Raw genomic sequence first — 244,755 nt, forward strand, 5'->3', positions numbered from 1 at the left:
TCCAAATAAAGGAAATAATAAGGTCATAATTACACCTAACGTAATACAGCTATCCTTCATACAACCAGAAGCACACTAATCCTTAACCTAAATGCTATTACATAAAGTTAACAACATTTAAATGCTGATATAAAATCAATAAATCTTATGTCACATGATAATGGAAAAAGAAAGGAAATTAATGAAGATGTTTTCTTAGTACAAGTGTATACATGCACAAACATTTTTAACAAAATAAGGAGGAAATAGTCGTGACAATTACAATCCTTGTTTCTGCAATTGGTCACGTGGCTGTAGCTGGTATTAATAACTATCTTCTGCTACCTATTTTGTATTCCCTTTGCCTTCAGCAAGCACCTCAGCTGGTTGTAGTTTTTTACCTGGTGGAGTGACCCAAACCTTCATTCCTGAAGGGTCTGGACCATTTGCAGTCCTGCCTGGATTGGGCTATTGTAGTTTCCCATTGACCTTAATCACAGGGCATGGTAATACTAAGAGATGCCCTAAGGGATCCTATATTCCATGCATACTCTTCTTTATTACCTTCATTGTGGAGTAGTAGTCTGATTTCATCTTGATAGTCCAGGTCAATCACCCCAGCCAACACTGTAACTCCCTTCTTAGCCTGTGGACTTAGAGGCAAGAGGAGCCCAAAGTGGTCAGTTGGCAGTCTTCCACTTTAACAGAATTATTATTTTGTCTCCTGGTGCCAACATTCCTCCCTCTAGAACTGAGACCTCTAGGCCAGCAGAACATAATGTTGCAGGAACAGGAAGCAAAACTTTGCTAGTGGGTCACTAGGGGTGATGGTGAATGGTGCCACATCCACTTCCACCCCTTGATTCCTGGATCTGTGAATGCTGGCTATGGGAGAAACAGTACCATAAGTTGGATGCTGATTCAGAGCATACACGGCCTTCTGGAGAGCTTTGCCCCAGTCCTGCAAAGTATTGTCACCTAGTTGGCATTGTAATTGTGACTTCAAAAGGCCATTCCACTGTTCTATCAATCCAGCTGCTTAAGGATGATGGGAAACATGGTAAAACCAGTTAACTCCATGAGCATGTGCCCACTGCTGCACTTCTTTAGCCCGTAAAGTGAGTGCCTTGGTCGGAGGCAATGCTGTGTGGAATACCATGATGGTGGATAAGGCATTCCGTTGAGTCCGAGGATGGTAGTCTTGGTAGAAGCGTTGCGTGCAGGATAGGCAAACCCACGTCCAGAGTAAGTGTCTATTCCAGTGAAGACAATCCTCTGCCTTTTCCATGATGGAAGAGGTCCAATGTAATCAACCTGCCACCAAGAAACTGGCTGATCACCCTGAGGAATGGTGTCATATCGAGGGCTCAGTGATGGTCTCTGCTGCTTGCAAATTGGGCACTAAGCAGTGGCCATAGCCAAGTCAGCCTTGGTGAGTGGAAGTCCATGTTGCTGAGCCCATGTGTAACCTCCATCCCTGCCACCATGGCCACTTTGTTTATGAGCCCATTGGGCGATGACAGGGGTGGCTGGAGAAAGAGGCTGAGTGGTGTCTATAGAATGAGTCTTGATTGATAAATATCCACGATAAAAATCCTCCTTTGCTGAGGTCACTCTTTGGTGAGCACTCACATGGGACACAAATATCTTCATGGTTTTTGACCACATATTGTGGTCAGAGAAATCCATCCACATACCTCTTTCCCCAGTTCACCAATTTTCCAATCATGCTTCTTCCAAGTCCCTGTCCATCCAGTCAAACCATTGGCTACAGCCCATGAGTCAGTATATAATTGCGCATCTGGCCATTTCTCCTTCCTTGCAAAGTGCAGAGCCAGGTGCACTGCTCGAAGTTCTGCCCGCTGGGAAGATTTCCCTTTCACCACTGTCCTTCAGGGATACCCTAGAAAGGGGCTGCAGCTGTCCACTTATGGGTGGTACCTGCATATTGTGCAGAGCCATCTGTAAACTAGGCCCTTGTCTTCTCTTCCTTTGTCAACTGATCATAGGGCCATGAGGCCACTGGTGCAGGCTGGGAGAGAGAAGGCAGGGTGGCAGGAGTGGGGACCATGGGCATTTGAGTCACTTCCTCATGTAACTTACTTGTGCCTTCAGAACCTGCTCGAGCCGGATCACATACGTACCGCTTCATTTGATGATGGAATGCTGCTGTGCACACCCCTCCCACTTTATGGGTAGATGGGTCAGCAAACACCCAGTTCATGATATGCAGTTCATGTCACATGGTGACTTGGTGACCCATAGTCAAATGTTCAGTTTCTAACAGGCCAAGAGCTGTCTCTCGAAAGGAGACTAGTTATCTTCAGAAGATGGCAGAGCCTTGCTCCAAAATCCCAGAGGCCTCTGCTATGATTCACCTGTCAGGGCCTGCCAAAGGTTCCAAACATCATCGCTATCTACCACTGACACCTCAAGCACCATTGGATCTGCTGTGTCATATGGCCCAAGTGGCAGAGCAGCTTGCACAGCAGCCTGGACCTCTTGCAGAGTCTTCTTCTGTTCTGGACCCACTCAAAACTGGCAGCCTTTCGGGTCACTTGACAAGTGGGCCGGAGTAACACACCTGAATGAGGAATGTGTTGCCTCCAAAGTCCAAATAGGCCCACTAGACATTTTGCCTCTTTCTTGGTTGTAGGAGGGGCCAAATGCAACAACTTATCCTTCACCTTAAAAGGAATATATTGACAGGCCCCAACCCACTGGACCCCTAGATATTTTACTGCGGTAGTAGGTCCCTGTGTTACCGGAAGGTGCCATGCAGGTCTAGGCTTTTGGTGTCTTGAACAAAGAATTGGATGAGACACACACAGATAGCAAAGCAAGGCAGCAGAAGTGGATTAGGCACAGTGCTCCACTCTCAGAGGGGGAGCGCAGACCAACCTCTGCGAGGTGAGATCAGATCCAGCGTGGTGTAGTTTGGATCTTTTTATGGGTTTTTTCCTTCTCTTCCCAAGGCTCCCTAATCTCTAGCCAGTGTCTGCCTTTTTGATTGATAGGTGGGTTGCTTAGTTACTTTGGCCCCTCTGCGCTTGTGCACCGCGTCCGATATGCAGTCCATATGCATTGTTGGGAAAAAGACTTATGGGGTGCCTGCATAAACTGGCCATAAAAATATGGGACAATAAGTTGAGGAAAGCCTCGTAATTGCCATCATGTTCCCACGCTCAGAGCGAGACCCACTCTTTTTTTTTTTTTTTTTTTTTTTTTTTTGAGGCAGTCTCGCTCTGTCACCCAGGCTGGAATGCAGTGGCCCGATCTCCACTCACTGCAAGCTCCGCCTCCCGGGTTCACGCCATTCTCCTGCCTCAGCCTCCCGAGTAGCTGGGACTACAGTGGGTGCCCACCACCATGCCCAGCTAATTTTTTGTATTTTTAGTAGAGACGGAGTTTCACCGTGTTAGCCAGGATGGTCTTGATCTCTTGACCTTGTGATCTGCCCACCTTGGCCTCCCAAAGTGCTGGGATTACAGGCTTGAGCCACTGAGCCCGGCCAAGAGACCCGCTCTCTTATCTGTAAACACTGTGTTCAAGGAGAAAGACACTCTTTTGAAACACTGGAATGTGGACAGACATGCAGGCTCTTAGTTAAGCCCGCTTCCACTAGCTACTCTCCGATAAATTAAAGATATGCTGTTTGAGCACAAAGGAGATTCATTTAAACCACTATTGCTATAGATTACGCCTATTTTCATGCGTGTCCGTGTGAAGAGACCACCAAACAGGCTTTGTGTGAGCAACATGGCTATTTATTTCACCTGGGTGCAGGCGGGCTGAGTCCGAAAAGAGAGTCAGCGAAGGGAGATGGATTATCATTAGTTCTTATAGGTTTTGGGATAGTTAAGAGCAATGTTTTGTGGGCAGGGGGTGGATCTCACAAAGTACATTCTCAAGGGTGGGGAGAATTACAAAGAACCTTCTTAAGGGTGGGGGAGATTACAAAGTACATTGATCAGTCAGGGTGGGGCAGGAACAAATCACAATGGTGGAATGTCATCAGGTAAGGCTATTTTCACTTCTTTTGTGGCTGCTTCAAGCGGGATTAGGGGCGGCGTGGGAACCTAGAGTGGAAGAGATTAAGCTGAAGGAAGATTTTGTGGTAAGGGGTGATATTGTGGGGTTGTTACAAGAAACATTTGTCATGTAGAATTATTGGTGATGGCCTGGATATGGTTTTGTATGAATTGAAAAACTAAATGGAATAAGAGAAGGAGAAAAACACGTATAAAAGGTCTAGGAATTGGGAGGACCTAGGACATCTGATTAGAGAGTGCCTAAGGAGATTCAGCATAGTCCTGCCAGCAAAGATTATTTATTTACTTTGAGTTAAGAGTGGCAGTTTGGGGATAGCACGAGGAGATATCAGCTGTGATGGCTTGGAGAAACAGTGTAAACCGGCAGTGTAAACAAGAGCAGGGCATGTATGAGTAGTTGAGAACGGTGAATAGGAGTATGACTAGACAGAAAATAGTAAGGATGACAAGTTTTTTTGGGGCACAGTCTAAGTTAGTCTGGTGTCTGGAATGAGACTGGGGCCTAATAAAAAGGAGCTCAAATGGGCTGTACCCTGTAGCATTCTGAGGACAGGTCTGACTTCTGAGAAGGGAAAGTGGTAAAAGTATTGTCCAGTCCTTTTTAAGTTGGTGGCTGAGCTTGGTGAGCTGTGTTTTTAAAGGACCTTTAGTCCGTTCTACTTTTCTTGAAGACGGAGGACCATAAGGGATATAAAGGTTTCACTGAATACTAAGAGCCTGAAAAACTGCTTGGCTGATTTGACTAATAAAGGCTGGTCTATTATCAGACTGTATAGAGGTGGGAAGGCTAAACTGAGGAATTATGTCTGACAGAAGGGAAGAAATGACTGCGTGGCCTTCTCAGACCCTGTAGGAAAGGCCTCTACTTATCTAGTGAAAGTGTCTACTTAGACTAAGAGGTATTTTTGTTATCTGTCTCGGGGCATGTTGAGTAAAGCTAATTTGCCATTCCTGGGTGGGGGCAAATCTTCAAGCTTGATGTGTAGGGAAAGGAGGGGGCCTGAATAATCCCTGAGGAGTAGTAGAATAGCAGATGGAAAACTGAGAAGTTATTTCCTTGAGGATAGATTTCCACGATGGAAAGGAAATGAGAGGTTCTAAGAGGCGGGCTAGTGGCTTGTGCTATCGCATAGCCTGCCTTTGCTGGTGTGTGGTGATTAGGCCTGGTGGAACTGCCATCAATAAATCAAGCGTGATCAGGGTGAGGAAAAGGAAAGAAGGAAATATGGGGAAATGGGGTGAATGTCAGTTGGATCAGAGACATACAGTCATGGAGGTCAGGTGTGGTATCAGGAATAATGTGGGAGGCCAGATTGAAGTCCGGGCCAGGAACAATGGTAATTGTGGGACTTAACAAAGAGTAAGTACAGCTGAAGGAGCCAGGGAGTATATGCGTCAGGTATGAGGAAGAAAATAGATTTTGGAAGTTATGAGAAATGTAGAGAGTGAGTTGAGCATAGTTTGTGATTTTTAGGGCCTCTAAAAGTATTCAAGCAGCGGCAGCCGCTGCACGCAGACATGAGGGCTAGGCTAAAACAGTAAGGTCAAGTTGTTTGGACAGAAAGGCTACACGGTGTGGTCCTGGCTCTTGTGTAAGAATTCTGGCCGCACTAACCATGCCCAGGAAGGAAAAGAGTTCTTGTTTTTTAGAAGGGATTGAGGTTTGGGAGATTAATCGGACATGATCAGCAGGGAGAGAATGTGTGTTTTTATGAGAATTATGCTGAGATAGGTAACAGATAAGGAAGAAATTTGGGCTTGACTGAAGTAATGGGGGCTGTCTGTGAAGCTTTGTGGCAGTACAGCCCAGGTAATTTGCTGAGTCTGATGGGTGTCAGGGTCAGTCCAAGTAAAAGCAAAGAGAGGCTGGGATGACGGGTGCAAAGGAATAGTAAAGAAAGCATGTTTGAGATCCAGAACAGAATAATGGGTAGTAGAGGGAGGTATTGAGGATAGGAGAGTATATGGGTTTGGCACCATGGGGTGGATAGGCAAAACAATTTGGTTGATAAGGCATAGATCCTGAACTAACTTGTAAGGCTTGTCTGGTTTTAGGACAGGTAAAATGGGGGAATTGTAAGGAGAGTTTATAGGCTTTAAAAGGCCATGCTGTAGCAGGCAAGTGATAACAGGCTTTAATCCTTTCAAAGCATGCTGTGGGATGGGATATTGGCATTGAGCGGGGTAAGGATGATTAGGTTTTAATGAGATGGTAAGGGGTGCATGATAGGTCGCCAAGGAGGGAGTAGAGGTATCTTGTGGGTTAAGGTCGGGGGATACAAGAGGAGGACACAAAGGAGGCTTTGGATTGGAAAGAAGGGCAGCAATGAGATGTAACTGTAATCCAGGAATAGTCAGGGAAGCAGATAATTTAGTTAAAGTGTCTCGGCCTAATAAGGGAACGGGGCAGGTGGGGATAATTAAGAGGAGTGCTTAAAAGAGTATTGTCTAAGTTGACACCAGAGTTGGGGAGTTTTAAGAGGTTTAGAAGCCTGGCCGTCAATACCCACAACAGTTATGGAGGCAAGGGAAACAGGCCCTTGAAAAGAAGGTAATGTGGAGTGGGTAGCCTCCGTATTGATTAAGAAGAGGACGGACTTACCTTCCACTGTGAGAGTTACCTAAAGCTCGGTGTCCATGATGGTCTACGGGGCTTCCAAGGCGATCGGGCAGCGTCAGTCTTCAGCCATTAAGCCGAGAAGATCTGGGAAGGAGTCAGTCAGAGAGCCTTGGGCCAGAGTTCCAGGGGCTCTGGGAGGGGCTGCCAGGTGAGTTGAACAGTCCGATTTTCAGTGGGGTCCCACACAGATGGGACACGGCTTAGGAGGAATCCCGGGCTGCGGGCATTCCTTGGCTCGGTGGCCAGATTTCTGGCACTTGTAGCAAGCTCCTGGGGGAGGCAGTTCTGGAGGAACACCTGGCCACTGCTGTTTAGGTGTTTGGAAGTTCTTGTGTGCTGGAGATGTTGCTGGGGTTTGTCTCACAGTGGAGGCAAGGAATTCCAACTTTTTTCTATTATTGTACACCTTGAAGGCAAGGTTAAATCCTGTTGTGGGGTTTGAGGGCCGGAATTTAATTTTTGGAGTTTTATTTAATGTCAGGAGCAGATTGGGTAATAAAATGTATATTAAGAATAAGACGGCCCTTTGACCTTTTAGGGTCTAGGGCTGTAAAGCTTCTCAGGGTTGCTGCCAAACGAGCCATGAACTGGGCTGGGTTTTTATATTTGATGAAAAAGAGCCTAAAGGCTACCTGATTTGGGATAAAGAAAAAGGAGCATTAACCTTGACTATGCCTTTAGCTCCAGCCACCTTTTTAAGAGTAAATTGCTGGGCAGGTGGGGGAGGGCTAGTCACAGAATGAAACCATAAGCCGGACCAGGTGTGAGGAGGGGAGGTGATAAATGGATTATAGAGTGGAGGAGCAGAAGCTGAAGAAGAATTGGGACCTAGCTTGGCCTGGCGAGGAGCAGCCTGGGGAGGAGGGGAGAGGTCAGATGGGTCTGTAGAAAAGGAAGATTAGAAAGACGCAGTGACGCTTGACGTTGGGACTGAGGGGACAGGCAAGAGGGAAAGAAGGAAGATTTGGGATGAGTTGCATTGGGCACAGAGACTAGGAAGGGACTGATGTGTAAAAGAATGCCTGGATGTCAGGCATCTCAGACCATTTGCCCATTTTATGACAAGAATTATTTAGATCTTGTAGGATGGAAAAATTGAAAGTGCCGTTTTCTGGCTATTTGGAACTACTGTCGAGTTTGTATTGGGGTCAAGCGGCATTGCAGAAGAAAATAAGATGCTTAGATTTTAGGTCAGGTGAGAGTTGAAGAGGTTTTAAGTTCTTAAGAACACAGGCTAAGGGAGAAGGAGGAGGAATGGAAGGTGGAAGCTTGCCCATAGTGAAGGAGGCAAGCCCAGAGAAAAGAGTAGAGACACGGAGAAGGGGTAGGGGGTTCTTGCCCTCCAGAAAAGCAGAGAAGGTGTTGGGGCACGGAAATAAGGGATTGGGGGTTCTTGCCCTCTAGAAAAGCGGGACTTGCCACTAAGGGTGAAGGAGAAGGGGTTGAGGGGTTCTTGCCCCTGCCCCAGAAGAGCAGAGAAGGGGTAGAGACACGGAGAGAAGGGTTTGGGGTACTTGCCCCTCCCCCAGAAAACCAGAGAAGGGGTAGAGACATGAAGAGAAGGGGTTGGGGTATGTGCCCCTCCCCCAGAAAACCAGAGAAGGGGTAGAGACACAGAGAGAAGGGGTTGGGGTACTTGCCCCTCCCCCAGAAAAGCGGGACTTGCCGCTAAGGGTGAAGGACCAAGGCAGGCGTCCCTGCGTGGTCTGACACCTTTGAAACGTGGGTGAATAATCAGAGAGATGTCCCTGCAATGATTAAACACCAAGGGAAGGCTGCCTTCCCAGTCCGTGACCGGTGCCGGAGTTTTGGGTCCACGGATAAAACGTGTCTCCTTTGTCTCTACCAGAAAATGAAAGGAATTGAAATTAAGAGAAGGGAGAGATTGAAGTGTGGCACCAAGATTGAAAGGAGAAAGAGGTTGAGGGATAGTGAGGGAATTTGGAGAAGAGAGTAAAAAGAGGCTACTTACTGGATTTGAAATTGGTGAGATGTTTCTTGGGCTGGTCCATCTGAGGACCTGAGGTCATACATAGATGGATCTTTCTCATGCAGCAAAGAGCAAGGAGGACAGGGGATTGATCTCCCAAGGGAGGTCCTCCGAACCGAGTCATGGTACCAAATTTCATGCACGTCCGTGTGAAGAGACCACCAAACAGGCTTTGTGTGAGCAACATGGCTGTTTATTTCACCTGGGTGCAGGCGGGCTGAGTCCGAAAAGAGAGTCAGCGAAGGGAGATGGATTATCATTAGTTCTTACAGGTTTTGGGATAGGCGGTGAAGTTAAGAGCAATGTTTTGTGGGCAGGGGTGGATCTCACAAAGTACATTCTCAAGGGTGGGGAGAATTACAAAGAACCTTCTTAAGGGTGGGGGAGATTACAAAGTACATTGATCAGTTATGGTGGGGCAGGAACAAATCACAATAGTGGAATGTCATCAGTTAAGGCTATTTTCACTTCTTTTGTGGATCTTCAGTTACTCCAGGCCATCTGGATGTATACGCGCATGTCACAGGGGATGCGATGGCTTGGCTTGGGCTCAGAGGCCTGACACCTATGACGCACTGCCACCCTTTCACTGTTTCGTCCTGAACATCTGCTTCTTAGATCTAAGTGATTATACTCAATAGTGTGGAGACCAGAGCTCTGAGCCTTTTGTGGCCTCCATTTGCAACTGGCCCCCTGGCTCCCACCTTTATGAGCACTTAACCTGTCTCTTCTCAATCCTTTGTTACCACCCGACCTCGGGTACCCTGTGGGTGGTGTTGAGGCTGGTCCCCAACATGCATGAGCTTTAATGAGCTGATTATCATACGGGGTCATGGTAAGGAAATGTTTTCTCTCTAATGCACATGCCTAGCCCTGAAGAGCGGCCCCTTACTGGTTTGGTCTGGATCCTGCCAGCCAGGGTGTACTTGCTCACTTCTCTTTTTGTTTTGACTGCTCAACTTCTAGCTCTCATCTTGCTTCTTGCCCACTGCCCTTTTACCTTGCTTCTACTTTCTGCTTTTAGTCATTCTGCCCTTTATTTAACTTTTAATTACCTTTGCTACCCTCCTGCTCAGTTTCCCTATTCTCCAGCCTCACCTGAATTTTAGTCAGATTTATTTCCCATCCGCTGGCACATAAATGTCTCAACAATGAGTCCAGTGTGGTTGCTACTTGTCGCTCCCGTCAGCATAATGTCGTCAATGTAACGGACCAGTGTGATACCTCATGCGAGGGAAGCACCAGTAAGATGTCTGTGAAGAAGATTATGACACAAAGCCAGATAGGTGATAGAGCCCTGAGGTAGGACCATGAAGGTATACTGCTGGCCTTCCCAGCTGAAGGCAAATTGCTTCTGGTGGTCCTTATAGACAGGAATGAAGAAGAATGCAATGCCCCACACTCAACCGCCAACAGCCCAAAGCCAAGACTCCCTCAGCCTTGCACCCTGTGGCAGAGCCCCGGGAGGCTGCCTCCCTTCCAGCGCTGCTGCCCAGGAGTGGACGGGTGGACAGGCATCAGGGTGTCTCAAGTCAGGGCCACCCTGATGCAGCTGCCCCAAGACCTACAGCTGACCAAGTGCAGCTATGTCCTCTGCGGGCCACCTGTCAAGGTCACAAGTGACAGATGCCACAAGGCACAGTGGCCTGCCCTGCCCAGGGCTGACCTTCAGGGTGGGCAGGGGGCACTATCTCAGGTCCTCTCTGTCTCACAGGTCCATGTGAAGAGACCAACAAACAGGCTTTGTGTGAGCAACAAGGCTGTTTATTTCACCTGGGTGCAGGCAGGCTGAATCTGAAAAGAGAGTCAGCAAAGGGTGGTGGATTATCATTAGTTCTTACAGGTTTTGGGATAGGCAGTGGAGTTAAGAGCAATGTTTTGGGGGCAGGGGGTGGATCTCACAAAGTACATTCTCAAGGGTGGGGGAGATTATAAAGAACCTTCTTAAGGGTGGGGGAGATTACAAAGTACATTGATCAGTTAGGGTGGGGCAGAAACAAATCACAATGGTGGAATGTCATCAGTTAAGGCTATTTTCACTTCTTTTGTGGATCTTCAATTACTTCAGGCCAGAGGGATGTATACATGCAGGTCACAGGGGATATGATGGCTTAGCTTGGGCTCAGAGGCCTGACATTCCTGTCTTATATTCATAAGAAAAATAAAATGAAATAGTGGTAAAGTGTTGGGGCAGTGAAAATTTTTGGGGGTGGTATGGAGAGATAATGGGCAATGTTTCTCAGGGCTGCTTCGAGTGGGATTAGGGGCAGCGTGGGAACCTAGAGTGGAAGAGATTAAGCTGAAGGAAGATTTTGTGGTAAGGGGTGATATTGTGGGGTTGTTAGAAGAAACATTCGTCGTATAGGATTGGTGATGGCCTGGATACGGTTTTGGATGAAGTGAGAAACTAAACGGAAAACACGAGGTCCAAATAAGAGAAGGAGAAAAACAGATATTAAAGGACTAAGAATTGGGAGGACCCAGGACATCCAATTACAGAGTGCCCAACGGGGTTCAGTGTAATTACTTGTTTGGCTGGTGAGTTTTTGGGATCTATCCTTGACAGAGTCCTCCTTTTTTAAGTTGGAGGCTGAGCTTGGTGAGGTGTGTTTTTAAAAGACCATTAGTCCATTCTACCTTTCCTGAAGATTAAGGACGATAAGGGGTATGAAGATTCCACTGAATACCAAGAGCCTGAGAAACTGCTTGGGTGATTTGACTAATAAAGGCCAGTCCATTATCAGACTGTATAGAGGTGGGAAGGCCAAACTGAGGAATTACGTCTGACAAAAGGGAAGCAATGACCACAGTGGCCTTCTCAGACCCTGTGGGAAAGGCCTCTACCCATCCAGTGAAAGTGTCTACCCAGACCAAGAGGTATTTTAGTTTCCTGACTTGGAGCATGTGAGTAAAGTCAATTTGCCAGTCCTGGGTGGGGGCAAATCCCCGAGCTTGATGTGTAGAGAAGGGAGGGGGCCTGAATAATCCCTGAGGAGTAGTAGAATAGCAGATGGAACACTGAGAAGTTATTTCCTTAAGGATAGATTTCCACGATGGAAAGGAAGTGAGAGGTTCTAAGAGGCAGGCTAGTGGCTTGTAACTTTTACATGGAAGAGGTTATGAAATGATGACAGAATAGAATGGGCCTGTGAGGCTGGAAGGAGGTATTTTCCTTGGTCTAAGAACCATTTGCCTTGTGTGGGAAGAGATTGATAGGTGGAAATTTCAGTGGGGGAGTAGGTGGGAGTGACCGATGAGAAGGAGAAAAACTGCCGTGAGAGATAGAAGTTGGAATGCTAGCTGCTTTTTTAGCTACCTTATCAGCATAAGTGCTGCCCTGAGTGATGGGATCTGATGCCTTTTTATGACCCTTGCAGTGAATGACTCTAGGTTTTTTTGGAAGTAAAGCGGCCTTGAGAAGAGTTTTTATTAAAGAGGCATTATTGATGGAGGACCTTTGTGTAGTGAGGAAACCTCTTTTTGCCCATGTAACAGCATGGTGGTACAGCATATGGAAGGCATATTTAGAGTCAGTATAAATATTGATGCGTAGTCCTTTGCAATAGTGAGGGCTCGAGTTAAGGCAATGAGTTTGGCTTGTTGAGAGGTAGTGGAGGGGGGCAGAGTGGTAGCCTCAATGATATATGTGGAAGATACTATAGAATAGCCTGCCTTTGCTGGTGTGTGGTGATTAGGCCTGGTGGAACTGCCATCACTAAACCAGGTGTGATCAGGGTGAGGAACAGGAAAGAAGAAAATTTGGGGAAATGGAGCGAATGCCAGGTGTATCCGAGAGATACAGTCATGGGGGTCAGGTGTGGTATCAGGAATAATGTGACAGGCTGGATTGAAGTCCAGGCCGGGAACAATGGTAATTGTGGGAGACTCAAAAAAGAGTGAGTCTAGCCAAAGGATCTAGGGAGCAGAAGGTATATGTGTCAGGTATGAGGAAGAAAATAGATTTTGGAAGTTATGAGAATTGTAGATAGTTGAGCATAGTTTGTGATTTTGAGGGCCCCTATTAAAGCAGTGGCAGCCGCCACACGCAGACATGAGGGCTAGGCTAAAAGAGTAAGGTCAAGTTGTTTGGACAGAAAGACTACAGGGCACCGTCCCGGCTCTTGTGTAAGAATTCCGACCATGCAGCCCTGCACTTCGGCTGTGTGTAATGAAAAAGGTTGGGATGAGTTAGGGAGAGCTAGTGTGGGAGCAGCCTTTAGGGCTATTTTTTAAGGAATGGAAAGGGGAGTGGGGAAAGGATTTAGGATTTATGGGGTCAGCTAGGTTTATCTAGAACAGAATAATGGGCTGTGGAGGGAGGTATTGAGGATAGGAGAGTATATGGCTTTGGCACCATGGGGTGAATAGGCAAGACAATTTGGTTGATAAGGCGCAGATCCTGAACTAACCTGTAAGACTTGTCCAGTTTCTGGACAGGTAAAATGGAGGAATTGTAAGGAGAGTTTATACGCTTTAAAAGGCCATGCTGTAGCAGGTGAGTGATAACAGGCTTTAATCCTCCTAAGCATGCTGTGGGATGGGATATTGGCATTGAGCGGGGTAAGAGTGATTAAGTTTTAATGGGATGATAAGGGGTCCATCATCCATCGCCAAGGAGGGAGTAGAGGTGTCCTATACTTGTGGATTAAGGTGGGGAGATACAAGGAGAGGATGTGAAGGAGGCTTTGAACTGGGGGAAAGGCAGCAATGAGGTGTGGCTGTAGCCCAGGAATAGTCAGGGAAGCAGATAATTTAGTTAAAATGTCTCGACCTAATAAGGGAGCTGGGCAGTTGGGGATAATTAAAAGGAGTGCATAAAAGAATGTTGTCCAAGTTGGCACCAGAGTTGGAGAGTTTTAAGGGGTTTTGGGGCTTGGCCATTAATACCCACAACAGTTATGGGGGCAAGGGAAACAGGCCCTTGAAAAGAAGGTAATGTGTAGTGGGTAGCCCCCATATCAATTAAAGAGGGGACGGACTTACCCTCCACTGTAAGAGTTACCCAAAGCTCGGTGTCTGTGATGGTCCAGGGGGCTTCCGAGGCGATCAGGCGGCATCAGTCTTCAGCTGCTAAGCCGAGGAGATCTGGGAATGAGTCGGCCAAAGAACGTTGGGTCTGGGTTCCAGGGGCTTTAGGAGCGGCAGCGATGTGAGTCGGGCAGTCCGACCTCCAGTGGGGGCCAGCACAGGCAGGGCACGGCTTAGGAGGAATCCCAGGCTGCGGGCATACTGAGGCCCAGTGGCCAGGCTTTTGGCATTTGAAGCAAGGTCCACGAGGATGTTTTGAAGGAGCCCCTGGGAGCTGTGGCTTTGATGTTCTGAAGTTCTTGTATGCTGGAGACGTGGTTGTGGGTTGTCTTACAGCAGAGGCAAGTAGCTGTAACTCAGAAATGCGTTGCTGTCTGGCTACCTCCTCTCTATCCTCTCTATTATTGTACACCTTGAAGGCGAGGTTGATTAATTCCTGTTGTGGGGTTTGAGGGCCAGATTCCAATTTTTGAAGCTTTTTTCTAACGTCAGGAGCTGACTGGGTGATAAAATGCATATTAAGAATAAGGCGGCCTTCTGGCCCCTCTGGGTCTAGGGCGGTAAAGCGTCTAAGTGTTGCTGCTAAGCGGGCCCTGAACTGGGCTGGGTTTTCGTCTTTACCTTGGGTAGTTTCTTTAAGTTTGTCAGAATTAACAGGTTTGTAAGCTGCCTTTTTAAGCCCTTCAACTAGGCAGGAAACCATGTAATCTTGCCCAGCTATACCTGGGGAATCTGCCTGATAGTTCCACTGGGGATCTTCTAGGGGAACTGCTCTAATGCCTTCCTGGAGGCCTGGCTTATGAAGCTGGCGGTTATCAGCATGAGATTGGGCTGGAGAAAAAACTCTTTCCCATTCATCTGGGGAGCGGGTAGAAGTTAGGTTGACACTTAAGTCACTCCAGGTTAAATTGTAGGACAGAATTGGATATCGGAATTCCTGTATATATTTAGTGGGGTCTGATGAGAAAGAGCCTAAACGCCGGCTGATTTGGGAAAGGTCTCATGGAGAAAAAGGCACATGTACCCTGACTATGCCTTCAGCTCCAGCCACCTCTCTAAGAGGAAATTGTTGGGCAGGTCGGAGAGAGCTAGTCACAGAACGAAACTGTAAACCAGACCAGGTGTGAGGAGAGGAGGTGATAGAAAGATTATAGGGTGGGGGAGCAGAGGCTGAGGAAGAATTGGGACCTGGCTCGGCCTGGCGAGGAGCAGCCCAGGGAGAAGGGGAGAGGTCAGATGAGTCCATAGAAAATAAGGATTCAAAGGACTCAGAGCTTGGGGTGGAGACTGAAGGAACAGACAGCAGAGAAAGAAGAAAGATTTGGGATGAGTCTCATCGGGAGCAGAGACTAGGGAGGGACCAATGTGTAAAGAATGCCTGGACATCAGGCACCTCAGACCATTTGCCCATTTTTCGACAAAAATTCTGTAGATCTTGTAGGATAGACAAATCAAAAGTGCCATTCCCTGGCCACTTGGAACTACTGTAGAGTTTGTACTGGGGCCAAGTGGTATTGCAGAAGAAAATAAGGTGTTTAAATTTTAGGTCAGGCAAGAGTTGAAGAGGTTTTAAGTTCTTGAGAACACAGGCTAAGGGAGAAAAAGGAGGAATGGAGGGTGGAAGTTTGCCTATAGTGAAGGAGGAAGTTTAAAGAGAAGGGTAGAGACACAGAGAAGGGGGGTGGGGAGCAGCCCTGGGCTGCAATGTGGGTGAGCAGCCAAAGCAGGCATCCCCGCAATTGACTTGCCACCAAGGGAATGTGGGTGAATGACCAAGGCAGGCGTCCCCGCGGTGATCAGACACCAATGGAGAGTGAGTGAATAATCAGGCAGGCATCCCCGCAATGATTAAACACCAAGGGAAGGCTGTCTTCCTGAGTCCGTGATCAGCGCCGGAGTTTTGGGTCCATGGATAAAATGTGTCTCCTTTGTCTCTACTAGAGAGGAAAAAGAACTGGAATTGGAAGGACAGGGAGATCAAAGGGTAGCAAGAGAGGAAGATTGAAGGGTAGCGAGAGAGGCTGGAGAAGAGAGTGAAAAGACCGCTTACCCAATTTGAAATTGGTGCGATGTTCCTTGGACTGGTTGGTCTGAGGACCGGAGATTGTAGGTGGATCTCTTCACGAAGTGAGGGTGAGGACAAGGGACTCCCGAAGGAGTCCCTCTGACCCGGGTCTTCGGCACCAAATGTCTAACACGTCTGTGTGAAGAGACCACCAAACAGGCTTTGTGTGAGCAACAAGGCTGTTTATTTCACCTGGGTGCAGGCGGGCTGAGTCCAAAAAGAGAGTCAGCAAAGGGTGGTGGGATTATCATTAGTTCTTACAGGTTTTGGGATAGGCGGTAGAGTTAGGAGCAATGTTTTGGGGGCAGGGGGTGGATCTCACAAAGTACATTCTCAAGGGTGGGGAGAATTACAAAGAATCTTCTTAAGGGTGGAGGAGATTACAAAGTACATTGATCAGTTAGGGTGGGGCAGAAACAAATCACAATGGTGGAATGTCATCAGTTAAGGCTATTTTCACTTCTTTTGTGGATCTTCAGTTACTTCAGGCCATCTGGATGTATACGTGCAGGTCACAGGGGATATGATGGCTTAGCTTGGGCTCAGAGGCCTGACACTCTCCCCTTCCTCAAGGCTCCTTCCTCACCTGGGGTGTACGGCTCCGAATCCCAGCACCTCAGGGGCCTTCCTGTTTCATTTTTGCTGACAAATGATTATTGAGCATCTCCCGTGTGCAGGGACAGAGAAGATAGACAAGCTGGCCCCCAGGTGGATGAGAGAGACTAGTCTATCAGTGCAGAAAACTACCAATAGGGACAAGGGCTAGGAAGGAAACACCAGGAAAAGTGCTGTTGGAAGATGGGGGTGACCCTGCTGCAGATGGGGTGCTCAGGGAGGGCTTCTCTGAGGTGGTGACAGTCACTTGATTGACAAAAGGGATGGGCAGGGCCTGTGGAAGTCTTCTGAGGAAGGGAACAGATGGTTTTTTAAACCATCAGATATGGTGAAACTCATTCACTATCGCAAGAACAACATGGGAAAGACCCGCCCCCATAACTCAATTACCTCCCACCACATTCCCCTCACGACACTTGAGAACTGTGGGAGTTACAATTCAAGATGAGATTTGGGTGGGAACACAGCCAAACCATATCAGAAATGCTACCTGATTTCTCTTCAGCCTCGGTTTCCTCACCTGGACAGTGGAGCTGGAGCCCCTCGGCTGCCTGACCCTGCTCTCTGGGTTGCCTCTAGGGACCCCACCCTGCTCAGGCCTGCTCCCACCCCTCCATGGCTGTCAGTCCCTCCCAAGAAGAATGTCCCCCCAACAGAGGCTGCTGGAGGTAAAGGGAGATGAACAAGCCAAGGTTGCCTGGCCTGCACTGAGGGCTGCATGGCTCTTGAGGCCCGGCCTGGGTGGACACTGGAGGGCACTTTCTGTCTGTGGGTTTTGCCCTGGTGCCTGGAGCCCCTTTCTCTGTGGTCTCTTGACCCAGCCCAGCTCAATGAGCCTGGAGCCCTGGGCTTCTGGAGAAGAGATGTCAAGCTCTACCACAGGTCACAGGTCAGAAACAACTCTCGCCTTGTCTGATGCAAATGGAAGCCAGGCCTGCTTCCCACAGGGCGGGCACTTCCAGTGGGGCACAGCAGCAAGGCAGAGGGACAGACTCTGAGGGGCCCTTGAGAAAATCAAGCAGGGCCCACAGGGACCCTCTCTCTGGGGTTGCAAACTGGCACTGGGTGGAGGGAGATTCGGTATTGACACCTGGGGACCCTTACCCCCAAAGTGGATGTTAAGGACAGCAGCACATTAGGGAGACAAGGGGCCCCACAACACTCCCAGCCTGTCCCCAGCCTGCTTCCGGCTTTCTGGTCCTTTTCTCTTGCGGGGAAGGAGAATTTTATCTGACTTTCTCTGACTTCTGGCCTTTCTTGGGCAGCTGAAAATGATAAGTAGGAAATACTGGCTTGCTTAGAGCCTTCTTTGGTTTTACTGGGAAATGGAAACTTTGGCAGATGGGGAAGGACAGTGGGAACCCCAGGAAAAAGGGACGATGCTCTGATGGTGGAGTGTTTCCTCTTCTGTTGTTTTCTGTGATCTAAAATGAGAGGTTGCTTGGGATAGTTGATTTGTTTTCCATTGATGACACTGAGATGTTCTTGGCCTGGAATCCCATGGCCACCACAAGTTGGGTTGTTTGGGGTTCGGGTGGTCCAGGAGTGGCTCTTGGTGTGGTGTGACTGGCAACCTCTGGACACTTTTCACCTATGGATTTTTCATCACTTGTTCCAGTGAAGGACACTCCTTGGGGTCCAGCATTAGTCACTTTTTAATAAGTCTTTCCATTCGTTGGGGAAAAAAATTGTGGTGAACGGTATTCTGCACTGATCATTTTTTCTTGAGGCCTGTAGGGTTCCCTGAGTAGAAGGGCAGGGCCCCGGCCACCATGGAATACAGTGTGGCACGGAGGCTCCATACAATCATGGTGGCGCTGGCACTCCTGGCCCAGGAAGAGTTCCGTGGCCACGTAGGGGTGCGCGCCACAAAATGTTTTCAGCATCTATGCCTCCCCGAATGTCATGCTAAAGCCAAAGTCCATGATTTTTATATTGCGTTCCTCATTGAGTAGCATGTTTTGTGTGTGGATGTGTGATGTTCTTCAAGTGGCAGTAGTGCAGGGCTGACAGAATCTGCCTGAACATGGTTCAGGCCTCCTCTTCCTCGATGTGGCCTTGGTGGCATATCTGGTGCTGTAGCTCTCCTCCTCTGGCGTACTCCATCACCACATACATGGTTTCCACCTTGTCAGTCACCTGGTGGAACTGAATGATATTTGGGTGATAGAGAGTCTTCATGATACTCATCTCTCTCTCTAGAGAGCAAGGCCAGCCTTCTTAGGGATGATTTGGAGGACAATTTGGGTCCCAGTTAGCCTATGCCGGGCCAGTTCCCTGGCGGATGGTGTCAAGGATCCCATAGTTTTGTATCTTTTTGCCAGGTGAGGTGGAGGCCGATCCCGGCTCTATGGTGCCTCCTAGCTACGCTGCCGCAAAGGGAGGTGAACAAGCCAAGGTTGCCCGGCCTGTACCTAGGGCCACACGGCTCCTGAGGCCTGGCATGAGTTGATACTGGAGGGGGCTTTCTCTTTGTGGGCTTTGTTCTGGTGCCTGAAGCCACTTCCCTATGGTCTCTTGATCCAGCCTAGCTGGCTGAGCCTGGAGCCCTGGCTTCCAGAGAAGAGATGTCAGGCTGTACCACAGGTCATGGGCCAGAAACAATTATGGCCTTGTCCAGTGCCAGTGGAAGCCAGGCCTGGGGAGGGCGCCTCCTCTCACAGGGCTGGCACTTCCCGAGGGTGGATGGCAGCAAGGTGGGGAAGACAGACTCTGAGGGGCCGGCCCTTCGGGAGCTCAAGCAGAGCCCACAGGGACCCCGTCTGGGGTTGCAAACTGGCATTGGGTGGAGGGAGATTCAGTATTGACACCTGGAGGACCCTCACTCCCAAAGTGGATTTTAAGGACAGCAGCACACTGGGGAGACAAGGGGGCCCACAGCATTCCCACCTGGTCCCCAACCCGCTTCTGGCTTCCTAGTCCTGTTCTCTTGGGGGAAACAAGACTCTTATCTGACTTTCTCTGACTTCTGTCCCTGCTTGGGCAACTGAAAATGACAAGTAGGAAATACTGGCTTGCTTTGAGCCCCCTTTGGTTTTGCTGGGAAGGTGGAAACTTTGGCAGACGGGGAAGGACAGATGGGAACCCCAGGAGGAAGGGCCATTGCTCTGATGGTGGAGCGCTTCCTCTTCTGTTCTTTTGTGTGTTCTAAAACGAGGTATGTGCCATGGGAGAGTTGATTTCTTTTCCAGTGTTGACACTGAGATGTTCTCGGGCTGGAATCCCCTAGCCACCATGACCAGGGCTGTAGGGGGCGCAGGTGCCCAGGTTCTCTGTATGGTGTCAGCAGCACCTCCCGGCCAGCATTGACCCAGGAATTCCACATCAGCTGGTTTAGTGGGGGCCGCTCCCTGGGGCTGAGGGTGAGGAATTGTTTTACTAGTGTCTCCAGTGGAAATGAAAAAATAGATAAGGTGTCGTATTGTCATATAGCTTGAGGCAGAAAGGAACCACGGGTGGGGCTGGATGTTCTTTCAGCCTCCCTAGCAGAGATCACAGACAAGAGTGGTCAGCTTGGCCTAGCTTCTGCGATGGCTGGCTCTGATGTTGGGGAGGGAGGCAGTCCCCAGAGCAGGAATGCCTTCCCTGGGGTTCATATCCTTGCAGGGTAGGAGCTGGAAATCCTCCCATCAGAGCCTCCTTCACTGCAGCCCGTGGGGGCGAGTGACAGGGGGATCCGTGCCCCACGGGCAAACCTCCGGGCTCTGGCTTCAGCCCCACCCCGGGGAAACATGCACAGCCCCTCGGGAGGAGCCCTGCTGCAGGCTCAGCTGGGAGTCCTGGATTGCCTGGCAGGGCTGAGATGCCGTTTGGGTAGCCTCGGGTCTCCATGGAGACAGGGGCGGGGCCAGGCGGCAGGGGCGGGGTGCCCAACAGCCAACTGCCCGCCCTCAACCGCCAAAAACCCACACTCAACCGCCAAAGGCCAAGGCCAAGGGCCCTCTGGCGCTGCTGCCCCCACACGGACTGGCGCCCTCTGCAGGTCCCGCGGCTCCCGGCCCGCTCAGCGCCTCCGGAGGTCTCACCCAAGCCCTATCAGCTGGGTCCCTACGGGCCTCAAAGCGCTGGCCCAGCCGCGGGGTCACTCCTCTGAGCCTCCCGACCTTCCATGGGTCCTTTGGAGCCCTGGGTTTTGGAGCTTGTCCTTCCTCAGTGCCGCCCGCCGGGACGTGGCTGCACCAGGGCCACAGCACCTCGGGGGCCTTCATTTCATTTATGCCCACAAATAATCATTCAGTGTGCTGGGACAGAGAAGACAGACACGCTGGCCCCCTGGTGGGCGAGAGAGACTGGTCTATCAGTACAGAAAACTCCCAGTAGGGACAGGGGCTAGGAAGGAAACACCAGGAAAAGTGATGATGGAAGATGGGGGTGACCCTACTGCAGATGGGGTGCTAAGGGAGGGCTTCTCTGAGGAGATGACATTCACTTGATTGGCAAAAGGGACAGGCAGGGCCTGTGAAAGTCTTCTAAGAGGGGGAACCGCAGTGCCCAGTGGGCTGTCCCAGGATGGAACTAGGGCAGCGGGTGGGGGTGGGGATGTGAGCCAGGCAGGCAGGGCCCAGACACCGTGTGATGGGTGCGGGGGTGGGACCCACGGAGGCTCTGAGGAAGCTTTGGGCCTCAGAAGATGGAGAAACAGGAAGACCCACTTGGAGGCCTGCACCCAGGCAGGGGGCGAGAGCTGAATGCATCGCACCGCCCTCCTGGGGCTACCCGTGGGCCTCGCTTTCTTTCCCCATGCTCTGCACTCTGCCACGCACCCCTTCCTCGGCCAGGCGGACAGAGGAAATGCAGATGCTGGAGGCAGGAGCACTGGACTGGGAATTAGACTTGGAGTAAAATCTAAATGCCCTATGGGCCTGGCTCTTCTCTGGAGTTCGGCTTCATGTTAACTGTGATTGGGGGACAAGGGACAGTAAGACCGGCTCTCAGACCCTTGTCACTCCACACTGCAATGCTTCTCAGTGGTCTCAGGGGCTTCTATTTTAGGAATAGTTACCTGGCTATAGAAGAATAATGGAAGGAAACATGTTTTGAGTGGCGCTTATATCAGGCTCTAGACTAGGTATTGGTTTTGATGGGGAGTTGCTTTTTTTTTTTTCTCCCTTTCACAAAACCTGAGTCCTGACTAGGGCCAGGAGTTAGATTCCAGTTTCTAGATTTTCATCATTCCATGTTGCACAAGGCAGACATCTAGGGGACAGAAGGGCAGATTATTAGCATGTAAAGGAAAGATGATTTAGCTAGAGAAGATGTAGGAGAAAAGGAATCAGGATGAGGGGATTAGGAATGGGAGAGGAGGAGCTGGGGGACAGGGAGTTGGGGGCGGGGCTGGGACAAACAAAAAGGAGGTGTGGAGGGTGCCAGGGAAATAAAGTCCAAGAGGATAGCGGGGACCAGAGTCACAGCCTTAGTGGGGCCTCAGGAGAGCAGCAAGCTATGTCTACCTTGGAAAGGTGGAGAGAGGATGGCAGTGAGCTGGGCAGGGAGGAAGGGGAAGGGGGCAGGGCAGAGGAAGCAGGGGACAGACCGGAGGAAGAGATGGTGCCCTGGACCAGGTGGGGCAGAGGGGCCCTCTGGTCTCCAGGAGGTGTCATGCTGTCCTTCAGCTCATCCGTAGCTTTGGATAGGAGGCCTTTGAAGGCCGCAGGGTTGCCAGATGCCGTCTTGACTAGAATCATGTTCACTGACCCCGGCAGCAACTTGGACACCTCCATCCTCTGCTGAATGCCACTGGGCTGGGTGTGCTGGGCACATGGAAGCATTGGCCTCTTGCCTGCCTCCCACCCACAGCTGTTGCAGTCTACACATGGCCAACATGTCACAGGTTTTTAATATTTTTGAACCTCAGGGCCTTAATGCAGTAAAATGCAGGAAGTGCGGCTTGACTGCCCCACCTACTCGATTTTTGTCTTCAGCCATCCAACTATGTCGGGGCAATCATTTTGCTTGTTTTCTTCGGTGGACACACACATAATACTTTTAAAAGCATTGAAAGGCATCTCCTGGCGGCCCTGCGGCAGCCCCAGCTTCTTGACAGCGAGGCGACATCACAGCTTTGGGCTGCCCAGCTTGGAGGACGCTGGCTTCCTGTGATGATTGTCACTGAGCCAGGGACCCACTGCTGCTGGTGCTCTGGCTGGAGGGAGAGGCCATGGAGTCATGCTGGGGGACTTCACTGGAAATGGCTGGCTTCCTCTGCAGGCCGGCAGGTGCACTGGCAGGAATGGTGGTCTTCTGTCCTGACTTCTGGCCCTCCTCGGGCAGCTGAATTTTAAAAGTCTCAAAAGCTGGCTCGCTCTGAGCCCTCTTCAGTTTCTCCCAGAAGGTGGAAACTTTGGGGGCTGGGGAAGAAAAGGTGGGAACCCCAGAGGAAGGGAGGGTGCTCTGATGGTGGAGCGCTTCCTCTTCTGTTTTTTTGTGCACTCTAAAATGAGGCAGGTGGCCATGCGATAGTTGAATGTTTTTTCTTTGACATGGAGATGCTCTTGGCCTGGAATCCCATGGCCACCATGAGCTGCGTTGTTGGGGTTCGGGTAGTTCAGGAGTCATTCTTGGTATGAAGTCAGTAGCATCTTCTGGCCACTGTCCACCCACGGGTCCCTCATTGGTTGTTCCAGTGGGGGTCACACCCTGGGGTCTAGTGTTAGTAACTTTTTAATAAATCTATTTGAAATGAAAAGAAAAATGGAGGCAATGTGTACTTTCCTGTTTATTTTGTTCTTGATGTGCATAGAGTAGAAGGGCAGAGCCCCGGCTACCATGTGGTGTAGCATTACTCTAAGCATACCTCCACGGCGGGCACTGACACCCCTGGCCCAGGAAGAGTTCTGGGGCCACGTAGGGGGTACGTGCCACAAAAGGCTGGCACACTTCGTAAGTGTGGTGCTGAAGCCAAAGTCCAGGTATTTGATGTTGCCATCCTCATCCAGTAGGATGTTTTGTGGCTTTAGGTCTCCATGTGAGATGTTCTTTAAGTGGCAGTCCTGCAGTGTTGACGGAATCTGCCTGAACCGGGTGTGGGCCTCCTCCTCCTCCTCGATGTGGCTGTGGTGGCATATCTGGTGGTGCAGCTGTCCTCGTCCGACGCACTCCATCTCCAAATAGTCGGTGTCTATGGTGTCAGTCACCTGATGGAGCTGAATGTTCAGACGCTTGAGGGTCTCCGTGATACTGACCTCTCTGGAGAGTGATGCGGGGGAGCCAGCCTTCTTCGGGATGATTTCCATGGCTACCTGGGTCCCTGTCAGCATATGCTGGACCAGTGTGCCCTCACCGAACGTGCCCTGGCCGATGGTCTTGAGGATCCTACACTTTTGGATCTCTTCATCAAGTGCGTTGGAGGCTGATCCCTCCTCCGTGGTGCCTCCTAACTACCCTGACTACAAATCCTACCTCTGAACTATGCTAACTGAGGCACAACGCCAACTCCAATAACTAGGCTAGAGTCGCACAGGCTGCCTGGGGAGGGTGGAGACCGAGAGCCCTCTCCAGAGCCTGGTCTCCTTTGCCATGTTCCCTCTATCATTTTCCCTTGCACAGGAGAGGGGAGGGGTGTGCCCAGAAACTAAGAGCCACTCCCCTCCTTATCCTTTCATGACTCTTCTGGGGTCACACCCTCACCCTTGCCCACCCTGGAGCCCCCGTTTTGCTTTGAGGGGACCCGGGCCAGTGACTGTCGAATCACACCTGAGGCCCTGGGTGCATCAGTGGCCATGTGGGGGCAGCTAGGAGGTGTCCCCAGAGAGGCCCTGTGGTCATCCCCTGCTCTGCGGCTGTGTGCAGACCCCGGAGGCACAATCAGACTTCAGGGGCACAGCCAGAGGACACTTCCCCTCCACCGTCCCCTTTAGACTCTGCAGAATCCCTGGAGGATATCCAAGTGCACACAGTTTGTGCTCCCCAGCTACCCCGTGAGGGCACGCCCTGGATTAGTGTGAACAAATGGAAGCTGCTCCCGTGGGCAGGTCGAGTGCCTCTGGCACTCCGTTGGCTGCTGCCCACAAAGCTCCCGGCCATGGCCTCCCGGGGGGCTGCACTATCACTCTGGCTGCCTCCAAATGGAGAGAGGACTGCAGTGACCTGGGCGGGGTTAGGGGAGAAGGAGGTGGCAGGGCAGAGGAAGCAGGAGCACACAGGAGGAAGAGACAGTGCCCTGGGCCATATCTTCTCTCCTACCCTAACATGAGCCAAATTAGAACCATCTGGATGAAGAAAAGACAGAGAAGAGCAGGGCAGGGGAGAAGTGCCCCAGGAAACACTGTCCAGGCTTTTACATTCCACTAGGTGGGATGGAGGCGCCCTCTGATGTCCAGGAGGCTCCAGGCGGTCCATCTCACCCCTTCCTTTGGATAAGAATGCTTTCAAGGCCACACGGCTACCAGAAGCTTACTTGATTTGAATCCCATGCAGAGACCCCTCTGCCACTTTACACACTTCTGTCCTCCACTGGACAAGGCCTCCAGGCTGGGGGTGTCAGACACACAGCAGCGAGGGTGTCTTGCCCAGTTCTCCCATGCGGCCGTTGGAGCCCACACGTGGCTGACCTGTCATGTTTGTAGTGTTCTTGGACCTCAGGGCCTTCGTCCTCTCCATTCTAAGTACAGAAAGACATTTGACTGACATGGACTCCCTCAGGTGTTTTGCAATACGCAATACATTCTCATTGACTCTGGTCACCCTGCTGTGCACTGGATGTGAAAACCTCTTCTTCCTGTCCATCTCAGACTTTGGTCCTTTGAGCAACAACTCTCCATTCTCTCCCTCTTTCCCACCCCCACACCTGATACCCAGCCCCTGGTCACCATTGATCTACTCGCTACTTCTACGGGGTCAACATTTTTCGATCAAGACTTCCGTAACTTCATGTGGAATTTGCCTTTCTGAGGTGATGGAGATGCTAAGATTTGATCATTCCATGGTGCACACATCTATCTAATCCTCACATTATATCCCATAAATGAATACAAGCATAATTTTCCAATTAAAAATAATAATTAAAAAATAATAAACGGCTAGGTGCCATTGCTCACGCCTGTAATCCCAGCACTTTGGGAGGCCGAGGCGGGCGGATCACCAGGTCAGGAGATTGAGACCATCCTGGCTAATATGATGAAACCTCGTCTCTACTGAAAATACAAAAAATTAGCCGGGCGTGGTGGCAGGTGCCTGTAGTCCCAGCTACTTGGGAGGCTGAGGCAGGAGAATGGCGTGAACCCGGGAGGCAGAGCTTGCAGTGAGCAGAGATTGCGCCACTGCACTCCAGCCTAGGCGAGAGAGTGAGACTCCATCTCAAAATAATAATGATAATAATAATGAACATATGACTCAGAGACATTTTCTAAAAACAAAAAAAGAAACCAACAAAAGCATAATAAATAAAATAAAGTGCAGAAAAGGCAGCTTGCCCCCCACCCTCCGCTTGGTTTGTGTCTGGGCCGCAGCTGTCCCCTGGGTTTACTGGAGCCACTGTATTTCTCCATGCACAGTGGGTCTTTGGGGCCAGGAGGAAGCAAAATGTTTTTGAAGACAAATCTAGTGGCTCCCTGGCAGCCCTGGCTCTCTTCACAGGGAGAGGCTGAGGTCACACCATCTGATGCCCAGTGGAGAGGGTGCTGGCTTCCCGGGCTGTTCCCTGGGGACAGGTGACTCCTCCTGGGTCTCCCACATGGACAGAACTGACGTCCTGGGATGTTCCCTGGGGGCAGTTGACTCCTGGGCCGCTCCCACTGCTGCTGGTGCTCTGGATGGAGGGGGAGGCCACAGGGCCACACTCGGAGATGTGCTGGTATTGGGTCACATCACCTCCAGGCCCAGAAGGGGACAAGCAGGCAAGGTGGCTTCTCTGGGCATCTTCTGCCCTGGCCCTGGTCCTCCTTGGGTTGCTGGATTTCTGAAGTAAGGGTGGGAAAGGCCACAGTCAAGACCTTTTTCACCAAACATTCCAGCCCTTGACTCCCCTTTGGTTGGACAGAAAAGTTGGACTTAACTTTGGGGGATGGGGAAGGTCAGTGGGATCCCCAGGATTAGGTAGGTGGCCATGGAATAATTATATATATATTTTTTCCTACTGGGGATTCCTTGATGTGCCTAGAATGTCACGGCTACCAAGAGTCAGGTTGTTAGGGGGCCCAGGTGACTGGGGAGCAGCTCTATGTGTGGCCCAAGGGTTCCCTGGCCAGCATTGACCCAGGGGTCCCGCATCAGCTGGTCCTCTGTGGGTCATTCTCTGGGGTCAAGGATCAGAAATTTCTTGATAAATATTTCAATTCGGAAGGAATATAGACAGTACATATTTTCCTTGAGTATGTTTTTTTGAGGCTGAGAAGTTCTGCCTGCCAAATGGCAGGGCCCTGGCCCCATGTGGTAGACGGGAGAGCCAAGACCCACACGACCACTGCAGGGCTGTGATACTCGTGGCCCAGGAAGAGTTCTGGGGCAGCTTAAGGGGAGTCCCACCAAAGGCGCTCAGCTTCTGGCCTTGGGAATATGTGGTGCTGAAGCCAAAGTCAGCTCTTTTCATGTTGTGCTCTTCATGCAGGAGTCCTGCCACCCAGGTCCTGGCGGCTGACTTTGGTGGCAGTACTACAGGGCAGATAGTATTTGCAGAAACATGGCTTGAGCCTCCTCCTTCTCCATGTGGCCAGGCTGGAGTGTTTGGTGGAAAAGGTCTTCACTATGAGTATCACCATAGCTCAGTATGGGATGTCTGAGGTTTCAATGACATGATATGGCTTTATTATGATGGGACACTCAGGGCCTTCATGACGTCTACCTTTCTGTGTAGACTCAGAAGGCTGGGGGAGCCCCTAGTTATAGATTTTATTTTTACAGCCACCTGAGTCCCAGTGAGTTCGTGCTGGGTCAACTTCACCTCACCCAGGCTTCCCTGGGCCAATGGTCTTGAGGACTGTGGCATTTTTTTTTTTTTTTTTTGAGACGGAGTCTCGCTGTCGCCCAGGCTGGAGTGCAGTGGCTCGATCTCGGCTCACTGTAGGCTCTGCCCCCGGGGGTTCACGCCATTCTCCTGCCTCAGCCTCCCGCGCAGCTGGGACTACAGGCGCCTGCCACCTCGTCCAGCTAATTTTTTGTATTTTTAGTAGAGACGGGGTTTCACCATGTTAGCCAGGATGGTCTCGATCTCCTGACCTCGTGATCCGCCCGCCTCGGCCTCCCAAAGTGCTGGGATTACAGGCATGAGCCACCGCGCCCGGCCGAACTGTGGCATTTTTAAGGGCCTCCTCAATGGTGGAAGCCAGACCTGGAGAAGGTGCCTTCTCACAGGGCCGGCACTTCCAGAGGGGAGTGGCACCGGGGCGGGGGCACAGACTCTGAGGGGCCCTTGGGGAGCTCAAGCAAGGCCCACAAGATCCCCCTCTCAGGTTGCAAATTGGCATTAAGTTGGGGAGATTCAGTATTCATACCTGGGAGACACTTGCCTTCAAAGTGAAAGGAAATCCTGGGGAGGTTTTGGTGCTCCGGAAGGCAGGCAGACAGTGGGGCTGCAGCCAGGCCCTCTCCTCTGCATGAGGCTTTATGGGGCCTCAGCGTCTCCCACAATGATGGGGTCCCCCTGAGCTCCTCTTTTCAGTGTTCCCACATGAGCCTGAGTGTGGGGGACTTTCTGAGCCATTGCCCTCTGACTTCCCCTCTGTGGGCTGGGGAGGAGCTGTGAGGAGCTTCAAGGTGTGGGGTCGGGGCCCTTGGGCAGCCATCTTGGGGCACCCGAGCCCCAGCCCTCGGGAGCCCAGGTGCAGGCTCTGCCTCCACCTCTGAACGGCTGAATGGCGTGTTCAGCTGCTGTGGGTGGCAAGCAGGGAGGGCCGTGACAAGGTCTCCATTCCAGGCTGATGTTCCAGATCTGCAGGGGTGAGTATCAGGGAGGCCCGGGGTAATCACCCTGCCCAGTGGTGGCCTCTGCCATGGGCACACAGACTCCAGGCCAGGGAAGAGACACAGCAGCAACCTTGGAGGAGGGGCCTCTGCCCACCTGTGTGACAGCCACCAGGGGCTCCTGGCTTCACAGCCTTGCTGGGGAGAGATGGGAAACTGAGGCCTGGGGACCCTCAGCTGCCTGAGGTGCAGCTAGACTCAGATCCACCTGAGGCTGCCCAGTCCACCTCTTCCTTACTTCCTCCTTCCAAGAATATGGGCACAGTGGTGAGAACTTGGAGATAAGAGATCGGGACCAGTCCCAGCTGGAACCACTGCCCCACTGCTCAGCCTCTGGCAGCCACTCCTCTCTGGCCTGAGTGTCCTCTTAGTTCAATGGGCATCTCTAGGTCCCTGTGGTACCTTCCTTGTCACAGGCACATGAGGGGTCAACAGGATCATCACCCAGCACTGTTCACAGACACAGACTGAGGCTGGATCCTCGGAATCAGAGCTGGAGGGGGCCCTTTTGTGCAGATGGGGAAACTGAGCCTTGGACTGACTGTTGCGGGAATCAGGAGACTGGAGAGACCAATGGGTGAAACAGGAGGATTTTATTTAGGTGGCCACCGGCCTAGTGGGTTAATATTCAGAGGCTGATAAATGAACAAAGGCCAGGCTTAACTTTTATTCAGGCAACTGAAGGGGAGTGGCTAGCCAGTGGCACAAAACTTGCAGGGTGGGGAAAGCAAGCTTACAGAAGCAGAACAAAGGCAGTTAACTGTGACAGGTTTTGCAATTCAGGCATGTCTTGTGACCTTTGCCATCCTGCACAGATGGGAAAACAGGAACTTATAAAATCCTTGCAAACTTGCAGAAATAGTTACAAAAATAGTTACAAGCGCAGAACAAAGAATAATGGCATTGGGAGAGAATTCCAGGGGGAGACGGATAAGAACTTGTTTTTCTCATCCCTATTCTTGGAATCCATTTCTTTGGGGCCCCTGCCTGGCCTTGCAGATAATGTTATCATAGCTCCAACTGGACTTGTTTTCCCTTTACTTGTTTTTCTTATATTTCCTGCTTAATTCTCCCCTTTGATGCTGTTTATAAATAAAGTTTAATAGAAAGCATTATCATCAGAATTTAATTCTCCATGAGGAGTTAGTCCTTTATTTGGCAAAGGTTGATATTTGATTAATGCCATTAGTTGGGTGGTGGTTTACCTGGTTACAAGAACCTCTATGGCTGATTGGATGTTTTTAACAAGGAGAGGTAGGAGACAAGGGAGTGTGAGACAGACTCCCAGTATGACCAGAACTATTCCTACTAAGGTCTTAAATCTTCCAAGGGACGAAAACCAGCCCCCAAAGAGGGTATCTGGAGACCATCCTTTCCAAATTTGGACTGGGACATGGGCTAATTTTTGAATTTTTGCAGTTATATCTTCAATGACCTTCCTATTGTCATCAATTTCTAGGCAACAATTAGTTTAAAGTTTCCGCATACCCCTCCTTCTAACATGGATAGAGGGAGTAGCAAGAACAAAGTAAGGAATAGTATGTTCATACCCAGCATGGACAACAGAGGTCCTTATCCAGGGGAGGAGGTTGAGCACAGTGACAGGTTAATAGTAAAACAATTAAGATTACAAGGAAAATTACTGGGCTTAAGATTTCTAACTACATTTACTTCCTAGATGAAACTTCGGCTGTGCATAGACTAGTCAGCTTCTGGGGTGACTAACAGGACTGCTGTCTCCTCAAGCTTCAGCTGTGCATAGACTGGTCGGCTTCTGGAGTCACCAGAGCAGGGCTGTTGTCACTTTCACTGGCACCTCGGTCCTGTCATAGGATCAGCTGGTTTGGATGGTCTGAGTCTTGCTGGCTGGTCCACTTGTCCTGGGCTGCCAGTTTCAGCCAACTGTGGTGGATCTAAGGCACGATTCCTGCAACTTTAACAGCAGTGGTAGTGGACAAGATTACAGTATGGGGCCCATCCCATATGGGTCCTAAAGTGGTTGGATTCTATTTCTTGACCTAAACAGAATCCCTGGGTCTAAAGGGGTGTGTTTGGTCTGTTAGTCCTATGGGCATTCTTTCCAGTACCCAGCCATGGATCTCTTGCATGGCTCTCCCTAAGGCCTGCATCTGCCTTCTCAAGGTTAGCTCCCTTAACTCACGGAATTACCTTAATTTTGACCTTTAATTTGACCTATGGTTGGGGGTGGCTGGCCGAACAAGATTTCAGAGGGTGAATACCTAGTTTGTTTGGTGGGGGTACACCTGACTTGGAGGAGGACCATGGGCAGGACCTGATCCTATCTTAGATGAGTTTTTTGGCAATATTTCTTTAGTAGCTGCTTGAGTGTCCGATTCATGTGCTCCACTTTTCCTGAGCTTTGTGGCTGGTTGACTGTGTGTAATTTCCATTTCTGGAATCCCTGGGGGCCTGGTTTGCAACATGTCATGCACTGGTCTATATTCATTAGTCCTTGGTTTCCACACTGGCAAAAGTGTTCTACAGTGACTGGCATTGGGCCAAGGTCCTGTGTTCTAATAGCTGCTTCAAATGCCCTTGAATGCCCTGTACAGCTTCTTGGGGAAGTACTGATGAACCTGAACCAGTGTTGCCCCCGATTTTAGTTCCACTATCACTGGTGCCTGGTTCACAGCCAGGCCGGGGCGGGTGGTATCTTCGGCCTACACTCCAGGAATTTTACTAGGTAACTTATACAGCTCATCTAGCCCTGGCTTTGGCAACCCATCTGTGTACAGTCTCCATTCCTCTGCCTGCGGGATGGTAAGGGTTAACACCATTTCTTCAGGATGGAGCAGGCTTAAAGTCATGGGCTGTATCACTGCCAAGTGTTCAGCCCCAGTGTTTACTATAAAGTCCATCAGGTGGCCCCCTTCTTCCACCATGACATGGGCTCCTGGGGGCCTAAGAAGATGGAGCCCAGTCTGGCCTAGTCCTCATACCTTTCAGTCCCTGCCAGCCCAATAAAGTCGGTGTTTGGCTGTTTCTGGGTGTGATAGCCTTTAGCTGGCAGCCTTCTAGCTCCTTGGCTTCCTCCTCTCCCTTATTGCCTTCTGGACATTCATTCTTCCAGTGTCCTTTCCTCTTGCACTGCGCACACTGGTCCCTATCTAGTCTTGCCCAATTCTCGGGTCTTTGCCTGATTTAACTTCTTCCTTGTCTGCACCTATGTCCATGTCCACGTCCTCTCATGACACTTGTCCCCTTCTGTAAGTGCTGCCAACAGCAAATCGGCCTTTTTCCTGAGTCTCTGATCAGCCTCCTTCTTTGCCTCCTGATCACGGTTAACATACACCTTGGTGGCCACTTCTAAAAACTGAGTGGCATTCATGCCTGTGAAGCCCTCTAGCTTTTGCAGCTTCCCCTGATGTCCCCCTGGGCTTGTCCTACAAATGCTGTGTTCACCATGCACTGATCTTCAGTGGCCGCGGGGTCAAATGGGGGAGTATAAAACTGGAACACCTCGCTGGGTGCAGTTGCTCATGCCTGTAATCCCAGCACTTTGGGAGGCCGAGGCGGGCGGATCATGAGGTCAGGAGATTGAGACCATCCTGGCTAACACAGTGAAACCCTGTCTCTACTAAAAAATACAAAAAATTAGCCGGGCGTGATGGTGGGCACCTGTAGTCCCAGCTACTCGGGAGGCTGAGGCAGGAGAATGGCATGAACCTGGGAGGCGGAGCTTGCAGTGAGCCAAGATCGCACCACCACACTCCAGCCTGGGAAACAGAGCGAGACTCCGTCTTAAAAAAAAAAAAAAAAAAAAACCGGAGCACCTCACAGAGTCTCTCATAAAACTGGCTGGGGCTTTCATCAATTCCCTGAAGCACCTCTGAGATCTTTCCTATATTGACGGCCTTCTTTCTACCCTCCCTTAACCCTTGCAGCAGTGCTTCTTGGTACCTCTGTAGGTGCTGAAACTGGGTTGCATCATTTGGGTCCCAGTTAGGGTCTGCTTCTGGGAACTGGCCCCGAGCGTAAGCCTGAACATTAAGTGTGCCTTCTGGTGCACTGGCTTTTAACCAGTGGAGGGCTGCCTGGGTTACCCTCCGGCACTCCTCGGTGTTAAACAGTGTCAGTAGTTGCTGTTTGCAGTCTGGCCAAGTTGGACTGTGTGTCAGGAAGATGGACTGCATAGATCTGTGAGGGCTTGGGGCTTCTCCATGTAGGAGGGAGTATGGTGTTTCCAGTTTAGGAGATCGGTGGTTGAAAAAGGCTGGTAAATGAAAGTTCGTTCTCCTCCTTGGACTTGGCCCTGTTCATTATAATAAAGAGGTCCCCTTGTTTCCCTGAGAGGCATTTGCATAACCTGGGTGCAGCCAGACTGGAGGCAGCCTGCTTAATCATCCTGACTTTGCTCCTTGACCTCCTGGGATGAGAGCTCAGATTTCTCCCTCTGGGGTGTAGCCTGGGGCGTATCACCATCTGAGTCTGGCTGCTCAGGAGCCAGCCTTGGTAAAGGGGGGTATTGGAGTGTAGGGAGGAGGGGTCTCTATCTCCTCCAGTGGTTCCTGCAAAACCTGTGGCTTTCCCTTTGTCTCTGCAGCTGACAGTGAAGCTGAATTCTCTTTCACTTTTGGCTCAACTCAAGCTACGAGCGTTCTGCAATAAGCTGCTAGGCAGGGCTGCATTCAGACCATAAGGGAATTGGTCTGGATGCCCTGGCTGTTCTCTGACCCTAGTCACCACCCGATATACATGGCCAATTGTTTCTCTATCTATAGTCCTTTAGGCCAGCCATCCTACACTAAAAGAAGGCCATTCTATTTCACAGAGAGTTCTTAACCTCTGGGGGGTCAACTTGATTCCATAGTCCCTCTTATAACCTTTCTTAAAATTCTTTAACATACATTCTAACCGGGTAGGTTTTGACGACTTCCCTCCCATTTCCTCCTTTTTTGGCACAACACACTCTCACTTTCGCTTCAGACCAATTAGATCGTCTCCCTTGCGGGAGTCTTTCAGATGCTGCTTAGCTTTGGAGTGATCGTTAATCCCCCCACAATTACTAAATTGCGGGGCACCTTTCTGAGCCATATGTGGTAGCCCACGTAGGATGTTTGCCACTAGTCCCGGTCAGTCCCACACTTTGCTCGAAGCATACGGTCTATGCTAAGAGACCTGCAACCCCCACGTGTCACTCCCTGTGTTGGTTCCTTCCAGAACCATCTCTTTCACATGCACTCACACACCTCCCTGCTTCCAGTTTCCTTTCTCAACCAACTTAGCAAGCTACTCTCGCGTCCTGGTTTGGCTGGGGTGTAGGTTTCAACCGAAATAGTGAGCCACTCTCGCGTCCTAGGTCAGATTACTTGTACGCCCTAGGTGCCAGTTTCATCTGACTTTGCGAGCCACTCTTGTATCCTGGGTTGGACTACTTGGTGCACTCCCGGGAGTTGATCAGGTTCCCTTCCGCCCTTATGGGACAGGTCCTGCCTTGGGCCCCGAACCTTACTGTGGTCCTGAAGCATGCTGTTCCTGGAATCATCCTGTAGCCCCTTTAGGTTCTGTTGCGCTGTTGGGTAGGGGCACTGGATCACAGGAGAGCTGATCTCCCCTCTGGGTTGAAGTTCTCCTGATGGTCCCTGGGGTCACAGGCCTCCCCTGGCCTGGGGCTCCAGTTCCACAGGCAAAGGAGACAGTAAACCTGTCATCTCCGCTCCTGGCTGGCTTGCCAAAATGTTGTGGGAATCAGGAGACTGGAGAGACCAAAGGGTGAAATAGGAGGATTTTATTCAGGTGGCCACTGGCCCAGCGGATTAATATCCAGAGGCTGAGCAACGAACAAAGATCAGGCTTGACTTTTATTCAGGCGACTGAAGGGGAGTGGCTAGCCAGTGGTGCAAAACTTGCGGGGTGGGGAAAGCGAGCTTACAGAAGCAGAACAAAGGCAGTTAATCAAACTGTGACAGGTTTTGCAATTCAGGCATGTCTTGTGACCTTTGCCATCCTGCATAGATGGGAAAACATGAACTTATAAAATCCTTGCAAACTTGCAGAAATAGTTACAAAAATAGTTATAAGAGCAGAACAAAGAATGATGGCATGGGGAAAGAATTCCAGGGGGAGACTAAGAACTTGCTTTTCTCGTCCCTGCTCTTGGATCCCATTTCTTTGGGGCCCCTGCCTGGCCTTGCAGATAATGTTATCATAGCTCCAACTGGACTTGTTTTCCCTTTACTTGTTTTTCTCATATTTCCTGCTTCAGGACAGTGCAGCCAAGAGAGGCAGAGCCAGCCTGTGACTGTGCTGACCAAGAGCCAGGCTGGGGAGCCTTCTCTCCTGCTCTGGGCTTCTTTGCACACCCTTTGTTTGTTCAGCCTGTCTGTCCGCCATGGAACATCCACAAGACAGGACAAAATGCAGCCATAAATACAACGCAGGGGGGCCGGGCAGGAGGGAGGGGCGCTGGCTGTAAAAGGGTAGCACAACACTAGGCACTTGTGGTGGTGGCCATGTTCAGTGTCGTGACTGTGGGGGGCGGTTACACATGCCAACATGGGTGGCAAAATCGTCCTGGAGCTTTGCACACTGTTACCATTGCGGGAAACTGGGCAAAGGGTATAAGGGATCTCTGTATTATTTCCTGCAACTTATGTGAGTCTACAATTACCTTAACATTTTGCCATGCTGGATAAGAACATTTACTGACACAGAACCATGCTTCAGGAGATTGCTGAGTGAAAAGGCCAGATGACGAGTTTACAGCCAGCACTTCATAGACAGTGATGGGGCTGTCATAACCAAATGTGAGGTGAAATGAGAAGATGGCCATAGAGGAAGGGATGAGAAGTCTTGTTTACAGTCCAGGCTTGGGGAATACAGTAAATCTGAGGTTCCATCTATAGGTAGCAATACTTACACACATAAAAGTCATGAAACAGTATTTGCAGTGTGATTCCACTTTTGTTTAAAAATGTTATAAAATCACATGCTTCTAATTGTATATTATGCATACATTATATAGACACATAGAAAAGCTCTAAGCAGATGTATTTCAACATGTTTAAGAGTGATTCTGTCCTGAGGATGGGATACTAAGGGCTAAAGTTTCTCGCTGGTGCGTGTCTCTGTTTTACGGCAATCCTATGGTAAGCACCATCTGCGTGGGGTGCAGGAGGTGAAGGGGAGACCAGCTTGCACTCAGGAGGTCAATCTCAGCCTCCTGTCTGTGGTTCTGCCCTCCCGCATTCTGTGGCTCCACACTTCAGTGCCCCATTTCTGCTGTGGCCACCTCCTAGTTCAGGGGGCTTGTGCAGAGTCCCATGCTCCCTTATTGGCTCACAGACCTCAGGCCTCACCCCCCCCACCCACTCATTCTCTCTCTCTTCCCCCTCTCTCACACACACATCACCACCATCACACATGTGCTCACACACACACACCCTGCTGGACTCCCGGCTTTGCTGCTCTCTCCACTTGGCCCACACTGGGCTCTCTGTAAAATACACTCTGCTGACAACACTGTATACCCCTCTGAATCCTTACCAGAAGGGGGACCAGGAAGAAATTGAGGCACAGGGAGGTTGAGCTCCTTGCCCCCAGTCACACAGGTTGCAAGGAGTGGAGATAGGGCTGCAGGTTCCAAGCCCAGACTGCCTCCCACGACATCACAGCTGCCATTCTTCTCTCCTTGCTACTCTCTCCTCAAAGCACCAGCCAGGGGCCCGGCTTCCCTGGTCTTACTGGCCTTGCCAGTGCTGAGAGTGGACAGGTGCTCCCAGTTACCTGTGGCACCTCCACGGCAGAAATGAAGACGTGGAGGCAGAAGATCTTGGAGCCATTGTAGCCGACCACAAAGCCCTGCAGCTTCTGCCAGTGCACAGGGAAGATGCTGGCTTTGATGTTGAGGTTGCCTCCTCCCGAGAAGCAGAGCATGTCCTCACACTGGGTGTTCCAGGCCACACTGTTGGCGTTTGGTTCCTGGGGGACAGGGACAGTGGGGATCCTGTGAGAACCACCCTGGGCTTGGGCAGCGCTTGCACATTTCAGCCTAATACCCTTTTAATGACTGAATCCCACTAAATTGCTTACAGTGGGATGGAGGGAAAAGGAGGAAAGGGGACCAAAAAGAAATGAACAGAGGCAAGAGAAATGAACAGAGGCAAGCCCCTCCATGCACCTGCGTGTTGTTGGAATTTTTGAGTAAGCAGGCGTTACTTTTGAAAAATATTCCCCTGACAATTCCTCAAGGATCTAGAATTAGAAGTTCCATTTGACCCAGCCATCTCATTACTGGGTATATATCCAAAGGATTATAAATCATGCTGCTATAAAGACACACGCACATGCATGTTTACTGCAGCACTGTTCACAATGGCAGAGACTTGGAACCAACCCAAATGTCCATCAAGATAGACTGGATTAAGAATATGTGGCACATATACATCATGGAATGCTATGCAGCCATAAGAAAGGATGAGTTCATGTCCTTTGTAGGGACATGGATGAAGCTGGAAATCATCATTTTGAGCAAACTATCGCTAGGACAAAAAAACCAAACACTGCATGTTCTCACTATAGGTGGGAATTGAACAATGAGAACACTTGGACACAGATGGGGAACATCATACACCGGGGCCTGTCATGGAGTCGGGGGGGAGGGATAGCATTAGGAGATATACCTAATGTAAATGACAAGTTAATGGGTGCAGCACACCAACATGGCAGATGTATACATATGTAACAAACCTGCACGTTGTGCACATGTACCTTAGAACTTAAAGTATAATATAAAAAAAAAAGAAAAATATTCTCCTGCAATATGAGTCCCTATATAGAAAGTGGAGAATCAGACCAGGTGCAGTGGCTCACACCTGTAATCCTAGCACTTTGGGAAGCCAAGGCGGGTGGATCACCTGAGGTCAGGAGTTCGAGACCAGCCTGGCCAACATGGTGAAACCCTGTCTCTACTAAAAATACAAAAATTAGCCGGGCGTGGTGGCATGTGCCTGTAATCCCAGCTACTCGGGAGGCTGAGGCAGGAGAATGGCTTGAACCCGGGAGGCAGAGGCTGCAGTGAGCCAAGATCATGGTGGCATTGCCTGGGCAACAAGAGCGAAACTGTCTCAAAAAAAAGAAAAGAAAAAAAAAGAAGGTGGAGAATCAGCAAAGTGGGATTCCACTTCTATTACAGAAGGAATATACATCTCTGTAAACAGAAGATTTACAAGAATATGTTCCAAAGGATTAACAGCGTTAATGGGTGGGCGAAATTGTGTAATGAGAAAATCTTTTTTGTTTGCCTGAATTTGTTCTGTCATGAACATCTATCTATTGTTTGATAATAAGAGAAAGAACGGTAAGTTATTTGTAAGATTTGAAAAGAATATCTTGTTCTTTGCATTTACAGTCCACACATTGTGAAAATAGTCACCCTGGGAGGCACCCACTGCACCTCAGTTCCCTGCTCAGCCCTGGAGCCTCAGGGACCAGTAGATGCTCACAGCTTTCTGCCTAGAATGTTTTACAATGTCTGAATCTTTTATAAATGAGCGCAGATTGCTTCTATAATGAGAAAAAAATATATAGCTGTTTTATGTGTAGGGGGAGGGGCAGTGGAGAAGAGGAAAAGCCAGCAGGCAATGTCACAGCTGGGAATGCTGATGTCTCCTGGCAGGGCTGAGAATCACCTCCCCTAGCCTGCTATAGAGCCAGCAGTGGGGACGGGGGCACGCAGACACCCTTCCACATTTGTATGATTCTAGGCTCAGACACAGATTCACATTTGGGGCCAGCTACGCCCCCTATAGGTGGGAGGTGAGGCTGGGAAGAAGGGAGGTAACATTTCAGGCCCCATTTTGTGCCCAGCACTGAGCTAGGCACTGTGGTATCTTGTTCATTCCTGTAGCAATTCTGTGAGGGGCAATTACTAATTTCATTTTAGAGAAAAGAAATCAAGGCTCAGAGAGGCTCACTAACTTGCTTAAGATCACACAGGAAGGGATGCAGGCAGGACCCAAGCCTAGGTCAGCCTGAAGGGTGTGCCCTCTCTTTCCCCCGAACCATTCTACTCTCTCAGGGACATGAGTGAGTTGAGACTGACAGGGAGTCACCTCTGGGCTAGAGGTGGCCAGGTAACTCCTTTTTTTTTTTTTTTTTTTTTTAAGAGATGGAGTCTCGCTCTGTCGCCCAGGCTGGAGTACAGTGGCGCGATCTTGGCTCACTGCAAGCTCCACTTCCCGGGTTCATGCCATTCTCCTGCTCAGACTCCCAAGTAGCTGGGACCACAGGCACCTGCCACCACGCCCAGCAAATTTTTTGTATTTTTAGTAGAGACGGGGTTTCACTATGTTAGCCAGGATGGTCTCGATCTCCTGACCTCGCGATCCGCCCACCTCGGCCTCCCAAAATGCTGGGATTACAGGCATGAGCCACTGCGCCCGGCCGAGGTAACCCCTTCTAATTGACTGAGGCTGCTCCCCACTCCAGGCCCCTCCCCCCTATTGATTCTGCTGCGGAGAGCAAAGAGGAGCCTGGTAAGGGAACTGAATCTGCCAGTAACATCAGGAAACCCTGCAGTGGCCGAGGAAACCAGTTAGGAGGGGCTCCAGCTTTGAGGGGAACTCGATTCTGCCAAACCAGCCCTCCCCACCTCCAAAGCCCAAAAGAGACAAAGAATGGCACGAGCCCAGCAGAAAGCCAGCCAGGCCCGGGGCACAGAGCTGCCGGGCTGTCTTCTCTGGTGACACACTTTTTCAGCCCACAGGGCTGGATGACTCCACTAAACAACGCCTACAACCCCAAAGATCCAAGCACTTCGCATTCTGCTGGCTTTTCTAGGATTCTTGTGAATTAAACAGAAGGTCAGGCTTGCCCATCCCCTTCCCCCTTTCAGATGACAAAACTGATTCTGTTTCCTTCCCTCGCTGTAGGTGTGCATAGACAGAGGCAGGCCTGCAGCAGGTGAGACGCAGACTTCTGCAAAGGAAGTGCATCCATCGCCCCATTCACTGAGTGCTAACGTCACGCCCCCCTCAGAGTCATTGCCCCATTTCTTGTTCATGGAAAACGCTTAAGAAAGGCTCTGCTGGCTCATCTCATTGGCAAGAAAACCAAAGTTAAAGAGGCTGGTCCAGGCCCTGTGGCTTGTGCCTGCGTGGGAGGAGCAGGTTGTGGCCCAGGGCCTCTGGGACTCTATGCATGTGCTTGGCCCCTGCCCCTCACTGCTCCTCCCAGAGACCTGCCTGGGCCAGAGCAGAAGAGCCTCCTGCAGGGACTGGGAAGCTAGAGAGGGCCTCTAATCAAAGGACGATGTCCCTGGGCCCCCTCGGGGACTTCACCTGAAAAAGCAGCTCCTTGGTGTCGATGTCATACACCAGGCAAGTGTCATTTTCATCTACCACGGCCAGCTTCTTACGGGAGGCACTCATGTCCAAGCAGCGCACAGCTGTGGCCTGCTTCAGCAGGACGATAGCAAAGAGATTGTCCACGAAGATCTTCAGGATCTGGCAAAATTTCAGCGAAAACAGTGTCAGTCACCATGGCAACAAGATCCTGGCCCACTGCCAGGCCGTTGGACTCCCATGTGCTCTGCAAGAACAACTCCCACCACCTTCACCAGAAGCTCCGTGCAGGGAAAAGGACTCATCAAAAGAAAGAGGGGGTGGGGCGTTGGCTTATCCTTAGGAGGCCAGAAGCGAGGTTCATCAGAGGCTGCAGAAGTAATGACAGACCCGAGACAGGCCGAGCTCACTTCAGTGTCTGTTCGGACTGGGGATTTGTTGATGACATTACCCAGACTGCAGCGTTAGGAGATGCCACCTAGCAGAGATCTGAGTCACGAACTAACATAAGAAAAGGCTACTATGAACACTGACAAGACATGTGGTAGAAAATTATAATAATGATGACAGTGATGATGACAGCCATCATCTACTAATATCCCTGGTTTAAAAAAAAATTTTTTTAGAGATAAAGTCTTGCTATGTTGCCCAGGCTGACCACTGTGGCTATTCACAGGCTTAATCATATCACACTGCAGCCTCAAACTCCTGGGCTCAAGAAATCCTCCTGCCTCAGCCTCCTGAGTAGCTGGGACAACAGGTACCCACCAGCATGCCTGCTTTAATATCCCTGTTTGGGTATTTTTTTGAAACTGGATTTAACTCCCAACCTTGATATCTATTTTTGACAGCCCTGTGAAATGTAGTATTATCCTCATGTGAAACTGTAGCCTCGGAGAGGTAAAATGACCTGCCCAGGGTGACAAAGCCTGTGAGTAGCTAACTAAGAACATGACCTCAGGCCCACCTGACCCCAAAGTCCATGCTCCCATGGGAAGTGAGAGCTGCCTGAGAAAGAAGCAGCCCTTGGCTTTGTTCTTGACTTGACCCACCTCCCCTTGGCATTGTTCTTGACTTCACCCACCGCTCTCACACCCCGTGACTTCCATCCCCAGCAAAGACCTGACAAGCCTTAGCCATAAGCCATCTGCTGCACAGCTTGGCTCTCAGGCTAATGCAGCTACATTTTCAGTTTTTTGTTTTTTTTTTTTTTGAGACGGAGTCTCACTCTGTTGTCCAGGCTGGAGGACAGTGGCACGATCTCGGCTCACTGCAACCTCCACCTCCCAGGTTCAAGAGATTCTCCTGTCTCAGCCTCCCAAATAGCTGGGATTACAGGCGCCCGCCACCACGTCCAGCTAATTTTTGTATTTTTAGTAGAGACAGGGTTTCGCCATGTTGGCCAGGCTGGTCTCGAACTCCTGACCTCAAGTGATCCACCTGGCTCGGCCTCCCAAAGTGCTGGGGTTACAGATATGAGCCACTGCGACTGGCTCATTTTCACTTTCAAAGTTTCATGTAGCAGCCCACTTAGAACTTTTCTTATGTTGAGCAAAGAACATGTATGCACATGCATACATACACACACAGAAATCTGTTTAACATCCCACACCGAACTGGCCAAGGGGCCAATTTTTCTTATGACATCTATCAGTATCCTGAGGACCCAGCATTCTCTAGGACACATGCTGGAACGCACTGCCTTAGCCCACTCGCTGCCCTAATCAGGAGCTGACCTAGGTAACAATCTCTGCCTCCCTCTAGAAATCCACAGAAGCAGCATCTCTAACAAATCTTCCACCTTCTGATGACCTTAAGCCACTAATCAAGTCTACATGTAGCCAGAGGCTGTAGCTCAACTCTGCCAGAATGGGGGGGCCTGCTATGAGTGTGAGGGCCACTGCACCTTTGGCCTGACGCTGTCCTCAAAAAACAAAAACTTCTCTGAAGTCTCAGAGTTGGAAAGAGGGGGTGAAGCAACTTGCCTGAGGCCACACAGCTGCACTGAGAGGTTAAGTAACTTGCCAGAGGCAAAACAGCTGCACAAGAGGTTAAGTAACTTGCCTGGGTCACACAGTTACACAGAGGTTAAGTAACTTGCCTGAGGCCATGCAGCTGCACAGAGAAACTACACAACTTGCCTGATGTCACACAGCTTCATACAGTGGTTAAGCAACTTGTCTGAGGCCACACGTGGCACACAGAGGTTGAACTTACCTGAGGCCACACAGCTGCACAGAGAGCTTAAGTAACTTCCTTGAGGCCACACAGCTGCACAGAGAGGTTAAGTCACTTGCCAGAGGCAAAACAGCTGTACAGAGAGGTTAAATGGCTTGTCAGAGGCAAAGCAGCTGCACAGAGAGGTTAAGTCACTTGCCTGAGGCCACACAGCTGCACAGAGGGGTTGAGTAACTTGCCTGAAGCCACACAGCTGCACAGAGAATTTAAGTAACTCGACTGACGCTGCACACAGAGGTTAAGTAACTTGCCTGAGTTCACACAGCAGCACAGAGAGGTTAAGTAACTTGCCTGAGGTCACACAGCTGCACAGAGAGGTGGGGGCATCAGTGGAGCTCCAGAGTCAAGGCTACAGTGAGCAGTGACTGTGCCACTGCATTCCAGCTTGGGCAACAGTCAAGACCCTGTCTCAAAAAGAAAGCAAAAAATAATATAAAAAAGTCAAACATAGAGTTAATGTATGAGTCAGCAATTCTTCTCCTAGGTATATGCCAAAGAGAATGGAAAATAGATGTTCATACAAAAACTTGTACACCAAAACTTACAGCAGCATTATTCATAGTAGCCAATAAGAAACAAGCTAAATGTTTATCAATTGATAAATGGATCTGAAAATGTGCTATATCTATATAGTAGAATGTTATTTAGTCAAAAATGAATGAATCATGTTTGGGCATAGTAGCACATGCTTGTAATCCAAGCACTTTGGGAGGCCAAGGTGGGAGGATCCCTTGAGACCAGGATTTTGAGACTAGCCTATGCAACATAGCCAGACACTGTCTCTACAAAAATATAAAAATTAGGCAGGTGTAATGGCAAGCACCTGTACTCCCAGCTACTTAGGAGGCTGGGACAGGAGGATCGCTTGTGCCCAAGAGTTTGAGGCCGCAATGAGCTATGAGTGTGTCACTGCACTCCAGCCTGGGTGACAGACTGAGATCCTGTCTCTTAAAAAAAAAAGATAAATCATGCTGCAACACAGATGACTTTGAAAACATGCTAAATGAAAGAAGTCAGTCTAAAAAGACCCCATATTGTATTACTTCATTTTGATGAAATGTCTGGAATAGGCAAATCCATAGAAACAGAAAATAACTGTTGCCATGGGATGGGGAATTGGAGGAATGGGGAGTGACTGCCGATGGGAACTGGGTTTCTTTCTTTCTTTTTTTTTTTTTTTGAGACGGAGTTTCACTCGTTTCGCAGGCTGCAGTGCAATGGCACAATCTTGGCTCACCGCAATCTCTGCCTCCCAGGTTCAAGTGATTCTCCTGCCTCGGCCTCCCGACTAGCTGGGATTACAGGCATGTGCCACCAAGTCCGGCTAATTCTGTATTTTCAGTAGAGATGGGGTTTCACCATGTTAATCAGGCTGGTCTCGAACTCAAAATCTCAAGTCATCTGCCTGCCTCGGCCTCCCAAAGTGCTGGGATTACAAGCGTGAGCCACCGCGCCCGGCCGGAACTGGGTTTCTTTTTGGGGTGATGTAAATGTTCTGAAGTTAGATAGTGGTGATGGTTCCACAACTTCGTGAATATACAAAAAACCCTGAATTATACGCTTTTTTTGAGATGGGGTGTCACTCTGTCACTCAGGCTGCAGTGCAGTGGCACGATCACAGCTCACCACATCCTTGATCTCCTGGGCTCAGGTGTTTCTCCCACCTCAAGTCTCCTGAGTAGCTGGGACTACAGGTACACACCACCACACCTGGCTAATTTATGTATTTTTTTTTGTAGAGATGGAGTCTCACCATTTTGCCCAGTACTGGGATCTGAATTGTACACTTTAAGAGGGTGACTTTTATAGTATGTAAATGATATCTCAACTAAAAATTACATATGTGGCTTACATTATATTTTATCGGACAATATTGTTCCAGACTATGAACCCTGAAGCCAGGCACCAAGAGGTACCAAGATAAAGTCTCTACATAGTGATTCCACAGCAGAGGGCCTGGGCTCCAGTTCTACCCCATAGACCCCAGCCCACTTGTTCTTTCCCTGGCAGCTGAGGAGCTATGACGTGGGGCTTTCCCAGACTTGCTCTGACTTCTTAGAGATGGCAGAAGCATCACCGACCTTATTCCCCAGGACCAGGGCACTCTGATGCTGGCAGACAAGCCCTTCTTCCTGGTGCTGGAGGAAGATGGCACAACTGTAGAGACAGAAGAAGAGTCCTCCCTTCCAAGCTCTGGCAGGCAATACAGTGCTCCTGGTCCTCCAGAAGGGGCAGAAATGGGAGCCCCCATCAGAACAGGTGAGGTCCCACCTGTTGGGGGAGAAAAGTGGGACCCTGGGAGAAGTCTTCAAGGGGTGTAACCATCTGCTTGTCTCAATGCAGGGGATGAGGCACCCACTGTCTGTCTCCCATAAGCCTGCCAAGAAGATGGATGTGGCCCGCATAACCTTTGACCTGAACAAGCTGAGCCCACAGGACTTCATCAGCTGCCTGAACGTGAAGGCGACTTTCTATGATGTGTACTCCATTTCCTATGATCTACACTGCATGAGGCTGAGTGCATGGTGAAGTGAGCAAATTGGGATTTGCTGGGGACACCTCCATGGCACCCTCCATCCCATCCTATCTCTTTCCTCATCTGGACTCATCTGATCTGAATTGGTCTTTGATTTGTCTGTGCACTTCCACTAGAGTGTCAGCTCCTGGAGGACAGGAGTCCCATTAGCCCTGCTCATCCTTGTATCACACCTAGTGACAGCCTGGTATGTCGAGGGTGCTCATTGCATGTTGGTTGAGTGAGTAGCCGATGGCACCAGGACAAGCAGCAAATCTTGAAGCTGAGGGGAATCCCAAATCCTATCTTCAGACAGAAGTCTGCTCCTTGTTCCTTTCTGGGATGGGTGAAATGCGGCCTGGGGAGGAGGTGGTGGGAGAGGGAAAAATGCCTCCGTGGATTCTGTTACACAGAAGCCAGTGGGTATACTATCTCCCACCAAAACAGGGGAGCAGCTCCAAGTATCCCTGGCAACAGCAGCCACATGACCTCAACCTCGCCAATCAGAAGAACCCAACCTACACAGCCACAGTGATTGGCTAACACCTGGGCATGTGACCAATCAGGTGGCAAGGGTCAGGACAAGGGTTGGTAGCAGGGGAGAGAAGGTCTATTTCTGTTGGGTGGCTGGGGCTGTGGGTGCCATCTTGTCACCTTGAAGGGAAAGCCCACCTGAGCACGACATCCACACTGAGGGAAGGACACAGAGTCAGAGGTTGGGAGAGAGTCCAGGTGACATTATTAAGCACCCACGTGCAGCCAAGGTACAGTTACCCCAGAACATTCTCACTGGGATCCAGGTGGCTGTGAAGGTCACCTAGAGAGGTCAGCAGAGCTCCTCCAGCCTCTGGAGTTGACAGCTGTGAAGTCGATATAATAAGGGCCCCGAATCACCCAACCTCAATCAGCTCCTTCCAGTGACTGCCATCGTGGGCACTCTACACTGAGTCATGTAGCATGCCAGCTGGGGCAGCTACTTCACTACATCCTAGAGCCCCACCAAAAGCAGGAGGAAGAGGCCTGAGGCAAGTTCCGGCAAATACTATCTGCCCTACAGTACCACCACCAAAAGAAACATTTCCACAGGAACCTGATGCCCCAGAATGTACTTGTATTTACAAGATGCCAACTACAACATAAAATATCTTTGTCTTTGGCACCAGATTTATGATAGGCTACAAGCTGGACACCTTCTGTGCAACTCCCTGTTATACTGCCCTATGGTGAATGGGTAGAGGTGGAATCTGGAGTAATTTTTTACACCACAATAAACAGAACCTTACCATTTGTCAGACCTTTGTGGAGCTGAAGAAACAAATACTGTGTGGCAAATATAAGATACAGTTGTTCCTTTCTTCAGAAGGAGAAGAGGCCAGGCGCGGTGTCTCACGCCTATAATCCCAGCACTTTGGGAGGCCGAGGTGGGCAGATCATGAGGTCAGGAGATCGACACTAGCCGAGACCACCCTAGGTAACATGGTGAAACCCCGTCTCTACTAAAAATACAAAAACAAAATTAGCCGGGCGTGGTGGCGGGCGCTTGTAGTCCCAGCTACTCGAGAAGCTGAGGCGGGAGAATGGTGTGAACCCGGAAGGCGGAGCTTGCAGTGAGCTGAGATCACACCACTGCACTCCAGCCTGGGCGACAGAGCGAGACTCCAAAAAAATAAATGTTAAAAAAAGGGAGAAGGACTCATCAACACATTGCTGCCTGCAAACCCAGGGAAAGACCACCTTACACCACATTATATGGCATCTGTAAATCAACATGGGCCAGCGGGAGACACCAAGGCCCTACCAGGAGCTGCTCTTTGATCACGAGGTTCACGCTGCATCTTTTCGGGAAGGTTAAAAAATAATAAATGACCACCAGGATCACAGAAGGAAAGAGCTCGTGATGTCCATGGAATTCACGCAGATCACATCCAGGAATCTTTGGAACAAAAAATTCACAACACCATGGCCTCATACAAAAATGCTGGGCTGCAGGAAACCTGAGGCAGAGAGCTCCATCATCACAGTGAAGTCCCCGCCTTCAGCAGATCCCACCAACAGCCACAGTGCTTCCCATCACCTGAAAAAAACTCATGTATCAAACTATTACACTTCTTCAGAATATTGGAAAATGGTGCATAGTTCATATGTTCTCATTTGTTTATCTTGTGTCCAAAGTGTCTTGTCATTCCAGGCCACTCTATTTCTTGTGTATTAATAAAAAGTTTGAGGTATAATAAGGCCTGCAGATCAGATGAGTAAAACTGAAGATAGTCACAGTTCCCAGAAGGAAGGCAGGGCCACACAGGAAGCAGCAGGGTCCGTCAGGAGGCAGAGGGAGGGGTACTCTGAGCAAGCACCTTTCCTGTGCTGCCTACAGGGAGAAGAGTGAGGGGCAATGAGCAAGCTTAGGAGAGGGCAGTTCCAATCATTCCAGTCCATAGGGGTCTGGTTCCTGTCACTGAGGTGATTAGGGCAGTAGGATAATGGTCCCAGTGTGACAGCCCACAGGGGAAGTGTCTGGGGTGCGGACACTGGATTGGTTGGTTTGTATTTGAAAAGTGGGTTGGGTACAGTGGCGCACAACTGTGATCCCATCACTTTGCGAGGCCAGGAGCTCAAGACCAGCCTGGGCAACATAGTGAGATCCCACCTCAACAAAAACTTGAAAATGAAAAAATTAGCCAGGCAGGATAGCACACACCTGTAGTCCCAGCTACTTGGGAGGCTGAGGCAGGAAGATCACTTAAACCCAGGATTCGAGGCTGCAGTAAGCTCTGATCACGCCACTGCACTCCAGCCTGAATGACAGGAGACCCTGTCTCTCTCTTGAAAAAGAAAAATAAAAAAGAAAAGTGTACCCTTCGGAGGAAGATTGCTCTGGGGAAGAAGGTGACGTGGGAGATAAGGGGCCAAGGCAAGGTGACTTGGCATATCATGAGGTTGTTCAGAACATGACGTCCCGCGTATACGTAGAGGGCAGGTGTTAAAGCTCCAAGTTCACAGAAGCTAGAAACTTGGCCAAGGCCAGGGCTCAGTACAGTGTCACCTCCTCAGAGAAGCCTTTTCTGCCTATGCCATCTACAGTGAGAGCCTCCCCTGTGCACATGTCGCTAGCCGTTCCCACTTCATCCCTTCATGACATTCGGGGCCTGTCCCCCTCAGCTCAGCATCCTTCTGGGCCTCCCACCTCACCCAGAGTAAAAGTCCTCAGAGCAGCCCCAAGGCCTGCAGGACCTGGGCCCCCTGACGTCCTAGGTCTCCTCTCCCACCACTGCCCTTCTCTCAGGCCACTCCAGCCCCATCTCTGCTGTCCTGGTTTCCCTGAGCCCTGCTTCGCTCTCTGCGGTGTTTCCCTCTGCCACCACACTGAGCAATACTCTGTTTGTCTCTCCTGCACAGTACCAGCAACAAGGAGCAGCTGGTTTTGTTTTTTTTTCTAAATTCCTGCTTTTGTCTACAGCCTAGATCATGGCTGAGCACATAATAGGGGTCAATAAATAGTAAAGGAGCAATTCTTCTCACCACCTGATACGTGTTTGTGCTCTCCAGTATCTACTCCTTCAGTGCACATTCACTGAGACCCCACTGCATGCTGGGCCTGTTCCAGAAACCAAGGCACACCAAGGGGAGAAGCAGGCAGAAGTCTCCATTCTGATGGGCTGACAGCCTAGTAGGAAAGAAAGAGAAAAAAATAAGGAAACAATACACAGGCAGGTGATGACATGTACCATGAAGGAAGACAAAGTCAGGACGTTTCTGAGAATGCCTGAAGGCATTTAGAGAACAACTAACGCAATGGGCAGAGTGTTCCAGATGGAGAGAATGCCAAGCGCAAAGGCCCTGGGGCCACGATGGACTCCATGTTTGAGTGTTTAGTCTGGATTCCTGGTTTTAAGTCTGTATTCAGCCTTTATTTCTAATCCTTCATGTTTCATCTTACCTAATTAACCCAAGTCCCAGTAATGCTGAGAGATGACACTGGCTTGACCCAATGTAGTATCAGAGGAGGGGCCTAAAAGTGGTCATTCTCAATATAACTAACTTGAAGGCAGAGAGCACTGGACTTGCTGCTCAATTGGATGTTGACTAGGAGAATAAGAGGGGACACAAGTGACCGCATATGTTCGGTCTGAACAAGTGGAATAAGAGTCGCCATTAACTAGATAAAGAACACTTGTGGGAAAACAGGACTGGGTGGGATGGGGAACTCAGATTTGCATATGCCACTTTTAGATGCCTATTAGATCTCTATATGGAGCTTTTGAGTACAAAGACAGATATAAAAACTAGAGTTGAGGGGAAAATCTGCGCTGCAAGAGAAATGTGAGCCATCAGGATATTGATGGTAGTTAAAGTCAGGACACTAAATTAGGTCATCCACGGGATGGTTGTAGAGGAAAAGAAATGTCCACATTCTGAGCCATAGACAACTCCAACTGTGCTAGTGAAAAACATGGCCAGTGTTTAGCAGTTGAGGAGCCAAGAAGGAACCAGCAATGGACACAGAAGTATCAGCCAGTGAAGTATTTAGAACATTCAGAGTATAGTGAGAATTGTGATTCAGAAACCAGAGAACAAAGTGTGTCAACAGGGTGGAAGGATGAACGGTGTCAGATGCCAAAGATGGGCCAAGTAGGATGAGGTCTGAGAACAGATCACATGATTTGACAACAGAGAGGTCACTACTGACTTCCATGGCCATTAGGGACAAACGCCTGAATGGTAAGGGCTCAAGATCCATTAGAGAGAACAGTTAATGATGCAGAGAAAGGAAATTACCCTTCAGTAAGTGAGAAGGTCTGGGGTCTAATGAGAGGTTGGTTTTGCCAGGAGCAGACAGTTCATAGTAACAGAATGTAGATAATGTGGGCACATATGCAGGGGGAGGGGGTAACTGTGCCTGTGAAGTTCTCATCTGACTGCATGGATTTTCCCAGTGGAATGGGAAGCAAAGCTGACAGCTGAGAGAAAGGGCAGGGCAGGACAGGTGGTGCCAGAGGTTTAAAGATGGAAACAGATCTGAAAGATTTGTGTTCTTTCTTCGCCATGCTGCTGGGAGGCAGGAGATCCCAGGATAGAGCACCACACTGCCCCAGGTCCTGGGTAAAAGGGTTTCCCATATGTTAAAGACATAGCTCTGCATTTCCTAGCAGGGCAAGCTGCTTTTAGTCTGAGTCTTAGCTTCTGCATCTGTAAAGTTGCTTGCTATAAAGGGATCAGCCTGACAACCTCAGAGGAATGTTCCAAAGAGAAGCCAGGGAATAACTTCTGTGATACAGGATCAGCCAACATTCAGCCAAGCTGAAAACAAGGCACCCCTAGGAAGGGGGAAACGCTACTGTGTTTACTCCTATTTTGTAGATGAGCACACTGAGGAACAGGGAGGAAAAGTGACTTGCTCAAGGTCACAAGATCTTCTTGAGCCTGCACTGTCCATGTCCTCTGCTGCACAGTACCTTCCAATCTCCATGCACTACATATCTCACTGGGCTCTACAACATCTTCAAGTGAGACAAATCACTAGCTCCATTTTAAAGCTGAATGAATTGAACCCAAGGCTAAGCCTTTCACCTCTAAGAGGATGGTGTGTTTAATAACCTAGCTGTTACTATTGGCTGGGTTGTGAGACCTGTGGAAGTCACCCTGCAGCTAGATTTCTGCGGAACCTCAAAGGCGGGGGTAGGGCTAGGGCTCAGCTGGCAAGGAAGCCCACAGGCCACTAGAGGGTGACATGGGAGCGGCATGGCCTGAGATGTTTAAGAATCAGAGAGGAAGCCTTGCACATTTTGGTGTCAAAACACCGGAGTCGAGGGTCACTCAGTAATCACTCACCTGGGTTTTCCCAAATTGTCCTGATACGAACGCTTGTCAAAACCGTTTCTGCCCAGGCACTCCCTTTCCTAGCCCCTGCCCCCAAATTAAGTTCTTCCCAAGGGAATGTAAGTGGAAGGAATCCGTGATTTCTGTCCGGTTTTTAAAAGATGGGATCGTTCTTCGCAGTCTCCTCTTCCCCCAGCTCTAGGCAGAGGCCTCTAGGCCCTTGGGGATGGTGGTGTAAGGTGGAAGGGGCAGGTCTTTGCAGCAGCATCTGCAGGAAAGCCTTTCTCCTACCTTTTGATGGTTTGGTGGTCTTTGGCTTGTAAAATAATCAGTCCAATCTCAGCCTCAGCTTTAATAGTAAGGGATCAAGCAGTAGTTTCTACTCAATGTTCCTCATACCCAGAGTCAAGGATTCTGCTATGCTAACACTAACATTATGGCTAAAGAATGTTCACTTTCTGTTAAGTTATGTTGTGAATCAGTTGTATTGATGTGAGGAGACATTCAGAACTACCATGAGGATATTTTAAACAGTTGTTAAATCAAGTTTAGCCTAAAGCTGCTTCCTTATATATTTTAAGTTCGGCTTATAGGTTTTCTGCACATTGTGAACTATAAGTGGAGGCATAAACAGACCGTAGCCTATACTTGTGCCAATCACAGAGTTTTTGCCAATCAAATGTAGCCAACTGTTCAAACCATGTTCAAATAAGGCAAGGCAGAGCTGTAACCAATCCAGCTGTTTCTGTACCTCACTTTCCTTTGCTGTCCATAAATCTTCCATTACATGGCTGTGCTGGAGTGTCTGAGCTTGCTCTGGCTCAGAAAGCTGCCTGATTTGAATCGATTGCTCAATTAAACTTTTTTTCTTTTGAGACAGAGTCTTGCTCTGTCGTCCAGGATGGAGTGCAGTGGTGCAATCTTGGCTCACTGCAACCTCCACCTCCCGGGTTCAAGTGATTCTCATGCCTCAGCCTACCGAGTGGCTGGGATTAGAGGCACTCACCACCATGCCCAGTAATTTTTGTATTTTTGGTAGAGACAGGGTTTCACAATGTTGGCCAGGCTGGTCTCGAACTCCTGACCTCAAGTGATCTGCCCACTTCATCCTCCCAAAGTGCTGGGATTACAGGTATGAGGCACTGCACCCGACCCGGCCAATTAAGCTCCTTTAAATTTAATTCAGCTGAAGTTTTTCTTTTAGTACACTGAACAGGGGAAACTGTTTAAAACAACATCATATTTCTCAGAGGCTAATACTTAAATATAAGATGGAAGGATCAAAGTGTAACTATTGTCATTTTTATCACTTGCTGTGCTAAGTGCTTTCATGTGGATTTACTTAAACCTTTTAAAAGTCCTGTGAGATAAAGGGTATCATACTCATATTTACAGATGAGGAAACTGAATTTAGAAACTAGTATAGTAGTGAAACAGCAAAACTCTTCTGCTATACTCTATTGGAGCAATTAGAAACTATGCCTTAACATTTTTCTAATTTTTGTTTTGTAAAATTCTGTGCCACTGGATTTCTCATTTGGTTGATTTAGGGAGACCTGTGTACACTAAACATTTGACACATTAACAGAGTACTTGACTGATTTGACTACATTTGTTTGGCAAAAAAGTACAGCAGCTCAAAATTGAAACAGTTTTTGCAACATATGTATATTTTTCTTTGTTTTACCTATGGGGATAATTTACAAAGGCAGTTGTTTCCAAATACCTTCTTGTGAAGCTGAATGCTAAGCAAGTAAATATCAACCACTGATGAAGAAACCAGGTGAGAGACCTTAGACAAGGTAAAATAATCTGAAAAGATGCCTGCAAATATTTTGCAGTTTAGACTCTACGCCTTGCAGAGTTTTGAGCTCTTTTTTCTTGATGTTGTGTTAGCAATGTAATCTTTTTTGGTGCTGAGCTTAGCTTGCTGAGATGAAAGGGATTTCTTTTTCTTCTCAAGGAGTTGACACAATGGAAGCTGGAGGCATTTCCCAACACTGTGGTCAATGCTACAGTCGGGGAACAAGCAAGTCTCCCCCAAAACAGGGATCGGAGTTTTTAAGGATAATTTGGCGAGTAGGAGCTCGGGAAGTGGGGAGTGCTGACTGGTTGGGTTGGAGATGGAATGATAGGGGGTTGAAGTGAGTTTTTCTTGCTGTCTTCTGTTCCTAGGTGGGATTGCAAAACTTGTTGAGCCAGATTACCGGTCTGGGTGAAAAAGCAGAGTGGCATTCTTCCTGGAGGAGCTGGCTGAAGATCTGTAGAGGGCCCATGTGCCACGTTCAGAGCACTGTTGGGCTGTGAGGTGCCAGGCATGCCCTGCCTCCTACGTGGGCCCCTATGGCCTGGCCTTGAAACCGCCACTGCAAAATTATAACCGAGACAATGAAAGAGATCTGACCTAACCAACTCCATCTTGCTTCTAACCTCCAAGCTGTCCTTGTTCATTCCTGAGCGTAGGCTGAACTAACCTTGGGAAGGAATGAGTTTATAGTTTAACTTCAAAACAAAAATAGCCCTTTCCCGGGAAAACAACAACAACAACAACAAAAAACAACCTCTTCTTGCCTGGGACCAGTTGGCCTTTGGAGGACTAACAAATTAGCTATAAGATTAGAAATTACAGTTTAGAGGCCATACAGCCTTTGGTTGCAAGAGTCTGAACGTCCCCCAAATTGTTCCTGGGAATAACATCACTGTTGTAAAACCTACCAACACCCAGACTGGTAATCTGGCTCAACTAGTTCTGCAATCCCATTCAGGAACAGAAGACAGCAAGAAAAACTCACTTCGGCCCCCTATCAGTCCATCTCCAACCCGACCAATCATGCACCTCCCACTTCCCGAGCTTCTACTCGCCAAATTATCCTTAAAAATTCCGATCCGTTTTTGGGGAGACCGATTTGGCTAATAAAACTCCCTTTCCAACACACCCGGCTCTGCGTGAATTACTCTCTCTCTATTGCAATTTCCGTCTTGATAAATCAGCTGTCTAGTCAGCGGGCTGTAACCTTGGGCGGTTACAGCCTGGCCTGTCCCATCCCATCCAATAGTTCCCATCTCTTCTCAGCTCTCTCTGTAGTTTCTCTTCCTCCGCCTGCCTTTTAAGTTAGTGTTTCCCAGGACAGAGGTGACTCAGTTGTATCCAGACCGCTCTGTGACTGAACACCCACTTTCTTTTCCTTTTCCAAAAAATATATGTAACATACATGTCAACTAGGAACAAAACAGTATCTCAGGAATCCACCATCCAGTTAAAAATGGACCCTTACCCTTACCGTGCCCCTGCAGAGACCCCAATACAGCGCATTTCCCTCATTCTTTTGCTTTTCTCAAGTTTTACCACGGCCTCGTGGCCACAAGTGACAAAAGAGACAAGTGGAGGCAGCTGAGCCGGCCTTTAGGTTTCTGTACACAGGGAGATTTCCCATGGCTGGCATTTATGGAAACAACCGCTGGTATGTGAAAAACAGGTCCGTCACCGCCGTCACGACGGCCAGAGATTATACCCGCCGAGATGCCCGCGGCCCAGGGCCTACAATTTCCTCCGGCCAGCTCCTTTGGCCGCGCAAGCGCAGTGGGGCCGGCGGGAAGCGTAGGCGTGTGACGTCATCAGGCGGCGCGGGCCAGCCAGGTGCACGTGACTAAGGCCTTGGGCGCGGCAGGTGGTAGCCTTCCCGCCCTTCTGGCCTCTCCATCCCCTGCTGCGGGGGACCGCGCAAGCGCAGTGAGTACTGCACGTTGTCGCGGGCCAGTAACGTCATCAGACGTGTGTGTGTCCCTGCGGCGCTAAGAAGGGGAGACTGAGGCTGAGGCTGGGGAACATCGGGCAGCATGAGCGGCTGCGGGCTCTTCCTGCGCACCACGGCTGCGGCTCGTGCCTGCCGGGGTCTGGTGGTCTCTACCGCGAACCGGCGGCTACTGCGCACCAGCCCGCCTGTACGAGCTTTCGCCAAAGAGCTTTTCCTAGGCAAAATCAAGAAGGTAACGCGAGCCCTGGGCGAACCCTTGCTGTCTGGCTCCCGCTTTTCACCCTCAGCTGCAAGACTGGTGTTGAACTTTGTGAGATTCCCCAAACCTGCCAGAGAGATACACCCTGCGGCCGAGGCGTGTTAACACTCCGGATTCCTGAGTTCCAGGAAAACCTTCCCAGAGAAAGGGTGAGACATTTCCAAGACGGGGGACCCTTGGAAATGTGGTGGTGACGTGTTCCAGCTAAATTTTGTCAGGGGAATTCGGAAAACTCTAGGCTAGGTAATTAACAAAGCAGCCTTCATCTCAGCTGGTCTGGTCTGGAAATGTGCGGGGCTTCCTCTCTGATTCCTAAACAGCTTACACCATGTCCCTCCTCAGTCACCTTCCAGCGCCCTGGGGCTTCCTTCCCCAGGTGAGCCCAGCGCCTCTCCCTGCCATTGAGGTTCCTCAGAAATCTGGCTCCAAGATGCTTCCCAAGGGTGGCACAACCCAGCCAATAGTAACAGTTTGGTTATAAAACACTCATTGTCTTCTTAGAGTTGGAAGACTTGGGTTTGGTCTTGGCTCGTTGACTTTGAAACTCAGTTGTTTTTTTTGAGACAGAGTCGCGCTCTTGTCGCCCAGGCTGGAGTGCTCACTGCAACCTCCCTCCTGGGTTCAAGCGATTCTCCTGCCTCAGCCTCCGGAGTAGCTGGGATTACAGGCGCCTGCCCGGCTTTTTTTTTTTTTGTATTTTTAGCAGAGACGGGGTTTCACCATGTTGGCCAAGCTGGTCTAGAACTGACCTCGGGTGATCCGCCCACCTCGGCCTCCCACAGTGCTGGGATTACAGGGGTGAGCCACCGCGCCCGGCCAAGACTCAGTTCTTTCAGCCTTAAAATGGAGATAGTGTTGTGTCTCCTTCACAGATGTGTTGTAGAGCCCCAGTGAGATAAACGGTGCATGGAGAGTCTTCTTAAACTGTAGAGTACTGTGCAGCAGAAGAGAGAGCTGGCTTCAACACTTAGTCTTGTGACCTTGGAGCTGACGGCTGCACCTCCCTGTGCCTCAGTGCATTCATCTACAAAATAGGAATAAACACATTTCTTGCTCTTTCCTTTGTATTTCATTTTATCTTCTAAGGAAACCAACAGTATACTTGCTATTTCGTCGAGGTGCCCTACTTTGAACTTGGCTGAATGTTGGCTGATCCTGTATCACAGAAGTTATTCCCTGGCTTCTCTTTGGAACGTTCCTCTGAGGTTGTCAGGCTGATACCTTTATAGCAAGCAACTTTACAGATGAAGAAGCTAAGACTCAGACTAAAAGCAGTTTGCCCAGCTAGAAAGTGCGGAGCTATGTCTTGAACATATTGGAAAACCTTTTACCCAGGACCTGGGGCAGTGTGGTGCTCTATCCTGGGACTTCCTGCTATCCAGCAGCATGGTGAAGAAAGAACACAGATCTTTCAGATCTGTTTCCATCTTTAAACCTCTGGCACTACCTGCCCTGCCCTGCCTTTACTCTCAGCTGTCAGCTTTGCTTCCCATTCCACTGGGAAAATCCATGCAGTCGGATGAGAAGTTCACAGGCACAGTTACCCCCTCCCGCTGCATATGTGCCGGTATTATCTACATTCTGTTACTGTGAACTGTCTGCTCCTGGCAAAACCAACCTCTCATTAGACTCCAGGTCTTCTCACCTACTCAAGGGTAATTCTTTCCTTTCTCTGCATCATTAACTGTTCTCTCTACTGGATCTTGAGCCCTTACCATTCAGGCATTTGTCCCTAATGGCCATAGAAGTCAGTAATGACCTCTCTGTTATCAAATTGTGTGATCTGTTCTCAGACCTCATCCTACTTGACCCATCATTGGCATCTGACACCGTTCATCCTTCCACCCTGTTGACGCACTTTCGTCTCTGGTTTCTGAATCACTGTTCTCGCCATTCTCTGAATGTTCTAAATACTTCACTGGCTGATACTTCTCTGTGTCCATTGCTGGTTCTTATTCAGCTCCTTGACCGCTAAACAGTGACCAGTGTTTCCAACTAGCCAAGTTGGAATTTACTAAGGCTGGGTCTCGTTTCATCTACAGCCATCTGCTGGGTGACCTTATTTAGTGTCCTGGCTTTAAATATCATCAATATCCTGATGCCTCAAGTTTCTTTCTTCAGTTCAGATTTCTCCCTGAACTCCAGATTCCTTTTGCTTTTTCAGAGTTGGGGGCTTTCTCTGTCACCTGTGCTGGAGTGCAGTGGTGCCATCATAGCTCACTGCAACCTTGAACTCCTAAGGCTCAATAGATCCTCCCACTTCAGCATCCCCAGTAGCTGGGACTACAGGCACGCCCTGCCACACCCAGCCAAGATTCTTTTTTTAATCTACCTTTGTACTCAAAAGCTGTACTAAGAGGTCTAACAGGCATTTGAGATTAATAGATCCCAAACTGAGTTCCTGGTTCCCACCCAATCCTGCTCCTTCCACCAGCCTTCTTTATCATAGATAATGGTGGCTCTGTTGTTCCACCTGTTCAAACAGAACACCTGGAGTCACCTTGTACTCTTATTCTCCTAGTCCACTTCTAATTCCACAGAAGATCTGGTTTTCTCTACTTTTAGGTTCTTAGAATCTGACCACTTTTAGGCCCTTCTGCTGCTACTTTGGATCAGGCCAGTGTCATCTCTCACAGCCTTACTGGGATTAGAGCAGAAACATGGGACATGATGCTTAGAATCTCAGATTGTGTAGGCCAGTGGTTGTCACCCTGCCCTAAGCTGGACCCAAGCTATTCATGGAGTGTCCTGGAACTGCTGCAGGGATGGGTGGGAAGTTGAGTGGGTGGGATTTGGGTGCCTGTTTTCCCTATCAGCAGTCTCAGTCAGAGCCGCCTGCTTCTGTCTGTTTTACATATTTGGTTTCTGCACTAGATTTCTTTGAATAACAGGTTCCACTTTTTTAGATAATTTACAAACTGTTTATTGCAATTGAACTCTCCTCCCCTAAGGCATTGACCTGATTTGATAACATCAGGATCTTTCTCCCACGCCCCTGCAATCTCTCCTGTGTGGCAGGTTTTCTGTGGTTGTACCTGAAGGCCAATTAGTTGCCAGGCAGTCTTATCTGGCCTGCCCACTGGTACCAGAATGATCTCTAACACAGCCCATTGCACAAGACCCAAGTGTCAGTGAGCCTCTGTGTTCAGTGAAGGAGACTGAGCTTTGATATAAAAGGCTGCAGAGTGATGGAGCCATCAGCTTGTTTTTTTTTTTTTTTCTTGTTTTTTTTTTCCTTGAGACAGTGTCTTACTCTGTTGCCCACCCTGGAGTGCAGTGGTGCAATCACAGCTCACTGCAGCCTCAACCTCCCCAGGCTCAGGGGATCCTCCCACCTCAGCCTCCTGAGTAGCTGGAACTACAGGCGTGTGCAACCACGCCCAGGCTGGTTTTGAACTCCTGGGCTTTAAGCAATCCCCCTGCGTCAGCTTCCCAAAGGACTAGGATTACAGGCAGTAGCCACTGCAACCAGCTAAGCTTGTTTTTTTCTTTTTCTTTTCTTTTTTTTTTATGGAGTCTCACTCTGTCACCTAGGCTGGAGTGCAATGGCGCAATCTCGGCTCACTGCAACCTCCACCTCCCGGGTTCAAGCAATTCTCCTGCCTCAGCCTCCTGAGTAGCTGGGATTACAGGCGCGTGCTACCAAGCCCGTGTAATTTTTGTATTTTTAGTAGAAACGGGGTTTCACCATGTTGGTCAGGCTGGTCTCAAACTCCTGACCTCGTGATCCGCCCGCCTCGGCCTCCCAAAGTGCTGGGATTACAGGCGTGAGCCACCGTGCCTGGCCTCCAACCTTTTTTTTTTTCTATACCACCTTCAGGGTGGTTTTGGAATGGATGGAGGCAGGGATTCCTTTAAGTTGGCTGTCACTTTTAGTTAGGGACTCACCTATAAGCCTGTGGTCCTGGGCCCAGAGAGGAGAAAGCAGTGCGAGCATATTGATAGAGTAGAGAAATCTGTTGGCTGATTAGCTGTACAAGGTCTGAGGAGAAGGTTGAGGTCTCCCCAAGACTTCTCTAGAACACTTGGTGAGAGGCGCCATGAGGACAGGTGATGCTTGGGCTTATAGCTCTGACTCAGGACATCACTGCTCAACAGCCTGAAGCCCACATCCAAAGCTCATGTCATGCTGGCAATTGAAGGGGTAGCAGAGCCCAAAAGTCCAGAGGGGCTCAGCACAGGGAGCAGATGTCTGTGAGCAGGAGAGACAGCGGCTGTAGGGATCGATGAGACTTGGTAAGCATGATGTGCTCTTGTCAGCATAGCATCTTTGAGCTCACACAATAATTGATGTAGAATTGTCCATTTCAGTAAGGAGTTTCCACATCCACTATCTTCCACGATTCTCACAAGGGCCTTGAGTAAATATTACCTGCATGTTATGGGTGAGAAAGGGGTAGTTTAGAGAGCTGAAGGGATTTGGTGAAGGCCACATAATGAGTAAGCCTGAAATCAAGGACCAGACCCCCAGGCTTCTAAATGTTAGTCTTGGGCTCCTTGTTTCATGGGACTATTATCATCCCTTGTACTGAGAAGGAAAACTGATGAAAATCGGGAAGAACCTATTTGAACAGGGGAGGGAGATGGATGTGGGTGGTGGAGCCTGCACATAGTTTCTGTATCTCAGGAACCTTGTGAGGTTTGCTTTCCAGTTCCTTCAGTACGTCATGTCCCGCTGGCCAGGGTGGAGTGGAGCACATGTTTTTCCTTCCCTTTTAACTGATATTTCCGTGATGGGAGTGTGCTAAAAATTAAATTTTTTAGAAAATATTTACTATTTTTAGAAAGAAGTTTTCCCATTTCCAGAAGTTAGCCAAGATGAACTTAATGAAATCAATCAGTTCTTGGGACCCGTGGAAAAATTCTTCACTGAAGAGGGTATGTATGGTTTTCTTTACCATTGCCGATTTCCATTGTAAGGGCTATTTGGTTGATATTTATATTAGAAGTGACATACATAGGAGAAGTCTTCTTGAGGGAGAAATGGTTTCCACTCATAATATTTTGCTTTAGGTTTCATCCCTATTGCCATTTAATTAAAAAACATCCAGTTAAATGCTTCTCATTGTATTTGTGGTTCAGGAGCACTTTAAACATTTCCATACTGTTCCAGGTCAACACTTCCATAAAGCTATAATAAAAATGAATAACTAAAAAAATTAGATGGCAAAAAGCCAAGGCCACACACCATACAAGCCCATGGAGCATGTGTTGGTTGTTGTGGCAGTGTACAGTTGCTCTTAGTGTTTCTAAAGGTTGAGTTTCAATTTCTGTACTTTGGTAATTGTAAACAAAGAGTGATTTGTGGACCAGCCACAGTTTGGCACCTGCATGGTGAGGCAGCATTTGACCTCAGGTCCCTCTCTCAGAGCTGTTGGCCGGTCCTCCAGCCAGGGCCTTGGTGGAGAGTTCAGTGATGGTGGATGGACAGCAGGTCTTCCCTAATAGTAGGATCCTGGAGAGCTTTTGTTTATATGAATTTTATCTATCAATATTTGCCATCTTAGGGGTTATTTTATTTTTATTTTACTTTATTTTTTTGAGAAAGGGCCTAGCTCTGTTGCTCAGACTGGAGTGTGGTGGTACCATCTCATCTCACCACCACCTCCATCTTTCAGGCTCAAACAGTCCCCCAACTTCAGCCTCCTGAGTTGCTGGAACTACAGGTGCGCACCCCCATGCCCAGCTAATTTTTTTGTATTTTTCATAGAGACAGGTTCTCACTATATTGCCCAGGCTGGTCTCTACTCCTAGGCTCAAGTGATCCTCCCACCTTGGCCTCCCAAAGGGCTGGGATTACAGGTGTGAGCCACCATGCCTAGCCCCTCTTAGAAATTAAAACTGAGAAATTTAAAATATACTGTGGGGCTGGGTGCAGTGGCTCACGCCTGTAATCCCAGCACTTTGGGAGGCCAACGGGGACAGATCACCTGAGGTCTGGAGTTCAAGACCAGCGTAGCCAACATGGTGAAACCCTGTCTCTACTAAAAATACAAAAATTGGCCGGGCATGGTGGCGGGTGCCTGTAATCCCGGCTATTCAGGAGGCTGAAGCAGGCGAATTGCTTGAACCCAGGAGGCAGAGATTGTAGTGAGCCAACATTGCACCACTGCACTCCAGCCTGGGTGACAGAGTGTGACTTTGTCTAAAAAAAAAAAATAAAATATACTGTGTTCATTTGTTTAAAAATAATAAATCCATTACATGTTAACATAATATTTTTAATGAAAAATATTTTGTTTTTGTTTTTCCGAGACAGAGTCTCACTCTGTCACCCAGGCTGGAGTGCAGTGGTGCAATCTCGACTCACTGCAACCTCTACCTCCCAGGTTCAAGTGATTCTCCTGCCTCAGCCTCCCAAGTATCTGGGACTGCAGGCATGCACCACCACGCCCGGGTAATTTTTGTATTTTTAGTAGAGATGGGGTTTCACTATGTTGGCCAGGTTGGTCTTGAACTCCTGACCTCATGATCTGCCTTCCTCAGCCTCCCCAAGTGCTGGGATTACAGGCGTGAGCCACCGCGCCAGCTAATGAAAAATATTTTGAAAAATAATCAGGCCAGGCGCGGTGGCTCACACCTGTAATCCCAGCACTTACGGAGACTGAGGTGGGTGGATCACCTGAGGTCGGGAGTTCGATACCAGCCTGACCAACATGGAGAAACCTCATCTCTACTAAAAATACAAAATTAGCTGGGCGTGGTGGTACATGCCTGTAATCCCAGCTACTCAGGAGGCTGAGGCAGGAGAATCGCTGGAACCTGGGAGGCGGAGGTTGCGGTGAGCCGAGATCGCGCCACTGCACTCCAGCATGGGCAATAAGAGTGAAACTCTGTCTCAAAAAGAAAAAAAAAAGAAAAGTAAGTTAAAAAAAAAAAAAGAAAAAAATTGATGGAAAGAGTGACATTGGTTGAAAGTTATGCAAGTCCTTTTAATGTTTGGCTTATTAGAAGACAGCTGGATTCTCATACCTGTTTGTGCACGTAACCTCTGGAAAAGTCCACTGTGCAGTCTTTTTTTTTTTTTAACTGTCTTTTTTTATAATCTTCAGACATGCTTTTTGTTTGTTTGTTTCTGAGACAGTCTTGCTCTTGCTTTGTCACCCAGGCTGGAGTGCAGTGGTACGACCTCAGCTCACTGCAACCTCTGCAGTTGAAGTGATTCTCATGCCTCAGCTTCCTGAGTAGCTGGAATTATAGCACGCACCGCCACGCCTGGCTAATTTTTGTATTTTCAGTAGAGATGGGGTTTCACCATGTTGGCCAGGCTGGTCTTGAACTCCTGACCTCAAATGATCTGCCTGTAATCCAAAGTGCTGGGATTACAGGTGTCAGCCACCGCACCTGTCCTGACACGTGCATTTAAAGCAAGAAACACACACTTCCAGGACATAGGGCTCTGTCAGCAATAACTGTCATCTTTGTATTTGCAGAGATGTAAATATATAAGAAACCGGCTGGGCACGGTGGCTCACACTGGTAATCTTAGCACTGTGGAAGACTGAGGGGGGCAGATTGCTTGAGTCCCAGAGTTTGAGACCAGCCTAGGCAATGGAGCGAAACCCTGTCTCTACTAAAAATTTAAAATATTAGCCGGGCATGGTGGTGCGCGCCCATAGTCCCAGCTACTTGGGAGTCTGAGGTGGGAGAAGGTACCCAAGCCTGGGAAGTCAAGGCTGTAGTCAGCTGTGTTCATGCCATTGAGCTCCAGCCTGGGCGACAGGAGTGAGACCCTGTCTCAAAAAAAAATAAAAATAAAAATAAAAAAATAAATAAATATATATATATATATATATATATGCAAGAAACCACTGCAAACCAAACCCACTCCCTCTCACAGGAACAAAGGTCTCTTGGAATAAATAGCAAATGCTGGAATAAAAACTATGTTCATTCAGCTGCCATGATGTGAATTCAAAAAGGAAGTTAAATCCAAGGGCAAAGCAGAGAAAAGAACATACAAAAATACACCTATTTCATGTACATTCAAAGAGGAGGCTAATCACTGTGGACAAAGGGCCCTCTGGAATGACAGCTGTAGGCAGCCAGCAGTGCCACGGAAATAGAGGCACTGTCATCTGGAGACACAGAAAAATCACATCCTCCCACAACTGGCCTCTATGAAAACCAACCAGGACAGACAACCCTTCCCCAAAAGTAATGGCCAAGAATAAAAGCACAAATATTGCTGGAAATCCAAGTAGCCTGTTTTACTGCTTTGAGTGACTTATATGCAAACCTAAGACTTTTTTCTGAATCCTTGATCAAGATTTATTCATATAAAGGCCGTACATAAATTCTGGGAACATGGTACTTTGGACTATATATTGGACTCTGAGCCAAAACGTTAAATACACTACACTGCGCCCCACTGTACAGTCTTCAGAGAATTAGAATTTAAAAGCAAGTAACATCTTAAGTAGTTTTAGGCCAGGTATGGTGGCTCATGCCTGCAATCCCAGCGCTTTGGGAGGCCGACGTGGGTGGATCACTTGAGGTCAGGAGTTTGAGACCAGCCTGGCCAACATAGTGAAACCCTGTCTCTACTAAAAATATAAAAATTAACCAGGTGTGTTGGTGCCCACCTGTAATCCCAGCTACTGGGGAGGCCGAGGCAGGAGAATCACTGGAACCCGGGAGGTGGAGGTTGTATTGAGCTGGGATGGCGCCACTGCACTTCAGCCTGGGTGACAGAGTGAGACTCCATCTCAAAAAAAAATAAAAACTAGTTTTGATCCTGTGGGACCCCCTAGAAGCAGCTCAGGTCCCCCAGAACCTCTTTGAGAAGTGCCAAATTGTCAGCTGTCATTACATTGCTTGGTTTTTGTTTGTTTCTTATTTCACACCTGGTGATCACAAATTATATGTTGCTAGTTTTAAAAGTTGCTTATTTATATATAAACATAATTTATAATTTAGAAATACTTATTTCTGCTTTTTTTCCTAGTGTTTATCTTCCTATTTGTATCTTTTTTTAGCTCCCATAGTCTCTTGTTCTTTTATTTAAACTTTTCCTATGTGGTTTGTCAGGTTTTTTTTTTTTTCAGGTTTAATTAAGGAATAATTGATTTACAATAAATTGCACACACTGTCATGTGACACATAATGACATTCAAGTCAATGACAGACCATATATACAGTGGTGATCCCATAAGATCATCATACCATATTTCTACTGTATCTTTTCTATGTTTAGCTGTGTTCATATACACAAATACTTACCATTGTGTTACAGTTGCCTACAGTGTTCAGCACAGTAATATGCTGTACAGCTTTTTTGTTTTGTTTTGTTTTCCTTAAAAAAAAAAAAACAAAAAATATTTAACAGTGAGATGGGGTTTCACTGTGTTGCCCAGGCTGGTTTCCAACTCCTGGGCTCAAGTGATCCTCCCGCCTCAGCCTTCCAAAGTGCTGGGATTATAGGCATGAGACACCACGCCCGGCCTACTGTACAGGTTTGCAGCCTAGGAGCAATAAGCCATACCATATAGCCTAGGTGTGTAGTAGGCTCTGCCACCTAGGTTGTGTAAGTCCATTCTGATGTTCATACAGGGAGAGAATCACCTGACGCATGACTGTATTTAGAGAGTACCCCTCAGGAGCCATCAGTGCAACAGAGGAAGTGAACGTACTCATTACCCGTCAAAGTTTCCTTGTGCCTCTTTTATTTCCCCCCTGTTTCCAGGCAACTGCTGATCTGTTTTCTCTCACTATAGATTAGTTCGTATTTTTTGGAATTATATTATGTGTGATTTTGTCTGGCTTCTTTCTGCATAATTTTGAATTTCATCCATGGTGCATGTATTGGTAGTGGCTTCCTTTTTAATGCTGAGTCATATTTCTTTCTATGGATATACCAAGATTTGTTTATCCATTCAAGTATTCATCAACATAGGGTATGTATCCAGATTTTAGCTATCACCAAAAAAGTTGCCATAAACATTCCTTTTTTCCTCTTTTTCTTTTTTTAAGAGACAGGGTCTTTCTTTGTTGCCTGGGCTGGAGTGCAGTGGTGTGATCATAGCTCACTGCAACCCTTGAACTTCTGGGCTCAAGCCATCCTCTGCCTCAGCCTCCCGCATAGCTAAGACTACAGGCACACGCTACCATGCCCAGCTAATAATTCTTAAAGTTTTTTGTAGAAATGGGTTCTCACTATGTTATTCAGGCTGGTCTCAGACTCCTGGGCTCAGGTGATCTTCCTACCTCAGCCTCTTAAAGTGTTGGGATTACAGGTATGAACCACTGCGCCTGGCCTGTATTTCCTTTTTTTTTGAGATGCCATCTCGACTCACTGCAACCTCCATCTCCCAGGTTCAAGCGATTCTGCCTCAGCCTCCCGAGTAGCTGAGATTATAGGTGCGTGCCACCACATCTGGCTAATTTTTGGTATTTTGAGTAGAGAAGGGGCTTCACCATGTTGGCCAGGCCAATCTCGAACTCCTGACCTCAGGTGATCTGCCCGACTCGGCCTCCCATAGTGCTCGGATTACAGGTGAGAGCCACCTCGCCCAGCCTGGCCTGTATTTTATTTTAGAAACTTTATAGTTTTGGCTGGGCGCAGTGGCTCATGCCTGTAATCCCAGCACTTTGGGCGGCCGAGATGGGCGGATCATGAGGTCAGGAGATCGACACCATCCTGGCTAACATGGTGAAACCCCGTCTCTACTAAAAATACAAAAAATTAGCCGGGCGTGGTGGCAGGTGCCTGTAGTCCCAGCTACTCGGGAGGCTGAGGCAGGAGAATGGCGTGAACCCGGGAGGCGGAGCTTGCAGTGAGCCAAGATCGCACCACTGCACTCCAGCCTGGGCGACAGAACAAGACTCCATCTCAAAAGAAACTGTATAGTTTTAATTCAGGTTTAGAACTATGATTCATTACAAGTTAATTTGCATTTCTTTATCAATTTTACAATTTTCAATGTCTGCAAAAAGGCCTACAATTCTTAAATGGTTGGTTTATCTTTTAGAGCAATTTTTTTTTTTTTTTTGAGACGAAGTCTCACTGTGTCACCCAGGCTGAAGTGCAGTGGCGCTATCTTGGCCCACTACAACCTCTGCCTCCCAGGTTCAAGCGATTCTCCTGCCTCAGCCTCCTGAGTAGCTGGGACTATAGGTGCGCATCACTATGCCCGGCTAATTTTTATATTTTTTTAGTAGAGACAGGGTTTCACTATATTGGCCAGGCTGGTCTCGAACTCCTGACCTTGTGATCCACCCGCCTCGGCCTAAAGTGCTGGGATTATAGGCTTGAGCCACCGTGCCCGGCCAGCAATTTTTAAAATAGGAAAAAAGGATCTTGTAGTTACCCATGTAGTTACTGATTCCAGGGCTCTTCATTCTCTCATGTAGAGTCAGATTCCCTTTTGCTACCATTGCTCTTCTGTGGGAAGGACTTCCTTTCACTTTTCATGATGTGCAGCTCTGCAGGGGATGCATATTCTCACTTTTGTATGTCTAGAAAAGTTTCAGCCAGGCATGGTGGCTCATGCCCGTAATGCCAGCATTTAGGGAAGCCGAGGCTGTCAGATCACCTGAGGTCAGGAGTTCGAGACCAGTCTGGCCAACAGGGTGAAACCCCGTCTCTACCAAAAATACAAAAATTAGCCAGATATGGTGGTGTGCACCTGTAATCCCAGCTACTTGGGAGGCTGAGGCAGGAGAACCACTTGAACCCGGCAGGCAGAGGTTGCAGTGAGCTGAGATCACATCACTGTACTCCAGCTTGGGCGACAGAGCGAGACTCCATCTCGAAAAGAAAAAGAAAAAGAAAAGTCTGTTTCATCAGAACAGGTTTCTGTGTTGACAGGATTTACCTTTCAGGCCATTAATTGTGTTGCTCTGCTCTCTTCCTGACTTCATATTGCTTCAGAAGAGATGTCTGCTTCCATTCTTTGTTCCTTTGTACATAGTGTTTTTTTCATCTCTGGCTGCTTTTCAGTGGTTTTTAGGAAAATTGATTATCACATTTATTTATGTAGTTTTTTGCACATTTATTTTGCTTGGAGTTGTTTGAACTTCTTGGCTCTGTGTGTTTATACTGTTTATTGAATTTGGATAAACAGTTGTACACCCATACAGTGAATACTGAACAACAAAAAGTAATGAAGTATTTATACACGCAACAACACGGGTGAATCTGTAAATCATGACCTGAGTTAAAGAAGCCCGGGAAAATAGGTGCCATATGGATTCATTTATATAAAACTTGAAGATGCAAACTGATCTACAGACAAAGATTTGTGGTTGCCTGGGGATGGTGGACAGATGGATCGATCACAAAGGGGCATAGAGACTTTTGGTGAAAAAGGAAATGTTTTTATCTCGATTGTCATGTTTTCACTGACAAATATGTCAGAACTCAACAAATTATATATTATAAATATGTGCAGGTTATTCTTCGCCAATTATGTATGTCAATAAAGTTGTTAAAGGATAAAAAATGAAGGGTTTGGCCTGCACTTTTGGGAATCTGTAGTTCTCTTAGTGACCCATGTATACAAAAATTCTTAAGTGTAGGTTATGGTGTTTTTAACAATTTATAATACTGATGAAGTTTAATTAGCAATTCAGAAGTACACTTTAATTAATTTGATGCATACAAAAGTGTGCAATTATAGGTCTAATGCTATGCTATTGATTGTTCAGTTTTGCTGTAGTGAATGTGAATTTTTATTTTAGAGATGAGATCTCACTCTGTCGCTCAGGCTGGAGTGCAGTGGTGCCATCAGAGCTTACTCAACCTCCCAGGTCAAGTGATCCTTCCACCTGAGCCTCCCAAGTAGCTGAGACTACAGGCTGAATGTGAATGTTGAATGAATGAATGAATTGGTGTTAAACAGGCTAAACTGTCTCAGAACTTGTGGATTGTGCTGAAAGCAGTATGGCCTCTGGCAGTGAAGTAAACCTTGGCCCAGATACTGCCATGAGGTGGCTATCTAGCTGAACATTTTAGTACAATTCTGAGACTTGCATATTTATTCTCTCATTTCCTAGAAAATACCGGCCAAAAAAAGTATGAGGTCTATAAGGAGGAGGAAAAACATGAAGTTTAACATGCCTATAGAAAAATTTACATCCCATGAATGTATATAATTTGCTGCTGTTTTACACAGCAAAAGCACCCCTGTGACTAGCACCCAGATCAAGAAATAGAACACCACCTAGCTCTGGCAGCTTTTAACAATTTTATTCTGGCCGGGCGTGGTGGCTCACACCTATGATCCCAGTACTTTGCGAGGCTGTGGTGGGAAGATTGCTTGCGTTCAGGAGTTCAAGACCAGCCTGGGTAACATAGCAAGACCTCGTCTCTACTGAAAAAAAAAAAAAAAATTAGCTGGGTGTGGTGGTATATACCTGTAGTCCCAGCTTCTCATGAAGCTGAGGCAGGAGGCTCACTTGAGCCTGGGAGATTAAGGTTACGTGAGCTATGATTGTGCCACTGCACTCCAGCCTGGATATCAGAGTGAGACCTTGTCTCTAAATAAATATATAAAAATAAAATTTTTCCTGGGCTCATTACATAAAATTGAACACAGGCCAAATGACCATGACTACAGAATTTCTAGTTTTGAAAAAGTTTCTACTCTGGGATTATATATGATTAATATATAAACACTGTCCTGTTTACTTATATTTGTAGAAACATAGCTTATATTTGTTTAATCAAGATTTTCCTCTTGGCAGTGGACTCCCGAAAAATTGACCAGGAAGGGAAAATCCCAGATGAAACTTTGGAGAAATTGAAGAGCCTAGGGCTTTTTGGGCTGCAAGTCCCAGAAGAATATGGTAAGTCAAGCAAACAAGCACCCAGCCAGTTTAGCTCTTAAGAAAGCACTCTGTATTTGTCCATAACAGGTCTAGTTGCTGGAATAGATGACACCATCCGTGGTGGGCTACTTGGTAGGGGTGGACTGACTGAAGGACCTGTAGGGAGGAAGTGTTCTCGGGTCCTGTGCTTCTCATCCTAGCACAGAGGAATGAGGCATGTGGTCTGGCTGGCTGTAGAGTGCAAGGCACATCGAGGTGGGAGATTGGACCAGTGGGAACCTTTGAGCAGGGTCCTTTGTCCTATGGACTGTCCCTGTAATTCTTTGAGCATCCTAGTGATGTTTTTAGCCCCCAAGTGGCGGTTCTGCCTTATTAGAGTTGGCCAGTCACTACAACTTGCCTCCCTTACGCTTTTTCTCGAGTTGGTCACCTGAATTCTGCAGAGGTTAAAGGGACAGGCAAGCAGTGTGTAGAAGGCAAGGTAGACCTTCAAGGTTCAAAGGGATAGACCACACACATGTGTGCCATTTGTGTTTACCCTCAGGCCCTTTTGATATAAAATTATAAAGGCCAAGGATGCTGCTAAGCATCTGACAATCCACAGGACAGACCCCCAAAACAGAAAACAATCCATTCCAAAATGTTACAGTGCCACAGTGGAAAAGCTCTGTCCTGGAGTCCTCTGGATACTGGGCAGTGGGTCACACTATAGTTGTTGCATTTATAAAGACCTACAGCTGTGATGGAAGATTCTCACTACATGTTAATTGATTCGATGTGTGTGTAGATATCTTCATATTTAAAGTATATATCTACATATGCTTGTATGCCTAGAAAAAGTGTGGATGGAAGGATATACACAGAAATGCGCTTTCTGAGGCACAAGATTGCGAGCTTTTTTTTTTTTTTTTTTTGAGACAGGGTCTCACTCTGTCATCCAGGCTGGAGTGCAGTGGTGTGGTCATAGCTCACTGTAGCCCTGAATTCCTCGGGCTCAAACAATCCTCCCACCTAAGCCTTCCAAGTAGCTGGGACTACAGGCGTGCGCCGCCATGCCTGGTGAATTTTTTTTATTTTGTAGAGCTGGGGTCCTGCTATGTTGCCCAGGCTAGTCTTGAATTCTTGGAACCAAGCAATCCTCCCACCTCAGCCTCCCAAAGCGCCGGGATTACAGGCGTGAGCCACTGTGCCCAGCCCTCGATTTTTGTTTACTTTGTACCTTTCTGTATTGTGATTTTTTTTTTTTTTTTTTTTTTGAGACAGAGTCTCTCTCTGTTGCCCAAGCTAGAGTGCAGTGGTGCGATCTTGGCTCACTGCAATCCCTGCCTCCCAAGTTCAAGTGATTCTCATGCCTCAGCCTCCTGAGTAGCTGGGACCACAGGCACACACCACCACACCTGGCTAATTTTTGTATTTTTAGTAGAGACGGGGTTTTGCCATGTTGGCCAGGCTGGTCTCGAACTGTTGACCTCAGGTGATCTGCCTGCCTCAGCCTCCCAAAGTACTGGGATTACAGGTGTGAGCCACCATGCCCGGCCTGTATTGTGATTTTTTTTTTTAATATGGTGATCTGGCATTACTTTATAATCAGAAGAAAAAAAAAAGCCAATGAAGCCTTAATGGGAGGAATCTAGGGCTGGGCTGTGATTGACGCTGGTCCATCTCTCCTAGGTGGCCTGGGCTTCTCCAACACCATGTACTCAAGACTAGGGGAGATCATCAGCATGGATGGGTCCATCACTGTGACCCTGGCAGCGCACCAGGCTATTGGCCTCAAGGTCAGGTATCTGGGGATTCTGTGTGGTGCTCTCTGTAGGTCTTCTGGAGTCACATGGAGGCATAGAGGCCAGAGGCTTGCTCCCTCTGAATTGGGCCTGATATCTGACCTTCAGCCCTGCCCTTCAGTTCCCTCACTCTGGCCACACCTCATGGTGCTCAATCCTCACACACTGCCCACATGCGCAGTGGCCTTTGGGTCGCATGTCCCTTCCTTCTGAATCCACCTCCTGTCCCCATTGCCTCTGATCCACCCTTCAAGGCCCAGGTAGGGTGCCACTGCCTTCGCCTTGGGCTGGAAGTGGTCTCTCCTGAGCCTTCGTCCTTCAGCCTGAGCATGCCCCCACTCTTTATGCAAGCCACCTTCTCCCCACTGGGCTTGGAGCACCTTAGGGCAGGCCCAGGGTCAACCGCCCTTACTGGCAATCTCATTACTCAGATTATTTCTGCTTAATGTTGACATCAAAGAGAGCTGAATGCACACCATGCTCGGCTCCCCCACCCCAGAGAGCGCACACATTCATGCAGATGTTTAGTGAAGAGGGGGACTGTCTTTGTGGCACTGGGAGGGCAGCAGGTGGGACAGCCCTGACACTGAGCACCTTCTTTAGGATAGGCTTGGTTCCAGCACTCCTGTGTCTTCACATTGCATCATCCAGACCCTGTCAGTGGGTGGGAGTGGCCCAGTTTGTGGATGACAAGATGGAGGAGGCTTTCTTTGGAAAGGGATATCCTTTGCCCAAGACCACTAGTCTGGGAAATGAAGGAACTGATATGAAAGTTTTGGACACAGACTGCAAAGCACTGTGGGTTGCACAGGCTCACGGCACTGGCATGTGCGCCCTGACCGTCTCCTCAGCAGCTTGGCTCCCTGGGCTCTGCCTGTGGCCGCTTGCTCTGAGTTCTTGCTGTCTTCTCTTGCCCGAAGTAAATATTTGCCTCAGAAAGGAAATGTTTCACAAACACCTCATGCTCTCCTTTCTCCCCACAGCTGACATTAGTCTGTGTCTGTTTTGTTTAGGGGATCATCTTGGCTGGCACTGAGGAGCAGAAAGCCAAATACTTGCCTAAACTGGCGTCCGGGGAGCACATTGCAGCCTTCTGCCTCACGGAGCCAGCCAGGTCTGTCTCTGCACAAAACGTTATCCCTCAGCAGCTGTGATGTTGCCCAAGATTCACTGGGGCAAGGGGCTGTTGGTTTTGTTGAGTAGCTGACTTTTCCTTCTTTCCAAAATCTTGCAAAGAATCAACTCAGCAACTGTTCTTGCCATTCCTCTTATCTTGACCTTATTTCTCTGTCCCAGTGAGACTTGCAAGTGAGATACCACGCTTGACAGCACTTATTAAATAAATTTTTGTGGTTTACAACACACCTTGACATACAATATAGTAATAACGTTCCGGCTTCAAAGCACCTTTCAGAATATATAGCGTGGGTGGTACTGCTCCCACTTACACATTAGGAGCTGAGGTTCAGTGAGGCTGTGTGATCTGCTGGATGGAGCAGGGCTGCGGCAGCACTCGGGACTCTGATGATAAGTCCATCACCTGGACCATCCTCCATCCTGCTTCACTTTGCATGAGAACCTGGGAACAGTCATCCTTCCTGGGGTGCCCAGAACTCATCCTCACAGGACCTCAGATGAGCCCATTGCAAGCACCCATTTCCATGTTTAAACCTAAGCCCAAGTTGTTTTCACTGCCGCTTTTTTACGTGATGTATTGAAGCAGAGGTCGGCTAAATCCAGCCTCCTGCCTGTTTTTTATAAATAAGTTTTGTTTGTTTGTTTTTGAGACAGGGTCTTGCTGCGTCACCCAGGCTGGAGTGCAGTGGCTCAATCTCATCTCACTGCAACCTCCGCCTTCAAGCGATTCTTCTGCCTCAGCCTCCCGAGTAGCTGGGACTACAGGCATGCCCCACCACACCCAGCTAATTTTTGTATTTTTAGTAGAGACGGGGTTTCACCATGTTGGCCAGATCTCAATCTCTTGACCTCGTGAACCACCTGCCTCAGCCTCATGTTCTATTAATAGCAGCAGAGTTGAGGAGGTGAGACAGACATCCTGCAGCTTGGAAAGCTGAATATGTTATCTGACCCTTCATTTTAAAAGTTTGCTGACCTCTTACAAGTACTAAAACCTCCATTTTCAGGCCCTCAAAAGCATTCATATTTATTCCCAGTATTCTCCCTTGACCACATCTTTCTGCATCTGCAGTGGGAGCGATGCAGCCTCAATCCGGAGCAGAGCCACACTAAGTGAAGACAAGAAGCACTACATCCTCAATGGCTCCAAGGTAGGGTTCCTTCCCCATGGCCACATTAGGGTCTCAGTCACAACCTTCACTGCCACTGAGTGAGCACTCTCCACACACCAGGGATTGTACCTGCTGCTGTAGCACCGACTACCTTCTTGAGCTGCTTTTATGTGTTTGTTTTTAATTTTTTTTAGTTTTTTTTATTTGCGATGGAGTCTCTGTCACCCAGGCTGGAGTGCAGTGGTGTAATCTCAGCTCACTGAAACTTCTGCCTCCCAGGTTTCCAATGATTCTCCTGCCTTAGCCTCCTGGGTAGCTGGGATTAGAGGTGCGTGTCACCACTCCTGGCTAATTTTTGTATTTTCAGTAGAGATGGAGTTTCACCATGTTGTCCAGTCAGGTCTTGAACTCCTGACCTCAAGTGATCTGCCCACCTCGGCCTCCCAAAGTGCTGAGTTTACAGGCAATGAGCCACTGTGCCCGGCTTGTAAACCCAAAAAATCTTTAAATTTTTTGTTACACAAAGTTTCAGACATATTCTGTGTGCCTGGCTGGCCCTAACTCCGGCAGTCACCTGCTTATGGCCACTGTGCCTCTTCCAGCAGCATCGCCACCTCCAGATCGCATGGTAACAATCTCAGCATGCCTCTCTAAAAGACAGGAGTTTTTTTTGTTTGTTTTTGTTTTTTAATAAACACAAAGCCGTAATACCCTTATCACATTTTAAAAATTGATAATTTCTCTTTTCTTTTGAGACAGGGTCCCGCTCTGTCACCCAGGCTGGAGTGCAGTGGCACGATCTTGGCTCACTGCAGCCTCAACTTCCTGGGCTCAGGTGATTCTCCTACCTCAACCTCCCAAGCAGCTGGGAGTACAGGCACACAGCTAACTCTTTGTATTTTTTTTTTGGTAGAGATGGGTTTTCACCGTGTTGCCCAGGTTGGTCTCAAACTCCGGGGCTCAAGTGGTCTGCCCACCTCGGCCTCCCAAAGTGCTGGGATTACAGGCGTGAGCCACTGTGCCCAGCTAATAATTTCTTACTTCTATCAGCATTCAAATATCCCTGATTGCCTCATACCTTTTTTTGGTTTAACTGTTTGCTTGAATTAAGATCCACACAAGTCCCATCTGTTGCTGTTTGTTAAGGAGTCTGTTTCTGCCTCTGTCTCCCTCTGTTTCCTTTCCTCCTCCTCACCACCCTCCCGCCTTTTTTCATTTCTTTGTAGAATTAACAAATAAATGTTGTGTGTATTTACATCTACAACATGATGTTTTTATATATGTATACCTTAAGAAATGATTAAACCCTTTCTTTCTTGAAGAAATGCAGTTGTCTGGCGGTGGAGCCTGAGCTGTCTGACAACTTTGGGTGTTCTTTCCCCCGCCCCCGCCTCCACCTGGCCATCCATGTCCCTTGGGAAAATCCTTGCTCTGGGGAAAGTGGGCTGAGCCCTGTCCTCTATTCACTCATGCTTGGTTGGCTTCTGCAGAGCCAAGGACCCTGCATGTCTGGCCTGAGGTCTGACTGGCAGCTGGAGCTTGATGGACAAAGACAGAGCTGAGGTGGGTCACATAGGGGTTTGGTTTTCTCCAAAGTCCATCTTTCTGTCCTCAGGTCTGGATTACTAATGGAGGACTGGCCAATATTTTTACTGTGTTTGCAAAGACTGAGGTCGTTGATTCTGATGGATCAGTGAAAGACAAAATCACAGCATTCATAGTAGAAAGAGACTTTGGTGGAGTCACTAATGGGAAACCCGAAGATAAATTAGGCATTCGGGGCTCCAACAGTAAGTAGCTCCTGTGCGCGCGTGCGCGTGTGTGTGTGTAAGGGGGAGACTGGCCTTTGACGGTGTGTGTGTGTGTGTGTGTGTGTGTGTGTGTGTGTGTGTAAGGGGGAGACTGGCCCTTGACTCTGTCCAAATAGCAAGATAAAATGAGATTTAAACACTTTCAGTTTTTGTTAAGCATTTTAAAAAGATCAAATTAAGAATGCCACTTGGGCTTTGTCTTTGTTCCTGCAGCTGAGTGCTGCTCACTTGAAGGCCTGCTGGTCATCCCCTGCTGTAGCTGCCCTAGCAGACACACCACCTTAGAGCTCAGCTTACAGTCCCCAGCCTTTAGTTGTCTCAGTCTGCAGTGCCTGGCAGCCTGCTTCAGGCTGTGAGTTGGGTTCAGGTCCATCTGGGTTCAGGTCCATCTGGAGGCTTGTTCTTAGAGCAGATCATAAGCACCTAAGGGGCCAAGCCAAGCCATATAAGTACTATTTTTGCCGTGGGAGACATAGTCTCCCTCTGTCACCCAGCCTGGAATGCAGTGCTGTGATCTCAGCTCACTGCAACCTCTGCCTCCTGGGTTCGAGTGATTCTCCTGTCTCAGCCTCCCAAGTAATTGGGACTACAGGCGTGCACCACCACACCTGGCTAATTTTTGTATTTTTTGTAGAGATGGGGTTTCAACATGTTGCCCAGACTTGTCTTGAACTCCTGAGCTCAGGCAGTCTACCTGCCTCAGCCTCCCAAAGTGCTAGGATTACACGTGTGAGTTACCATACCTGGCCACTTTTTTTTGGTTTGTTTTTTTTGAGACGGAGTCTCGCTCTGTCGCCCAGGCTGGAGTGCAGTGGCACTATCTTGGCTCACTGCAAGCTCCGCCTCCCGGGTTCACGCCATTCTCCTGCCTCAGCCTCCCGAATAGCTGGGACTACAGCTGCCTGCCACCACGTCCGGCTAATTTTTTCTATTTTTTAGTGGAGATGGGGTTTCACCATGTTAGCCAGGATGGCCTCGATCTCCTGACCTCGTGATCCGCTCACCTCGGCCTCCCAAAGTGCGTGAGCCACCGCACCCGGCCTTTTTTTTTTTTTTTTTAAATAGAGATGAGGTCTTGCTATGTTGTCCTGGCTGGTCTCGAACTCCTGGGTTCAAGTGATCTTCCTGCCTCTGCCTCCCAAAATGCTGGGATTATAGGCATGAGCCACCATACCCGACTGACCCTAAAACACATTTAAGGTCTCTGTTCATGTTGGGTCAGCTCTTTGTATTGGCCACAGGAAGTCACATGGTCATACCTAGCAGGCAGGGAAAGGGAGGGAGGTCCATCCCTCCTCACAGTGGGAGAGTGCTACAGTTAGATTGCAGGGGTGTGATTGTGTTAGAGTTAAGAATTGAGACCAGTGGTCCCAGTCTACCCTAAGGCTTCAGGAAATGCTGTTCTTTCCCTCACTTTGCTTGTTCTGGCTCTTTATATGCCTGGTTCTTTTCATTCTTAAACTTCTGCTAAATGTCACCTTAGAAAAGTCTGACATAGTCCTTAATAAAAATATTATTATCCACCCCCTTGCCAACCTCCATTTCTCTTTATCGTGATGCCCTATTTATTTCATCCATAGCACTGATCACAATATTACATTGTTTTGTTTATAGCTTTTGTCTCCCAAATCAAAGTATGAGCCTCCACAAAGATAGGAACTTTGTCTTTCTATACTGTCCTACCAAACATTGGATGGATGGATGGATGGATGGATGGATGAATTGCCTGCTTGCAGGTCAGATGCAGAGTGGTTTGCATTGTCAGATGATATCTTAAATTTCATGTGTTTCAGCTTGTGAAGTCCATTTTGAAAACACCAAGATACCTGTGGAAAACATCCTTGGAGAGGTCGGAGATGGGTTTAAGGTGAGTTGCCAGCCACAGCCCCTTGTACCAGGTAGTGTCATGAGTGCAGTTTGTCGCCCCCAGCTTTTGCCCTATCCCTGCTCGTAGCAGAGTAGCCTGTGCATGGCAGGTGACTTTGCATGGTTATCTGTTGGGAAATTGGCAAAATGGACACTGGAAAATTGGCTGGCTCCTAGAAGAAGTGTATGGTAAGGATTAGGAATTTCCCTTCACCTCTGAGGCCCTATTCGCCTCGAGCGGAGGCTAAGATTCCCTTCTGCAGTGGGTATGAGAAAGCAGCCTGTGGGCTCTGGTGAATCTCAAGCTCTGTGTACCACAACCCTGGTCTGCATCGCTGCCCTACTCTTTTCTTTTTGGACTAAGACTTATTTTTATCAAGAGATGATTCATATGACAAAGGACTCACCATTTTAAAATATTATTTCAGTGGTTTTTAGTATATTCACTATGTTGTTCAAATATCTCACACAGAACATTTCCTCACCCCAAAAAGAAATGTTGTACCATCCAGTATGACCCTTACCCCATCCCTTGGCTGCTACTCTTTTACTTTATGTCCCTATGGATTTGCCTGTTTGGAACATTTCATAAAAATGCAGTCATATACAAGATCCAGTCTTTGGTGACAGGCTTCTCTCACATTGCGTGATGTTTTCAAGGTTCATCTCTCTCATAGCATGAATGAGTAATTCATTCCTTTTATGGCTGAATTCTCTTCTGTTGAGTGGAGATACCACATTTTGTTCATCCATTCACCAGCTGATGGACATTGGGGTTGTTACCGCTTTTGGCTGCTATCAGTAATGCTACTTATGAACATTCATGTCAAGTTTTAATGTGGAAATAACGTTTTCAGGTATTTTGATTTATGCCTAAAAGTAGAATTTCTGTTTGGCCCAAGTTGGTCTTGAACTCCTGGGCTCAAGCGATCCTCTTGCCTTGGCCTTCCAAAATGCTGGTACTACAGGTGGGAGCCACCATGCCCAGCTCTGGCATGGTCCTTTGGAATAACGTTCAGTGGTCTTGTGTGTGGGGATGTTGGTAGAGCTGCAACAGTGACTGAACCACCTTGTTCTGAGGCATTAGGATGGTGCTTTCTCCCAGCTTGAGGGAAGGCAAGCTGATCCACCTGGCCTGGTTTCGTTGCGGCCTCCTCCCTCTGCCTCCTTCAGGGCCCCTGGGCTCTCCCTGTTCTCCCTGCAGGTGGCCATGAACATCCTCAACAGCGGCCGGTTCAGCATGGGCAGCGTCGTGGCTGGGCTGCTCAAGAGATTGATTGGTAGGTAAGTTAGGGACAAGGCCCTTTGTGCCCCACCCCCTGCTGCCCCGGCTCCAACCCTGGAGGCTCTGCCATTCCCCCGGCCCCTTCCAGGCCAGTGCTGAACCAGGCTACCAGCCTGAGCTCAGTCCCTGGGCTTTTGTGGAGACCAGAGGGTCTCCTCAGCCTGCCCCTGAGGTTTGTTGTCTTCCGCATTCCTCTGTTTCACCTCCACCCGGGTGATGCTGACTGGGGGACAGGCTTTCTGTCTGGGGTGGGGATGGGGATTGGGGAATGGGCTGTCTGTCTGGAGTGAGAGGTTGCCACTGACCAGTAGGAGCAGAGCTGCTTGGTGAGCACACACCAAGAACCAGGCTTCCAGGATACACGGCCTCTGGTTCCCAAGGTCCGTGCCTCCTGGGTGACTCTGCATGGTGGGTGGGGAGTAGGATCGGGTTTGGAACCCAGGTCCCTGGGCCCCTGGATCTTACCTTTGTTCTATTCTGTCAGAATACCCCAAACCTCCATTTTCCTTTGCCAGTGAACTTAGAACAGCCCTGTAACCATCCTGGTTGTGGTGGAAGCATTTGCGGGGAAATGGGGGTACCCGGGGCAGCACACCCCTAAGTGCTTTATGAAGCTCCTCTTTGGTGCCAGGCTCTGGGCCTGTTTTGGCTTCCCTCCATTTTAGAGATGAGAAGACAGAGACTCAGAGAGGGCAAGCGATTTGTTCCAGACTGTGCTCCTGGACCCAAAATGAAAGCTGTCAGGCTCCAGGCTCAGGGCTCTTCTTACTCAGGCACAAGGCCTCTGGGGAGCTCCTCTGCTGGGGCTCTGAGTGGGGCTCGGCCCTCTACACCTCCTGAGTGCACCACACCTGGGAGAGCCTGTGGAGGACATGGCTATGGCGGGGCGGGGGTGCTTCTGCCTGGGAGAGGCGCCATGTCACTCTTGGGCCCTTAGAGCTCAGCACTTTGTCACAGCCACACGCCTGGAAGCCCCAGCCTGAGTATTCAAGCCAGGCGGCCCCACCTGCTTTGGTCACTGCACGGGGTGTGAGCCTGCACCACCTCTGTCTGGGGCCTCTGTGCCTGGCTTTGTGCGAGGCGCCCTCCCCCTTCCACCTGGTTGCATCTTCACAGCGACTCTGAGGTGGGGGTGGTGTTCAGGGAGGTGTCGCACTCGGCCTGAGGCACAGCCTGTAAGAACCATTGCCAGGATTCAAGTCTGTATCTGATGCCAAACTCTGTGTGTGGGTGCCATGAGGAGGGGTGGTTCTCCTCTGACCCACGGGTGCTGGCAAGTGGGGGTGCCAGCTTCTGGGGTATTTGACCTCAGCAGACACGCTTCTCACAGTGCCCACCTGTGGGAAGGGTAAGGATGATGGCCATAGGAAATCATGTTTGAACCACAGAAATATTCCAGTTCATTCTAATAACTCTGCTCTTCCTCAGAAATGACTGCTGAGTACGCCTGCACAAGGAAACAGTTTAACAAGAGGCTCAGTGAATTTGGATTGATTCAGGTACCAATGGTTGAGTACTGTATTTGTGCATTTCACTGTGTGACATGAACGGTGTGTTCTTTTGATGTCTCTGTACTGGTGACTTCTGTGGTGATTTGGGAAGAAGACTAGTTAAGGCTTTATTTGACACGGGTCACTGGGCTTGCTTCTCTTGGGCATTGAGGCTTCTGACTTAATTACTTTCTCTCCTGTTTCACAGATTTGGCTCTCAGCACATGCAAATTGTTTCTTGTGTTTTTTCTGAACACTCCAGGAGAAATTTGCACTGATGGCTCAGAAGGCTTACGTCATGGAGAGTATGACCTACCTCACAGCAGGGATGCTGGACCAACCTGGCTTTCCCGACTGCTCCATCGAGGCAGCCATGGTGAAGGTAACCCTGGCATAGCCAGAGAGCTGGCGCTGGAGGGAGGCTTGGGAAATCTCCCTCACTGTGACCTTTCAAGCCCATGCTGTTGCCTGTCATCTTCCTCCTGTCATTGATCCAGTATTTATGATGCACTTGCCCTGTGTAGCACTCCAGGGATAGGCAGGCAGCGGGGAGCAGCAGTAGGGAAGTGTCCAGTGGGCCAGTGGATCAGTAGTTTATAGCAGAAGGAGACCGTTATGATAATATCCTTTTAGAGTAATAACATTGCATCTGGCTTGTGTGAGAAAGACTTCTTTTTTCCTTAGTTTATGGCCTTCCTACTTTCTGGTATCAAAACTTTATCTTAAAAACTAAGCATATGGCAGGGCGCGGTGGCTCACACCTGTAATCCCAGCACTTTGGGGGGCCGAGGTGGATGGATCACCTGAGGTCTGGAGTTCGAGACCAGCCTGGCCAACATGGTAAAACCCCATCTCTACTAAAAACACAAAAAATTAGCCGGGCATAGTGGCGGGCACCTGTAACCCCAGCTACTTGGGAAGCTGAGGCAAGAGAATCACTTGAACCCGGTGGGGGCGGAGGTTGCAGTGAGCCGAGGTTGTGCCATTGCACACCAGCCTAGGCAACAAGAGCAAAACTCCATCTCAAAAAAAAACAAAAAACAAAAAACATGTATGAGCCTGGGCAACATGGCGAAACCCCATCTCTACAAAAAATACAAAAATTAGCTGGCATGGTGGCACACGCCTATAGTCCCTGCTACCTGGGAGGCTGAGGTGGGAAGAGCATCTTATTTGGTTAAGGTAGATACTAGAATTTGCTTTTGTTTTGTTGAGGGTGGAGGGTGTCATTTTTTAGCTGTAATAAAAAAGATGGCCACACTTGGGGGGACCCTACTTTGTGCCCCCCACAATTGTTTTTAAGCTGGTCTCTGGAATTGAGCTCTTGAGAGAAATAGTGAGAGGTATGGCAGCTTACAGAAGCAAACATCCTGGTGTCGGCAGGAGAGTCTACCTAAAAGGTTGGGATCCTGAAGTGGCAAGGTCCCTAAAAAAATAAAAAATTAAAAACAAAAAGGCTGGGCATCTTGGACCGTGTTTGAGTCTTTTCTAGGTGCAGTCTGTGTACTGGGTGCATTTGCATGTGTTTTATCATCTCGTTTTCTTGTCACCCTTGAACAGTGACCACAGACATTAGTTTGCTGTAGGCCAGCCTCTTCCAGATGCTAAGCCTAGGGCTAAACATGGCAGTATGTTTGCCCCCAAGGCACTTATAGTGTGCACAGACAGAAAGAAATCACGGCCGCTGGGGCTTGGCAGGAACAGGTCAGGTTTTCTCGGGAAGGGGAGATCTTAGGTGGGTTTTAAAGGAACAGGAGCTCAGCCAGGTGCAGATAGGGTGAAGGCAGGCCCAGAGGTACAGAAGGTCATGGTGGGGTAGGGAACACAAGCTGGCCAGTGTGGTCACGGAAGGCAAAGGACTTGACCACATCACCCCTCAAGTTCCTCCCTGGCCGATCTCCTCCCCAAGCCCGTGTGCCTCCCATGCCTCCCCAGCCACCCAGCTCCCTGCAGCGTAGGTCCTCCTTTTGGAAAGGATTCAGTGTGACACCCCACAGGTGTTCAGCTCCGAGGCCGCCTGGCAGTGTGTGAGTGAGGCGCTGCAGATCCTCGGGGGCTTGGGCTACACAAGGGACTATCCGTACGAGCGCATACTGCGTGACACCCGCATCCTCCTCATCTTCGAGGTGAGTGGCCCCGCCACCAGCTAAGCTGTGCTCCACCCCCACCCTGCCTGGTCCTAAAGATGCTGCTCAGGGCCTCGCAGAGGCCCCCGCAGCCCAGGGCTGGGTCGCATGCTCTCAGGGGCTCTCCTAGCCCTGGCACGTCTCCTTCCCGACTGCTGCCCTCCATGAAGTCACAAGCCTGAGGAGTCAGTTCAGTTAGCATGTGCCAGGTGGCAGGGGAGGGAACTGGGGCCACAGAGATGACTTCGGATGCTGTGTTCTGATTGTGCAGCAGGGCCGACCAAGGGAGATGACAGAGTGTAAAGAGGCAGGGAGCGGGCATCCTCCAGAGGCAGCCAGAGTTTTGTGAAGCATGCGCTCCTGGCCCCTAGGGGCAGAAAGAAAGGGCTTCAACCAGGGCCGGGTGGAGGGCAGTTTGTCCCTAAGGGCAGGGTAATAGAGCGCGCCAGGCCCAGATGGGACTGATCTGCTGGCACAAGGTGAATGAAGAGAGAGTGAAGGGCTTTCTGGGAGCAGCAGTCAGCCCTGCTAGGTGGGCTGGGGCAGGCAGTGGGTTTGGGGGTGTTGAAGAAGGTATATGGGAAGGCTAAAAAAGTAGCCAGACTGTGGAGGACCTTGATTGACAGCAGAGGAATTTGGAAGCCACAAAACGTCTTTAAGCAGGGCATTATTTGGTTGTATCTGTGTTGTGGGAAATGCCCCCAGGGGCTCAGCAAGTGCTGGACATGTGGACGGGGCTCATGTGGAGAGTGAGTTGCAGGGATGAGGCCGGAGACCAGGGGCTCTCCTGCTGGGAGGGAGGGGCTGGACCTAAGAGAGCACAGCAGGATGAGTGGGATATGATGGTGGGCATGGGTATACAGGAGGCAGGCCTGAGACAGGGAGAGGGTTTGGGCCTGAGCAGCAGGTCTGGTGATGAGAGGCATCATCAGCCTCTGGGAGTGTAGTCTTGTCTCCTGGGCCGTCCTGCCCAGTGGGAGGCCTCCTTGGCTGCTTTTGTTCCTGGCCTACCCATTGGGTTCCAGCCATCTCCACTGTTGCAGTGGACATACGGGGCAAGGGCCAGCCTGAGGGCACTGGAGTGGTCTCAGCCCTGCAAAGGGTCTTCTCCAAAGGCCCTTCCCTTAGCCTGGGAGGGTTGGGGTTCTCCAGGGCTGGGGTGGTCAGCAGGGTTCAGGAAGCCCTCAAGGCCTTGGAAGAACACAGGGCTCTCGATGTAGGGTGAGAGCTCCTGTCTGGAGCCTGCTCGGAGCTGGGTGGTCCTGCCAGGAGGCCCCTGCAGTCCCCCCTTTTCCTGTAGGGAGTCCTGCTGTCCGTGATGTCAGCCTGACTGCAGGGGACAGTCCTCAGTCCCTAGTGCTGGCTGTGTAGCCTGGGTCAGGCCCCTGCACCTGACACACAGTACCATTGTGCAGAGTGGGCAGAAGCCCACTGGCCTCTCACTGATCAGAATCATGGGTTGGGGGAGTGGGGAGCATGTGGCCCTCTGGGTGTGTTGACACCTGGCACTGAGGAGGTTCTAGCTGCCACTCAGCAATTTCTGGCTTCCGTGAGGAATCTGGCCTCCACCTGGAGCCAGCAATGTCTGTCTGGCACTGGCTGAGCCCCAGGCATCAGCACCCCTCACCACCCGGGGAAAGCTGGTTTCCATTTTACAGAGGACCTGGAGACTTGGAGAAAGGCTTGACACACGTGAGGCTGGTCACGGAGAGGTGGGGGGGTCCCAGTGGGAGCTCATGGCCATCTGGTCACCTCCCTCCTCATCCCTGTGCACTCCCTGAGCCCTGGCCAGAGCCCTGCTCCCAGCTACTTCAGGAGCAGTGGCTTTTGTGGCAATGGGCAAGCAGGCAGTGGCCGGCTCTACCCAGCACACGTGGCACTACCATGGCTGCCTGGCCGGGGGGCAGCCTTTGACCTCTACACTACTGACCACAGGGAACCAATGAGATTCTCCGGATGTACATCGCCCTGACGGGTCTGCAGCATGCCGGCCGCATCCTGACTACCAGGATCCAGTAGGTGCCATTGTCACCGTGTGCTTCTCAGGTCCCATACCTGCCCAGCAGGGGCCAGTCCAGGGCAGTGGGAGGAAAGAGCTGCCTTGACCTGGAGTGGGGGCATGGGGGTGTGGCGCAGCCTTGTGGAGGGGACCTTCCCCTGTGGTAGTGGGGGGCTTGCTGCCCAGGGAAGCCCTCGCTGCCCTGCCCTTATGGCCACAGCACCCTACAGCTTCAGCATAAATACCGTATCCCCCATCTGGTCCCTCACACTAGAGGCAGCTGGTTTTTCAGAACCTGAAGAATGAGAGGTGTCCCTTTAAAGGTGCCAGGCCTCACAGCCAACATAAGCCAGTGTTTCTCTTCTCTGCCCTTCTTCCCCTCATGCTCCCCTCCACCCCCACCCTAGGGGCACAGTAATCCAAAATCACTGCTGGAGGCCAAGTACAGGTTGCTAGTAGCATTTTGTCTCCTTCACAGGAGACAGCTGCTGGGAAGCTGGCTGTGACTCCACCCCTCATGGGGGAGCATATGTGTGGCTCCCCTGAGGAGACTGGCTGCTCTCTGGCAGGTGGTGGGTTTGGGGGGGTTCAGGCTGTAGCCAGGGGCCCAGCATACCCAGGCCAGAGGGGGGCACGGAGCTTCTGGGTGCCGAATGGGCCATGTTGCTGGACAGTGAGCGCCAGCAGCGAGGCCTCCAGTCACAGGACCATGGACTTTCTGCAGTGAGCTTAAACAGGCCAAAGTGAGCACAGTCATGGATACCGTTGGCCGGAGGCTTCGGGACTCCCTGGGCCGAACTGTGGACCTGGGGCTGACAGGCAACCATGGAGTTGTGCACCCCAGTCTTGCGGTGAGTGGGCCTAACAGGCATACCCCCTATTTCAATGCCCTCCTGCCAGATCTCCTTGTGGCAGAAAAGATCTCACTGTGGGGGGTCTGGGCTTCTCCAGGGGAAGTTGGGGAACACCAGCTAGTCCATGACACCCTGGATTGCTTCCCCCAGATGGGGCATCTCTGCCTGGTACCCGGGCTGTGAGACAGGACAGGGCACTGTAGGGATGAGGTGCTGAACTGAGTCCTGTCTTGGTTAATAGGACAGTGCCAACAAGTTTGAGGAGAACACCTACTGCTTCGGCCGGACCGTGGAGACACTGCTGCTCCGCTTTGGCAAGGTAACCAGGCCCTCCCAGGCCTGGGTCGCAAGCGGTCCTCCAATTTGGCCAGCATTCATGAGACTACTTTTTGTCAAGCATCCTTTGGGACCAGGCCTAGAACAGAAATGTTGATCACCCTGGAGGGATGGGGTGGTGAGGTCAGGCTGACTTTGTCAGCCTGGGGCCCACTTAGCTACTCGGATGGGTACCCTTGCTGGGTGAGTTTTCTGCAGTGTTTTTCTGTGCACCTTTCAGGTAGAGAGGCTCCCTAGAATCGGGAGGGCAGCTCCACCTGGGGCCTGAATCTAGGGACCTGATTGGTGGGGCCCTTGCTGCTGAAGGTGGCAGTAGCACAGTAAGCACTGGCTTCTGGTCTCAGCCAAGCTTCTGGGACCTGGTCTTGCCTTAACCCCTCCCTGAATCTAGAGCTCAAAGAGAAGGGAAAACAGAAGGTGGCTGGGAGCCGTTCTCCCACAACCTGAAGAGAAAGGTGTTATTGACTCCACTTTCTCAAGGAACACAGGAGACTAAGACAGGCAAAGATGCAGCCCAGGGAGGGACCATGTGGGGGACTGGTCTAGGTAGTGAGTCCCCACTTGGAGCCTCTGTGATCCCAGACCATCATGGAGGAGCAGCTGGTACTGAAGCGGGTGGCCAACATCCTCATCAACCTGTATGGCATGACGGCCGTGCTGTCGCGGGCCAGCCGCTCCATCCGCATTGGGCTCCGCAACCACGACCACGAGGTGAGCCCAGCCCAGCCTCACACAGGGCCTGGCTGCTGCCATCTGTCCTGCTGCACTTTAATGAAGTTGATTGTTGAGGAGGGTGTGGTCGGGTGTGGGGGAGGCTGTGCAGGTTCACCATGCGGTGGCCGTGGGAGGGTCTGTGCTGCTCAGGAGATGGGGCTGTTCCCTTTCTTCTTCCTGACTGAGAGAAGAGGGGGTGAGTGACAGGGGTTCCTGATCCCAGTGCCCCTACCCCCAGCAAGGGACAGACCCTGCACATTGCCCGCTGTGCTGGAGGGAGGCGGGTGCAGTCTCTGAGGACCCACTGTATACCAGGATCTCTGCCTGCACTTTCCAGAGCACCTGCAGATACCAGGATTGTGACATCTGCCTTTCAGAGGAAACAGGGTCAGAGATGTTGAGTCACTTGCTGTTGGGGAAAGGCTGTTGGATCAGGGCTGGAATTAGAACCCAAGACGGGGTGACTCCTGTGCCAGGCCTTGTGACCCCTGCCATGCTACCCAGTTTGGCTGATAGGCTGGGTTTTTGAAGCTCAGAGGTCTGATTCCAGGAATTTGGGCATATCTTTTCTGTCCTCGGTTCTGGCAGGTTCTCTTGGCCAACACCTTCTGCGTGGAAGCTTACTTGCAGAATCTCTTCAGCCTCTCTCAGCTGGACAAGTGTGAGTGGCATGTCTTGGGGGAGGGAAGGAAGGGCCCACTTCTAGGCCCCTATTGATGGTGAGCTGTTTCTGGACCCTGTCAAGCTCCCAGAGCCTGCTAGCTACTCACAGACCTCTGCCTTGAGCGAGGGCCTGGGTAGGCCTGGGCTTAGCTGCAGCAGTGCCCACCAGGCACTGTAGGTGCATACCTGCCCCATTCACCAAGGCAGTTGTATGTATATATGTGTGTGTGTGTATGTATGTATGTATGTATTTATTTCGAGATGGAGTTTCGCTCTTGTTGCCCAAGCTGGAGTGTAATGGCGCAGTCTTGGCTCCCTGCAAACTCCACCTCTTGGGTTCAAGCGATTCTTCTGCCCCAGCCTCCCGAGTAGCTGGGATTACAGGCGCACGCCACCACGCCCGGCTAATTTTTTGTATTTTTAGTAGAAACAGGGTTTCACCATGTTAGCCAGGCTGGTCTCCAACTCCTGACCTCAGGTGATCTGCCTGCCTCAGCCTCCAAAAATGCTGGGATTACAGGCATGAGCCACCGCACCGGGCCTGCCAAGGCAATTTTAGATTGAGCAAGTGCAGAGCCCTTTGCGCAGGACCCCTGGCATCTGCCCAGCATGCCTGGCTGTATTCTCTTTTTTTTGGAGACATAGTCTCACTTTGTCACCCAGGCTGGCTGGAGTGCAGTGGCATGATCTTGGCTCACTGCAACCTCCACCTCCTGGGTTCAAGCAACTCCTGTGCCTCAGCCTCCTGAGTAGTTGGGATTATAGGCACGCACCACCATGCCCAGCTAATATTTGTATTTTTAGTAGAAACAAACAGGGTTTCACCATGTTGGCCAAGCTGGTCTCCAACCCCTGACCTCAGGTGATCCGCCCACCTTGGCCTCCCAAAGTGCTGGGATTACAGGCATGAGCCACTGTGCCCAGCCCTGGCTGTATTCTTGAAGCTGCCCGGGGAAGGCTCACGAAGGGAGGAGCATCTGGTTGTACCTGATTCTGGAGACAGCATTTTACCTGCCCCTTTACCCACTGTACTCCATCCAAAATGACCCTGCAGTGCCCTGCAGAGGTCTCAGGCCTTGGCCTAGAGAACAGAGGGCTTTGCTCGTGCTCCCCGCTCTGTCTGCAGTGCTCTTCCTCTTCTATAGCCACTCGACCATATCTAGGAATGCCCAGCTCAGTCTACCTCTGACCCTCACAGTCCTGTTGACCTGAGGTTCTGGATCAGTGTCCCCACAAAGCCCAGTCGTGTTGCCAAGTGATGGGTGTAGGCGCCAGCACTGTGGCACTTGCTGAGAGTGGCATATGATTTTTTGCAGGTCCTAGCCCTGGGGGTAGCCCAGACACCCCCCCAGTGCTGACAGGTTATGTGCTGTGGAGGGTGCTGAAATGGTTTCTCCTCCAGTGGGCTGGAATCACAGATGGGCTGTTTACGGAGCAAGTGCCGGCTCCACCCCATGAGATCTGGGGGTTAGAGATGAGCAGGATGAGTCCTTTGTAACTGAGAATGAAGCTGTACCCCTTTCTCTCCCTGCAGCCCTGAATCACTTGCTGGGGGTCTGGAGGAGGGGTTCACCCTTAGGGCTGCTTCATGGTGGGTGGGCTGACTTTGTGGAAAAATGCCCCCACTTCAGCCATGTTTGTCTTATCACGGTGCAGAAAGATCACCCACCATCTCTCCTTTTCCTTCCCAGATGCTCCAGAAAACCTAGATGAGCAGATTAAGAAAGTGTCCCAGCAGATCCTTGAGAAGCGAGCCTATATCTGTGCCCACCCTCTGGACAGGACATGCTGAGGCAGGGGACAGTGTCCCCTGCTACCGCCCGCCCCTACCCATGGCCCGTTGCTGGATGACTGTTACTCTTTTTTCAGAAGGTGTTGGGATTATCACAGGTTAAGCCTTTTGTTCCCCGTCTGCACCTGAAGGGTTGTCGCCTGGCCTGGGAGAGCCTCTTCCAGGTTTTGACCTGCAGGCAGTGCTCTCTAACAGGACCATCACAGCTTCTGAACTGAGCCGGAGAGAGAGAATGGAATTGCTGACCCCTGGAACTGGCGGGTATTCTGGTCATTGAGGAGACACCATAGTGGAAACTGGGGCTTATGCTGCTGCCTCCAGGGTGTGAGGTGGGTGGGGACCTGTGTCAGGTGTGGATAGCCATTTCTGCTCAACCACACATTCTCTAAGAAACAGCTTGAAAGCTCTGTCTGGGTCATTCATTTAAACTAGAAGCAGAGGCACTTAAAACATGTACCAGGAACCATTTAACAAAGAATATAAAATGTCACAATCTGTGTACTGTTAGCCTTTGCTGTACTTGTCACACTGTTCCTTAGAACCAGCCTTTAATGGGTGACAGCAGGACCCTGAGAACCACCCTTTGGTGATGGCCTCGGGTCCCCTTTGTCCTCACCCTGCAAGGAGGGCCCAGAATGCTAAGGAGCAGACACACAGTGCAGGCCACAATCCCTTGGGGTTATGAGCCCTTAGTTTTTATCCTTCTCAGGAGATGATGGGGAGGCTGTCTCAGCTGATGATGTTCCCACCTAGGGACTTTAGTTTCTTTACAAGAACTGGCTTCTACTCTTGAGGAGAGGATGAATGGTATCTCCAGGCCAGCAGGCCTTTGCATTTCTCCAGCCTCCCTTCTGCTGGCACTTGAAAGATTACACCAGGTCCCAGCGTGCTCACTGTGGTGAACTTTAAGCTTTGATGTGGTCCTTGGGTGGTCTGGAGCTCTAAAATGCCTATTGTGGACACTCCCTTGAGCACAGAGAAGGCAGCCGACTCTTTTTCCTCCAAGTATATTCCCAATTTACTGTGATGCTGGAAATAGGCAAGGAGGAGACTGGGAACTTGGAGAGCTGAGCTGGCTGAGTGGGGCTGGCCTGAGCATTCTGCCAGGGGTTTGGTAACTAGTTTTTAAAATGGGGAAAGTTTGTAAATATTGTGACCGTGTAAATAACCTCTCAGTGAAACCTGAAGTTCTGTTAGTGATAGCAGGGCAGCATTTTGCACAAAATGAAGCATGCATACCTCTGGACAGAAGGCTGCTTAGAGTTTCTTTGCACAGGAGAAGTTTGGGGAGGGGCTGTCAGACCCACCCCCCTTCTGTGCAGCCTTCTGGAAGGGGGCTTCACTCTAGGCTGGTGGCGTGTAAGGCCTCAGTCTTACATGCCAATGGAGAATGGCAAGTTCTCCATTCATCCATCTGGGTTGAAAAGGCCTAGCGACCAGTTCAAGCCTCTCCCTCTCATCTGTAGTTGCTAACTTTTCTTAAACATGTTGTGGGAAGAGGAGACCCCAGCAAGTGTTTCTTAAGTGATTTCACCAGTGAAACCCCCAGGAGACTTTTGCTGGGAAGGCTGGCAGTGGAGCTCACTAGGAAGCCTTCTTACCAAGGAAAAGCCTTGTGTTCTTAGGCTAGACAGCTCTCCTAGCTGGAGCCTCCTTGAGAGCCACAGCAGTAACTGTGGGCCTGGGACATGCCCACAGAGAGCAGGTCTCTTCAGGCAACCTGGGAGATCTAGGGCCTACTGGGGAGGGAGGGAGCCAAGTCTAGGCAAATGGAGAAAGTGACATTTCAGCAAACTTGTTAGCACTTCCATGGAGCTGTGATCAGTTGTCCTTAGGAGTCGAGGAGGAGAGGAAGCCATCACGTTCACCTGACCTAGTTTTCTGGGAGAAGTTTCTCTGGCAGACCTTGTTTTTAGATAGGCTCATGTCTCTTTCTCCCTGAACAAAGGTTCTGGCTCTGTTAACCAAGTTTGGGTTCTATGTTAACCTCCAGATGATCCTGAGATCAATTTTCATAAACAGGGATAAAGAGGAAGAGGACTTGGAGGGACTGGTACAGCAAGACCTACGTTTCCTGTCTCTGCCTTACCCCAAAGAAAGAACTGTCAGTATCTTTGCCGCTGGAAGGTCCCAGTGAAGCCCAGAGCCTCTGCCCCCAGCTCTTGGCTGGACACCTAGAGATCAGTCATGGGTAATAGTGTTGAAGCTCAGGAAGCCTTTAGACCTGTCTTCCAACTTCCCCACTTTATAGCCAAGAAACCAGACCCAGGGCATGAAGGGATTTGCCTCAAGTCACACAAATGTCACACTTGGGGCTAGAATCCTGGTCTGAGTTCCAGCCCAGCATTCAATCTCTTTTTTCAGACCCATTCTGCATCTTGCTTTTCTTAGCATAGAAAGTTTGGTTGATAGTGTAAACAAAATGGATACCACTGAAGATGCAGAGTGGCACAGAGCTCCTGCCTGCCCACGGCATCAGGAGGCCCAGCTTGGCAAACCCTTGCCTGTTACCTGTTACAGGCTTTGGTGCGGGCGAAGGGAGCAGCTCGAGGAAAGGTGGTGGTTTCTTGTACAGATCAAAGTCCACGTGGTGCCTGTCCCAGCTCCACCTGTCTCGATCCAACACAGGCTCCAGTACATTAGCAAACAGGGAGTTTTCCTTCCACTCCTAAATTGGGGGAGTAAGTAAATCAGGAGGAGAAAGGTCCCTATGGACACCCCACCTGAGACCCTGCTCTTCCCTGTGGACCTCATTCAGCTCTTTGATGGGTGGCAGCTTGAGATCCTGAAAGCTGCTTTCGGTGTCGCTCTGAAGACCTGTCACTTGGAATCCCCTGGCTGTGAGCCAGGCCTGGCGGGATTTCTTCTGGGCTTTCTTCTCCTCTTCCTTCAAGTCCAGGGGCTCCACCATGGCTGAGAGGTAATCCTGTGAGTACGTGAATCTCTTTCTTGGCTCCTAGAAATGGGGGCAGACAGGTTGGGGTGGAAGGGCTAATAGCAATCTTGGATTTATTTCCAAGTAGGAATCAGAAACAGCTGGGGGCATAATCATAGTTCCTGACAATGTAAATAGTGCATTGAGAGGAAATGACTGTGCAGTAGCCCTGTAAGGGACATATTATTGTCCCCTTTGATGGGAGAAGCCGTTTCCTAAAGTTAATATGTGCTGGAAGCCTAAACCATGGCTTTCCCTTCTGTTGGTAGCTGCCTTGATAAGCAGCAATCATAAAGTGTTCCCCAGAGGTAAGGATGCTACAGTTGTTCTCCTTTATGTACATCTGAGCTTACATTGAGGATCTTGGGCTTACCCTCAGGTGTGGAGGATTCACATTTAGTGTGGAACAGAACACCTCTCAACATCTGAGCCTTGTCTACTTCCCCTAGCTGATTGGCTTTCATCTGTATAGTTGAGATCCCCCACTGACCTCCAGGCAGGCATGGTCAGAATAAAGAACTCATGGGATTTGCCAACTGCCATCATCCTGTCTGGGTCTCTCACCTTGGCTATCTCTTGATACAGCTCCTTCTTGGCAAGCTCTGTAGAATTCATGGTCTGGGTACTATAGTTGTAGACGGCCTTGTTGGCAGGGGCTGAAATTTTAATCACCTTCGCCACGGACTTCGGAGGCTTCTTGCTGACCTGGTAGGCTTCTGTGATATTTTTCTGAAGAAAGAGACACCAGTCACTACCCACACCAGGTCATCCTCACCCCCCATGCCAGCTCATATGCAGTGAGATGATCTCTGGGACTTAGCTGTGGTGCAGGTATTGATTGATTCTTCAATACTGGTGCTGTTATTTCATCATAGAACCAGGGCAAAGGGCCAACTAGTCCAACCTCTCACTATCCAAAATGGAATTTAAGAGGACCAAAAAATTGAGACCCCTAAGGTCACTGTAACTGGAACACACATCATCTGGCCACTCATCTCCCAACCACCTTGTGATAAAGACAGAATTTGTGTCTCACATGGTCAGAAGTAGGAGAGTGTGGACAGGGGATATTACAACCTAAAGCAGCAAGGACTGCCATCCTTGACCATGGTTAACTGTCAAGTGTGCATAAGGATTATGACCCTCATTCTGTCCAGCAGGCCCAGTAAGGAAATGGGAACTCTTCCCTGAACAGAGAGAAATAAGATGGTCTGTTGGCTTCCTTTGTGAATGAAAATAGAAATGTGGAAGGAGATAAAAGACAACACAGAAGGCTGGGGGGAAAGGTGGCTGGGACCCAAAACAAGGGAGAACTGGGAAAGTTACCACTCTAAATTGTTGGGCACTGTGCAGTGTTTCATATGCATATTTCACAGTAACCTTCAGCAAAATACCATCTTTTACCTTTAAAAAATTTTTTAGCACAAGATGGTGACCTTAGCTCAACTACAGTGGCTTGACTTTGGAATCTTTGAGGAATTAATGCACAAGAATTTAAAATAATCAGGGGAGGACAAAATTTGTGATTCACACACATGAAAGAACAGACTGTCCAGGCAACAAGGGATGCAAGGTAAAGGCAAGTCTAGGTCCTCAGACTTTGGAGCACCTGCGAGAAGATTATACTAGGGATGCCACATAGAGCAAGGATCCTGTCATGGCCCACATGGAACTTCAATCAATATTTCTTGATGTGTCCAGTTTTTCTAGTTGTCCTTAGTGGGGGAGTTGATCTGAGTTTCTCAGTTAGCCATTCCTAGAAGTCCCCTGCTCCTTCCAAATCCTAGAATTCGTGAATTACAACCTAGGGGGACAGATTCTTCTTTCCATGCTACTCCTTTCTTACAATTTGAAGTTGAAATTCTGACCTAATGCTTATTACAGGGAAAGCAAACTGTTCCGTAGTTCTTCTGGGTGCCTGAGATTCTCTGCTGAGGGGTGACACCTGCAGGAGAATTTGGACTCAGAGCAAAAGTAACTAGATGCTGGAGAAGTAAATACAGTATTTAAAAAAGGCCACAGACTGAACAACTGAAGCTAAATTATTGGAAAAGATGGGCTAAGAATTTAACATAAGAAATTGTTTTAAAATAAGAGTGAAGATAGCAATATGAAGCAGAAGTAAAACTAAAAGAAAAAGTATTGAGTATGAAAATAGTTGAAATAGAAGACAAGAGAATGAGATATATTGCAGAAGTGATACTGTTGTAGAACGAATGAATGAACTGGAATATCCACTTGAGATATGCTTTCAGAAAGCAGTCCTGTATAAAAAAGATAAAATTAGAAACTGAGTATAGAGGATGGAAATAACATCCAAATAACAGAAATCCCAAAAGGAGGGGAAAAGTGAGAACAAGAAAATTTGAAGCAATAATGAATGTCAGAAAAGACAAAACTTCCAAGCCTGGGTACACTATTATTAGTGGGATTTAAGCAAACAAATACAAAGATAAACTCTCAAAGCTTCTAGAGGAAAAGAGCAGGCCACCTGTAAAGAAAAACTATCACTTGTGATCAGATCCACAACAGCAACAAGGTAAGTTAACTTCAACCTACAATTTCATATCCAAGCAAACTAATTGTGAGGGCTTAGGTTTAAAGGCCTTAGGTTTTACATAAAACCCTCCTTTAAAAACTCTTGGGGCCAGATGTGGTGGCTCATGCCTGTAATCCCAGTACTTTGGGAAGCCTAGGCAGGCAGATCATCTGAGGTCAGAAGTTCAAGACCAGCTTGGCCAACATACAGTGAAACCCTTTCCATACTAAAAAATACAAAAATTAGCTGGGCATGGTGGCACACGCCTGTAGTCCCAGCCACTTGGGAAGCTGAGGCAGGAGAATCGCTTGAATCCAGGAGGCAGAGGTTGCATTGAGCCGAGATCATGCCACTCTACTCCAGCCTGGGTGACAGAGCCAGACTCCGTCTCAAAAAAACAAAACAAAAGTCACAAAACTCTTTGGAGAAATTCAAAATGGAGGAGGAACATGCAGGAGGATTCAAGGTTAGCAAGTAATGTCCGATAGCCTAGTAAAGTTGTCTTAAAAGGACTAGGAAAATAAAATTTCAGAGCCTGGAATTGAAATTCTAGAGACTATAAAAGGGATGGTGGAGTGTGGGTAGGAGATGAGATAAAAGGGATGTAAATGTACAATTTGTCTTATAAAGAGAATATAGTTTTATGAGTTTAATGTTCAGTAGGAATGCCTAACCATATGGTCTTCAGGATAACCACCTTAAAAAGAAAGATAGAATGTATAACTTAAGTCCACAGAAGAAAACTTGATCTATCCAAGGAACACAGGAACGGAGGGTTTAAAAGTAGATTAGGTGGCAAAAATGCCTAACCTAACAGTAATTAATGTTAAGCTTGCCAATTAAAGAATCTCAGATTGGATTTTTTTTTTTTTTTTTTTTTTTTGAGACAGAGTTTTGCTCTTGTTGCCCAGGTTGGAGTGGAATGGCGCGATCTTGGCTTACTACAACCTCCGCCTCCCGAGATGAAGTGATTCTCCTGCCTCAGCCTCCCAAGTAGCTGGGATTACAGGCGTGTGCCACCACGCCTGGCTAATTTTGTATTTTTAGTAGAGACAGGGTTTCACCATGTTCAGGCTGGTCTCGAACGCCAGACTTCAAGCGATCCACCCACTTCAGCTTCCCAAAGTGTTGGGATTACAGGCGTGAGCCACTGCACCCAGCCTGGATTTTTTTTTCAAGCTAACAATATGCTATCTACAAAACTTTCAACACAAAGATACAGGTTTGACAACTAAAGGGAGACAGCATATACACTAGGCAAAAAGGCATGAGAAAACAAAGACAAAAAAGCTGTGTGGCATTCTTAATATCTGCTGAAACAATTCAAGTTAAAAATCTATCAAAAGGGGCAAAAGGATATTGTATATTGAGGACAACAAAAAGGGATAACTTGTAAATATATATGCACCTAGCAATATAGTCTCAAAATATATTAAGAAACAACTGACAGGATTACAAGAAGAAATAGACATCTATCTAACATCACTGGAGAACAACCAAGGCAACCAGGATTTGAGAGTCCAAGAATCTGGAGAAAAGGGAAATAATGGTGGTTCCATTTTCTTTTTGCAGTTTTCTCTCAAGGGATTTACTGACTCCTAATTTGCACATGGATAAGGCAGAAATAAGAACATAAGCAGAAAAAGAAGCTTAAGAAGTTTAGAAGCTAAGGAGGTATTTTGGAAAATGCTGCATTGCTAGAGAAACAAAATTGGATTTCAAAATTGGAAATTGTGCCAAGGAGGAAGGGCCCTGGTACCTCTAGGCCTCCAGTTTAGAATTCAGAAAATCTGCTTTAGGAGTAAGGGCAAGCCTGACTCTGATTAAGGAGATTTATCTGTCCTCTGTCTCCTGCTTTATCATCTCTGGAATAAGACATCAAGAGTCTCTATAGTTTTCAATACCCTCTTTACCATTTAACAAAAAATAACAGACATGCCAGGTAACAGGATGAAAAGATGGAAACCAAGAAAAAAGACAATAGAAACAGACCCCAGGTAATCCAGATATTGGAAGTATCAGACAAGAACATTAAAACTAGTCTGGACATGGTGGCTCATGCCTGTAATCACAGCACTTTGGGAGGCTGAGGTGGGTGAATCACCTGAGGTGAGGAGTTAGAGACCAGCCTAACCAACATGGTGAAACCCTGTTTCTACTAATATACAAAAATTAGCTGGGTGTGGCAGTAGGTGCCTGTAATCTCAGCTATTCAGAAGGCTGAGGCAGGGAGAATTGCTTGAACCCAGGAGGCGGAGTTTGCAGTGAGCCAAGATAGTGCTACTGCACTCTAGCCTGGGCCACAGAGCAAGACTCCATCTCAAGAAAAAAAAATTAAAATAATTATGATTAATCAAAATAAATGAAAATGAGAATTTCACCAGACACCTGGAACCTATAGAAAAAATAAATGGAAATCATAGAATTGAAGAAATCATCATTAAAGTTACAATCCAGTGGATGGGTTTAATTGCAGCTTGGACACAGTGTTGGGGAAAAGCTGAGTGTTGGGAAAAAGGCTGAGGCAGGGCTTGCATGTCTGACGTAACGTAAAAGAGTCTTGGAACATGTCCGGCGTCCAGGGTCTAAAACCCCTTGTGGCCTTTGGAACACCAAGCTCTGTTCCAAAGGGTGGAAGGCTGCCCTGCCGCACTACAATCTAAGCCCAGGGCACAAGCCACAAGGGCGTGGCTTGGACGGAATCCAGGGAACAGCGCATAAAACCCCTCGTGGCCTCTGGAATGTGTCTCGACTTGTTGGCTCCTTGCTTCTAGCACTCCAAGGCTCATAGATCGATTGTGTCTTAAACTAGAAGAATACGTTTCCCATTATCTCAAGTAGCAGAACATGTTCCATATGCTTCAAAGAAAATTCTAAACCATCACAGCTGTAGATCATGCACTTGATACACTGCTTTCTTTCAACCCCCACATCCTCACCACCTGCTTCTTTGATCACCAATAAATAGTGTGGGCTTCCAGAGCTCGGGGCCTTCACAGCCTCCATACTAGTGTTGGCCCCCTGGTCCCACTTTATGCACTCTTGTCTCATCTGTTTGACTCTGCCGGACTTCATAGTCCCCACAGCCTGGAGTTGGGTCTGATCACCCCAACATTCCTGGCGCCCAATATGAGGCAACGAACACCCCAGTGAAGGAACACTAGAGTGTGTGAAAGAGGATGCATCATCAGAGGACACCCGAGGACGACTGAAAGAAGCTCAGCAGGAAAGCTGAGCACTCGGAAGGACCAGGGTAACAATGGCACAAAGTGAAAGCAAACATTCTGCTCAGGATGTTTTAATACAGCTTCTTACATACAATAATGCTAATGCAGTGTCAAACTGCTATTAGACCCCTGACAGGGAAGGTTCAGTTAGCTGAATGTATTAAGGCTTGCGATGGCATTGGAGGTAACTTACATAAGGCTAATCTTTTAGCTCAGGCTATGGCTGGATTGAAAGTAGGAAAGAATATGCCCCATTTCTTGGGCCATTGTTTCAATTGTGGGCAATTTGGACACAGAAAAAAGGAATGTAGAAAAGGAAATCAAAAGGCAAAAACTACCATCAATCAACAGAAAAGTCCCAGTGTATGCCCCCAGTGTAAGAAAGGCAATCACTGGGCAAATCAGTGTCATTCTAAATTTAGCAAAGATGGACAACCTCTTTCGGGAAATGGGAAGAGGGGCCTGCCTCAGGCCCCTCAACAAACCAAGGCATATCCGGCACAGCCAGTGCCCTTACAAACATACAACAATTGTCTCCCACCATAGTAGGCAGTGCTGCTATAGACCTTTGCAGCACAATTCCCATCTCCTTCCTGGGGAGCCACCAAAGAAGGTCCCCACGGGTGTTAGGGAACCCTTACCCTCAGGAACAGTTGGTCTGTTACTTGGAAGGTCTAGTTTAAATTTAAGAGGTGTCAGTGCATACGGGAATAATTGACTCTGATTATACCGGAGAAATTCAATTAGTTTGCTGGGCGCGGTGGCTCATGCCTGTAATCCTAGCACTTTGGGAGGCTGAGGTGGGCAGATCACGAGGTCAGGAGATCGAGACCATTCTGGCTAACACGGTGAAACCCCGTCTCTACTAAAAATACAAAAAAAAAATTAGCTGGGCATGGTGGCGGGCACCTGTAGTCCCAGCTCTCAGGGAGGCTGAGGCAGGAGAATGGAGTGAACCCAGGAGGTGGAGCTTGCAGTGAGTCAAGATCGTGCCACTGCACTCCAGCCTGGGCAATAGAGCAAGGCTCCATCTCAAAAAAAAAAAAAATTCAATTAGTTATTAGTTCCTCGACTCAGTGGTCTTCTTCCCCAGGAGAAAGAATTGCTTAGTTATTGCTGTTACCTTACACAAAACTAGGAAGCAGCACAGTGAAAAGAACAGGAGGCTTTGGTAGTAATCCAGCAGGAAAGGCTGTATATTGGGTTAATCTAGTGTCTGACAGAAGACCTATTTGTACAGTAACTATTCAGGGAAAGGATTTTGAAGGACTAGTAAATACTGAAGCTGATGTCTCTATTATTGCTTTAAATCAATGGCCCCAACACTGGCCCAAACAAAAGACTTCCATGGGTATCACTGGCATAGGGCCTGCTTCAGAAGTTTTTCAAAGTTCCTTGATTTTACCATGTCACGGGCCAGATGGCCAGGAAGGAACAATTCAACCTATTATTACACCTATTCCTATCAATTTATGAGGTAGAGACTTATTGCAACAATGGAGTGCCCACCAAACATCTGAAGATCTATCATGAGCCACAGCATCTAGTGGACCCACCTGTATGGTGCAAATTTAAGGTTTAAGGATTGCTTTTTTGCTATACTGTTGCACAAGAAGGATAAGCTTCGATTTGCTCTCTGTGCCTTCTGTTAGAAGGGGCCTGCTTCTCATTATCAGTGGAAAGTTTTACCCCATGGTAATTAACCAAAGAGGCAGAAGCTGAGTTACAGCTTGTAGAACAAATGCTTCACCAATGGTATGCCTCCCAGCTACAGCCACAAAAGTTTTTGCTTCTGTTTCGCTAGATTTACTAACGTGGGGTTGAGGGTATGCTTGTGTTTTTGCAGGAGATGAACAAGCCGTGTGGGTGCCCTCAAGATGTGTACGACCATGGAACAGGAGACTGGAGGGACCCAACCATGGAGGGGGTTCCCCCAGTACGAGCCATGGGCCAGTTGAATCTGAATGCGAAGATGGAATGAGGACCGACTGGAGTCACGCTGACATCAACCCCCATAACATGGGGGCAGATCAAGAAAACCACACAGGAAGCTGAGAAACTGCTGCAGCGCCAGGGTTTTACCTTTTGCAGGAACTCAGGGGCACAACAGATGCTTAATGGACCAATGCTTTCTGACTGAGCTCCTCTCTACCCTGAATACAAGAGACCCTAATAGGCAGGAATATCATCGCCCCTGTTCAGCATGAAGAAGTTGCAGAAGATGGACCTTCATCCTTCTGCAGCCCTTAGGATTAAAGGTCCTTTTGTAAAAGGGAAGGGGGAAATATGTAAGAAGCATTCAAACCAGAGCGACTACATTTTGAATAAGGGCTAAGACAAATGAAGCTGGATCACCAACTGGCAATTAAGGGCTGAACAGCCTGCAATTGCCTTGCTCAATTAATTTAAAAACAGAAAGACCTTTTGGATTCAAAGTTGTGTTCGGCCACCTTTTATGCTAGCAATAGGAAATGTTACTCTTAAATGCCATCTGGAGGGCAAAGATGAAAATCTCACCCTTGATATTGTAAAACTAAAAGAGAAGGTTTTTGAAGCCTCTCAGGCTCACTTAGCCCTGCTCCCTGGAACTGATATTTTGAACAAGACAGCCAATGGGTTGTCCACAATCAATCCTCTTAAATGGATTAAGGCCATTGGAAGCTCTATACTTGGCAGATTTTGTTCTAATAATTATGTGTTTGTGCTGTCTCCTTTTAGTCTGCAGATGCGGAAGCCACCTCGGGAGAGACAGCTGCCGTCGAGAACAAGCTATGATAGCTGTGGCGGTTTTACAAAAAAGAAAAGGGGGCATGTTGGGGAAAAGCTGAGTGTTGGGAAAAAAGCTGAGGCAGGACTTGCATGTCTGATATAATGTAAAAGAGTCTTGGAACATGTCTGGGGTCCAGGGTCCAAAACCCCTCATGGCCTTTGGAACACCAAGCTCTGTGCCAAAGGGTGGAAGGCTGCCCTGCTGCACCACAATCTAAGCCCAGGGCACAAAACCCCTCATGGCTTGGATGGAATCCAGGGCTCAGGGCATAAAACCCCTTGCGGCCTCTGGAATGTGTCTAGACTTGCTGGCTCCTTCCTTCTAGCACTCCCAGGCTCATAGAACGATTGTATCTTTTTTTTTTTTTTTTTTTTTTTTTTTTTGAGACAGAGTTTCGCTCTTGTTGCCCAGGCTGGAGTGCAATGGCGCGATCTTGGCTCACTGCAACCTCCATCCCCTGGGTTCATGTGATTCTCCTGCCTCAGCCTCCCAAGTAGCTGGGATTACAGTCATGTACCACCACGTCCGGCTCATTTTGTATTTTTTTTAGCACAGATGGGGTTTCTCCATGTTGGTCAGGCTAGTCCCGAACTCCCAACCTCAGGTGATCTGCCTGCCTCAGCCTCCCAAAGTGCTGGGATTATAGGCGTGAGCCACCACGCCCGACCGATTGTATCTTAAACTAGAAGAACATGTTTCCCATTATCTCAAGTAGCAGAACATGTTCCACATGCTTCAAAGAAAATGCTAAACTGTCACAGCTATAGATCATGTGCTGATACACTGCTTTCTTTCAACCCCCACATCCTCACCACCTGCTTCTTTGTTTGATCACCAATAAATAGTGCAGGCTTCCAGAACTTGGGACCTTCACAGCCTCCATACTAGCACTGGCCCCCTAGTCCCACTTTATGCACTCTTAACTTGTTTTGTCTCATTCCTTTGACTCCGCTGGACTTTGTGGCCCCCACAGCCTGGTGTTGGGTCTGATCACCCCAACATACAGCAGGGGATAAGATTAGTGATTTAGCAAAATAGCAGTTTCCAACCTTTTTGGCACCAGGGACTGGTTTCGTGGAAGACAGTTTTTCCATGGCCAGTGGGAGAGGGTTGTATGGGCATGGTTTGGGGATGAAACTGTTCCACCTCAGCTCATCAGGCATTGGTTAGAGTCTCATAAGGAACATGCAACCTAGAACCCTTGCATGTTCAGTTCACAATAGTATTCATGCTCTTATGAGAATCTAATGCCACCACTGATCTGACAGGAGGTGGAGCTCAGGTGGTAATGCTCACTTGCCCACTCTCACCTCCTGTTGTGCCACCCAGTTTCTAACAGGCCTCGAACTGCTACTGTTCCATAGCCTGGGGGTTGGGGACCCCTGCATCAGAAGATATATTGGTTGAAAATAATCAGGTTGAAGGATGAAAAGGAGAAAAAAAGACTGTAAAATAAAAAGTATGAGATGTATAAGTAATATCAGATGCAGATCATGGTGAAAATATCTAACATTGGAGTCCCAGGAGGAGAGGAAGAGAAGATGAATATAAGTAATATCTGAAGAGAAATACTGTCCTAGAACTTTTAAAACTTAAAAAAAATCAAGCTACAGATTTAACAAGTTCTAGAAACCCATGGCAAGTTAAATACAAAGAAAAACACACCTACAAACATCATCATAAAACTGCCGAAAACCAAAGAAAATAAAAACAAAAAATTTAAGCAGCCAGAGACAACCAAATTATCTTCAAAAGAACAAGACTGGCAGCTGACCAACAGAAACAATGGAAGTCAGAGGACAACGGAATGATGTCTTTAAAGTGTTAATAACTGCCAAGCTAGAATTCTAAACCCAGGAAAAATACCCAAAAAATCTAATCACAGAAAAATTAACTGATACTCACAAACACTTCTCAATACTGAAACAATGAAAAGACGAGTCACAGACTGGGAAAAGATACACATCTAACAACTCATTTGAATAAAAGTAAAACACTGTCAATTAGAAAAATACAACTAGATTTATTTTAAATGGAGAAAATAAATAAATTTGAACAAGCACTTTATAAAAGGAGATATCCAAATAGCCAATCGTGAAAAGGTGCTCAACATTATTGAGAGAGAGACAGACATTAAAGCCTGAATGTGGCTGGGCATGGTGGCTCACGCCTGTAGCCTGTAATCCCAGCACTTTTGGAAGGCTGAGACAGGTGAATCACCTGAGGTTAGGAGTTCAAGACCAGCCTGGCCAATATGGTGAAACCCTGTCTCTAAAAATACAAAAATTAGCCAGGCATGGTGGCACACACCTGTAGTTCCAGCCACTCAGGAGGCTGAAGCAGGGAGAACTGCTTGAACCCAGGAGGCAGAAGTTGCAGTGAGCTGAGATCACACCACTGCATTCAGGCTTGGGGAGAAAGCCTGAATACTTTCTCCCCAAGATCACAAGCAAGGCAAGCATGTCTGCTCTCACCACTCCTCTTCAACACTGCACTTCTTTATACCAGACATTCTAGACAATGCAAAGGGAGAAAGGGAAGGACAGAGAAGGAAGAAAAGAGCAAGGAAAGGAAGTGTTATGGACTGAATGTCTTCACCCTCAAATTCCTCTACTGAAGCTCTAAACCCCAGCCTGGCTCTATTTGGAGTAGGGAAGTAATTAAGGTTAAATGAGGTCATAAGGTTGGGGCCCAGATCTGATAGGATTAGTGTCTTTGCAAGAAGAGACATCAGAGGCTGGGCGAGGTTGCTCACACCTGTAATCCCAGCACTTTGGTAGGCTGAGGCGGGCAGATCACAAGGTCAGGAGATTGAGACCAGTGTGGCCAACATGGTGAAACCCTGTCTCTACTAAAAATACAAAAATTAGCTGGGTGTGGTGGCGCATGCTTGTAGTCCCAGCTACTTGAGAGGCTGAGGCAGGAGAATGGTTTGAACCCGGGAGGTGGAGGTTGCAGTGAGCCGAGATTGCACCACTGCACTCCAGCTTGGTGACAAAGCAAGACTCTGTCTCAAAAGAAAAAAAAGAGAGAGATATTAGAGACTCTCTCCATTCACACACAACAAAGAGATCATATGAGTACGCAGCAAGATGGTGGCCACCTACAAGCCAAGAGAAAAGGCCTCAGAATTAAACCGAACTTGTCAGACTCTTAATTTTGGACGTTCCAGCCTCCAGAATAGTGAGGAAATAATTTTCTGTTGTTTGAGCCTCTGAGCTTGTGGCACCCCAGGCAGAAGGAAAGGAAGGAAGGAAGAGTATCCAGATTGGAAAAGAAAATGACCTTTCTTCACAGATGACGTGATCCAGTTCAAAAGGTTGTAAGATACAAGATCAATGGACAAAAAATTAATTCTAGGGCCGGGCGCGGTGGCTCACACCTGTAATCCCAGCACTTTGGGAGGCCGAGGCGGGTGGATCAACGAGGTCAGGAGATCGAGACCATCCTGGCTAACATGGTGAAACCCTGTCTCTAGTAAAAATACAAAACAAAATTAGCTGGGCGTGGTGGCGGGCGCCTGTAGTCCCAGCTACTCAGGAAGCTGAGGCAGGAGAATGGCGTGAACCCAGGAGGCGGAGCTTGCAGTGAGCGGAGATTGTGCCACTGCACTCCAGCCTGGGCGACTGAGCAAGACTCTGTCTCAAAAAAAAAAAAAAAAATTAATTCTATTTCTATATTATGGAAACAATACAAAAAGTAATTCAATTCATAACACCATTAATTTCACAAAAGAAGTGCAAGACTTGCACACTAAGAACTACAGAAATCTCTGAGGAAAACTGAAGACCTAAATAACAGCAGAGACATTCCATGTTCATAAATTGGCAACCCCAAAATTGTTAAGTTTGGCAGTTTTTCCCAAATCAATCTATAGATTCAATAAAATCCCCGCCAGGTGCGGTGGCTCAAGCCTGTAATCCCAGCACTTTGGGAGGCCAAGGCAGGCGGATCACAAGGTCAAGAGATTGACCCCATCCTGGCTAACATGGTGAAACCCCGTCTCTACTAAAAAATACAAAAAATTAGCCGGGAGTGGTGGCGGGTATGTGTAGTCCCAGCTACTTGGGAGGCTGAGGCAGGAGAATGGCGTGAACCTGGGAGGCCAAGCTTGCAGTGAGCCGAGATCGTGCCACTGCACTCCAGCCTGGGTGACAGAGCAAGACTCCGTCCCAAAAAAAATAAATAAACAAAATCCCCATGAAATTCCTATAGAATTTGTTGCAGAAATTGGCAAGCTGATCTTAAAATATATGTGGAAATGCAAAGGACCCAAAGTAGTCAAAGCAATTTTGAAAAAGAACAAAGTTAAAGGACTTACACAATCCAACTAACTAACTATAATTAAAGTCATCAAGACAATGTGTTGCTGGTATATGGAGAGGCATATAAGTTAATGGAACATAGTTTAGAACTCAGATATACACCCTTACATTTATGGTCAATTCTTGACAAAAAGATGCTAAGTCAATTTAATGGGGGAATAGCTAGTCTTTGCAAGAAATGATGTGAGGACAACTGGATATCCATATGCAAAAAGATTAATTTAGACCCTTACATTGGACCTCAAAAAAAATGGTTCACAGATCTAAATGTGAGAGCTAAGAGTAAGTGTAAGAGAAAGGATATGAAATGATCTTCGTAACTTTAAGCAGAGTCCTTAACTATAACACCAAAAGCATGATTGCTAACAGAAAAAACATAAATTGGAATTTATTAAAATTAAGAACTTTTATACTTCAAAATTTTCTTATACCATTAAGAAAAAAAAGAAAAGCCACAAATATGGAGAAAATATTTGCAAATCATATTTCTCATTAAGTACTTGTATCCAGAATATATAACAACTCAACAATAAAAAGACAACTTGATTTTAAAATGGATAAATGATACAGATGGCCAGGCACAGTGACTCATAACTGTAATCCCAGCACTTCGGGAAGCCAACGTGGGAGGACTGCCTGAGCCCAAGGGGTTCAAGACCAGCCTGGGTAACACAGTGAGACCCTGTCTCAATTTGAAAAAAGAGATTAATTCAAAAAGATACAAATATATATTACATCAAAGAAGCGTTATAAATTCCTAATAAGCACATTAAAAGATATCTAGCATCGTCAGTCATTATAAAATGCAAATTAAAATCATGAGATACACACTAGAATGGCTATAATCAAAAGGACGGATAAGTGTTTGTATGAATGCAGAGAAACTAGAACCCTCATGCATTGCTGGTAGGGATGTTAAGATTGTGCAACTACACTGTAAAAACCGCTTTTCTTACAATGTAATTTCTTAAAATCATAAATATAAACCTACCTATATGACCCAGCAATTCCACTCCTAGGTTCTACCCAAGAGAAATGAAAACATATTTTCACGTAATGATTTGTATGCAAATGTTTATAGGAGCAATATTTATAATAGCCCCAAGCAAGAAATAATAGTAATTCCAAAAAGTGGTGAATGGATAAATGTGGTACATCAATTCAATGGAATAATATTTAGCAATAAAAAAAGAACACACCGCTGATATATTCAGGTACGTGGATGAACCACAGGAACTTTATGCTCAGTGAAAGAAGCCAGACACAAAAGTTTACATAATTATATGGTTCCAATTACCTGAAATATTCAGACAAGTCAAATCTATCAAGACAGAAAGTAGATCAGTGGTTATGTGGGACTAAGAATGGAGCAGAGATTGACTGTAAACTAGCATGAGAATACTTTTTGTGGTGATGGAAATGTTCTAAAACTGGATTGTGATGATGGTGTTATAACTATAAATTTACTAAAAACTACTGATTTATATATACTTACAATAGGTGAATTTTATGGTATGTAAATTATATCTCAAGGTGTAAAAATGTGAAAAAATTAAATTATGGTTGGGTTTCAATTATTATAGTATGAATAGGAAATTTAAAGCCATTTTAGAGTAGCCATATCTAAGATAATAGGAACATGATTTTTTAAAAAGCTGGAACAATATTTACAAGAGATTTTAGCAAATTTGTAAGAGATAGGGGGCTAGTAAATAAATTGTATACTACTATATTATAAAATTCTCCATATTATTGCATTTTTTTTGAGATGGAGTCTCGCTCTGTCGCCCAGGCTGGAGTGCAGTGGCGTGAATTTGGCTCACTGCAACCTCTGCCTCCTGGGTTCACGCCATTCTCCTGTCTCAGCCTCCCAAGTAGCTGGGACTACAGGTGCCCGCCACCACGCCCAGCTAATTTTTTTGTATTTTTAGTAGAGATGGGGTTTCATTGTGTTAGCCAGGATGGTCTCGATCTCCTGATTTCATGATCCGCCTGCCTCAGCCTCCCAAAGTGCTGGGATTACAGGTGTGAGTACTGTGCCTGGCCCTGCAAAATCTTTAAAAACCCTTCCTCATGGCCAGGCGTGGTCACCTGTAATCCTAGCTCTTTGGGAGGCTGAGGTGGATCACTTGAGGCCAGGAGTTCGAGACCAGCCTGGGCAACATGGCGAAACCCCATCTCTACTAAAAATACAAAAATTAGGCAGGCATGGTGGTGTGTGCCTGTAATCCCAGCTACTCAGGAGGCTGAGGCAGGAGAATCACTTGAGCCTGGGAGGCAGATACCGCAGTGAGCCGAGATCACGCCACTACACTCGAGCCTGGGCATCAGAGCAAGACTGTCTCAAAAATAAAAATAAATTTAAAACACTTCCTTGTTATGTGGCATTAACAAAATTATATTAACCCATGAAATGAATATATATTCTTGTACATATCTAAGTGCATTAAGAGGTAGGATAAGGAAGACTGCAAATACTCTCAACATTGTTTGACTTTTTTTGTTTGTTTGTTTTTTTGAGACAGGGTCTCATTCTGTTGCTCTGAGTGCTGGAATGCAGTGGCGCGATCTTGGCTCACTGCAACCTTACCTCCCAGATTCAAGTGATTCTCCTGCTTCAGCCTCCCAAGTAGATGAGATTACAAGTGTGCACCACGACACCCAGCTAATTTTAGTATTTTTAGTAGAGACGGGTTTTGCCATGTTGGCCAGGCTGGTTTCGAACTCCTGGCCTCAAGGGATCTGACCGCCTCAACCTCCCAAAATGCTGGGATTACAGGCATTAGGCACTGTGCCGCATTGAGACAGGGTCTCACTCTGCCATCCAGGCTGGAATGTAATGGCGTGATCTCAGCTCACTGCAACCTGTGCTTCCCAGGCTCAAGCTTCAGTCTCCTGAGTAGCTGGGACTACAAGTACATGCCAGCATGCCCAGCTAATTTTCTGTAGAGACGGTTTCGCCATGTTGCCCAGGCTGGTCTCGAACTCCTGAGCTTAAGCAACCTGCCCACCTCGGCCTCCCAAAGTGGTATGAGATATATATATGTGTGTATATATATATACACATACATGTATATATATGTATGTATGTATATGTATATATGTATATATATGTATGTATGTGTATATATATATATATATTACACAAGAGAAATAAAAATGAATGAAATAGCCAACTAGAGAAGATAGAAAAAAGGAGAAAGGTGTAAGTTTTAAAGTATCATAAAAATAAAAGCTGAAGTTAATGAATTAGAAAAACAGAAAAAGCAGAATTGATAAATCCAAGAACTGATTCTTTTGAAAAAGCTAAAAAGTTTTTTCCACTAATGGAAAAAACAGCCAGGCACAGTGACTCACACCTGTAATCCCAACACTTTGGGAGGCCGAGGCAGGAGAATCCCTTGAGCCTAGGAGCTGGAGACCAGCCTAGGCAACACAGCAAGACCCAATCTCTAAAAAAAAAGTAAAAAAAATTAACCAGGTGTGGTGGCGCATGCCTGCCTACTCAGGAGGCCGAGGTGGGAGGACTGCTTGAGCCCAGGAGTTGGAGGCTGCAGTGACCCATGATCAAGTCATAGTACTCTAGCCTGGGCAACAGAGTGAGACCCCGATTCAAAAAACATAAAAGAAGTCTGTTCTTTGGTTTTCATAAAGACTGCACACATACAAAGCTTACAAGCTTCTAGGAGTCTTTGTTTTAAACTGGAGAATTGCAGGGATGGTAGGGCCTTCACACAGACCACAGGCACACAACTCCAAGTCATACCACAGATGTCTGTGTTTTCATGTCTTTTTGGTTGGCATGGGGTGAGCGAGGTTCTCCTTGCCCATTCAGGCCACACAGCACCAGCCTTCTACCCCCTCACCAGCTTCTCAGTCTCCCATTCTCTCCCTCTGTCATGCAGATTAGTTTATGTCCCATGTTGCTTGGACATCTTATGACACTTATGCCCTGAGCAGCGTAAGCAACATGTTACACACACACACACACACATGCCACAGTTCTTTCTCTACAATGAACTCTGGGAGCCATGGTAAAGGTAATATAGCTAATAGCATTCCTTCTCACCTTTCAGGAAGGACAAGGTTATCTAGGACTGGGAGTGAAGGTTTCTGACATGGCTCAGCCCCACATCCTGCACTTCTTGCCCATCCAGCAGGGTAGCCCAGGCCAGGAGCGCAGGCACGACCAGAGGCAAATGTCCCACTCAGGAATATGCCCTATGCCTCTCAGCAGGCGCCTGGACCGCCCAGGTGAGGCCTGGGAACCCCAAGTTGGGGAGGAAGGCGGCCCACCTGGATGAAACTGTGCTTTTTGTCTTTGTTCTTCATAAGCATGGCACTCCGCCACTGCAGGTACTTCTCCTGGTGGGCGTGGATCTCTAAGGTGAGGGTGGAGTTCCGACTGTGGTAGTCCTCAAGATTGGGGGCAGGCTGAGGTGGTAGGGCAAACAGTTTCTCATCTGTGAGTTCTTCTTGCGAAAGGGGCATCCCAAACTCTTGGCTCAAGTCTTTTATCATAGCAGAGGAGGGCAGCAGGTCCCTCACCGTCACGTCCCAGAGGGTGGTGCTGTTATAGCAGATGTCGTGGATCCTGGAACAAAGAACCACTGCCCCACTGAACCTCTCCTACCTTGCAAGACAGGTGTAATCACTCCCATCCTACAGCAGGAAATGAACACTCAGAGGCTGCTTAGCTGGTCCCAAGTCCTGGAGCTTGTGACTAAAGAGCTCCAATTCCAGTCTGCTGAGCCTGGGCTCCTGGCAAAAGCCTCCTTCTCCATCTTCTCCCCAGCCCCCAGAAGCCAAAGGCTGCCCACGGTTTGCTCTGAGTGCTGCTCTGTTCCTGTGTCCTTAGCCATGCTTCCCCTCCTCCCATACCCCATCGGGACACAGCCCCACCAGCTGCCCATCAGGGATGTAGAGCACAGAGCCTTCCGCACCAGGAGGACATCATACACCGAGCCTCAGGGGGCTGGCTGTTAATAGAGGAGAAGGAGGAGGCTGGAGAGAGAGTCCTCAGCAAAGCTCAAGGACCTCCCCAGCCCCAAAGCCTCCTCCTGGGTGCCCTCTGCCATGGCCTGGTGTGCAGTGGGCATTGGGTCCAGAAACCATGCTCAGTCATGGCTGTTGGCGGCTCACTGTCTCAGCTGCCTCCGAAGTCCACTGTGCGGTAGGTGCCTGCCTTTGCACTCACTGTCCCAGTGACCCTGGCCCAGCCTTAGCCTTTCTGAATCTGGTTTCCTCACCCTCAGACAGAAATAAAGCCATATGGATGCAGCTACCTTGGATGCAGTAAGCACTTCCTAAAAAGTGTTCTTCTGTTTCCTTCATAGAACCCTCAGCTACCTCCTGTCACCTACCAGGCAGGACCGGGTCTGGCCTCCTTCCAAATGCTGTGGCACCACCCCACATGCCAAAGGTGAGGGCCACAGAATCAAAGAAAAGCCTCTTAGCCCCGACCAAGTTCTTTCTCCTTCCTATCTCTCCAGCCTCCTCCTCCTCCTTCATTAATACATCCAGCAAGCACTAGCTAGGGCCAGACCTGTTGCTGGCTCTAAAAATATAAAGACAGGGTTTGTACCTCCTGCCCCACACCCAGCAGCAAGTGAACTGTCTGCCTGCTGAACATCTCTGGCCCTTCCTCAACAGCAGCCTCTCCTGCCCTGGGGAAAGAAGCAGCCCCCTCCTCCGTGCCCCCGCTGGGTCCCAGGGTATCCCACTGCCTGTGTTCTTTATGTCATCTCTGCTTCTGAACTGTAGCCTCCTGAGAGTGGGGACTGGTGTGCCCACAGGCCCCCTAGAGCCAGTGTGAGCCAGCAGCTGCTCAATGAGGGAATGGTGAGACCCTGGTTGCCCAGGCTGGAGTGCAATGACGCAATCTCGGCTCACTGCAACCTCCACCTCCCAGGTTCAAGTGATTCTCCTGCCTCAGCCTCCCGAGTAGCTGGGATTACAGGCATGCGCCACCATGCCTGGCTAATTTTGTATTTTTAGTAGAGATGGGGTTTCTCCATGTTGGTCAGGCTGGTCTCGAACTGCCGACCTCAGGTGATCCACCCGCCTTGGCCTCTCAAAGTGTTGGGATTACAGGCATGAGCCACCGCATCCGGCCTGTTTTTGCTTTTGTTTGTTTGTTTGTTTCTGAGATGGAAGTCTCACTGTCGCCCAGGCTGGAGTACAGTGGCTCGGTCTCAGCTCACTGCAATCTCTGCCTTCCAGGTTCAAGAGATTCTCCTGCCTCAGTCTCCCAAGTAGATGGGATTACAGGCGTGCACCACTACACCTGGCTAATTTTTGTATTTTTAGTAGAGATGGGGTCTCACTATGTTGCCTAGGCTGGTCTCAAACTCCGGGGCTCAAGCCATCCTCCCACCTCAGCCTCCCAAAGTGCTGGGATTACAGGTGTGAGCCACTGTGCCCAGCCCACACCTGGCTAATTTTTAACAAATTTTTGTGGAGATGAGGTCTCGCTCTGTTGCCCAGGTTAGAAAATGGGTTTTAACCAGCCACTCCCTCCTCAGGCAATTCTAGGACATGCCCCAAGAACAGTAGACGCCACAGAGTCACAGCATCTGGGCGGATGGTCCTCCTCCCCCCACCATCTGTTGGGGCCACTATCTAGTTGTTGGATGCCCCAGCTTGCCTGTTTGGGTGCAGAGTGTTAAGAAGTGCCCCTCCCGCCGGGGCGCAGGACCACATGCGAGCTGCCACTGCCCACCTGGCTAGAGCCTGGAAGACCCGCCTCCGCTCAGTGTCTCGCAGGAAGAACACCGCCTGCTGCAGCAGCAGCTCCGTGGGCTGGAAGAGGTGCACGTGGTACAGGATGGCCTCCAGGTCCCCATAGAGCCGGCTGCGGAACAGCAGCTGTGAGTTGTACAGCACCTTGTATTTCCTGTGTTCTGACCTGGGAATCCTGCAAGAGACAGAAGGCCAAGAGCTAACTTGCATGGCAGCTTCCTGGGACACCGTGGTGAGGGTGCGCTGTCAGGTACAGCTTTTATGTTATTTAAAAACAAACCCAGGGGCCGGGTATGGTGACTCACGCCTATAATCCCAGCACTTTGGGAGGCTGAGGTGGGCAGATCACATGAGGTCGGGAGTTCGAGACCAGCCTGACGAACATGGAGAAACCCCATCTCTAGTAAAAAATACAAAATTAGCCGGGCGTGGTGGCACATGTCTGTAATCCCAGCTACTGGGGAGGCTGAGGCAGTAGAATCACTTGAACCTAGGAGGCGGAGGTTGTGGTGAGCCAAGATCGCGACATTGCACTCCAGCCTGGGTAACAAGAGCGAAACTCCGTCTCAAAACAAAAACAAAACAAAAAAACAAGCCCAGGCAGGTGGAGGCTGCAGCGAGCCCTGATGGCACCACTGTACTCTAGCCCGGACAACAGAGTGAGACCCTGTCTCAAAACAACAAAAGACAAGGTTGGTAATGAAGACTATACTAAGATAAAAATAATAGCAATTTAGAAGTATAAAAAATTAACTAAAAGGATAGAAAAAAAACAAAAGGAATATGATGATGATGAATGCCTCCTGGTAGACACAACATCTTTCAACACCTGGGACCTTGACAGAGAGCTGGCAGTGAAAGGCTGAAACTGACCTGATCTGGCTCATGGCCTGTGCCTGTCTCACCCCCCTTCCTGCCCCCACTCAGCCCCTCACCACCCCTCCAAGCCCTGCCCTGGCACTCGCGGTCTGCACTGTGGCAATACCAGCCTGGCAGGGTTTCTATGCACAGCCTGCTGTCATTGCCCTGCACTGGCCTATGCCATTCCTCTGCCTTTTTGAACCTGGTGAAGTCTACAATGCCTTCATCTCCCCTTCAGGAATCTGTGTGCTTGGTCAGGGGTAGGTCCTCTTTTGTGAAGTATTGGTTTGGGTATTTTGCCCATACTTTCTTTCCACTGGGAGTTTTTCTTATTGATTCACAGGACTTTAAAAAATATATTTAGGATACTAATTATTGGTCAGTTCCAGACACTGCAAATAATTTTGTTTGTAGCTTGTCTTTTCATGACTTTTATGGTGTTGTGAAAGTTGAGCACATGCATTGGGTCATTCTCATCACACCCAACTAAAACAGAGTCGACAGGCGGGGAGAAAGCACCCAGGGCACGTAGCACTGCTCCAGGAATGTCATTCTCTGCAGCCTGGCTGCTGAGGCTGCCTGCTCCAACCTGAAGCCAGTCTTATCTTATAGCTACTGACACCACCTGCTGCGACTCCAAGACTACTTTTACTCACTGGCACTCACCAGTCAGAGGTTGCCAGTGCCCCAAATTCTCAAAACAATACCTAACATTTTTATAATGCCCCTCCTTGTTATAAAACCTCCAACCTTCTGTTTTTCAGACATACTGAAGACTGCCCAGTCTGTGTGTGTACCTCAAATTGTAATTCTTGCTTCCCAAATAAAATTTTTAAATTTAGAGATTCATCTCTGTATTTTGACTTTGACAGTGTCTTTTGATGAGCAGAAGTTACTTTTAACGTTGCCAAATGTACGATTCTTTTCTTCTTTGTCCTTGTCTGGTTCAAGGTTCAAGAACTCTTTCTCCATTCTGGGGTCATGAATATGTTCTTCTATATTTTCATCTATAAGCTTTTTAATTTTGCTTTCCAAAAACAGATTTTTCACTTTGGGAGGTCGAGGTGGGCAGGTTGCTTGAGTCCAGGAGTAGGAGACCAGCCTTGGCAACCTGGTGAAACCCCATCTCTACAAAAAATACAAAAATAATCTGGGCATGGTGGTGCACACCTGTAGTCCTAGCTGCCTGGGAGGCTGAGATGGGAGGATGGCTTGACCCCTGGAGGTAGAGGTTGCAGTGAGCCCTTGTACCGCTGCAGTGAGCCTTTGTACCACTCAGCCTGGGTGACAGAGATAGACCCTGTCTCAAAAAAAAAAAAAAAAAAAACCACGCGTAGTGGTTTACGCCTGTAATCCCAGTACTATGGGAGGCCGAGGTGGGCAGATCACGAGGTCAGGAGATCGAGACCAAGGTGAAACCCCGTCTCTACTAAAAATACAAAAAATTAGCTGGGCGCAGTGGCGGGTGCCTGTAGTTCCAGCTACTTGGGAGGCTGAGGCAGGAGAATGGCGTGAACTCAGGAGGCGGAGCTTGCGGTGGGTGAGCTGAGATCGCACCACAGCACTCCAGCTTGGGCGACAGAGCGAGACTCCATATCCAAAAAAAAAAAAGATTTTTCTGGTGAAATCTGAGTAAGATCAGATCATTGTAGTCTACTTAGTTGTACTGTGTCAATCAACAGTAGTTATATAAGATGTCACCATTGGGGGAGGTTGAGTAATGAGTACATGCAACCTCTCCACTATTTTTGCAATTTCAAAGTTAAAAGTTTAGGCCAGGTGCACTGGCTCACACCTGTAATCCCAGCACTTTGGGAGGCTGAGAGGCAGGTGGATCACCTGAGGTCAGGAGTTCGAGACCAGCCTTCCCAACATGGCAAAACCCTGTCTCTACTACAAATACAAAAAATTAGCTGAGCATGGTGGTAGGTGCCTGTAATCTCAGCTACTATGGAGGTTGAGGCAGGAGAGTTGCTTGAACCCAGGAGGCAGAGGTTGCAGTGAGCCGAGATCGCACCATTGCACTCCAGCCTGGGCAACAGCGTGAGACTCTGTTTCAAACAAAAGAAAAAAAAATTAGCTGGGCATGGTGGCACATGCTTGTCGGTCCCAGCTACTTGAGAGGCTGAGGTGGGAGGATTGCTTGAGGTGGGGGGGTCAAGGCTGCAGTGAATTGTGATCGCACCACTGCACTCCAGCCTGGGTAACAGCAATAAACCCTGTCTCAATAAAAAGAAAGAAAAAGAAAGAAAAAGCTCAAAAAAACGACAAAGTTAAAAGTTTAAAAACGGGCTTGGTCTACCTAGACTAGAGTTGATTTTCATGAATTGTGTGAGCCAGCAAATTAGGAACAGAATGGAACTTCCTCAGACCCATAAAGGACATCTACAAAAACCCTACACCTAACATCATAGATAGTGGGGAAACACTGATGCCTTCTGCCGCAGAGACCAGAAACAAGGCAAGTGTGTGTGCCTTCACCATTCTTTTTTTTTTTTTTTTTTAAGAGATGGAGTCTCGCTCTGTCTCCCAGGCTGGAGTACAGTGGCGCGATCTCGGCTCACTGCAAGCTCCACCTCCCGGGTTCATGCCATTCTCCTGCCTCAGCCTCCTGAGTAGCTGGGACTACAGGCGCCCACCACCACGCCCGGCTAATTTTTGTATTTTTAGTAGAGACAGGGTTTCACTGTGTTAGCCAGGATGGTCTCCATCTCCTGACCTGGTGATCCGCCCGCCTCAGCCTCCCAAAGTGCTGGGATTACAGGAGTGAGCCACCTTCACCATTCTTATATAAAACAGGACTGCACATCCAGGCCAGTACAACAAGGAGATGAAGGTATACAGACTGAAAGAAAGAAATGTAATTATCCCTATTTGCAAATGACATGATGGTCAGTGTAGAAAATCCCAAGCAATCTCCCAAAAAACAAAACAAAAACTCCTAGAACCAGTGAGTTTCAGCAAGGCTTTAGGATATAAGATCAACATTCAAAAATCACGTCTATTTTCAGATATAGCAGTGGTTGCCAGGGGTTAAGGATGTCTGTCCTTCTTTCCTATGAAAACAATTATCCCAACACCATTTATTGAAAAGTTTATCCTTTCCCTACTGAACTTTTTTTGTCTGCTAGAGTTATTTATTTATTTTTCTGAGACAGAGTCTGGCTCTGTCAGCCAGGCTGGAGTGCAGTGGCGCGATCTCGGCTCACTACAACCTCTGTCTCCTGGGCTCAAGCAATTCTCCTGCCTCAGCCTCCCGAGTAGCTGGGATTACAGGTGTGCGCCACCACGCCTGGCTAACTTTTGTATTTTTAGTAGAGACGGGTTTTCACCATGTTGGCCAGGCTGGTCTCAAACTCCTGACCTTGGGTAATTGCCCACCTCAGCCTCCCAAAGTGCTGAGATTACAGGCGTGAGCCACTGTGCCCAGCCTAGAGTTATTTTTTAATTGAGATATAATTTACATGACAGACAACTTACCCATTTGTAAAGTATAATTCAATAGTTTTTCATCTATTTAGTGCAACCACCACCACCATCATCAATTTTAGAACATCTCATCACCTCAAAAAGAAACCCCACACCCCTCAGCTATCGCTCCGTATACTCCCAACCCCCTGAATACCCCCACCCCTGATCCACCGCCCTAAGTATCTACCAATCCAGCGGTCCCCAACCTATTTGGTACCACGGACTGGTTTCGTGGAAGACAATTTTTCCACGGACGGGGTTGGGAGGATGATTTCAGGATGAAACTGTTGCACCTCAGATCACCAGGCATTAGATTCTCATAAGGAATGCGCAACCTAGGTCCCTCGCATGCACAGTTCACAAAAGTGTTCCCGCTCCTATGAGAATCTAATGCCACTGCTGATCTGACAGGTGGCGAAGCTCAGGCAGAGCTTGCTGACCTCCTGCTGTGCAGCCCAGTTCCTAACAGGCCAGAGACCGGTACAGGTCCATGGCCTAGGGGTTGGAGACGCCTGTACTAATCTACTTTCTGATAGATTGGCCTCTTCTGGACATTCCGCATAAATTGAATCACGTCATATGTGACATCTTGTGGCCGGCCGCCTCTCCTCAGCATGTTTTCAAGGTTCATCCATAGTGCAGAATGTCATGGTGTTTCATTCCTTTTTATGTCCAAATAGGATTCCAGTGTATGCATATCCATTATTTGTTTACCCTTTTACTACTTGATGGACATTTGGGCTGTTTCCATCTTTTGGCTATTATGAATAATGCTGTTATAAACATGAGTGTACAAAGTTTAGTACACTAATTGGCGATAATCCACACATTAGTGTGGATACATGTTTTCATTTTCTTGGGCACAGATCTAGGAGTGATATTCCTGGGTCATATGGGAACTCTGTGTTTAATCACTTGAGGAACTGCCAGAATGTTTTCCAAAGTGGCTGCACCTACATTCCTCCCAGCAGAGGACACTTCTGATTTCTCCACATCCTTGCCAACACTTGTCATTATTGGACTTTTGGTTTCTACCCATCCTAATGAGTATGAAATAGCATCCCATTGTGTAAGATTCATTCTTTTGAAGTAGAAAATTCAGTGTTTTTTAGTGTATTTATTCCCCACCAATTTTGCAATATCACATATGTCATATGTCAAATGAACACTTATGTGTAGGTCTGTTTCTGGATTCTCTATTATATTCCATAGGTCTGCTTGTCTATCTCTGAACCAATACCACACTATCTTAATGACTATAGTTTTATCATGAGTCTTGATATCTAGTACAGCAAGTTCTTCTATCTTGTTCTTATTCAAGGGTATCTTCTTTAAAAAAGACCTTTACATGTTGCTGTAAAGGGTTTAAAATTCCAACAGCTTTTAAAGTATGGACTTTGATGAAAAAAAAAAGTATGAACCTTTATTAACATGCGGAAGTTTAAAATTTTAAAATCAATGTCCATACTTTAAAAGCTGTTGGGATTTTTAAAACTGGAAGTGCACTGAATCTATAGTTCAAATTTGAAGATAACTGAGCCTTTAGAATATTGAGTCTTCAAATTCATGAACATGGTATCTCTCTCCACTTATTTATGTCTTCCTTAATGTTTCCTGAAGTTCTATAATATTCATGATGGATGTCTTTCACATCTTTTTGTCAAATTTAGTCCTATGAATTTCATACATTTTACTTTAAATGTGTTCCAATTTTTAAAAATTAGTTTTTGTAGGTAGATGGTATTCAAAATTTGATAGATTTTTATACTAATTTTTATATTCGATACCACATTAAATAATCTTATCTGAACATACTTTTGGTATTTTTTAAATTTCTTATAATTTTTTAAATATATTGGCATAATTTGAAACACATATCAATGTCTGCAACAACTATAGTTATGTCTCAATAATTTTCAGGCATTTTTCATTTCCAAATAAGCATTTTAAGGTTATACATTTTCTTCTGACTAATGCTTCAATATCACTCTGCAAATTTTTATTTATTTATTTATTTTGAGACAGAGTCTCACTCTGTTGTCCAGATTGGAGTGCAGTGGCATGATCTTGGCTCACTGCAATCTCTGCCTCCTGGGTTCAGGCGATTCTCCTGCCTCAGCCTCCCAAGTAGCTGGGAATACAAGCATGTGCCACCACGCCCAGCTAATTTTTGTATTTTTAGTAGAGATGGGGTTTCACCATGTTGGCCAGGCTGGTCTCAAACTCCTGACCTCAGGCGATCCGCCCACCTTGGCCTCCCAAAGTGTTGGGATTACAGACATGAGCCACTGTGCCCGGCCCACCCTGCAAATTTAGATAATATATTATTTTCATTATTGTTCAGTTCAAAAATGTCTAATTTCCATTATGATTTCTTTTTGACCCACAAGTTATTTGGAAGTATGGTTATTAATTTCCCTGCATATGAACTTTTTTCTGGTTAATGATTTGTGTTTTATTTCTAGCCTAATTCAACTGGGTTCAATGAGCATGCTTCATGATATTTCTGCCACTGGAAAAAGCTTTTGAGATATAATTCATATACTATCTGCCCAGCATTAGCCAAACCACAAAGTTTGAGGGCACAGTCCCCAAGACCGCCCTTACTTCTGACGCCAACTGCAAGTTCAGAAGGTTTCTGAGACCGCCCTCTGGTTTGATAATGCACTAGAAGGGCTCACAGAACTTACTGAAAATGAGTTCTACACTCACAGTTACAGTTGTATTACAGGGAAAGAATACAGACTAAAATCCGCCAAGGGAACAAACACATGGAGCAGAGTCCACGATGGCTCCAGACACAAAGCTTCTACTGTCTTCTCGTGGAGCCAGATGTGCTACCCTCCTAGCACTGGTGAGTGGCGGCATGCAAGCACACTGCAGCCAGGCAGCTCGCCCCAGCCCTGGCGGCCACAGTTTCCAGGGGGCTCCACTGCACAGGTATGGCAGGCTGGCTGACCGCCTACATGGCTGAACTCAGTCTCCTGATTCTGCATGACCCAAAGCCCCCATCCCGAAGCACCTGGTTGGTCTTTCTGGAAGGTCAGCCTCCATCCTGTGACTGTCAGGTGTGACCAGTCCCCTCCCTGAACAAAGACACTCCTATTAGGTGTGACTCAGATCGCCTCCCAGGAGCCAAGGGCAGAGCCCAGACTGCTCCTGGGCCAGGCCACATTCTTTGCTACACACCACAAAACTCAATCTTTTTTTTTTTTTGAGATGGAATCTTGCTCTGCCACCCAGGCTGGAGTGCAGTGGCATGATCTCGGCTCACTGCAACCTCCGCCCACGGGTTCAAGCAATTCTCCTGCCTCAGCCTCCCAAGTTCCCAAGTAGCTGGGATTACAGGTGCCTGCCACCACGCCTGGCTAATTTTTGTGTATTTAGTAGAGATGGGGTTTCACCGTGTTGGCAAAGCTGGTCTTGAACAAAACTCAACCTTTTTTTTTTTTTTTTTTTTTTGAGACGGAGTCTAGCTCTGTCACCCAGGCTGGAGTGCAGTGGCGCGATCTCACTCACTGCAACCTCCACCTCCTGGGTTCAAGCGATTCTCCTGCCTCAGCCTCCTGAGTAGCTGGGATTACAGGCACACGCCACCACAGCCTGGCTCATTTTTGTATTTTTAGTAGAGATGGGGTTTCACTTGTTGGTCAGGCTGGTCTTGATCTCCTGACCTCGTGATCTGCCTGCCTCATCCTCCCAAAGTGCTGGGATTCCAGGCGTGAGCCACTGTGCCCGGCAAAACTCAACCTTTTAAAGCGCATGAATGAGTGGTTTAGACTACATTCACAATGTTGTGCAGCCATAAACACTATCTAGTTCTAGAACATCCTCCACATCCCTAAAGGCAACTCTGTGCCCACTGGCAGTGGCTCCCCGCTTCTCTCTTGCCCTCCCGAGTGGTTATCCCTGGCAACCACCGGCCTACCTATCTCTATGGATTTGCCGGTTCGGGACATTTCACAAACACAGAATCATACAATATGTGCCATTTTGTGTCTGGCTTCTTTGACTTAGCATAATGTTTCAAGGTTGAGATATGTGTATCAGTATTTCATTTCTTTTTTTTTTTTCTTGAGACGGAGTTTCGCTCTTGTTTCCCAGGCTGGAGTGCAGTGGCACGATCTCGGCTCACCGCAACCTCCCTCTCCAGGGTTCAAGGAATTCTCCTGCCTCAGTCTCCCGAGTAGCTGGGATTACAGGCACGTGCCACCATGCCTGGGTAAGTTTTTCTATTTTTAGTAGAGACAGGGTTTCACCATGTTGGCCAGACTGGTCCCGAACTCCTGACCTCAGGCAATCCTCCCGCCTCAGCCTCCCAAAGTGCTGGGATAACAGGTGTGAGCCACCGTGCCTGGCTTTCATTTCCTTTTATGGCTCAATTATTCTATGGACTTATTATCTTTTGTTTATCAGTTGATAAACATTTGGGTTATTTCCCCCGTTTTTTTTTTTTTTTTTTTTTTAATTTGAGACAGGGTCTGGCTCTGTTGTCCAGGCTGGAATTCAGTGGCGTGATACTGGCTCACTGCAACCTCCGCCTCCTGGGCTCAAGTGATTCTCCCACCTTGGCCACCCAAGTAGCTGTGATTACAGGCATGAGCCACCATGCTTGGCTAATTTTTGTATTTTTTGTAGTAACAAGGTATCACTATGTTGCCCAGGCTGGTCTTGAACTCCTGGGCTCAAGTGATTCCAGGATCACCTTAGCCTCCCAAAGTGCTGGGATTACAGGCGTGAGCTACTGCACCTGGCCTGTTTTCACTTTTTGACTATTATACATAATGCTGCTGTGAACATGTGTGTACAAGCTCTTGTGTGGACATATGTTTTCACTTCTCCTGGGCTTATAATAGATACAAGGCCAGCTTCTCCCGGTGCCTCTGGGCCCATCAGCACAGGAAGGCAGGTCTCCCAGAGGTGCAATCCCCTTCTGGGCAGACAGCCTCAACTCCGGGACTCCCCACTGCATCCAAGTGGGTCCTGGGGCATCTGAACTCTGAGGACAGATGGGGGCCCTCCAGACTAAAGGACGGAGATCCGATCTACCCAAACTAGTATACTTGCAAATTGTGAAAGGAAGGGAGAGGTGTCATGTCACCAAAACTAAAAAATGGAGGAACTGCAAAGGGCTACCCGCTGCAGCCCAGAATTGGACACTTTAATTATTCACTTCTAGTGTTCCCACTGAGTGGCCCCCAGGTACCCTGAAGGCCTTCAGGGAAGGGCAATTTCCTGCAGCCTAAGCAGCCCCTCCATCTTCAAAATGATCTTCCCTGGGGCAAGGTGAAATCTAATACAGAATATTCTGCTCCTGTTTAGCCACAGTAGCCCTTGGCTCAGAACCCTGAAGACAGGCCCCACTCTCCTGGACCCCTCAGTCATCTTAGATACTCCCGAATTCCTCCCTGGAACCAAAGCCAATCGAGTCTTCAAGTCCAATGACTAAACCCTGGTAAGTACCTCACAATGAACCCCGAAAGGAGACTCACAGACAAGGATGCTAAACCTAGGCTTGGCTCTGAAAGACCTCTCCACTCCCTCGGCATCCAGATGCCATCATTTTTATGTAAAATGTAAAACAAACCACCTACCAGCTTTGGTGGTTCTCCCACAGCTGCCTCAAGCCTTGGTCGGCCAGGCCTTCCAGGATGAAAAGGTGTGTCTTCCCGTCCAGCAGGTGGAAGCCAGTGAGCACATCCAGGTGCTGCTGCTCCTGGACCCGCACACGCACCTTGAAGGCTGACAGGATCTGCTGCAGGGTCCTGACAGGGTAGGAGTCCAGGCCGAGGGCCTTAGCGTTGATCATGGTGATGTCCTGCAGCAGGCTGTGGAGCAGGGAGACCTTCTTAAAGTCAAAGACGAAGATGATGCGGCCAAACTGGGAGCCCCCAAGGTCAGGATCAGCAGCTCTGGCCCCGGCCCTCAGTGGCACCGCGATGTCCACTCGCAACTTGAGCTGGGAGTCAGCCTCTAGGTAGTTGCCCCTGGGCATTGGGCCGTGCTGGTGGCCATCTCTGGGGACCCCAAGCCCCACAACCTTCCTTCTCCTGCTGTCCTGGCCGCAGTGTGTGGGCTGAACCTCACAGCTGTGGATGGGGACGGCCAGATTCAAGTACTTGTGGCCAAGGAGGAGGTCAGCAAAACTGACCTGGGCGATGCCATAAGGGTACCACATCTTGTTCTGGGACTCAAAGGGGTTGTTCTCTGTCTCTCTGGGAGAGATGAGGGCCTGGAAGTTGAGGTATGAATCCAGAGGGTCCTCCCCAAACAGCACGGGCTTCTGAGAACACTCCTCTGACTTGCGGTCCCGGTCGTGAACTTCCACCACCATGGGGGGGCCCTCCAGGTATTCCCTTAGGTCACTGGGGTGCAGTGCCCCAAGGAAGATGACGTTGATGTCCTGGAAATAAACGTGGGTTCCATGGGGCTCCCCCTTGGTCTTGTGAACTGGAGTCTTATGGAACTGGTACTTGCAGTACACAGGCATGCACAGCCTCTACGAGAGAGCAGGGCCACAGCAGGTCACCCAGCCACAAGGACAGTCACTCAGCCCCAGCATGAGGAGCTCAAATCCCAGTGCCAGGCTCATTGCCTGTCCCTGTAGCCCAAGTTTTCTCATCCACAAAATATCCATAAGAGACACTACTGTGCAAGGTCATTACTAGGACTGCAGACATCATGCATGTGAACGCACCAGGATGGCGACTGGCATGAAACAAGGACTCAAAAAGCATTCGTTACTTATTTTCCTCCCAAAATGTGAGTGCCATGAAGATAGGCCATGTGTCCTTTTTCATACCTGTACTTCTAGTTCCTATCCCGAGGCTGGGCACAGAAAAGGTACAGAGAAGTGATTTTTAGAAAGGAAATCTCTGTTTTCCAAATATATATCTGGGGGTCGACACAGACCCCTTTAGCAGAGCCACAGGTGCCAAGCTGAAAACTGACACTCTGGGCAGGAGACAGCCTCAGAGAGGTCTGGGCCTCAGAGAGCACGGAGAACAGGGTGGAAAGGAAGAGCCAAGCTATGCTGAGGCAGAAAGCAGGGACATTTGCATGGTTTGACCTTGGTGCTGAGATTTTATCATCACAAATTAAGCCTTACACAAGTCTGTGGTCTGAATTCGTAATCTAAAGGCACTATTTATTTTACACGGAAGCTGAGAATTTATTCTAAAATAATCCCGGATTGGCGGTGCTCCCAGAGCAGTGGGCAGAGACACAATACCTCTGGAGATAGTCACTTTCAACCTAGGCCTCAAAGAATTCCCATCAAGAAAGTTCCATTGAACACGAGATCATGGTAAAAATCACAGAACACGTAAAGACAAAGGCACTACTAGTGAAATCAGATGCACCAAGGCATAAGATATTAGAATGATCAGAGATATAAAATAAGGATATAAGTTTAAGAAAAGAAAGAATATAATCAAGGTAAAACCTATTGTATTTCTATTTATTTGTAACTGGCTTGGCACAGTTGAGAAAGCCAAATACCAACCACACAATGGAGAAGCTGAGAACCAACCAGATTTTCTCTGTAAAACTCTCAAAAGACTTGGGAATGGCAAACCTAGTATCTCTGGAACTGGCAGTAAAAAGGAACGGCTGGAGCAGGGAGGACTGGGTGCAAGTTCCTTAAGAAGCAATCAGATCCCTAGGTGTCCCCCCAGTGGCTCGGCAGAAGTCTACTAGTTTGCTCTCCATGCAAAATGTAAATAGGGGGTCCTGAAAACTTCAAAGCACTGATGAAAAAAAAAAAAGATGTAAATAAATGGAGAGATGTACTATATACATAGATTGGAAGACAATATAGCAAAGATGTCAACTCTCCTCAAACCAATCAGTTTATAGGTTTACAAATGTAATGCAATTCCAATCAAAATCCCAGCACAACTTTTTGTAGATATTGATAAACTGATTCTAAAATTTGTATAGAAGAGCCAGGAAACTGGAAGAGCTAAAACAATGTTGAAAACTAAAGTTGGAGGAACCACTTCACCCATTTTTACGACTTACTACAAAGCTACTATAAGCAAGACAGTGTCGTGTTGCTGAAAGGACAGACACAGACCCACGGATCAGAAAAGAGAAACCGGAAACAGATCCACACAAGTATGGCTAATCTATGTTTATCAAAAGTGCAAAAGAAAGAAACTTCAACGTAAACCTCACACCATATACAAAAATTCATTCAAAATTGATCAAAGGCTGGGTGTGGTGGCTCACACCTTTAATCCCAGCACTTTGGGAGGCTGACGCAGGAGGACTGCTTGAGGCCAGGAGGTTTGAGGTTTCAACGAGCTACAACTGCACCACTGCACACCAACCTGGACAACAAATGAGATTCTGTCTCAAAAAAGAAAAAAATTGATCGAAGATATAAATGTTAACTATAAAACTATTAAAGCATTGAGAAGAAAACAGAAAAAAAAAATCCTTCTGACCAGGGGTTAGGCAAAGAGTTCTTAGATGTGACACAGAAACACAATGCATACATGAAAAAAAATGTATAATTTGGACTTCATCAAAATTAAAATTTTTGCTCTGCAAAAGACACTGTAAAGAGAATGAAAAGATGTGCTTGTCACAGATTGGGTTAAAAATAAAAGAGAATGACAAGACAAACTACAGACTGGGAGAAAATATTAGCAAATAATATATCCAACAACAGACTTAAATCCAGAATGTGTATGTAAACACACATTTATTATATATATATATTTATGGTGAGACAGGGTCTTGCTCTGTTGCCCCGGGCTGGAGTGCAGTAGTGCAATCATGGCTCACTGCAGCCCCAACCTCCCTGGGCTCAGCTGATCCTCCCACCTCAGCTTCCCTAGTAGCTGGGACTACAGGTGTGTGCTACCATGCCCCACTAATTTTTCTTTTCTTTCCTTTTTTTTTTTTTTTTTTTTTTTTTTTGTAGAGACAGAGTTTTACCATGTTGCCCAGGCTGGTCTTGAACTCCTGAGCTCAAGTGATCCTCCTGCCTCAGCCTCCCAAATTGCCAGGATAACAGGCGTGAGCCACCGTGCCCATCCCGGAATTTTTTTTTTTTTTTCCCTGAGACAGGCTCTCGCTCCATTGCCCAGGCTAGAGTACAGTGGCTCAATCTCAGCTCACTGCAACCACCACCTCCCCAGTTCAAGCAATTCTCCTGCCTCAGCCTCCTGAGTAGCTGGGATTACAGGCACGCGCCACCAGGCCTGGCTAATTTTTGTGTTTTTAGAAGAGATGGGGTTTCACCATGTTGGCCAGGCTGGTCTTGAACTCCTGACCTCAAGTGATCCGCCCGCCTTAGCCTCCCAAAGTGTTGGGATTACAGGCGTGAGCCACCGTGCCCAGCCTAGAATATATATTTTTTAAAACTCCCAAAACTCAGCAGTAAGACAGTAAACAACCCAACTGAAAAATGAGCAAAAATTTGAGCAGAAATTTCACCAAATGGGATGTAAAATGGCAAATAAACACATCAAAAGATGCTCAACATCATTATCCGTCAGGGAACTACAAATTAAAACCATGATATGATAACAATACAAACTTCTTAGACTGGCTAAACTTAAAATACTGACAATACCACATTCTGGAGAGGGTAGGGAGCAACTAGAACCCTTGTTCACTGCTGATGAGAATGCAGAGTGATCAGCCGCACTGGAAAATGGTGGGCAGTTTTTCATAGTCAGGCATATACTTAACATATAGCCTAGCAATTTCATTTGTTGGCATTTACCCTAAAGAACTGAAAACTTATGTTCCTATAAAAACATGTGTACACTGTTTTTAAGCAGCTCTATTCATAATTACCAAAAACTAGAAGCAACCTAAATGTCCTTTGATGAGTGCACGAACAAACTGTGGTACACCCTTGTGATGGAATACTGCTCAGCAATGAAAAGGAAAGAACTACCGATAGATGCGGCCACTTGAATGAATCTGAAAGGCATTACCTTGAGTGGAGAGGCCATGCACATTGTTATCTGCTGAATCAAAGGTTACAGCTGCATGATGCTGCAAAACACAGAGCCCCATTTACATGACATTCTTCCAGAGTTAAAACTATAGTCATAAAGAACACATCAGTGGCTGTCAGAGGTTATGTGTGTGAAGCAAAAGTGATTATGAAGGGCGAGTACAAAGGAGGGGTTTGGGGTAACAGAACTGTATCCTAACTGTAGTGGTGATAATATTGATCTATACGTGATTTTATTTTATTTTTCTGAGACAGAGTTTCTCTCTCATAGCCCAGGCTGGAGTGCAATGGCGCGATCTTGGCTCACGGCAACCTCTGCCTCCCAGGCTCAAGCAATTCTCCTGCTTCAGCCTCCTGAGGAGCTGGGATCACAGGCACGTGCCACCACGCTCAGCTGATTTTTGTGTTTTTAGTAGAGACAGGGTTTCCCCCATGTTGGCCAGGCTGGTCTGAAACTCCTGACCTGAAATGATCCACCTGCCTCAGCCTCCCAAAATGCTGGGATTACAGGTGTTAGCCACTGCACCTGGCCTGATCTATACATAATTTTAAATTTATAGACCTATAAACCAAAAGATAAACATCAATTTTACTGTAGAAAAATTTGTTTTTTAAAAAAAATAACAGAGGGTCTCTGGAATAGGGGATAGTTGAGGGCATCTGTGCCGTTCCCAAATAGGGAGATTAGGTGACCAAATGCTCACTGCTTAGTGCAAATTCCCAGCTCCTTTCTGTCTGTGGGCATTCAGAATGCAGCAGGCTAGACCCTGACCCCCCAGGCAGGGAACTAGGAAAGCCCTGTAGAACCCAGGGGTTCCCACCAACGCCCCACTCAGATCACCCGATGGTGAAGCTCAGAGCTGAGAAGCCCACCGTGCACCCAAAGCTCGCCTTTTAGGTCTGTGCTCTCTCAGCCATGAGCAGTGGGCCAGGGGATTAACAGACAGTGGAGGAAAACGTCTGACCTGGAAGGTGGAGTGAAACAAACAGGAAGATCAACCTAAAGGAAGCGGACTACACACGTGACGACAGTGCCCATGAAGCAAGCTGGAAGTGCTGTGTCCCAGGCCCCCGACACCCTCAAGTTCAGTGATTCGCTAGGAGAACTCACAGAACTCAGCATGGGTGCAGCGCACTTGTGTCTGTGATTTATTACAGCAAAAGAGACAAAGCAAACAACAAAGGGGGCAGGCACAAGCTGCTGAAGTCCTCTCCCAGGGGATACACACAGGGGGTGCTCAACTCCTCCCTGATGCAGTGCAGCAACGTGTGAAATGCTGTCCACTGGGGAAGCCCATGAGGGACTCACTGCCTAGGGCTTTTGCTGAGGCCTGGTCACATAGCACCCCCTGCCTAGCATGTATGAAAATCTCAGCCTCCCAAAGGGAAAGCAGGCATTCAGCACAAACGATACTGTTTGCAAAAGCCATTTAGGCACAGTGAGCCATTCTTAACGGGGAGTGCGGGGAACCCTCTCAAAATGCAAGTTCCCATATACCAGCCTGGGTCAACTCTGCAAACAGGACTTTTTAAGGACGGTAGTCTCAGGCCCACTCTGTTCACTCTTTTCTGAACATTTCCTAGAAAAAGGATCAATTAGGAGAGAAAGAACAATAAAAACAAGTAGAAGATAGCTGGGTGTGGTGCCAGGCACCTGTAATTCCAGCTGTTCAGGAAGCTGAGGCAGGAGAATTGCTTGAATCTGGGAGGCAGAGGTTGCAGTGAGCTGAGATCGTGCCACTGCACTCCAGCCTGGGTGACAGAGCGAGACTCCATCTCAGAAAAAAAAAAAAGGAAAGCCCAGGAGAGTCAGCATCTAGCTAACAGAGTCCCAAAAAGAAAGGGGGAAAAAAATGAAGAAATAATCAGTGAAATAATTTAAGACAATTTCCCGGTGCTGAAGGATGTGGGCTTCTAGGTTGAAATGGCCCACTGAATCCCCAGCTTCACGGGTAAAAATACACTTACAGAGTTCCTGTTCTGGATCAAGATGGAATAGACACACTTCTAGTTCTACTAAGTACAGCTTTAAAACTCTGCAGGTTGTATATATAAAAAAAAAATACAAAGACTTTGAAAAGTACAGAAAAGGTGTTTAGGGAACATGGGATCCTGGGTCTTCTATTTGCCTCATATATTCCGGACTGAGTGCTGGAGAAGGCAGTATCCAGAAATACCAGTGAGAGTAGGCAGAAAGGACCCCAAGAAAAGTCTGCTTTCTCCATATCAAAGACGAAGAAAGGGACAACTCAGCAGAACAGCAAACTTTTAGGCAAATAACCTCCCTACCCCAGACACACACCATGGAAAAAATCATGCCCCACCCCAGAAACAAAGGCTACATGGGAAGCCTGGACTTCTACCCTCACTGACTTTAACTTGGTGCTCCTTACCTCACTGGGGTAGTGTCAGAAAAGACCTGGTGGGGAGCCAGGACTTTCCCCAACCCTCAATGGAAATGAAGCCTCCCATCATGTATCAGTGAAGTCCACAAGAGCAGTAACAAGATATCCCTACCCACAGGGTACAGTGGCCAAGTGGGGAACCTGGAGTCTCACCTGGCAGTATTGAGATGGTAACTCTCTCATCTCCCCCTCCACAGGCCTGCTACACATGCAGTTTGGTGTTGGAGAAGGCCTGCTACACATACAATTTTTTTCTTTCTTTTCTTCTTCTTCTTCTTTTTTTTTTTTTTGAGAGACAGGGTCTCTGTCATCCAGGCTGGAGTGCAGTGGTGCAATCATAGCTCACTGCAGCCTCAGCCTCCTGGGTTCAAGCCATCCTCCCACCCCGGCCTCTTGAATAGCTGGGCTACAGGTGTATGCCACCACATCTAGCTAATTAAAATAAAAATTAAGAAGGGATCACACTGTGTTGCCCAGGCTGGTCTTAAACTCCTGGGCTCAAGTGATTCTCCAGCACCCAGCTTAAACGTAAGATTCAAATAAGATACAGTCTCATAATGTAATACTCAATATATCCAAGATAGAATTTTTAAAAAATCACCTGTCATACCAGAAAAATCAACTTGAATGGGAAAAACCAATGAACAGACACCAACACTGAGATGATACAGATCTTGGAATTATCTGAAAAGGAATCTGAAGCAGTAATGAACATGCTTGAAACAAATGAAAAAATTAGTTGCTCAGCAAAGAAACAGGAGATATAAAGAATAAACAAGGTGTGGTGGTGCATGCCTTTAGTCCCAGCTGCTCGGGAGGCTGAGGTGGCAGGGTCACTTGAGCTCAGGAGTTCAAGGCTGCAGTGAGCCATGATAGTGCCATTGTACTCCAGCCTGGGTGACAGAGCAAGACAAGACCCCATCTCTTAAAAAGAAAGTAAATAGGCCGGGTGCGGTGGCTCACACCTGTAAATCCAGCACTTTGGGAGGCCAAGGGGGTGGCTCACGAGATCAGGAGTTCAAGACCAGCCTGACCAAGATAGTGAAACCCCATATCTACTAAAAATACAAAAATTAGCCAGGCATGTTGACAGGTGCCTGTAATCCCAGCTATTTGGGAAGCTGAGGCAGAGAACTGCTTGAACCCAGGATGCGGAGGTTGCAGTGGGCCAAGATGGCACCATTGCACTGGGCGACAGAGTAAGACTCCAACTCAAAAAGCAAAACAAAACAAAAATGGAAATCTTAGAACTGAAAAATACAATAACTGCAATAAAAAAACTCAATAGATGGACTCAATGCAGAATGGAATGTACAGAGGAAAGAATCTGTAAACCTGAAGACAAAACAATAGAAATAGAAATACCCAATCTGGGCCGGGCGCGGTGGCTCACGCCTGTAATCCCAGCACTTTGGGAGGCTGAGGTGGGTAGATCACGAGGTCAGGAGATCGAGACCAGCCTGGCTAACACGGTGAAACCCAGTCTCTACTAAAAATACAAAAAATTAGCCGGGCGTGGTGGTGGGCGCCTGTAGTCCCAGCTACTCAGGAGGCTGAGGGAGGAGAATGGCATGAACCCAGGAGGCGGAGCTTGCAGTGAGCCAAGATCACGCCACTGCACTCCAGCCAGGGCGACAGAGCAAGACTCTGTCTCAAGAAAATAAAAAGAAAGAGGGATAATCACTCGCTTAAGAAGCAGCAACACGGTCTCCCTCTCCCTCTCCCTCTCCCTCTCCCTCCCCCTCTCCCTCTCCCTCTCCCTCCCTCTCCGTCTCCCTCTCCCCACGGTCTCCCTCTCATGCGGAGCCGAAGCTGGACTGTACTGCTGCCATCTCGGCTCACTGCAACCTCCCTGCCTGATTCTCCTGCCTCAGCCTGCCGAGTGCCTGCGATTGCAGGCACGCGCCACCACGCCTGACTGGTTTTGGTGGAGACGGGGTTTCGCTGTGTTGGCCGGGCCGGTCTCCAGCCCCTAACCGCGAGTGATCCGCCACCCTCGGCCTCCCGAGGTGCCGGGATTGCAGACGGAGTCTCGTTCACTCAGTGCTCAATGGTGCCCAGGCTGGAGTGCAGTGGCGTGATCTCGGCTCACTACAACCTCCACCTCCCAGCCGCCTGCCTTGGCCTCCCAAAGTGCCGAGATTGCAGCCTCTGCCCGGCCGCCACCCCGTCTGGGAAGTGAGGAGTGTCTCTGCCTGGCCGCCCATCGTCTGGGATGTGAGGAGCCCCTCTGCCCGGCCGCCCAGTCTGGGAAGTGAGGAGCGTCTCCGCCCGGCCGCCATCCCATCTAGGAAGTGAGGAGCGCCTCTTCCCAGCCGCCATCACATCTAGGAAGTGAGGAGCGTCTCTGCCCGGCCGCCCATCGTCTGAGATGTGGGGAGCGCCTCTGCCCCACCGCCCCATCTGGGATGTGAGGAGCGCCTCTGCCCGGCCGAGACCCCGTCTGGGAGGTGAGGAGCGTCTCTGCCCGGCCGCCCCGTCTGAGAAGTGAGGAGACCCTCTGCCTGGCAACCACCCCGTCTGAGAAGTGAGGAGCCCCTCCGCCCGGCAGCTGCCCCGTCTGAGAAGTGAGGAGCCTCTCCGCCCAGCAGCCACCCCATCTGGGAAGTGAGGAGCATCTCCGCCCGGCAGCCACCCTGTCCGGGAGGGAGGTGAGGGGGGGTCAGCCCCCCGCCCGGCCAGCCGCCCCATCCGGGAGGGAGGTGGGGGGTCAGCCCCCCGCCCGGCCAGCCGTGCCATCCGGGAGGGAGGTGGGGGGGTCAGCCCCCCGCCCGGCCAGCCGCCCGGTCCGGGAGGTGAGGGGCGCCTCTGCCCGGCCGCCCCTACTGGGAAGTGAGGAGCCCCTCTGCCCGGCCAGCCGCCCCGTCCGGGAGGGAGGTGGGGGGGTCAGCCCTCCGCCCGGCCAGCCGCCCCGTCTGGGAGGTGAGGGGCGCCTCTGCCCGGCCGCCCCTACTGGGAAGAGAGGAGCCCCTCTGCCCGGCCAGCCGCCCCGTCCGGGAGGGAGGTGGGGGGGTCGGCCCCCCGCCCGGCCAGCCGCCCCGTCCGGGAGGGAGGTGGGGGTGTCGGCCCCCCGCCCGGCCAGCCGCCCCGTCCGGGAGGGAGGTGGGGCGGTCAGCCCCCCTGCCCGGCCAGCCGCCCCGTCCGGGAGGTGAGGGGCGCCTCTGCCCGGCCACCCCTACTGGGAAGTGAGGAGCCCCTCTGCCCGGCCAGCCGCCCCGTCCGCGAGGGAGGTGGGGGGGTCAGCCCCCCGCCCGGCCAGCCGCCCCGTCCGGGAGGGAGGTGGGGGGGGTCAGCCCCCCTGCCCGGCCAGCCGCCCCGTCCGGGAGGGAGGTGGGGGGGGTCAGCCCCCCTGCCCGGCCAGCCGCCCCGTCCGGGAGGTGAGGGGCGCCTCTGCCCGGCCGCCCCTACTGGGAAGTGAGGAGCCCCTCTGCCCGGCCAGCTGCCCCGTCCGCGAGGGAGGTGGGGGGGTCAGCCCCCCCGCCCGGCCAGCCGCCCCGTCCGGGAGGGAGGTGGGGGGGGGTCAGCCCCCCTGCCCGGCCAGCCGCCCCGTCCGGGAGGTGAGGGGCGCCTCTGCCCGGCCGCCCCTACTGGGAAGTGAGGAGCCCCTCTGCCTGGCCAGCCGCCCCGTCCGGGAGGGAGGTGGGGGGGTCAGCCCCCCGACCGGCCAGCCGCCCCATCCGGGAGGGAGGTGGGGGGGTCAGCCCCCCGCCCGGCCAGCCGCCCCGCCCAGGAGGTGAGGGGCGCCTCTGCCCGGCCGCCCCTACTGGGAAGTGAGGAGCCCCTCTGCCCAGCCACCACCCCGTCTGGGAGGTGTGCCCAACAGCTCATTGAGAACGGGCCAGGATGACAATGGCGGCTTTGTGGAATAGAAAGGCGGGAAAGGTGGGGAAAAGATTGAGAAATCGGATGGTTGCCGTGTCTGTGTAGAAAGAAGTAGACATGGGAGACTTTTCATTTTGTTCTGCACTAAGAAAAATTCCTCTGCCTTGGGATCCTGTTGATCTGTGACCTTACCCCCAACCCTGTGCTCTCTGAAACATGTGCTGTGTCCACTCAGGGTTAAATGGATTAAGGGCGGTGCAAGATGTGCTTTGTTAAACAGATGCTTGAAGGCAGCATGCTCGTTAAGAGTCATCACCAATCCCTAATCTCAAGTAATCAGGGACACAAACACTGCGGAAGGCCGCAGGGTCCTCTGCCTAGGAAAACCAGAGACCTTTGTTCACTTGTTTATCTGCTGACCTTCCCTCCACTATTGTCCCATGACCCTGCCAAATCCCCCTCTGTGAGAAACACCCAAGAATTATCAATAAAAAAATAAATTAAAAAAAAAAATAAAAAAAAAATAAAAAAATAAAAAAAAAAAAAGAAAATAGAAAGAAAAAAAGAAATTACCCAATCTGAACAACACAGGGGAAAAAAGACACAAAAATCAAAATCAGAACTTCAGGGCCCTGTGGGACTAAAACAAAAGAACTAATATTCATGTCATTGGAGTTTCAGAAGGAGAGGAGAAAAAAGGTGGTGCTGAAAAGTATTCCAATAAATAATGGCTAAAATTTTCTCAAATTTGGCAAAATACATAAGCCTATAGATTCAAAGAGCTGAGAGAACCCCAAATAAGATAAACACAAAGAAATCCACACCAAGACATGTCATAGTCAAACTTCTGTAAATTAATGACAAAGAAAGAAAATCTTGAAAGCTGCAAGAGATAAATGCCACCTTACTTATAGGGAAAAAAAAGTAATTTGAATGACAGCAGATTTCCCATCAGAAACTGTAGTGGTAAGAAGAAAGTGGTATAACATTTTTCAAGTGTTAAAAAAAAAAATCCAGCCAGGCACAGTGGCTCACACCTGTAACCCCAGCACTTTGGGAGGCCGAGGTGCGTGCATCACCTGAGGTCAGGAGTTTGACACTAGCCTGGCTAACATGGTGAAATTCTGTCTCTACTAAAAATACAAAAATTAGCCAGGCATGGTGGTGCATGCTCATAATCCCAGCTACTCAGGAGGCTGAGGCAGGAGAATCACTTGAACCCAGGAGGCAGACGTTGCAGTGAGCCAACATCATGCCACTACACTCCAGCCTGGGTGACAGAGCCAGACTCTCTCAAAAAAAAAAAAAAAAAAAAGAAATCAACCCCATTCTATACCAATTCTATATCCAGTAAGACTATCCTTCCAGAATGAAGGAAAAATAAAAACACCCTGAGACAAAGAACAACTAAAAGAATTTGTTTTCAGCAGATTTATCCTAGAAGAAAGGCGAAAGGAAGTTCTTGAAACAGAAAGGAAATGACAAAAGAAGTCTTGGAACATTAGAAAGGAAGAAAGGATAATGGAATAAGTAGAACCACGGGTAAACAAATACACTTTCCTTCAACCCTTGAGTTTTCTAGGTTATGTGTTATGTTTGACAGTTGAAGCAAAAAGTATAACATCATCTCATGTGGTTATCAATCTATGTAGAGGAAATATTTAGGGAAACTAAAGGGGTATGGAGGGAGGTAAAGTTTCTATATTTCACTCAAACTGGTAAAATATTGATACCAAGAGATTGCGAAAAGTTATGTTATGCGTTAAATATAATATCCAGAGTGCCACTAAAAATCTATACCAAGAGATATAAATTCAAAAATACTACAGATAAATCAAAATGGAATTCTAAAAATGGGTCAAGTAACCCACAAGAAAGCAGGAATAAAAACCAAGAGAAACAAAAAAACAGAAGGAACAGACAGAAAACAAAAATTAAAATGGTAGACTTAAGCTCTAATATATCAACATTTACTCTAAATATAATGGTCTAAATACGTCAATTAAAAGGCAGAGTAAATAAAGAAACATGACCAAACTACATGCAAGGCCATTATCCTGGAGTGGGGGAGAAGGCCAGTCTCAAAAGGTCACATGCTGGATGTTTTCATTTATATAACCACACCAGTTTCCTACGAAGCGCCATAAACTGGGGGGGGGCTTAAAATGACAGAAATTTATTGTCTCCCTGTTCTGAGGCTAGAAGTCAGAAATTAAGCTGTTGGCAGGGCCACATTTCCTCAGAAGGTGCTCAGGAAGGTCCTTCCTTGCCTCTTCCAGCTTCTGGTGGCCCCAGATGTCCCCTGGCATGTGGCAGCATCCACTTTCCATGTGGCGTTCTCTGTGTGTCACTTTGCATAGTCTTCCCTCTACGTGTGTCTGTCTCTGGGTCCAATTTTCCCCCTTTCATAAGGATACCCTAATGACCTCATTTCAACTTGACTACCTCTGCAAAGACCCTCTTTCCAAATAAGATCACATTCTGAGATACTGGGCGTTAGGAGTTCAACATACCATTTTTTGGAGGAACACAATTCAATCCTTAACAATAACATTTTCAAATTGACAAAAGTATAGAGATAGCAAATTAGTGGTTAGGGATGGTGGGTGTTAGGGGTTGTTGTGACTATAAAAGGGTAGCACGAAGGAGATCTTTGTGATGATAGAATATTTCTACATCTCAAGTGCTGTGACAGTTACATACATGTACAATAAAATGGCACAGACCTATATACACATTAGACTCATGTCAATGTGCTGATTTTGATATTGTGCTATAGTTATGAAACACCTAATTACTGAGGAAATTGGACAAAGGATACATGGGACCTCTCTGTACTGTCTTTGCAACTTTCCGTGAATCTATATTTTAAAGTATGACATATGTATATGGACATACTCACACTAAGACACACAAGCAGTTTCAGAAGACAAAAAGGGCTGGCACTGTGGCTTACACCTATAATCCTAGCACTTTGGGAGGCCACGGCAGGAGGATCACTTGATCCCAGGAGTTCAGGACCAGCCTGCGCAACATGGCAAAACCCTGTCTCTACAAAAAATACAAAAACTAGCTGGGTGTGGTGGCGTGTGCCTGCAGTCTCAGCTACTAGGGAGGCTAAGGCAGGAGGATCACCTGAGCCCAGGAGGTTGAGGCTGCAGTAAGTTATGATCACACCACTGCACTCCAGACAGGGCAGTGGAGTGAGACCCTGTCTCAAAAAAATTTTTTTAAAAAAGGAGACAAGGTTGGACGCAGTGGCTGACACCTGTAATCCCAACACTTTGGGAGGCCAAGGCAGGTGGATCACCTGAGGTCAGGAGTTTGAGACCAGATTGACCAACATGGAGAAACCCTGTCTCTACTAAAAATACAAAATTAGCCGGGCGTGGTGGCAAATGCCTGTAATCCCAGCTACTCGGGAGGCTGAGGCAGAAGAATCGCTTGAACCCAGGAGGTGGAGGTTGTGGTGAGCTGAGATTGCACCCCTGCACTCCAGCCTGGGCAACAAGAGCAAAATTCTGCCTCAAATAAATAAATAAATAAAATAAAAAAGACGACAAAAAGGATTTTATAAGCATTTGGAGAAACAAAAAACAGTTCGCATACAAAGGTTCAACTTCAATGAAAATAAAAGATGATGGAACAATGCCTTCAAAACTCTGAAGGCAAATGATTTTTAGCCTAGAATTCTATATGCAGCCAAACTACCAGTCATGTGTAAGGATAAAAAAAGGTAGAAAAAAATATATCTGCAGACATATGAGATCTCAAAAATAAATCTCCCATTGACCTTTTCTCGAGAAGCTACTAGAGGATGCACTCCAGCAAAACCAGACAGCAAATAAAGGGAGAGAATTCAGGAGACAGGGATCCAACCAGAAGAGGGAACAAGGAACTCACAGAATAAACAGCAGTGCTGAACCTGGTTGGTTCACAATGAGTGAGCATCCCGCTGGCAACTGCCACAGGAAGAGGGAAGCCTGGGGGCTCCTGAAGGGAGGTTCATGACCTGCATGTGAAGAGCACCTGCGGCATAGTAGGAGACCTCAGGACTGGTCACACCTAATCCCAGGAACCCCATCTCTTTTGTATCTCACTGTGGGATCCTAAATGGTAAAATACAGGTGATAACTGTCAGGCCTCTGAGCCCAGGCCAGGCCATCACATCCCCTGTGACTTGCACGTATACATCCAGATGGCCTGAAGTAACTGAAGATCCACAAAAGAAATAAAAACAGCCTTAACTGATGACATTCCACCATTGTGATTTGTTCCCGCCCCACCCTAACTGATCAATGTACTTTGTAGTCTCCCCCACCCTTAAGAAGGTTCTTTGTAATTCTCCCCACTCTTGAGAATGTATTTTGTGAGATCCACCCCTGCCCACCAGAGAACAACCCCCTTTGACTGTAATTTTCCATTACCTTCCCAAATCCTATAAAACGGCCCCACTCCCTTCGCTGACTCTCTTTTCGGACTCAGCCCGCCTGCACCCAGGTGAAATAAACAGCCATGTTGCTCACACAAAGCCTGTTTGGTGGTCTCTTCACACGGACGCGCATGAAATGTGGTGCCGTGACTCGGATCGGGGGACCTCCCTTGGGAGATCAATCCCCCGTCCTCCTGCTCTTTGCTCCGTGAGAAAGATCCACCTCTATGACCTCAGGTCCTCAGACCGACCAGCCCAAGAAACATCTCACCAATTTCAAATCCGGTAAGCGGCCTCTTTTGACTCTCTTCTCCAACCTCCCTCACTATCCCTCAACCTCTTTCTCCTTTCAATCTTGGTGCCACACTTCAATCTCTCCCTTAATTTCAATTCCTTTCATTTTCTGGTAGAGACAAAAGAGACACGTTTTATCCGTGGACCCAAAACTCCGGCGCCGGTCACGGACTGGGAAGGCAGCCTTCCCTTGGTGTTTAATCATTGCAGGGACGCTCTCTGATTATACACCCACGTTTCAAGGGTGTCAGACCACGCAGGGACGCCTGCCTTGGTCCTTCACCCTTAGCGGCTAGTCCCGCTTTTCTGGGGAAGGGGCAAGTACCCGTGAACCCCTTCTCCTTCACCCTCAGCGGCAAGTCCCGCTTTCCTGGGGCAGGGGCAAGTACCCCTCAACCCCTTCTCCTTCACCCTCAGCGGCAAGTCCCACTTTCCTGGGGCAGGGGCAAGTACCCCTCAACCCCTTCTCCTTCACCCTTAGCGGCAAGTCCCGCTTTTCTAGGGGGCAAGAACCCCCAAACCCCTTCCCTCCGGGTCTCTATGCTCTCTTTTCTCTGGGTTTGCTTCCTTCACTATGGGCAACCTTCCACCCTCCATTCCTCCTCCTTCTCCCTTAGCCTGTGTGCTCAAGAACTTAAAACCTCTTCAACTCACACCTGACCTAAAACCTAAATGCCTTATTTTCTTCTGCAATGCCGCTTGACCCCAATACAAACTCAACAGTAGTTCCAAATAGCCAGAAAATGGCACTTTAAATTTTTCCATCCTGCAAGATCTAAATAATTCTTGTCGTAAAATAGGCAAACGGTCTGAGGTGCCTGACGTCCCGGCATTCTTTTACACATCAGTCCCTTCCTAGTCGCTGTGCCCAGGGCAACTCCTCCCAAATCTTCCTTCTTTCCCTCCCGCCTGTCCCCTCAGTCCCAACCCCAAGCATCACTGACTCTTTCTAATCTTCCTTTTCTACAGACCCATCTGACCTCTCCCCTCCTCACCAGGCCGAGCTAGGTCCCAATTCTTCCTCAGCCTCCGCTCCTCCACCCTATAATCCTTTTATCACCTCCCCTCCTCACACCTGGTCCTGCTTATGGTTTTCATTCCGTGACTAGCCCTCCCCCACCTGCCCAGCAATTTACTCTTAAAAAGGTGGCTGGAGCTGAAGGCATAGTCAAGGTTAATGCTCCTTTTTCTTTATCCCAAATCAGATAGCGTTTAGGCTCTTTTTCATCAAATATAAAAACCCAACCCAGTTCATGGCAGCAACCCTGAGACGCTTTACAGCCCTAGACCCTAAAAGGTCAAAAGGCTGTCTTATTCTCAATATACATTTTATTACCCAATCTGCTCCCGACATTAAATAAAACTCCAAAAATTAAATTCCGGCCCTCAAACCCCACAACAGGATTGAATTAACCTCTCCTTCAAGGTGTACAATAATAGGAAAAAGTTGCAATTCCTTGCCTCCACTGTGAGACAAATCCCAGCCACATCTCCAGCACACAAGAACTTCCAAACGCCTGAACCGCAGTGGCCAGGTGTTCCTCCAGAACCTCCTCCCCCAGGAGCTTGCTACAAGTGCCAGAAATCTGACCACCAGGCCAAGGAATGCCCGCAGCCCAGGATTCCTCCTAAGCCGTGTCCCATCTGTGCGGGACCCCACTGGAAATTGGACTGTTCAACTCACCTGGCAGCCACTCCCAGAGCCCCTGGAACTCTGGCCCGAGGCTCTCTGACTGACTCCTTCTCGGCTTAGCGGCTGAAGACTGATGCTGCCCGATCGCCTCGGAAGCCCCATAGACCATCACGGACGCCGAGCTTCCGGTAACTCTCACAGCGGAAGGTAAGCCCGTCCCCTTCTTAAGCAATACGGAGGCTACCCACTCCACATTACCTTCTTTTCAAGGGCCTGTTTCCCTTGCCTCCATAACTGTTGTGGGTATTGACAGACAGGCTTCTAAACCTCTTAAAACTCCCCAACTCTGGTGCCAACTTAGACAATACTCTTTTATGCACTCTTTTTTAGTTATCCCCACCTGCCCAGTTCCCTTATTAGACCGAGATATTTTAACCAAATTATCTGCTTCCCTGACTATTCCTGGACTACAGCTGCATCTCATTGCTGCCCTTCTTCCCAATCCAAAGCCTCCTTTGCGTCCTCCTCTTGTATTCCCCCACCTTAACCCACAAGTATAAGAGACCTCTACTCCCTCCTTGGCAACTGATCACGCACCCCTTACCATCTCATTAAAACCTAATCATCCTTACCCCGCTCAATGCCAATATCCTATCCCACAGCACGATTTAAAAGGATTAAAGCCTGTGATCACTCGCCTGCTACAGCACGGGCTTCTAAAACCTATAAACTCTCCTTACCATTCCCCCATTTTACCTGTCCTAAAACCAGACAAGGCTTACAAGTTAGTTCAGAATCTGCGCCTTATCAACCAAATTGTTTTGCCTATCCACCCCGTGGTGCCAAACCCATATACTCTCCTATCCTCAATACCTTCCTCTACTACCCATTATTCTGTTCTGGATCTCAAACATGCTTTCTTTACTATTCCTTTGCACCCGTCATCCCAGCCTCTCTTTGCCTTCACTTAGACTGACCCTGACACCCATTAGGCTCAGCAAATTACCTGGGCTGTACTGCCGCAAGGCTTCACAGACAGCCCCCATTACTTCAGTCAAGCCCAAATTTCGTCCTCATCTGTTACCTATCTTGGCATAATTCTCATAAAAACACATGTGCTCTCCCTGCTGATCGTGTCTGATTAATCTCCCAAACCTCAATCCCTTACAAAAGAACAACTCCTTTCCTTCCTAGGCATGCTTAGTGCGGTCAGAATTCTTAAACAAGAGCCAGGACCACACCGTGTAGCCTTTCTGTCCAAACAACTTGACCTTACTGTTTTAGCCTAGCCCTCATGTCTGCGTGCAGCGGCTGCCGCTGCTTTAATACTGTTAGAGGCCCTAAAAGTCACAAACTATGCTCAACTCACTCTCTACATTTCCCAAAATCTATTTTCTTCCTCATACCTGACGCATATACTTTCTGCTCCCCGGCTCCTTCAGCTGTACTCACTCTTTAAGTCTCACAATTACCATCGTTCCTGGCCCGGACTTCAATCTGGCCTCCCACATTATTCCTGATACCACACCTGACCCCCATGACTGTATCTCTCTGATCCACCTGATATTCACCCCATTTCCCCATATTTCCTTCTTTCCTGTTCCTCACCCTGATCACGCTTGATTTATTGACGGCAGTTCCACCAGGCCTAATCGCCACACACCAGCAAAGGCAGGCTATGCTATAGTACAAGCCACTAGCCCGCCTCTCAGAACCTCTCATTTCCTTTCCATCCTGGAAATCTATCCTCAAGGAAATAACTTCTCAGTGTTCCATCTGCTATTCTACTACTCCTCAGGGATTATTCAGGCCCCCTCCCTTCCCTACACATCAAGCTCGAGGATTTGCCCCCACCCAGGACTGGCAAATTAGCTTTACTCAACATGCCCGAGTCAGGAAACTAAAATACCTCTTAGTTCAAATAGACACTTTCACTGAATAAGTAAAGGCCTTTCCTACAGGGTCTGAGAAGGCCACCGCAGTCATTTCTTCCCTTCTGTCAGACATAATTCCTCAGTTTAGCCTTCCCACCTCTATACAGTCTGATAATAGACCAGCCTTTATTAGTCAAATCAGCCAAGCAGTTTTTCAGGCTCTTAGTAGGTTTCAGTGAAACCTTTATATCCCTTACGGTCCTCCGTCTTCAAGAAAAGTAGAACGGACTAAAGGTCTTTTAAAAACACAGCTCACCAAGCTCAGCCACCAACTTAAAAAGGACTGGACAATACTTTTACCACTTTCGCTTCTACAAGGTACAGCCCATTTAAGCTCCTGTGTAGATGCTCCTTTTTATTAGGCCCCAGTCTCATTTGACACCAGACCAACTGAGACTGTGCCCCCAAAAAACTTGTCATCCCTACTATCTTTTGTCTAGTCATACTCCTATTCACCGTTCTCAACTACTCATACGTGCCCTGCTCTTGTTTACACTGCCGGTTTACACTGTTTCTCCAAGCCATCACAGCTGATATCTCCTGGTGCTATCCCCAAACTGCCACTCTAAACTCTTGAAGTAAATAAATAATCTTTGCTGGCAGGACTATGCTGAATCTCCTTAGGCACTCTCTAATCAGATGTCCTAGGTCCTCCCAATTCTTAGACCTTTTATACCTGTTTTTCTCCCTCTCTTATTCCATTTAGTTTCTCAATTCATCCAAAACCATATCCAGGCCATCACCAATCATTCTATACGACAAATGTTTCTTCTAACATCCCCACAATATCACCCCTTACCACAAGACCTCCCTTCAGCTTAATCTCTCCCACTCTAGGTTCCCACGCTGCCCCTAATCCCGCTTGAAGCAGCCCTGAGAAACATCGCCCGTTCTCTCTCCACACCACCCCCCAAAAATTTTTGCCGCTCCAACACTTCAACACTATTTTGTTTTATTTGTCTTATTAATATAAGAAGGCAGGAATGTCAGGCCTCTGAGCCCAGGCCAGGCCATCACATCCCCTGTGACTTGCACGTATACATCCAGATGGCCTGAAGTAACTGAAGATCCACAAAAGAAATAAAAACTGCCTTAACTGATGACATTCCACCATTGTGATTTGTTCCTGCCCCACCCTAACTGATCAATGTACTTTGTAATCTCCCCCACCCTTAAGAAGGTTCTTTGTAATTCTCCCCACTCTTGAGAATGTACTTTGTGAGATCCACCCCTGCCCACCAGAGAACAACCCCCTTTGACTGTAATTTTCCATTACCTTCCCAAATCCTATAAAACGGCCCCACCCCTATCTCCCTTTGCTGACTCTCTTTTCGGACTCAGCCCGCCTGCACCCAGGTGAAATAAACAGCCATGTTGCTCACACAAAGCCTGTTTGGTAGTCTCTTCACACGGACCCGTATGAGAATGACCACATTTCTCATGTGGGGCCATCAGGAGGACTAGAGGTGGCATGTGACGGGCAGGTGGGTGGAAGGGGAGGAGCTCTAAACTCCATGGGTCCGGCTCATTCTTACCTCTAGTTCCTGAATGGGTACAGGCTGTGATGGAAGGCAGGAAGCACACTTGATCTTTATGGTCAGGGGATTTAAATCCTGCTTTTGCTCCTCGGTCATGATCGGAACTTCTGTTTTTAAAGTCAAAAGGCAATCTAAAATGTTGGCAGACTTCTCACTGCCACGACTCACGACAGTTTGCCATCCTGGGGGAAATACACCCAGCATTAGACCTTTCCTCCCGACACCCCCAAGACACGCACAGAGGGATCAAGCAACCTGAGATGAGCCAATGATAAAATCACAACCCAAAAGTGAAAACTTTAATTAAAAAAAAAAAAGAAAAGAAAGAATTGGGAAACACCCACAGGCAGCATGACCTGTGCTAGTTTCTCAAACTGAGGTCCCGTAAATTCTCTAGAATTGAATTTGTGTGACTTAATCTTGATGACATCTTTTAAGAAGTAATACAAGTATTTCCTGAATCATCTAGGACACAATAGGAACACCTATGTGTGGGTGCCACTCCCAGACAGTCTGATTTAATTGGTCTGGGGTGTGGCCTCCACAATGGGAGGTTTAAAAGCTCTCCAGGTAACTTGAAAACCAACGTTCTAAACCTGTGCTATCCACTATGGTAGCTATGGGCCATAGGTAGCTACTTGAATTGTAACTAATTAAAATTAAATAAGATATAAAATGCACTTCCTTCCCCACACAAGCCGCATTCCAAATGCCCAGTACCCTCATGTGGCTATGGGCTCCTGTATGGGTCAGCAGAGAGCCTGGCCATCGTTGCAGGAAGGCTACTGGATGGAGTGCTCCAGGCAGTTCTCCCACCAAGGACATATCATGCCAGTGTGTACATTTGGTACTCAGTGGGTTGCTTCATCTGTTGTGATTTGATGAGGAAAGCACAGATACTGATGTAGAACACAACTGGCACATCTGAGCCAAATACAAGCGTGCATACCTCCCACCAGGGTGGTTTTGCACTAGTGCGCCTCGCAAAAAGGGTGGGTGAATTGAGCCATTGCAAGGCATATAGGTAGCTGTCAGAGCTGTCAGAATGCTTTTTCTTTTTTTTTTTTTTTTTTTTGAGACAGAGTCTTGCTCTGCTGCCCAGGCTGGAGTACAGTGGCACGGTCTTGGCTCACTGCTAGCTACGCCTCCTGGGTTCACGCCATTCTCCTGCCTCAGCCTCCCAAGTAGCTGGGACTACAGGTGCCCGACAACATGCCTGGCTAATTTTTTGTATTGTTAGTAAAGACGGGGTTTCACCGTGTTAGCCAGGCTGTTCTCGATCTCCTGACCTCGTGATCCACCCGCCTCGGCCTCCCAAAGTGTAGGGATTACAGGCGTGAGCCACCACACCCAGCCCAGAATGCTTTTTCTATAAAAGGTATCCATGTATTTCACCAGTCAGAGATGTACTAGGTAAGGAAAAAACAAAACAAATAAACAAAAAAAATCACCTCAAGTTTTGGAGGCAGGATTGACCTGGGTTTGAATCCCAGATCTGACTCTTTGTCATGTGATAAGCTAGAGTCTCCAAGGCTCAATTTCATCTTCAAAATGGGGATAGACACCACCTTCCTTGGGTTTAAAGGATTAAGAAAGATGATATATGAGATGGTGCTCAAAAAGATCAGTCTATTCCTTTCAACATGCCTGTAAATGTATTTCTAGGGCATGTAAAAGCCAAGTCGCTCACATTCAGAAAGAGTAGGCACTTCTAAAACAAGTCCCGGGCCAGGTGTGCACAGCCATCTGCACAGGCTGTGAACAGAGGCGTGCACAGCTCCTGGGGGTAGCCCTCATGCTCCCGCAGGATCCTCTTTAACAAAGCTGATTCATAAAAGCTGTCACCCATTACGCCTGTGTTCTATAATTTTGTGAGCCTTTTCACATGAAAGACTACCCAAGGGTAGGCCGGGTACGGTGGCTCACGCCTATAATCCCAGCAGTTTGGCAGGCCGAGGCAGGCGGATCACCTGAAGTCGGGAGTTTGAGACCAGCCTGACCAAAATGGAGAAACCTCGTCTCTACCAAAAATACAAAATCAGCCGGACGTGGTAGCGCATGCCTGTATTCCCAACTACTCAGGAAGGCTAATGCAGGAGAATCGCTTGAACCCGGGAGGCGGAGGTTGCGGTGAGCTGAGATCGCGCCATTGTACTCCAGCCTGGGCAACAAGAGCAAAACTCCGTCTCAAAAAAAAAAAAAAGACTACTCAAGGTAGAAGGAATCCCCATTGCAAAAATAAAAATAAAAAAAAAGTGCTCAAATCATCAGAGTCAGGGAGACATACACCAGAACAGAATTCCAGGCTGCGGGCTCACAGCCTCCACACTGCTGACAGTTGGGGCAGACCATTCTTTGCTCAGGGGACAGTCCTGTGCATTATGGCATGTTTAACAGTATCTTACTAGATGCCAGTGGCATCCCACTCTCAGTCGTGCCAACCAAAATGCCTCCACACACAGCCAAGTGTCCCCAGCAGACACAAGCCCCCTGAGTTAAGAGCCCTGGTTAAGAGTGGAATGGTGTAAGGGAATGTTTGTGCTCCTCCAACAGCCAGTCCCAAACATGCGCTAATGTCATTTCATCCTTAACCTTGTGTGGTTGCTGTCATCTCCACATTACAGATGGGGGAAATGAGGCCCAGAGTTCTGACGCAATCATCCAAGGTCTCTTAGAAAATACGTTGTAGAACCAGCATCCAAACCAGTTCTGTTGGGCTAAGTGGGGCCCCTCCGCTATGCAATACTATCCTTTTAAAATAAGAGCTCATTCCCAGACACAGAATCTTTCTAGAATCTTACTGGGTTACTAGCCAACCAATATTTACTAATAAGGTATACATACATGATCTATGGCCTAATTTGAAATTGAAGATGATTACCAAAAATAATTATGCTGGGCTTACAGTAAATAATCTTATGCTATTAGTTTCTGGCAAAACCAGACATACAACTGGCCTGCTGAGCTGACCCGTTCTCTGTCGATGACCATAGGCTATGTCATGGGTATAATGGAGCGGCCCACACACATGGCCTCAGGACAGCTGCTGCCTCCACACCTGCACCCCCTGGGTCCCACTGTGCTAGCAGTTTACACACGTCAGCTCCTGTGATCCTTAAAACAACGCTCTGAGGTAGGAGTAATCACCCCCATTTCACAGAGGAGGAAAGTGAGACTCAGAGAAAGTAGGTAACTTGCTGGTAAGTGGCTGAGCCATGATCAAAGTGTTTTGGTCACCAAAGTTCTTACATGTGAACCCCTGCACTGTACAGCATTGTACATGACGGGGCAGGTTATAGAGAGGGGAGGCTAGGTCCAGTGCGGTAGCTCACGCCTGTAATCCCAGCACTTTGGGAGGCTGAGGCAGGTGGATCACTGTCAGGCCTCTGAGCCCAAGCTAAGCCATCATATCCCCAGTGACCTGCATGTATACATCCAGATGGCCTGAAGCAACTGAAGATCCACAAAAGAAGTGAAAATAGCCTTAACTGATGACATTCCACCATTGTGATTTGTTTCTGCCCCACCCTAACTATCAATGTACTTTGTAATCTCCCCCACACTTAAGAAGGTTCTTTATAATCTCCCCCACCCTTAAGAAGGTTTTTTTGTAATTCTCCCCACCCTTGAGAATGTACTTTGTGAGATCCACCCCCTGCCCCCAAAACATTGCTCTTAACTCCACTGCCTATCCCAAAACCTGTAAGAACTAATGATAATCCCACCACCCTTTGCTGACTCTCTTTTCAGACTCAGCCTGCCTGCACCCAGGTGAAATAAACAGCCTTGTTACTTACACAAAGCCTGTTTGGTCTCTTCACACGGACATGTAAGACAATCACGAGGTCAGGAGTTCAAGACCAGCCTGGCCAAAATTGTGAAACCCCATCTCTACAAAAAATACAAAAATTAGCCTGGCATGGTGGCATGCGCCTGTAATCCCAGCTACTCTAGAGGTTGAAGCAGGAGAATTGCTTAAACCTGGGGGGGCAGAGGCTGTAGTGAGCCGAGATCGCGCCACTGCACTCCAGCCTGGGCGACAGAGCAAGACTCCATCTCGAAAAAAAAAAAAGAGAGAGGGGACCATGTCCTGGCTTCATTCTGCTGGAAACAGTCATGCCAGGCAGGCCCAAATGGTTGAACTTCTTTTTCCTCTCACAGTAAAATCCAAAGCGGGGCAGGTCCCATGGTACGCTCCCCCAGGAGGATCATGGGTTCCTCCTTGGGACTGTAGGACGAAGGAAGCAGCTAGCAAAGGCGTTCGCTCAAAGCTACTGTGTGCAATAGGTATGCTGGAGGGTCAGGCTGGAGCGTGGGGTGGGGTAAGACCCTCTGAAAGTTTACTCTCTGTCACTGTTGCCTCTCAAGAGGTTCTGATGCTACGAGAAAGTGAAGGTGATCAGGAAGGACAAGCTGTAGGTGAAGTATCATTTTCAAAAAGTCATTTAAAACTGCAAACTGCCAAATGCGGCAGCTCATGCCTGTAATTCTAGAACTCTGAGAGGCTGAAGCAGGAGGATTACTTGTGACCAGGAGTTTGAGACCAGCCTGGGCAACATAGCAAGACCTTGTCTCTACAGAAAATAAAAAAAATAGCCAGGTGTGGTGGTGTGCACCTGTAGTCTTAGCTATGCGGGTGGCAGAGGCGGGAGGCTTGCTTCAGGCTGGAGTGAGCTATGATCATGTCACTTACACTCCAGCCTGGGTGAGAGAGCAAGACCCTATCTCAAAAAAAAAAAAAGTGCAAACTGAAAAGTTAATAGCACTTTCTCAAACTGAATTGACACCAACCCAAGAGCGCGAGAGGAGGATGACGACTGGCACCTGTGGAACTGAACTGGAGGCTCTGACTTACGGGGTTTTTGCCCCCTTCTCTATGAATGCTGGTTCCAGCTCAGAAAAGACCAACGCACGCGCTTCTGCAGAGTAGCCAGGAGAGGGCGCACAAGACACGTGATGGCAAAAAAACGAACAAAGTCTGAATTTTCTCTAAAAAGAAAAAAAAAGGGGGGGAGTTCACCCCATATTACTCTTTTTTGGAACAAAGCAACATAATTTTACCAAAATATATGCTGAGCTTTCAATCATCAAAACATATTGATATAATATTTAGTTATGATTTACCAGTATGTATAAAGTCCAGTTCATAAATTGTGGTAGATCTTATAAAGCAAAATAATTAAATCCCTGTTTGGCCACTGAGCTGTGTGGGATTAGGAAAGTTACTTAACCTCTTTGAGTTCTTTTCCTCACTGAAAAAAATGGTAACTATGATAACCACCACAGCCACCACCACACCACAGGTTGGCTGAGTGGGTCAGAATTTGGTCTGAGAAGTAAGTGATGTGTCACACGGGAAGTGCCTGCACCCAGAGGGGCTCAGTCAAAAAGGGTTCCCTTTCCTCATTCCCTTTACTAGATGTTTTTGTAAAAATCTGTAGGAAAGCATTTATTAAAAGCAGCATCTTCTTAACAAACACAATGATGACATTTAATATTCCCATAGGCTTCCTTGGATTTTGGAATCAAACAGAGCTGGGTTCAAGTCCAGGCTTCACATTTCCTAGCTGTGTGATCTCAGGCAAGGTAGCTACCCTCTCTGGGCCTTTGTTTCCCCCTGTACTATGAAGCCAATTCCCCTGAGTTTCCTGAGGTGGCTGTGAGGATGAAATGAGGTGGCACGCAGCAGGGTTGTCATTAGGAGCATCCGCTTATGGCCGTTCTGGCCACAAGACAAGCAGGAGCTGCTGGGAACAGGGCAAGCAGTGGGTACCGGCAAGGAGCGGCATGACGGCCAGCTGGATGGAGAAAGCGCTCTGCTTCCTGGGGCCTGTCAGCGTGGGGTCTGCCTCTTCTTCTGCCAGGGGCTTCTTATGTCTCCTCTGGATTTTCCTTCTTCCCTCTGAATCTTTCCCTTTAACTGTGAAATCAAACAAAGGAGATGAGCATTAAGAGGAGACTGTATCTGAGCTGCCATATGTGGACCTGAACATGCTACAGAGATTCAGGAAGGTTCTGGAAGCTCCTAGAAGGCAGGGGTTATTCTTTGTGTGACTGCCTCTTCCCAGCAACCAGAAGTGGTGGCTAAATATAGATGGCAGGCCCGTTGCCAGTTATATGTAGTAATAGGGTGAGGGCCTCTCATTCCCCGCCTCTGCTAACTGAGAACACAGACAGAAGAGAACTAAGGTCATCATGACAATGATGCCATAACACACTCAAGGCTCTCTTCCAGTCAGCTCTTAATGTCAGTGCAGGGTGGACGGTGGGCTTTTTTAAGAGACCCTGCTCTTAAACAAACAAAAGCCCACAGTCTGAGCCTCAGTAACCTCACCTGTTATATGAGGGCAACAGCACCTGCCTTCTAGGACACTGAGAAGAGGAAATTAGCAACGCTACATAAAACACTCAGCTCAGTGCCAAGCTCAGACCAGAAGGAAAAGGAGATGAGAACACATATAAATCTACGGTCATCAAGACAAGACCAATGGGACAGACGAGAAAGCCCAGGAACAGACCCAAACACATAGGGGAACCTAACAGATGCCAGAAGTGGCATTTCAAATCAGTGGATAAGTTATATTGATTATCCATATGGGAGCAAATTAAGTTATTGAATTACTTCACGGCATATACAAAATGAATTCCAGACTAAAAGTATAAAACAAAAACTTTAAAATCATCAGAAGAATATCTAGGAGACTATACTGACATCTGGATGAAGGATTTCTTTCTTTTTTTTTTTTGAGACGGAGTTTCACTCTGTTGCCCAGGCTGGAGTGCAATGGCACGATCGAGGCTCATTGCAACCTCTGCCTCCTGGGTTCAAGTGATTCTCCTGCCTTAGACTCCTGAGTAGCTGGGACCACAGGCGCGTGCTACCACGCCCAGCTAATTTTTGTATTTTTAATAGAGATGAGGTTTCACCATGTTGGCCAGGCTGGTCTCGAACTCCTGACCTCAGGTGATCCATCTGCCTTGGCCTCCCAAAGTGCTAGGATTACAGGTGTAAGCCACCGCACCTGGCCTCTTTTTTCTTTTTTTTAAGAGGTGATGTTTCGCCCGAGTGTGGTAACTCACTCCTGTAAACCTGGCACTTTGGGAGGCTGAGGCAAGTGGATCGCCTGAGGTCAGGATTTTGATACTAGCCTGGCCAACATGGTGAAACCCCATCTTTACTAAAAATAAAAAATTAGCCAGGTGTGGTGGCGGGCATCTGTAATCCCAGCTACTTGGGAGGCTGAGGCAGGAGAATCACTTGAACCTGGGAGGCAGAGGTAGCAGTGAGCCCAGATCGCGCCATTGTACTCCAGCCTGGGCTACAAGAGCGAAACTCAGTCCTTGAAAAAAAAAAAAAAAAGATAGAGAGATGATGTTTCACTATGTTGCCAAAGCTGGCTATGAACTCTGGGCTCAAGTGATCATCCCCTCAGTCTTGCAAGTAGCTTGGACTACAGGCGTGCACCAGCATACCCAGCTGAGGAAGGATTTCTTAAACATTCGTGAAAGTATAAACTAGAGAGGAATAGTTAAATAATTGGTGTACAAAACAAGATAACATAAATCAAGTCAAACGATAAGTTATATACCCCTGTCTGTGAGGATTACCATGCATATAACTGGCAATGTACAATTATCCAGATGTAAACACAAAGCTGGCAGATCAGTAAGACAATTTTTTTTAAACTAACAGAAAAATAAGCAAAGATATGAATAGGAAAATCACAGAAGAGTGTGACCAAATAAGCCTATGCAATGCTGCTCAGCCTCACCAGGAGTCAGGAACTAAACCATGCCCGTGCAGACCGGGGAGAACAGCAATCCTCAGGACTGCAAGCAGGGGGGAACAGATGCCGCCTGAGGCCGGGCCCGGTGGCTCACACCTGTAATCCCAGCACTTTGGGAGGCCGAGGCAAGCGGATCACCTGAGGTCGGGAGTTCAAGACCAGCCTGGCCAACATGGAGAAACTCTGTCTCTACTAAAAATACAAAACTAGCCAGGCATGGTAGCACATGCCTGTAACCCCAGCTACTCGGGAGGCTGAGGTAGGAGAATTGCTTGAACCCGGGAGATGGAGGTTGTGGTGAGCCGAGATCGCGCCATTGTACTCCAGCCTAGGCAATAAGAGCAGAACTCTGTCTCAAGAAAAAAAAAAAAAAAAGAGAGAGATGCTGCCTGGAGAGTAAACCACTAGCATCTAGCAATGGGGTCGAGGCTCACAGCCTGTGTCCCAGGGGTCCCACTGGGCCAATGCCGTGGACTCACATGTGTGCCCAGATGCTCACCATGGCAGTGCTGGAGAGCAAGAAATTGGAGACAACTCAGATCCCTGGCACGGGGACTGTGTGCATGCAGGACGGTCCACCCATAACACATGGCAAAATGCTAACACCTAAATTGTGAATATGTAGTTGTTGCATTTTCATGTGAACTTTCCTATCTTTATTTCAAAATAAAAAGAACGGTTTAAAAATCTCATTAAATGCTTAAAGCACATTTTTAAAAAGAGTGACACTTTTAATCCGGAAAAGACAAAAGTCAGGAGTTGAGAGGCATTCACATGTGAAAGTGTGACTTAGTCTTTGTGGACCGTAGGAATAGGAATGAGTTTTCTTCAACTGTGTCTCCAGCACCCAGCAGAGAGCCTGGCTCAAGCAGTCACTTCCCTCTGCAGCCATAGACTGTTGCACTAGAACCAGGCCAGTGTCAGGAAACAACAGATTAACTGATGGAGAGATGAGGAAATGATCTGTAGCAATTATAGCTAAAAGGACGTGAAATGGCCCATCCCAGGAGGCAGCAGTATACCCACTGGCTCTAGATTTTCCCACCTCACACTGGAAACACAACTTCTTAATGAGAAACTGGTGAGGGGATCTAAGCTGAGAATGAGGAAGTTGATTTAGTGGCTTCTGAGGGTTCTGCTCTCTTGACAGTATGTGAATAAGATTACATGCTTCTGCATGAACGGATCCCATAACACAGGATGCTGTGTTCTTCATTCCACCATAAGAGTGAACACTAGGCCAGGCACAGTGGCTCACGCTTGTAATCCCAGCACTTTGGGAGGCTGAGGCAGGCAGATCATTTGAGATCAGGAGTTCAAGACCAGCCTGACCAACATGGTGAAACCCTGTCTCTACTAAAAATACAAAAATTAGCTGGGTGTGGTGGTGGACGCCTGTAATCCCAGCTACTCAGGAGGCTGAGGCAGCAGAATTGTTTGAACCCAAGAGGCAGAGGTTGCAGTGAGCCAAGATTGCGCCATTGCACTCCAGCCTGGGCAATAGAGTGAGGCTCCCTCTCAGAAAAAAAAAGAAGAGAAGGCCAGGCGTGGTGGCTCACGCCTGTAATCCAGCACTTTGGGAGGCCGAGGCGGGCAGATCACGAGGTCAGGAGATCGAGACGATCCTGGCTAACATGGTGAAACCCCGTCTCTAATAAAAACACAAAAAATTAGCCAGGCGTGGTGGCGGGCGCCTGTAGTCCCAGCTATTCGGGAGGCTGAGGCAGAAGAATGGCGTGAACCCGGGAGACAGAGCTTGCAGTGAGCCGAGACTGCACAACTGCACTCCAGCCTGGGTGACAGAGTGAGACTCCATCTCAAAAAAAATAAAATAAAATAAAATAAAAAGAGTAAATACTTTATCTTTCAAGGAGAGTCTTTCCATAAACATGATTCTTTTATGCCTCCCCAACATACCACGTACCTACCCATACCACAACATCTATCACAAAGAATTGTAATTCTTTATTTGAAAGTCTCCATTAGATATTAGAGATTTTCATGTTCCCCATATGCACAACACCATGGGTCAAAAATATTGATGGAATGGAATGGATGATGAGGGTGAGTGAATGACATGAGAAGAAATGGAACAAATGGATGGATGGATGGAGATGGATGGATAGGGATGGATGGATGGATGGATGGATGGATGGATGGATGGATGGATGAATAAATGGAATGGGTGGGTGGACAGATGAATGGATGGGGATGGATGAATGAATGGATGGATGAATAGAGATGGATGGATAGATGGGGATGGACAGATAGATGAATGGATGGATGGGGATGGGTGGATGGATGGATAGACGGTAAGGATGGGATGCATAAGTTGAAAATGTATACAGTACTCTTACTTTTGAGAAACATTTTGTCAAATATGCAAGAATCTCATTGAAGTATCCTGAATTTAAAATATTTCATAATTATTCCAAGTCTAGTTATATTATAAAATTCCCAAATCCTATCCTAACTTACTTTGAGACCTTTGTCTGTCTAATATGTTTGTTAAGCTGCTAAGTGATTCACTCTCAATTAATTCCTTGATCTCCATCATGCTTGCTCCTGCCAAAGAAATGGTTGGTGTTCTTGAAACACTCCATCTAGAAAATTCACAAAGAGAAAAATTAATGAAGGTGAAAAAAATCAGGGGCCAGATCTGAGAATCTATTTACTGATGGACTAAATGAGAGCAGATTTTTTAAAAACCTCATAGTGCATTCCTCTAACCCAGTGCTTCTCAGTTTTCAATGTGCCTGTGAGTTACCTAGGGATTTTGTCAAATAAAATGTAGACTCTGGTTCAGTAAACCAGGGGCAGGCCTGAAATTCTCCATTTCTACCAAATCCCCCCTAATGCTGACACACTTGGTCTGCATTCAAGATACTAACAAACTCAAAAATATGATGGAAAATAATATATTTTAATAAAAATAACCCAAACTATAAAACATCTAAGAATTCACTTATAGGAATTATCCACAACATTTATAGGCAGAACAAATGAACTCTATTAAAGGACATAAGGGGGGTCTGAACTGAGTGAAAGGATATATACCATGATCATGGATGAGACACCTTAACAATGTAAAAATGTCAATTCTTCCCAAATTAATCTATATATTCAATACAAAAACAATTTTTAAAAATCAAAATTGCTTAAAGACATGTTCTCTCGGTTCTTCTCATTCCATTTCCCAAAACCACCAGCTGAGCTTCCATTCTCTCCCTTGTCCCCATAGCATCCAAGGAGTCTCCTTCTCCAGACCCTTCTTGGGCTACCAGAGACCCTAAGAGCAACTGACCTCATGCAGGATGGCTGGAGACTCAGGAGTCTGAAGGTGTGGGTTGGAAACCTGGCTTAACCAGGAATTCTGGTTTATCACTTTGTGTAAACCATTTAATTACTCAGTCACCTTTTTAGGAAACGGAGATAGTCATACCACCTCACAAAGTTATCATTATGAGGATCAAATGAGATAAAATAATGCATGCAGAAAGCTTGATGTGCAACATGTACTCATAAACACAAGCTACCCCTTCCCTGTTAGCTTAAGTTAGCCTGGATTGCATGAGATCCAGTTTAACTGGATTTACTAAAAAACCTACCACGACTCATAGTAGGGCTAGTACAAGAGGGGCTCCACTCCCACCACCCAAAATATCGTTCAATCCTTACTGAATCGTGGAAGAATCGTCCATTTTGAGGGACTTCTCATATTCCTCACTGTTCTTGGAAGAAGTTTCGGGCTCTGCTTGGTGAGAACCTGAAAACAGTAGCAAATATTTCCAAGCTTTTTGTTACATGCTAGTTCACTAAGAAATGAGGGCCCCTGACCCATTTCTGTAATGTCAGTCTCTATGCAGAAGGCCTGGGATGTGGTAAGGCCTGGGATATTGTTAATAACTGAGTGAATGAATAAACATACAGACTAATATTTGATTATTTGGATAAATGTAGTCAAGAGGAGACCTCCAGTTCCTTACATAACAGCCCACAGAGAAAAAGAAGAAAGTCTATTATCTATTAAATTGTCCATTTCAGTCCTGTTTACATTAGAGAATAATGAAAACAGTCCTAAGTTCCCAACCATAGGGAATGGTTAGCAAATTACAGTCTGCCCAGCAGATGAAATACTACATAGCCACCACACTACAATGTTACATAGATTGCTCCTCGTGATGAAATTGTTTTCCCTGTTTGTTTTATACTTTTATCTATTCACTGAATTTTCTAAAAACCACATATACAACTTCCACAGTCAGAAAAGTTTTTCGGACCAGGTGCAGTGGCTCACACCTATAATCTCAGCACTTTGGGGGCTGAGGTGGGTGGATCACTTGAGGTCAGGAGTTCAAGACCAGCCTGGCCAACATGGTGAAACCCCGTCTCTACTAAAAATACAAAAATTAGCTGGGTGTGGTAGTGGGCGCCTGTAATCCCAGCTACTCGGGAGGCTGAGGCAGGAGAATCACTTGAACCCAGGAGGCAGAGGTTGCAGTGAGCCAAGATCGTGCCATTGCATTCCAGCCTGGGGGACAAGAGCAGAACTCAGAATCAGTAACAAAAAGTAAGCCATGCAGCAAGAGCAATACAGCCGTGTGGCAGGGTGAGCCCCGCCCGCCTCTGCTGCCAATACACAGGAGGGACGCCCATGCAGATGCATTGCTCCAGCACACCACACAACCGCTTTCCCTGCCATCGCCTTGCACTCAGCTTGTCCACAAAGGCCTTCTCCGCTCACCTTGCAAAGACTTTGGGTGTTTTTCTGTTTTTTCTTGTTTTCCTGGCGGATGTTCCTGGTTCGACTCTTCTCTGACAATGTTGGTATTCTCAATGCCCTGTTCAGATAATTTTCTCTGATTTAAAACCAAATGTCTCACTTCTAGAATGCAGGAGAAGAAAGGATCATTGACTCAATCAATCCAAAATATTTATTGAATTAACTACTATGGGCATTTCTTGGAGACACTGGGCGTTCGGTTTCAGACTACACTAAAGTAAATATCACAATAAAGTGAGTCATACATTATCTTCCCAGTGCATATAAATTATGTTTATATCATACTGTAGTCTATTAAGTGTGCAAAAGCATTATATCTAAAAAAAAATGTACATACCTAAGTTTAAAAAATACCTTATTGGGGCCAGATACGGTGGCTCATGTCCGTAATCCCAGCACTTTGAGAGGCTGAATTGGGAGGACTGCCTGAGCCCAGGAGTTTGAAGCTGCAGGGAGCTGTGACTGCACCACTGCAGTCCAGCCTGGCTAAGAGATAGAGACTCGTACTGGTACCAAAACAGAGAAATAGACCAATGGAACAGAACAGAGCCCTCAGAAATAATACCACACATCTACAACTATCTGATCTTTGACAAACCTGACAAAAACAAGAAATGGGGAAAGGATTCCCTATTCAACAAATGGTGCTGGGAAAACTGGCTAGCCATATGTAGAAAGCTGAAACTGGATCCCTTCCTTACACCTTATACAAAAATTAATTCAAGATGGATTGAAGACTTAAATGTTACACCTAAAACCATAAAAACCCTAGAAGAAAACCTAGGCATTACCATTCAGGACATAGGCATGGGCAAGGACTTCATGTCTAAAACACCAAAAACAATGGTAACAAAAGCCAAAATTGACAAATGGGATCTAATTAAACTAAAGAGCTTCTGCACAGCAAAAGAAACTACCATCAGAGTGAACAGGCAACAGAATGGGAGAAAATTTTTGCAACCTACTCATCTGATAAAGGGCTAACATCCAGAATCTACAAAGAACTCAAACAAATTTACAAGAAAAAAACAACCCCATCAACAAGTGGGCAAAGGATATGAACAGACACTTCTCAAAAGAAGACATCTATGCAGCCAACAGACACATGAAAAATGCTCATCATCACTGGCCATCAGAGAATGCAAGTCAAAACCACAATGAAATACCATCTCACACCAGTTAGAATGGCGATCATTAAAAAGTCAGGAAACAACAGGTGTGGGAGAGGATGTGGAGAAATAGGAACACTTTTACACTGTTGGTGGGACTGTAAACTAGTTCAACCACTGTGGAAGACAGTGTGGCGATTCCTCAGGGATCTAGAACTAGAAATACCATTTGACCCAGCCATCCCATTACTGGGTATATACCCAAAGGATTATAAATCATGCTGCTGTAAAGACACATGCACACGTATGTTTATTGCAGCACTATTCACAATAGCAAAGACTTGAAACCAACCCAAATGTCCAACAATGATAGGCTGGATTAAGAAAATGTGGCACATATACACCATGGAATACTATGCAGCCATAAAAAAGGATGAGTTCATGTCCTTTGTAGGGACATGGATGAAGCTGGAAACCATCATTCTCAGCAAACTATCGGAAGGACAAAAAAACCAAACACCGCATGTTCTCACTCATAGGTGGGAATTGAACAGTGAGAACACTTGGACCCAAGAAGGGGAACATCACACACCGGGGCCTGTTGTGGGGTGGGGGGAAGGGGGACGGATAGCATTAGGAGATATACCTAATGTAAATGACGAGTTAATGGGGGTAGCACACCAACATGGCACATGTATACATATGTAACAAACCTGCACGTTGTGCACATGTACCCTAAAACTTAAAGTATAATAATATATATATATATATATATATATAAAAGAAAAAAGAGAAAAAGAAAGAAAGGAGGGAAGGAAGAAAGGAAGAAAAGGAGCGAGGGAAGAGAGAAAGGAAGAAAAAGAGAAAAAAATACTTCATTGCTAAAATATATTACAGGCTGGGCACAGTGGCTCATGCCTGTAATACCAGCACTGTGGGAGACTGAGATAAGAGGATCGCTTGAGGCCAGGAGTTCAAGACAAGCCTAGGCAACATGGTGAAACCTTGTTTCTACAAAAAGAAAAATAGCTGGGCATGGTGGCATGCACCTGTAATTCCAGCTACTCGGGAGGCTGAGGTGGGAGGGCTGCTTGATTCTAGGAGGTCAAGGCTACAGTGAGCCATGATCACACCACTGCACTGCTGCCTGGGGGACAGAGCAAGACCCTGTCTCAAAAAAAAAAAAAAAAAAAAAGCTAACACTCATCTGAGCCTGTGGGTAATCATCTTTCTGCTGTGGGGGTCTTACCTCAATGTTGACAGCTGCTCAGTGATCAGGATGGTGGGTGCTGAGGGCTGGGTTCACCTCACCATGAATTTGCCTGCATTGATCAACTCTTCCTTTCATGAACGGTTTCTCTGTAGCATGTGAAGCTGTTTCATAGCATTTTGCCCACAGTAGAACGGCTTTCAAAATTGGAGTCAATCCTCTCAAACCCTGCCACTTCTTTATCAACTAAATGTGTGTACTATTCTAAATCCTATTGTCATTTCAACAATGTTCACAGCCTCTTCACGAGGAGTAGATTCCATCTCATCTCAAGAAATCACTTTCTTTACTCATCCCTAAGAAGCAACTCCTCATCTGTTCAAATTTGATCATGAGACTGCAGCAATTCAGTCACATCCTCAGGCTCCACTTCTAATTCTAGTTCTCTTGCTGTTTCCACCACATCTGCAGTGACTTGCTCCACTGAAGACTTGAACCCTTCAGAGTCAGCCATGAGGGCTGGAATCCACTTCTTCCAAACTCCTGTTAATGTTGATGTTTTTACCTCCTCCCATGAATCACAGATGTTTTAAAGACATCTAGAATGGGGAATCCTTTCCGGAAGCTTTTTCTTTCTTTTTTTTTTTTTTTCGAGGCAGAGTCTCGCTCCGTCACCCAGGCTGGAGTGCAGTGGTGCGATCTCGGCTCATTGCAAGCTCTGCCTCCCAGGTTCACGCCATTCTCCTGCCTCAGCCTCCCAAGGAGCTGGGACTACAGGCGCCCACCACCACACCCGGCTAATTTTTTGTATTTTGAGTAGAGACAGGGTTTCACCACGTTAGTTAGGATCGTCTTGATCTCCTGACCTCGTGATCTGTCCCCCTCGGCCTCCCAAAGTGCTGAGATTACAGGAGTGAGCCACCGCGCCTGGCCTTGTTTTGTTTTTGAGATGCAGTCTTGCTCTGTCACCCAGGCTGGAGTGCAATGGCACAATTTCGGCTCACTGCAACCTCCACCTCCCAGGTTCAAGCAATTCTCTAGCCTCAGCCTCCCAAGTAGCTGGGATTACAGGCACCTGCCACCACACCCAGATATTTTTTGTATTTTTAGTGGAGATAGGGTTTCACTATGTTGGCCACACTGGTCTCAAATTCCTGACCTCAGGTGATCCACCCACCTCGGCCTCCCAAAGTGCTGGGATTACAGGCTTGAGCCACCGCACCTGGACTTCTAGAAGGTTTTCAATTTACTTGGCCCATATCAATCAAAGGAATCACTATCTATGGAAGCTATGGCCTTATGAAATGTGGCTTTTAGATAATAAGATTTGAAAGTCAAAATTACTCCTTGATCCACAGGCTGTAGCATGGATGTTGAAACCAAAGTCACCTCTTTGTACACCTCCATCAGAGACCTCAGGCAACCAGGTGCATTATCAATGAGCAGTCATATTAGAAAGGAGTCTTTTTCTAAGCGGTAGGTGTCAACAGTTGGCTTTAAATATTCAGTAAACCATGCTATAAACAGATGTGCTGTCATCCAGGCTTTGTTGTTCCATTTCTAGAGCACAGGCAGACTTAGCATCATTCTTAATAGGCTCTAGGGTTCTGGGAATGGTCAATGAGCATTGGCCTCTACTTTAAGTCACCAGCTGCACTGTCCCTATCAAGAGAGTCAGCCTGTCCTTTGAAGCCAGGCATTGACTTCTCTCTAGCTATGAAAGTCCTAGATGGCAGCTTCTTCCAGTAGAAGGCTGTCTCATCTACTCTGAAAATCTGTGGCTTAGTGTAGTTGCCTTCATCAGTGATCTTAGCTAGATCTCCTAAACAACTTGCTGCAGCTTCTCCGTCAGCACTTGCTGTTTCACCTTACACTTTTATGTTATGGAGATGGCTCCTTTCCTTAAACCTCATAAACCAATCTCTGCTAGCTTCAAAGTTGTCTTTTGCAGCGTCCTCACCTCTCTCAGCCTTCATGGAACTGAAGAAAGTTAGGGCTTTGCTCTGGATTAGGCTTCAGTTAATATTGTGGCTGGTGTGATCTTCTATCCAGACCATTAAAACTTCCTCTGTATCAGCTATAAGGCTGTTTCACTTTCTTATCATTCCTGTGTTCACTGGAGTAGCACGTTTAACTTCCTTCTAGAACTTTTCCCTTACATCCTCAACTTGGCTAACTGTTCAGCACAAGAGGCCTAGCTTTCATCCTATCTAGGCTTTTCGATGTGGCTTCCTCACTAAGCTTAATCATTTCAAGCTTTTGACTTAAAGGGAGAGATGTGCAAGGCCTCCTTTCACTTGAACACTTTAGAGGCCATTGTAAGGTTATTAATTGACCTAATTTTGGTATTGTGTATCTCAGGGAATAGGGAGGCCTGAAGAGAGGGAGAGACAGGAGAATGGCCGATCACTGGAACCCTGTGTTCTGGAGTCAGAACACACACAGCATTTATCAGTTAAGTTCACCGTTTCACACACATGCAGTTCGTGGCACCTCCAAACATTTACAATAGTGACTTCAAAGATCACAGATCGCAGATCACCAAAGCAGATATAATAAGTGTGAAAAATCCGAGAATTATCAAAATGTGACAGAGACACAAAGTGAGCACACGAGGTTGAAAAAACGGCGTCAATAGACTTGTTCAACACAGGGTTGCCACAAACCTCCAATTTGGAAAACGCATGATCTCTGTGAAGCCCAATAAGGCAAAGCATTATCAACCAAGGTATGCCTATAAGTGACACTCACTTTCCTCTGAAGAAGATGAAGCAATGGATAAGGCCCCTGTTCTCCTGGAGCTGCTGCCTCCAAATTCCAGGAAACTCAAAACAATAAGCACACATGTCTGGGATAGGCACACATGTTGAGGTTCTCAGACCTCAGCAGGCCAGCAGCCTCCTCCAAATGCGAGCATTGAGCCTGTGACATGTGCTGCCCCACTCGCTCCTAGAATTCCACTTTAAGGAGGGCAGTAACATTCCCCATCTCACAGATGAAGATCTGACACTGAAGTAACTTTCCTGTGGTCAGAGAGGTAGTCCTTAACAAAGCCAGGACTGCACTCAGAGTGCCTTGTCCCCAGCCAGAGTGTCAGCTCCTCAATGCCTTTCATTTCTATCCCTAGAGGCCTCGCATGCACATGGCAGCCACCAAGAATGGGTAGGATAATGAATGAATGGAGGAAGTGAATTGACAAATGGAGATGAAAGACGCTACAAGAAAGAAGTGGAAAAAAGGAGGTGAAATTGGATTCAGTGTTGAATTATAGATAACATTTTTGGGGAAAGAGATGAGGCTGGGAGCCGTGGAAGAATGCCCAGCTGGCTGGAGGCAGGCCTTACCACAAGGGAGAGCCACGTGTCTGCAGGGACCAGGAGGTGGGCTGTGGTGTGAAGGGGCAGTGGCAGTGAGGAGGAGGCTTGGAAACAGATTGTAAAATGCCTTCAAGGCCAGAACCACTTGGTTCTCTAAAGGCCCTGGGGCAGCCATGAACAGCTGCAGAGCAAGGCAGCACCAGGGCCGAAGGGGAGACAGAGAAAGGCCAGGCCGGCAGGAGAGAGGAGGGGGAACAAACCTGAGTGCAGAGAAAGCCAGAGGGCAGGAGGGAAAAGACAGCTGGGCAGAGAGCTCTCAAGAACAACAGGCGGGGGACACCCACTGGGCACCAGGTGGGGGTGCCCAGAATTGAGAGCATAGGAGTAATTAAATATGACTGGGGGGCTTTGAAAAGAATGCTGTCTTCATCCAGTCCTGAGAAATCGAGCAGACGAGCAGATTAAAGGGAAAAGAAATGCTGAGTGTGATGGTTAATACTAAGTGTCAACTTGATTGAAGGAATGCAAAGTATTGATCCTGCTTGTATCTGTGAGGGTGTTGCCAAAAGAGATTAACATTTGAGTCAGTGGACTGGGAGAGGCAGACCCACCCTCAAGCTGGGTGGGCACCATCTAATCAGCTGCCAGCATGGCTAGAAGAAAGCAGGCAGAAGAACATGGAAGGAGCTGACTTCCTGAGTCTTCCGGCCTTCATCTTTCTCCCATGCTGGAGGCTTCCTGCCCTCAAACATCAGCCTCCAAGTTCTTCAACTTTTAGACTCTTGGACCTACACCAGTGGTTTGCCGGGGGGCTCTCAGGCCTTCGGTCACAGACTGAAGGCTGCACTGTCGGCCTCCCTATTTTTGAGGTTTTGGGACTCGGACTGGCTTCCTTGCTCCTCAGCTTGCAGACGGCCTATTGTGGGACTTCACCTTGTGATCATGTGAGTCAATACTCCTTAATAAACTCCCTTTCATATATACATCTATCCTATTAGCCCTTCCCTCTAGAGAACACTGACTAGTACACTGAGTCAGATTAGGATGTTTCTTCAAGACCAGCAGGCTGAATGCTAACAAGTTCTGGCATGTGACCTACCAGGCATCCAAGAAACATCCTATCCCCTTCATAACATGAGGCAGAACTCTTACAGCATTTCTGCACTCCCAAGAAATAAGAGTTTCTGTAAGAAATCTTTTTACGTGAGAAAAGGCAGGACTTAAGACAACATGTACACTAGATTCACAGGAAAAATGTTAACAATGGCTATCTCTGGACAGGAATCATGTGGTTTTAATTTTTTCTCTTTTTTGCTAGGTGATATCTAAATTGTTTTACAAAGTGAATTCGCACTGCTTTTTTAATGGGGAAAAACTTATTTAAATAAGAAGCAGTGATGCTAAGCTTGGGACAGGGTTCAGGAAGGAGCAGGTGCTGTCATTGCAACGTTTCACAGTGCTAGGCATAGTGGCTCACGCTTGTGATCCCAGCACTTTAGGAGGCCAAGGCAGGAGGATTGCTTAAGACCAGGAGTTAGAGACCAGCTTGGGTAACACAGTAAGACTCAATCTCTATAAAAGATAAAATTTAAAAAGTAGCCATGTGTGGTGGCACATACCCGTGGTCCCAGCTACTCAGGAGGCTGAGGCAGGAGGAATCACTTGAGCCCAGGAGCTCAAAGCTGCAGTAAGCTATGATCACATCACTGTACTCCAACCTGGGCAACAGAGTGAGACTGTCTCAATCAATCAATAAGAATACTCATAGCAGGAGGCCCTAGAACACCTTTTCTCCTTCCTTTTCTGGCCACCAAATTCCCTTTACCCACCCAAACTTTGCTACTATGGCCCTTCCTCCAGGAATCCTTCCTGATACTCCCACCTCAACACCCTACTCCAGTGAAAGCCCACTGCAGGGCAGATACTAACCAGAAAGTCTGGCTCAGCAGATCCAAACAGGCCTGGAATCTGCATGTAAGCATCTGATGCAGGTGGTCCACAACCCACACTTTGAGGACATGGTTCTTTCCTATAGTCCAGGTGAGAAAAATTACCTTGAATCCCATTTTCTCACACTGGAAGCCTACGACTTGTAGTGTAGGTATATATATCAGTGTTTCTCAGCCAGGGGTGATTTTGACCCCCAGGGAACATCTGGCAATGTCTGAAGAAATCTGATTGTCACAACTGGCAGGCTACTACTGGCAGCTAGTGGGTAGAGGCCAGAAATGCTGCAAAACACCCAGCAATCCACAGAACAGCCCCCACAGCGAGGAATTATCTGGCCCAAAATGTCAATAGTGCCAAGAGTAAGAAACCCTGGACATAAATGAAAGACTGAAAGTGGGAAGTTCCAAGCCTCCAAGGTCAGAAAGGCTCCTTGAGAAGGTGGGCTGGAAAATCAGAGAAAAGCAAGGCTTTCCAGCCACACAAAATTGAGGATAATTATACTCGTCTGGAAGGTGCTGACAACGATAATAGTACCATATATCATTGATTCTAATATGTACATCTGTTTTACTTTTTTTTTTTTTTTTTGAGATAAGGTCTTGCTCCATCACCCAGGCTGGTGTGCAGTCGTACAAACACAGCTTACTGAAGCCTCGACCTCCCAGGATTAAGCAATCCTCCCACTTCAGCCTTCCAAGAAGCTAGAATTACAGGAGCACGTCACCATGCTGGGCTGATTTTTAAATTTTTTATAGAGACAGGGTCTTGCCACGTTACCCAGGCTGGTCTCAAACTCCTGCCTCAGCCTCCCAAAGTGCTGGGATTACAGGCATGAGCCACTGTACCTGCCTTTTTTTAATTTTTAACATCTCTAAGCATCAGGATGCATCTTACAATTAATGCCATGTCATAGTTTAGTTAGTAGCATTTAATTACAGTTCTTAAATTTTCTATAGACAATGCACACCCTCATTGCTTGCACCCAGGTAGACCACGCCGGTCAACCTGCCTCCAGTATTCCAGTGAAGCAGGTACTAGTTATTTTTCCTTTTTTGCAGATGAGAAACGTATGTTCAGGAACATGCCCAAGTCACCAACAAGTACAAGATGGAGACAGGACTGAATTCTACCGTCTGGCTTCAAAGCCTGCATCTTTCCATCCCTCCTGGCTCTCTCCTTCAAAATGAGTTCAAAAGACTTTCTGACATTGGCTGGGCACAGTAGCTCACACCTGTGTTCCCAGTACTTCGAGAGGCCAAGGTGGGTGGATCACCTGAGGTCAGGAGTTCGAGACCAGCCTGGCCAACATGGCGAAACCCCGTCTCTACTAAAAACACAAAAATTAGCCGGGCGTGGTGGCGCATGCCTGGAGTCCCAGCTGCTCAGGAGGCTGAGGCAGGAGAATGGCTTGAACTGGGGAGGCAGAGGTTGCAGTGAGCCGAGATCGCACCACCGCACTCCAGCCTGGGCGACAGAGCGAGACTCCATCTCGAAAGAAAAAAAAAGACTTTCTGATATTGATATATTTACACAAATGAGTCTGGAAGAGTCTACATGAGACTCTTAAGACAATTGGCTTGGGGTGGTGGGATTTTTAAGTTTTCTCTTTTGTTCCTTGGTATCCTCTAAGTTTGTTTTTTGTTTTTTTTTTTCAGTGAACATATAATACTAGTCCAGACCGGTGATGGGTGCCTGTGTCAGAGCTGCCCTGGAATGAAAGGGCCCAAAAGGTGGAGTTTCAAGAACACTGCCCACCACACCCTCACTCCCCTATGTGGCGCTTCCTGTCACCACAGCATGGCCTGGTGGGATGCCCTGCAACATCTGCAAAACCCGTGTGTGCACATGCCAATTAGATGAAGGAAACCAGGAGACACTGGCTTTTATGCTGTTACTAGTGAGTAAGCCCCAGGCTTCCAGAACCATTTCAAATAAAACCAGAGCACCTGACTTATGAAAAGCTCCCACGTCGTCTGTGAAGCCGGCAGTCTTTAATCGGTAATATCTGACTTTTCTTGACATCTTGTCTTTAGTGTTCCAGAGCCTCAAGGTGATTTTGTGGAAATTTATTTTCTTTAATAATTCCTTTGTCACAGTGATATTAAAAGTCTGCTCCCACGACACCCAGGCTTTGTCACCTTCGTGCCACGGCTTCACAGTCTGTGTAAAACAACATTCAGAGATGTCAACTGGGGAAAGATGTGCAAAGGCCGTGGCGAACAGAGCAAGCCCCAGCCCCAGCCTGGCCCTCAGCAGCAGCGCTGCCTGACTTCAGTGCCTGGTCACTCTCCAGGCTCTGAGCTCAGGGAAAATGGGGCGTTGTGTGCTGGGCCCTGTCAGACTTTTGAATTCCTTAGGAAGAATAAAATCAAAGTAATTACCTGCAAATAGCATCCTCCTCGATTGCTTCTAAGCAATGACCCAGGGCCAAACCACTGGCAGGAGTGTGTGTGTGCAGGTAGTGTGTACACACACATGCACACACACGTCTGCACACATGCACACACACAGAAAAAAGAAATCTCAAGAACTACAAAAACTTTTGAAACATTCTGGAAATTACTGGGTAAAATATCTAAATAAAAAATAGGCCAGGTGCGGTGGCTCACGCCTGTAATCCCAGCACTTAGGGAGGCCAACGCGGGAGGATGACTTGAGGTCAGGAGTTCGAAGCCAGCCTGGCCAACATAGTGAAATCCCGTCTCTACTAAAAGTACAAAAACTAGCTGGGCATGGTGGCTCGTGCTTGTAATTCCAGCTACTCAGGTGGCTGAGGCATGAGAATTGCTTGAACCGGGAGGCAGAGGTTGTGGTGAGCAAAGATTGCACCACTCTACTCCAGCCTGGGCAACAGAGCAAGACTCTGACTCAACAAAAAAAAAAAAGTCAGTAATTGGAATGATCAGGCCAGTGCAGATTCCCACTCAGGAGGTGGGGCCCGGGATCCTCCAATTCTAGCAAGCTGGAGGTGGAGCTGATGTTGCATATCCATGGAGCAGCACACTTTTCGTGATGAGCATCAGACCATACACAAGGCCACACACACTCACACACGCACCTTTACTCCTGACTCCAGGAATACTTTGGCCACCATTGGAAATAGCAATATGTCAACTTTTTTAGGTTCTTCATCGTCCGGCAGAAGGAAATACTCAATGTGGTAAAAACGACGCATCTTTGTAACAGAACTGTCTGTTTTAGGGTGTTTCTTATATTTTTCAATCAAACTTGCATATTTTCCCTTCTGACCTTGAAGATACAGATTGAAAAAGTCTCGTTTTAACCTCATGTGGAAAAGCAGACCCGTCTCCCCAGTTCCCTGGAGCTTGATGTTGTGAGAGGCTGAGCACTCCACATTGCCTGCCCGACTTGGGGAAGGAGGTACAGGTCCAGTGCTCCTAGCCAGCAGAGTAGCACGACCTGGACTGGGCACCTGAGTGCAAAATTTAGGTGCATGGTTTTCAGAGTGAGTGTCTCAGTTGGAGAGTGAGTGTTGGTTAGTAGGCCTAGGGTTAAAAAGGTGATAGAGTTAAAGTGAAATCACATGGCCAGGCCAGATGTTATTAGGAGAGACGCCATACTTGCCTTACCCTGGTCCCTCCTGGCCCTAAGAAGCAGGTAAAAAAAAAAAAAAAAAAAAATCACAGTACAATGTGATTTGTGCAATAATAGCAGCAGGAACAAGGTTGTGAAGAACGAAGGTGGAGGAGAAAACTCTGCATGGGGAGGGTGGGGTGGGCCTCCCAGGGGGACCTTAGCAGAGTCTTAGAGGAGCAAAGCTGGCAGATATTCCAGACAGACAGAGAAAGCAGCTTCACAAAAATGTCATGGGTGAAGCTACCCAATGCGGGGTGGATAGGGTGACAGGATGTGGAAGGTACAGATGGGCTTCTGCCAGAGTCCAGAGCCCAAGGAGCCCCCTGACCCCACCCCTGGTTGCTTACACTCCAGCTTAAACTGCACACTCTAGGTTGGGGCTTTTCACATCATAAGAAGCTCCATAAACATTTAATCCAAATATCATTCTATAAAAACATGACTGTCTTTAAAGCTGTAGTTTTTAAAGTCTAAATTTTTAACCCCAGGAGACTGCTGCAGCATTAATTTTTCTGCTACCAAAATAGTTAGCATTTGTGCAGAGATTGGAGTGAAGCTTCTCCTGCCAGTCTCTGGTAGCATTAGACCTTTTCTGATTCAATCCCAGGTGGGCCAGCAAGTGGACAAACAGAGCCTCTCATTTTCTGTAGACAGAAAGGCAAGTTATTTAGCCCTTTTAAAGGGGAAGTTGACAATATCTATCAAAAACTATTAATACATGCCTTCAATCCAGCAAATTTACTTCTTGGAATACAGGCAACAGAAGTGCCCACATATATGCACAAAAATGGACGTAAAGAATGTCTATCGCAGAATTGCAACAGAAAAACATTTGAAACAACTCAAATATCCACCAATAAGGGGTAGGATAAATTAGAGACATATAATGGAATACTGTTAATATATAGGTGTTTAAAATGAAACAACAAAATTAAAACAAGTATCCTTGCCCAGGCAAAGTGGCTCATGCCTGTAATCCTAGCACTTTGGGAGGCCCAGGCAGGAGGATGATCTGAGGTCAGGAGTTCCAGACCAGCCTGGCCAACATGGCGAAACCCCGTCTCTACTAAAAATACAAAAATTAGCTGGGCATGGTGGCATGTGCCTGTAGTTCCAGCTGCTTGGGAGGCTGAGGCAGGAGAATCGCTTGAACCCAGGAGGCGGAGGTTGCAGTGAGCCAAGATCGCGCCACTGTACTCCAGCCTGGGTGACAGAGAGAGACTCTGTCTAAAAACAAACAAACAAAAACAAGTATCCTTGATCATATTCTCAAAGATAATCTAAATCATGTCAAAACATTTTAAAGTAAGTTGTAGGATCTCATTTCTCTGAAATAAACAATTTATAGGTCGGGCGTGGTGGTTCACGTCTGTAATTCCAGCGTTTTGGAAAGCCAAGGCGGGTGGATCACCTAAGGTCAGGAGTTCAAGACCGGCCTGACCAATATGGTGAAACCCCATCTCTACTAAAAATACAAAAATTAGCTGGGCGTGGTGGCATGTGCCTGTGGTCCCAGCTACTTTGGGAAGCTGAGACAGGAGAATTGCTTGAACCTGGGAGGTGGAGGTTGCAGTGAGCCGAGATTGTGCCACTGAACTCCAGTCTAGGCAACAGAGCAAGACTCCGTCTCAAAAATAAATAAATAAATAATTTATATAAAGAAACATTTATGTACTCATCTGTAAATACTCAGGTATTGAAGGAAAAAAAAATTAAACTAGAATTTTATGTAGAGCCGAAGGTATGTCATTTAAAGGTATTGGCATGATAAAAAAATACTCTTAGGCACACAAGGTCTCATGAAGTTTTGCCCCACAGAGATCCATTTTATAAATGCCTTTAGAGGACAACAACAACAAAAACAAAAACATGCTTAGAAGATGCTGTGAAAGAGATGAGGGCTAAAGGAGGTCAAGTGCCAATTTTCTTTTGGTTGGTATTTGCCAGATGTCTTTTTCCAGGCTCTTTTGCTTTATAGCAATAGACCCAAGAGTAAAGGCATCATTTTAGACAGGAATGGTCACCATAAAATGACAAAAAGTTCAGTTCACCAAGAAGATGGAGCAGTTCTAAACATACTATACACCCAACCAGTCGGCCTCCAAAATAGCTGAAGCAACCATCTGTAAGACTCTCCCCAGGGCCTGAAAGCTTAAGGAGATGAATAACTCCTCCCTTCTCAAGCCTAGTCCCAAGGCGTAAGGTCACTTACGTCAGCAGCGTGCACCAGCAAAATAGCAGAAGCAGGAGGAGAGCCGGCTGGAATACACCTACCCTGGCCGGAAGACATGAAGATGAGAAAGAGGCCATCCGGGTACAGCGTAGCAGTTACGCCAGACTAGGACACTTCCTGTTTACAGGAGACTATAAAACCTTTGCCCCGTCCTCACTTGGGGCTGACGCCATTTTAGGCCTCAGCCGGCCTGCACCAAGGCGTTCATTGAAACAGCATGTTGCTCCACACCGCCTCGTGTTGTCTGTTGGTGCGCTCTCGGGGTTCCAACCCATACAAGAAACTTACACCATCGACAGAATACCAGGAGAAGTTGAAATCATAATGGTGGGCTAGTTCAAGTAAGCAGATGAAAACAAAACAAAGCAAGGTCTATCAAGATGTGAAGTACTACTTGTCTCCTCCCCTCATATTGGGCTGGAACCATGTGACTTGGTTTGGCCAATAAAATGCTAGCAGGTGGGAGACACTCAAAGACTTGAGGAGTGTTTGTGGGGCTAGGCTTGCCCTCCTGTGTGTCCGTGTTTCTAGAACAAGAAGGGGTCTAGGATAGCCCACTGGTCCAGGAGGAAAAGGAGCAGCATGAAGCAGAGCTGAGCTGTTGCAGAACCCAGCCTAGACCAGCGCCCAGCACCTCCAGGAGAACCTCAGGTTCCTGTGTGCAGCCATGAGCTTGGGGGCTTGTTTGGGTTTGTTGCACCGCATTTTTGTGGCAATAGCTAATTGATACACCTTTACATTCAGAGATTGATTCAACAGATCAGAGAAAATGTATTTTTTGGCCGGGTGCGGTGGCTCATGCCTGTAATCCCAGCACTTTGGGAGGCTGAGGCAGGAGGATGACCTGAGGTCAGGGGTTCGAGACCATTCTGGCCAACATGGTGAAACCCAGTCTCTACTAAAAATACAAAAATTAGATGGGTGTGGTGGCGTGCACCTGTAATCCCAGCTACTTGGGAGGCTGAGGCACGAGAATTGCTTGAACCCGGAAGGCTGAGGTTGCAGTGAGCTGAGATCGCACCACTGCACTCCAGCCTGGTGACAGAGCAAGACTCCATCTCAATAAAAAAAGAATTATTATTTTTTTTTTTTTTGACAGAGTTTTGCTCTTGTTGCCCAGGCTGGAGTGCAATGGCGTGATCTCTGCTCACCACAACCTCCACCTCCGGGGTTCAAGAGACTCTCCTGCCTCAGACTCCCGGAAAATGTATTTTAAACAAGGTATTAGGTGATGCACAAGCGCTTATGAGAATCAATGCCTTAACCTCTCCATGGTTTTTTTTTCTTCTGTAAAAAGCAGACAGAACATCACCTGCTTTAGGGTTGTTGAGAGGATTAAGTATGTGAAGCTGATGCAGCCACAGTTGGGCCTCTCCTAAAATTGCTGTTTCTTTTCAACCTCTGCTCCTGGCTGGCACTGGCCAGCCCGCTTTGGGGTGGGGCAGGTGGAGAGAGGATGTGGGGTGTATGCGCCCTAAACTCCTGCAGAAAGTCATGCACCTCCTTTTTTCAGAGGGTGTTAAACTTCTGCTCTAGCACCTACCCATATTCACAGGGAAGGCCAGTGAGATGGTGAATTTGCAGGGGACCACGTGGGGCACGTCGGAGCTGAAAGTGCTGGCAGGCTCAGATGAGGACTCGATGCTGCTGCACGGGCGGTCAGAGTCAGACTCCTGGGCCCTGGCCTTGGCCTTCAGGTGTTCCTCCACGTCACACTCGCTCGTGGACTGGTAAAAGCTAGTGATGGAGGAGATGGGCTCTATGCTTGCGGGGTCCTCTTCCCACTCCCAGGCATGTAGCGACATGCTGCAGAGCGCACTGCTGGCCGCCGGCGCTCCTGGCAGGGAGAAAGTGAAGGCTGTCCCCGCCTGTATTCCAGGGCTGCTCCAGGAGGTAAGCCCGGCCTCCTGCAGAAGCACCCACCCTTCTCTTCCCTGCTTCCCCCGCCTGCTCCTAGATGAACGCCGGGGCTCCTTCACTGCCTGCCACACAGTCGGTACTCAATCGACTTAGAGAATGAATGGATGAAGGAACAACAGATAAGGGTGGCTGGCAGTAAGCACGACGACGAGCAACCCCGTTTCCTTCGCCTAACCAGGAGTCAGTCGCCGGGCTTCTGGAATGCCTGCCCCAGGTGAGCAGCTCCCGGGAGCCACCAGGCGGGAGAGGGGACGTCTGCTCAGGCAGGCCTGCTGCGCCTAAGCACAAGATGCGTTTGCTATTTGGGGAGAGGCAAACCAGGCCGGGGGCAGCACGTGCAGGAGCCTGGCGAGGTCGGGGAGGGCAAGCCCTGTCCCCAAGACAGAACATGAATGTGCACTGGGTGCTGGGCTCGGGGCATCAGCTCAGGCCCATGGAGGCGGAACGCCGGGCAAACGCCGAAGAGGGAACACGCATCGAGGCGAGGCGGGAAGAGTCCCGGGCTGCGGCGGCCGAGGTGGGGGCAGGGGTCGGGGTTCCCCTCCAGGTGCTGGCGGTACCTGCGAGCGGATGCGCTGGGCGGCAGCGGGGAGTTGGACCGCGGCGGCAACTCCCGTACCGGATCCACAGCCACCTGGGCGAAGAGACTCCAAGACTGAGAGGAGCGTCCGCCGGTGCAGGGAGGGCCGCAGGCCCAGCCACTCAGCTACGTTTGGCGGTTGCTAGGAGACGCGAGGGCGTGCGGCCTGGGGGCGGGGCTCCGCGGGGCGGGGCTTTCCCCCTCAGCCACTGCGCGCAGTTTGTCAAATGGCTACATCCAGGTTCAGAAACCAGCTGCCTTCATTCCTTCACTCATGCATTCACTCATTAAGGAGTTTCTACTCGGAACGTCAGCACCTACTATAAGCCTGGTCCTTGCCCGTACGATGGGAGGTAGGGGTTGATGGCTCCTTCCTCCCCCTCCATCAGCTCCCACCTCCCATTCTTTAATAAAAGCAAAGGAAGCTGTGGGCTCTGCAAACTCCAGACCTCCCCACGATCCCTCTCATTAGATTCTCTGCTTCTGTCGCCGATGTCCTTAAAAACCAGACCTCCCCACGATCCCTCTCATTAGATTCTCTGCTTCTGTCGCTGATGTCCTTAAAATAGCATGAGAATTCTTGTTAGTGATCATGAGCGCCAACTCAGAGATCAGAAAACAAAGCTTAGAGAGGTGAAGCGATTCGCCCGAGGTCACACAGCAAGTAGGGCGCAGCACTGTGTTGAAATCCGGACTGCCTGACTCCAAAGCCTCCGCTCGTCTGCTAAACCACCCAAGCTGAGAGCCCTGGCTGCGGCTCCTAATGTAGAGGACCTCAGCACAGCAAGCGGCTGGGACAGAGGGCTGGGGTAGGCCTCATGGAGGAAGTGAGCAACGCCAAATCTGGGGGGTGACTAGGCAGAGGCGGTGAAAGCAAGAGAAAGCATCCCAGGTAGAGGAACAGCATATGCAAAGGCCCATAGAGGTGAAAGGGCATGGCAAGTTTCAGGAATGGGTGGCGAGGCTGTAGCAGTGTGCAGGGCCCATGGTACATAGCCCCACAGGGCAGGTTAGGGCACAGGACTATGGGCAATGGGGAGCCAAGGCAGGTCTTCTGTTGAGGGAGGGCACCCTGCTCCGGCAGTCAGTTTGTTCAAGAGAATGGGAGCTGAGGCTACACACAAGCTTGGCTATTAAGAAAACTTTAGCTGAGTTGAGCTATGACCTACTTTGTGTCAAAGAGCAAAACTGTGGCGCAGCTGGGGCTGAGACCCAAGTCCTGAGCCTCCCAGTGCATGCCTCCCCAGACCGCTCTCAGGGCATGGGACAGCCCCTTTAATACTGGGTGCTCCAATACTCCTCGGGTTCAGTCTGAAAAACAGCCTCAAGTACAGCTGTTAGGGAAGACACCAAATGGCAGTGGGCCCTGTGAGGAGTGGGTTCAAACTCTTAGCACGAGAACGGCAACCACCTTGCCCACACCCCACCTGCAGCAGCCTGGAGACTGCTGTCTGTATGCCAGGAAGTGCTCAGGAGACACATGAAGGGCTGGAAGAATACAAAGCTACTCAGATACACCAGCCCCCAAAAGGGCCCTTTAACAAGGGCAGTTCAACACTACCACCACTCTTGGACAGACATCAGGCCTCCTGCTCCCCAGGTCCTACCCACTGGCCTGAGGCTGGTTTCCCTCCAAAGGTTCCTAGATCACATCACCACCTAGGACAGAAGCCAATCTCTTCCCAAGCTCAATAGTGAGAGGCCAGAGGTCTTGGACCAAGGGCCAATGTGCCATCCTGGATGTGCACTGGAAACACCTACATGTCAAAAATACAATTCTGAGGCTTCATTAAAGACCTGTGGAAGTGACTCTCCAGGGGTGGAGCTTAGAAACCAGTGGCAGATTGTATTTTCCAAAGACAGCCACCTCAAAAGATCCCCTCCCACATAATCTTCCGGCAGGCATTGTGAGGTTCACATTCCTCCCACCCAGTTGGGGGGTCTAGTCTCCTTCTCTGGAAACTGGGCAGACCTCTGTGACTGGCTCAGTCAAAAGAGTGCAGAGGAAATGACACTATGTGATTTCTGAGGCCAGGTCATATAAATTCCATCTACCTCTGCCCTGTTCTTTTGAGGTATAGTATTCATGCTAGGAATCCAGCTAGCATGTTGTGAGGAAGCCCAAGCAGCCATGTGAAATGGCCACATGAAACTGTTGTGACTGACGGTTCCCAGCCAATTGCAGCCTCAACCCCCAGACATATGAGAGTGCAAGACTTCAAATGATCCCAGCCCTCAGTCTTTGAGCCACCCTGGCTGACATTGAGGAACAGAAACAAGCTGTCTCCATCATGAGAAATTGTAGATTTATAAGCAAATTGTTGCTCTCTTAAACCACTAAGTTTTGGGGTGATTTGTTGTGCAATAAATAATAGGAACGGGAGCCATATTTTTAAATTACCACCAAGATTGTATTGCACAACCAGAATATGGAACCACTGCCCTGAGAGAGATGGTGTCTGGGTCAAGACCTAGGGCATCACAGGATGAAGTGAGGGCAAAGGTGTGCTACCCACTACTCAGGTATGAGACAGTGGTGGGTCTACAACCCTACCTCAGTGAAGATGGCTTCAGGGCTGGCAGATCAGAAGCAAAGGAAGGGGGGCTTCTGTTTCAGTTATCTGTTACTGAGTAAAAACCATCCCCAAACTTAATGGTGTCAAACAAACACTTGTTATTTCTCACCACTCCATGCATCAGCTGAGTAGTTCTCTGCTGGCCTCGCCTGGGCTCACTCCCTATGCTGTGCTCAGCTGGAGGACCAACATGGCTGGAAGCTGCCAGAAGTCCTCACTTGCATGTCTGGCAGTTGCTGCTGGCTCTTCGTGGGCCCGCTGGTTCCCCTCCATGGGTTCCCCCGCCCCCAGTGGTACACCAGCTTCCTTCTATGTGGTGCCTCATCTCCTCATAGCCCGGCCTGGCTTCCTCAGATGGCATTCTCAGAGCAGGGATCCCAGAGGGCAAAGAAGAAGTTGCAAGGCCTCTTGGGACCTAGGCGTGGAACCAGCACCATGTCACTCTGCTACATGCCATTAACCAAAGCAAGTCATGAGGCTGGCCCCACTTCAAGGGGATGAAGACATGGACTGTACATCTGGTAAGCAGAGGGACAAGCATCCAGGGGCAGGAGGTGTTCAAGGTCACTGAACAATCCATCCCTTCATCCTTACTCTGCCGGGTGGAGGGTTCCCAAGCTCCCACAGGCTATGTAGAGGCCTTCCTGAAGCTATCCCAAGACTCTGGCAGCTGGAAGCATATTGGGAATCAGCTACATACACCTTCTTCTTGCCCCTTCCCCATTTTTAACAGCTTTATTGAAGTATTTTTTATTTAATAAAATCCATCCATTTCAAGCGTAGAATTCAATGATTTTCAGTAACTTTACCTAGTGCTGTAATCATCATCATAAATTCATTTTAGAACATTTTCATCCCCCTAATAAGACTTCATGCACATTTATAATTAATCTCTGTTCCAACTCCCAGTCCTAGGCAACCATATCTACTTTGTTTCTAAAAATTGGCCTTTTCTAGACATTTCCTATAAATTGAGTCAGACACTGTGTTCTGGCTTTGTGACTGGTTTCTTTCACCTACCGTTATGTTTCCAAGGTTTATTTATGTTGAGGCATGTGTCAGTATTTCATTCCTTTTCATGACTGAATAATATTCTATTGTATGGACAGACCACAGTTTGCCTATCCATTCATCAGTTAATGGGCATTTGGCTTGGGCATTTAGACATTTATGAACAACGTTGCTATGAACATTCCCACACAAGTCTTTGTGTGGATGTGTTTTCATCTCTCTTGGGTCGATATCTAGGAGTGGAAGAGTTGGGTCGTATGGTCATTTTGTGATTAACTTCTTGAGAAACTGCCAAACTATCTTCCACAGGGGCTGCATCATTTTGTGTTCCCATCAACAACATGAAGTTTCCTGTTTCTCCAAATTCTTGACAAGATTTATTGCCTGTTTTATTCACTACAGCTATTCTCATGAGTATAATATAGTATTTCATCATAGTTTTCATGTGCATTTCCCTAACAAGAATACTGAGATTGTTTTATGCACATGTTGGCTATTTATACAACTTCTTTGGTGAAATGTCTGTTTGTATCTTCACCCACTTTTTGATTGGATTGTTTGTCTTCTTGTTACTGAGTTGTTAAGAGTTCATTGTAAATTCGGAATATAAGTCCTTTACTGGGCATATGTTTTACAAATATTTTCTCCTAGTCTCTTGTTCGTCATATTTTCTTAATAGTGTCTTTTGAAGTGCAAATGTTTTGAACTTTGATGAAGGTCCGATTCATCATTTTTTTCTTTTTTGGATCATGCATTTGGTGTCGTATCTAAGAAATCTTTGACTAACAACAGGCCTATTTTTAATAGAAGTAAAGCTTGGTGTCTGAACACTAAGCAAATCTACTAACCAAGACCCCTAAAAACCCAAAAGCTTTATGACACTGAAAATAATGGCCCAAGGACATTCCCAGACAGTTCTGGGCTCTGGATAGAACAACACAAGTTTCCAAAAAACAGGCTGATAATACCACAAGCTTATAAAATATGTATACTCCTTGGCCCAGTAATAAATCACTCAAGATATGGCACAAACTGTTCACAGTATGGTTTTTGCGGAGAAAAGCTGAAAACCACCTCAGTGGGCATCTGTGGGGGATGACAAAGCACCTTATAGTTCATCCCCAGGGAGCACAGAGCAGCCTCTGGAGCAGTGTCTGCAAAGAAACCACAGCCAAGCTGTTTACAAAGCTCAGTTCCTGTGCAAAGAAAGATCCCAATGGCGCCCTTTCCACTGTGCTTTTCATGTCAAGTTGAATGAGCTACGATTTGCACACTGTAAAATTCAGATGTACACAGTCATGCAACCACTACACCATGAAGATAGAGTATTTCAATCACTCCAAAAAGTTCTTTCATGCCCAAATACATAGAAAAGTCTGGAAATAAATACATCAGAAATACACAGTGATCCTCTCTTGGTGGCAGAATGGTGGATGATTTTTGCTTTTTAGCATTTTCCCGGACCTTTAAAAGACACTTTAAACAATATACTATTTGAAATGGCTCAAACAATACTGAACTGACTTCAGAAAATCATTTCTTTGCCACAGCCCTGACTCTCTCCCACACAGACACACGCCCATCCCCCCAGCTCATACAAAAGAACGCAAGGAGACCTCTGAGTTTGCTCACTTTGAACCTTAAACAAAAACCTTGTGGATGCAACCAGAATTATTTCAGAGGTGCCTGGTAACACCGCAGGGCAGACAGACAGGCCTGACAGCAAACCATTATCAACCCTTACTTCCCTGAGCTGTAGGGGAGTGGAGGCCGGCAACGGCTCCCAGCAAGACATTTAAAAGCTTTCTTTTCAATATTGACTGGCCCAGGAAAGCTACTGTTCAAAGGATTCCTTCACCAGCTGCAGGGATGGGGGGTGGGGAGGGTGTTGCACTCTTGCCTGGGCTACCAGCTCTTAGGGCTGACATGAAATAAAATCAGGTTCTTTTTTTTTTTTTTTTTTTTTTTTTGAGACGGAGTCTCGCTCTGTCGCCCAGGCTGGAGTGCAATGGCAGGATCTCAGCTTACTGCAACCTCCGCCTCCCAGGTTCAAGCGATTCATCTGCCTCAGCCTCCCAAGTAACTGGGATTACAGGCGCCTGCCACCACGCCCAGCTAACTTTTGGTATTTTTAGTAGAGATGGGGGTGGTTCACTATGTTGTCCAGGCTGTTCTCGAACTCTTGACCTCAGGCAATCCACCCGCCTCGGCCTCCCAAAGTGGTGGGATTACAGGCGTGAGCCACCGCGACCGGCCAAGAAAAAGAAACACATGAGAACATCTTAACAAAAGGGAAATACTGCAGTGTCTCCCATCTGCAGAAAGAACCACTGAATCCACTTATGAATCCCTCCATCTTCTTCTGTGCACTCACATACACATGTCCTAGTAGAAAATACTTAGTATTGTTTTGTGTGTTTTTGTTCTTGTTATGTAAGCATCAGTGTTGTGCATAATCAGCTTGTGGCTTGCTGTGTCCGCTCATCCTCGTTTGCTGAGTCCTAGCTGATTTGATGGACACCAGGTTGTCTCCAGTTTCTCACTGTAATAAACAATGATGCAGTGAACATCCTGTGCACAGTGGCTTTCGAAGGTAGAAGCCAAGAAGTGGACGTGATGTAAAAACTTTGTCAAATTGCCATTACTTTTATAATTAAAAACAAACCTAAAAGAATATGTCCAAAATGCTTGGGGAGAAGCCTCTAACTCCTTCCCAGCAGATATGTACTCTGGGCAAAGCCTTCAAGAACAAGTACGAATTTGCCAAATGGACAACGTGCTGATTCTGGGATACTGTGGCAGAGGAGACAGAATGCTATCGCTTTTCAAACGGCAAGATTTTACATTTAAACTCACAGAGTTATCCACAAGGCAAGATTCTGTCTCTGTCATAGCTAGGAACAGCTGAAGAGTCTGCCTCTTGCTCCAACATGGCTGGGTACCGTGGCTGGATAACCGTTCCCGGTGCAGGTAACAGGTGGACAATATCACAATATCACTGCACCCCTCTCGTGAAAAAGAAAGGGAACACAGTCTAGCACTCACCAGAGAAGCAGGTTTTTCTTCATCTTCCAGAAATGTGTTCTAAAACACCAGAAAAAAACATCAGCCAATCATCGACCTGTTAACCTAACCCCAGCTCAAGAGATGGAACTCGGATCCCATTGCCAAGTCAGCACCGGCAGGCACAAAGGTGGCAGGGCCGGGAGACACCACTTTCCCGAGAGTCCTATCCCCACCCCCAACAGGGATCGGGAGAGAGCAGTTAGCACAGGGCTCGTCTCAGATGGGCTTCTCACCAGCGGGGTGCCCCTAACCTAGACCCCTTGCCTCTCCAAGCCTGTTTCCCTCTCTTTCCCAGTTACTACTTGGGGCTCTTTGCACGGTCTATGGTGGCACAAGAAGTGGGTTCGGAAACCCAGTAGCTGAATTGAAGCGGAGGGGAGGCTTTTCCGCACCTACGGCTACAGGGCGGCGAGAGCAGGCTTGCCAGGCAACCCTCGAAAGGCCTTCCGGGAAGAGGGGGAAGAGTGACGCTTGGGTGTGGGGGCACATCCCCAGCAACCGGACGAGGCCGCCACCCCCAAGGCCCTCCTGGGCTTCGGATCCCGCGCCAACCCCTCGCCCAGGTCTCGGAGCGAACTCTCCGCGCCAGGCGGGCGGGGCGGAGGGAGGAGGGAGTTGAGAGTGGACGGCCGGGAGTGGGAGGAAAAGCGCAGACGCCAGGAACGCCCCGTGAGTGAGGAGAGGAGAGCGTGGGAGTCACGCGGAGAAGCCAGACCCAGACGCCGACCGGGCACTGGTGGCGCTGCCGGGGTCCCGGGGGTTCCTGGACCCCCTACCCCAGGCCCCTCCAAAGCAACTGGGGTAAACCAGACGCACTGTGAGGCCAGCGCAGCTGCTGGACACGGTCCCCGGCGCCGCTCCAACCAGACCGCGACCGCTAAGCCCCTCCTTTCGAGAAACTCTGGGGCCGCCCCTGGAAGTGGCGGGGCGAAGGGACCGGAGGAGGGACCGGAGGAGCGAGGCGCGCGGCGCAGCGATGGAGCCGGTCAGCACGGGCGCGGAGGCCGGCATGGAGGGCGCGGGAGGTGACCCGTACCGGCGACCTGCGCGGCGCACGCAGTGGCTGCTGAGCGCCCTGGCGCACCACTACGGGCTGGACCGCGGCGTGGAGAACGAGATCGTGGTGCTGGCCACCGGCCTGGACCAGTACCTGCAGGAGGTCTTCCACCACCTGGACTGCCGCGGCGCCGGCCGTCTGCCCCGCGCCGACTTCCGAGCGCTCTGCGCTGTGCTGGGGCTGCGCGCGGAGGGGGCCACCACGGCCGGGCAGGCAGCAGGTGACGGGAACTCCAGAGATGTGACCCCCGGGGATGCGGCCGCTGAGTTGGCCACGGACGGGGACTCAGATACCGATGAAGAGGCGCGCCTGGCGCTGCGCGCCGAGCCGCCGGAGCTCACCTTCCGCCAGTTCCACGCGCGCCTCTGTGGCTACTTCGGCACCCGTGCGGGGCCCCGGCTGCCCCGCGGCGCTCTCAGCGAGCACATCGAGACGCAGATCCGCCTGCGCCGTCCGCGCCGCCGCCGCCGCCCGCCCTGCGCGCCTGGCCCCGACAGCGGTCCTGACTGTGAGCGCGTTGCGCGGCTGGAGGAGGAGAATAGCAGCTTGCGCGAGTTGGTGGAGGACCTGCGCGCCGCGCTGCAGAGCAGTGATGCGCGCTGCCTAGCACTGCAGGTGCGCGCCGGCCACGAAGGGAGGGTGGTAACGCCCGGGAGAGGGCTCGAACTAAAAGCTGGCTGGCTGCGGAGCCCGACAGGACAGAGTCAGAGGAAGGGGAGACAGAGGGCAGCCCCACACCATCCCACTCCGCATCAGCACACTTGCATCTTGCCCCTGTTCCTCCCCATTCCACTCCAGTCCCCAACCCTATTCTTACCACCTATTCCATTCCTGAAAACCCCAATCACACTCAAACAACCATACCCCACTTTTCTGCTCCACCGCCACATCATCGCGTCTTGCCCCTTTAACCTAGGAATTGCACCTGTCTGGGTAGTCTCACATATTCCCTTTCAACAAGCATCTTTCTCTCTCCTTCCTGCCAGGCTTCTGGGAGGTTTAGGAGACAGAAGTGTGAAGAAGGCCCTGTCCTCACCTTTAGGGATATCCCTGCCTCCTGGGGTAGACTGACAGCTCCTTCTGTCAATCAGCAAAGACTTATGGGGCTCCCTGTGGGAGAAACAGAGACAAGTGAGAAACAGACAATGTGGCTCACACTGTGGATCAGGCACTCACGGGCCACCAAGTGCCTGCGGGAACCAGACCCGCTCTGGGCTATTGAGAAGAAACCATGGGGTGAGATAGGGACCCAGCCTTAGCATCTGGGAGCCGTCGACAAACACTTAAGCACTGTGCCAGCCGAGCACCAAGGGCAGTGCTGGGCCGCAGGGGTCAGAGGAGGAAAGGAACAGCCCCTACCCCAGGCGACAACAGGCCAGGAAGAAACTGACATTATATGACCCCGCCTTAGCTCAGGACACTGCAGAGTGCAGGGAAGTGGCAAGGTGTGGTTTTCAGTGTCAGTGTGCATGGAAGCCAGGGTGGAGGCGGGAAACTACTCCTCTGATGTGGAATCCCAAGTAACGTACTGGGAGCCATGGGATGCGCCTGAACGGTCTTCCGGCATCTCTCATGCTTGGTATTTATTGAGCACCTACTATGTGCCAGGTTTGTTTTAGGCTCTGGGAACACACCAGTAAAGACAGATAGAAACCACCCTCAAAAGCCTCTAGTGAGCAGGCACGGGGAGGGCTGGAAATGCCACTGGGGGGAGTCTAGGAGATGAGGAACCGCCACCCGGCAGGCTGAACGCCGCCAATACAGTAGGCCGAGAAGAGTCGCGAGGTTGGTACTATAGAGGGAACAGAATACAGGCGTCGTGTCTCAGTTTCCTTCAGTGAAAAAACGTTGGGGGGTGGGGGATGAGGAGGAATCAGAGCTTGGGCCTCCCTGGGGATGTGGCGAGGGTTAAAGGAGCTTGGACGCACCGGACCTAAGGGCCTGGCACCCGGAAGCAGACGGCGCAAGAAACGTGCTCAAGCGCTTCTGGGTGCAGAGGCATGGGGCCGCCGTCGTGGCGGGCGTTCGTCTGGTGCATCTGGCTGGGGCACTTACCCCCTGCCCCTGCTGCCCTGTCCCCGCAGGTCGGACTCTGGAAGAGCCAGGCGAGCACCCACGAGATGGGGCACGGCGGGCCGGAGGCTGCGGTGCGGGAGCTGCGTCAGGCGCAGGGCGCCCTGGCTGCGGCGGAGGCCCGCGCTGGGCGGCTGCGCCGTGGCCAGGCCGAGGTGCGGCGGCGCGCGGAGGAGGCCCGGCAGGTGGTGCTGCGCAGCCTGCACCGCGTGCGAGAGCTGGAGGCGCTGGCGCAACAGGTGCCCGGCTTGCAGCGCTGGGTGCGGCGGCTGGAGGCGGAGCTGCAACGCTACAGGTGAGCGGGGGCGCGTGCCCTGGGCCCAAGTTCCCCAATTCGGCTCCCATTTTCCCAAACTTCGGGTGTGCAATCCCCCTCCCACGCGCTCTCGTGTTCCGCAGTTTCTCCATGCGTTTATTCATGTATTCTTTCATTCCTTTGTCAGTTCTCCATTTCTTAAGTTATAAGTCTGCTCCATTGCTTGCTCTGCAACCATCTGCCCACCCATCCATTTATCCATCCATCTGTCCATCCATTCACCCACCCCACACACCCACCCATCCATCCATCCATTTGTCCATTCACTCACCCCCCCCACCCACCCATCCATCCACTCACCCATCCATCCACTCACCCATTCATCCATCCACCTATCCACTCACCTACCCACCCGTCCATCCATCTATTCATCCATCCACTCACTCACCCACCCATCCACTCACCCACCCACCCATCCATCATCCATCCATCCCCCCACCCACCCAGCCAGCCAGCCGTCCATCCATCCTCCTGTTCATCCACAAACACCCTCTATTTGTTTATCATAGATTGCAGTTGAATGTGCTCATTCTTATTTGTTCCTGGATTCGATCATAATGATAATAGCTTACAGTTACTAAGCACTCGCTGTTTGCCAGGCCTTGAGCTAAGTACTTTATGTGGCTTAACTCATTTAAGCCTCACAGCTGCCCTGTGAGGTGGGTACTGCTATGTTTCCACTCTGTAGATGAGGAAACAGGTGTGTAATGACTGCCTGTGCTAGCTCCACCAGGGCAGGAAGCTGGACTTGGGACCCAGGTTCAAATCTTGGCAGGGCTTTTGGCAGACGTGTGAGTGTGGGCAAGTCACCACCCCTCACAGACCCTGCTTCCTCTTGGGTGGAACACAGATTGGGGTCCCTGCCTGTGGGAGTGGCTGTGAAGAGGCCATGAGGTCCTGCCTGGCACATGGTAGATGCTTGGTAGACAGAGCCTCTCTCCCTTTCAAATCACAAGTCACCCCTGCCTGCTGGCCGGCCTGACTACACATTTGCTGAGCACTTTCTGTGTGCCAGGGGCCATCCCAGGCATCAGGGATGTGACCACGTGACTAGGACAGACTGAATTCCCTGCCCTGAGCAGCCACCTGTGAGCAGGTGAGACCTTCACAGGAACAGATGCGTGGCAGCAGGCAGGAGGTGGGGGACACTCATCAGCCTGCCCCCAAAGAAGTGACACTTGAGGATAGGATGTTACCGGGCCAGATGGAGAGAGGAGAAGAGAGAACATTCCATTCTAGAAAATTGGAACAGTACGGGCAAAGCCCTAGGGCAGAAGGGACCATTCAAAAACTAAAAGGAGGCCAGAGTGGCTGGAGGGGTAGAGCTGAAGGGAGGCCCATTTAGGGCCTGGAAGGTGGCAGCAAGGATTTCAGTTTTTCCCTTAAGAGAAAGAACATGAAACCATGGAAAAGTTTTAAGTAAGGAGGTGACAGAAGCAGATTTCAATAAAAAGTTACCCTGGCTACAATGTGACAAAGAGATGGGCAGATGGGGAGAGCAGGAGACAGTGCAGAGCCCAGTGAGGGGCTCCTGCCATCCCTGATCCTGAGAGGAAGGTGGTCTAGCCCAGGCTGGGGGTGGAGCAGCCAGAAGGGGTGGCCTTGAACCTACTGGACATCTGAGAAGCTCACAGCTGGGAGATGGTAAGGCATGGGGCTAGAGGGAGGCCTCCAAAGAGGCAGACTCTGGGCCAGCCTCCTGCAGCATGCAGTGTTTGGAGAGCCACTTCCTGTTTGCATAGCTGATGGCTAAAGAGCAGGGCTGGTTGGCTTGAGGCCCACATCCAGCCTTGGAACTTTATCCAAGAGGAGAAATAAAGGGGCTCTTCTTTGTTTATTTCTAAAATCACAACTAGTCCTCTATAGCAGAATGCTACAAGTGACTACAAACATTGGCATAGCCCTTTACAATAGAAAAAGTGGATTCATAGCCAATGCACCATTTAGTCCCCATAAGGTTGTACAAGGTAGATGTTTTATCCCCAGTTTACAGATTGTGAGAAATGAGGCACTGAGAAGTTAAGTAATGTACCCAAGGCCACACAGCCAGAAAGTAGGAAAGTCAAATCAGCCTGGCCCCACTGCCTGTGTGCTTCGATTCACAGTTACACGATGGCTGCTGTGCCTCCAGACCTTGCATCTGCTGATCGGGCATAAGAAGAAACCTGCGAGGCTAGTCCTGTTAGTCAGTCCCAAACAAAACTGGAGTTCTGTTTTTTGTTCGTTTGTTTGTTTTTTGAGACAGTCTTGCTCTGTCACCCAGGCTGGAGTGCAATGGTGCGATCTTGGCTCACTGCAATCTCTGCCTCCCAGGTTCAAAAGATTCTCCTGCCTCAGCCTCCCCATAGCTGGGATTAAAGATGCATGCCACCATGCCCAGGTAATTTTTGTATTTTTAGTAGAGATGGGGTTTCACCATATTGGCCAGTCTGGTCTCAAACACCTGACCTCAGGTGATCTGCTTGCCTTGGCCTCCCAAAGTGCTGGGATTACAGGTGTGAGCCACTGTGCCCGGCCAAAAGTGGGGTTCTGTTAGTAAGGAAGAAGTAGGAGCAGCTATTGCAGAGGCTTTGAAGAAAACACCTAGTGATGAGGAAATTGAGGACCAGAGAATGAGTGATGCTATGTGAAGGGCACACGGTGATTAGGCAGATGGCTGTGTCACTAATTTCTCTGCCCCTCTAGAAACATGCCTTCAACCCTACCTTGCCCGGGGGGCTGACCTCCTCTGCCCATTTTCTGTGGTCAAAGTTTGCTGGTTTGTGGACTGACCTGCCCCAAAGCTCTCACTCTGAAAAGAAGGAAAAGGAGAGGAGACAGAATAGCCATGGGCATTTATTGAGCATCAACTGCATACCAGGCACTTTTTCATGTAAGCTCATGGGGCCTCTAGTCTAAAAGAAAAGTGTTACTGTCAGCATTTCACAGACAAGAAAACCAAGACCAGAGAGGAAGCAGCTGTCCAGTGTGGCACAGCGACTTAGTGGCAAGGGCAGGACTCACAGCCCAGCCTGATGGCCCCAACCACAAGCTCAAGTTGGGTTTGGTAGTATGCACAAATCCTTCTGGATTCTCCTACCCCAGAAACATCGGCCGGACATTTTACTGGCTGGGGAGGGACTGTAGGCTACAATTCACCTCTGCTTTTGCTTTTCAAGTGCCAGAAGCTCAGATGTCCGTGACTATTGAGCTGAATCAGCCCCGTCCTCTGCAGTTGGCCTAGAGGGCTGCATTCTAGAGGAATTACCGGGAGGAAAGGGCCCCATGCCCCAAACAGTAGAGCCCCATCACACCCTCTTAAGTGACATCACTCTGGAATGTCTCTAGGTGCTCTGCAGATGTGTCTTTGGGGAGAAAACAGAGCAATGACTGAACTCCCCCTGAGAATGACAGCTTGAAGCCATTTGGTTAGAATAAATGACCCAACAAACACCTTTCCAGCATCTCCCAGTGTTCAAAGCACTTTCACAGATACTGACTCACGCTGATCTTCTCATCTTCCCTCTAAGGTTGGTATTATGTCGGATGTTTCAAATAAGGAAATAGACCCTTGGGGTTGGGAGTGGTTTTACTAAAGTCACATACCCAAACTCAGCTGAATTTAGACTGCGTTGAATTTCCTAACTTTGAGTCAAACTGTGCTGCCACTTTCCTAAAATGGGATCTTGATGACTCTATTGTTCATGTTAGGGCTTCTATTGAGTTCTTTTTCAGACCTGTACTTTCTTTTTCATCCTTATCAGTCCTTGTGTTGTAGGTTCTGTCTAATCCTTTATCTCTGTAGCATTCAACCATACTAATTTTAAAGTCTCTTGTGGATTGCTGTAATATCTGAGCTTCCTGAGATGTTTTACACCTGCTGTCTTTGTCATGATGAGGCATTCTTGGCAGGCACTGTCATTTTGGGCTGTGAGCCGTCTTTGGCAGGGCCATGATCCTTGAGAGTCACACATAGAACTGGCTGTAGAGTTCCCTTCAGAGCAGTTTTCCATCTGCCTCCACCAGGCCCTGATTCTAGACCAGTTTTTAATTTTGATACTTAGCGTGGAGTTTCCTAGCTGCACAGGTAGTGAGAGATTGAGTCCCATACCTGGGAACAAAACCCCAAGACCAATAGGTGGAATATTTTTCATTTTTGTTCATGGATAAGACAGCCCTTGCTGGCCCCTGGCCTCATGCAGGGAGTCTCCTTCTGTAACTCACTATGCAAGGTCTCCTGTCCCTAATCCCTCCATGGGCGTTTCAGCTCCATCTCCTGCTTTCCACACAAGTTGGAGGTCTCCTCTTCTTGATTTTGACTTTGGCTCTATATTCTTTTAAATAGTTCTATTTTATCCAGCATTTCAACATATTTGTAGATGGAAGAGGGGCTTCTCATAGCACCCCAAACCACCATCTTGACCAGCAGCCTAACAGGATGGACAATAAATATGTAAGCAATTGGAGACATTTATTTAATTCATTCAACAGTATTTTCTAAGCACGTTCTGTGGACCAATCCCCGTGCCACAATCCTTGGGACACAGAAATGGCAGTAGACATGTTAGGGCACAGGTGTGCCATGTGCTGAGGGGCCACAAAGGAGCTCCTGCTGCTTTCAGAGCTGTAGGAGTTGCAGGTGAAATAGAAGCCTCCCAGGTGTCAAAAGGCATCTTCAGGCCTCCTAGAGCTGGGGAAGACTCAGGTACTCCCTGGCCCAGCCCCTGCCTGCTGAGGTGCACAGTCCTCCTAAGAGGCTCCTGGTCCCCTCGCAGCCACATCAGCCTCTGATCCTGCTTTCCCACAGCTGGTCTCCACTCACATGACCTTGTCTGAGATGAGAAACTCAGCTCCTTATTCTTCAAATCCCACAAAATAGTCCATCCCCACACACATTTTTATGCATAGTAGACATTACTGATTATTGGCGGGGTGGGGGGCGGGGCGGGAATCTGTTGCAGTAATGCAAACAGCTTCATGTGGAAAATTTGACATCACCATTCATAAAATGTCATTCAATCCCTGCCCAACCAAGGTGTTTCAGTGGCACTTCTCCCAACTTAGTTCCAACCACTCTCCACCTTTCTTCTCTCCTCTGTTTTCTCTCTCTTTTCTTCCTTTCTATCATCCAGGTCTCCTGGGTGAATGCCAGAAAGCCTAATGCAAACTGACCTAGGTGAAAAGGAAGTTAGTTCTTAGAACTGAAAAGTGTAGGCATGTCCAGCTTCAGACATGGCTGGATTCAGGTACTCACGTAGTGTTACCACGATATACTGAAGTTCTGCTTTACTCTCTGGCAAATTCTCTCCCCCAGTAGCCCTTGGGGTGCCAGGCTAATATCCCCAAAGCTCAGTCCAGTAGAAAGACCATCTGTCATCTGAACCATCCCACTGAAGTCCTGGAACTGGGCCTCATTCAGCCAACTTGGAAACATGTTCATCCCTGAATTCATCACAGGGGCCAGGACAATTTGATGCTCTGACTGGCCAAACCTTAGTCACATACCCACCACTGGAGTGAGAGCAAGGCCCATTGAACTCTGGAAATGAGATCCTCCCAAGAGAATCAAGGGGCACTGTACCCCAGACACATTCAAGGAACACACCCCTTTGCCCCTCTCTGGAGCTCGCAGCCCAGTCCTTTTCTTGTCTGGGTAGAATAGCCCACCTGTGGCAGCTCAAGACTGTGAACTCTGAAGCCCCGGGAGGAAACCTGGTTAGACACAGAGCAGGCTTGTCTGGAGGTCAGCTTTTCCTGGATGCTGGGTGCTTTGGGAGTGGTTTCGGGGGGACTCTGTAACCTCGCCAACCTGTGCCCATCCAGGTGATTCAGGGCTCACTGGGGAGGGTGGACAGAAAAAGATTGTTATCCCCAGGTTCTGTCCGTAGCTGGGAGCCCTCCTGAGGGAGCACAAGGGCTTGGCACTTCTGTGGCCTAGCACCCAGCCCAGCCTTGGCACACAGTAAGATGTGTGTGGACACACGAATGGACCAGCGGGCATGGGAGTGGATGCTGTCCTCAAAACTGGAAGAAAGGGCGTAACGCCTGGGACTTCAGCACAAGGAGACCCCTAAGTGGTCCAGTGGCCTTGTCCTGCCTTGAGGGGTCCCCCTTCAGTCCTCAGTAGAAGGTCTCTGGTGGGTTTGTGACATCTCGTCCTTTTGAAACCGCCCATATCTCAACCAGTTGCCTGGCCTGGCCCCCTACCCTGCTCTGAAGCCAAGGAGCAGCTGAGTCCCCTTGATGGGGCCTTCAGGACACCGGGGCAGGGCAGGCAGCCTAGGGCCAGCACCACTGGGCAGGGGCTGGTGCCCAAAAAGACAGAAGAGACAGAGAGCCAGCTCAGCTCAGCCGGAACAGGGAGGAGAGGCCTGGCGGCCTGGCCTCTGGCTTTGTTGTTGGGGGAGGGTGAAAAGGCTGGGATGGAGGAAAGGGGGTGGGAGAGGGAGGGAGGAGGGACGGCAATTGGCTGGCCACCGTGGAGGGGACACAAAGATGAGGCCATCTGAGGGCTACCTCCTTTCTTCTGCCCCATTGCTGCTGCCTGGCCTGACCTGGCAGCCTTTGGGTGGGCCAAACTCAGCGGGTCCAGGGTGGGAGGGAGGCAGATGAGTGGGGGCGAGCAGAGGGGGCATGGGGCACCATCTGGAGCTGGGAGGCCTCGGATTCCATCGTCCTTGGAGGTGGGTGTGTGGGTGGCCTTGGTGAGAAAAGAGGCCTTTCCTCCTCCAGGAACAATACTCAGGCTCACAAAGAGGCAGACCCACTCAGGCACCCACTGCATGCCCCAGGCCCTCAGGATGCACAGGGGGCTTGGTGGGTGGGGGCCTAGGCTCAGAAGGCCCAGCCCAACCTGGCTTTGATTCCTGGCTCTTCAACATGTGTGGTAGGAGCTAGAGCTGTTCCCTTCACTTCTGTGAGTCTCAGTTTCCTCGGCTATAAAGTGGCTATGGGATTCTGTCTTGGCATAAACATTGAGTGTGATGGGGGAGGCAGCGTGGTGGTGGAGCTCTGGGAGTGTGACCTGCAGCAAGCCATTCTCACCTCTGTGAGCCTCAGCTCATCTGTAAAATGAGATGAGAATAATAATGATAATAATACCCACTTCATGGAGTATTTGAAGATTCAACTTGCTGTTGTGTTGAAAGTGCCTATAATAATGAAAGGCTTAATAAATATTGGAACGTATTGGACAGGGTGTGGTGGCTCACGCCTGTAATCCCAACACTTTGGGAGGCCGAAGTGGGTGGATCACCTGAGGTCAGGAGTTCAAGACCAGCCAGGCCAACATGGTGAAACCCCGTCTCTACTAAAAATACAAAAATTAGCCAGGTGTCCTGGCACGTGCCTGTAATCCCAGCTACTTGGGAAGCTGAGGCAGGAGAATTGCTTGAACCCAGAAGGTGGAGGTTGTAGTGAGCCAAGATTGTGCCACTGTACTGCAGCCTGGGTGACAGAGCAAGACTCCGTCTCAAAAAAAAAAAAAAAAGAATGAAGCAGGGACACTCATTCTTGTCTATCCAGAAAAGCAAGCCCTGTCCAGGGCAGGATCACAAAGGGGCAGGCCTTGAAAAGCAAGGAGGCAGAGGAGGAGGAGCCGTGGGCTCTCTGTCGAGGTGGCTGATCAGTGGTGTCCCCAGAGAAACCTGCCCTCATTCAAATACATGCCCCCAGCTGCACTTCTCGGAGGACAGAGCCTGGGCCCACACTTTGGGCTGACAGCTCAGAGATATACCCTCTCTCGAGCCTGAGGCTTTGCACCCCTCCCAGAGAGAGGGGCCTTGACTGCACAAGCTAATATGTGCAATAAATGCATCCTTCAGAGAAGGAAGGAGCCTAGACAGGGATGGTAATCTGCCCAGGCTCACCCAGTAAATCAGGGGCACAGCCAGGCTGGATTCAGTCCACGAGTCTGTAGCTCTTTCTGCTACTTCCCACAGGTGGGTTGGAAATAAGCTTCAGCCTTTTCAGGCCTGAGGCAGCCACAAAGGACATGGGGTGGCCTGAAGTGCCAGACCAGTCACCCTTGGCCATGACCTGCCTCATCTGCTAACCTATGTATGTTGCACATTTTCTTTGGTGTCTTGATGCTTCTTAGGAAGCTTCAGCTCAACTTGCTTGTGCCTCAGTTTTCTCATCTGGAGAATAGGTTAGTTTTAGTACCTACCGCACAGGGTAAGAATCTAATGAGATAATAGAAAGCATTTAGAATGATGCCTGGCACATAATAAGCCCTCCTTAAATGTCATTGTCAGCTGGTCCTGGGGTGTGCCTGCATTTGCTACACACTCCTCGGATGAGCTTTCGACCCCTGTGCCTCCAGCACTCTCCATCCACCTGTATCTCTGCTTGTCCCTGCCTGGTTCTACTCGCTCCTGCTCCACATAGCTGGGAACATGGCTGCAGGGACCCCAGATTCATGACTTTCCAAATTCTGTGACCCAACATTCTGCTTCCCAGCACCTGTAGATAAAGTCCTAGGAAAGAACGTGGATTGGCCCAGCCTGGGTCACAGCCCCACCTCCAGGCCGAGACCAGGACCAGGCTACTAGGATAGTCCTGTTGGCCCGGACCAGGGCACACGCTCAACCCTGAAGTGGGCCAAGAGTTGGGTGGCCATAGAAGTGGGACAACTCCCAAAACGAAGGTTGGTGCTGTTACCAGGAGACAGAAAAGGATGCAGGTTAGACAGAAAACAATCAATGTCCACCTCATGAACTTCCCCTTAGAAGTGAAAATTCAAGAAACATAAAGGCTACAGCTCAGCACCAGGCACAGAGAAGGTGGAAGAGCGGGCATTGGGCATTTTTTTATGTAGTGTAGCAGTTTTCCAGAAAGTCAAAGGGCCTGGCGCATGGATGGTTTTCTTTATTTAAGGTGGTCTCATCCAAAGAGAGAATCTCTTCTCACATAAGGATATGCTATTTACCCACAAGGAGACATTGGAAGAAGAGGCCAGTTCCTGGGTGGAGGCCTGGCTTGTCCTGTAGCTCCAGACGTGCCAGTGTCAGGACTTTCACATGACCTGGCCTAAGTCAGGGGTAGTATACATGGTTCTGCAGACCCAAGCCGGGTGAGCTCTGGAGGACACAAGGGGGTGGGCATCATGATCGCCAGATTGTTTTGACGGTACAGCCTTGGATATAGACAGTCAAAGTGGTCTTGTGTAGAAAAAAATGACAAAAAATAAAAGTATGCTTCCTTTGGATGGAGAGGGTTCTATATTATATTGGATTTTTTAGTTGCTAATGACTAAAAGCACTCTCACTGCCTTAGGCCAAAAGAAAAGTAGGAACGGCACTTATTTATCAACTAAAAATCTCAAGCGTATATAGCTTCAGGCATGGCTAGATCCAGGAGCTCAAGTCATGCTACCTGGAATCTCTTTCTTTCTATCCTTTATCTTGTCTTTCTCCTAGTTGGCTCTGATTTCAGACATTCTTCCCATAAGGTAGCAAGACAGCTACCATCATCATCAGGATTAGCTCCTATCCTCCCAATCACCCCCATCAGAAACACTTTCTCTTTCCCAGTAGTTCCAACATAGGCCACACCCATCCTGGAACCAGTCACTGGTACCAGGGAAATGGAGCATGCTGACTGGCCAGCCTAGGGTCATGTGAGTACTCTGGACCAATCACTGCCACTCTGATTAGCTAGACCTGGCTAAAACATTCCCGCCATTGGCCCTGCCCGACACATGGGCCAAGAGAAATGGAGGAGTCTGTTCTCCAAAGAACAGTAGTCAGGGGGCTGGATGGGGGGCTACTTGTGGGCAATGATGGCACCCAGTCCCCCTGAGCCGGGCAGAGGACCTGGCCAAGGAAGGGCCGTGGCTTCTTTGTGACTAGGCAGGGGCAGGAGCGACTGTCAGAATGTGCTCTGAGTTGGGGGTGGGGGCTTTTCCGGAGAGGACCGAGGTGACTGGAGAAGCCTGGAGCCACCCAAAGTCAGAGACCCAGGAAGGGGCAGACAGAGTCTTCAGGCTCTTCATTTTGCCTCTTCATGATTTTCTGTCAGAAATAACCATTGGCTTTTCTTCATTCAACCAAATTCTGTCAAGTGCCTAGAGAGGGCCCATGCTGTCCTGGGCATGAGGGAGGCAGCTGGGAAGAGGCAGAGACCCTGCCCTCGTGGACCAACTCTCAGTGCGTTACGCTGTTGACCACCAGTAACTAAGCGGGTGGACGAGGGGAGGGTCAGGGAGTGTGAGTCAGCTCGGGCTGCTGTGACAAGCCCCACAGACCAGGAGCTTCAACAACAGGCATTTGTCTCCCACAGCTGTGGAGGCTGACCAGAGTGCGGTGTCGCAGCGTTGGCTTCTCCTGCGGCCTCTCTCCTGGGCTGGCAGCCAGGGCCGCCTTCTCCCTGTATCCTCGCGTGGTCTTCCTTCTGTGTGTATTTCTGTCCTAATCCCCTCTTCTTAGAAGGACACCAGTCAGACTGGATTAGGGCCCACCCTAAAGACCTCATTTTAACTTGATTACCTCATTAAAGGTCCCATCGCCAAATAAGATCACATTATGAGGAGCTCTGGGGGTCTGGACATCAACATATGAATTGGGGAGACACAACCAGCCCATCACAGGAGACTTCTCTGAGATGTGACCCTGGAATTGAGGCCTGAGTGGCAAGGTGGGGCCATGACTTGTGTGATCCAGGGCGGAGGTGACTCCCATAGCAAAATCACAGGGCTGGGCACAAGCTTGGCTTGTCTGCACTGCCTGCACGGGGACGAGCAGGTTGGAGCCAGCCTGGATGCCGAGGGGCCAGTGAGGAGGGGCCAGTGAGGAGGAGCAGGTGAAGAGCCCTCCTCACCTGTACACACGGAGTCCTGCTAAGTCTCAGCTCCAAGTGGCTCAGACCCACCTGCTACTCTCCAGTCGCACCCACCACCCAGCCCAGCCCCAGCACCACTCCTGGACAGCTGTCCTAGCCTCCTGACTGGTGTCCCAGCTCCATCAGAACCACGGACCACACAGCATCAGGTTAATCTTTTCAACACCCAGATCCCACCTCGGGCTCGCCCACTCACAACTCTCCTGTGACCTCCTCTGGTGACCATCATGACTGTGAGTGACCAGGCCCTTTCCCATCCTCTCCTGCAGCCACACTGACCCTCCAGGGCTCCCCTTCTCAGGCCCTTTGGGCATACGGCTCCCTCCACCATCCCCAAGCCTACTCCTGACCAATCCACATTCACCCTTCAGGTCTTGCCAGACCCCAACTCTTTAGGGAGGCCCCACCTCCATCTACAGCCTCTTCCTAACGTCTTTCACGGCCCCTGGACTTTTCTGTCCTTCATGTATTTTTGTGATGACTTCATTGAGGTCTGCTCCTTCGGGGGGGGAGGTTGCGGGGTAAGCTCTGTGAGGTCAGGGGCCATGCCATTGCTAAGGACAGTGGCTGGCTCAATACTTCATCCTTCGGTGAATTAAAGAACCAAGTCAGCAGCTTGGGCTGGCAGGGCCTTAGAAGTCACCCAGCCCAGGCTGACACCCTGCACGGCGCCCCCGAGAGCTGAGTGTCCGTGTCTGCTCGCACACTCCTGTTGCACCCTTCCCACCGCCATCCCCTGCTCAGTAAAGTTGGGGGGGTTCCCGAATTCAGGTAGGGACCAGAGAGGAGTCACAGAGGACCCCTGAGGACTGTCCCCCCACCCCTTGTGATTTATTTTCCGCCCTTCCTCTGCTGCATCCCGCCCCCCTACCCCAAGCTGTTCTTCCTGCTGTTGTTCTCTTGTTTTCACATGTTGCTCTCTGTTTCCTGTAAGGCTGCTTCACTCAGGAAACGCCATGCAGCAAAGGAAGCCGCTGTGTGCGAACCTCCAGGACCTCCCAGAGTAGGTGCTGCAGCGTGGCCGTGGCCTGATGGCCCAAAGTAGCCTGGCTGGGTTCTGAGGGACCTGTCAGCTCTGCAGCTTCCTGAGACTTGCTGAGTCACTGAGCGGCTCAGAGCATAGGAAGCAGAGAGAAAAAGACAGCAGTGACATTTTTCATCTATTCCAGAATAAACTGAGCCCAGGCGGTGTAATGGGCTTTTGATGCGTCCCCCTGGCTTTGATGTGATGCCTTGACCGCTCCCTTGGTTACAGCAAGTTAACCGGTCAAACACTAAGCTACAGTTGCTGTACAGGTATTCTGCATATGGATTAAAGTCTGTCATCAGTTGACTTTAGGTAAGGGACATTATCCTGGCTGGTCTGGGTGGGCTTCAAGAGCCAAACAGGCTTCTGTGTGAAAGAGAAGTTCCACCTGTGGACAGAAGGGTGTGGAATCCATCTACAGCCAGGCCTACAAGCTGTAGCTCTTTCTGAAGGACTTTATGACAAGGAAGTGGGCTGTGTGATTGTGGGGGCTGGCTAAGCAAGCCTGAAGTCCACAAAAGGGAAGCTGGCAGGCAGGTGGAGCTCATGGGCACGCCCGTGTCTAGAGCCTCTGGGGAAGCCCATAAGCCGTGCCCGTGAGCTCCACCTGCCTGCCAGCTTCCCTTCTGTGGATTCCAGACTCATTTAGCCAGCCCCCGTGATCACACAGGCCACCTGCTTGTCATAAAGCCCTGGAGACAGAGCTACAGCTGCAGGCATGGCTGTAGATGGATTCCACACACTGGCCCCACTTCTCTGGTCAAACCCTGACTCGTACAGGGCCTGAGGCAGGAGGGGGCGGAACTGATTAAGGAACAAAAGCTAACATTTTTGAGCACTCACTGGGTGTTAGGCACTGCACTAAGGACTTTATCTGTACAACCTTATTGCACTCCCAAGCAGTGCTGTGAGTGGTTTATCAGTGATGATGCTTTATGCTGCAAGAACATAAAACCCAACTCAGAATGGCTTAAACCACAAGGACATTTATTATCTCATGTGAGAAGTCCAGGGGAGAGCAGTTCCTTGGCAGTTCAGTAAAGTTTTCAAGGACCTGATTCATCTTCCACTCTGTTTTCCTCAGCTTGTCATTTTGGCCTGTCAGCAAGGACCCCTCATGGTTGCAAGAGAGCTGCCATGGCCTCAGGCATCACTGCCATATCCACGGGTCCTCCTGGCAGACTTCCCCTCACCTCTCTTTGGCCAGAATTGCATCACATGCCTGTTTCTAAACCAATCTGAAGGAAGCTTCATGATTGAGGCTTCGTGAAGGCGGCTTCATGATTGGCTCAGGCCAGTCAAGTCTCTCTGGGAGCACAAGGCCACAGTCGGGGTTGAGCTGACAGCAGATGGGGTGTGGTTGTTTGGATGGCTGAATTTGGTTTCTATCACAACCATAGCCGATCACCACACTCTTAGTGACTTGAAACAACACCCACCTGTGACCTCATAATTCCGTAGGCCGGAAGTCCAGGCGGGCGTGGCGGGCTTCTCTGCACAAGCTCGCACAAGGCCGAAAGCAAGGCACCCTTGGCCGGGTCTGGACCCCCTGGGAAAGCCCGTTCCAGTGTTGGCAGAATCCAGCTCCTTTTGGCCGTGGGACCGAGGCCCTATTTCCTTGCCGGCTGTCAGCTGGGGTTGCTCTCTGCATTCCTTCACCCACATTGCTTTCATCTTCCAGCCAGCAACGACCTGCCCCATGTCCTTCTCACACTTCACATCTCTCTCACAGCCTCTTCTACACCAGCCCAGAAAGCTATCTGCATTTCAAGGGACTTGTGTGATTAGACAGGGATAATCCCGTCTTCTGGTCAGCTGTGCCACAGAACATCATGCCATCTCTGAGTGACAGGCTCACTTCACTCACAGGCTTTGAGAATTAGGGTGTGGAACTTGGGGGCCCATTCCTAGACATTCTGCCCACCCCCGTGAGGCAGACATTTCACTGGAAAGAAAGTTAACCTCAGAGAAGTGAAGTGAGTTCCTCAAGGCTGTACCAGCCAGGAAGTTATGGCTGCAAACAACAGAAATCAATGCTGCTCATTGAAGCAAGAAAATAACAGCCCTCCCTCCTGGCTACCATATAGTATGCAGTCCTGGCCATACAAGAGGGTCCCTGTGCCCCTCAGGGTGGTCTTTTTATCCCCAGCCAGATGCTTGGTTTCAATTATTCTATAACCTAATAGGATTAGTTATCTTAGGAAATCCAGAGGTGCTGGCTGGCCTTGGGAGTAAAGATGAGACCTCAGTTCTCCAGGCTCATTAAACATGTTTGCCTCCATAGGGAGACAAATTGTCTCCATAGGGAGCAGAAGTCATCAGTTAAATCCGGGGTTAGCAAACTACAGCCTGTGGGCCAGTCCAGCTCCACCCTTATTTTTATACAATCCACAAACTAAGAATAGTTTTTACATTTTTAAATGGCTAGGAAAAAACTAAAAAAGGGATATTTCATGACATATGAAAATTTCATAAAATTCAAATTTTAGTGTCGATGAATAAAGTTTTATTGGAACACAGCCATGTCCACTTGTTTACATATTTTCTGGGACTGCTCCTGTGCAGAGTGGAGTAGCTCTGACAACAACCTCATGGGCTTCAAAGCCTGAAGTATTTACTCTCTGGCCCTTTATGGCATAAGTATGCCAGCCCTGAGTCAAATGACAATGTGCTGGTCATTGGTGACCAGCAATTCCAACCTTGGGATTCCTCATGTATTCTGAGCAGGGGACTGGGCAGGGGCAGGGATGGACTCTCTCACCTCTTGTTCCCACACGCCTTCCTGCCCTTCAGGCAGTCCCTCCCCGGTGATTTCTCTGTATCTTCTTGTTGGGATGTGTTCTTGCGAAGTGAGTCTTTCGGGTCTGTTTGCACCCCATTGGCGGCGTTGTGGCACATGTCTCACTGTGCCTCTGACTCCCCACTCGGCGCTGGAGTTCCCACCCCAAATGTTGTTCTGCGAGTGCATCTTCTGGCTGCTTTTCCCCTCTGCAAACTCCTCCATCCACTCCCAGGGGTGGACACTAGGCTGCCTCCAACTGCCTGCCACTCCAGATGACACCAAGTGCGTGTCCTCCCCCACACCACCGTGCAGCAGCCTGCTGTGAGAACTGTCCCAGGAGAGGGGTTGCTGGGTCTTGTGGAGACACATAAATGATTTGACCAAGTGATGCCAGCTGGCCCCAGTGTGTTCTTTGATGTAATCAGGTTCACCAAATTCTTTTGGCTTTATGATTTTTGCCTTTGAATTCTTGAGTGGTCCTCCGTTCCTAGGTCACAAGGGTATTCTGCTGGATATTCTTTTGTTTTAATTGTATCTTTTAGGTGTTCAGTCCACCTGGAGTCTACCCTTTTGGGTGATGAAGACAGGGACCCAGCTTTAAGTTTGTCCTGGGTAGGTTTAGGTTTAGCGAGGGCTGGCTACCTTCACTCACATGGGATTTAGAAGCCCAGTCAGTCCACTCATCAGTGTTTGTCTTAGTGGTTTGCTCATCAGTCCAATAATTCCTTTGAGGATGTGAGACCGCAGCAGGACCCTCACTTGTATATATTTTGTGTTTATATAAACAGTCACATTCTAGATTCATATAATTGTAGTACAAACAAGAGAGAACTACAGTTCTGGGAAAAATGACTGTAAACTATTTAACTTTTAATATAAGTTGTAGATCAGCACTGTCCAACTGGACTTTATGAGATGATGGAAACGCTTTCTGGCTGCACTGGTAGCTGTGAGCCACAGGTAGCTACTGAGCACTTGATGTAGCTAGCATAACTGAGGAACTGAATTCTTAGTTTTATTTAACTTTGATTAAATTTACTTTTTTTTTTTTTTTTTTTTTGAGACTGAGTTTCGCTCTTGTTGCCCAGGCTGGAGTGCAATGGTATGATCTCAGCTCACTGCAACCTCCACCTCCCAGATTCAAGCGATTCTCCTGCCTCAGCCTCCCAAGTAGCTGGGACTATAGGTACCCACCACCACGCCCGGCTAATTTTTGTATTTTTAGTAGAGACAGGTTTTCACCATGTTGGCCAGGCTGGTCTCGAACTCCTGACCTCAGGTGATCCACCTACCTCAGCCTCCCAAAGTGCTGGGATTACAGGTATGAGCCATCGCAACCAGCCTGATTAAATTTAAATAGCTACATGTGACTGTGGTTACCATATTGGACGATGCAGGCCAGATTAAAACACTAGGACAGCACTGCAGAAATTTATGCATTTATTTGAGGTTTTAGGGGGTAAAATGAGAAACAGAAAAGGAAAGATGAACAAGCAGGAAGCTGTAAACAGAGTGTGGGAGTTAATATTTGTTAAGTGCCTACTCTGTGCCAGGCACATACATCCCTAATTTAGCCCTGACTTGCACCCTATGAGCTTGGGTGACTTACTCCCATTTAAAAGATTGGGAAGGCTGGACAGATGGCCCACACCTGTAATCCCAGCATTTTGGGAGGCCGAGATGGGTGAATCACTTGAGCCCAGGAGTTCAAGATCAACCTGGGCAACATAGTGAGACTCCATCTCTACAAAAAATACAAAAATTGGCTGAGCATGGTGGCCTGCACCTGTGGTCCCAGCTACTGAGGAGGCTGAGGTGGGAGGATCACTTGAGCCTGGGAGGTTGAGGCTGCAGTGAGCTGAGATCACGCCACTGCATTCCAGCCTGGGCAACAGAGTAACACCCTGTCTCAATAAATAAATAATAAAATGATGGGAAAGTTGAGTCTCAAAGAGGTGAAAGACTTGGTAAGGCACGCTTATTGGAGTGGCTGGCCCAGGATTAAACAGACACAGGCCAGATGCCCTTCTCAAAAGGCTCTGTGAGCCCAGAGGCTCCAGGGGAGGGAGCCAGGAAGGTTACAGGCTGGCTGGGCACTTGCAGACGGGAACCCTGGACACCACCCTTCTGAAGGCTGGGGCATGGTCCAGTGTGCTGACCTGGCAGCCTCCAAGTCCAAACCCACAGGGGTGGGCACCTCGTAGTCCCAGGGTGAGGCTGCCGTGGCCAGTGGGATGTAAGGCCTCATGAGAGCTGGGAGGGGTCTGGAACAGGGCATCTCCTTGGGAGCAGTATCTCCCCCAGGACTTTCTGGAAATTCGTGGGGAGGAGGGTTTGCCTCAGTGACTGGAAGGGTGGTGCTCCTGACACATGAGGGGCCCTGCCAGGGAAACAAGGCTCTGGGCAGATCCTGTATGACCAAGCATCACCCCAAACCCCACATGAGCTCCATGTGTCCTGCTGGACATTTATGCTGCGCAAACCTCACTTTCGTCATGATGATCTGAGACTGGAGCCCACCTCTGTCTTATATATAAACACAGGGTTTTCCACAAGGTTTTAATATACAAAGGGTTTTCCAAGAATCCGATGCTGTGTGAGTTGAGGGAAGGTCACACTTTGTTTTGTTTGGCATTTTCCAAGAGTTGCTCATCATTTCAGAGGCACATCAAAGACAGTGACAAAACTCATGGTGCTTAAGCTGCTGGCAGGGAATGCCTGGCCTGTAGTCCCAGCTACTGGGGAGGCTCAGGCAGGAGAATCGCTTGAACCCGGGAGGCGGAGGTTGTGGTGAGACTAGATCATGCCATTGCACTCCAGCCTGGGCAACAAGATTGAAACTCCGTCTCAAAAAACAAACAAACAAACAAAAAACACTGGCAGTCCTTATGCTTGTACTGTGAGTCTGCGCGGGTATCTGTCTATTTATCAATCCATCTATCAATCTGGATATTTTAAAATGCCAAATATAGGGAAAGATTATCAACAACATTCAGTTGAATGTTACCTTGCCCCTCTTAAATTCAAATGTATCCATCACAGACAGGTTAAAGTATCTGAAAATTTCATTGTTTGTGAGTATTTACATATTGAAATGTATATCATAAAACTCCTTTCCTTTTCTTTCTCTTTTAAATTACCATTAGGGCATCACATTAATTTTTTTTTGAAGTACATCTGAAAATAGGGCATATTACGTATTCAGCTCATTTTGGAATAGCACAGGGCCATTGTAGAAAGAGGGCGTCAGTGTGTTAGGGTTGGGGTCCTCTGCTGTGAGGGGCAGAGGTGGCCGGGGCAGGCGCAGAGCTCTGCTCTCACAGCACCCAGAACTCACCGTGTGCTGGTGTCTAAGCATTTACCAAGCTTCAGATCCTCTAGGATCAATGTCATTTTTTTGTCATATCTATATAGAACCTGTATTATTTTCAAATATTACCAGGGGCAGGAGCTCCACAAAGTTTAGAAGGACCATGTCATTTCATTTCATCCTCATAGGACCGCCAGGCCCAGCTAGCACAGAGTCCCCAGCAGTGTTGACTGATTAATCAATGAGGAAAATGAAATAGAGGCTCAGAGACGGGGAGGGAGTTGTGCAGGTCACACAGCAAAGCCACAGTCCTGAGGGTGGAACCCAGGTTTGCGGCTCCTCAGATCCACCTCTTTGCATCACAGAACTGAAGGAGGGGTCTGTTACATGAAGATCTGGAGCCAGGAGCCAGGAGTGGCCAGGACAGCGGAAGGGAGGAAGAGCAACATCTGGCCCTTGTCAGATTGTATAAGCCCCTGGGCTGGCGGCCAGATGTGGCCATCAGCCTCCAGCAGGAGGAAGACATCAGAGGCTCACCCGGCCTCCGGATGCTGTGCAGATGTGGCCAGCTGGAGGGAACACCCAACCGCACACAAGGACTCTGGGGTCTGCCAGGAAGTGAGGGTGTGAGGGGAGGGTGGGTGGCTACTGGGGCCTGCCTTTCCCCAGAACTGCCTGGAGCCCTGACAGAGGTGCTTCAGTAATGCCTGTTGAGTGACAAGTGTCTCTGCAGCTCACAGAAGGCCCCCAGACCATTTCCCCCATGGCTCCCGAAAGACAGTGGCCCAGAAGTGCGGCAGGCAGGGGTGAATGTGGGAGTCGCGGGCCGGAAAGCACAGGGCAGGGAGGTTGGGCCTTTGCCATACTTTTCCAGCACCGGTTCCCAAGCTGTGGTTTGGAGCTGAGAAGTCTCCAACTTCTCCTCACAGTTGCTAGCCTCTCTTGAATGGACAGAGAACAGCCTCGGGTTCAGAGGCAGACAGAAAATAAGATCTAGCTAGAACTGACTAACTGTGTTTCATTCTTGCTTTATGTATTTTTAGGGTGTTAAAAGGAAAACTTTAGACATATTAAATTTAACAGAGTTTATCTGAGTAAAGAACAAGTCATGAATTGGGCAGCTGTCAGGGACAGCAGAGGTTTGGGGAGCTCAGCCTGCTATTTGTTACAAATATATGCTTCTAAATTAGAGTTTGATTTCTTCACATACTAAGTTCGGCTTCAGATCATCACTCAAAGTACAGAGACAGCCTCAGGCTAATGGCCTCTTGCTTCTTTTTTTTTTTTTTTTTGAGACAGAGTCTTGAGTCTTGCTCAGTCACCCAGGCTAGAGTGCAGGCTAGAGCGCAGTGGTGCGATCTTGGCTCACTGCAAGCTCTGCCTCCTGGGTTCACGGCATTCTCCTGCCTCAGCCTCCCGAGTAGCTGGGACTACAGGCGCCCGCCACCATGCCTGGCTAATTTTGGTTTTGTATTTTTAGTAGAGACGAGGTTTCACCATGTTAGCCAGGATGGTCTCGACCTCCTGACCTCATGATCCACCCGCCTCGGCCTCCCAAAGTGCTGGGATTACAGGCGTGAGCCACCGCGCCTGGCCACCTCTTGATTCTTAAATTTAACAATGGTTACTATTTATGGCAAGAGATGCTGGGTTTTCATTATTGGTTATAATATTTACCACTACATAAAATATGTATTAGTAAATAAAAGGACAAATGACCAAAAATGTCTGCAGCTTAGGAATCTGCATTATCCTATCACGTAGGGTCCACCCCTCTCTGAGGTGCACAGAGGGCTTAGCCCCATTCCACAGGACAAAGCTGATAGGAACTGGGAATGGTAGGACTCAACCCATGTCTTGTGGCTCCAGATCTAGTGCTCTTCCTTCTCTGTCCTTTCTGGAACAATCCAAGAGCAGGTGAATAGGTGATAGGAGTAAACTGGATGCTTACCCAGGCTCTGGTCTTGTCCCTGGCCTGGCCTTTCCTTGCACTTCCACCCCTAAATCCCATTCATTCATTTGACAAACCTTCATTGGGCCACTCAGTCCCTGTGCTAACTGTCCTCAAGGAAATCCCAGTCTGGTGAGAGAGAAACACCATAACACACCACACGAGGGCTCTAGGAGCCAGGAGAGGTGTCTTATTCATATTTATTTGTTCTGCTGTAACAGAATACCACAGACTGGGTAATTTATAAAGAAAAGAAATTTGGGGCTGGGTCTAGTGGCTCACACCTGTAATCCCAGCACCTTTGGAAAGCCGAGTCAGGCAGATCACTTGAGGCCAGGAGTTCAAGACCCGCCTGGCCAACATGGTAAAACCCTTTCTCTACTAAAAATACAAAATTAGCCAGGCATGGTTGCACACACCTGTAGTCCCAACTACTCGGGAGGCTGAGGCAGGAGAATCACTTGAACCTGAGAGGCAGAGGTTGCAGTGAGCCGAGATTGCACCACTGCACTCCAGCCTGGGTGACAGAGCAAGACTCCGTCGCAAAAAAAAAGAAAAAAAAAAAGAAAAAGAAAAACAGAAATTTAGCTAAGGGTTCTGGAGGCTGGGAAGTAAAGGGCATGTCACATCTGGCCATAGGCTTCTTGGTGCACCGTTCCAGGGAAGAAGGTAGAAGAACAAAAGAGGGAGAGAGGGAGACAAACGCATTCCTGTATCTGGAGCCCACTCCTGCAGTAATGGTGTGGATCCACTCGTGAGGGCAGAGCTCTCATGGCCTGATCACCTCTTCAAGGCCCCACCTCTCTACACTGTTGCATTGGGGATTAGGTTTCCAACACGTGAACTTTGGGGGACACATTCAAACCATAGCAGAGGGAGAGGTGAGTTCTGAGAAAGTGACATTTTTGTTGGGGTGGGAGAACGAAGAACCAGGAGGATTTTCTGGGCACTACTTGCTGGAGCCAAACCCAGCGGCCACTCTTTGGGTGGTCAAGTGGGTGATGGCACACTTCACTGAGGGAGGGAGGAGCAGATGGAGGAAGACCAGGACAAGTCCAGGTGGCATGAGAGGCTGTGAGAAGCCTGTGGGACATCCAAATAGAGGTGCCACAGTTAAGTTCGGGCGCTTGTCAGGAACTGGATCTGAGCCCGAGGTTCAAGAGAGAGGCCAGAGCTGGAGATAAGAAGTAGGAAGTCATGGGCACGCAAAGCCATGGCGTTGGCTGAGACTCCTCCTAGAGCGAGTGCACACTGAGGAGAGAAGAGGTCCTCAGAGGGCATCCCAGGGCTCACCGGCATTAGGGGTCGGGACGGAGAGGCAAAATGGCGAAGAGTGCCAGGGAGGCAGGAGGAATCCCAGAGGAGAGCAGTCTCCCGGAAGCCACGGGAAGAGTGTGTAAGCGAGGGAGGAATCTGATGTCCAATCCTTTCTCTTTAGGCCAAGTCAAATGCGTGCTGAGAACTGGCCATTGGGCTTGGCAGCCCAGTGCCGTGGGTGATGTGACGGGGACCAAGACATGATTGGGGCAGCATGTGTAGTAGGCACAGTGCTTTCAAGTTTTCTGTCAAGTAGGGCAGAGTAAGGGTGGTAGCTGGGAAAGTCATATGGTCAGAGGATGTTTTGTGTATTTGCTTGTTTGAAGGTGGAGCTATTATAGCATGTGAGTGTGATGAGGGGTGGCTGATCTGCTGAATAATCCAGCAGAGAGAGGGGCAATGGGAGAAGCAGTTGAATACTGGTCACTAGACAACAGTAGCACACCCCAGGGCTCCCTGAGGAAGCACTTGTTCCATTTCTCTGTAGCCACATTTTACTTCTTGGAAAATTCCAAAGAGTGTCCTCATCTGTCCTGCTCTCCAGATGGCTCTGTTCTCTTCCCAGCTTCACTGCCTGTGACCTGGAGTTACCCACTGACAACGGCAGCTGGGCCGGGTCATTCCAGAGCCTGCCTTCCAAGCTTCCCTTGTGCCTGGCATGTGGGCCTGGAGCCTCCCGCCTGAGTGCAGACCCCACCTCTCCCGCGGTGCGGCTCCAGCAGCTTCCTCCAGCTCTTAGTGCTTTGGTTTCCTCCTCTGTAAATGGAGATAATGACCTTACCTGTTATAGGGTTTTCATGAGGAAGATGTTTGAAATATTGAGAACAGCTTTCAGAACATTCTGAAGGGTTTAGTTGGTATTGTCGTTGCTGTCCGTGCAGGAAGCTGTGCCTGGAGCAGGCTTTCTAAGACACATGCAAGTGCTAGGAGGTGGAGTGTGGGGATCCAGTCCACCCCAGGCAGCCTGTGCCAGGAAACATTTAAACAGGCCCCTGGGGGTAAAAGCTGTCCCTCCATCTCATTTTGCTTGTTGAAACCCTTAAATGATTTAGGGAATAGAAGAAGCAGCAGCATCTCATAGTGGAAAGATTTCAATATTAATGTCTAATTCAACCTCCAACTGTATTCACAATTCCAGCCGCTGAAGTCCCTTACCTGCTGACATACCTCCTCTGCCAAGAAGCTCACTGCCTTCCACAGCACATCCATCATTCTTCATCAGCAGTTCCTGCGAGAAAGTTGTTCCTCCCAGTGAGCTAAAATCGCCTCCCTTTGATTACCAACTCCCATCTTTGCTGTCTCACCCCAGTTAAACACCTCCCTATGGGGCCATATAACCAGGTACCTGCCTCTACCCTTGAGTCTTGGAGACAGTGACCTTATTCCCTTGTGTCTTTTCTTCTCCAGGCTGTAGTCTGGAGCCTGTGGAGTAGGGAGATACTGGCACCTCCCCAGTGAGATCTCAACTATTATGACCTAAGCTGTAGTCACGCGGTCTCACATTGAAGCAAGAATCCCCACCCGGGGGTTTTCACACTGGTTGCTGCTAAGCAACGTGCCCATTCTCGGCTTGCACTGGGGGACCCTGAATGCAGGATTTTATGAATCAGAGTCATGGGCTCAAAAAACACGAAATTCCAGGGTTAGCCCTGGCTTTAGGCAAAGCCTGATCCAGCAGCTCAACTGATGTTACTAAGGGTCCTGTTTCTTTTGCCGTCATCTTTGGGCTCTATCTGCAGCCCCCAAGCATCTCCGGACGGCCCCCTCAGAGGCACAACTTCCCGCTTCGTCGGTCATCATGCTCCGCGCCCTCAGGCAGTCAGCGAAACGCCGGAAACGCCTGCAGACGCCTGCAGACGCTCCTTGTGTTTCATTGGCTACCCGTGCAGCCCTGGGCCACTCACGGTGGCCAGGGTGGGGTTATGCTGATGAGCACGGGGAGGCCCCGCGGGCGGCGGCGGTGCTCGCAGCCGAGGTGCCGGCGGGGAGCTGGCCATGGGGAGGCGCTGCAGGGGGCCCCGGCGCCCGTGCCCCGTTTGGGCTGTGCGCGCTGCCGGCTGGCTCCCCTCTTGGGCTCGCGGGCCCTCCAAGTGCCAAGTCCACCTGACGGAGCCCGGGCCGGGAGCCCGCGCCCCTCACCTGCCCAGACTCTCCGCGGGGGCTCACCCCAGTCACGCGGATCAGCCGCGGGAGGCTCCCTGCCTGCCCCTCCTGGGTGCTGCAGGGCTTCCACCTGCGCAGTGAGAGGCTCAGCAAGGGGCCATGGCTCCGAATGGCACCTCCCGAGCAGGGGTCTTTGTGTTCCAATAATATTTGGTCATAGGAAGTCCACTCAGCGAGTCCATGTAAAACATGTAAAATGGGGACTCAGGGCGGGTGCGGTGGTCCACGCCTGTAATCTCAGCACTTTCTGGGGCCGAGGCGGGCGGATCACCTCAGGTCAAGAGTTCGAGACCAGCCTGGGCAACATGGAAACCTCGACTCTACTAAAAATACAAAAGTTAGCCGGGCATGGTGGCGGGCGCCTGTAGTCCCAGCTACTTGGGAGGCTGAGACATGACAATCGCTTGAACCCAGGAGGTGGAAGTTGCAGTGAGCTGAGATCGCGCCACTGCACTCCACCCTGAGTGACAGAGCAGGACTCAATCTCAGTAAATAAATAATAAAATAAAAATAAAATGGGGACTCTTTGGAGATTGAAAAATAAAGCTACAATGTATGAAAATGAGTTGTCATACTATTTAATAAGACCAGGTAATATTTTCAGCCATTTCATTCTTTTTTTTTTTTTTCTTTTTTGAGATGGAGCCTCACCTTTTCACCCAGGCTGCAGTACAGTGGTGCGATCTAGGTTACGGCAACCGCCACCTCCTGGGTTCAAGCTATTCTCCCGCCACAGCCTCCTGAGTAGCTGGGATTACAGGTGCCCGCCACCACACCCAGCTAATTTTTGTATTTTTAGTAGAGATGTGGTGTCACCATGTTGGCCAGGCTGGTCTCTAACTCCTGACCTCAAGTGATCCATCTGCCTCGGCCTCCCAAAGTGCTGGGATTACAGGTGTGAACCACCGTGCCCAGTCTAGCCATTTCATTCTTAAAAAAAATAATCTCCATGACTGGAGTACAGTGCTCTCATTCTTAGACCAAACACAGAATGACTTAGGACTTTTATTCCTTTTGGAGTGATTTTTCCAACAAAACTGTGAGAACACAGTGGTGCACGCTTACCTTTATGGGTTTTGTTTTTTTGTTTTTGGAAGTTTTCTTTTTGCAGCTTTACCATGAGGAGGGTCCCTTTTGCAAAAATATCTCAGGCCTTTGTTGGCTTTTCTTTTTTCTTTTTTTTTTCTTTTCTTTTGAGACAGAGTCTTGATCTGTCGTGAGGCTGGAGTGCAATGGCATGATCTCAGCTCACTGCAACCTCCGCCTCCCAGGTTCAAGCGATTCTCCTGCCTTGGCCTCCCGAGTAGCTGGGATTACAGGCACGTGCCACCACACCCAGCTAATGTTTCTATTTTTAGTAGAGATGGGGTTTCACCATGTTGGCCAGGCTGGTCTCAATCTCTTGACCTCGTGATCCACCCGCCTTGGCCTCCCAAAGTGCTAGGATTACAGGCGTGAGCCACTGTGCCCAGCCTCATTGGCTTTTTTAAAGGTTTTCTTCGTGCAGCAGAGCACTCTCCTGATGCTCCTGGCTGGTGCTCATCCTGCTGGTTTTCACTTCCTCGGTTGTATTCCAGTCCAGCCCTGCCACAGCCCCGCATCAGTGGCTCTGCCTGCGATTCGAGTTCTCCCGTGTCCCCCTGACCAACACCACTCGGCCTCCCCTTTTCCAAGATGTGGTTTTGCTTCATATTGGGTTCTATCGGGTTGTTACGACGAGATGGATGAGGGACAGATGCTAGTATAAAGTGGCCAGTTTAATAAGTGGCCCATTTATTAGTGAATATTTGCATGTTATGATAGATTTTTCTTTCTCCCCTATCTTGTAACTGCAGGGAAATGGAAAATGAATATTCAAAAGGTCAGGCCCTTAAAATATCAAGAAAAGTGATTGGTGGGGTGTAATGTAGGTTCCCCAAAGCCCAGAGAAGGGAGATGTTTCAATTAAAGGCTTTCGGGGGCAAGGAACAGAAATGCAATTTAAACTAGTTGGGTGTGGTGACTCACATCTGAAATCCCAGTGCTTTTGGAGGCCAAGGCGCTGGAGGATCTCTTAAGACCAGGAGTTTGAGAACAGCCTGGGCAACACAGTGAGATTCTGTTGTTTTTTGTTTTTTGGTTTTTTTTTTGAGATGGAGTCTGGCTCTGTTGCCCAGGCTGGAGTGCAGTGGTAGATCTCGGCTCACTGCAGCCTCCACCTCCTGGGCTCCCAGGTTCAAGCGATTCTCCTGCCTCAGCCTCCCAAGTAGCTGGGATTACAGGTGTGTGCCACCACACCCAGCTAATTTTTATATTTTTAGTGGAGACAGGGTTTCACCATGTTGGCCAGGCTGGTCTCGAACTCCTGACCTCAGGTCATCCACCCGCCTCTGCCTCTCATAGTGCTAGGATTACAGGATTCTGTCTCTATTTAAAAAATTAAAAAAAAAAAAAGTAGGCTAGGTGCAGTGGCTCATGGCTGTAATCCCAACACTTTGTGAGGCCGAGGCAGGCAGATTGCCTGAGCTCAGGAGTTCGAGACCAGCGGAAGCAACATGGCAAAACCCTGTCCCCACAAAAAAATACAAAAATTAGCTGGGTGTGGTGGCGCATACCTGTAGTCCCAGCTAATTGTGGGGCTGAAGTGGGAGGATCGCTTGAGCCCGGGAGGTTTGGCTGCAGTGAGCCAAGATCATGCCACAGCACTCCAGCCTGGGTGACATAGAGACCCTATCTCTTAAAAACAAACAAACAAACAAAAAGTAGCTGAAACAATGAAAACTTTTTTTAAAATTCCCCTATAATAAGAAGTACAGAGATGGGTGGCCCTAGGGCTGATGAACTCAACAGCTAAAAGACATTAAGGCTTTTGTTCAGCTATTCAGTAATTCTCTCAGACATTTTTTCATGTCACAAGATGGCTGCTGCAGCTCCAAACATCACATTCTCACATGACAATGTCTAAAGGCAGGAAGGAAGGGGCATTTCTTTTCCTAGAGGTTTTTTTTTATAAGGATGAAAATCCGTTGCAGAAGATTTTGCCTTGAGTCCCATTGGCTAAAACTGGGTTCCATGCCTGTGCCCTAGCTGCAAGGGATGCTGGGAATCTGAGTATCTAGCACTTCCTCCTGGACTGTGGGAAGCTGACTCTGCCAGGGTGACAATGGGTGTTCATAGACAGCTTGCCCATGTACAGTGGGGAATGGAAGAGTCCTGTACTCTCCTCCTCAATGCCTGTGTCTCTCCCACGGCTGCAGGTCAGAGGATTCCCAGCTCCCAACCCCGCAGCTAGCCAACCCAGAGCCAGGAGACAAGAGTAATGAACCTGAAGATGCTGGGACCAGAGACCCAGACCCCACTCCAGAGGGAGCCTGGCAGTCAGACAGCAGCTCTGGAAGCAGAGCCCTGGATGAAGGTTTGTCCCCTGTGCGCCCAGTCTTCCTGCCAGGCTCACAGTCCCTCCGGCTGTGCTCAGCCCTGCTCTCAAGGGCCTGTCTGCATCCATGCTACCACCAGCCTCCAAACAGAGCCCACTCCCACCAGGTGCTCAGGCTGGGCTGGGGCCCTTTTCCCCAGCCCCATCATCCTAAGAACCTGGGCCTAGAGAATCTGGGGTGTGTAGAGCCATCAGGAGGTCAGGATACACTGAGATGTTCCCAAACTTGCCAGGTGGCCAGGGTCACCTTTAAAAGCATGGATGCAGGCTGGATGTGGTAGCTCACGCCTGTGATCCCAGCACTTTGAGAGGCTGAGGCGGGTAGACTGCTTGAGCTCAGGGGTTCGAAACCAGCCTGGCAACATGGCAAAAGCTGGTCTCTACCAAAAATACAAACAAATTAGCCCAGTGTGGTGGCACATGCCTATAGTCCCAGCTACTCGGAGGGGGAGTGGGGGCTGAGGCAGAAGGATCACTTGAGCCTGGGAGGTAGAGGCTGCAGTGAGCCAAGATTGTGCCAGTGCACTCCAGCCTAGGTGACAGAGTGGGGCCCTGCCCCCCTAAAGAAAAAAGAAAAACATGGATGCCCAGGCCCACCCCGGATCTCTGCATGTGATTCTCTGGGGTGGTGGGGGTGGGGTCATAAGCCTGGTTTTGTTTTTAAACAGCTGTATCAGTTAGGACATCGTTTGTCTCCCAGTGTCAGATCATTCAGCCCAAACCGGCTTAAGTTAAAAGAGAATGTATTGGTTCACATAACTTAAAAAGTCCACACAAGCTTCAGGCACAGCTGAAGTGTCAGCAGCGCAGCTGTCTGGACCCCTGGCCCTGCGTTGCTCTACAGTGATTCACTTCACAGCAGGCACTCCCCTCATAGTGGCAAGATGGTCACCAGTGGCTCCAGGCCTGGTCCTCTCAACTCCCAAGCCAGAAGCATGGAGGGCATTTCTCTTCCCTGCAAGTTTTGAGTCCAAGTCTTGGGTTAACTCCAGTGGCTCCCACTGGGTCCCTTGCCCTTCCTGAACTAGTTGCAGAGGAGGCTGCACTCAGCCTGGCCGGGCCTGACTCAAGTGCCCCTGGAGCTGGGTGGAGAGGAAGAGGAGGGAGTGGGACTCCCCTGGGGACGGGGATGGGGACTGAGGTTGGGCAGCAGAACACCAGGGGGCCACACAGACCCCCAGGCTTCCTGATGCTGACACAGGTGGGAGCCCACCGTCAAGGCCAAGCAATACTGTGGACCGCAGACAGTCACATGTGTCACACCCCCTTCCTCCACACTACTCCAAACATTAGACGCCTGTAGTTCCCTGAGCATTGAAAATCTGTCCATCCTGGTGCCTGTACCGTGAGGAGCCCACCCCAGCTCCTAAGAGACTGGCTTGGCCTTTCCTGACTGGGGTTGGTATGGCCTAAAATGGAAATAACACTTACCTCTGAGACCACAAACAGGGCCTGGCTTGTGTCATCTTAGAAAACAGGGAAGAAGCCAGGCACGGTGGTTCATGCCTGTAATCCCAACACTTTGGGAGGCTGAGACAGGAGGATCACTTGAGCCCAGGAGTTTGAGGCTGCAGTGAGCTATCATCACACCACTGCACTCCAGCTTGGGTGACAGAGCGAGACCCTGTCTCTAAAAAAAAAAAGAAAAAGAAAAGAAAGAGAAGAAAAAGAGAGCATTTCTCCCCATGTCCCTGTGTAAAGTCCCAGGAAGGGGCTCTGACTGGCCAGCTTCACTCCTGGGCTGGTCACATTACAAGGAGACAGAACCAGCCTTGGTGGCCTCACTGCACAGGAGCCTGGGATGTGGGGGTGGCTGTCTCAAGAGGGGACATGGCACAAGAGCCCTCCCCTGGGGCTGCGCTGCACATGTCCCCCTGGGGAGGGATGCCTGGTTCCCCACCCTTTGTCCTGCATCCCCACATCCTGTGCTTCCCCAGCAGTGGACGAGCAGCTGTTCCGCTCCGTGGAGGGCCAGGCCGCCTCTGACGAGGAGGAGGTGGAGGAGGAGAGGTGGCAGGAGGAGAAGAAGACGCCGGCAGCCGAGGCCAAGACACTGCTGGCCCGGCTCTCCAGCTGCAGAGGCAGGTGTGTGGCCCGTCCAGCGTCAGCCACTGTGGGCCGCAGGCTCCAGAGGTGTCTGGGGAAGCCAGGAGCACCTGGGAGGCTGGTTAGCCTGGCTCAGCCACCTCCCAGCCCCTCTGCGACTCTGTCCCCTTGTCCCTCAGGGGGAGGTGGGAAGGCCCACCAGCATGTAGAGGATGAAGTGGGATGACCTTCCAGGGCACATCTCGTGGCTGGCTTTAATTCCCATTCGTGCTTTCTCACCAGCACCTGCACTGGAGCTCTTGTAGCACTCCCAGACACCAGTGTTCCTCTCAGACCCTTTCCCAACCCATCACCCCTCGCCACACACCATTTCCACAGCTCTCCAGCCTGGCCCCGGGCAGGTGCTGGCTCCCTGTTTCATCCTCACCTCCACCCCCATGGGGACCGAGGACAGGCCCAGGACACCTGGGACACCTCAGACAAGTCACCTGGCTTCTCCGAACCTCAGTCTTCTTGTCTCTAAGATGGGATGGTGACACTTGTGTGGCAGAGGCTGTGTGAGGATTTGAGGTCAAAGATATACAATGCCTAACAGGTGCCTGGTGCACAGTAGGTGGGAACGCCGGTGGGGGCAACAGTTATTAATGTATGGTAAAATGCTGTTGATTTTCTGGGGTTGTTTTTACCACCAATTCTTCATGTCAACAAGCACTTATAAAGCACCTACTACATGCCAGGCAAAATCTGAGGCACAGGGAAAATCGCAGTAAACCAGACAGTGGCCTCTTCTTCTGGATCCTCTAGTGAGTGTGACAGGCCTGAGGAAGAGGGGTCACACAGGGACAGGGACAGAGGCGGGGCAGGGAGATGCAGGGAAGGAAATGAGGGAATAAGCAATGCAGATGCTGGGGGAAGAGCATTCCAGGAAGAGGGAAGAGCAAGTGCAGAGGCCCTGAGGCATGTTGGCGGGACCGCCAGGAGGCCACTGTGGCTGGAGCAGTGTGAGTGCAGGTGGGTGGGAGGGAAGGTCAGAGAGCTCATGGGGCAGATCAGGTGAAGCCTTTGCCTTTTCCTCAGAGTGAGATGGGGGCCATGGGAGGGTACTGGGCAGGCAGGTGCCGTGGCCTGGCTTTGCTTTAGGAGGCCAACTCCACACCACCACCACCTCTCCAAGGCTGGACAGAGCGGGCTCTGGGAAGCAGCCCCCTGCAATGCGGGCCCTCTCCTTTGCTGCAGGTGTGATGACCAGACGGCGGAGAAGCTCATGACTTACTTTGGTCACTTCGGCGGTGCCAACCATGCCCATACCCTGGGGGAGCTGGAGGCCTGCATTGCCATGCTGGTGGAGCAGCTGAGGACTCAGGGCTGCGGTGGGAGGACCCTGGGGACCTCTGAGGAGGAGGTCAGCAGAGCCTAGAGATCAAAGGCTGGAGCAATTCTAGAGGATCTCACAGCTGGAAGGGTCTGAGGGATTGCAGCCAAGTCTTGTGCCTCATTCCCAGATGAGTAAACCAAGGCCCAGAGGGAGGTGATTTCCTCTGATTTAAATTTAATAAGAAATATTTTGGTTGCAAATTAAAGGATCCCACCTCAAATTAGCTTGATTGCAAAACAGATATTGGAACATGGAGCTGAGAAGAAGATGGTCTGGGCTTCAGGCACAGCTGGGTCCAGGGACTCAGACCAGATTGTCTCCATCTATCTGCTGTGTTTTTCTGTAGGAGGTGGCCTCACTTTCCCCTAGTTCAAAAGGGCTTACTCCATATGATGGGGGAAGGGAAGACAGGACCATGAACAGCCCTAGACTTCCATCAGCCCACCTGGGAAGCCCTCACAGGAAAATGAGTCTCATTCCTAGTACATGAAATCTCAGGGAGGAACTCCGATTGGCCACCTCAGTCATGTGCCCGTCCCTGGGCCAATCCCTGTGGTGGTGGGGCGGGTTCAGTGATTGGCACTGCCACCAAAGTCAGATGAAGTGGAGCAGGGGCAGTTTCCCAAAAGAAAGGAAGTGTGGTAGGAAGAAGAGGGAAAGGGGGGCCGAGCATCCAGCTGTCTCCATTTCAATACGACCACTTCGCATTTCTCATTCTCTCTACTCCATAGGAAAGTCTCTATTCCACAGTAGCCAAGTGTGCAATGCTGTTGAAAGTTGTCATTTCACTAAGCCCTAGCCCACTGTGCTTTTACAAACTGGTTTTGACATAGTTTTATATTTATACATCTGAAATTCTAAGTCTGTACTGCTTTTTACTTATATATGGCCTGATGAAGTCCTAGTTCCTTAAATAACTTTTTAAAAATGATACCAGCTGACTTGTACAACCCATGAACCACACGCTCGGTGCTGATGTGCTCTGTCTTATTTTATGTTCAAAGGGCCCAATGAGGTAGGAAACAGTTTGAGAGAGGTCAAATGGGCTGGGCTGGGAGCCCATGCCGCATCCACGCCAGTGTGCCCACCTTGAACCAAGGCAGCCACACCACTCCACCCTGAGGCCAGGGGTTGAGTCACTGGGGGCAGGAGGGAGCAGAGGGGCCTGTTTGGGCTCCAGCCTCTTAGTGCATGAAATCAGAGACCAAGACAGAAGGTAGCAGGCCCTGGAGCGCTGCAGTAGATTGGACAAAGACCAGGACTATGCAAACATTCTGCTGAAATGTGCAAAAGGAAACAAAGTTGAATGTCATTACAGGGCAAGCCAGTGTGGCTGCAGCTAAACCTTCCAGTGAGATCGGGTCTGCACCACCTCCAGCTTCTGGAACCCTTGCACCGGGATAGGGCCACCCCTCACTTACTCCCCAGAGAAGGCTGCTAACACCAAGTAGCATGGCATGGCGGTTATGTGCTGAAGCCAGACTGCCGGGATTCAAATCCTGACTCCATTTCCTGTGTGACCTTGGAAAAGTTACTCAACTTTTCTGTGCCTCGGTTTCCTCACCTGTGAAATGGGCATAATAATGGTACTATACACATGTATCAAACAGGTGAACACTTGTGGTGAGTGCTCAGCAAACATGCGCCACGGCTGTCCCTGTTTCTAGCACTCTTCTGTGTTGTGCAGGTCTCCTAAGTTGAAAGTTGTTTCTACATTTTCTCCACCACCGCTCTGGTTTCCTGGAGGCCTTGATCTTGCCTGCCCAGGCACCCCTCAGGAAAGTCATAGCCCTGTGGCTGGGGAGGGTGGAGTGTTGTGGGCCATCAGGAAATAAACTGGCAGTCACAAAGTTCTGAAGGGCATAGCCACCCCTTTTCTAAGAATATTTAAAGGAAACAGGGCTTGGAGGATCCTAAAATTAGCTGGCCTTCCAGTCACATCCCTAAAGAGCAGAGGCACTGGGCCTTCCCTCTTCCTGCCCAAGCCCAGGGTGGACCCTGAGTGCCCTCAGGCACCACACTTTCCACTGCTTCTCTTTCCCTCCATTGGTGCCAGGGGAAGGGAATGCCTCGTGCCTGGCATGCCTGCTTTAGAAGGCAGGGGCCACAAAACACTTTGTGACTGCCTGGCATCCTAGTGTTACTGGGTACAACTGACGGTTTAGGTGGCCCCCTGGCCAAGAGTGGGCCCAAGACTCCGACTGGGCCAACCACGCCCCTCTCCTGGGGCTCTCCATGCTGGGGGATGGGGATGGCTGGAGAGGGTCTTTCTCGGCTGTGGCTCTTGGATAAGAGGCTTGGGACACTCCCACTGTCTCAACCCTGTCCCATTCCTGAGGTTCTCCAGCTGCTAGTCCATTCTGGGATCTGCCCACTAGCCTGCCATAAATTTCCTCTCTGTGTAAGCTAGCCAGATTGGCTTCTGCAGCTTCCCACTAAACTTAATTTGTTTGAAAGAAACAAAACCAGAGAAGAGAAGGGAGAATGGAGTCCTTAGAGTGGGAAACAAAATATACAACTCTTACATCAGTCCAACCCGCTGTGTGGCTTTAGGCCACACACTCAGCTTCTCTGGGCCTCAGCACCAGCCTCGGGGAGATGGAGTAGTTGATCCTGCCACCTGGAAGGCTGGGAGAGGCCAGCAAAGTGAGCACTGAGCCCCTTCTCTTCCCAGGCAGAGTTGCAGCAGAAGGTGGAAGAGAATGAGCACCTGAGGCTGGAGCTGCAGATGGTAGAGACCGAGAGGGTGCGGCTGTCCCTGCTGGAGGAGAAGCTGGTGGACGTGCTGCAGCTCCTGCAGAGGCTCCGGGACCTGGTAGGCTCACGGGAGAGCTGCCACACTCAGGGAAGGGAAAGGAGCTCTTGGGAGGGAGCCCCACTTGTGTCAGGCACCAGGCTCTAGGCTCTCCTTACAGTAGGCAGCTGTTATCCCATTTTACAGATGCAGAAATGGAGGCTCAGAAGAACCAACCAAAAATAGGGTTGGGGGGCTCCCCAGGTCATTTTAAGAAGCTAATAAAACTCTTGTATGTATCCTTTTCTGGTTCTGTTCTCAAAACCAGAAAAGGATAAATGGAAGAAAGACAAGAAAGGAAAATTATAAACTAATGTGACATTTAAACATGGATGCAAAATTATTAAATACAATACTAGCAAACCAAATCTGGCAGTGTTTAAAGAAATGCAACATGACCAAGTTGGACTTATCCTACAAATTCAAGGATGATTCCACATCAAAAAATCTATTACCAAAATACACCACATTGCAGATTAAAGGAGAAAGACCAAATGATCATCTCAATTGATGCAGAAAAGGAAGTCAATAAAATTCAATCTCCTTTGATTATAAAACCCCTCAGCAAATTAAGAATAGTAGGGATCTTCCTTCACCAGATAAGGGCTCTCAACCAAATACTTCATGCAGATCTCACACTGACTGGTGACGTGTTCAGAGGAATCCCCCTAAAATCAGATGTGGCTGGGCCTGGTGGTGCATGCCTGTAATCCCAGCACTTTGGGAGGCCTAGGTGGGTGGATCGCTTGAGCTCAGGAGTTCGAGACCAGCCTGGCCAATATGGTGAAACCCCCACCTCTACAAAAAAAAAAAAAAAATTAGCTGGGCATGGTGGTGTATGCCTGTGGTCCCAGCTACTTGGGAGGCTGAGGTGGGAGGATTGCCAAAGTCCAGGAGGCAAAAGTTGCAGTGAGCTGAGATTGTGCCACTGCACTCCAGCCTGGGTGACAGAGTAAGACCTTATCTCAAAAAAAAAAAAAATTAAAATTAAAATCAGACTCAAGACAAGAATGCCTGTCATCACTGTTTTCATGTGAAGCAGAGGTTCCATCCAGTGCAGCAAAAGGAAAGAGAAAGGCTATAAGGACTAGAAAGAAAGCAAGACCCAGGTCTGTGGGGCTCTGAAGTGGGCTGTGCCCTGTGCATTGGGCTGCCTGGGACCCAGAGCTGCCGAGGTCCAGCCCAATGTCCACGTCCTAGGCAAGCAGAGACCTGGGGATGGGCCCCAAGAGGCCAATCCTAGCCCAGGCAGGCAAGGGCAGTGGTTCCCAGCAGAGGCCATAGGCCATGCAGCCTCACGGTAGATGATGCAGCCCCTCCACCTCCCAGCTGGGTGGCTTTGGCAAATTTCGCATTCTTTCCCAGCATTGCTTTTTTCTGCTGGTTAAAATGGGCATAATAAAATAAGTTGTTGCAAAAATCAAATGAGCAAATGCATTAAAATGCTCTTAGGGTTATTTCTCAGTGTCTACCTGGGCACAGATGGTAATCCTTAGGTACGTGATCTTTGATGGCATGGATCCTGCCCACTGCCCCACTCGCCCTCCAAGAGTCTCTGGGAAGTGCAGTGTGGCCAGCCTAGGGGTAGGGGGCCAAGAAGCGATGAGGGTGGGGGAGGAGCTTTATCTGTCCCCAGGGAGCTGCCTAGAAGCCCGTAGGGGCCACCAGTTCCCATCGGCTGAACAGGGACACAGCAACCAGTCTAATCCAGCCTTGTTTCCATTTCTTTTTAAGAACATATCGAAAAGAGCCCTGGGGAAGATTTTGCTGAGCACGCTGGACGCTTTCAGGGACCCCACCCACGGTAGGAGAGCACCCTAGTCTCTCAGAGCCCACGCAGTGGCTGGAGGGTGTCCTGAGGAGGAGACTCCAGTGTGCTTCATGCTTAGCATCTTGTCTGCAAAACAATCATGTTATTCCTGCCCTGCATGCTTTAGAAAGCTGAAGGGGCTTTTAGCAAGAGCAGAGGCACAGAAGCCCCAGGCAGAAGTGCCAGACAGAAGCCCAGTGAGGGGATGGGTGGGCGCCACCGGCAGCACTGCAGCCACATGCGGGGGAGGTGCCCCAAGGGTTTTTAAACCCCTGAATCCTTACAATGGCCCTAGAAGGAATGAGTTGTTATCCCCTTTCCACAGAGGAAGAGACTGAGGCACAGGGGTCAAGTGCTGGCCACGCCCGAGGCTGGGGCATCTCCCTTAAGCACTCAATAACATGGACCCGGTGTTTAGACGAAGCTCAGGGAGCAGAACAGCAGGAATGCCAGCTTATGCCTGGGGCAGCCAGGCCGAGCTCCTGCCTCACGGGTCTTCACAGGCTGACAAGGCAACCAAGAGCCCTTTGCTCGCTGTCCTCCCCAGGCACCACTGGGCAGAGCTCAGATGCACCCACTGCCCTGAGCAGTCCCTGCCCTCATGGAGGAGATCAGAAATTGTGTGCTCCAAGTCCCCTCTCCAGGGTCCTCAGGGGGAGGTGGTCCACAGAGCGAGGAAGCTGGGCAGGGCTGGGGAGGGGCACAGCGGGTAAGAGTGGCTGGGTCTCAGGAAGGAGGGACAGTGGCTCTGTGGGTGAAGGTGAGCAGACTGATCCTGCCCTCCCTGCCTGCTGTTTCCCTCCAGAGGGAAGGCCCAGCCCTGCAGCCATCCTGGATGCCCTGCACCAAGCCTTGGCTGCCTGCCAGCTGTTGCGGAGACAGCCCTCGGCACCAGCCTCTGCAGCAGCTGCGCTCACCAACCCCCTCCTCGTCTCCTGCTGAGGTTACTGGCCCACCCTGTGGGCACCCTGCTCAGCCTGACTGCCTTTGGACCAGCCTCCATGATCAGCCCAACCACTGACAGCTGGTCTGACCACCGTCACATCATCAGAACTTGAGTCTCTGCTGGCTCCTTCCAAGGTTAAGCCCGAGCCCAGAGCCTCCCATTGCAGCACCTGGCAGCCACCCCTTCCTCGGGCTCCTCCACATTACCTCGCAGCCCCTGCATTCCTGCCACCAGAGTCCACATTAAAGCCCTGCAGTTGCTGGATCAGCCTGCACCTGATGCTGTATCTTTCCCCTGCCCTCAGGGCAGAGATGCCCACTTTCTGACTGAGTCTGACCCCAAATCTCTTCCCCAGAGTTTCAGGATCTCCTCCCCTCCCAGCACTGTCTCCTTCCTCCCACTGGCATGCCTGCTGCAACGGAGACTGGGCCCAACCTTTGGGATACCTGGTCTGTAGGAAAGCACTCCACACCCCAGGAAATGTTGATGACTAGGAAAGGCTGAGGGAATTCCAAGGAAGGAACAATCACTGTAGGCTCCCTGGTAGAAGCTGGCCTTGAACCAGCTCTAGAGGACAGGTAGGATTTAGACAGGTAAAGAAAGGAGGGAAGGGCATAGAATCTAAGGTAATGGCAAGAGCAAAGGTGTGGAACCAGAGGGGGGCCCCAGGAATGCAGTGCTTGGAGCCCCTGCTCCTGAACACGCATTAACTCCTGAACTGCGAGCCCCTCCTCCTGAACTGCGTCATGGGGTTGCAGGAAGGAGTAGGCCAAGATACCCAGTCTCACCTAACTTAGACTGTCATTAGAGAGAAAGATCCATTGCCAAACAGTGCCATGGGGGTGAAACCAGTGCTAAATGGAGGTAAAATAAAGTTTGTAAGAGCCCAACCACCAGGGGTCTTTCCGAGCCTCGGGATGCCTGGGGAAACTGCAGGAGTCAGGGGAATCCAGTCTGCTCTGAACCTTGGTGGGGAGGGGCAGGGGCAGAGGAGGAGGTGGAGGGAGGGCCGCAAAGATTATGGGTTTCACGGAACCACTGCAAACGCCTCAGCAGGGAAACACAGGCCCAGCAACTTTCAGATGGTTCCTCTGGAAATGGAATAAAAGAGACCAAGGCCAGTGGCCACCACAGAAAGGCCATGCCCACCCCTGGTCCAGCCAGATGGGACCGGCCCCAGGACCCCTGGGGCCATGTGCAGAGCTGGCCCCGGGGAGGTGGTCTGAGCAGGCAGGGATGCGCCCAGCTTGCTCCTCGCATCTCCGCGGAGTCCACCAGCCCTGCACCTCAGGCTCTGTGCTGCCTACGGGACCCAGGCCAAGCAGGCTCCCATGTGTCCCAGCTCGGTCACAGGGCCAGCTGTTCTGTGTCCTGATCATGGTGGTGGCTACATGAACCTACACATGGGTTAAAACTCACTGTGGACGTATATGAGAGTTCAAAGCTCTCATATGGGTTCCTTTGTCATTTTTTGGTAGTTCTATCAGTTTTTGCCTCACATATTTGCCACACTCTTATTAGGTGTATACACATTAGGGATTATTACGTCTTTTTGGAGAATTGACTTGTTTATGATTAGTCTGCTCTGTCGGAAATTATTACAGCTACTTCAGCTTTCTTTTTTGTTCTTTTTGTGTGTATGTGTGAGACAAAGTCTCACTCTGTTGCCCAGCTTGGAGTGCAATGGCGCCATCTTGGCTCACTGCAACCTCTGCCTCCCGGGTTCAAGCGATCCTCCCACCTCAGCCCCCCAAGTAGCTGGGACTACAGGCGCACAACACCATGCCTGCTTAATTTTTGCATTTTTAGTAGAGACAGAGTTTCGCCATGTTATCTCACAGGGCACCTCATCACAGGGGTACTCTCACACTTTTGCGAGTTTTACCTCCAGGAGTTTTACTATGTTCTCATGGTGAAAATAGAAGAAAAAGTCCCCTCGTGCTTCTGGCAGGAACAGGGGAAAGTAACCATTTAAAAATATGCCAGGACATTCTGTGCTTTTTAACAAAGCCTACCATCAAAAGAAACTATTTTATCAGGGCCTAACCCACTAGGGTTTTATTAGAGCCTAATCAAACTGGGGGAAGAGAAATACCCAACTCCATTCCCTTCAGCCATCCTGTCCCACCTAAGAGAAAGAAAACCTTAGAAGTTCACAGCCCAGGGCCCAGGCTCACTAGAAGACTGAGATCTAATCATAGGACTATAGAACACATCCCTTCCCACCACACCTTCCCACCACATCACTAAAGGCCTCTTTACCTATGGGTAAAAGGTAAAAGTTCCTTTTACCCGGTGCAGCATGCCTGCCTTTTAGCAAAAAATGCAAGGCAGACTAAAAGGCAAAAAGCACAGTTTGAAGAACAGAGCAAGCATCAGAATCAGACCCAGCTATATGGCAGGGATGTTGGAATCATCAGGCTATGAATTTAAAACAACTGTGATTCATATGCAAGTGCTCTCTTGGAAAAAAGTCGACAAATGTAAGAACAGATGGGTAATGTAATCAGAGAGGTGGAAATTCTAAGAAAGAATCAAAAAGAAATGCTAGAGCTGAAAAACACGGTAACAGAAATGAAGAATGCCTTTGATGGGCTCATTAGCAACTAGGACACAGCTGAGGAAGGAATCTCTGCGCTTGAGAATATGTCACTAGAAACTTCCAAAACTGAGAAGCAAAGAGGAAAAAAGACCGAGGAGTGTGGGGGAAAGAGCAGAATATCCAAGAACTGCGGGACATCTACAAAACCTATAACATGCACAGTGAGAGTACCAGAAAGAGAAGAAAAAGACAAAGGAACACAAACCATGTTTAAAGTAATAATGACTTAGAATTTCCCCGAATTAATGTCAGACACAGATCCAGGAAGCTCAGAGAACACAAGTAGGTTACATGCAAAAAAGAAAAGAAAAAAAAAAACTACACCTAGGCATCGTACATTCTAACTTCAGAAAATCAATGATAAAGAACACACCTTGAAAGAAGCCAGAGGGAAAAATAACACCTAACCTATAGAGGAACAAAGGTGAGACTTACATCAGCCTTCTTTTCAGAAGCCATGCAAACAAGAAGAGAGTGGAATGAAATAGTTAAAGTGTAGAGAGGAAAAAAAAATACACCGAGAATTGTGTATCCTGTGAAATTATATTTCGAAAGTGAAGAAGGAATAAAGACTTTCATCAGACAAACAGAAATTTAGGGAATTTGTTGCCAGTACACCTGGCTTGCAAGAAATGTTAAAAGAAGTCCTTTGGAGAGAAGGAAAATTACACAGGTCCAAAATCTGGATCTATATAAAGAAAGGAAGAGCTTTAGAGAAGGAATAAATAAAGGTAAAATAAAAACTTTAACTTTTCTTATTATTTGATCTAAAAGACAACAGTTTGTTAAAAATATTAATAGCAACAGTGTAGGCAATTATTATAGTTGACATACAAGTGAAAGGGATGACAGCAATGATACAAGGGATAGGAGAGAAGAACTAGGAATATTTTGTCATTATAAGGTATTTGTACTACCCATAAGCAATACAGTATTATTCGAAAGTGGGCTGGCCAGGCATGGTGGCTCACGCCTGTACTGCCAGCACTTTGGGAGGCTAAGACGGGCAGATCACTTGAGGCCAGGAGTTTGAGACCAGCCTGGACAACATGGCGAAACCCTGTCTCTACTAAAAATGCAAAAATTAAGCAAGCATGGTGTTGTGCGCCTGTAGTCCCAGCTACTTGGGGGGCTGAGGTGGGAGGATTGCTTGAACCTGGGAGGCAGAGTTTGCAGTGAGCTGAGATGGCATCGCTGCACTCCAAGCTGGGTGACAGAGGGAGACTTTGTCTTAAAAAAAAAAAAAAAAAGGAAAGCTGAAGTAGCTGTAATAATTTCAGACAGAGCAGACTAATGATAAACAAGTCAATTCTCCAAAAAGACATAATAATCCCTAATGGGTATACACCTAATAAGAGTGTGGCAAATATGTGAGGCAAAAACTGATAGAACTACCAAAAAAATGAATTCACTATTTTTGTTGGAAACTTCAACAACCTCTATCAGAAAGGGACAGATCCAGATCCGGCAGGCAGAAAATCAGTAAGGACATAGTTGAACTTAAGAGCACCATATGTCAACTGGATCTAAATGACGTGGATAGAATACCCAAGAACAGCAGAATACACATTCTCCTGAAGCTCACACAGAGCCTTCACCAAGATAAACCACATTCTGGGCTATAAAACACGCTTTAACAAATTTAAAAGAATACAAATCATACGATGGGCTCAGATGACAATGGAAGTAAACTGGATATCAATAATAGAAAGATAGCTAGAAAATCCCAAAATTCTCGGAGGTTAAACAACACACTTCCAAATAACAAATGGGTCAAAGAGGGACTCTTAAGAGAAATTTTAAAATACTGTGAACTAGGCTGGGTGCGGTGGCTCATGCCTATAGGCCCAGCACTTTGGGAGGTGAAGGTCGGGGGATCACCTGAGGTCAGGAGTTCCAGACCAGCCTGGCCAACATGGTGAAACCCAGTGTCTACTAAAAATACAAAAATTGGCCAAGTGCAGTGGTGCATGATTGCAATCCCAGCTACTCTGGAGGCTGAGGCACGAGAATCACTTGAACCCCAGAGGTGGAGGTTGCAGTGAGGAGAGATCACACCACCGCACTCCAGCCTGGGCCACAGAGTGAGACTCTGTACCCCCGCCACAAAAAATACTGTGAATAAAATAAAAATAAAAATACAGTGAAGCAAAATTTGTGGAATGCAGCAAAAGCACTGCTTAGAGGAAAATTTATAGCCCTGAATGCATATATTAGAAAAGAAAAAATATCTAAAATCAATAATCTAACCTTCCACCTCATTAAACTATAAAAAGAAGGGCAAATTAACTCCAAAGTAAGCAGAAGAAAAGAAATAATAAAAATTAGAGCAGAAATCAATGAAATTAAAAACAGAAAATCAGAGAGAAAATCAGCAAAACCAAAAGCAAGTTCTTGGAAAATATCAGTAAAATTGATAAGCCTCTAGCCAACCTAATTAAAGAAAAAAAAGAAGATACAAATTGCTAATATCAGAAATGAAAGAGGAACATCACTACAGAGCCCACAGACATCAAAAGGATATTAAAGGAATACAATGAAGCATCTATGCCACAAATTTGGTAATCTATGTTTAATAGATCAATTTCCTGAAAGACACAGTCTGCCAAAACTCATATAAGAAGAAACAGGCTGGGCGCGGAGGCTCACGCCTGTAATCCCAGCACTTTGGGAGGCCGAAGTGGGTGGATCACGAGGTCAGGAGATTGAGGCCATCCTGGCTAACACGGTGAAACCCCGTCTCTACTAAAAAAAATAAAATAAAATTAGCTGGGCATGGTGGCGTGCGCCTGTAGTCCCAGCTACTCGGGAGGCTGAGGCAGGAGAATGGCGTGAACCCATGAGGTGGAGCTTGCAGTGAGCCGAGATCGCGCCACTGCGCTCCAGCCTCGGCAACAGAGCGAGACTCCATCTCAAAAAGAAAAAAAAAAAAAAAAAAGAAGAAGAAGAAGAAACAGATAATCTGAATAGGCCTCTATTAAAGACTTTAATAATTAATAATCCTCCAAAACAGGAAGAACAGGCCCCGATGAGTACACTGGTGAATTCTACCTGTGAACATTAAGGAATAAATTATACTAATTCTCCACAATCTCTTGCAAGAGATAGAAGCAGAGGGAATGCTTTCTAACTCATTCTATGGGGCCAGCATGACCCAATACCAAAACCCAACAAGACATTACAAGAAAAAAAAACTACAATTTGCTCCGGCGGAAGTGAGGAGCAGGCCTGGGCCCTAAGGGCCGGGCCTCGACCCCCCGCAGGTCCCCGCGGTCCCGGTCCCCCGCCCGGGACATCTGATGGACCGAGCCGCGCCCCCGCGGAGCACCACTTCGGAGGCCTGAGAGCGGCGACCGGGCAGGGCGTGGCCTACATCCCGGAGCCTCGCGCCTTCTCCTGCGCCGACTTCTGCAGGGCCTCCGGCTGCTCGAGCCGCCCTGCGCTGCTCCCGCGCCTGCACCCGAGGCTGGGGCAGCGGCGGCGCTGGGTGACGCCGGAGGGGGCGCCCGACTTGAACCAACTGCGGCGGACCCGGGAGCCGGGGTCCAGGAATACAGCCCGAACCCCAAGAATACAACCCGAACCCCAAGAGTACGTGCCCCTCAGAGACTGCAGCGGCTGCTGAGAGGAGCACATCCAGGGCGGCTACTGCCCCAAGGGGTCGCCACCTCTGGGACTGGCATCCGTTCAGGGGCCCTCGGCAAGGGACATGTCCGCCCGGCCGTGCGCCTCCCGGCCCAGGGCGCGCTGGACGTGGACGCCCCTCGCCTGGTCTGCGCTGGCCCTGCGGGCAGCTGGACCTGGTTCCGCGCCCACGCCTTCCGCTCCTCCAGCTGGTCCCGCAGCTGGTCCCGCAGCGCCGGCGGACAAGAGAAGTGGCTCCTCGTCCCCAGGTGCGCGAGGAGGCCCTGGGGACTCCCGCGGCTGCCTGCCCGACGGCCGGACCTCCCGGGCACTCCCGACGCGCCTGCACCCGCGACTCCAGCTCGCGGCCTGCCCTGGAGCTCACGCGCAAGGTGGGCGAGATGGTGCTGATGCCAGTGTGGGGCACCACCGGGTTCACAACCTGCTAAGGCCGAGGTACGTCCCGGCCACCCAGGCCTGGAGCTAGAGTGTGCGCCCGCCTTCGACCATGGGCCCTTCCGCAGGAAGAGGGCAGCGCCCCTCCAGACTGTCCCTCCACTAGGAGGCGTCGCCGGGGCCCCGGCCTTTGTTTCACCCTCGCGCGCTCCTTCTCCGGCATACTCGCTCTGGGTCCGCCGCTGCCGCTCATCATGAGGTCCTGCTCGGGCATCAGCTTGGAAGAGCTTTACCACTTCCCCAGGGTTCTCACTGAGAGGCAGCTCCTAGTCCTGGGGGAGGCGGCGGGGGAGGATGAGGCCTGGCCGGGCCCGAGCAGATGGCCTTCGTCGTCGGGGCACGGCGGAGGTAGGTGTTGGCCTCCATGCTCTCGCAGTGCGACTTCCAGAGAACCGGCAGCGACCGCTGGGAGGAAGGGAGGCCGCCTCCCGCTCCGGGGCCCCTCCGGAAAGAAAAACCGCCCTCCAACCCCCGTGGACTGCAGCCCCCACCTCTCCAGTGAGGCCAGGACATCTGAGCAACGGGTGTCTGGGTTGCCTGCTCTGGAGGCCCCTCTGTGCGGCCAGCTTCGTCCCTTTGTCCCAGGCGGTCACCTCCAGCTCTGCCCCGTGGGCTCAGGGAGGACTTGGGCGCGGTGCTGCGGACCCACGCCGGCCTGTGCTGCACTGGGCGTGCCCGCCAGGACCTTGAGGCAAGGGTGGACTGGCTGGTCCTCCGGGCGGTTGGCTGCAGAGCCAGCGGCCTGGGCCTTTGTTCCCCATCGTCCCCGACAGGGCTGGGCCCTGCTGCCGCTGAGCAGGGGCTGGCAAAGAGCCTGCTCCACTGCCACCTCCCCGCCCGCAGGGAAGCCTGGCACATCCTCTGCCTCCTGGCCTCTCCTCACTGAATCCTCTGCCTGGGCGTGGAGGGGCTATGCCTGCTGTTTGTTGTACTCACTGCATACAGTAGGTGCTGCATAAGTCCCTGCGGGAGGAGGAAACGCACGAGTCTGTCCTCCCCTGCCCAGCTTCCGCAGGGCTTTTATGGCTCATCAGAGAGGCCTTGTTTGCCGCGTGGCCAAGTCTTCCCAAGGATGCTGTTCTCAGGACTGCAGATTCAAGTCTCTGGTCCCATGGCATGCTGGGCAAGACTGAGGTGTGCACCCGGCTGCTCTCCACGCCCCATCCTGGGACCCCATCAAGGCATGGGCAGGCGAGCAGCACTGGGATGTGTGGTGGGGCCATGGGCTCTCAAGTGGCCCCATCCACAGCTCTGTGAGTCGTCCCTCCTGCAGGGGATATCCCAGACCTCTACCTCTACCTGGATTCACAAGATGTGGGGGCTGGGATTCTGCCAGCCCCACCCTCTCCACCCAAAGTCCACACATTTTTTTAGCTGGCCCTGGGTGGCAGTCCCCACCCCAGCAGAGGAGGATGCATTCAAATCTGAAGGAGTAGCACATGCCACATGCTGTGTGTCCCACCTGCCCAGTGATGTCCAGTGGGGCCGGCTGCTCCCAGCTGGGATGGAAGCCCCCAGGAAGACAGGGATTTCTGTCTGCTCTGTTCAGTGAATTATGCTAAGTGCCTGGAAAAGTGACTGTACACAGGAAAAAAAAACTAGACTAACATCTCTCATGAATATAGATGCAAAATGCTCAACAAAATATTAGCAACTCAAATCCAACAATGTATAGAAAGAAGTAAACACCACGACCAAGTGAGATTTATCCCAGATATGCAGCACTGTCCAATACTTGAAAATCAAGCAACCCATCACATCTACAGGCTAAAGAAGAAAAATCGCATGATCATGTCAATAGATGCAGAAAAAGCACGTGACAAAATCCAACATCCATTCAAGGTAAAAACTCCCAGCAAACTAGGAAAATAGAGGAACTTCCTCAACTTCATAAAGAACATCCACAAAAAAACCCCACAGCTAACAATACATGGAATAGTGAGGAACTAGATGCTTTCTCAGTAAGATCAGGGACAAGGCAAGGATGTCCTCTCTCACCATTTCTTTTTCAGCATCATACTGGAAGTCCTAGCTAATGCAATAAGATAAGAAAAGGCAATAAAAGGTATAAAGATTTTCTACATAGATGACCATATCATCAGCAAAGTTGGAGAAAATCCAAAAGAATCGACAACATGTTACTGAAACTAATTAGCAACTATACCAAAGTTGTAGGATACAGGGTTCATACACAAAAGCCAATCACCTTTTTTTTTTTTTTTTTTTTTTTTGAGATGGAGTCTCACTCCGTCACCCAGGCTGGAGTGCAGTGGTGTGATCTTGGCTCACTGCAACCTCGGCCTCCCGGGTTCATGCCATTCTCCTGCCTCAGCCTCCCAAGTAACTGGGACTACAGGTGCCCATCACCACGCCCGGCTAATTTTTTTTTTTTTGTATTTTTAATAGAGATGTTAGCCAGGATGGTCTCGATCTTCTGACCTCATGATCCTCCCGCCTTGGCCTTCCAAAGTGCTGGGATTACACGCGTGAGCCACTGCGCCCAACCAAGCCAATCACTTTTCTATATACCAACAATGAACAAGTGGAATTTGAAATTCAAAATACAATACCATTTACATTAACACCCCCAAATACAAAATACTTAAGTATAAATATTTTAAAATATATGTATAAGCTCTATGTGAGGAAAGCTACAAAACTGTTATGAAAGAAATCAAAGAACGAAATAGATGGAGAGAGATTCCGTGTTTAAGAGCAAGAAGACTCAATATTGTCAAGATCTCAGTTCTTCCCAGCTTGATCTACAGACCAAATGCTATCCTGATCGAAATTCCAGCAAGTTACTTTGTGGATATTAACAAACTGATTCTAAAGTTTATATGGAGAAGCAAAAGACCCAAAATAGCCAACACAATATTTAAGGAGGAGAACAAAGTTGGAGGACTGACATGACCCAACCTCAAAGCTTATGCTAAATCTACAGTAATCAAGACAGTGTGGTATTGGTAAAAGAACAGACAAATAGATCAATGGAACAGAATAGAGAGCCCAGAAGTATACCCATAGTCAACTGATGTTTTTACAAAGGAACAAAGGAAATATAATGGAGAAAAATTATTTTCAACGAATGATGCTAGAACAACTGGACATCCAAATGGAAAAAAAAATTTAGATATAGACCTTACACTCTTAGGAAAAATTAACCCAAGGCCAGGCACAGTGGCTCACGCCTATAATCTCAGCACTTTGGGAGGCTGAGGCGAGTGGATGACCTGAGGTCAGGAGTTCGAGACCAGCCTCGCCAACATGGTGAAACCCCGTCTCTACTAAAAATACAAAAATTAGCCAGGCATGGTGGTGGGGACCTATAATCCCAGCTACTCGGGAGGCTGAGGCAGGAGAATCGCTTGAACTCAGAGCAGGGCAGGGGGAGGGGCAGGTGGAGGTTGCAGTGAGCCAAGATCACATCACTTCACACCAGCCTGGGCGACAGAGCAAAACTCCATCTCAAAAAAAAAAAAAAAGAAATGAGCTACCAAGCCATGAAAAGACATGTAGGAACCTTAAATGCATATTACTAAGTGAAAGAATTTAATCTTTAAAGGCTAAATATTATATGATCCTAACTGTATGACATTCTGGAAAAGGCAAAACTATGGAGACAGTAAAAGGATCAGTGGTTGCCAGGGATTAGGAGATGGGGAAGGATGAACAAGGGGGCCCAGAAGATTTTTCAGGGCAACAACACTATTCTGTATGATACCATAATGGTAGATATGTGTCATTAGACATTTGTCTCGACCCATAGAATGTCTGACTCCAAGAGTGGGCCCTCAGAAACTACGGACATTGGGCAATAATGGCATGTCCTTGTAGTTTCATCAGTAATAACATATGCCCCACTCTACTGGGGATGTTACTGATATGGAAGGCTGTGCATGTTGGGGGGCAGGGCGTGTATAGGAACTGACTTTCCACTCAATTTTTGCTGTGAACCCAAAATAAAGCCTATTTAAAAAGAAAAAAAGAAAGAACTAGAGAATGGATAGAGGCAGCCTCTTAGCTATCTCTGCACAGAGTCAGCCTAGTGTTGGGGCATCCTGGACCCTCTGAACGTCACTGGTTTGCAGCCTGGATGGCCTTCCCTTTTGCCCAGTGGGGAGAGGCTGAGACTTCTGTAATTTCAGCACCTTGGTGTTGGGTGTGACCTAAGCACCTGCCTGATGCCCTGCCCTGGCCCACAGCCGGCCTGCTGCTGTCAGCTCAGCATGAGCCTCAGAGTTCATGAGGGCCTCAGAGGACCAGGGGGCTTCCCTGGAGGAAAACCCAGATGAGGAGACCAAAGGCAGCGTCAACATTTGTGATTCACAGAGACCAGGCATGGGGCTTCTCCCACATCCACGTTTTACTGCTGGGGACACTGATGAGGACTCGTGCTCACAGCCACACAGCACAATAGCAGAGCCAGGACTCAGAGCTCAGCCCGGGTCACCCAAGCCCACACTCGAAACCACTCGACAAGGCTGCACCAAGATCAGCAGGCAGGGCCTGTACTGAGTGCCAAGCCCTGAGGCCACGGAAAGAGAGGGGGTAAGAGGGTGCAATTTCATAGAAAGATGGAGGTATGCCTTTGTCCACTGAGCTGAAGTCTGAGACGATGTCTCGAGGGAGCAAAACGGTGGCACCCAGGGAGCTGCAACCATGGGAAACATGGGGTCTCCTTTGGCCAGAAACAGAGTAAGCCAACAATTCCTGAGAAAGCTTCACCAAAAAAAGAACCTCCCCTGATATTTGGGTCCAAGAAATAGCCACGACTCTGACCTAAAAGGTTCCTGGCTGGGAGCGGTGGCTCACGCCTATAATCCCAGCACTTCAGGAGGCCAAGGTAGACAGATCACTTGAGGCCAGGAGTTCGAGACCAGCCTGGCCAATATGTCGAAACCCTGTCTCTACTAAAACTACAAAAATTAGCTGGGTGTGATGGTGCACACCTGTAGTCCCAGCTGGCTGAGACGCTGAGGCATGAGAATCACTTGAACCCAGAACACAGAGGCTGCAGTAAGCGAAAATCCCACCACTGCACTCCAGCCTGGGTGACAGAGTGAGACTCTGCCTCAAAAAAAAAAAAAAAAAAAGGTTCCTGTAACTTGAGGGTCCTAGGGACTACTAGTTACTAGTAACTAATTAATCCCTTGATTGATGCCTCTCCGTAAAGGTTAGAGCTTTATTTTCTGATAGAAGCCTTGCAGTTACTTGAATTTGAAAATTTCCTGTTAAGATATATGCACAAAGTCTCCTCCTTCAAGATGGGAAGCCTACATGTGAGCCCAGGAGTTCAAGATTACAGTGAGCCATGATTGCACCACTGCACTCCAGTGTGGGCAACAGAGCAAAACCTTGTCTCTTAAAAAAAAATCGTAAAGGCTCATTAACACTTTTCCCTTTGAAAGTGAGCTAGATAGACTTTATGACTCACCAATAAACAGAGTGTGGCAGAGTTGCTGGTGCAGCTTCTGAGACCAGGTCATAAGAGGCCTGGCAGCTCCCTCCTTGCTCTCCATCAGATCCCTTGCTTGGGGGAAAGATAGCTGCCCTGTGCAGAGAGCCACACGGAGAGTCACCGAAGTCTCCTGTCAATGGCCAGCAAGGAACTGAGGCCTCCTGCCAACAGCCACGACTCACATCTCAAAAGCGTCTCCTCCAGCCCAGGCCAAGTCCTCTGATGCTGGTCTCACTGGGCTGAGATCTTGACTGCAACAGCCAGAACCACCCAGCTAAGCCACTCCCAAGTTCTTGACCCACAGAAACAAGTGAGATAATAAGTAAATAAATGTCATTGTTGAGCTGGGCATGGTAGCTCACACCTGTAATTCTAGTGCTTTGAGAGGCTAAGGCAGAAAGATCACTTGAGCTCAGGAGTTTGAGAACAGCTCAACCTTCGGAGACCCCATCTCCAACAACAATAACAACAACAAATTAGCTGGCTGTGGCAGTGCATGCCTGTGATCCCAGCTACCTAGGAGGCTGAGGTGGGAGGATCTCTTAAGCCCAAGGGTTCCAGGCTGCAGTGAGCTAGGATCTCACCACTGCACTCCAACCTGGGTGACAGAGTGAGACCATGTCTCTAAAAAATTTAAAATAAATAAATAATTAAAATTAAAAATGCTATTGTTTGAAGCTGCTAGTTTTGGGGGATGGTTTGTCATGGAGCAGTAATAACAAATTTCCTAACAGAGACTCATGCTCCATCAGAGCATAGGGGCTACGCACATATGTCTGTGGCAGATTCTCGCAGTCCTCCACGCTACCCACTGAGCTGTCACAGGGAGCGCTGTGGCAGGCTTGTATGTTTACCAGTAACCATTGGAGCCCTGACAATAATCACTAGCAGGTTGGAAGGAGTACAAGGGTTCCCAGGCATGGAGCCAGCTGAAGGGGCACTCGTGGATGCAGAGATACAGGGGTCAGGGGAGTGCATACTTTTTCAGGCCCTGGGGTGGGGGTGAGGGGATAGGGTGCAGGGGCCCAGATAGTCAAAAGGCAAGGAGGTGCTGGGAGGGGCACCGCTTGTGGCCCAGGCTCCAAGTCCCCCATGCATGCCTACAGTCCCATCAGACTTCCCTTACAAAATACAAATTTAAAGATAAAATTGTTATGAATTTCAAGACAGCAGCCACAGAGCTTACAACCCCAGGCACAGGGCCCTTCTGAGCAGGGAGTCCCCTGCAGCTACCCCAGCCCCATGCCCACAAAGCCAGGCCTAGATGCATAGAGAGGCGGAGAGGGGCAGTCATCCTACAAGGTTTCAAAAAATAGGAGAATCGAACATTTATGCATAGACTTCACATCTTCCACTCTCCTTTAGCCTTTTTTCTATAAGAGCTTCTTTGGGATTGTTCAGATGGCCTGCAACACATTAAAAATGTTTTCTGGGAAATTCTAACTAATGTCCTCTCTCTCAACTTCTGGCAAAAAAAAGAAAATCATTCCATTGACCTTAATTTGCTCTCCCCACGGCAAAAAATGTCCTGTAATTTCACACTGTTTCCACTGGGTGGCAAATGCTGTCCCTGAGAGGAAAAATGAATGGTAAACGGTTCCAAAGCGCCTCCAAGCATGAGCTCCGGGAGTCCAAGTTTAACTTCTCCGAATGAACCCCTGCCCCCTCACGGCCCCTGCCGTGGGTATTTGCCACATCTTCCCATCATCTGTGCTATTACCTGTGTTAAAACACACACACACACACACACACACACACACACACACACACACACACACACGTATACATTTAGAAGAAGAGAAGCCTTTATTTCCTGTAAAAGGTGCCAGCCTACAAGGTGGCCATCTGCAGGCTGGGAAGTGTGCCAATGGCCGAGCACTTTGAAAGAGGAGGGGTTGGGGCAGGAGCTTTATGCTGACCTGTCTGGCTAAACATACATATTCAACTGGCTACAGGAGGAGCTATGAATATTCATAAAGGCACTGTGCCTCCTATCTGTAATCCTAGCATTTTGGGAGGCTGAGGCAGGAGGATTGTTTGAGCCCAGGAGCTAGAGACCAGTCTGAGCAACATAGTGAGATTCCATCTCTACCAAAAATACAAAATTAGCTGGGGTAATGGTACGTGCCAGTGGTCCCAGCTACTTAGGAGGCTGAGGTGGGAGGATCACTTGAACCCAGGAGGTTGAGGCTGCAGTGAGCCAAGATTGAGTCACTGTACTCCAGCCTGGGTGAGAGAGCCTGTCACAAAAACAAAGAAAAAAATAGTCATGGCCGGGCGCAGTGGCTCACTCCTGTAATCCCAGCACTTTGGGAGGAAGAGGTGGGCAGATCACAAGGTCAGGAGTTCAAGACCAACCTGGCCAACATGGTGAAACCCCATCTACTAAAAATACAAAAATTAGCTGGGTGTGGTGGCACGCGCCTGTAGTCCCAGCTACTTGGGAGGCTGAAACAGAAGAATCGCTTGAACCCGGGAGGCAGAGGTTGCAGTGAGCCAAGATCACGTCACTGCACTCCAGCCTGGCAACAGAACAAGACTCCGTCTCAAAACAAAAAAAAAGAGTAGTCATTAAGGTGTTCCTAACACATTCATATTGAACAAACACTTAGGTGTTCCTAACAAATTCATATATGACCCATGTTTGCTCTGGGGTGGAGACTGAACATATAAACATATTACAGTTAGGCCCTATATGTCAAAAGGCTTTTCAGGACACAAAGGCACTCTGTGCGCAACCTCTGTAAACAGGCTGGGGTGGACCATGGTCAGTGGTCTTCTTATCTGGAGAAAGTTATTGAAATCAGTCTCTTGCAGTTATGGCTGGTGGAACAGGAGTTGGGGGTCAGTTAGTCACATCTGGTGGAACTGCAAATTGTTTCAGTATTGCTTATCTCAAGGCCAGTGTTTGTTTAGCTGCTAGAGAAAAAGAAAAGCCTTGTGGCAGTGAGAACAGGTTCATTCTTTAAGTGTGGGGTGACTGACTTAACCCTTGCCTGGCATGGCCTTAGGTTCTGTTTATAATTTAGCGTCTTATTTGCCACAAAGAGTCGGTCATGTCAGTCTTACTATCTCTATTTTGTCTATCTCTATTTTAACAGTAATGCTGGTCAGTTGTTGTGTCTGAAGCACAAAAAGGAGGAGGTATAACGAGGCTTCTGACCTCCTGTCCTGTCGTGGCTGGAAGCTCAGTTTTAAAGTTTTTCTGGGGTCCCCTTGGCCATAAAGGGGTCCATTCAGTTTGGCAGGGGCTTATAATTTTATTTTTAGTTTACACTTAATATTTTTCTTAGAATCAGTTCTCTTTTTAAATGTATATAAATGTATTTTAAGAAAGAAAGTTTGTATGCTCGAATTTAATTGAGAAACCAGTCTCACCTGTCATACACACAAACTAACATCACAATAAGTTCATAGCAAATAAAGCATCATCATTCATTTCTGACCAGATACAGCCACTGAGCTGAAGGGCCAGACAGCAAGGCTGAGAGGCAGGTCGAAGTCCCATGGTTAGGGCTTTCAGCTGGGGAGGGGTATCTTTGTGCCAAGCTAGACTGTGTTTAATCCTTTTAATCACAAGAGACAAAAATCCTCAGACACGAGAAGGTACGTCAAAGGGTGTGAGGGCCCCCTTTCTTTTCTTTCTTTCTTTCTTTTTTTTTTTTTTAAGACAGAGTCTTGCTCTGTTGCCCAGGCTGGAGTGCAATGGTACAATCTCGGCTCACTGCAACCTGCGCCTCCCAGGTTCAAGCGATTCTCCTGCCTCAGTCTCCCGAGTAGCTGGGATTACAGGCGCGTGACACCACGCCCAGCTAAATTTTGTATTTTTAGTAGAGAGACAGTTTCATCATGTTGGCCAGGCTGGTCTTGAACTCCTGGCCTCAAGTGATCCGCCCACCTCGGCCTCCCAAAGTGCTGGGATTACAGGCGTGAGCCATCACGCCTGGCTGTCAGGCCCCCCTTTCTTCCCTGACAGTGTGCCAGTGGCCCCTGCCCATGATGACTTCCACAGTGCCTGCTGTGGCCAGACCCCCAGCAAAGCACCTGTCAGGCTTATCTCACTCTTTCCTCACAGCAGTCTGGGAGGTGGGGTCTTTGATTTTCCCCATTCTGCAGATGAGGAAACTGAGGCAGAGATAGGCTAAGACTATTGCCCAAGGTCACAGAGCAAGTAAGTAGCAAAACCAGGTTTCAGAGCAAGGCAGGCTGCTCCACAGGCTGGCTCAGAACAGCCGGGGTGACGGAGACCTGCATCTGCAAAGATCCAGCAAGCAGAGGCTCTGTTCCAAGGGGGTCCAACAGTGGCAGACAGGGTTACCCATTTCCTGTTGGTTGCACACAGGCTAAAAATGCTACCTAATAATCACTGCCTCTTAATCCCCTCTGCTTCCCATGAGAAGGAAAAATTGTCTTGGGGGATATTGAAAGATCCCAGCCTCCAAAGTAAGTTTACCTAAGCAGTTTGCCTCATAATACGATTACCAAACAGAGGCTGTTTCCTTCAGCTCAGGGGACAAGAAAGGAGTGGCTGTCTCCCTCATGTTTCTCGTTATTTGTGTCATAGGCATGTATCACCTGAAATTGCCTGAGAGGCTCAACCAACTTTTAGTCACAAGATCTGCGAACACTTCCCTAGTGGGTGCTGAGGTTCTCCAAGGAGCTGCTGGGCCCATTTGCAAACAGATAAGCAAACGGCTGGGTGAGTGCGTCGAGGAGGGCTTCCCGTAAGAAGTTATGCCCCCGGTGAATCTTAAAGGATGCAGCATGCCAGGCAAAATTCCACAGGGCTCCAGAAAGAGGGCAGTGCAGAGGCAAAAGCACAGACAGAAGTTGGCATGTGGGTGGGGAGTGAGGGACATGGCTAGCCTACCACGAAGCTTCAGATCAGGAAGAGATGAGAGGTGAGGCTGGACAGGGTGGCAGAGGGTGTCCTGAAGACAGCAGGGAGCCATGAAAGACATGGAGCAGGAGTGTAGTGAGATTAAACCTGTATAGTAGAGGCAGAGGCCAGCATCAAGGAGACAGCAGTCCTGGCAAGACACAGATAAGGCCAGCACTAGAGAAGAGACAGCCAGCAAGGCTGACAAGTATGTATTAGATAATGCCCATGGGCCAGGCAGAGGTGCTGGGGAGGGAAGAGTTAATGGGACAGAGTCTCTGCCCTCTTGAGTTTCACATCAATGGGAGGAGACATTTAATAAACACATAAAAATGTAAAAATAAGATCATTTCAGATCCTGATCAATGCTAAGGAAGATATGAAATGGAATATTATGGTACAGAAGGATGGAGCTGTGCCTTGGCAAGGGAGGCCTTTGAGGAGGGGTCATCTGAATTGAGATGAGAATGATGATCAGGAGGAAGCCATGTGGGGCTCTGGGGGAAGGGCACTCCAGGCAGAGGGAACAGCAAGTGCAAAGGCCCTGAGGCAGGAAAGTGCTGGAGTGTTTGAGCAACAGGAAGAAAATTGGTGTGGCTGGACATTGATGAGCAAAGTAGACAGTGGGTGATGGGGTCAAGAAATAGGCAGGGGCCAAGCTACAGGGGGGCCTGTAGCTTCCTGACCACAGGGGCACGGGTTTTCTTTTATTTGCGATGGGAAGCCAAGAAGGCGAACGAAGACCAGAGCAGTAGCAGCACAGGGAGAAGTGGTTAAGTTCTGAATAGATCCTGGTGACTGAAATGACAGGAATTACTGATGGGTTGGACAGCAAGTAGAAGTGACTCTTCAGAGGAGTTTTATGGAAGAGAGAAGCAGAAAAATCAGATGGTAATTGGAGAAAGAGGTGGAATTAAGGAAGGATTTTTCAAAAGGGCAGGATTATAGGTTGCTTCTTTTTTTTTTTTTTTTTTTTGAGACGGAGTTTTGCTCTTGTTGCTCAGCCTGGAGTGCAATGGCGCGATCTCAGCTCACCACAGCCTCCGCTTCCTGGGTTCAAGTGATTCTCTTGCCTCAGCCTCCCAAGTAGCTGGGATTACAGGCATACACCACCACGCCCAGCTAATTTTGTATTTTTAGTAGAGATGGTGTTTCTCCATGTTGGTCAGGCTGGTCTCGAAACCCACTTTAGGCAGACCTAAAGTGATCTGCCTGCCTCAGCCTCCCAAAGTGCTGGGATTGCAGGCGTGAGCCACCGCGCCTGGTCTGGCTGCTCCTAACCTGATGGAATGACCCAGTGAAGGAGAAATTGATCATGCAGAGGAAGGGGCACCTGATGGGGCAATGTCCTGGAAGGATGGAGAGGGGACAACTCACAGCACAAGAGTGGGGCTTGGCCTTCGCCTTGGTTCCTATTGCTGCTGTCACAAGAGGCTTAATGCAGCACACATTTATTTTCTCATTCTTCATCACACAGCTCCTGTGGGTTCTCTTATTCCAGCCCTCCTGAGGTAGATCAGCAGGACCTGTTTTCTGAGCACCTGTCAGGACCCCCGGTCCCCAGCCTGCTGATGGCAGCAGGATCTGGTTGAAACAAGGTGTAGTGAAGAAGCTGGCAGACACCAGAAACCAGCAGATGGGAACGAAAGCAACCGCTAGTTGCCCTCACTGCTCACTAACATAGACACTCCCCCTGGCACCATGGTAGTTTACAAATGCCATGGCAGCACGCCATGGCAACAACCTGAAAGTTACAGGGTTCTGGAAACTCACCACCCCTTTTCTAGAAAGTTTGAAATAACCTGCCCCTGAATTTGCATGTAATGAATAGTGGCTGTAAGTGCAGTTGCCAAAAGCCCACACACTACTGCTCTGGGCACACTGCCTGTGGGGTAGCCCTGCTCCCAGAGAGCAGCACCTCTGCTATGCACTGCTGCTTCAATAAAGCGGCTTTCTTCACCACTGGCTCTTTGACTTCTTTCCTGGCCAAAGCCAAGAGCCCTCAGGGGCAAAGCCCTGATTTGGGGGCTCACCTGCCCTGCATCACTTGTAGGTGGAAATCAAGCTGCTGGCAGGGCTGCATTCCTCTCTGGAGGCTCTGGGAGAATCCACTTGCAGGCTCACCCAGGCTGTTTACAGATCCACTTCCTGCATTATCCTGTGCCTCTTGGGCAGATGGGTATGTATTTACCCATATGGGTAAATACACATGGGGAAAAAGCCTTGCCTGATGTTGGGATGGAGGGAAATTTTTATTTTCTTCTTCCAGTTCATCTGAACATTCTAATTTCCCACAACAAAAATCATTTATTTGTTATTTATGTAGTTTTTTAAATTCACAAAACCCATCTATGTTGATCTAGTTTTTTGTTTTAAGTTGTACATGCTGAAAATAAGGAAATCTCAGAGGCTCAAGAGGAAGGAGGGCACAGGCCCCACCAGATCTGGTCACAACACCTGGCCTGGCAGCTCCAGCACCCCCACTCACTCCAGAACCCCTTACCCACCTGCGTGGGGCTCACTGGTGAATGTGTGCAGGGCAGAGGAGGTGGAACATGCCAAGGCTCCATGGGGAGGGAGGGAAGGGCCAGACAGGCTGAGGCTCCTCTCCATGGTCCAGGCTCCGGTCAGAGTCCCCACTGAGCACATACCAGGGGACCCCCAGCAGCAACCAGGCCCCCGAGCAGGTGTGACATCAGTGGGGGAACAGCACCTTCCCCACCCTTCTCTGAGCCCAGCATCAGTGGGTGGAGGAAGCAGAGCTGGGGCCTGGCAGCCTCTCAGGGCCTCCTAGGAGGGTGAACACCCAAATCCTGCCCTACCCAAATCCAGAACCAGGAGGCGGGGAGAGAACAGGCGGCCTCCCAAGGAAGGACTCACCCTGCTTGGCCATGCAGGAGGAGGAAGGCTGGCCTGAGAAGGATGTGAGACCAAAATAAGAACAAGCACACCCCCACCCCCGTAGGGCCGAGGAATATTCCCGAGGGTCCTGAATGTCAACGAAGTGCGTTTAAAGCCTCCGTCAGCCTTCTGTCTTTGGCTTTTCCTGCCAGGCTTCTGTAACTTCTGTGTTTTTACCCTGTTTTATTTATTTTTTAAGACGGAGTCTCGCTCTGTCACCCAGGCTGGAGTGCAATGGCACGGTCTCGGCTCACTGCCACCTCTGCCTCCTGGGTTCAAGCAATTCTCCATCCCAAAATATATTTATCTTTTAAAGGAAGCTTTATGTCACTAACATAAATGGAAAATGGTGTCCCTCCCCTAAGTAGAATGTGCTCTAGAAGAAAATGTACTGCAAATGTTAAAACCATAGGCCAAAATTCTAGCTAGAGATTCACACTTGGTAGAGGCTCTGCTTCCCAGGCCTACAGCTGTTTGTTAGAAAGAGGCATGGAGAAGCACTAGGCAGGAGCTAAAAACACCATGGCACCAAGAAGAGACTCCGTCCTTGAGTATACAGGAGGAGGGAGGAGAGTTAAAAATGAAGTCACTCTCCCCACCATGGTGTTCTCAGCCAGTGGGAGCTGCCCAGCCCACACCTCTGTGAGGCAGGCAGGACCGGTCACTGCTCCCACTTTACAGATGAGGAAAACTGAGATTCGGAGGAACAACCAGCAGAGCCACGTTTCTCAGGGGTCTCCTAGTTCCCACCTTCTGGGAGCAGGTGAGGGGCCACCCTCAGTCCTCCACAGACCTGATTCCAAAGCCCATCAAGGCACTGGCGGCACAGTGGGACCCCCTTCTATAAACCGGGGTTGAGATGTGGTTCTGTGCCCAAGGCGCGGGCCCCTGAGGGCCTCCTGCCTCTGGAAATAGGCCCCAAGGCTGCACTGGGGGGATAAGCCAGGCTATTTTCATCACTTCCTTCCGCCCGCTCCCGCAGCGGCCACCTCAGCTGTATCCCATAGAGTTGCCACCCAGGCCTCAGCCAGGACCTTTCAGGCCAGACAGGAGCACCTGACCAAAGGCTTCACAGGTAAGTGGCCCTCCGTATTACCCAGCATGGCCTCCCACAGGGAGAGAGGAGGTCAGTTCCTGTCCCTTTAACAAGACAGGGTTGGGTGGGACATTCCCTCTGAGACACCATCTCCTTGGCTGAGTCAAGATGAGTGAGTTGATTTGACACTTATTCACTGGAAACCTGCTGTGGGTAGGGGGAGCTCTGCTGGTGGAGGGGAAACGCCTGTGGGGAAGAACCAAACAGAGGGCCACGGTTGCCGAGACCCGAGTGTGAGTCTGGCCTCTGACACCACACCGGTGGCCCTGGGCACATTGCTTTCCCTCTCTGGGCCTCAGTTTCCCCAAGTCAGTGTTAGCCCAGATGAGTGGTTTTCCAGATGGGGTCCCACTGAGTTCCCCTCCCTGCTCCAGCCAGTGTCCCTGTCCTGCTGTCTTCTGCATCTGGGAATCAGGTAACAGCTCACTTAGCTGGTGGGGGGTGCTGGGCGCAGCCTGCAGGGCCCTCCAAGGCTCTTTCCTAGTCTCTGGGGACTGTGGTCCTGGGCTGGGACTCATTTAGCAGCCATCTGCTCCTCTCATCCCCAAGCAGGGGATGGGGTCTCTGCTAAGGGCCAGGAAGTCCCTTCCCCTTCCCAAAAACAAACTTACCCAATCCACAGCCGCCCTCACCGCCCGGCCTTCTACGGTGTCCAGAGACAGTTAGCCAGGCCTGGGCTGGGCACACTCCACCTTCCCTAGTCACCAGCTGGTTTCCCAGAGGAGAAGGCTGAGACCCGAGAAGGGAGGTGAGTGCACCCCGTCCCATGTCAGGCTCCGCTACATCCCCAGTGCTTGCCGTCCCTGAGGATCGGTCCAGGCTGCCAGGCCCTCCCTCACAGCCCCTCTCTCTGCAGCCAGCCTGTCCCATGCCTGCCTGGGGAGCCCTGTTCCTGCTCTGGGCCACAGCAGAGGCCACCAAGGACTGCCCCAGCCCATGTACCTGCCGCGCCCTGGAAACCATGGGGCTGTGGGTGGACTGCAGGGGCCACGGACTCACGGCCCTGCCTGCCCTGCCGGCCCGCACCCGCCACCTTCTGCTGGCCAACAACAGCCTTCAGTCCGTGCCCCCGGGAGCCTTTGACCACCTGCCCCAGCTGCAGACCCTCGATGTGACGCAGAACCCCTGGCACTGTGACTGCAGCCTCACCTATCTGCGCCTCTGGCTGGAGGACCGCACGCCCGAGGCCCTGCTGCAGGTCCGCTGTGCCAGCCCCAGCCTCGCTGCCCATGGCCCGCTGGGCCGGCTGACAGGCTACCAGCTGGGCAGCTGTGGCTGGCAGCTGCAGGCGTCCTGGGTGCGCCCGGGGGTCTTGTGGGACGTGGCGCTGGTCGCCGTGGCCGCGCTGGGCCTGGCTCTTCTGGCTGGCCTGCTGTGTGCCACCACAGAGGCCCTGGATTGAGCCAGGCCCCCAGAACCCCTGGCTCCAGGCCAGGGGGCCAGTCCCTGAGGCAGGTCCCCAGACTCCACCAAGCCTGGTCAGCCCAAACCACCAGAAGCCCAGAATAAACTGGCAGCTCAGCTGTTTTATATAAGCTCAGAGATTTTTTTTTTTTCCCCTCTCAGCATTTGAGTCTGACTCCTTCTGAAAACCTGGCTCGATTTTGTTATAACCAGACATCAGTTGGGGCTTCCCTGTTTCTCAAGTTGTTAGTAAAATGGGCTGCCCACCTCCCCCACCCTTCACCCTTAACTGCACAGTCTCTGGACATCTCAAGCCAGGACCTGGGACTCTGGGTCTCATGGCCTCAGCCGTCTGCTTCTGGTGTGGGCCACCCTGGACAGGCCAGGCCAGCTTTGCACCGGGGCCAGCCCTCACCACATTCCCCAGAAATCTCGCTCTTCCAGCACGGTAGTGAGCAGAGCAGGGTGTCCCAAAGGCCCCTGGAGGGAGGAGAGGAGGGGTTTCCATCCCCACGACAGAAATGGCTTGGCGGGCCCTTTTCCATCACGGCCTCTGACCACTCCACCTTGGCTGTGAGGCTGCCAGGGCGCACCTGGCCCCATCCTCTCCTCCGTCTTCTCTCTCCTTTTTCTCCTCTCTACTCTTCTCCACAAACAAGACAAATCTCTCTATTTCTCATGGAAAACAAGCTCCTACAGGGCTAACATCTGCACCTCCAAACCCTGGGGTCCCCCTCCTACCCCAAGCCCTGATCACCAAATCCTTCAAACAAGGCAACTCTCCCCCTCTGAGGAATCCTGGTGCCAGATGTTAAAATCATAAACTTTTCTCCACCACATGAGGTAACATTTATGGGCCTGTTACTGGCCAAGCCAAATCCAAATATAATTACACGAGGACCCCACCCCTTGAGGGGTTCCATGTGTAACCAGCAGACCAGCCTGGGTGGGCCTGTGGGTCGGAAGATTCCACCAGGTAGCCCAAGCGGGTGCAGAGTGCAGCTGGAGGGCACTGACTCACAGAGCTCAGGTGGGAGCAGGAGCCCCAAACCCAGAGGTGGGGGCCAGTAAGAAGTGATAGGGAATGTGGCAAACCAGGGAGCCTGTGTTCCATCCAGAGGGGCTCAGCCGATTGCCACCATGTGGAGGAGATGGGGGCCCAGGTGCCAGGCGTCCAGTTCTTCCAGAGAGGTCAGAAGGCTAGATTGTTACATGAACTCTCTAAAGTCTTTAAGTGTTGGCAACTAAATAAGAAATTTTAAGGCCGGGCGCGGTGGCTCATGCCTGTAATCCCAGCACTCTGGAAGGCCGAGGTGGGCGGATCACCTGAGGTCAGAAGTTCAAGACCATCCTGGCTAACATGGTGAAACCCCGTCTCTACTAAAAATACAACAAATTAGCTGGGTGTGGTGGTGTGTGCCTGTAATCCCAGCTACTGGGGAGGCTGAGGCAGGAGAATCGCTTGAACGCGAGAGGCGGAGGTTGCAGTGAGCCCAGATCGCGCCACTGCACTCTAGCCTGGGCAACAAGAGCGAAACTCCGTCTCAAAAAACAAAAAAAAAAAAAAAAAGAAATTTTAGGAAATACATAGGCAGGACAAATAGAACATCAGCCAATTGGATCAGGCTGAGCCTGCGATTTCTGCTGTGGCACGGCTGCCTAAGAACAATCGTAAAAGCTGGCATCTGCTCCTTGGGCACCAGGTGTGTCCAAGGCTTGCGTGCAGCACCTCCCATGGGTGACTCTCGGGTTTCCCTTTGGAAGACTGTAAGGAGGGAGCTGTTCTGCAACCCGCTGCATGGAGGAGGGTGCAGGCCTAGGTCACCTGCTTGTTCTCTCTCACACGTGCTCCCTCGAAAGCTTCCAGGCCCGTGGGGGACCCTGGAACTAAGGCCCTTCAGTCCCCAACCCCCGACATAGGGTGCTACACAGATCCCCCTGCTTCAGTGCCTTCTTGAGGCCGTGTGTACCCGCCAGCAATTCCAGGCCCCTGTCCTGCTCGGTCCAGCAAGAACCTGCAGGCTGCAACAAGTCCCCTGTGGGTGGAGAGGGTGGAGGGCCCTCTGAAGCCAGGCAGGGATTTCCCAAGGTGGATGGCTGGTCATACAAGCACCCCAGGAGACGGTGACTCCCTGGAAGGTCACGGTCTGCCTTCACCAGTTTTTGCTGCTACAACCTAATGCCACAGTCTGGGTACTGTAAAAACAGTGAACATTTATTTCTCATGGTTCTGAAGCCTGAGAAGTCCAAGATCCAGGCACTGGCATTCAGTGTCTGCTGAGGGCCCTCTTCCTCTCATTGCCAAAGGGGCGAAAGGGATAGAAGGGGCAGCCAGTTCCCTCACACACTCCTTTTTTTTTTTTTTTTGAGACAGGGTCTTTCTCTGTCGCCCAGGCTGGAGTGCAGTGGTGCAATCATGGCTCACTGCAGCCTCCCGCCTCAACTTCCCCAGTAGCTGGGACTATAGGCGTGCGCCACCATGCCCAGCTAATTTTTGGTAGAGACAGGGTTTCGCCATGTTACCCAAACTAGTCTCAAACTCCTGGGCTCAAGCAACCCTCCTGCTTTGTCCTCCCAAAGCCACCGCACCTGGCCAACCTCAAGCACTTTTATAAGGGCCCTAATTACCTTCCAAAGGCCCCACCTCCTAATGCAAGCACACTAGGGATAAAATTTCAGCATTCAACAGCACCAGCCCCAGCCTCAGTGCCTCTCCCACCACAGGCATGGTTGACCAAACATACCCCTGCACGGGCAACTCTGCCAGCAATTCACACGATCTCCCCTCCCTCAGAGCCATCCACATCACCTCCCCTGACACCAGCCTCACACTGACCTCCTGCAGTGGTGCGATCATGGCTCACTACAACCTCAGCCTCCTGGACTCAAGTGATCCTCCTACCTCCCACCTCTCCCGAATAGCTGGGACCACAGGCATGCACCTCCACACTCGGCTGATTTTTGTAGCTTTTGTAGGGAAGGGGTTTCGCCATGTTGCCCAGGCTGATCTTGAACTCCTGGACTCAAGCAATCAATTAGCCAGCCTCGGCCTCCCAAAGTGCTGGGACTACTAGGCGTGAGCAGCCACCGCACCCAGCCTGTGTAGGGTAATTTTACCAGCAGCTATAACCACTGACCCACCCATCCGGCCGCTCTTCCTGATCACGGGCCTCTCTGCTGGCCACCTGCTCACTGGGAGGCCTCCTTCTCTGCTGTAACACAGAATCCACTCTCAACATACAAGACAACATGCTACGGTGCCTATTATGGAAGTGGAGCTCAAGCCTGCCAGCTAATAGTGCTGCACTGGGCACAGGTGGCAAGTCTGTCTTTCTAGAAACTGTCTTCCCCAGCTTCTGAAACTGTCCTTCCCCTCTTCTGCATGCCCCTGGCCAGTGGGAGAGCAGAGGACAAAGAGGACAGCACGATGCCCATGGCTAGCCCTGAGGGGCACAGATCATGCTTGCACATTTGCTGTCCAGATCCCAGTCAGTGACTGTGATGGTTAATATTGAGTGTCAACTTGATTGGGTTGAAGGATGTAAACTATTGCTCCTGGGTGTGTCTGTGAGGGTGTTACCAAAAGAGATTAACATTTGAGTCGGAGGACTGGGAGAGGCAGACACACCCTCAATCTACATGGGCACCATCTAACCCGCTGCCAGCTCCACTAGAATAAAAGCAGGCAGAAGAATATGGAAGGACTACACTTGCTGAGTCTTCCGGCTTTCATCTTTCTCCCCTGCTGGATGCTTCCTGCCCTCAAATGTCAGACTCCAAGTTCTTCAGCGTTTGGACTCTTGGGCCTACATCAGTGGCTTGCCAGGGGCTCTCGGGCCTCTGGCCATAGACTGAAGGCTGCACTGTCGGCTTCCCTATTTTCAAGGTTTTGGGACTCAGACTGGCTAGAAATGGACTGGAAGTGAGCGGAAGGTGGAAGCTCTGTCCTGGCTCAGCTCGGCCTATGCTGGGAGGGTGACTGGTGGTGTGGAAAGTCCGCTGGGACTCAGCAGCACCTGGGCCTCTAATTGTTAGCTTTCTAACCGGCTCTGGGGCTGCAGTTCTCATTTTCAATCCTCTGGGTAATAAGCAGTGAGGACTTCTACTCCAGGTTTTGAGAAATGTCGCAAAATCTTGGGAAAGTGTTACTTTCTTGGATGGATCTCTAAAACAGTGGATCAAATTCAGACAGGAAAGCTAGACTGTATTACTTCCTTCATTAATATTTAATTGCAAGGCCAGGCGCAGTGGCTTGCGCCTGTAATCCCAGCACTTTGGGAGGCAAAGGCAGGTGGATCACCTGAAGTCAGGAGTTCAAGGCCAACCTGGCGAAACCTCGTCTCTACAAAAAATACAAAAATTAGCTGGCATGGCGGCACGCACCTGTAATCTCAGCTACTCGGGAGGCTGAGGCAGAAGAATCACTTGAACCCAGGAGGTGGAGGTTACAGTGAGCTGAGATTACACCACTTCACTCCAGCATGGTCACAGAGTGAGACTCCCTCTCAAAAAGAAAAAAAAAACAAATTAAATTGCACAGCCATCAGTTAAATATATTGCTTTTAGAAAAAATTAAAATAGTACATCTCTCCCCCAATTCTGGTGGTGGTCCACTTCTGCGATACGCATATATGCCCACAGAAAATATGCTGGTCTTATGGCAGGTTTTTATGTAAATGTATCATACTTTTGGATTCTTCCGAAACTGGCTTTTCTCACCTGTGCGTGTTAGCCACATAGGCCCTTCTCTCTCCGTGGCTGCTGCGTAGTCTCTCTTGGTCTCTGTGTCCTCTGGCGCAATTGCTCCAGCATTCTCCTTTACAAACAAGCTGCCGTGTGCAGCCCTATGCACCTGTGCGGCTATTTCTCTAGGGCACTGGTCCTCAAAGCAGAGCTCCAGAGACCGCTGGGGAGAGGAGGTTCCCTGAAACTCTTTTAGAGAGGTCCACATATTCAAAACTATGTTCATACTGTAGGCCATTATCAGCCTTTTCCACTGTGGTTTTCTGAAATTAAAATCCCTCTTGAAATAAAAGAGAATTTTCCAGAGGCCACATGATTTGTGACATCACAGCAGTGTGTCTGCAGACACAGACACGGCATCCAGCTACCTCCTATTACGCCAGACGTTTAAAAGATTTGCAAAAAATATAGAATGGCACACTTCTCACTCTTTTGTTTTGGAACATATCTATTCTTTTTGAGACAGGGTCTCACTATGTTTCCCAAGCTGTACTCAAACTTCTGGGCTTAAGCAATCCTCTTGTCTCCAGAATTGGTGGGTTCTTGGTCTCACTGACTTCAAGAATGAAGCTGCGGACCCTCGCAGTGAGTGTTACAGTTCTTAAAGGCGGCACGTCTGGAGTTTGTTCCTTCTGATGTTTGGATGTGTTCGGAGTTTCTTCCTTCTGGTGAGGTCGTGGTCTCTTTGGCTCAGGAGTGAAGCTGCAGACCTTCGCGGTGAGTGTTACAGCTCATAAAGGTAGTGTGGCTCCAAAGAGCAAACAACAGCAAGATTTATTGCAAACAGCAAAAGAACAAACCTCCAACAGCGTGGAAGCGGACCAAACCAGTTTGCCACTGCTGGCTCGGGCAGCCTGCTTTTATTCTCTAATCTGGCCCCACCCACATCCTGCTGATTGGTCCATTTTACAGAGAGCTGATTGGTCCGTTTTGATAGGGTGCTGATTGGTGGGTTTACAATCCCTGAGCTAGACACAAAAGTTCTCCAAGTCCCCACCAGAGTAGCTAGATAGAGTGTGGACACAAAAGTTCTCCAAGTCACCACCAGAGTAGCTAGATACAGAGTGTCGATTGGGCATTCACAAACCCTGAGCTAGACACAGGGTGCTGACTGGTGTGTTTACAAACCTTGAGCTACAGAGTGCTGATTGGTGTATTTACAATCCCTTAGCTAAACATAAAGATTCTCCAAGTCCCCACCAGACTCAGGAGCCCAGCTGGCTTCACCCAGTGGATCCCGCACGGGGGCCCAGGTGGAGCTGCCTGCCAGTCCCGTGCCGTGCGCCCGCACTCCTCAGCCCTTGGGTGGTCAATGGGAACTGGGTGCCCTGGAGCAGGGGGCGGCCCTTGACGGGGAGGCTGGGGCCGCGCAGGAGCCCACTGGGGCCGGCGGGGAGTGGTTGAGGAGGGAAGGCTCAGGCATGGCGGGCTGCAGGTCCTGGGCCCTGCCCTGCGGGGAGGCAGTTAAGGCCCGGCGAGAAATCAAGCACAGCAGCTGCTGGCCCAGGTGCTAAGCCCCTCACTGCTCCGGACTCGCGGCTCCGAGAGCGGGGCCGCGGAGCCCACGCCCACCCGGAACTTGCGCTGGCCGGCAAGCGCGGCGCGCAGCCCCGGTTCCCGCCCCCGCCTCTCCCTCCACACCTCACCGCAAGCTGAGGGAGCCGGCTCCGGCCTTGGCCAGCCCAGAAAGGGGCTGGCCGGGGCTCCCATAGTGTAGCGGCGGGCTGAAGGGCTCCTCAAGCGCGGCCAGAGTGGGCACCAAGGCCGAGGAGGCGCCCAGAGCGAGCGAGGTCTGTGAGGGCTGCCAGCAGGCTGTCACCTCTCACCTCTGCCTCTGAAGTAGCTGGGACTACAGGCACACACCACTATGCCCAGCTTTGTTTTTATTAAAGTATTTTATTTTCATTAACATCCTTAAGCTTTATCATTATGATTGTAAACAAAGTGACACATTAAGTATGTTTAAACTGTCTCCCCTTATTTTCACACACTGTAACTATTGGTAGATATAACCCATAAAAAGCTCTCTATGGTGCTCCAGAATTTTTAAGAATGGGTCCTGAGAGCAAAAAGTTTGAAAACCACTGCTCTAGACTAAGAAGCCCATGGCTGGGCATTGAGGCTTGCATTGTCTGAATTCTGATACACAACAAGCTCTAAAACTTTGCTGTTTTGCCATTCTGTAGGAGGACATGCAATATGTATTTCCCAAATTCGTGTCCTTGCTCTGTGGCAGCTCATGGGCACCACCCTACACTAGCCTCTTGTGGGTTTGAGAAGTGAAGCCAGCTGGACTTCCTGGGTCAAGTGGGGACTTGGAGAACTTTTCTGTCTAGCTAAAGGATTGTAAATGCACCAATCAGCACTCTGTAAAAACGCACCCATCAGCGCTCTGGGTCTAGCTAAATGATTGTAAATGCACCAATCAGCACCCCATAAAAACAAAGGATTGTAAATGCACCAATCAGCACCCCATAAAAACAAAGGATTGTAAATGCACCAATCAGCACTCTGTAAAAATGCACCAATCAGCGCTCTGTGTCTAGCTAAAGGATGTAAACACACCAATCAGCACTCTGTAAAATGGACCAATCAGCACTCTGTAAAATGGACCGATCAGCAGGATGTGGGCAGGGACAAATAAGGGAATAAAAAGCTGGCCACCCCAGTCAGCAGTGACAACCTGCTCGGGTCCCCTTCCACACTGCAAACTTTGTTCTTTTGCTCTTCACAGTAAATCTTGCTGCTGCTCCCTCTTTGGGTCCGTGCCACCTTTAAGAGCTGTTAACACTCACCACCAAGGTCTGTGGCTTCATTCTTGAAGTCAGCACGACCAAGAACCCACTGGAAAGAACGAACTCCGGACACAGGCTGTGGGCCTGTTTTCTTCGTGCCTTCACAGACAGTACTGTCGCCAGCCAGCAAACCACCCTCCCCAAATTATTTCCTTCTGGTGAATTCCCAGAGGACTTCTCATGGGCTCAGAACGTCCCCATCCCTGAAAGCATGGAACAGCCTCGTGGTCACTCTGCTGGCATGGGGTGCTCACAGTTTTATCAAGTTTCCTTCTATTTTAGTAACTAAAAATGTTATGTCTGTCAAGGACATATTGCTGGCGGGGTCCCTGAAGGCTCAGAGTAAGCTTCCTGTGGGTTTTTCCACCTCCTGTGCCCTCCCCGCTGTGAGCTCTGCCCTTCTATCTGTTGCACATCCACCATGTGTCAGCTTGAGTGCCCACGTTCCATGTCATGAATTCTAATGTTTTCCTTTATAGCTAGTTTAGGGAAATTCTGAATTTGTTGTTCAGATGAGGAGCAAGCTGTGGAGAGGAAAAGATCACCAAGGGGTCACGTATGCAGGGGACATTTAAGTACCAAGCACTGCACCAAGTCCCTCACCCTTAGGAAGGTGTATAAACCTCAGAACTGTTACTGCAACACCAGGGTCTAGGTCTAGGTCCCGCTGCTCACTGCA

The 244,755-nt window shown here is 49.1% G+C and overlaps 4 protein-coding genes, 1 long non-coding RNA gene, 1 other non-coding gene and 5 pseudogenes across 32 annotated transcripts, besides 33 other annotated features; 5 read left to right on the top strand and 6 right to left on the bottom strand.

The window, feature by feature from the left end:
* Nucleotides 2,286–2,486: a silencer, noted in NCBI's record as "peak4823 fragment used in MPRA reporter construct". NCBI's record gives its function as "represses an SCP1 promoter by STARR-seq MPRAs in K562 erythroleukemia cells {active_cell/tissue: K562}" and the evidence as "EXISTENCE:reporter gene assay evidence [ECO:0000049][PMID:32103011]".
* Nucleotides 17,016–18,631, bottom strand: MARK2P17 (MARK2 pseudogene 17; annotated as a pseudogene).
* Nucleotides 19,543–20,540: an enhancer, noted in NCBI's record as "H3K27ac-H3K4me1 hESC enhancer chr3:128564123-128565120 (GRCh37/hg19 assembly coordinates)". NCBI's record gives its function as "activates a minimal SCP1, AML or CMV promoter by ChIP-STARR-seq in naive H9 embryonic stem cells {active_cell/tissue: H9 hESC(naive)}" and the evidence as "EXISTENCE:reporter gene assay evidence [ECO:0000049][PMID:30033119]".
* Nucleotides 20,119–20,328: a silencer, noted in NCBI's record as "silent region_14713". NCBI's record gives its function as "represses an Ori minimal core promoter by ATAC-STARR-seq in GM12878 lymphoblastoid cells {active_cell/tissue: GM12878}" and the evidence as "EXISTENCE:reporter gene assay evidence [ECO:0000049][PMID:35858748]".
* Nucleotides 20,529–20,578: an enhancer, noted in NCBI's record as "active region_20497". NCBI's record gives its function as "activates an Ori minimal core promoter by ATAC-STARR-seq in GM12878 lymphoblastoid cells {active_cell/tissue: GM12878}" and the evidence as "EXISTENCE:reporter gene assay evidence [ECO:0000049][PMID:35858748]".
* Nucleotides 20,529–21,538: a biological region, named in NCBI's record as "H3K27ac-H3K4me1 hESC enhancer GRCh37_chr3:128565121-128566118".
* Nucleotides 20,541–21,538: an enhancer, noted in NCBI's record as "H3K27ac-H3K4me1 hESC enhancer chr3:128565121-128566118 (GRCh37/hg19 assembly coordinates)". NCBI's record gives its function as "activates a minimal SCP1, AML or CMV promoter by ChIP-STARR-seq in naive H9 embryonic stem cells {active_cell/tissue: H9 hESC(naive)}" and the evidence as "EXISTENCE:reporter gene assay evidence [ECO:0000049][PMID:30033119]".
* Nucleotides 21,071–21,171, top strand: MIR12124 (microRNA 12124). The gene has a single exon (NR_162138.1). It is a non-coding gene; the product is annotated as a microRNA 12124 (primary transcript).
* Nucleotides 21,539–22,536: an enhancer, noted in NCBI's record as "H3K4me1 hESC enhancer chr3:128566119-128567116 (GRCh37/hg19 assembly coordinates)". NCBI's record gives its function as "activates a minimal SCP1, AML or CMV promoter by ChIP-STARR-seq in primed H9 embryonic stem cells {active_cell/tissue: H9 hESC(primed)}" and the evidence as "EXISTENCE:reporter gene assay evidence [ECO:0000049][PMID:30033119]".
* Nucleotides 21,956–23,674, bottom strand: MARK3P3 (microtubule affinity regulating kinase 3 pseudogene 3; annotated as a pseudogene).
* Nucleotides 25,883–27,271, bottom strand: MARK2P6 (MARK2 pseudogene 6; annotated as a pseudogene).
* On the bottom strand, nt 35,771–45,804 carry IFT122P3 (IFT122 pseudogene 3; annotated as a pseudogene). Its single transcript, NR_034179.1, has 5 exons — nt 45,584–45,804; nt 43,867–44,056; nt 42,077–42,189; nt 39,545–39,709; nt 35,771–36,185 (listed from the first exon to the last, which is right to left on the bottom strand). The product of NR_034179.1 is annotated as an IFT122 pseudogene 3 (transcript).
* Nucleotides 38,470–39,296: an enhancer, noted in NCBI's record as "H3K27ac-H3K4me1 hESC enhancer chr3:128583050-128583876 (GRCh37/hg19 assembly coordinates)". NCBI's record gives its function as "activates a minimal SCP1, AML or CMV promoter by ChIP-STARR-seq in primed H9 embryonic stem cells {active_cell/tissue: H9 hESC(primed)}" and the evidence as "EXISTENCE:reporter gene assay evidence [ECO:0000049][PMID:30033119]".
* Nucleotides 45,805–46,175: 371 nt separating the features above from the next.
* ACAD9-DT (ACAD9 divergent transcript) lies at nt 46,176–53,699 on the bottom strand. Its single transcript, NR_186174.1, has 3 exons — nt 53,399–53,699; nt 47,823–47,964; nt 46,176–46,668 (listed from the first exon to the last, which is right to left on the bottom strand). It is a non-coding gene; the product is annotated as an ACAD9 divergent transcript (long non-coding RNA).
* Nucleotides 52,753–53,604: an enhancer, noted in NCBI's record as "H3K27ac-H3K4me1 hESC enhancer chr3:128597333-128598184 (GRCh37/hg19 assembly coordinates)". NCBI's record gives its function as "activates a minimal SCP1, AML or CMV promoter by ChIP-STARR-seq in primed H9 embryonic stem cells {active_cell/tissue: H9 hESC(primed)}" and the evidence as "EXISTENCE:reporter gene assay evidence [ECO:0000049][PMID:30033119]".
* Nucleotides 52,753–54,457: a biological region, named in NCBI's record as "H3K27ac-H3K4me1 hESC enhancers GRCh37_chr3:128597333-128598184 and GRCh37_chr3:128598185-128599037".
* Nucleotides 53,460–54,009: an enhancer, noted in NCBI's record as "active region_20498". NCBI's record gives its function as "activates an Ori minimal core promoter by ATAC-STARR-seq in GM12878 lymphoblastoid cells {active_cell/tissue: GM12878}" and the evidence as "EXISTENCE:reporter gene assay evidence [ECO:0000049][PMID:35858748]".
* Nucleotides 53,605–54,457: an enhancer, noted in NCBI's record as "H3K27ac-H3K4me1 hESC enhancer chr3:128598185-128599037 (GRCh37/hg19 assembly coordinates)". NCBI's record gives its function as "activates a minimal SCP1, AML or CMV promoter by ChIP-STARR-seq in primed H9 embryonic stem cells {active_cell/tissue: H9 hESC(primed)}" and the evidence as "EXISTENCE:reporter gene assay evidence [ECO:0000049][PMID:30033119]".
* On the top strand, nt 53,883–87,377 carry ACAD9 (acyl-CoA dehydrogenase family member 9). 5 transcript variants are annotated; one of them, NR_033426.2, is made up of 18 exons: nt 53,883–54,280; nt 58,916–59,009; nt 67,818–67,919; nt 69,573–69,679; nt 70,699–70,799; nt 71,895–71,973; nt 73,550–73,724; nt 75,539–75,612; nt 76,816–76,891; nt 78,325–78,395; nt 78,649–78,768; nt 80,384–80,512; nt 82,448–82,527; nt 83,236–83,362; nt 83,607–83,684; nt 84,284–84,412; nt 85,004–85,076; nt 86,770–87,377. NR_033426.2 is itself a non-coding variant. In NM_014049.5 (18 exons), exons 1-18 carry the CDS (start codon nt 53,955–53,957, stop codon nt 86,868–86,870), a joined length of 1,866 nt encoding a protein of 621 aa, NP_054768.2. In that variant the 5' UTR covers nt 53,883–53,954; the 3' UTR covers nt 86,871–87,377. The 5 variants fall into 5 exon arrangements, 3 of the variants coding, with proteins under 3 accessions (NP_054768.2, NP_001397734.1, XP_024309252.1); NM_014049.5 differs by having other exon boundaries at nt 53,883–54,104; XM_024453484.2 differs by lacking the exon at nt 53,883–54,280 and adding an exon at nt 54,354–54,374.
* Nucleotides 54,070–54,149: an enhancer, noted in NCBI's record as "active region_20499". NCBI's record gives its function as "activates an Ori minimal core promoter by ATAC-STARR-seq in GM12878 lymphoblastoid cells {active_cell/tissue: GM12878}" and the evidence as "EXISTENCE:reporter gene assay evidence [ECO:0000049][PMID:35858748]".
* Nucleotides 54,458–55,309: an enhancer, noted in NCBI's record as "H3K27ac-H3K4me1 hESC enhancer chr3:128599038-128599889 (GRCh37/hg19 assembly coordinates)". NCBI's record gives its function as "activates a minimal SCP1, AML or CMV promoter by ChIP-STARR-seq in naive H9 embryonic stem cells {active_cell/tissue: H9 hESC(naive)}" and the evidence as "EXISTENCE:reporter gene assay evidence [ECO:0000049][PMID:30033119]".
* Nucleotides 76,357–77,556: an enhancer, noted in NCBI's record as "BRD4-independent group 4 enhancer chr3:128620937-128622136 (GRCh37/hg19 assembly coordinates)". NCBI's record gives its function as "activates an origin of replication core promoter dependent on BRD2, P300/CBP, MED14 and CDK7 cofactors, and independent of BRD4, by STARR-seq in HCT116 cells {active_cell/tissue: HCT116}" and the evidence as "EXISTENCE:reporter gene assay evidence [ECO:0000049][PMID:35650434]".
* Nucleotides 84,136–201,011, bottom strand: CFAP92 (cilia and flagella associated protein 92 (putative)). Of its 12 annotated transcripts, none has more exons than XM_017006945.2 (16): nt 200,722–201,011; nt 167,306–167,599; nt 162,991–163,181; nt 161,879–162,092; nt 152,308–152,448; nt 151,242–151,329; nt 150,042–150,166; nt 145,550–145,696; nt 139,774–139,958; nt 119,334–120,142; nt 109,388–109,582; nt 106,963–107,260; nt 90,370–90,534; nt 89,620–89,826; nt 89,382–89,538; nt 84,136–84,596 (listed from the first exon to the last, which is right to left on the bottom strand). In XM_017006945.2, exons 1-16 carry the CDS (start codon nt 200,783–200,785, stop codon nt 84,562–84,564), a joined length of 3,315 nt encoding a protein of 1,104 aa, XP_016862434.1. In that variant the 5' UTR covers nt 200,786–201,011; the 3' UTR covers nt 84,136–84,561. The 12 variants fall into 12 exon arrangements, with proteins under 12 accessions (XP_016862434.1, XP_011511352.2, NP_001335450.1 ...); XM_011513050.3 differs by having other exon boundaries at nt 119,334–120,238; NM_001348521.2 differs by lacking the exons at nt 162,991–163,181; nt 200,722–201,011 and adding exons at nt 159,602–159,700; nt 178,028–178,265.
* Nucleotides 106,477–106,978: an enhancer, noted in NCBI's record as "H3K27ac hESC enhancer chr3:128651057-128651558 (GRCh37/hg19 assembly coordinates)". NCBI's record gives its function as "activates a minimal SCP1, AML or CMV promoter by ChIP-STARR-seq in primed H9 embryonic stem cells {active_cell/tissue: H9 hESC(primed)}" and the evidence as "EXISTENCE:reporter gene assay evidence [ECO:0000049][PMID:30033119]".
* Nucleotides 108,979–109,480: an enhancer, noted in NCBI's record as "H3K4me1 hESC enhancer chr3:128653559-128654060 (GRCh37/hg19 assembly coordinates)". NCBI's record gives its function as "activates a minimal SCP1, AML or CMV promoter by ChIP-STARR-seq in naive H9 embryonic stem cells {active_cell/tissue: H9 hESC(naive)}" and the evidence as "EXISTENCE:reporter gene assay evidence [ECO:0000049][PMID:30033119]".
* Nucleotides 109,481–109,980: an enhancer, noted in NCBI's record as "H3K4me1 hESC enhancer chr3:128654061-128654560 (GRCh37/hg19 assembly coordinates)". NCBI's record gives its function as "activates a minimal SCP1, AML or CMV promoter by ChIP-STARR-seq in naive H9 embryonic stem cells {active_cell/tissue: H9 hESC(naive)}" and the evidence as "EXISTENCE:reporter gene assay evidence [ECO:0000049][PMID:30033119]".
* Nucleotides 138,400–139,394: an enhancer, noted in NCBI's record as "H3K27ac hESC enhancer chr3:128682980-128683974 (GRCh37/hg19 assembly coordinates)". NCBI's record gives its function as "activates a minimal SCP1, AML or CMV promoter by ChIP-STARR-seq in naive H9 embryonic stem cells {active_cell/tissue: H9 hESC(naive)}" and the evidence as "EXISTENCE:reporter gene assay evidence [ECO:0000049][PMID:30033119]".
* Nucleotides 160,446–160,646: a silencer, noted in NCBI's record as "peak4825 fragment used in MPRA reporter construct". NCBI's record gives its function as "represses an SCP1 promoter by STARR-seq MPRAs in K562 erythroleukemia cells {active_cell/tissue: K562}" and the evidence as "EXISTENCE:reporter gene assay evidence [ECO:0000049][PMID:32103011]".
* Nucleotides 161,199–162,398: an enhancer, noted in NCBI's record as "CDK7 strongly-dependent group 2 enhancer chr3:128705779-128706978 (GRCh37/hg19 assembly coordinates)". NCBI's record gives its function as "activates an origin of replication core promoter dependent on BRD2, BRD4, P300/CBP, MED14 and CDK7 cofactors, with strong dependence on CDK7, by STARR-seq in HCT116 cells {active_cell/tissue: HCT116}" and the evidence as "EXISTENCE:reporter gene assay evidence [ECO:0000049][PMID:35650434]".
* Nucleotides 167,007–167,768: an enhancer, noted in NCBI's record as "H3K4me1 hESC enhancer chr3:128711587-128712348 (GRCh37/hg19 assembly coordinates)". NCBI's record gives its function as "activates a minimal SCP1, AML or CMV promoter by ChIP-STARR-seq in primed H9 embryonic stem cells {active_cell/tissue: H9 hESC(primed)}" and the evidence as "EXISTENCE:reporter gene assay evidence [ECO:0000049][PMID:30033119]".
* Nucleotides 168,345–168,554: a silencer, noted in NCBI's record as "silent region_14714". NCBI's record gives its function as "represses an Ori minimal core promoter by ATAC-STARR-seq in GM12878 lymphoblastoid cells {active_cell/tissue: GM12878}" and the evidence as "EXISTENCE:reporter gene assay evidence [ECO:0000049][PMID:35858748]".
* EFCC1 (EF-hand and coiled-coil domain containing 1) lies at nt 175,567–215,005 on the top strand. 9 transcript variants are annotated; one of them, NM_001377500.1, is made up of 8 exons: nt 175,567–176,587; nt 178,057–178,340; nt 204,966–205,123; nt 207,082–207,229; nt 208,427–208,592; nt 211,240–211,380; nt 213,094–213,163; nt 213,975–215,005. In NM_001377500.1, exons 1-8 carry the CDS (start codon nt 175,892–175,894, stop codon nt 214,109–214,111), a joined length of 1,800 nt encoding a protein of 599 aa, NP_001364429.1. In that variant the 5' UTR covers nt 175,567–175,891; the 3' UTR covers nt 214,112–215,005. The 9 variants fall into 9 exon arrangements, 7 of the variants coding, with proteins under 7 accessions (NP_001364429.1, NP_079044.2, NP_001364430.1 ...); NM_024768.3 differs by having other exon boundaries at nt 207,085–207,229; XM_011513161.3 differs by lacking the exon at nt 175,567–176,587 and adding an exon at nt 177,443–177,580.
* Nucleotides 190,189–190,696: an enhancer, noted in NCBI's record as "H3K4me1 hESC enhancer chr3:128734769-128735276 (GRCh37/hg19 assembly coordinates)". NCBI's record gives its function as "activates a minimal SCP1, AML or CMV promoter by ChIP-STARR-seq in naive H9 embryonic stem cells {active_cell/tissue: H9 hESC(naive)}" and the evidence as "EXISTENCE:reporter gene assay evidence [ECO:0000049][PMID:30033119]".
* Nucleotides 190,410–190,519: an enhancer, noted in NCBI's record as "active region_20500". NCBI's record gives its function as "activates an Ori minimal core promoter by ATAC-STARR-seq in GM12878 lymphoblastoid cells {active_cell/tissue: GM12878}" and the evidence as "EXISTENCE:reporter gene assay evidence [ECO:0000049][PMID:35858748]".
* Nucleotides 190,540–190,589: an enhancer, noted in NCBI's record as "active region_20501". NCBI's record gives its function as "activates an Ori minimal core promoter by ATAC-STARR-seq in GM12878 lymphoblastoid cells {active_cell/tissue: GM12878}" and the evidence as "EXISTENCE:reporter gene assay evidence [ECO:0000049][PMID:35858748]".
* Nucleotides 191,267–191,768: an enhancer, noted in NCBI's record as "H3K4me1 hESC enhancer chr3:128735847-128736348 (GRCh37/hg19 assembly coordinates)". NCBI's record gives its function as "activates a minimal SCP1, AML or CMV promoter by ChIP-STARR-seq in primed H9 embryonic stem cells {active_cell/tissue: H9 hESC(primed)}" and the evidence as "EXISTENCE:reporter gene assay evidence [ECO:0000049][PMID:30033119]".
* Nucleotides 191,370–191,529: a silencer, noted in NCBI's record as "silent region_14715". NCBI's record gives its function as "represses an Ori minimal core promoter by ATAC-STARR-seq in GM12878 lymphoblastoid cells {active_cell/tissue: GM12878}" and the evidence as "EXISTENCE:reporter gene assay evidence [ECO:0000049][PMID:35858748]".
* Nucleotides 201,339–201,828: a silencer, noted in NCBI's record as "silent region_14716". NCBI's record gives its function as "represses an Ori minimal core promoter by ATAC-STARR-seq in GM12878 lymphoblastoid cells {active_cell/tissue: GM12878}" and the evidence as "EXISTENCE:reporter gene assay evidence [ECO:0000049][PMID:35858748]".
* Nucleotides 207,795–208,349: an enhancer, noted in NCBI's record as "H3K4me1 hESC enhancer chr3:128752375-128752929 (GRCh37/hg19 assembly coordinates)". NCBI's record gives its function as "activates a minimal SCP1, AML or CMV promoter by ChIP-STARR-seq in naive H9 embryonic stem cells {active_cell/tissue: H9 hESC(naive)}" and the evidence as "EXISTENCE:reporter gene assay evidence [ECO:0000049][PMID:30033119]".
* Nucleotides 212,407–213,382: an enhancer, noted in NCBI's record as "H3K4me1 hESC enhancer chr3:128756987-128757962 (GRCh37/hg19 assembly coordinates)". NCBI's record gives its function as "activates a minimal SCP1, AML or CMV promoter by ChIP-STARR-seq in primed H9 embryonic stem cells {active_cell/tissue: H9 hESC(primed)}" and the evidence as "EXISTENCE:reporter gene assay evidence [ECO:0000049][PMID:30033119]".
* Nucleotides 213,383–214,356: an enhancer, noted in NCBI's record as "H3K4me1 hESC enhancer chr3:128757963-128758936 (GRCh37/hg19 assembly coordinates)". NCBI's record gives its function as "activates a minimal SCP1, AML or CMV promoter by ChIP-STARR-seq in primed H9 embryonic stem cells {active_cell/tissue: H9 hESC(primed)}" and the evidence as "EXISTENCE:reporter gene assay evidence [ECO:0000049][PMID:30033119]".
* JMJD4P1 (JMJD4 pseudogene 1) lies at nt 220,071–221,263 on the top strand (annotated as a pseudogene).
* Nucleotides 228,038–228,087: an enhancer, noted in NCBI's record as "active region_20502". NCBI's record gives its function as "activates an Ori minimal core promoter by ATAC-STARR-seq in GM12878 lymphoblastoid cells {active_cell/tissue: GM12878}" and the evidence as "EXISTENCE:reporter gene assay evidence [ECO:0000049][PMID:35858748]".
* Nucleotides 229,108–236,669, top strand: GP9 (glycoprotein IX platelet). 3 transcript variants are annotated; one of them, XM_005247374.4, is made up of 4 exons: nt 229,108–229,864; nt 230,823–230,957; nt 235,021–235,113; nt 235,757–235,876. In XM_005247374.4, exons 1-4 carry the CDS (start codon nt 229,765–229,767, stop codon nt 235,798–235,800), a joined length of 372 nt encoding a protein of 123 aa, XP_005247431.2. In that variant the 5' UTR covers nt 229,108–229,764; the 3' UTR covers nt 235,801–235,876. The 3 variants fall into 3 exon arrangements, with proteins under 3 accessions (XP_005247431.2, NP_000165.1, XP_047303953.1); NM_000174.5 differs by lacking the exons at nt 229,108–229,864; nt 230,823–230,957 and adding an exon at nt 235,991–236,669 and having other exon boundaries at nt 235,042–235,113; nt 235,757–235,882; XM_047447997.1 differs by lacking the exons at nt 229,108–229,864; nt 230,823–230,957; nt 235,757–235,876 and adding an exon at nt 235,991–236,669 and having other exon boundaries at nt 235,042–235,113.

The sequence above is a fragment of the Homo sapiens genome, chromosome 3, assembly GCF_000001405.40.
Source record: "Homo sapiens chromosome 3, GRCh38.p14 Primary Assembly".
Classification (NCBI taxonomy): Eukaryota; Metazoa; Chordata; class Mammalia; order Primates; family Hominidae; genus Homo; species Homo sapiens.

Bases quoted from the DNA above. Each gene is read 5' to 3' on its own strand.
- GP9 (NM_000174.5), top strand. From the start codon at position 236,003: ATGCCTGCCTGGGGAGCCCTGTTCCTGCTCTGGGCCACAGCAGAGGCC.
- EFCC1 (NM_001377500.1), top strand. From the start codon at position 175,892: ATGGAGCCGGTCAGCACGGGCGCGGAGGCCGGCATGGAGGGCGCGGGA. The intron at 208,593-211,239 runs GTCAGCAGAGCC...TTCTCTTCCCAG, and splicing joins TGGGGACCTCTGAGGAGGAG to GCAGAGTTGCAGCAGAAGGT. The intron at 213,164-213,974 runs GTAGGAGAGCAC...GTTTCCCTCCAG, and splicing joins TTTCAGGGACCCCACCCACG to AGGGAAGGCCCAGCCCTGCA.
- CFAP92 (XM_047448637.1), bottom strand. From the start codon at position 200,785: ATGAAGAATGATGGATGTGCTGTGGAAGGCAGTGAGCTTCTTGGCAGA. The intron at 167,600-200,721 runs GTAAGGGACTTC...TCTCCCTGCCAG, and splicing joins CAGAGGAGGTATGTCAGCAG to GAGCGCCGGCGGCCAGCAGT. The intron at 139,959-145,549 runs GTACCCACTGCT...TATTTCCCCCAG, and splicing joins CGTCATGCCGCTCCTTGCCG to GATGGCAAACTGTCGTGAGT.
- ACAD9 (NM_014049.5), top strand. From the start codon at position 53,955: ATGAGCGGCTGCGGGCTCTTCCTGCGCACCACGGCTGCGGCTCGTGCC. The intron at 78,769-80,383 runs GTAACCCTGGCA...GACACCCCACAG, and splicing joins TCGAGGCAGCCATGGTGAAG to GTGTTCAGCTCCGAGGCCGC. The intron at 85,077-86,769 runs GTGAGTGGCATG...TTTCCTTCCCAG, and splicing joins CCTCTCTCAGCTGGACAAGT to ATGCTCCAGAAAACCTAGAT.